This window comes from Balaenoptera ricei, chromosome 11 (assembly GCF_028023285.1).
Source record: "Balaenoptera ricei isolate mBalRic1 chromosome 11, mBalRic1.hap2, whole genome shotgun sequence".
Lineage (NCBI taxonomy): Eukaryota > Metazoa > Chordata > Mammalia > Artiodactyla > Balaenopteridae > Balaenoptera > Balaenoptera ricei.
The window spans coordinates 21,618,966-21,844,648 of NC_082649.1; the positions used below are offsets into that span (position 1 = coordinate 21,618,966).

Here is a 225,683-nt window from a genome sequence, read left to right on the forward strand (position 1 = left end):
TTAAGATCCATAACCTTAAGGTCTCTTTTGCCATGTAATGTGTCATAGCCACAGGTTGTAAAGATTCTGGTGTGAACTCTTCAGGCTAGCACACGTAGTCACAGCCTCACTCACTCTGGAGGAGGCCTCCGTCCTGTATACACTAAGGGCCTCCATGATTGGAGATTCCCGTGAATCTCAATGAGTGACTCGTTTTGGAAATTTTATCTGTAGCCCTTCGTTCACTTACTAAACCCAGGTATACATGTCAGAGTGTCCTTTTGCAGAAAAGATAATTCTCACTGTTGATGATGTCTGGTGAACTTTCTACCAAATCCATCTCTTACTTTGGGTTCCCCAAAAGCTGACTCTGAGTCAAGTACTCGGAGTCACGTTGTCTACTTGAGAACTGATCCCAGGAAACTCAAGTTCGAAAATAAATAAAAAGAGAAAAGCTAACTGAGAGAAAAATTACATAAAGCGTACATTAATCAGTTGGTTATCATGTGGGCAACTGGGCTCCATCCCACCCAAGACTAAGAAACATGTGAAACTGTGAGATATGCTTATGCTTACGTCATCACACCCCCAACCCCAAACACTACACACACACACACACACACACACACACACACACACACACTTCTACACACGGCAGGCCTCTCCTGGTGATTAGCAGCAACGCCAAAATCCTCGGGGAATCTCAAGGCTTTTCAATAAAAAAATGAAAAGTATCTCGCTTCTGAAGAAAGAAAACGGAAAGTTTTTTAAAGGCTCCGTGCAGCTGTGCGTTTTTAAGTCCTAAGCTGTTTCTGTGTATTCTACCCAGTAACTGGTGAGAAAGCAGGTTCAGGGATGCCATTGGCTGGCTGACCCACGGCCTGCTCTAAATCATTCATTGGAGATCTTGGGACTTTGTGGTCCCCGAGTGGACCGGGTCCCAGGGACCGCAGCCCCCAGGCCGTGACTAACAGGAGGCGAAGAAAAGTTCCTTCTCCGCTTTCGGGAAGGTTTGGTCTGGTTGTGCCTGTGCCCATGGGCGGGTTTAGGGGGAAGACGGACAACCGGAAAATCATCATTTGAGCGTCAGAGGAGAAAAGAAAACGCGGAAGTTAATTCTAGAAGGTAAGAAACGGAGGGGACGCGCTACCGCTCGGGGTGGGGCGGGGAGTGGGGGGCAGTAGGCGGGAGGAACAGAACCGGATAAGGGGAAAGGCGGGGTCCCGGGTAGGGGATGCTTCCGGGGGCGGGGGTGAGTGGAGGGAGGCTCTCCACCCCTGGCTTGACTTGGTGCCGAGCCAGATTCGCGGCGAGGAGGAAGGGAAGGGAGGGAAGATGGGTTTAGAAGAATATCAAGTGACGTCTGAAGAAACTCAACTCTGGCCGGAGAAGTGAGCCGAGGAGGGCGGAAAACTGTTTTCCCGATCGTTGCATTGTTGGCTTATTCCATGGGATGTTTAATGAAGCCATCTATCGGGAAATACCTGAACCGGGAAAGGAAGGGGGCTGCCCAAGACAGCAGTTGGGGCGCTGATGATAACCAACACGGGTTACAGGAAAGTTTGACCTAGATCAGAACTGTAGCGCCGAGTCTCCCTGGCTGATTCTGCACGTCTCTCTAGGCTTCCCGTCCCTGCCTCTCGTGGGTGCTTATGGAGCCAGTTGCTTCTCCGCATTTCTCCCTGCCAGGCTCCCTTCTCTTCTTCCACCTCCTCAGCTTGTTTGCAGCGGTCTCAGGTAGGGGTGCATGCCACTAACTCCTATCAACTTCTCAGAAAGGAAAATCGGCACTTCAGTCTGCAAAGAGGAAGGGTAAAGAAGGGCTGCAGTTGTGTTCGCTCACCTTTTCGTTCTGCACACGGTCTTCGAACGGATCCCAGCGCCCTCCATTAGCAATCCAGTGAGAGCCACAAAGGCGAGCTGCGTATATAACTTAAAATTCTTAGTAGCTACGTTTAAAAAAGTAAAAAGAAACAGATAAAACAACTTTTCATAATCTATTTTAACTCCACATAACCAAAATATTATTATTTAAACTTTTAATTAATGTAAAATATTAACAGTGAGATATTTAACATTTTTTTTTCTAAATTTTCAAAATTGTGTGTATTGTACATTTACAGCACACTCCAATTGGGACTAGCTAGTGGCTATCATATTGGACAGCTCAAGTTTATAGTATACTCCAGGCACTGTGCTGGTTTGGGAAATAGAAAAAGATCTCTGTAAGCTCAGGGTCCATGGGGGGGTATCAGGGTATGCTTCTCAATGTGTTGTTCAAGAAGCATTAGCATCCTCAATAGACACCCCTCCTACCCCTGCTAGGTGTCTGTTACTATCGACCAGCCACATCTCTTGGCCCCCAGAATCCGGAGCCCAGGAAGCCCCTTAGAAAGAACATGTCTGTGCCCTGGCATATCCACTTCTTTTCCCACCTTAGAGAGTTGATGGCTGGTGCCCTTGTCTGACTCTACCGCTTTGTTGAACAGTCCAATTTACTGTCCTGGGACCAGCTGATCCAATCCTGGCCATGGTGGGAGAAGACACCAAGTTACACTGCCACCTGTCACCTGAGAAAAACGCTGAGGGCATGGAGGTGCGGTGGTTCCGGACGCAGTTCTCCCCTGCAGTGTTCGTGTACAAGGGCCAGCGAGAGAGAACGGAGGAGCAGATGGAGGAGTACCGGGGAAGAACAACCTTTGTGAGCGAAGCTATCAGCAAAGGGAGCGTGGGGCTGATCATACACAACGTCACAGCCCGCGAAAACGGCATCTACCGCTGTTATTTCCAAGAAGGCAGATCCTACGACGAGGCCATCATGCACCTGATGGTGGCAGGTACGTCCTTTCGTTTTGTTCCGTTGCTTTTTCACAGACTGACTCTTAGGGAAAGTTTTTCTCCTCACCTCAGGCCCCCTGCAGACCAGCAGTTTTTTGCCTAGAATCCCCTTTAAACAGGGAGGGTGGCTTTCCCCTGCTCGAGGACCCAGTGAGTGGGTTTGCTCTGCTAAACAGTGGGCATCGACTCTTGAGACGTACACACGGAACTCAGCTGTCACCTTGAGTAGGGGCGAATGCTTAATCCCTACAAATTATTCTTATGCCTACTTGTGAGAGATCTCTAAGCATCTTCCTCAGTAACATGTTTTAGAATTAGACATCTTTATTGTGAAGTATTATACTCATAGAGAAAAACTCATAAAACATTAATGTACAGATTACTGAATTATTATGAGCTATAACCCATGTAACCACTACTCATGTCAAGAACTAGAACACTGCCTTCTACTGACCGTGTTAGTTTGCTAGGGCTGCCATAACAAAAGAACCACAGACTGGGTGGCTTAAACAACAGAAGTGTATTTTCTCACAGTTCTGGAGTCTGGAAGTCCAAGATCAAGCTGTCAGCAGGTTTGGTTTCTTCTGAGGCCTCTCTCCTTGGCCTGCAGACGGCCACCTTCTCACTGGGTCCTCACGTGGTCTTCTCTCTGTGTCTTCATGTGGCCTTTCCTCTGTGGGTCCATGTTCCTGGTGTCTTTCTCTGTGTGTCCTAATCTCCTCTTCTTATAAGGACACCAGTCAGATTGGATTAGGGCCCACCCTAAGAGCCTCATTTTAACTTAATTACCTCTTTAAAGGCCCTCTCTCCAAATACATGCACATTCTAAGGGACTGGAGGTTAGGGCTTCAACATATGAGTTTTGCGGGGACACAGTTCAGTCCACAACATGCCGCTTCTCAAAATCCCCAGCTTAGACAGGTTCCTAGGAAGAGACATGCTGTATAATGAGAAATATACATCCTTAATAGGTACTACACATTTGTTCTCCAAAGTGTTTGTACCAATATACACTCGCCAATCATATATGATGCTCCATACCTTTTTCATTAAGTCCAAAGAGAAGTTTTTCACATGTGATTTCAATCTATTTTTTTCTTTTTCATAAGTTATTTTCCATGACTGTGAGGATCAAACACCATCCTTGACCCTTTTTACCCTCCTTCCCTACTTTTTTCCTTAGCACCTATCACCTTCTTACGTATATGCATTTTACTTATTTATCCAGATTATTATGGCTCTTCCACTAGAATGTAGATTTCATAAGGGATTGTTTTCTGTTTTACTCCTGCTGTATCCACATCTTTAGAACAGAACCTGGAGCATAACAGGTGCTCAACAAATATTATTGAAGGATTAAATGAATCTGCTCCATAATGCTGTAAGTGGTCATCACGTCGTGCCTGAGCTATCTCTATTCTAAGCCTGAGATCTGCTTTTTTTTAACCTTTCTCCCTGAGCCTCTTACCAGTCCATGCTTTTAATCATCTTTGAAGTATGCATTAGTCAAGATTGTCAAGGTTATGCTCTGGTCACAAGCAGCCCTCAAATCTCAATACGTTAAATCAACAAAGGTCTATTTCTAACACATGAAATATATCCTTCATGAGTCTGGTGGGGCCCTACTTCACACAGATCTGCCTGGAGCTTTGTGGTTCACCTGAGCAGAGGGAAAGAGAGCCCAGCAAATTACTCATTGGTTTGTAAAGCTTCTGCCTGGGAGGTGCTACATGTTATTTATACTCACATTTCATTGACCAAAGCAAGTTACGTGGTTATGCCTAACTATACAGGAGAGGGAAGTACAAGCCTAACCATGGGCCCAGGTGGACTGAAAATTTTTTTTTTCTAAAATTTTTTTTTCTAATTTTTTTTTCTAAAATTTTTTTTTCTATAATTTTTTTTTCTAATTTTTTTTTCTAAATATTTTTAACTAAAACGTTACCTTTTAGTAGCTGTTGCTCTTTGGATCCTGGATTAACAGCACTAAAAAGTACTCTTTCAGGTTTTTGTTACTAGACATTCTTTTAAAGCGTTATAGTCCACATCACAGTCAAAACCAATCAGGACCAGAAATTATTCACAGCTATGTCTCCAGCATCTAGCAAATTGCTTGGCACCTAGCAGGTACTTAATAAGTAGTTGTAAAATGAAGGACTGAAAAAGATGAATTGCTGATATCAAAATCAGAGTGGAAAAATTTACCCTTGGGCACCCCTCATTGCAGACATTCATAAATTCATTCCACAAATACTTAACAAGCGTCTCTTACGTTCAAGTCACTGTTTTAGAAACTGAGGATAAATCAGTGAACAAAATACATGAAGATCCCTACCCTCGTGGAACTGACATTCTGGAGGGTGCACAGAGCAATACATGAAATAATCAAACTGGATTTTATATCAGATGGCAACGAGTACTATAGAAAAAAATAAAGCAGGGAAGAGATGGAAAGTTCTAGGAGGCATGGAGGTAAGGTAATTAGAAATAGAATGGTCAGGAAAAGCTTCACGGAAAAGATGGCAATTGAACAAAACCAGAATGAAGTGAGGAAGTGAGCCATGCACGTCTAGGGCTGCTGAGAGCATCCAGTGTGAAATCCCATCTAGCACAACACAGGGCATGTGGGCTCCTGATAGGGGACCGTATAGTTTATCACTCAAACTGTACACTTTTGAGAGTGAGAGGAGGCACTGTCAATAATTGCACAGGGACAAGTGGAATCAACAAGGACTGCCCAGGAAACTACAGCATATAGACATCTCATTTCTTGATAAATATTAAGTTTGCCTTCTTTCTCTTTCCTCAAATACTAGTTGTCGTGAGAGTGACTGACATGTAAATTATATACTAAGCCTACTGGTCCCACAGAGAAAGTGAGTGAGAATTTGGCCAGGCTTCAAGACAGAAATGGCATTTAAACTGGGATTTCTACAAGTTTATTGACTTTAAGGTATGACCTCACTTCCGGTGTCAGAGTATTATACTTTAAAAGAAATGTTTGAAGAATGGAAATGCCTTTAAGACACACATAAATCAATGGCATTTCAGTCCACCAGACCAATGGAGGTTTGTGGACAGTGCGACCTTCCCAGTGGGCCTCCAACATAACTGGCAGGAGATCCCATCTTCGTTACTCAGAAGGGCATTTTTGTATCTGATTAATATAGAATATCATGGAAGAAGGGTTTCTCCACCCTTGTGTCCTGACTCTGTTCACAGCAGCACTACAGAGCTGACCACCATGTGTTTGTATGTGGCAGGAATTTTCCATTCTTCCCCTGTAAACATGACCCTGACCTGCCCCACTCTGAAGTGAGTTGGTGTACAATTGTTTGCTTGTTTGTTTGTTTACTGTTTTCCGGTTTGGTTAATTGGCTGGCTGGTTTTGTCCTTAAGTCTGTTGTCTCCTGCTTGCCCTTATCGAACCCCCCCTGGAACATTTTGTAGGATTTCTTTCCATCTTACCAAGTTCTTTTGAATCTTATCCCACTTCAAAGTTTCTGTGTGAGCCTTTCAATATGCAACTAGTTGTTTTTTATTTTCCATCTTGAAAAGATCAAATTGAGCAAGAAGCAGTAAGACTTAAGTGACTGCTTTAATTTTGTCTTTGGTATAATTTGTTGGATAGGCTTAACAAAGGAACTCCTTAAAAGAAGTTTGGATGATTGCTGGATACCTGGCTAAAGGGGCAGAAGTCTCCCAGGACCATGCATTTGCAGCTCTCTCATACCCAGTATTCTCTTTTATTGAGGATTCTCTGAAAGATAGAATAAGTTAGGAAGAGTCTGGATTCTTAGGACTTTTGACGATGATCTGCTGACATTAAGGAGGTGATGTTTTTATCTTAAGGATCCCAGGAGCATCCAGATCTAATAGGAGAATGTTGTCAAGGGACTGTAAGAAAATTACCTAATTGACTGAGCCCAATTGACTGGAAGGTAAACATCTCTGAATTGGGGTAAGGGTTGACTTTGCACACTGGTTCTGTCAATTTTCCTAAAAACCAACAGCTGCTTATGATTATCAGATAGCTGTGGCGATGTGAAGTCCTAAACCAGGAGAAGAGGGTCAGTGCCTTGAAGTCAAAAAGTTTCTTAAGATTCTGCCAGCCTGGCAGGTTTCTGTCCTTATTGTATTGACCTAGAACTTCAGGAAGCCAGAGCTACTGAGAAGTCCTCTCAGGGCAGAAAGTGAAAGCCTGCTTCTTTCTGGTCAGAGTGGACACACCCACCCGGAAGTGAGAAAATTAAAATCTCTAGCTGAATGAATCAATCAACCAACATTTATTAGGAGGCAGATAAATGCTTGCTCCTGTGATGGGGTCCGTAGGTGGAGCACAAAGAAAAGTACAATGTAATCCTTTCCCCACTTAGAGATAGCACAATTTTTTTGACATCTTGGTCTCCTGGTGTTCTCCAACATCAAGGTTTTCTTCCTTCCTTTCCTCCTTACTGTCTCCTTCCTTCCTTCCTCCATCCCTCCCTCCTTTCCTTCCTTCCTTTCTCCCTTCACAGAAGGGAGTGCATGGAATGTGCGTAATCAGTTTCTCCGGACACCAGCCTCTTGCTCTCTCCCCACATCCCTTGGCTCTCATCACTAAGAGCTGATCTGCTAAGACACTTCGGCTAAGACACCATTACCTCTTTAGCTGGTCTCTCTCCCCAGGCCTGGGTTCTAAGCCCGTTATTGAAATGAAGGGCCACGAGGATGGAGGCATCCGGCTGGAATGCACATCTATAGGGTGGTATCCAGAGCCCCGTGCCATGTGGAGGGACCCTTATGGTGAGATCATGCCCCCCCTGGAGGAGGCTTACACTACGAACACAGATGGCCTCTTCATGGTCACCATGGCTGTGATCATCAGGGACCAGTCTGTGAGGAACGTGTCCTGCTCTGTCAACAACACCCTGCTCAACCAGGAGAAGCAAACTGTGATTTTCATTCCAGGTTAGTTCCCTGCTCTCTGGAGGCTCATCTCATGGAGGCGGGATCCTCAGCAGACAGACTGGAGCCCAGCATGGGGATGGGGAGTAGGGGCGTGGAGTGGAAGGGTCCTGGGCCCTGAAGAGCTAGAGGCTACAGCTGAGCTGAGGCCTCTCCCCTTGTCACAAGAGGAAAATCAAATCGTCTCAAAACACAGGAGTAGGAAGCCTCTTCTCTGAGGGTAAATCTGCTGGTTTTGTTTTGTTTTGTTTTCCTCTGTTATGGTCCTTATCCTGCAGCAATTTTCAAACATTTAGAACAATTGTAAATCAATGGACAGTGGTATGGGCAGGTAGTATCTGCTGAAGCCCTCCCTTCCTGCCCAAGAGATTTCCCAAGGGACAGAGCTGGAGAAATTCTCTGTCTGTAGACATTCATAAATTCATTAAATACTGAACAAGCATCTCATATGTTCAAGACACTGTTCTAGAAACCGAAGGTAAATCAGTGAACAAAATACATGAAGATACCTGCCCTCATGGGGCTCACATTCTAGAACAGCAGAAGGCAATAAATGAAATCATGAATTAAAACAAGGAGTGAAATAATTAATTAAACTGTGGATTATATCAGTTGGTGATAAGTACCCTAGAAAAAAATTAGTGAGTGGGGGATAGGGAGTATCAGGGGCATAAGGCAGTTATAATTGTAAATAGGGCGATCGGGGAAAGCTTCACGGAAAAGATGGCAGTTGAGGAAGTGAGGAGTGAGCCATGCAGATGTTTGAGGACTGAGCAAGCCAGGTAGCAGGGACAGCATATGCAAAGGGCTGAGGCAGGAGCATATCTGGCAGTTTCAAAGACCCCCCCCCCCCCCAAGACACAGGTGTGACTGGAATGGATTGAGGGCAGGGAGAGTTGGAGGAGATGAATTCAGAGAGACAATGGATCCGGATCATATGAGGCAGTGTAGGCCACAAATGGACTTTGGCTGTTAGTCTGAGTGAGATAGGAAACATTGCAGGGTTTTGAGCAGAGAAATAACATGATCTCACTTAGGCCACTGTGCTGAGGACAGACCGCAGAGGATATGGACAGAAGCAGGGAGAAGGCATTGCAATATTCTAGGCAAGAAGGGATGGTGGCTTATACCATGTGGTGGCCGTATGGCTGGTTAGCTTTTAGTCACCCTGGTCTTACCCATGGTGACTCCAGATGTTACTGCTTTTTTGTCTGCTGGGGCCCCAACCCTGGCAATCACTGTGGGGCGAGCCAGTGCAGAGCCAAAGTCTCCTTCCCTAGCTGGGGTTCCTGAGACAGAAGCTGACAGAGCAGGGAGCTGGTGGGGGCCAGGGGGTGCAGGAGAGGCGCTCTTCAGATCTGCATCCAGAAGGGCTCTAATCCCAGGGCTCCTTTTTCTCACTAAATGGGACTTTTGGGCTCCCTTTTCAGAATCCTTTATTCCCAGCACATCTCCCTGGATGGTGGCCCTGACTGTCATCCTGCCTTCTCTGCTCCTCCTCATCGCTGGGGGCATCTGTCTCATCAAGAAACTCCAAATGGAAAAAAAGATTCTGTCCATGCAAATAGAGGTTGAAAATGAAGAGAAAGAAATTGCACGTAAGGAACTGGGGAAAGAACGTGTGGAAAAAGAGAAAGAACGTCAAATAAAAGGTAAAAGAGTAGGAAGACAGTTCACTGTCATACAAAAGGACACAGCTCGGGCAGCTAAGAGCCTGGGAAAGAGAGAGAGGACATGAATAAAGGCAGTGGCAAGGGCTTAGAACTCCTCATGTCCTAGTAATGAATCCCTCAGACCTCGCTTTCTTCCATTCTGCAAATGTTGCATCCATTCACTTGGCTACGTACAGCCCTATATTGTTGGACAAGAGCAAACCCAAATAAGTACTGATAATACCCAGCCACCTGATCATATATTATTTCTGGTATCTTGACAATTCCCAAGGCAGCGGGGGAGGGGGACAGTGGTATTCAAATAGAAGACCAGCCATCATCATTTAAGACAAACTCAAATTCTCTTAGTTCTTCTCTTGAGGACATTCATTTGTTTCTGTTTCTTTTTCAGAGCAACTTCATGAAGAACTGCGTAAGTTGAGCATTTCCTGAACTACTCCCTGCATGATTTGCATTCTGCCCTGCATTATCTCCTGAAGCTCACCTCTCTGCCTGTCCCATTGCAGGATGGAGAAGAAGCCTCTTACATGCGGGTGAGCGCCTCTGACATTCCCTCAGATCCCGAGCTTTCTCCCCGCCAGGCAGCCAACAGGACACATTAGAGGAGATGAACAAGGAGACCCAAGGCTGGCTAGGGGGAGCAGGAGCCTGGGGTCGGTTCACTAGCAGTATCCCACCCAATGCTGGAGCCTACCTCTGCTGTCAGGGAAGCCCCGCAGCTCTTAACCAACTCTATAGCTTACTTCCCACCATCCTTTCTTTTTTAGAATAATTTCATCCATGATTACCAAAGGTCTACCATACATAATAGACGTCCCGAAAGGTTACCTTTTAGTAGCTGTTGCTCTTTGGATCCTGGATTAATTTGAAAGAAGACAATACTGGCTTAGCTATTTATAACCTGGGAGATGGTATAGACTGCGCAGTGGAAGAGCCACGTGTGGGAAAAGCAATAAGCTTCCCAGGCCTGGCTGAGGAGTGTACAAATAGGGACCAGAAATGCCTTCCTGCTCCAAGAGAATGCTGATAACTCTGTGTATAGCCTGCCAGCGCAGAGGACCTGGGCAGGTGGGAGAACACAGGGTCCAATTGCCTGGTCCTAGTGAGCACTTTGAGTTTTATGATTTGTCACTTTCTGCTCACAAGCATCAAAGAATGCAGGCTTTACTAGATCCCATGGCACTTGGACCTTTCCTCTTTCGAATTTCAAAATTATCACCATCAGACATAGCAACTTGGAGAAAGAAGAAAATCATTTTAACACAATGATTTTGTGTTAGATGTAGACTGACTAAGTAATAGTAACTGCAGATGGGAGAGGGCTGCAGAACGTCGGGGGTCTGAGGCATTTCTTATATCCAGAGAGGTCATAGCTGTAGATGTCACACCAACGTTATTAAAGCAAAACTACCTTTTGCCATACTCACCTCTCAGGCAAGTATGGCAGGTAGACTTTGGGGGACATTATCCTTCTTTTTTACCCTTTGAAGGGTGCGCTTATTAGTCATGTAAATCAGTTGTCACCTGGTTAAACTGGTAGAACACAGAGGACCAGTGTAGGGACACTTTATCGCCCTTATCTGTGTAGGGAAAAATTGGCCTTAATGGCTTAATTGGGGGAGGGGGAGGGGATAGGTCCTCTTTGCTGGTTTAAGCCATGTGGGAAACTTTTTAACTAAAGAGAGTCCCAGAGACCATATATTTTGAATAGAAAAGAGGGCAGATCTGAGAACACTGAGAGAAAGCAGGAGCCATTAATTTCAGCTCATTTGCTGAACTTTCTATATTTCTTAGAGCCCCAGTTCTCCTCGACCTGAGGCAGCGCTCCTGCCACTTAAGAGACAGAAGTGCAGCCTCAGGAATTTTCTCTGTGAGCTGCCTGGGATCTGGGATCGAGGGGCCTTCACGGAAAAGGCGGTTACATGGGGGAATCTCCCACCAGCTTTCTGGGATCTCTCTGGGGACCAGGAATCTCACAATCTCCTGAGATCCCAGGCCTAAACCTGAGACTTCCTCTGCAGCTGATGTGGTCCTGGACCCGGACACCGCTCATCCCGAGCTCTTCCTGTCAGAGGACCGGAGAGGTGTGAGACGGGGTCCCTCCACGCAGAGCATGCCTGACAACCCGGAGAGATTTGACTGTCAGCCTTGTGTCCTGGGCCTAGAGAACTACTCCTCAGGGAGACATTACTGGGAGGTGGAGGTCGAAAACGTGATGGTTTGGGCTGTGGGTGTTTGTAGAGACAGTGTTGAGAGGAAAGGGGAGGCCCTACTGGTTCCTCAGAATGGCTTCTGGACCCTGGAGATGTTTGAGAACCAGTACCGCGCCCTGTCCTCCCCGGAGAAGATTCTCCCCCTGAAAGAGCGCCTTCGCCGGGTGGGCATCTTCCTGGACTACGAAGCTGGAGATGTGTCCTTCTATAACATGAGGGACAGGTCACACATCTACACGTGTCCCCGTTCACCCTTCTCTGGGCCCCTGAGGCCCTTCTTCAGGCTGGGGTCTGATGACAGCCCCCTCTTTATCTGTCCAGCGTTTACAGGGGCCCAGGGGGTCACGGTGCCTGAGGGCGGCCTGGTCCTTCACAGGGCAGAGACCCACCACAGCCTCCAGGACCAATTCCCCGGTCTCAGAGCCAAGTAGAGAACCCAAGCCACCTCTACTGCCACAGCACAGCATCCCCTGGAGGAAAACCACCCTCCTTCCTTCTGGTCACAGAAGAGAATCTCCTCCAGAGGTCCCCTGGACACCTCCTCAAGCCCCAGCCCCATCTCTCCCTCATTAGGCTGTTGCTTTAGTAACTCATTTGCACGTAACGATGGGGCAGGGGCCAGTCTCAGGAACACGAGTGCTGCCACATGGCTCCCAACCAAGAAGTGTGAGAAAGTGACAGGCAGAAAACTGGTTGCTTTAACATCAGAGTGACACATTCAGCCTGAGACTGGAGTTGACACCAGATACTGTGGATTTGGGGTGAGGACGCACTAGGATGTAAGAGGGAAGCAGGAGCCACAGATGGAAGTCAGAGAGAGGAAGTGAGACCTGAGAGGTGGGCCGAGGCTATGGATGTGGTTAAGCCCCACCATTACAGCTAAGGGGTCCCAGGAGCTGATGGGCCATTTCCAACCCACCCCCAAGATTTCCAGGGCATACAGTAAAGCTCCCCAGGCCTAGATCCGGATGAGGAAGGATGAAGGACGAGGATACTTCTGGACGTGGCCTGGCTCAGGTGTCCCTACAATAAACAAGGTGTCAGTACTTAGTTATTGAGAGTGGCCTAAGGTTTAAGGTCCCAGCTGAGCAGGTAAGCATCGGACCAAGTGGATCTCTAGGTTCAGGTTCAGTGGGGAGAGCAGTGCTTTCCAGCTTTTTGGCCTCAGGATGCCTTTAGACACTTAAAAATTACTGAGGACCCTAGAGAGCTTTTGCTCATTTGGGTTATATATCTATCAATATTTGTGGCATTAGAGATTGGAACTGAGAAATGTTTAAAATGTATTTATTTATTAATTTATATTAAAAATAGCAACAAGCCAATTATAGGTTAATATAAAAAAACATTTCATGAAAAATAACTGTCTGTTCCCAATGCAAAATAAAGTTTATTGAGAAGTGTGGTATTCTTTAACGTTTTTGCAAATCTAACGTCTGGCTTCTTGAAGGTGGCTAGATCCTCCCATCTGCCTCTGTATTCAGTACTGGGATATCACAGGTCATGTAGGCTCTAAAGAATGTAACTGTACACTAGTGAGAGAGTGAGAGCAAAAATGAAAAATAATATCTTAGTATCATTATTATGGAATAATATTAATCTTGTAGACTCCTTGCAAGTATTACAGGGACCACCCAGAAATCTGCAAAACATCTTTTGAGAACCAGGATAGAGGATCCTGGAATTGAGTCAGTCATCTAAAATGATGACATAAATGGCAGTATTTTGGACTTTACATAATTCAGCCATCCAATTGTAAAACTTGGCTGAAAACTTTAAAAGGTATTTCAAAAGTTCAAAATTGTTTTACTGCAGTTTCAAATGGAGACATTCTGGAAAAAATCAGGAACATTGAAATAGGTGATTTGTTGAGATGGAAGACTGGCTTATTAATGTGTATGTGTGTGTGTTGTTTTTATTTTTGGTATTGTTGCTATAATAATATTTGAACAGTTTTAACTAAAAGCACCAGACTGCGAGTCAGGAAACAAGTACTACTAATAACTGCCTATATTAATCTTAGGCAAGTTGCAGCTTTTCGGTGTTTTGATATTCTGTAAAATAAGGAAGGCTTTGAGTGGGTTTGCTTATCTTTTATTATAGGTTACAAAACACTTTCACTTATGCAGTATCCTTGCTTTCTCATAGCAAATATATTGATCCCCATTTCACAGTGAAATAGTGAGGTCTAGTAAGTTAAAGCGATTTTTTTTTTTTGTTCAAGGAAAATACAGTTTTCATTCATACTTTTTTTTTTTTTGATAAATCATGCCTCATCTTTCAGGTGCCTTATAAACATAAATTTCAAATGTTTTAAGTATTTATTGAAACTAAGCATGAACCCAATGCTCTGCTAGTCACTGTATAAAATATGTAAATAGTATAAAACTCGGCTCCTATCCTTTACTGTCTTCTTTCATATCTTTACTTATTCATTCACTCTCAGCAAATTTATCACCTTTAATGTGTCGACCATGTACAGTCTGTTGTGCCACGAAGGAAATAAACAGGGTGATATTACGGAGAGGGATGGGTGGGGGCTGAGGGGGACCACTTTAGATGGCAAAGTTAAGGAGGGCTTCCTGGAAGAAGTGATGGTTTTTCTGAGACTTGAGGACTAAGAAAGATTCCCGAGCATCAGGAATCTTGTGCATTACGAGCCCCAAAGCAGAAATAAACTAACTAGTTAAAGGAACATAAACCCCTACAGTCAGAGCAAAGATTGAGAATGGGACAGGCAGGAAACAAGTAGAAAGCAGACTATCTGGGGCCTTGTAGCAAAGTGCTGAGGATCAAACAGAGTCTTACTGAAAACCAAAGCTCAAATGAACAGAAGATGTCTGGAGTCATCCGAGAGTTATTTTTATTTTCTTTTCCCAGAAGGATTACCTTTTTTTTTTTTTTGGCTGCTCTGCGCATCTTGCTGGATCCCCGACCAGGGACTGAACCCAGGCTCCGCCCTTGCAGTGAAAGCACGGAGGCCTAACCGCCCGACCGCCAGGCAATTCCTGGGTTACTCATTCTTAGCAGCATGAGTAATTTAATTTTCCAAAATTTCCTTTTTCCTGGGTTTGGGGGCTGGGAGCGAGGTGGAGTAGAGTATGGAGAAAAGGGGAACGCCCCCCAGGGACTCTTCCCCTTCTTTGGGTGTCACGGCTCAGGCCTGGCGTAGTGATCCCAGCGTCCTCAGTGGCTGAGATCCACGGTATCTGTGATCCCACCAGCCCTCTTGGCTCTGTAACTTAGATCAACCCCAAGAGGAGGGGGGAAAAAAAGAATTCTGAATCAAGACCTTCCAGTGGAAGTTTTTCAGGTTTTGGCATGTTGGATTAAAGAGAGACTTTAATCTTTTACCTCGGATGGGCTGAGAGTTATCGTCAGTGGTTATTGCTGGGCAATGGTTAATCTTGTTACCCTTTGATCCCCGTGTGGGAGAGAGTAGGCTGGGCCAAGGAGGGAGATGGGGTGGGGAAATTGGAAGTTAGGCCTTCTTGGCATATCCTACCATAATTAGAAGTTTTCCCAACTTCTGGGAAAGTGAAACTTACATATCCCTGGACTCATGAAGAGCTTTGGTTAATCATATAACCATTTACCCAGGTCTGACAGGAAGCAGCCAGGCACGTTGCTGCCAGGCTGGTTCACAGGATCATTTCATTTTCTCCCCAGCCTCTCCCATGCTTGACCCCAAACCAACCCTTTTGTACCACAAAGCACAAGGCACATGTATAATTATCCCAGACCTTTCAATTACAGTTACTGATCAAACTTAGAGGACTTTGGTATCAGAGACAGAAGTAATCTGACACAGATAAGGTACATGTACAATGATCAGTAAATAAGCTAACATTTATATCCAAGCAGTTGCTGGTGAGTATGAATCAACACACCTGCAGCTTATTCTTACATCCATCCAACAATCGCTGGCTGTTGGCCATGAGCCAAGCAAGCACTGTCTAGGCGCTGAGGAAAATAATAGTGACTAGGGCAGGTGACATGCATGGGGTATTGCCAACCCAGGAAGTACACCCAAGCTTCGATGGCCATACTTTCTATTGAGGCTTCATTATGTAGGCTTGATTGATTGAATCATTGACCACATAGTGATTGAACTCCATCTCCAGCCCCTCTCTCTTCCTGAGTCGAGCTGACAGCACATAGCCCAAAGCCCCAACCCCCTAATCACATGATTGGACTTTCTGGCTTGGTGATTCCCCATGAGTCATCTCATTAGAGTAAACTATCAGGTACAATCCAGAGAGCTCACCAGGAATAACACAACACTCTTAACACTCGGGAAATTCCAAGGGTTTAGGTTATTTCCCAGGAGCCTGAACAAAGGCCAGACCTCTTACTACACAGTTTGAGAAAGAACATCAAGGGCAAAGGAGTAGGGTGCAATTGGATTTGGGGTACTACCTGAACAAAAAGGTGAGAGCAGTCAAAGGATGGTAGGAAAAAGAGTGGGTAGACCAGAGAAACAGGGAGAGCCAGATCAGTGTAGACTCTTGGGGCAGCGAAAGAAGTTTGTGTTTTCTTCTAAATACAATGGGAAGCCACTGTATGAGTTTAAACAAGGAAGAAACATAATGATTTCCGGTAATTCCCTGGCGGTCCCGTGGTTAGAACTCCCCGCTTTCACTGCCGAGGGAGCGGGTTCAATTCCTGGTCGCGCCGCAGCCAAAAACAAGAAAACAAAACCAAAAAAAAGAAACACCTAATGATTTCCTTCTAAAAGAGAGTCAGAGGAGACAGAACAACAGAAGCAGAGGATAGAGATAGAAAGATTTGAAGATGCTATGCTACTAGACTTGAAGTTGGAGAAACGGGTAGCCTCTAGAAGCTGGTATTGGGCACACTACTCCAAAAAGTCTGAGAAAACTGCAGGAGGAAGGCTTCCCACTCTCGCCTTTTTTCCCTGAAAGCAGGAAATAAATCTCGCATATGAAAGGTACCCTCCCTGTACCAGGAGGAAGGGAGATATCCTTATCACCAGAGAGAAGGCTATATAAACAAACCTTGCTACTTCTTCACCATTTACTACCCCTAGCCCAAGCCCCTTCGCCATGTCAATTTTTCACACATTTACTGTTTCTTTGCCTAAAATGTATTAAAGCTTCCTGCTCTGGTCATTTCTTCAGGTCTTCATCCTCTTGTGAGGGTTCTCATGTACATGTAAAAATTCAATAAAATGTGGATGCTTTTCTCCTGTTAATCTGTCTTTATCAGTTTAATTTTCACACCCAGCCAGACCCTCAGAGGGTTGTTTTTTACTTTTATTAAAAAAAATTTTTGTTGAAGTATAGTTGCTGTACAATATTATATAAGTTATAGGTGTACAATATAGTGATTCGCAATTTTTAAAGGTTATACTCCATTTATAGTTATTATAAAATATTGGCTATATCCCCCATGTTGTACAATATATCCTTGTAGTTCATTTTATACCTAATAGCATACCCCAACCTCTACATTGCTCCTCCCCCCTAGAAGGTTGTTTTTTAACATGATAGCACTCCACTTCTAGGAACCAGTTTCTACATTGGGTACTTATTACTGAGCAAAAAATCACCTCACAACTTACTGGCTTAAAATAACACTCATTTGTTATTGTTCCTATGTCTGGGTGTCATATGAGTGTGGCTAATCTACTCCTCAGCTCAGCTGGGCTTTTCTGCTTCAAGCTGCAGTGGCTAAACAGCTCTATGAGTTGGCTGGGGCTACAATTCCACTTGTCTCCTATCCTCCTAAGACTAGAGGGCTGATCAGAGCAGTTTCTTCTTATGACAAACAGTTCTTTATGGTGTTCACGAGTGAGTAGAAACATGCAAGTCCTCTTAAGAGGTCTTGGAACAGACACATTGTCACTTTCACCCACATGCCATTGGCCAAAGCAAATCATGTGGGCAAAGGCAAAGGCAAAGTCAAGGGGTGACTTGCCCAGGATGAGGCCATACCAAAGATGAGGATTCAGGGAGGAGTGAAGGATTGAGGTCAGTCATTCAATCTTTCACACCATTGTTCAAGATGCAACCAAATTTCTATTTCTATGTCCTCCTCAAAGCCTTCTCTTAGTATTTCCATCCACAGGACTCCTCCCATCTGTAGACATGTGCTGGGATGCCATACCCTCTGAGATGACTTCCACTCAAAAGTCATCCTAGTTTAGAAATTTAGAAATATGATTCTAGATTTTTCAAAGTTGGAAGGGACTCTAAAGGTTATAAAGCCCCAAATACCTTTAGATCTGAAGGAAAAGGCAGCCTCTGACTGAGGAAGAAAGAAACAAGCCTGGCAGTGGCTCCAGCGTTCTCCACTTAAACATTTCACAGACACCAACATCAGGCAAGACCATTCTGTGATTGTGATGGAGTGAGACAAAAACAAATCCACTCTGCAGTCAGGTCAGAGCACAGACCAAAAAACAAGAACACCGTGCAAGCTACAAAAATGACCATACACCTCCCTCTCTCGGCTGACTGCAGTAATTGCTGCTTCTTTACCACTTAAATCTTTTTTTTTTTTTGACGGTGCCCTGCGGCTTGTGGGATCTTATTTCCCCGACCAGGGATTGAACCCGGCCCCCTGCAGTGGAAGCATGGAGTCCTAACCATTGGACCACCAGGAAATTCCATCCCACTCTGTTCCTCCACTTCCTAATAAAAATTGGAGTATTCAATCATACATCAGTCCGCTGCTTTCTTACAGCAGTCATCAAGAGCAAACCCTTCATTCTTTGAACCTCCCCCAAATCACCCAACACAAACCTAAATCCTGTAACAAGTTCTCCCACACCCTCTTACTGAGACATACACCCCCAACCCCCCATGGTGTGTTGAATCCACGCTGCTGTAACAAGAAGCAACAAATCCAATTTCATTCAACTGCAGTTGGGCTTTGGCTGGTGGCCTTCAACATGGTCACAGGCAAGCAGAACCCCACTATCAGCCTCCCGTGCTCACTCCCATCCACCCCAAATTTGGCCCCAGACTTTCAGTTCTCCAGATACAACAAAATCTCTCATTATCTAAAGCCAAGAGGAACTTCCTGCAGATTTCTCAGAACAAAAATTGAAACAAAAAGCATTCTTTGTTCAGGACTTATTGATAATTTTTCAATAATCAAGTATTCACAGAAGGGAACAGTCACTCCATTGTGTGTTTCATGCTCACATTCCATCCTCCTTCCCCCATCTTTAACTCAAATCTTAACTGGTTTTGTTCTGTTTATTTTCCAAAGAAACTTATAAAAGAGCTTAGAGAATTCTGGTGTTCCCTCCATTGTTCCATAAATGAGGCTTTGTATCTCTTATAAAACCTCTCTGTTACTACAGAATAGAAAAAAGTACAATTGTGTGCAGGTCAATGGCTCTTCATTTCTCTGGGACTCAGAGCTCATATCTCTCAGGGATTCAAAGCCTCAGGGCACACAAAATGAAAAATACTGACAGCATTTCACTGATGAGGGTGGAGAGAACAGAGATGGTGGTAAATTGCCTCAACATTCTCCTTAGGAGACATACAGGTCCCTTGGAATATGACCATAAGATTAGCTAACCCAAGAAACTTGAAGTTCAGGCACACTAATCGGTAGTTGATAATCAGGAAAGAAGTTGGTGTGGGGCTGGAGCGGGGAAGGTTGGGAGTGGAGACCAAAGGGCAGACGGAAAAATGTCTCCTGGGGATACCTGACAATTCCTACCACGGTGTCTCATTTCTTTGGAGAAAAAAGATGCCCTCTGAATCTCTCACATTCACTGATTCTCAGTCTCCCCTCTCTCTGTCTCTCTCTCTCTCTCTCTCTCCTTGGTGGTCACCTGCATACCCTTCCTATTGGTGTTCACCTAGAAAATCCTCAGCCAATGAGGGGCTGGATTATGGATAAATCCTTCTGCTTTCTCCTCCCTCGTTGACAACTCTGAATTGGGTAGTTTCCAGTTCCACACAATCTCTCAGAGAGTCCCTAGCAAGACTGAGTCCCAGGGACCCATAACAGTAATCCGGGTGTTATCACACTCTTTATTGGCTCTCCCCTGTCTCATTTCTTCCCTTCCCCACCATGTTTTCTAGGATCACCTCCCAAGTAAATTACTTGCATCCATATCTGTGTCTGGGGGTCTGTTTTGGGGAGAACTCAAACTAAGACAAGGTCTGATCAGGGAACATGGAGTGACATCTGTGATAAGAGGAAAACAAGGTGAAGTCAGACCAATAATGAATTCATGGCCTGCTTCTAAAACACTATAAACTCTGTGTTTTCATGTTTTCTATAGCCTGTCCTCCAGAGGGTGAATAGAGCCCTGCTTTGGAGGAATTTGCCCCACCAGGTAACAGGAAGAGAGGGTGCAATGGGGTGGATTCTGGGAAGAACTCAGAGTGGTCCATACAACTGTTCCCCTTCCCTAAATCTTCTAATTTTTCCCTTGCACAATCCAACCTCACTTTATTGACTCCCATACGTTCCTTTCCTAACCCTCTTCTTTGTTCTAGGAACTCTCCATTTCAAAAGCATTTCCCGGGATGTGACTCAGAGATGTCACCACTCAACCAGACCTCAGCCTCTTGCTCCCTGGGAACACATTTAACCTCACTCCATCCCCACGAACCCCACTTCTACACAGAAATCCATCGCATCTTCTTCAGACCTCTTCAATTTCTTTCTAACCCCCATTCACATATGCAAACTCTGTTGGGCTACAATGCACATAATTTATTTTCTTCCAGTTTTATTGAGACATAATTCATGTACAGCACTGTATATGTTTAAGGTGTACAGCACAATGATTTCACTTATGTATATCATAAAATGATTACCACGATAAGTTTAGTGAATACCCACCATCATATATAGATACAAAATCAAAGAAAAAGAAAAAATTTTTTCCTTGTGTTGAGAACTCAGGATTTATTCTCTTAACAACTTTCATATATATTATACAACAGTGTTAATTATATTTATCATATTGTACATTACATCCCTAGTACTTATTTAGCTTATAACTGGAAGTTTGTACATTTTGACCACCTTCATCCAATTCCCCCTCTCCCCACCCTCCACTTCTGATAACCACACATCTGATCTCTTTTTCTATGAGTTTGTTTGTTTGTTTGTTTTGAAGTATAATTGACCTACAGCACTATGTTAGTCCATGCTGCACAACACAGTGATTCAATATCTCTATACATTACAAAGCGATCACTACAAGATGCACATAAATTTAATACAGGCTTGGTAAATAGGGGGATTATGTCAGTATTATAATGTCAACATATCATGAGGTCACATCTAGTTATTACCAGTATGCCAGTAGTGTGTGCCCTGAGAAAGAGCAACTGACCTCAAAGGTCACTACAAGCCACAGAATACGGTGCTGTGCATGATGTGCCCATTCACACCCAGCCCTTTGTCTTAGCTCGGTTTAGCCACGTGCAAAAGAAATAAGCCCAAGACTCTGACCAGAGCCATCCCCCAGGGTCATCTCCGCAATTCATGTAGAGCCAGCAGCTGCCTCTTCAGCTGCGGCTTCTGAATAAGAAGAGGAAAAAGCTCCTGTGGACCGGCAGCAGCCAGCAGGGAGAATCCTGGTAGCAGTCCAGACCTAAATCCCTGGGAGGGATGGGGATGGGGCTAGGGAGGGATTGTAATAGCGCTAATAAATTACCTGAGACGTCTGACTATGGAAACTGTACTTAGAGACTGTTAAGGGCTGGGAAAAATCTGTGATGGGAACACAGAAAACTAAACAAAGGAAATAAGGTGAATCATTTAACTCCGTCCCTCCCCCATCCCCCTCAAACACAAAAAATTGTACAGGAAAATAAATGTAATCATATGTGATCCTCAGCTCCATAAAAATATAGCCACAAAACCATGGTATTGGAAACGCTGAACAAAAATGATATATTTCTATTGGTGATATAAAAGAATGGTATTAGTCAGAGTTCTCCAGAGAGACAGGACCAATAGGATATACAGTATACAGATATGTAGAAGGAGATTTATTATGAGGGCTAGGCTCACGTGATTATAGAGGCAAAGAAATCCCACAATCTGCCCTCTGGAACCTGGAGGCCCAGGAAAACTGGTGGTGTAGTTCCAGTCCAAACTCGAAGAACTGTGAACCAGGGGAGCCAATGATGTAAGTTCAGGTCAGAGTCCAAATGCCAGAGAACAAGAAGTGTTAATGTCTGAGGGAAGGAGCTGGAAGTCCCAGCTCAAGCACAGAGCAAATTCGCCCTTCCTGCATCTTTTTATTCTATTCAGGCCCTCAAAGGATTGGATGATTCCCACCTGCGTTGGTGAGGACAATCTCTTCACTTACTGATTCAAATGCTTCTCCCTTCTGGAAACAGCCTCACAAACACAACCAGAAATGACCTTTTACCAGTTACCTGGGTAGTCCTTAGCCCAGTCAAGTTGACACATAAACTCAACCATCACAAGAACGAAATCATCACTGATCATAATAGAGCATCAAAAAGTAATATCTAAAAATGGATTCATCAAGAAATAGCAACATAAATGTTACTCCTGAGACATATCTAGATAAATACCAGACAAAACTGCAAAGCATTTGAAGAGGCTATTTCTAGGGAATGAGGAAGGATAGGGTGGAAGTGGGACTAGTGCTTTTCTTAAAAGCTCTTTATACTTTTTTTTTTTTTAATGCTTTGTATGAATTACTTTGACAGAATAAAAACTACTTCTTAAAAAAAAGGAGTAAGTGGTTGCCTCAGTCAAATGCTGTTGGATGTCAAGTAAGACGAGGAAGAGAATAATCATTGGATTTGACAATTTATAATATTAGGAAATTTGAATCCTGTGTGGTGAAAAGGGGAGTGTAGGGGGAGAAGCCCTGATGTCTTGTCATTGCATTTGCTCTTATCCGGAGCACATCACACTCCTCAGCCCAAATAGTTTCATGTCTAAGAGGAAACAGTTTATGTTTCTAGGGCCCCAGAATAACAGGAACTTGCTCATAGCAGCCCCACATCACAAAGGCACCTAAAAAACAATGGGAGCCATGAAAACTGGGGGCATCTAGAATCTCTGTTCCCTGATTGAGCCTGGACAATTCAGAGATCCTGCCACTGATTGTCCAAAACTGCTAGTTTCTGTCGAAATGACTCAGATATTATCCAGTCAGAACCTTGGCTGCCACATAATACCTTGAATACCATTTGCTCTCTATTTCCCCAACCCCTTTCTTTCAGTCTAGCTCTCTTGCGTGCAAGTAAAAGCTCTTCCCCCTGCCCCAAATTTTCCTATAAGATATTTTGACAATGTAGAGCAAGGGATAGAAGTCTAATCAGAATGGGTTGAGGAGAGGAAACACATTATTGGTGATATTTTTGAAAGTTAAGCACAAATGGGAGCTGAGAATGAGGCAGGCACGTTTCAAACTAGGAAAGCCAAGGACTGGTGGGTGTGATTTAAGCTGCAAATTCTACTTCGGGTCTATATGCTGATAAGAGGTCAGAGACCTCAAAGAGCTCAGTTTAGGAGGGGAAGAAAGACCTGGAAACAAAAGACAAAAATAAACACATCTGCATCACACAGTAGGATTCAGGTCAGATTTGTGCCAGCAAAGAGGGACCAGGAAGTTGTCCATGTCACAGGATAAACCTGGCCCATCTTCCTGGAGAGTTGATTTCACTTGGAGGGGGCAATGTCTAGCCAGAGTCATATTTTTTTTAAATTTCATGTGTAATGCAGCAAATTGTTTAATTTACTTTAAACATTATACATAAGACCAAAGACTTCAAAAGTGTTTCTCATGTGAGTTGGACAGTACTCAGAGGCTCTGGGGAGAAGAGGCTGAGAGGAAGGAAAGAGGGAGGCCACTAGATCTTACAGCATTTTCTTGACCAGATTAAGGTGCCAGAACTGGGAGTTGGGGTCCACTAAGTAGACATGTAGGGATTTTTAAGCAAAAAGTGACAAGATCAGATTTGTATTTGAGAAAATTCATTCTCCTAGCACTCAGGTGGGTCCACTGGAGGAACTGTTTTTTGTTGGTCTTGATCATCGTCCCAATTAAAAGGCAAAGAACAAACGGGTGGTGAAGGGTTTTTGCCACACATATAATACAGGGTTGATGTCTTTAATTTCTAAAAAGTTCATACGTTTTGATTAAAAAAAAAAAAAAAAAAGAGCTCCAGAATCTATCTAGAAAAAAAAAGGCAATTAGCTTGAAAAATTCACTTCTGGAATATATTAAAATATATAAACATGAAAAATGACCAGTCTCATTATATAAATGCATTGTGAAGTAATAACTTGGTCAACGTCATCCATTCCATTAGTGACGATGAGGAATAATAGCCCTCAATGCTGGCAGGAATTAGGTGAGAAGGACATTTCAGTTGATGGTGTGATAGGCTTGACATTTCAGGAAGAAACTTTGACAATATGTTCATACCATTTGACCTGATGACAATATTTCTGGGAATTCATCAGAAAGTTTATCAGGAAACTATCAAAGATGTGGACAAAGACTTGTGTATAAAGCACACTATTTATAATAGGCAAAAAACTCAAGATGTCCCACAATCTTGGGAATTATAGGAACCTTCAATATGATATCGTGTAGCTATTAACAATGTTTCAAATTATATTTACAAAAGTATCCACAATTCTGCCAGAGGCTGTCATTATTTGCTGACATTATGAGTGATTTCTACTTTCAAAAATATACATATTTTTTAATTTTCCATAATGATAAGGGGTTTAACCCAAAACAAGAAATTGCAGGCCTCATGAATTGCTTTTAGGGAAGCAGCTTTGGCAGAGAGACAGCTTTGGGGCCCTGAAAACTGAATCACACAAATGTATTCCTAGCCTATCTTTAATTTTCAACTCACATAAATAATAATAGAATAACAACTTTCTCTCTTCTAAGTCCCTATTATATGCTAAGCACTTAACATGCTTAATCTCATTTAATCCTTGCAACACCACTCCAAAGAAGGTATTATTAACAATACTCCCATTTTAGAGATAAAAGAACTGAGGCTTCCAGAGGTGAATTAACAGCCCAAGGCCTTACATTTTCTTTTAGTGTTTTCTTGAATCCTTTTTCTTTTTTGCCCTGTCCCCTTCTGTTTAGCCCAGGTCATCAATGCATATCCTGATTTCTCAGCTGAAGACCACAAATCCAAAGACCCTTCTCCTCTCTGGAAAACTTTATTTTTTCCCCAAAGTAAATACATCAGGGACCTGGGAGCAGGCTTTCCTGAGAGCACTTCCCCCTTCCTTCTCCTTTAACTTTTGCCCCTGGGGCCACAACCAGCTTTCTCATTTGGTAGCAGAAGCTTGTTGGTGCCTTTTCCTCCAACATCAGAGGTCAGTATCTGGGATTACTCTCACCCCCTGAGAGAGCCAGCAGCCAGGAGGCATTTTCTCTCCCCCTGGCTCCTTCCTCCCTAGTCCTAGGCGCTCTACTTACTCTTCAAGCCCTTTAGCTCTCTTCAGCTCCCCTTTCTCGTTCCATCTGCTCCCAATCTTTCTTCCTTTCTCCTCCAACTTATTCCCCTGGTCTCCATCTCTACCTCCATCACAGTATCTTTACTATCATTGCTAAAAGCAAATGCCAAATTATTGTATTTGAAAGAAGAGGTTTTTTAGGGCAGTGGTTCCAAGGTTTGTCTATTTATATGAAACCCATTAATGGGTACTATGCCTCACAATTCCCTTCTCCTAAGTCTCTCTTGGGGGTTTAGGGCCCATTTTGTTGTTTTATACAGACAAGATTGACCAGACTTAGGGTGGTCGGTGAGAGCGTGCTGAGGGCCGCCTGGACTGAAAGTCTGCCCTGTGGGGGGAGGTGAGGAGGAAGCTTCAGGTGCAAATGACTCTTTTCAAGTTGGAAAGAAGTGCTGGGAGGACGCGGGAGAACAGTGTCTCAACAACCCATAGCTATCTCCTATCCGTTCATCTCTCTCCTAGGCTGAAGCTCCTGACAAACTCGAGTCCGCCAGCATCTTGCTGCCCACAAAGGTTGGAGATGGCAGTCTTTCCAAACTCCTGTCTCCCCGGGTGTCTGCTCGTCTTCATTCTCCTCCAGGTGCCCGAGCTGGATTCTGGTAGGTCTCCCCTGTCTCTCTCTCTCTCTCCCTCTCTCTCTCTCTCTCTCTCTCTCTTTCTGTCTCTCTCTCTGTCTGTCTCTCTGGCCTACAAGGTTGAAATTTCTCAGTAATTGTAAACAATCCATTCGGCAGGATCCTGGTCTGTATCAGTCCTCAACTCCCACCTCCATATTCTGTCTGACCTTCCTGGTTTTTTGGCAGCTCCCTTTGACGTGATTGGACCCCCGGAGCCCATCCTGGCGGTGGTGGGTGAAGATGCCGAGCTGCCCTGTCACCTCTCCCCCAACGTGAGCGCCGAGCGCATGGAGTTGCGGTGGTTCCGAGAGAAGGTCTCTCCCGCGGTGTTCGTGCGCCGGGAAGGGCGAGAGCAGCCCGGAGAGCAGATGGCCGAGTACCGGGGGAGAGTGACGCTGGTGGAGGACCGCATCGCGGAGGGGAGCGTCTCTGTGAGGATACAGGACGTCAAGGCCTCTGATGATGGGGAGTACCGATGCTTTTTCAGGCAGGACGAAAACTACGAAGAGGCCACCGTGCATCTGAAGGTGGCGGGTGAGTAGACCCGTTTTGACTTTCTCCGGTGGCTCCATGAGGGATATATTTTCCTATGGATCTGTTACTTTGGAAGCCATCGGATTCATTCCCCAAATCCCTTTTAGGTTGGAAGAGGTTGGCAGGCCTAGAGTAGGAGATGGGTAGGAAGGGGGTTTGAGTTGAGCGTGGAGAGGGAGCAGTGGAATTATCTTTCTGGGCGGAGCTTTATTTCAATGATGTCCTGCCTTTCTCTCTCAATTATAGCATAAGCATTTCCCCATGTTATTAATTAAATAAGTGTAAGATGTGATGACTGTATAACATTCTCTTCTATTAATAGACCATAATTTGCTTGATCAAAGCCCAGAATTAAGCATTTCAGTTGTGTCTATTTTTCACCATTACATTAAGGCTGTGGTGAGCAACCCCAATGCATACTTTGACGCTGCTTTATGGATTAGTACCCAAAGACCAATTTCCTAAAATCATGGAGCATGGCTGCTTGTTAAGGGTCTTGATCTACCTACAAAAGTTTTTGTTTTTGTTTCCTTCTTCCTTTCAAGCCAAATTTCAGAGTAAAACAACAAGGAAAATGGTATACACTCAGGAGGAAAGTATGCATTGAGGTCTGACTTTCCCACTTGGCATCAAACAAATCTCTTTCTGAGCTATATTCCCTACTGTAAAACTGGGGAAGCACCACCTCTCAAACAAGGTTTCGCAGAAATGAAATAAAATGAGACAATATATGAGAAACTGCTTTGTCAATTCTAAAAGCATTATGTACTTGTAAGATATTATTAGTGTGCCTCGGACTGCCCTACAATGTATAATATACAAGTATATTGTTTTTCATGTATGTAGTCAAATAAAGATAAAGTTTGAAAAATACCTGGGTGAAATCTGGGTCCCTGCCTCATAATAGAGTGCCCCACGTGGCAGCATCATATATAACTCATATTTCCTTTTTAGGGAAGTATCTTAAAGGTTGGTTATACAGCCCTAGAGATTTGGTAGCATAAAGCTGTCATTGTTACCTTTTCTGAGTGATAGACACCTTTGAGAATCTGCTGAGGGTGGTGGCCCTTTTCATGAAAAGAATACACATTTTCATGTACATGCACAACTTGGGATATGGATTTAAACCAATAGTTGTGGATATGTGTTTAAGAACTCTTCTCTGAAGCTTGCTGTTTTTCTGTACTTTGTGGAATTGTAAGAAAATAATTAGGTTGAACAGAAAGGAAAAACAGCTTCATGTTGATTTATGTCAGAATTTAATTGGGGGGGTGGGGGTAGATGAGGTTGAAATCATTTAAGAAAATTCCTGAATCAGTATCACAGGTAAGTGAAACTTAAATTGTCAACTACAATCTCAGTGCAAAGAACCTCCAATCCCCCTTCTCCTCAAGGATACTCCTTCTCTGTTCATCCTTACATTCTCAATCCTAGCCCTTTTCCTACCCAAAGCCTTCTCATGATACTTCCAACCACAGAGCTCTCTCCCATCTCTGGAGCTCCCAGCCTAGACTCACTAACCCACCCCTAAGCCATTGGACTTGCTGTTCCCGCTGACTGGACAAGCACCCCATGTCTGTCCATCAAACTCCTGCCCACAATTCCAACACTAAATCCCAACACAGCACCCCTTTCTGATAAGATGTATTCTTTTATTGATACCTCTGTTTCCTTGTGTAATAAAATATGGAGATGAGTCCCTCTCATCCCCAGTTCCCTGGGGTTTCTCTTTCTCAAACTATGTAGCCCTGTGGTTATAAGGCTCCCAGAGGATGTCCGCTAAAAGAGTAAGTTGCCTCCTTTCTCCATAGCTCTGGGCTCTGATCCTCACATCCACATGGAAGTTCAAGAGAGTGGAGACATCTGGCTGGAGTGTACCTCAGTAGGATGGTACCCAGAGCCCCAGGTACAGTGGCGAACTCCCAAGGGAGAGGAGTTTCCATCCGTGTCAGAGTCCAGGAACCCTGATGAAGAAGGTCTGTTCACCGTGGCAGCTTCAGTGATCATCAGGGACACCTCCATGAAGAATGTATCCTGCTGTATCCGGAATCTCCTTCTCGGCCAAGAGAAAGAAGTAGAGATTTCTATACCAGGTCAATGAAATCAGTGCTAGGTACCTTTTTGACACAGCTTCAGGGGCACATCACATGGGACCCCTGCCCGGCTGTAACCTCATGGCAGACTTGTCTATTTTCCTCACCTTAAGCTTTCCCCCACCTAAACTCTTGCCCACTGAGCCCCACCAGCCTCACTAGAAGAGTAGAGATTCTGAAGGTATAAATTTTACCTAGATCTCATACAAATTCCAGACTTTCTATCTTGGGAGATATATCTTGGTAGAGAAGCTTTGTCTCTGGGGGGGTCTTATGGCTCTAACTAAATTAGTTCTCCTGTTTCCACCCTTGCCTCCCCTTACTCCCCATTCCATGCTAGAGCTCTGTCTAAGTTTCCAGGGTCCTCAGGGAAGCAAATCTTCTCATTATTCCCTACACACTATCTCTGGTTCAGGCAGGAAATTTTCCTTATTCTTTGGTCATTGAGTCCCATTCTGTTGCACTCAGATGTGACATTTACCCTTCCTTATTTACTTCCCTCAACCCCTTGGCTCCCATCCTGCATTGATAGCTAAGGAGAAATTTCCATGAAAACAGGAATTGGTCCATTATATTCTTTATCTCACAAGTCCTGTCCCCAAATGACTCTTGTTCATCTTCATTCCTCTCTTTCTCTGCTCTCTGTTACTTAAGACTAAATTTATCTGAAAAGCTCAGAGTGGCATTGGAGGGACTCTTTTGCCATGGGAGGAATGTGAGAGGCCCAGGTCATCCTCTCTTCCACCCCCTTTTGGAATCAGGAGAGGAGCTGGACTTGCTCTGAGTTTCTCAACAAATGTCCTTCTTGGGGATTTTGTTTTAGCTCCCTTCTTCCCAAGGCTGACTCCCTGGATGGTGGCTGTGGCTGTGGTCTTGATGGTCCTAGGACTTCTCACAATTGGGTCCATATTTTTCACTTGGAGACTATACAAGGAAAGATCCAGACAGAAGAGGCATGAATTCAGCTCTAAAGGTAAGTCATAGAATCCCAGTCTTCTTTTTGGGAGTGCTTCCAAGTGGGATTGGATCCAAGTCCTTTAGGATGACTGCCAATGGGAAGATAATTGATTCTAGAATTCTGAAAGTCAGAGGGGATTATAAGGCTCCTGAAGTCAGTGGCACCCAATATGAAGAATAACAGAGGTTTGGGGTACAAGACGAGTCAAAACCAATTCTAAATGAGAGAATAGACCTGATGTTTATTCACTACTCACCTTCAGACTCTATCCTTACTTTTAACTTGGTTTCCCAGTAACGACTAAAGATCTGATCCCAAGCCAGTAGGAACTTCCTGCATATTTCTTAGAAAACAAAACATAATCCTTGTTCTTCATTTATTGATAATGCTTCAACAATCAGGTAGTCATGAAGTAAACAGTTACTCCTTTGTGTGTTTCTTACACCTGTTTTGTCCCCTCCCTCATGCCCACTCTAGAAGGTCACTAAGGTACTTCTGTTTGTTTTCCAGAGAAACTCCTGGAAGAGCTCAGTAAGTTCTATCTTCTTCTAATTATTTCATCCACAAGGTTTTCTCTCTCTTATTATAAAACATGTCAATAACACTGTTTCCCCCCTCCCCCCTTGCAGAATGGAAAAAGGCCACATTGCATGCAGGTCAGTGACTCTAAATATCTCAAGGGCTCCGAGGATCTACCTTGCAGGAATTCAAAGTCCTACAGTACTTGGAAATAAAAACCACTAACATATTTTAGTGATGAGGATATAGAGGGGATAGACGATGGCAAATGGCCTCAACATTTTCCTTGAGGCACACAGAGGGCCCTTGGAAGATGGCTAGAAGACCAGTCCCCTCTGACAGGGTCCCATGGGGCACTGGGGACAGTCAGTTCATACATCACCCTGTGGTTGTGGATGGAAGAGGGGACTAGAGGCAGCTGAGCAGGCCAGGTAGCTCTCTTCCTGAGGGGACCTGTCAACTGCTAGAGCAGTGTCCCACTTCTTTGGAGAAGAAAGGATAGTTCTTTCAACCTTTACCATTCACTGATGTTCAGACTCACTTTCTCTCTGTCTCTAGTTGATGTGACTCTGGATCCAGATACCGCCCACCCCCACCTCTTTCTGTATGAGAATTCAAAATCTGTCCGATTGGAAGATTCACGTCAGAAACTGCCTGAGAAACCAGAGAGATTTGACTCCTGGCCTTGTGTGTTGGGTCGTGAGGCCTTCACCTCGGGGAGACATTACTGGGAGGTGGAGGTGGGAGACAGGACTGACTGGGCAATCGGGGTGTGTAGGGAGAACGTGATGAAGAAAGGATTTGACCCCATGACTCCCGAGAATGGGTTCTGGGCTGTGGAGTTGTATGGAAATGGGTACTGGGCGCTCACCCCCCTGCGGACCCCTCTCCCATTGGCGGGACCCCCCCGCCGAGTTGGGATCTTCCTGGACTGTGAATCAGGAGACATCTGCTTCTACAACATGACTGATGGATCCCATATCTATACTTTCTCTAATGCCTCTTTCTCAGGCCCCCTCCGGCCCTTCTTCTGCCTGTGGTCCTGTGGTAAAAAGCCCCTGACCATCTGCCCAATCACTGATGGGCTTGAGGGAGTCACAGTAGTTGCTGATCCCAAGGACCTTTCTAAGGACATCCCACTCTCGCCCATGGGGCAGGACTCTGCCTCTGGGGATACAGACACCCTCCATTCTAAACTGATCCCTCCCCAGCCCAGCCAACGGGTACCTTAAGGAATACCCCAGCTCAACCGTTTCCCTTCGCTCTTACCCCCTTCTCTATCATCCCCTGGGGCTTCATCTGCCAGCTGTACCCGGCCCCTGTTTCTTCTGTTGGGTAGGGATTAATTACTCTTGAGAAGGTTGTGTTGCTGCTGATAGAGTGTGGGGTGCAGGACCTTCCTAATCTGTTTCCGTTTCTGTTTCAATATTCAGGGGGCGGAGAGGTGACTCAAACTACTTCTCGCGTTCTCCTGGCCCTTGAGGCCAAAGCCTATAGGAAGGCACTTGAAGCTCAGGGATCGAGATGGGCTTAGGCTGGCCTAGGGTTGTGACAGAAACATCTTGGTGTCCAGAATAGGAATATGTAGAGGAACAGGTTTTAGGCAAGCAGAAAACCCGAAGGATCCTGGGAAGGGAAGATCTGAGGCTGAAATCCCATAAAGGAACTTGGAGGGGAAGTCATGATAGAAGAAAGTGAGGTGAACCCAGGCCAGTGATGGACATCTGGCCTGCCCCTAGAGTTTTAGGGCCTATATGTCAAATTTTTTAAGTCATGTCCTCTGGGGTGGATCTGAGCAATTGGCGAGGAGAGTAAAGAAGAGATGAAATGAGCAGGGCTAAGGGATCAGACAGAACGTTTGATAGAGGAGAGAATTTTAGATAAAATTCAAAGGTTGTGTTCACAGCCATGCCTCGGCCCTGTTCCCCTCTCTGCACCCGCGTTTCTCCCTTGCCTGGGGCTCATCTCAACCTCACTTTGTTGACTCCACAAGTCTCACGTTCTCTTCTTCTTCTTGATCTAGAATCTCTCCATTTCAGAGGCTTTTCCAGGCATCATCGTTCAGTAATGTCACCACTTTATCAGCCATTGTCTCAGCCTCAACCCAACATTTGGTTTAAAGCCTCCACCATACCTTTAATTAGCTTCGACCACCACCCACTTCCACACCGCACCACCAATCGCACTCTCCCCACCCAGCTTTCCTACACGCTGCTTCTCCTCAGGGTCCCTGAAGGCTGCATCATTGTGCTCAGCACAGGTGGATTGATCGCAGTTGCCTGTATTTGCATTTTCCTGTATACGTGTGTCTTGTCTTGCCAATAGACTGCAAATTTATCTAGGCTCCCAGCTTTCATTTCCACTGGGTTTTCCAGTTTCCAGGATAGATGTCGCCCATGGTCTTAACCTAATAAATAAGTCTGTCTGATTGCTGAAAACAGCATCTGCACCTTCCTTTCTTTATCCCAACAAGTGGAACTGAAACAAAAACAGAGGAAAGAAACCTGCGTGGGTATGCAGTGAGCCAAAGCAGTGTGGTTCTGTTTATCCAAGACCCATCCCCAGACCTGATGGCAGTGGGCTCACCAGGGAAGGGGCTATTGTCCCAGGATGGTCCAGCTACTTACAATAAGGCCACAGTGCCAATGGCTACCTACCCTTAGCCTCTGGAGGAAATGTTGGGGAAATTTTAGTGGTGATGCCTCATAATTGGAAAAACAAACAAACTTGGGTGATCTTTAAACCGCTGTTCCAGAGGAAAGGCCCTTTGGATTCCTACTTTGAAGGCCCTGATAGTTCAGTGAGATGCCCACTTTTCCCTATGTTGCCCCAAGCAAGGATCAGGAATAGTCCCCCTCACAGAGGGTCTGACCTTAATGCAAATCAAGCAGCTCTGTTGCCCAAAGGGACAGACTGTGAGTCTCCAAAGGTTCACCGAGTGGTGGGAGATCACCTCCTATGTATGCCTCTTGCTGAGAAATTATTAAAATCAGACCTCTACTCATCAGACGAGAACTCCAAATTATGTTCTTACTAACATATTATTTCCATTATTGCACCACATTATATTTCTCATGATTAAGCTAAAAACCAACTTTTATAAGTTTTCAGTCTACCTGCTACCCTCATAGAGGACTATGACAAATTAAAACCAAGCATTCTCTCTTAGGTGGAAATTCTGAACACCAGACAGGTCTATTATCATCACATTCAGGATATTTTAAGTGAAATATGACAAGGACAACAATATTCCACCACTCACTTTTCATGATTGTCGGCTCCACTTAGGTTTTGGTTATGATTTTGGTGTCCCCCTACTGACTTGGGACCTACATAACAATATCTAGATAATCATATGTTCATGGATGTATTGCTAGATTATTTTTAAGTGAATCCACATCCAGGCTTATGAATCAGGAGACCACAGAGGTCTTACTTTGGGAAGGGGTCAAGAAGATAATGTAATAGATGAGAAGCGACTGTCAACATTAACTCCAACTGCCTCCTTTCACAGATGAGGAAATTGAAGGTAAGAGGAATGAGATGATTTGATTAAAGGCACATAGTATGTGCCCATGCCAGGACCTGAAAGCAGGGGTCCTTGCTATCTTCCACTGAGCAAACCACAGTTGAATAGGAGGATAGATTAAGTTCATCTGGGGACTGGAGCTTCAGAAAATTGTTTAGAGGAATTACCAAGGTGGAACTGAGGGCCGGTACCTGGAGAACCAGATAAAAAGGGCTCCTCCCTCCATTATTTCATGGACCCCCCAGCACCCAAGGTCCTCCTCTCCTTGACCCTTCTTCAAACCCTACTCACCCCACTCTACACTGTACTCCTGGGAGAAGAACATCTTTTACCCCTGCTTTAAAAGTATTCATTTGTGTTCAAATTGTACTTTTAGAAAGTAAAAAAGTTCAAAAAACAAAGTCCAAACTTCTTTAAAAATACTTGAGAACCTCAAGCAGTTGTTTTGCTAGTTTAATGTACAATGTGTATCCTGAAATGTATATGTAAAATCTCACTCCGAATAGATGGGACTGCCACAGGAACCCTTCTCTGAGAGTAGAAAGAGAAATCGTCATAGGTTTTAATTAGTTCTGCGACTTCCCTCCCCTTCCTATTTCCTCATGATCTTCAAGGAAAATGGTTACCAAACACAGTACTGAGCTGGTAGTAGATTCTTAGGAAACATCTGTGTTCACCCCCCCTCCCAGGTTTTTAGCCTCTTTACATGAGGCACCCTGAGGGAGAACTTATCTGATGAGCCTTGAGGCTTTCTTTCCAGCTGGCACCAGCTACCAGTGCCTGGAAGAAATTAACAGTCTTGGTCGTTCTGGCTTTATTTTCATATCTTCCAAAAGAGAAGAAAGGTGGCCTTGCTGGTGCTTTGCCAAAGCCCATCTTAATCACCTGAAGCAGAATCGGTGATACTGTGATTTTAGAAGCACCAAAAAGGCCTCTCTTCCACCACTGCAAATAATTAATTGTAGTATTTCCAAGGCCTGATTTTCTTTTTTAATCAGAAACAAAAACCTCTCACCCCACAGCTAAAGATCAGCCCCAAAACGCAAATGCTACTGTAATGATAGTAATAGACTTCATTTCACACACCAAATGCCAACTCTGGTCATCACATGTTTGAAAGGGCCTGCCTCTCTTTAACAGAGATTCTGTGAGATAGTTGAGCTCAGACATTCAAATTAAGAGAAAAATAACTGTACAACTTCTATCATCCCTTATCAACAACAGCTCTTCCGCGCCATCTCTCTGCATATCCCAATTCATCTGTCCCTTCTGCCTCCAGACCCACTCAGGTCTCCTCAAAACTTCTCAAAACCTGAGTCCACTCCCAACTACACGCACATTTACTCTCATTTTAAAATTTAAAATGGAATTAGCCTTTTTCCTTGAATACATATGGAAGTTCATTTTAAAAAATAAAAATGATCAAAATCTCATCACTCAAATATAACCGATGTCAAAATTTGGGTTTATCCTCTCCTTAAAAAAACAAAACAAAACTATATCTCCATGGTTTAGTTCTAAGGACCTAAACTAAATTCTCTTTGAGGAGTGTTCCATACCAATTAGAAACTCTTTGTGGTACAGATCTGGTAGCTTTGCTGGACATAAACAGAGATTTAGGAAAGCCATAAGAATTAATGGAAGATAAAGCGATACACTTGTAGAAAGTGAAAGGCAGAACTGGTCTCAGTTTGATGCCTCCTTCTGAGAACAGTATAACATCCATACAGAAAAGTCCACAAATCCTCAGTGTACAGCTAGATAATTCGGAACAAGAAGCAAGACACCCGGACACCCTTACACCGGTCCCCAGCCGTAACCCCAGCGGGGAGATTTACAACAGAAAGGACAGGAGGGAGGAGTGAGCTAGCACCCGAGAGGGCTGGGCCTCGGCGAGCACCAAACTGAATAAATAGCCTAAAACCTCCCGGAGCAGGTGTCAATTTAAGGCAACTTCAGCAACGTGGGTGCCATTATTTGAACAAGAATTCTGTCGAGAATGGAGAAAAAGTTCCCTTACTCTTGGGTACCCGGGCCTGCGCCGCCACGCCCGCGGCAGCCAGGAATCGAATCCGCTTTCATGCAGAAGAAGCCCCCCGGGGGCCCCGGCAACCTGGCACTTATTCCGCACTTCCATCCAGGGTCGGCGTCCAGGGCAGTTCGCAAACTTGTGGTTTCGCTTTTTAACCGAAGAATTTCCAAATCCTCAGGAAAAAAAAAAAAAAAAGTTGACTAGCGTTCAGGTAAACACGGAAATGAAATTCGAGCGCAACTTGTCGGCAGCTAGTCAGGATGGCCGAGCGGTCTAAGGCGCTGCGTTCAGGTCGCAGTCTCCCCTGGAGGCGTGGGTTCGAATCCCACTCCTGACAGCTACCTTTTTTTAAATTGTTAACGATTGTATGTGTATTACTTACTTACATTCTTCCATGTTCAGCTCGTGGATTCACCCTTTTTTTTTTTTTAAATAAATTATCCGAAATAAAAAAATTAAAATATTTTAAAAAAAGAAACGATCCGAGCTCTAGAATGAAAGCACTCTGTACCCAGAACACAATTTAAGATCTAGTCATTTTAATCTCATCTCCTTTCACTGTCTCTAGTTGTCTGTCCCTCTCTCTCTCCTTCACATTCAAGGAGTCGAATGAATGTTACTCCTCAATTATCACTGATGTCCACAGGGCCCTTCTTTTGTTTTATTTATTTATGGATTCCTTTTTAATTGCCTTTCAATTTCATTTTTCGTCTCCCACCCCCATAAGAAATCACTGGAAAGATCATCCTTTTCTTTCTTGCTATATGTTTTTGTAGAACATGTATTTTTGGTTTCGGTACATGCGTTTTTAATTTACATAAGTGACGCTGTGTCATATATCTCATTCTATTTTTACTTTGTCCCTTTCGTGCCACAGTTTTTTAATCTGTGTTGCTGTGCGTACCTCTAGACCCCATCTAGAACTATTATTTTTAATTACTGTACAGAGATCTGCAATGTGTGTCCTCACCCAGGGATGACTCCCAGATTAGGTCCAACGCCCTCCCACCACAAGTAAGGGTGCCATCAATGAACATCTTCCTATGTATTCCATTATGAAGCTGTGTAAGATTTTCCGCAGGATTGACTTGCAGGTCATGAGGGTCTGACAGTTTACAAATTTTGCAGTTCAGAACAGCACCCAGGACCCAGGACCCAGGACCCAGGACCCAGGAAGGGAGATTTAGACACACACAAATTCATGTTTAGTGACATCTCCAGAAACATCCCTCAAATTCAATTTTCCTGACGTCCAGCACGCTTATTTTGAGCATTAATACTACAGTTACAAATATTAACCTACAGTGTTTCTATTCTGAACTCAAAACTTGGATAGCGAATATTATTTTTACATAATTTATTGCAAAGCCCCCCAAAATCAAAAACCTCAGGTGACTGGAATTTTCTCCTCTCCATTCCTTTTTTAAAAAAGAAATCTAATAACAGTTTACAAAGGCAGAAAATAGGGTGAATCTCTTATGATCATTAATATTTAGAATTGTTCTGCCGGCTCTCTCCTTTAAATTCCTCAGAACTCACAGAAAGGTTCATACATACACTGAAAGAAAAGTGAATTGGTATGTCTTAGAAAGATGGTCATTAGCAAGGCTAGAAAAGAACAAACAAATGAAGTTTCCCTTTATTGCCTAGGTGACCGTATATTGTCCATTTCTGCCCATTTAGGGTCCCCACGTGGGCCCTGGAAACATATGAGAAAGGAGGAAATGGCAAATAGGCACAACTCCTAGGGTAATAGGAGAAGCATTCAGAAGTGCCTGGAGGGTCACTAGGTGGGTCCAACGCTATTCAGGCTACCTGGGCTCTGCCACTTATGAGCTGTATGACCTTCCAGTCAAATGACTTTGTATCCCTTGCCTTGGTGACTTCCTCTTTAAAATGGAGGAAATAATTGAAACTTACCCCATATGTATGCTGTGAGATTGCATGATTTGGTATATACAAAGTGCTTGGCAAATAATAAAGGCCTGATAAATCCCTGGCATAAATGCCTAATAAATCTTTTTGTTGTTGTTGTAATTGAGCACCCGCTGTTTGCCAAGGCCTCTGAACAGGACAGCTGCAGCTCCTACCCCGAGGAATAGACATGTTGGCAGCAAAAGCAGGTATGGAGCAAGTAGATGAGTGTTGCTACCCAGGAAGAAATGGGAAATAAAGACCCTTTTAGCTTTACATCTCCATAGGAGAACCTCAGCAGCCCAGCTAGAGGTCCCACTTAATCCACAACTTGTAAATTCAAGTTCCATCCATACTGCTTTGGTAATGTATGGTCTTTTCAAAAGAAAACATGAAACACTTGAGACTTAGCAACTGTCAAACCAAGTCCAGCTGTGGTCTTCTTGATGCCATAAATCAGCAGTTCCCAACCTTTTTGGCACCAGGGACTGGTTTCGTGGAAGACAGTTTTTCCAAGGAGGGGGTTGCGGGATGTTTTCGGGATGATTCGAGTGCATTACCTTTATTGTGCACTTTATTTCTATTATTATTACATTGTAATATATAATGAAATAATTATACAACTCACCATAATGCAGAATCAGTGGGAGCCCTGAGCTTGTTTTCACTTGCCACTCACTGATAGGGTTTTGATATGAGTCTGCAAGCAATTGATTTATTACGGTCTCTGTGCAGTCAGACCTCTCTGCTAATGACAATCTGTATTTGCAGCCGTTCCCCAGCGCTAGCATCACCGCCTCAGCTCCACCTAAGACCAACAGGCGTTAGATTCTCATAAGGAGCGCGCAACCTGGACCCCTCACATGGGCAGTTCACAGTAGGGTTCAAGCTCCTATGAGAATCTAATGCCGCTGCTGATCTGACAGGAGGCGGAGCTCAGGCGGTAATGCGAGTGATGGGGAGCAGCTGTAAATACAGATGAAACTTTGCTTGCTCGCCCGCCACTCACCTCTTGCTGTGCGGCCCAGTTCCTAACAGGCCACGACCGGTACTGGTCCGTGGCCCGGGGGTTGGGGACCCCTGCCACAAATTATGAGGATGCCTATGGGTCTATGGTCATCGCCAGACAAAGAAGAATTTCAAGATCTGCACACCCCATTCTCTAGTTGCTTCCGCTTACCTGAACTGAGCGTCCTCTTTCTCACCTCTAGGCACACACTGTTCCCTTTGCCGGGAGCACCTCTTCCTCTTCTCTCTCCAGCCCACTCTCTTGCCTCGATCTTGCCTACATCTCCTCCATGCTCAGTTTGGGTGTCACTTCTTCCATGACGTCTTCCCCACCTCCTTCTATCTCCACCCAGTCTGAGTTAAGTATCAAAGCGTGGCCTACAGTACCCTCCACTCCCAATGGTGTTATATCCCACTCTACTGTAATTGCTATTGAACTATTTGACGCATCCTCCCACCAGCCTCTTTAGGACGGAACTCATGACCCATGTGAGATTAGCATGGTGCCTGCCACATGATAGGCACGAGGTGGATAAACAAGCATTTGATTGTAAACCATTTCCACTTGTACACGTAAATCATTTTCATGATTGATACATGGAGAGTTAGTTAGGAAGATTTTTAGGCTTTTGGGAGAGATGGTTAGATTCCTCACCTGGAATATTCTATAACTTCAGTAGCCAGCAACACTACCTCACTCGTACAGATCAGGCAATCTATTGAGGGCCACTTGGCTGGAAGCATCCTTGTAAAGGTATTCCTAGAGCCTGATGGAGCAGAAAGGTGAAGGTTAAGGCAGGTTTGGTAACAGGATGAAGGAGTGGTCTAGTGTTGACATCTACACTGGGACACAGCCGGCCTCACCATTTGAGGGAGGTGTGTAATCCGGGCCTGGGAAAAAGGCTTTTTTGAGCAGAAGAAAGGAGAATGTGAAAAAGAGGGTCTGTCTTTTGACGAAATAAAATTTATATTTTAAGGCAGGGCAAGAAAAATTAAACATAATATTCTCTCTCTGTGTTTGTTTGGAGCTCCTCCCTCATGTGCAGTGTGCATTTGCATTACACATTAACCAGAGCACCTCAAAGATGGGAGTGACTACTCCACCATAAAGATCGTATTTTCCCTCTTTCTGCTGATGCTAGCGCTGTAACTTCTTAAAAGAATAGCGTTCTTTACCAAATTTGTAGGGGGTCATGGTGACTTGCTGCTCACTTTGTATGTGCTTATATGGACTATGTATAGGCTTGGTGAATTTTATGTAAAATATCAGCATACATATCTGTACATTCTGATGTACTATCCTTTGTCTCAAAAATGTATATGACTGTGCATTCGACTTCGAACAGGTGGAACATTTCTCAGAGTTTTCTGAGAATCTGTCTCCTGGTTATAATCCTCAGTTTAGCTCAAATAAAATCCCCTTTTTTTTCTCAACTTGATTATTAATTGAATTTTCATTGATAGTCTCCATTGCTGTGTGATGCCTATAAAGAAAAGTGGGGAATCAAGCTTCAGAGTGAGTGGAGAAAGTCTCCATAAAAGTAGAATTGTTTCCTGAACTATTCTTCAAAGTGTTGGGACATTTTGTTTCTGCAGATAGAACAGGAGATCATATTTCAACCCTTGACCATCCACATAAAATAATGTGGTCTGAAGGTAAAAGCCAGGTTGGTAGGGACTTTCTGGGCCAGGTGGAGGGGGGCTTGGTCTTGGGAGATGAGTAACAGGGTAACAGTTACAGTGAACTTCATTTCCCTGGTCTTGAGTTTCTATGTAAAGGGGCCCAGTAATGATTAAAACTCCAAACTTCTTTTCCACCTCTCATGTTTCCTTCCTCTCTCTTAGAGAGTTTGGAAGAAGGCACCTCAGCCCTTCCTGGACTGCTTCTTCAAGTCAGCCTGCATGCTAACAGCTTCAGGTCTGTCTGTTCTAGTGGGCTATCCACTCCGTGGATATGCAATCAAAAGGATGTTTCTCCCTCACAGCTTCTTTTCTGAAATCACGGGGACAAATATTTTTCTCTTTGATTTTCCTTTCCAAAAAACTCTGAGCACAAGACCACCTTTTAAAATAGTTATTTACAACTTGCATTGTATAGTTGGATTTTAGTGGCTGCTATGAATTGAGATGCTGCAAACTTCTCAACAACACATTTATCAGTCATTCCAGAGGTTGATCTTGCTAAAAAAATATTGCCTGTAGATTATGAAAGTGCATCCATTTGGGATTTCCCCAGGAAAAATAATAGAATGACCAGAGATTATGATGTTGCTTATAGTTTAAATCTGGCGACTTTGCCTTCTGCTTTCCCTGGTTCCTCTTTTGTTTGCTGAAAAAACATTACATAAAAATGTAAGAACGTCAAGAAAGCTAGATATTCTTCTGAAAGAAAAACAAATTCATCTTTGTCTCTTCTTTTTCTTTTTTGTAAACGATAAAACTGTCCCCACTCTCAGACTCATATAATACAGTCCCGTGAAACTCCGTAGGGAAAATTTACCTTCAAGATTGATTACATTTTAATCCCCCATACCCTTTTCGAAGGCAGGAAAACCACAAAAGGCCCCGCTGGGATTCGAACCCAGGATCTCCTGTTTACTAGACAGGCGCTTTAACCAGCTAAGCCACGGAGCCAATCCGTCCGCCCGCTTCCAAATCGACATAGAAAAGGAATGATCTTAGCTTTTGTTCTGTGCATCTGTTTCCTCGTTATTGAGGTTCACGAGCCCTCCCAGATGGTCTCTCAGACCCTAAAGATGAACCTCTGCTTCGCCCCCAAAGACCTAAGAGACCGCGCAGCCATAGGAAAACTGAGACCCTCCGCGCGGGGGTGGGGTGAGGGAAGCTCTGGCGCGAGCCTGAACCCTCAGGCGGCGCCAGAGGAGTCTTCCAGGAACTGCCAGGAAGGGCAAGAGTTCAGCAGCTGCAGCTTCCTTGGGTGAATTATGACCTGGGGCCCCTGGAGGAGAGGAAATCGGCCACATTTACACCAGAACACTTCCAACACCAAGAACTGGTTCCTGCAGGAAGCAAGCTATGTGTTCTTTAGTTCACGGATTTTAATTAAAATTCCAGCTCTTCCTTACCCCATTTCTTTCCGTAAAATTGGGTTCCACCTGCCTGCTTCTTGCTTAACTAAGTTGCATCTTTAAAAAATTCAAGACTTCATCATCAAAACCTAGTTTGGAAAGAGATAAAGGAGCAGTCTCCTCTCCTCTGCAGCTAGAGGAAGAGAGACGCTTTCTTGTCCGAAAACTTGTCCAAAGGATCTGCTTGACAAGCTGTCAAATTGAAAGCATTCACAAAAATTTCTATATTTTCATGGGGGCTTGTGTATTTGTAACTGTTCCAAATTCATTCTATTCTCTGTGAAATAGAACCGTCCTTAGGCAAAGGGCTTTAGTGGAATTCGGAAGAGTTTACAAGTTGTTGCCATAGCTGTGAAAGTAACTTCCCAAATGAAACCTGTAATTATGATTGGCTGCTTGCTTGAAATCTGTTGCCGTTCTGAAAATGTTGAAATTAACATTTCAGTATTTCTGAACTGTATCAATATTGAAGGATTTCTCTGTCTCACTCTAAACCAGCCATTGGCACTAATCTCTGCCTGCAAACATGATTTGGGGGAGAGGTTAAAAAGCCCATGACTCTGCTAGATTTCTTTTTCATAAAACGATTGAAAGTCTATGAACTGAACACACAGTCTGAGTCACTCCATGAAGTAAGCACCGATTTCTTTCACAGTATAAGATTAACCATTGTATTATTAATGTGCTTGGAGCCAAGATAATCATAAACAGCAGAGTCACACCTAACATGGCTTTGACCAAACTGTGGTAGACATTCATAAAGACAACAGAGCCAACAATATTTGGTCTGTGTTTTTCCTTTGACTGGCAGCTGTCAAAATTTGCACAGTAATTCTGGGAAGTCAAAGGAGTTTTTTAACAAGCCAGAGACAAGTCTTGGGAGAAAAATTAAGACTCAGAGCAATCACTTCCAGAAATCTGGGTGTGACCTGCAAAGACCATGGAAAGGCCCCTCACAATGGCTCTGTTCCATACAACTGAAATTGGAGAAGGTGCAGATCGTGGTGTCACAGACTGCTGACAGTGGAAATGGCTGGCAGTGCTACTATTTTCCAAATGCTTGGGAGAGAAACTGGAAGAATAGTGCACTGTGACCCAGAGGAGGAGGAGAGTCCACCGCAGTGATGGCTGGTTTTACATGTCAACTTAGTCTATAGAGCCCAGTTATTCAATTAAACATTAATCTAGATGTTGCTGTAAAGGTATTTTTGTACATGTGGTTAACTTCTACAATTAGTTGATGAAAAGTAAAAGAGATTATCCTCAGTAATGTGGGTGGGCCTTATCCAACAAGTTAAAGACTTTAAGAGCAAAATGGAGGTTTTCCTAAGGAAGAAGAAATTCTGTCTCAAGACTGTAGCATCAGCTCCTGCCTGAGATTTTCTAGACTGCTAGCCTACACTACAGATTTCAGGCTTCCCAGTCCCCACAATCACGTAAGTCAACTCCTAGAAATACATGTATATTTTCCTACTGGTTCTGTTTTTTCTGGACTCTCTGTTTCTCTTTCTCTGACTGGAACAACTACTGAAGAAAAGACTGGAAGCTGGAAACTGGAACTCTCAGAAAGAAGACCCAGTAGAAAGATATCTAAAAACAAAATGAAAGCATGCCTCAGCTCATGTCAGAGCATGAGCAGAGAAATCTGAGGCAGCCAAAATAAGCTTTCAAAACCTTCAAAGCAAAACAAAAACAAAAACAAAAAAACCCTCTAAAACAAAGGGAGGTCTTTGCAGACATGAGGAGAGCAGATGTGAACATGGCCTCCAGCTAGCTGGGTTTAAACCCATTTTAGAGGAGCAAGATGGGACCTGTGACTTCCAGGGATGCCCTGGAATCTGGCTTTCCCATCCTGGGTATGTGATGAGGATAAAATAGAGTCAAGAGGTACCTCAGTTTGCTTCTGTTGGGCTGCACCCCACAAGCCTGCAAGCCCTGTACTTGCCCCACCTCAAGATGGAAGAAAGAGCTCAGAGTCAGCTACAGAGACATCAGTGGTTTAATGGATGGGGGATCTTACACATCTGAAGCCAGGTCCTGGAGTGACACCCCACCGTGTTCGGTACTTGGCAGTAGCCTTCGCTCCCAGGGGAAGAGGGAGGTTACCAGTTACACAGGGAATTGGCATCAGGTTGGCTCATCGGTTACCAGGGAAACCAGCTGAGGAGCATACCCCTCACCACCCTTTTGATAAGCTATCTTGGTGGAGATGTTCTGATCTAAAGATTAGAACAATTAGTAGCTGGGTCCCCGGGTGAGTATGTAGGCATTTACTGATTTGGCTCTACAATTAGGAGGGAAGGTCAGTCACGTAAGTAGCGTGTAGGTGAAGCAGGCACTGGTAGAGCAGGGGATGTACAGAGAGCAGAGAACAGCCATCCTGGGTGGCCTAATCATACAGCTTCATTTCTGAAAATTCAGGCGCAATTGTTCATGTTTCCAAACTCCTCTTTAGAACAGAAATCTCTTTTTCTTCTGATGGGGAGGGGATAGTCTGTAAGCTTGGATGGAAAAATAAATTTTTATTTTGACTAACTTTTTACTGCAATTTTGTATTTTCTTCCATTATGAATGTAGGCAACAAAGCACAGTGTATTTCAGTCCTTTTCACTTTTTCACTATTGGCAATCACAAATATTTTCACAGAAAATTACAGTTGTTGCAAATTTCTTAAAATATCATTTATGCTCATTACTGCTTTGAATTATAGTATTTATTAGAACTCCTGCTGGATATTATCATTTGGTGCATTAATAAAGGAGCATAAATATTATAATATAAATTTTTAATAGTTTGATAACATATTTCAATATAATTGTTTTCCCCTTGAAATCTTATGTATTTATCTTTTTAATTTATATTTAAAAGTATTATTCTGTGATGGAGTCCATAACCACCAAAGTTCCTAGGAGTACATAATACCAAATCTGGTCAGAAGACCCCTATTTACTATCTAGGGAGAAATCCCTAACTAGATCTACCTTAATGTTTATGCAGAAACAGGAACATGTACATTTTTCTTAAGGGCTGTTGCAACCTTATGAACTGTAAACAAAGATTTTCTAAACACAATGTGTACATTCTCAATGTCAGGCAGTTTTACTCTGTTTAGTAGCCCTCAACTAATTTTTTTTTTTAGGGGGGGGTGAAGTAGAAATGAATAGCTTTATTGCTTTGCCAGGCAAAGGGGGCCACAGAGGGCTAATGCTCTCAAAACTGTGTGTCCCCAGCCCTCAACTTATTTACGATGCTCACCAGGCATGGAGATAATGATGCCTTCTCAGAAATATAGACAGGCTGAAAGGCACACATAAGAGCCGCTTCCTGAGAAAGCAAACAAATGCTCCTTTTAAAGGTGTCAAATTCTGAAATGTATGTCCTGAGGTAGGAGCAGCATGCGGTGAGGGTGCTTAGCATAGAGTCTTGCTTAAGTAAATATTGGAAATAAAATGTTTTCAACGACCCAAGGAGAGACAAGAAAGAATGTCAAATATATTGTCACCCTACAACGGCTTCCAATTTCCTACACAGTAACAGCCAAAGCCCATACAAGGGTGTACAAGGCCAGAGGTCATCTCCCAGAGGTCTCCTAGCCCTTTCCGCTCAGCACTGGCCTCTTCGACATTGCTGGAACATCCCATGCACGCTCCCACCTCCATGCCTTTGCCCTGGAGATTTCCCCAGTTCCAGGTCGCTCTTTTCCCTGATACCCGTATTTATTGTTCATCACCTTTCCTGCTGGGCTTTTCTATTCTCTTTCCCGTTTGTCTTTTTCCCTCTAAGTGCTTATCACCATTATTTTATTTATTTAGTGCTTTATTATCGTCTTCACTACGTCCATGCAATCTTCTTGAGAGCAAGGATCACCTCTGTTTTCTTCACAGTTGTATTTCCGGTGCCATATTGGTTGAATGAATGAATGCATGAACGAAGAGATGATACTGGGGCAGAGAATGCCGGGGTCTGTACAGACAGACTGAGAAAGCAGCACAGACGCTAGGGCGCGTGCAGGCGAACTGGCTGCCTGGGGAGTCCACGCGCTGCAGTCTGAGCTAGCCAGGAGGACGGGGCTTTCAGGGCCAGGCGCAGACCCCACAAGGTGGACCGGTTGCCGCCGCCTGGTTTCTGATGAAGGCATGTCCGCCTACGAGCTATTCATGTGCGGGGCCAGTGGCGCAATGGATAACGCGTCTGACTACGGATCAGAAGATTCCAGGTTCGACTCCTGGCTGGCTCGGAGGACACATCACTGTTTTACTTCTTTCCTCTGCCGTCCACTGAGGAACCCAATGGAGTTAGAAAATCCATTACAAGGTGAAGTTTGCCTGGAAGTCTCACGAGCGAGAAGGCCCCGCTTTTGACCACAGCCAGGGTCATCATTCCTTTGCAGAGGAAATTCCGCGTCCGGCCATGCGGTGGCGCTAGCCAAAGCCAGACTGAGAAATGTGCGTGGGCCCCCTGTCACGCCCAGCCCCACCAAACCATCCCTGCTGAAGGATGGGTTTGAGGTAACCTGGTAAGCAATGAGGAAGAAATTAAGATCCAAAAGTTCAGAATGGGAAGTAATAGCGAAGGGATTGAAGTCTCTTTTGTTCTCCCCCATCCGGTCATTTCCAGAATAAATTATTAAGAATTTCGCTTCAGGTCTGTACGCTGCATGGCCTTGGTTCGCGCATCTAATTGGCCTCTCTGGTTTGGAAGAGTGGTACAAGGCGCACGCGCATATTAATGACGCACATTTGCTGGGACGAAGCGGCGGGGCGGGGCGGGGCGGGGCGGGGCGGGTGGGAGGAAGTGAGGAAGTGGGAGGGAGGGGCGTGTTCTGTAGGGAGAACTGTCGGCAGAGGAAGAAGGTTTCTATCAAGTTTCCGTAGTGTAGTGGTTATCACGTTCGCCTCACACGCGAAAGGTCCCCGGTTCGAAACCGGGCGGAAACAAGGTTTGTTTCTTTTTTCCCTAACTATGTGGCTTTTCTTTAAAAGTCCATTTATTTAAAAAAACTCTGCACGCCTCCTTTTCTTGTCTCTCTTGCCCCAGGCTGTGAAGCGACGCTGCCCCAGGTGGGTCCGGAGCCCGCGGCCCCGGAGGCGGACACACGCATCGCGAGGGGGAGAACCGGGCTGTCCCCGGCTCTGCAAGGCGGCCCGACGCCCGCAGCCCCGGAAGCGCATCCTCGCCTTGCCTTCCTGTTCCCGGCAGCGCCCAGCTCCGGGCGTCTCTTCGCTGGCCCACTGTCCGCGCCGGCCCTGCCCCAGCCGAGAGCACCTGCGCGGCAGGCCCGCAGCTGGCAGCCTCGCGCCCCTCACACGGCCGCGAGACTCGGGTGAGTACCTTGGGGGCCTTAGCGTGCGTCTCCGGAGAATGGGGGTAGTCCCGCCGCCCTCCATAGATTTGGGACCCTCCTGCGATCTGGCCCTCGTCGTGATTAGGTGACCTCGGGCTCCCGACATTTCCACCTTGCTTTCCACTCTCCAGAACAGCTGCAGTGGCTCTCCCGGGCTTCGAGTGTGAATCTCTGGGAAAAGCGGAAGCCGGGAGGTGAAGATCGCAGGCCCTTCTGGCATAAGTCCCCACAGAGACTCTAGGGCAGAAAAACGGGAGGCGAGGAGGGGATTTGAAAGCTTTGGGCCAGCAGGGCCGTGGCCTGGAAGAGGTCGTGGCGGGGGTGCTGGGCTGCCCTGGCCTGGGCTCTTTCTCGCCTCCCCTCCCCAGCTTACGAGGTGCCCCCCTCCTGAGGGGACACCGAAGGGCTGAGTCTTCCTCCGCTTTGGCCTTCTGCTCTTCCTGTCAAAAAGAAAAAAAAGGATCCCAAAGTTAAGAAATGGGGCAACTGTGGATTTTGCGTACTGCCTTGAAGCTTGAGAAAGGTCACTGACAGCACTTGTTTAAAATCAGGACTTGTGCCCTGGTGTCTGGCCTCTTACGTCTGTTTCTGACATGGCCTGGTTCCATGTTAACTGGATCTATCAAACGCTTTTCTGGGAAAGAACTCTTGATACAACACCAAACAGCCTCAGGTATATTCTCAGGATCTTCTTAGATGTATTATTATTATTATTATTATTATTCCTATTTCTAAGAGTTAGCCAAGCCTAGTCTCTGAGATCGCATTGCTCCAGATTCCCTCAAATGACTGACAGGAATGTGATTTTTTATGGCCATGAGACAAGAAAGGGCAATCCTTACCTAATAAACTGTTTTCCTCCCTTCCTCCCTCCCTCCCTCCCTTCCTTTCTTCCTTTTTTTTTTTTTTTTACAGGCAACTTGTATAGGCATCCCTTCCCCAGCCCTATTATTCCTCCATTTTCATACCTTCTCTGAAAGACCCATGCTTTTATCATCTTGTAGTTTCCCTTGTTAGCAAGACAATAAGTTTGGCCGGTGCTCAATGCAAATTTGTCTAAGACATTTTCATTTAAAATTCCCTCTATAGGGAGACGCAAGAGGGAGGAGATATGGAGATATATGTATATGTATAGCTGATTCACTTTGTTATACAGCAGAAACTAACTCACCATTGTAAAGCAATTATACTCCAATAAAGATGTTAAAAAAAATTTTTTTAATAAAAAAATTCCCTCTATACCACTCAGAAATACAGTGAGTTAATGTGGTGCCCTGCGAGGAGCAAGGGTCTCAGGGGCCCAGGAGGTGATGGGGATTTGTCCTCTCCATCTTTCTCTGATGCCAAGGGGCAGGAATACTTTAGCTGGGAAGCTGAGTGTGCCCCACGCCAACCTGTTGCAGATGGGTGACAGTTTGTTTGAAGCTTGTGGCTCTCTCCTTCTCTTTAAACCAGGTGTATTCTGGCAAGATGAAGCAGCAGCCCTACCATTTTAGACACTCTGCCCTTTCTCACCTTCTCCCACTATCCCTCCCTCCCTCCCCCAGTCTCCCTCATTTAACCTCAAATGGAAGCTGGTCACCTTGTCTGATATTTTCTTTGAAAGGTGGAGAACAAATAGGCCCTGGGGAGTGACTGACACTGTGTGACCTCTTGCTCCTGTATAGCATTGCACCTTGAATAGAGTCTTTTATTTGTTTGTTTTTTTACTATATATCCTCTATTCTCTCCTTCCTAAGCTTGGTGTTGTAATCTTCTTCCAAGTCTTCTCTCCAACCCCAAGGCACTATCTTGCCATAAATAAGAGGCAGAGAGAAGAGGGTGGCCTTCTGGCTTTGGGGTGGCTAAATTGAGACTAAAACCCAAGTTAGAACAAACTCCTTGGAACCCAGTTCAGTAACAGTCAAGGGAGAGAAAGGACGTTGCTAAAATGTGCCTCTGCTGGGGATGGCGTGGGAGTGTGTATTGGATGAGGTGGGATTTGGTCCTTGGATACTTGAGACAGACTCATGGTGAAAGAGAAAAAAAAACATGGAAAAAAAATTCTGAGAGCTGGGCAAAACATCAAAATTAATCTAATCTGAGATGCGTCATAGGTCATTGAGATCTTTATACTCTTTCCTTCTGTATTAGTTTTCTAGGACTGCCATAACAAAACGTCACAGACTGAATATCTTAAATAACAGAAATTTATTTTCTCACAGTCCTGGAGGCTGGAAGTCCAAGATCAAGGTGGTGGCAGGTTTGGTTTTCTTGCTGTATCCTTACCTGGTCCTCTCTCTGTTTGTGTTGTCTGTGTCCTAATCGCCAGTATGACATTAGTCATATTGGATTAAGACCTACCCATAAGACTTCATTTTACCTTAATCACCTCTTTAAAGGCCCCATCTCCCAGTACAGTCACAGTCTGAGGTACTGAGGGTTAGGACTTCAACTTATGAATTTGCGGGGGGTGGGACACAGAAATTCATCCCGTTTCTGGGGACAGAGATTGATGTGTTTTGTATATTATTGAAACAGTTTGGGGAATTCCCAGAAGTTAACTTCGCAGAAGATTTTAGCATACCTGCATCTCCTCATCTTACTAATCATTTGCATATTTTTATTGTAGAAGAAATACATCATTTGCTTTTTATTTCTCTATTAGTCTTTTTTTTAGGCTATTTCTGTTAGTACATTTAAATTTCATAGGTCTTTTTCTAAAATTAAAAAAATTCAAGTCTTCATAGGTAAGAAAAGGACTTTAAGAAATGGATGTTCCCTCCCCCCTTGAGGCTGTTAAGAGGGATACCTTTCCACATCCTAAAACCAGCAAGTTCATTAAATGAAGAGTTAAACTGAGACTTTCACAAGAATTTCAGTCCAGTTCTTTACAATATGAAGACATGTTGTTCAAAAATTTCACTAACTTGATCTGTTGTCTGTTAATATAATTTTGCCCTGGAAAGTGTTATTTTAACAAAAGGGAATCGTTAGATTCCTAAAACTTTTAAAATTGTTGCCATGTCTTGGGAAAATAACCTCAGTATCTGTCTTGATAATTTCTTGCCTCATTGATAAACCTCTGTGTTCCCAAAAGTTATATACTTAAAAGATTTATCTGCCACTCCTGAAACTAAAATAATATTGCACATCAACTATATTTCAATTTAAAAAACTATAAAATTTTTAAAGTAAAAAAAAAGTCTTTAAAAAAAAGATTTATCTGCCAGTTAATAATTTTTCTTTTCATTCACATGCATGATAGAATATTTGTAATCCTATGACTTATATATTTCATTACCTAACAAATTATTATTATTTTTTTAATTCTTAAAATGTATTTGTTTGTTTTTAGTTAGTAGACTTTATTTGTTTAGAACAGTTTCAGGTTTACAGAAAAATTGAGCAGAAAGTACAGAGTTCTCATATATTTCTTCTCCCTCTACCTCAGTTTCTCCATTATTAACTACTTGCATTGGTGTGGTACTTTTGTTATAATGGATGAGCCAATATTTATACATTATTATTAACTAATTATTATTGTTAACTAATTATTATTATTATTTACATTAGGGTTCCATGCTTTGTATACAGTTCTATGGGTTTTGTCCAGTGCATAATGTCATGTATCCACCATTACAGTCAGTAGCATACAGAATAATTTCATTGCCCTAAGAAACTTCCCTGTACTCCATCTCAAATAATTTCTTTTAAATTAACACCACTGTGTGGTGAGAGCCTCTCCCTCCCCAACCTCCTTGGCCTTCATGAAAATGAAATAACCTTTTATCCCACCAGCCCTTTTTCATTATTTGTGCATCTGTCTCTCCTGTATTTGTAAGGTCAGCCACCTGTTCTCCTGATAAGCTTCCTAAATGTGAGTTTCAAGGAACTAATCCATATTCACATACTCAGATCCAGAATCCAGCTAGTGGCCTCTTTTCCTTGAATTTATCTTTATTGTCACCTGCTGTGTTTGGGCCTTTGACACGTGCCGATCGTGGTTCCCCTGCTTGGGATGGACTGCAAGGGATCTAACATGAAGACCGAGCCTAGGAAACAGACTGTGAGCATTCCCAGGGCAGGACATGGGCTAAGAAACACAATTTTGGAGTGAGATGGAAGAAGAATGGTATGGAGTGTCCATTGTTTAGGGAGGTGTGTCGTAGAACAGAAGCTCACCCTTTGGTTTCCTCTCTCATTCTCTGGTAACAAAAAGGCCTCTAAGAATATATGCAGATTATTTAGGGTGACCTTATTTATTGTCCAAGTTGGCACACTTTTGAGAGTAAAAGGGAGCATTATTAATAATATACTAGGGCAACAGGCGCAAAACAAGTCACCCAAATATTAGACCAAATGATTTTCATGCCGTAAAAAATCTCTCAATATGGCTTTCTTCATGGTAAGAACAGCTGTCTTTTCCTCCCTGTTCCTTTCTGGACACACCATTACCATACCCAGAGTTGACCTTTGTGATCTCTGGCATCCTTCTCAATTATTTTCCTTACACATTTTTTTTTCTTCATTGTGTTCGATTTCGGATAAAACAGCAATAACAACAACAAAAAAAAAAACACTTTTGTTCTTTAAGAATTGTCCAAACATTTCTTTAGTGGTGCATTTGGGAGAGGAGTAAACTAGGCATAAATTCATGTAACATCTAGGGAAAGATGTCCTCGGGAGCGAGCAGGTTGGGTCTGGCTGGGTCAGCAGAATTGCAGGGTGTCTCTGTGGCAACCGGGACTTTTGGACCCACCAGTAATTTAGAATATTTAGAGGCAAGGCAAGAGCACAGCAGGGGAAGAGAAGGGCCCAGCTAATTTCTTATTAGCTTTTCAGTGAACTACTGTTCAACATGAGATTAGAACTGTTTCTCCTCTCAATTTTTAATCTCTGTTCCCAAAGTTCCTTACAAGGTATCAAGGGAAATAATGACTGATTCAAGGCGCACTCCCACTTTGGTTCCTTCCCTCTTCTTTATACTAACTCTCATTTCTCCCTCTGTTCCATGAGAAAGAAGGAAAACTGCAAAATTTCCAGAAATTCTAGTCATAGTGGAAAAATGGGGGAAGAATAGATAATGAAAGTAGATAGAAAAATAGATAATAGATAATGAAATTATCATATAATCAAATTATCAAGTGATAATTTGATGTTTTAGCACCATTTACAGGTGGTTGCCTTTGTTAGCCGAAGAACATAAAAATCAAATCTAAGGTTGCTCAAAAAAAAAAAAAATCTAAGTTTGCTCAAGGACCATGTTTGCCCATTCTATCTAGATGGTGAGGTCCAGCAAAAACACAAAACAAAACTCTGGAGCAATTTAGAGAAAAGATAATTTTTTTTTTTTCTTGAAATAAAACATTGTGGAGTAGGTCAGGGCATAGGGTTACAGACTTCCCCAGGAAACATCTTCAGGGGTGGGGCAGAAGGTGTGAGTGGCTAGTTTTGTCCCAGAGCTTTAAAAATGTCCCACAGTGTTTGAATGCCAGCCATGGACCCGGGTCCTAATTGCCCCAAATCAAAATAAATCACATCTATTTGTGTGCCCTTGAATCTGTGCTCGGGGCTACGCACCTTCTTAAAGTGGTTTTTATTCTTGAGCAGACACATAAAATTACTCTCTGTAAAATACAGAGAATAATGGTGTATTACCCCTGTGTTGTTCCCCACCCGCCTCCAGTTTAAGGAAGAGAACTCCCATTCCCTCTCCAACCACCATCCTTTTCTTAATTCCCTGAGGTGACTACTGTCCTGATTTTTATATTTATCTCTTGCTTTTTTGACTACATACTTGTAGCCTAAACAAGTCATTTAGTTTTACACTTATAAATGGATCCATACTGTAGATCCATTTTGTAACTCGCTTTTTTTTGCTCAACATTATGTTCTTGAGATTCGTCCATGGTTTTGCATAGAGCTGTAATCTATTCATTTCTGCTGCTGAATAGTATTCCCTTGCATAGGTATTACCAAAATGTATTTATCTATTCTACTGAAGGACCCTGAATGGTTTCCAGGTTTTTGAAATTACAGGGTTGCTAGAAACATTCTTGTAGGGGTCTCCTGTGCACAGCCCCAAGAATTTCTCCAGGTAAACACCTAGAAGTGAAATTGCTTTAAATAATGCCACACACTAATTTACACACATATAAACACACACCCTAGCAGTGTATGTGTTTTAATTGTTCCACATCTGCTGAGCCCTTAATATTGTCAGACAATATAGTTTTCACCAATTTGATGGATGTGAAATGTTATGTCCTGTGATTTTTGTATTCATTCCCATATTACTAATGAAGTTGACTTTTTTTTTTTTTTTTTTGCTTATTCACCATTCATGCTTTTTCTAAGAAGTACGTATTAACACTTTTGCCCATTGTTTTTAAATTTTCATTTTGTCCTTTTCTCATAGATCTGCAGGAATTCTTTACATATCCTGGACTCTCATCTTTTGTCAGTTATATGTATTATGAATATCTTTTCCCCAGCTTGTAACTTATCTTCTTACTTTTTATGCATCTTTTTGCTATATAAAAATTACTAATTTTAATATAGTCAAATTTGAATTTTAATGTAGTTAAATTTGTCAGTCTTTTCCTTTACGGTTTACACTTTTTGTGTCTTGTTAAAGAAATCTTTCTAGGAGCAGTGAGGAAGACAGAAGAACCGCTTGGGCTGGTAAAGCCATCTGCCAGGCACTACTGCCACCATGCCCAAGAGAAAGGCAAAAGGAGATGCTAAAGGTGACAAAGCAAAGGTGAAGGAAGAGCCACAGAGGAGATCGGCACGGTTGTCTGCTAAACCTGCCCCTCCAAAACCAGAGCCCAGGGCAAAAAAGGCCCCTGCAAAGAAGGGAGAGAAGCTGGCCAAAGGGAGAAAGGGGAAAGCAGAAGGCAACAAAGATGGGAACAACCCTGCAAAAAACCGAGATGCCTCCACAGTCCAGTCACAGAAAGCAGAAGGCACTGGGGATGCCAAGTGAAGTGTACTTTTTTGATAGCTCTGTACTTCTAGTGACTCTACTGTTTGAAATACTATTTTTTTTAAATCAAATTTTGTAAAAACGTAGATTTTTTTTTTTTAAGTTATGTTGTTAGCACACAAGACGCTTTGTTGTTATCTTTTGTGGAAAGGGCAAAATAACCACTAGTAGAATGTTTCAGAAGCTGGATTGAAATGGGGGAAAACAGAATTTTCTATCCTCATATTTGAAGATTATTCTTGGTTCCCAGGAGAGATTCTCTGACATTCACACATGACAGCCACTATGGCTCAGAAGCCTTACCGTGTGGGGAAGCAAAACTTCATGTCTTCTCCTTTCCTGATGCCATCAACACATCCTTGACTTTCTGAAACCAAGAGTCATGATGCGGCCTTGGCACCCCTAGAATCAGCTGCGTCAGGTAACAATACTCAGGATTTCTGGTGATGACATCAAGATGGTGTTGCTCAAAAGAGCCAGGATTCCTGTTTGTAGTTTGTGGATCATCTCATTAATAACCCTGGAGTTTTTAGTTCCTTTCCTCCATGTCAGAGGTGACCTGTGAAAAGCTCTTATATGCCTCATGTGAAATATTCACCCTTTCTGAAAACTTTTCCTGTTCATTGCAGCAACAGACTTTGTTGACTTTTTGGAGATGGGAGTTTGAAAGTTGTAAGATGTTATGGATTGTCACCCATGTCCTGCTGGAAGTAACTATTTTTGAAAAGTATCTTATAAAGCTGGATACAAGTTGGCTTCATGGGAGGGGAGGGATCATTTCCTACTCCAAGTCATAAAGATATCCTTTACTGCCTTGTAAAAGTTTTATAGTTTTGCTTTTCACATTTGTCTTTAGTCTTCCCTGAACTGATTTTTGCAAAAATATGAGATAGTAATTCAAAATAATATTTTTCCATATGGTAAGTGGTTGTCTCAACCACTTGGTTGTCCCAACTTTTCTGAAAAGTTCTTCCTTTCCCCACTGATCTGTAATACTGGCTCTTTTCATAAATCAAGTTTCTTCTGCGGGGGGGTCTGTTGATGGTTTCGATTCTGACTCACTGGTCAATTTGTCTAACCTTGTGGCAATACTATACAATCCTGAGTACTACAACTTTAGAAAAAGGTCTTGATATCTCAGGACAAATACCACCTCCACCTTTAACATCACCACCAAACTTTTCTTCGTTGGAGTATCTTGGCTATATTCTTAGCCAACTGCTTTTCCATACAACTTCTAGAATTAGATTGACAAGTTCCAAATCAAACTAACAAAAGGTGGAATTTTTATTGGATTTGTATTGAATTTATAGATTAATTATAATATTGAGTCTTCCGATCCGTGAACATGGTGTAATTCTCCATTTATTTAGGCTTTCTAAATGTCTTTCAATAAAGTTTTATAATTCTCCATAAACGTTTTCTTTTGTTAATATTTCTTAGGGACTGTACACTTTTGGATGTTACTTTATATGGTATGTTTTTAGTTGCTACATTTTCTGTTTTCAGCTAAAGTTGATTTTTATATTCAACAACCTTGCTAAACTCATTAATTCTTAATGTCTGTATATTCTTTGGGGCTTTCTACATAGATAACCGTATATTCTTTTTGTTTTGTTTTGTTTCTTCACAGTCATTATACCTTCTTTTCTTTTTTCTAGTTCTAGGCATTGTCTAAGTGCTGGAGGTACAACAGTGAACAAAACAAAGTCTCTGCTTTCACCAAGCTTATACTCTAGTGGGGGAGGGTGTAGAAGATGCACAAATTTATGTGACAGGGTGCTTTACATAAACAAGTGTAAGTGGGTGCTATTTAGATAGGGTGGTTAGAGAAGTCCTCTCTGATGAGATGACATTTGAGCAGAGCTCTTAATGAAGTAAAAGAATAAGCTTTTAATGAAGTAAAGGAATAAGAGAGGTGACTCTGAGGGGAAAACATTCCAGCAGAGGGAAAAGCAAATGCAGAGATGAGGTGAAAATGTGTTTGGCATACTGAGGAAGAACAAGGAGGCAGAAGTGGCTGAATTGGCGTGAGAGAGGGTAAGAGTGAAAGTTGATATGATTGCAGAGATAGCCAGGGGCCAGAAAATGGAAGATTCTCCACATTGTCACTTTTCTCTGAAAATGATGGGATGCCATTAGAGTTTTGAATAGAGAAACCACACAATATAAGTTATCAGTGTGTGTGTGTGTGTGTATGTATGGCTGATGCATGGGCAATAGGGTGTAAGGGGGGAAAGAGTTGAAAGAGAAAGACCAGTTAGATGGCTGTCACAACTGAATTACTGGAAATTCTACTTTGTCCTGCAATATTACCATCCTTCCTCTGCTCAACTATTCCCATCCCATTTTAACTGGTAAATTACAAATATTATCTGTGCTTTCTCTTTGCCAAACAATAGAACAGGATCAAAGATAAACATTCCCTGTTGTCAAGAACCCAAAGTCAAATTCAGGAAAGTCACCACTGTGTGCTTGGTGTTGGGATAATACTGCAGGAGGCCCTGACTCTGATGCCAGAGCATGAAAGGGTATTAGGAAGCACTTTCTGAGGCATAATTGACACCTAAGCAGCAAAATGAAAAGAGAAGTTGGCCAAGCAAGGAGTGGGTAAAAGGCTTCTAGTAAGAGTAGTAACATTTGCAAAGATGTTAAGAGAATATTGTGCATAGTAGGTGTTCCATAAAGTATTCTTGAATCAAAAAAAGTTTAAATGTGTAACCAAATAAGTTATATTGGGCTTTTTACAATAATAAGGTATTTCTCATTAAGTGCTAATTTGTTTGCCAAACACTGTTCTGCTCAGTGATTTATAATACATGCATAATTTTATTTCCATGACCCTATGAACTGAATCATATTACTATTCCCATTTTTATATTTAGTGAAACTGAGACAGAGATTAAATAATTTGCCCTGAGATCATACAGTGAGAGTAAAATCCAGATTAAGACCCATGTCTAGAACTCCAAGGCCTAGAAGGCTCCTCATTGTTAAAAAGATCATTGGTATAACCTCAAAGGTAATCCATCCAAAAATATATTCGGTGTTTCTGAGTAAATTAAGGAATTTCCCAAGATACCACTAGAAAACAGTCAAATGTAAGTAATAATATTCTACAAGCTAAACAGTTGTAATTTCCAACGAAGAAGATTAGTAATGCAAGGACAATAAATTCCAGGGGAAAAGTGGTCATATGGAATTTAGAATTTTACTGTATCTCTAGCAACATAAAGCTAGAAGGGATATTATTTCTGTACAAGGATGATAATTTTTTAGACAAATACTTATGAAGTGGAGAAGAACAAATTAGGAAATTATAAATTAGCCTTTAAATCTGTCTTGCCCACTCTTCTGATCCGTTTGGCATTTACATTCCTATCTGTAAATTCATAAATTAACATTCCTGGTTTATTAATACTCTGAGAATTTGGGTGTCTGACATGAAACAGCCTGAGTGATCCAGAGTTTTCAGTAATCAAATTTCTGACCATCAGAATTGAGGCATTGGTCCCGGAAGAGTTGGAAAGAAGAGGGAGGGAAACATTTTTCGTATCTGCCCTGTCCCCTCCTCGTTCTAGTCTCAACAGTGGTCACTGTGCTCCTTGGGAAACGTACGTCATTCCCGTGCAGCCCCTGCAATGGCTTCCACCCGGGGTCATGCAAATGACCTACAAACGCCGTACTTGAACTGTCCGCAGACGCGGCCAGACGCGCACCCCGACGCCCCGCCCCTGCGGCCGCACGGCGCCGGGACACACTTCCGAGCCCTTCTAGGCCGCCCCGAGGTCCGCGCTGCTCGGAGTCGCCCCGCGCCGGCCCGGCTGAAAGCTGGGACCATGAAGTTCTTTCCCTGGGTTGCTCCTCAGACCCTTCGCAGACCTTGCTCGGGCTTCCGGTCCCGGTCTCCAACCCCGAGTCCGCTTCAGTGAAGTCTGGGCCAAGGGCGTTGCCAGCACCCGGAGGTCGCTGCGGGCGCGGGGCTTCTTAACCTTTTAGGTGCCTGGGAGCCCTCTGGCTTCGTGACGAAGCCAATGGAGCCCTTCTCAAAGTATATTTTAAAAAGCATTAAAATAGGATAAAGGAAACGAGTTGTACTACAGAAACAGTTATCAAACAATTAAAATAATTTGCGGTATAGTAACACGTGTGCTTCTTCATTAATATATTAAATACTAAACATCAAGACCCGTCTTATAACTACTGTAACTTCGAAACAGTTAAGGATGAGATATTTGTAACATACTTCATATCTCAAATATGGGGTATGAAAATGTAACTTTTCTTAGTGACAAAGCCGCAGGTACTTATCTTCTGACTGTAATTTGTTGCCAACATTCATCCGTGGAGGACATGCTAAATTTCAGTTAGAGGTTAGAGATATTAAAAATGTAATTTCTTTTTCCTATCCAAGTTCACCAGTCCCCAAGTTAAGAAAACCTGCAAAAGTGCTTAACACAGTGCCTGGCACAAAGTCCCCTCTTGACATGTAGATATTAGTAATTTTATTAGTACTTTTCTCGCATCTGTTCAAATTTCTTTTAGGTGACCATGATGAAGTTAATCAAATGAACTCTTGAAGGAGCACGAAGATAAATCAAGAGTTCAACCCATTAATTCAGTCATTTTTTTTTAAATTATTTTTTATTGAGGTATAACTGACATATAATATTGTATTAGTTTCAGATGTACAACATAATGATACGATGTTTGTATACATTGTGAAATGATCACTACAATAAATCTAGTTAACATCCATCACCTTACATAGTTACAAAAAATTTTTTTCTTATGACAACTTTTAAGATTTACTTTATTAGCAACTTTCAAAGATGTAATGCAGCATTATTAACTATATTAATTTTAGTTAATAACATATAACATATAAAACTAAATATATGTTATATATGGGTTACATATATATAACATATTTTATTTTATATATATATATATATATATATACATATATATATAAATTCAGTCATTTAGATGTGAGTTCTAAAAGAGTGCTGTCTGCACACTCCAGCTGAGGTATAAAGGAAAGAAAAATGTGAATTTGGTGGTTGTAGGGAGTGGGGGGTTGGCAACTCGAAGAGAAAGAGAGGACGACATGTTTTTAAGGATTAATTCCTTGATTTATCCAGCAAATATTTTTAGAGATTCGATTATATGCCAAGACTACAAGGCAGGCCCAAGGGCCTTGTCTTCACCAGAGAGCAATGGTACTCAGCTCCCAGAGACAGAGAAAAGGCTCTCCCATCTGAAGGAAGAGTAGAAAAAAGCAAAAGTGAAAAGCTCCAAAGTTTGACTCCATCGTTTCTAGACCATCCATCCTTGCAAGGAAAGACTCAAAGGCTGCTTTGCCCAAAGGATTTAGCTCTAGGCATGACCTTTGATGAGAAGACCTAGTAAGTGCCCATATCCTTCCACAACCCTGCAGCCACAGGTTAAGTTGAGGTAAGATGAAGCATAAGAGCAAAGAAGTAGGTTGTGGGGAGAAATACATCAGAGGCAAAGCAGTTCAGAAAGGTCTTTCTCTTGCAAAGGATTTCAGTTTTATCCTGCTGATCTTGAAAGTTTTAGCCCTGGGGAAAAGCCAGATCAGATTTGCATTTTACAAAAACCTCTGTGTCGTTGGCCTTTGTATGGTTGAATTAGAAGGAGGATATTGGAAGTGGAGGTTTCCCGCCTGTAAAGTATACTGCTTTATCCAGGCCTAAGAAAAGGACTTTCAGGAGGATGAGGCAGAACACATGCCTCCCTTGCTAAAAAAGATAGTTATAAGACAATTGCAATGCTCCTCACACGAGATGGCAAGAACTTGAATTTGGGTGGTAGGTTGGGAGCAGAAATGGAAAATGTTTCACAAAATTCCCTGCATCCTCCCTCTTAAGTATTTAAAAGGTAGACTTAGTTAGGGATTGGATATGAAAGAGTGGGGTAAGGGAGGGAAAGGAGTCTGAGAAGGGACCCTAATTCCTAGCTTTGGCACTTATGTAGACAGTTGTAAAACTAACTGAGAGAAGGAATATACGAGAGAGAAGAGGAGAGGGGAGAGACTGATGAGTGTAAAGAAATGTGAAAGTTCTGAAATTTACCCAACTTGCGAGCTCAGCTTGTTAAGTTAGCCTGCCACACACAGTTTCATGGATGCTGGTTCAACTCACGAGACTCCTGGGTCAGAGACAATGCACAGTTTATTATTCCAGGAATAGCAATAACCAGATTATCAGCATACTTTCTCTGATTCCCCGCCTCCAGTTTCCAGAGGGCAACACATGACATCTGTACATTCAGTGGATTGTGTTACAGGACAGAAACCCTGAACCCGGGGATCCCAATTCTTTAATAATGAGCAGTAAGCATGCCTGCCTGTTGCTCTGGAGAGAAACATTATCTCTGTCTTCCAACGGTGTTTGCTATATAAGCATCCTTGAAAAGATAATCCAGAACAAAGGACAGTCAGTGCCTCACTAGCAATACATGCAGAAATGTGAGAGATCCATGACGAATTATCTCGTAACAATGAGTTGTTTTCACTAGCTGAGTTTTGTTTTTTAAACAAAGTCTTCCAAGACTAGATGAGTTGGGTGGAGGGTACCTGAGATTTCAAAAGTGAAATAGAGTGAGGCCAGTTTACCTTAACAGGCCAGAAGCTCCAAAGAACCTCCACAGAACTGTTGACATCTACATTAGTTATTTGTATGCTTTTTCTGGTTTTTTTTAATATATATATATTTTAATAAACAGTAGAAAAGAAGTGTGGTTGACAGTGTAGCTTGGGAATCTGAAGGTTTATCTAAAGTCACCTGCCTAATAAAAGGGTAAATGACCCATGGAATCTTCTAGTAGCTTTTCCCTCTAGGCACTACCTCAAGGTACCTAGGCTTCTTGAATGGAGGATGCAGGTTTTGACTGGTAAAGCAAATTATTAGAATTAGTTGAGTTTTTTTTTTAATTTGTTTTAAAATTGAGGTATAGTTGATTTACAATAGTATTTAAGTTTCAGGTGTACAACATAGTGATTCATAATTTTTAAAGATGATACTCCATTTATAGTTATTATAAAACATTGGTTATATTCCCTGTGCTGTACAATATATCCTTGTAGCTTATTTATTTTATACGTAGTAGTTTGCACCTCTTAATCCCCTACCCAGAACTCATTGATTTTAAGTGTTTGAAGATATCCAGGCTAATGGGGACAGGTTTAAGAGATTGAGAGAATAGTGTAGGATGGAGATATAATTTATCTGTTAATTTAATCCAGTGCCATTTTGTAACTACCTATTATATAAGCTGCTTGACTTCTGGAATTGGAGTAACATTCTTGGCAAGTCTGTCAGTCAACCAATCGCATCCAGGTTGCACACAGATAACAATCAGCTCAGGAAGGCTGGTGTTTCAGCCCACTAAGATCCAAGCTGCAAAATGTAAAAGCTCAAGTGATTGTCTTCCCTTTCTATCTCAAACTTCCCCCAAAGGCTGCGAATAGAATCTTTTGACTCTCAGCTAACCATACATACTGACATATCGGTAAGTCCTTCATCTTCTCAAGAAGTGTAGCAGCTCAACATTCATGATTTTACTGCTTGGGACACTCTCTGAGACCAGGTGGGAATCATCTGGAAATATTCCATTTTGTGATCACCCCCCCTCACCGCTTATTTTAAAAATGTTGTGAGAAACATTTTTAAAATGTTGTGAGAAAGAGGAATGTTTAATTAAAGTTAGAGGAAGTTTCTTTTCTTTTCAAAAAGCTCGGAGCATTGTAAAAAACAAAACGAAAAAAAAACTTGTGGGGTCACAGCCCAAATGGGCTTCCTTACAGACAGAAAAAGCTTTCGTCTACAGGTGTGTGGCCTTATCAAAGTTACAAGGTGACAAGCGCTTAAAGAAAAGATTTCTTGTGTGACTCTAACAGCAATAATAATGATGATCACATTGGGTTACTTCTTCTGCAGTATTTTCTTGCTGCAAAATGCTACGCTCTCTGAGGATTGGCCTCGAGGCTCTCACATTATGAGGCTCATATGCTGCCTACCATGCCAACAAGGCAAATGACAGGAGTGTTCTGTTATTCTTTTCTAGAGGTTTTATAACTTGTTTGATAATTTTTAATAGCAAAGTAAAATCTTATTTGTCTGTTATCTGCTGGATCCATTAGGATGAAATTTCTGCTTTGGGGAGTTACCAAACGAGGTCTCAATCAAGGGCTGCCAAGTTATGCTGCTTTAGTAGTTCCTAGCAGGGCAGAGATGGTGTTGGTGCCCCTGTGCTCAGGTGACTTGAGGCTTTGGGTCCTCTAGAAGAGTGAACTTGGATTTAGAGGAAAAGGCAGTATAGGCAGGTTACTCAGCATGTAATGGGGAAGAATAATTTACTTTAACCTTTGTATTCTATTGCTTTTGCTACAAGTTAGTCACTAAAGGGATGTTGCCTATAAGCTTAGCTTATACATTATGGCTCATCTCTGGGAACCCTTCCTCCCATGTGATGAGCGTTAAGCTAAAATACCTTTGTTGAGCTCACAGGAAACCTCCTGACCAGGCCCACCTGTGAATGGCAGCAGGAAGGAAGAAATTAACACATCCTAGAACCAGGACTTTGTCCCCTCCCCTTTTAGTGTAAAAGAAGCCTGAATTCTAACTCAGGGAAGATGGTTCTTTGGGCCACTAGTCCACCATCTTCTCCGTCTGCTGGCTTTCTGAATAATGTCGCTATTCCTTGCCCCAACAACTCGTTTCTCAATTTATTGGCCTGTGATTCTGCTAGCGGTCTGAGCTTGGACTCGGCAACAAGCACAGTACCCATTGTTTTGTACTATATGTTACGTTTCATCTTTATGATCACCCTACAGCCCAGTGTTTCTCAATGAGGGAGATATAAAATGAATTTAAGCATGGGTATCACCCAGCATTTTTGAGAATAACATGGAATCTGAAATAGAATGCAATGCATGTGGTAAGTGGTAATTCAGGCAACCTTTGTTCCTGTTACACGTGTGTGTATGGGTCCAGATGTAAACTAAACTACAAACTGGTCATGGCCAAAAATGTTTGGAAAGCACTGCCCCTAGGCCATGAATTCTGAGTATGGCACCACCTCCTCTATACAGTTTACCTGGGCATCCCCAGAGCTGAGCTCCGAGAGGAGCACACCAATGTAGAGAAGAGCGAGCAGTTCTGCACATTGGTTGCTTTTCAAGAAAGAGTTTGGCCTTTGCTAATTTGTGACCATTGTTAATGAAACTTTTACTCGTGCTCTAGATGAAATGTTTTGTGCTGTGGCTTCTGGCTAAAAGGCCCTTCTATTTTCTGAACAGGTCCTAGGTTGTGATAACTATGCCATGCTCAGGGTCCCCTCTTTTTTTTTTTTTTTTAGGTAAATCAGCTTGTGATTTGAGTTTATCTTCCTTTCTGTCACTATTTTTTTGTGATGAATATATAGGAATAGAAAAAGAAAACGAAAAAGACAACGCCCGAACAGGGACTTGAACCCTGGACCCTCAGATTAAAAGTCTGATGCTCTGCCGACTGAGCTATCCGGGCTCACAGGAGGAAAAGCGTTCCACATCAACTATAGTCAATTTATGCATACATTCAGAAGAACGATTTTGGGCATTTCGCCTGTGATGCCGGTTCAGAGCTGGTTATTCAGAAAATGCTTGGCATAGAAACTCAGCCACAGTGAAGGCCTTTAAGGCCACGATAAAACCATATTACATTAATTATAATGTCTCCCCAAATTGTATCTTTCTTTCTCTCTCTAGTTTAGATATATGCTATATGTATAAACACTATATCTCTATGTAGCATATAGAGATATATTCTATAGTACCATATAGAATTCAGTGCAGTCAAAAACTGCAGAAGGTTGGCCTTTAGTTCCTAGGCTTCCCAGAGAAACAAGTCAAATATTCTACATTTGGGCCCAAACACTTTCAAAAGGAAGCCAATCCAATGCTGATGCTTTTAAGGGATAATTAAATCACCTTTCGGCCGCGCTTTGGATACCTAAATATGGGTCTAGGGACTGAGGGAGCGATTCGATTTCGTGCTGGGTCTCAGCTGTCTTTGGAGAGGGGAAAAAAAGGAAAAAGAAAAAAGGAAAGAAGCTTTTAAAGGAGAGTCCCACTCTCTTTTTTCTCGTCAGATTTCGTTCCGTCTCTAAGTTAAGTGCTTGACAAGGGTCCAATGACTGGAAGGCTTTCTCCACTCGGAATGCCCATGAACGTTGCCCCATTAACCATTTCAAGATTTTGCTGAATAAGCAAAGGAGAATTTAATTTAAGCATTCAGAAAATCTTAAGAGTTGCAGAAGGGAGAAAAAGAAATTCAGACTCAAAGAATTGGGAAAGGCTACAAACACCGCTTACGCAGGACGGGGATGTAGCTCAGTGGTAGAGCGCATGCTTCGCATGTATGAGGCCCCGGGTTCGATCCCCGGCATCTCCAGGTCCTTTTACCTACATAACCAGAAATCGCACTTTAAAAACATTAATGCCTACTTTGTATACTCCTCTAATTTTCTCGGTACTCTTTTAGCCACGGCGTATAGAACTGTATACGTAGAGAGAGAAGCAGGATACCTTTGAGGTTTTTTAGGATATCTGTAATGAATGAAATCGAAAACAGAGAAAAACACACCCAGTGGACAGATGGCCGAAGAGGAGCAACCTGGAAACTTGTCCAGGATCCATTAATGAACGGCTAGCTGAGGTAACTGGTCTGAAAACACTCAAAGGGGAGGAGGGGGTGTTGTTGCTGAGTCATGGCACTGAAAAGTAGGACAAATGTTGGAAAAAGGACGAAGCCTTGTTTGGTGTAGGCGAATCCAGCAGCTCAGATGCACCATAGTGTTCCTATTATCAAAACATCAAAACGAGAAAAGTTCCTTGTAAAAGCTTCCAAAGAAAACCCTAAGCAGGTGGCCGGTTAGCTCAGTTGGTTAGAGCGTGGTGCTAATAACGCCAAGGTCGCGGGTTCGATCCCCGTACGGGCCAGTTGTCGCTTTTTAAGCATAACTCAGAAATAGTTTTGATTACTTTCCAGCCAGAAGACCAAACTGTCCAAGGACTGTCCTACGAGACAACCCGCGGTATCTACACAAAAGACATTTTGCCACAAGTCCAAACCATCCTAGGGAGTCCAGAGCTCACGTCTTTGAGCAAGACAGATTGCTCAAAATTTTGTCCAAGAGAAGCAGAAAAGCAGCAAGACACCTTAGGAGTTATTAAGTTCATTAGAAGGAAACACTGTCACCAGTTTGTTTAGTGGCCAAATACTGCCCTCGAAATAGTCTGAAAACATACTGAGATGCGGGGCAAGAGTGAAAAGGCAGTGTTCATGATCTCCGATTGCTCAATTGAGGATTTCTATTCGGTTAGATCATCCCTCACATGAAGGGAGAACTCCCTTATTGGGAAAAGTGTTTTCTTGTTACTTTGATTTTTTTAGGTAAGAAAGGACTAAGCCCTTTTCCAGAATCTACTTTGCCGTCTGTCACCAACCAGTTGGTCCACGTTGACCGACACCAGCAGACCCTCTGTTTCGTCCACTTCTCGATGTTATGCCTCTTGAATCAGTCTCATTTTCCACCAAAACCGACTTTCTGAACACTAATTATGTATCCCCTTGTTCCTTGTACAACGAATTTTCTTTATTCATTCACGACCTCAGAACTTTATATCCCATTGAGTGAATTTTCACTATTTTCCGTGGAAAATACTGAGATCAAGCCAAGAGGAGTTAGGGAGCTTGTCAAAAATGCAGCTTATTGGGCCTCACCCCCAGGGACTTTGACTCAGTAGATTTGAGGAAGACTACAGGTCTCTGCATTTTAAATAAACGCCACAGTTGTTTCTTACAAAGGGTGGATCAGCGATCTCTGAGAAATAAGGCTTTATACAGACCAGTCTTCGAAGGATTCGGTTGCGGGGAGATCCAGGGAACTTCTGAGCCAAGTCGATCTGGTTTTAAAACTAGGAAGGGAGGGTAGCGGGGAGACAGAAATAGAGAGAAACAGAGGCGGAAAAAAATGTTACATGTTCAAGTACGAAAGAAAAACGGAGAAGTAAATATTTAATCTGTTTCGAAGAACTTTTTTTTTTTCCAACAGATGGCTCGTTGGTCTAGGGGTATGATTCTCGCTTAGGGTGCGAGAGGTCCCGGGTTCAAATCCCGGACGAGCCCAGGTTTTGCGGCCTACCCCCGCTATTGAATTTTTATTAAACTCACTCAAAAGAAATTGGTACATCTGCTGTTAAATTAAACTGCTATATTTTCATGTAGAAATATGTAGGCTGTATATGCACTTGATTCCAATAAGTGACTAGATAACTCTTCTAATTAAGAGAGACAAGTACTTTTCAGTTTTGGCTCTTACTCAGTTTTCCATCAGCTCTAAATTGACTCTTGCAAAAGCAAAGGTTTCTGGTTATTCTAGAAGTTCGACTCCACGGTTGTGGTCATATGAAATGTATAGGAAACAACATTGTAAAGCAACTATACTCCAATAAAAGTTAATTTTTAAAAATCCAGGTAATAAACATTATATTTTTAAAATTAAAAGAAAGTATAGGAAGACGATGGTCATATCTCAATTCAATGTCATCCATCATTCATTCATCACATCAAAGAAATGGGTTCAAATGGAAAAATCAAATATTGACCTATAGAGTTGGGGTGCTGGAAACCTTTATACAAGTTATTTCGGCTTTCCTCGTTGCGTATTCCTCCATCATTCAGGAATAGGGGCTCTGCTTCATTATTGAGAAGGGGCACTTTTTCTCTCTTCCCGGAGCGTACTGTTGGTACACTCTTTAAACAGATATTTGTTTAGCATCTACTATAATAAGTGAGCTCTTGCAGTCTGTGGTAAACAAAATACACAAAAATCACTGGATCCTATATTCCAGTGGTTGTCAAGTATTTTATATTATAATGCAGTTGCAACACCCCTTCCCGCCTCCCTTTTTTGTGTGTGCAAGCCTTGATTGTGGAGAAGGACAACAAATGAACAAGAACAAGCGGCCTGAAAAGGAGGGAGAAAACCGCAGGGAATTCCTTTAGGACCACATTTACACAGCGTGGTAAGAGGGGCCAGAGTTGACAGGTGATAGAAACAGGAGAGGAATGTCTCAGTGGGTTACGGAGACGGCCCAGGGCAGTGTTTTGGTTCGAGAACCTGGTACCTTTGGGACTGAGCTTGGAGCCACATTGGCAACCAGGCCTGGAGCTCTGGGAGTGCCAGAGTTGGGCTCACCCTCAGCGCGTTCAGAGATTCCGACTCTTGGATTCCGGAAGCATTTTGTGGTCTATCAAGACATGTTGGTGAGAATGAGGGTAAGAGGGAAGATGTAGTGAAAGCGAATGGAATGCATGCCAATAATTTCAGATAATGCTTACATTCTTTGCGTTTCATGTCATCTTATATAACAGAAACAGTCAAAAAATCTAGAGTCCTATTCATCCCTGTCGGTCCAGGAAGAATTTTATGGTCTCTTAATTCGCTGAGGGAAGACTGTTTCTGGGGTGCCCGGCTAGCTCAGTCGGTAGAGCATGAGACTCTTAATCTCAGGGTCGTGGGTTCGAGCCCCACGTTGTGCGAGTACTCTCTAAACCTTTTGCTGTCAGCTACATTTCGGCACCTTCCTCTAATCTCCAAAACAAAGTGCCTCACCGTTGTCAAACGAGAAATTTTAGAAAGTATTGAATTGTGGAATCCCTGTGACCAGCTGTGGTTTACTGGCTCTGTTGAATTATTCCGGCCAGCTCTATGACTCCTGCAGCGTTAAGCCTCATCGCCCCCTGGCGGCAACGCACTTCTCTGGCTTAGAGCTTTTGTTTGGATAACTAGAGATACATGGTCTCTGGTAGGGCATTTAGGCTCCGGGGGTGATTCTGAAGCACTATCCCCACCGAAAAAGGTTTAGGATGCAGGGATGTTGGAAAAGGTAGTGTGAAGGTGGAGACGATCCAAACAAAGGAAACAGTTTGATGGGCAGAGGCTCAGAAGCAGCAATGTCCATGGAGAGTTTTGAGAATGGTGACTACTTTCTGGCCCAAGCAAGTGTCATTATGTAATAACGGGAGACAGATTTTCTATTACCACTACCTCATACAGCCTTTCAGCTCCTGATCAACCACACCTAAACAACACAATGGACCTCCTTATAGATAATGCTGTTTCCAACCTTTCTTCCCTTCCTTCGGCAAGTAAAAGAACCAACCAACCCACAACAGGTTGCAACTGCCTACAAAATAATATCTAAAGACTTAAGCCTGGTTTTTATAGTCCAAATTGCATTTCTGCCATTCTCTCTTGAATGGGAGTGTGAAGGATAGTCAAGAATAACTTTAAAGTCAGAATACCAGCTTTATAAGTTTATACTAAGAAAAAAAACTAAGTGGCGCAGTGTGTTTTTATTTGCCCTCAAATTTGGGAAGGCAAAATTCATATGAAAGGTTGCCTAGTGTATAATCAGAGCAAAACGAGTTAGATGTTAACAATATTTATGTCGCTTTGAAAATCTGATAATGCTGTCTGCACCCATTGAGACCAAGAGCCCCAGAACTATCAATATTGTATTGAAAGAATGCCCACTTCTGAGCATGCTGGAGACAGGACAATTTACCACTCTCCATCCTCCCCCATCTAAACTTTCCTTTATTCTTTACTCAGGAACCTGAATATTGTTAATATATCCCTTGCTCCATGTGATGTTATATTCAGTTTTAAAACTGTTCCGTATTTTACCTATTTAGATCAATAGCACCTATGGTTGGGCACATGGAATCACATGTTTTAAACTAGGTAGACTCCCTACAATTTGGGAGTATTGTCAGTATATACACGATGAAACCGAGAATCATGGGTCAACTTAAAATGGATGGACAAGAAACAACTTTCCTAGAAGAGTACACTGAGCCTTAACTGTTTTCCAGGTCTCAAGACATCTTTCAAATTAATTGATGAACATATTTTTATTAAGCGCCTTTTCCCTGTTGGATACTTAAAATGAAAACATCCATATAACATGGGCCGTGCCTTCAAGAAGGCTGTCATTTACTTACTGGGTGAATGTAACTGACTCAAGTGAAAATTAAATTCTCAGTGGTATTTTAACTGTCTGGCATTAGGAAATGAAGCTGCTTGGAGTGACTGTTTTAAAAAATAGGTGATGGTGACAGAAACGGAGTTAAGAAATTACCAGTGTTTATCCAGTAAAATCAAGGGAACAGAGACCCTGTATCTGACTCATATGAATATTCTACTTACTAGAGAGAACAATCATTGAAGATATACAGACTACATGTTGTGGGTATTAAGCCCTAAGTCTTACTGTAAAGCCTGAACTCTTGATCACCCAGCAGCCTCAGCTTAATGTTTTGGTTTCCTGGTATGATGAAAACTATAAAGGGATGTCCTAGATAGAGGAACAAGTATTGCTGGTGTTAATAAGCCACATGTCCTGTTGTCAATTAACTTAATGGATTTCTGGTTTATAAACATTTTTTGAGTTGCTTGGAACAGACTGCTTTTTCCCATTCGTATGGCCCTTTGGCTATATTGTTAAAATTGAGTTGACATACTTAAAGATTGCATTTCTGAACTCAAGACCTGTGCCAACATCTCCAAGGCCAAGGCCATCCTGAGCTTGGTCCTGAGCACAAGCTAACCTAACTCCTTAGACATAACATTGCAACTGCAAAGGAGTCCTTGATTAAAGGTGGTTTAAAAGGGCACAGGTTGGGGGCTGGTGTCTTAGTCTGCTTGGGCTACCAGAACAAAATACCAGAGACTGGGTGGCTTAACTGAAAAATTTTATTTTCTTGCAGTTCTAGAGGCTGAAGAATCCATGATTAAGGCACTAGCTGATTCCATTTCTGGTGAGAGCTCTCTTCTTGGCTTGTAGAGGGCTGCCTTCTTGCCATGTCCTCAGTGGAAGAAAGAGGGAGTGAGCTTCCAGATGTCTCTTCTTTAAAGAACACCAATCCAACCTTAATTACTTCCTTACTCCAAATACTGCCACACTGTCGGGTGGGTGTTAAGGTTTCAACATATAAGTTTGGGGGGGACAATATTCAGTCTACAGTAGGGGGGACAAAAAAAGCAAAACACACTACGACATTTCGGAATTCAGGAATTTGACACACAGTAAGCTCTCACATATTTGTTGAAAGAATAACTTAGTTGCATTGCCTTTAGGATACTTAACAATCTTTTATATAGATAACATTGTTTAATAAATCTTATCAAATTAACTAAAAAAAAAAAAAACTTAGTGGCTTTCCCTTGGGACAGATAATCTGAAAGCGGAGTCCACAGACTCTCTATTCATAACTAGAGCTTGACTGATACTGGACTGAGCCAGATATGAAAGAAAAGCCAGAGGTCAGTAATTTGGAGGCTGCCTACAAGAACATGTTAGCCTACAGTTAGGTCTGAACTTGGGAGGACAGTCTCTGGAAGAAAAGCAAAGACAGACACAACCACAATTTTGTGAATACACAGGTCTGTTCAGAGAAGGTTACCAACAGCAAATTGTATAGTCAGGTGTGCTTCAGGAAGTCTTGGTAGTTGAGAAGAGTAAACAAGACACAGAAGTCAGGGGTTTAACCCTGTTCCAGAGCAGACTTGGAAAGCTGGGGTCATAGGTAAAGGAAAAAGGAAGTATTCTACTCAAGAGTATTATCTGCACCAGCAGCCCAAGGTGACAATAGCTCAGGCATTCCAGAAACAAGCCAGTATTATTTTTTGAACATGGAATAAAGAGGAAAATATATGTATGCCAGAACATATTTTCATATTCAGCTGGATTCCAGAGTTCAGAGTACTAGGACTTTTTCTAAAAGATAAATGTTTACATTAGCAGAATACACTTTTAATATATAGTATGGTCTAAACTACCAACAAGAGAGGTCCCATTAACTTAAATACCAAGCGTTTTGAGTCAGAGCCTTCAAAGCTGAAAATCTTTACCTCCATGACTCAAACTTACTCTTTGAGCTTTTCAATTTGACACCTTTTGGGGACAGAGTTTATCTTATTTGCCTCTGTGTGTTCCCAGCACTTAGCATGGTGCCTGGAATAGTCAGTGCTCAATGCATGTCTGTGAATATTAAAGGTCACTGTTGTGTATATGTTACCGAGTTCAAGTTCCCACTGCTTGCCGCATGACAGGTCAATAAATTGAGAGACAAGTTTTGGGGGCTCGGAATAGTGACTTTATTCGGAAAGCCAGGCGTCAGATAAGATGATGATCTACCGTCCCGGAGTACCATCTTATCAGGGGCTGGACGCTGGTTTCTTTTATAGAACAGAGAGGGGGAGGGGATGAGGAAGTAAAGTAAAAAGGCCTTAAGTCTTGCAAAATATCTCCCGGTTTTGGCCATCCTCGGGGAGGGGATGCGTTAATTTCTGCTTTTCTGCAGCCATTCACAGGTGGGCAGGGTCAGGGTGTTTCCCTGTGGGGTGAACAAAGGCACTTTAATTTAACATTCAGGCAGAGGGGCAGGGTTCCCCGAGGCGGGCCATTATGTATGCCTATAGCTATAGACCGAATAAAAGCAATGGAAAGCAAAGGTCAAAGTAAAAGAAACAGATCCAACATTGCAGTCAGATTTTGCTCTTCCCTGTTACAGTATTGGGGCAAGGCCGGCGGACCGAGAAGATGGAAGACAAAAGTCCTCAAGAACCATCTTGCCGGGGTTTGGATGCTAGTTTCTTTTATGGAAAAAAGAGGGGGAGGTGAGGAGATAAAGTAAAAAAGGCGATAAGTTGTTGCAAATATTTCCTGATTCTGGCCAGACTCAGGAGGGGATATGTTAATTTCTTCTTTCCTGCAGCCATTCACAGGGAGGCTGGGTCAGGATGTTTCCCTGGGAGCTAAGCAAAGGTAGTTTTAGCTTAACCCCTCAGGCATGGGAGGCAGGGTTCCAGGAGACGGGCCATTATGTATACTTTAAGCCTTAGGCAACGTCCCTCTAGTGATTAATTTATAGCAAAACTAATAGAATGCAAAAGTTAAAGAAAAAGAAACATATCCAGTATGGAGTCATATTTGTTCTTCCCTATTGTGGTAGGATTCGAAATTCATCTCCCACCTGCATCTAAGAGTACTGAGGAAGGGGAAAAAGAAATGAACACCAAAACTTTCCTGCTTCTTATATTTTCACACTGTTATATTTTATTGTGTAAATATATGGAAAAGAAGGCTAGATATATATGGAAGAACCAGACGTGATTCTTGACCTACGAGAATTCAAGTTATTCACACACACACACCTCAGAATCCCTCAAATCTGCTGCTTGTTCTTTTCTCAAGGCTCCTTAAGGCCTGTCTAGCTTTCTCTCTGTCTGAATCTTCTATAATGTGGAGTGGGAGATAAGGAAGGAAGGAATGGATCCTTTTTGTAAAAGCGTAGTTTTACAAAATGGATAGTACTAAATACATTTATAAAATAGGACAACTTATTCAGTCAATTGGGGTTGGGGAGGAGATAAAATTTTATATTTAATTTATTCAGACTAGCCCCCTCAAAACAGATGTTTCATGAAGACTTGAGGAGCTAAATGGCTAAATTAAGTGATTAGCAACTTGCTTTTAATTTCAATTCAGAAAAAAAAAAAATCTTGTGCCGTAGAGGAGTGAACACTGGTCTCAATGTTCTACTTGCACAAGGGGGATCGTTTGTCCTATGTGTATGGCTCCACTGTATGACAATGTAATGATTTTTGGTGGAACGTGAAGAACAAAGATTCCTGATGTCGGTTGCCACCTCAAGTGGATTTCACTTACATGAGCGTAATAGCCATTCTGAGCTTCAGACTGTCACAGAAAATTAGACTAGACTCACACTTTGTAAAATTAGTGTTTGAATGACATTACTTTCTACCTTGTTAAGATAATTTAAAAAATATTTTAGCTTCCCATCGACAGGTTTTTTCTGAGTTTAGAATTAGTGTGTTCGTCTGGTTTATCTACAGGGACTAAATGTCAATTAAGAACGTCTTAGTATGGTTTTGAAGAGTTTAACCCTGTGCTTGTTTTCTTCCTCCTCCTCCTTCTGTTAATTATCTGTTAAAATTGCAGATTAAAGTACTTCAAATTCTATCTAAGATTGGTTATTTAAATTCATTCATCACAGTAAAAGACACTCATTGCTAAATTTTTGTCAGTTCCTCATACATCATTATTTTATTTTCTTTTTGCAAACCAGTGGGTGCTACCGTTTTCTCCTTGGTCCAGGGCAGTGGTCCTGTGAAGGAGTGCTGGGTTACAAAAAAAATGTGGAGGCCACTAGGGCAAACCTAACCAACAGCACTGGTGAATAAAAGAATAAGCGCCAACGGCTCTCCAACCTCGTGCAGAGATGGCATGCTCTGCGGGGGAAAACATCGTCGTGATTCCTTCGATAGCTCAGTTGGTAGAGCGGAGGACTGTAGTGAGTGGATCTACAACCAGGCATCCTTAGGTCGCTGGTTCGAATCCGGCTCGAAGGAGTTCACGTTTTGTGTGTGGTTTTTTCACCCTCACCCTTAAAAAGGTGTAACTCAGCTATATATATCCTTGCTGTTCATCTCTTTAGCATCTATTTAAGACTAATCTCAATGTGCAACGAATCTAATTTTTTAAATTATTATTCTCCGTAATAATTACTAATACGCGATCAAACTTCAGGTCTATAGTTCATAAAGGGCCCGTGCCGCAAAGAAGTCCCGAGCCCCGACCAGGCGGATCAGAGGTGGGCCCACTAAGCAAGGGATCCTGTGACAAGTCTCCGCCACCCTACCCGGCATCCCAAGACTAGGGGAGGGGCGGCCTGCTAGGAACGTAGCTGACCAAAGGTTAGTAACTGGTTGGGCACGGGCGCCCCCTCGTGGTATTAGAGTCCTGAGTCTCTCCGAAGGTTTTATTTGTTTTTTTCCCAGGTGGATGCTCAACTACTGGCAGTCGCCCACAGACCCTGGGGCACTACTCCCCCTTCTCCGTTTAATTATGTAAAGGTGATTCTCAACCCTGGCGCAGAAAAGTGGGTGGATGTCAGAAGCACCTGGGACTATTTTACAAAGCGCCTATAGTTGCGCCACTTTGAAGGTGGGACCCAGGCATTGGTAGTTTTAAAAGCTCCCAGGTGATTTTAATGTGTTGCAAGGTTTGAGAACCACTGCAGAAGCGAAAAATTTTAGAATTAAAAATAATAGACAAGGGGAAAATTGATAGAATTTTCTACCCACTTTGGTCTAAACTGGTAGCTCCCTTGCTCTTTGAAAGCGACTCGAGGGCAAAAGAGTAAACAAGAAAAATTGTCCAATTTTCAAAGATAACATGGGCCTTGGTTGCAAATTTTATTAGATAGTCCTGGACTGAGCTTCTCACCAACGCACCATAGATTCCAACCCAAACAAGTTCTCCACTGCAATTTCCCTCCCATAATTGGGCCACATTCTGCAATATTCCAGTATCAATTGGCAGTAGCGGCCCCACGACCCCCGTAGAAACAGCCAGATGACTCCAGAAGAGGACGAGTGAATGTAAAAAAAAACAAACCTCAAACATACCTACATATTTTTGGCTCTTCAAAATTTCATTAAGAAGTGGAAATTATTTGTTCCAGTTGTAAGAACTTGAGGTGGCCCTCAATAGGTCATACATGTGGGAAATAGATTCTGAGAATAAAAATGTATTATTTAAGTGTAGATTTGTAAATCCACCTGGCAGAGACCAATATTCAAATCTTCCAAAGGCGAGAGAAATCTTAAAGAATCCAACCTTCCCTATCCTGTCACTGGAGACAAGGGAGAGGCCATCAATTAGGAATTGGGCTCTTACGTAGTAACGTTGTAGCAAGGTGTTTATTTACAGAAGTAGGGAAATAAAGGCCGAAGGGTAGGCGGAACATAAAGCTGGAGAATGCGGGCATCGATCCCGCTACCTCTCGCATGCTAAGCGAGCGCTCTACCACTTGAGCTAATTCCCCTGCCTGCTGGGCACTTCTGCCTCCCATACTTCAATATCCGAATGTAATTCAGAACTCGTGGCCACCTTGGTTTCTAGTCGTTAGACAATAGGACAAAGTACGGGTTATCAAACAGCCCCTGGGGCGCCACCTATAATCTGTTCTACGGTGCTGGATCCTGTTGAGAGAAGACTGCAGAGTGCAGGTGGACCAGGGCGTGGAATCCATAGAAACACCTGTCTTCGAAATTGGGCAAGAGTTTAACACTGGAATCATATCTACGGACACCGGGGACCGGAAGGAAATTGTAGGTACATCCAGGAGGGCAAATCAAGTTTCTCAGGCAATGAGACTCGGCTTTTGGCCATCCCAATAGTTCCTGCCAATCCCCGCACTCCTAAATTTTCCACCAATTGATTCTGCTAGCACCAGAAACAGATGCTCCAGAGTTCCTACGAATGTCCCCTAAGATCTGCTTTCTGTCTGGCTTTTTTTATCGATAAAAACCACCGTCGGTGGACACAAGGTCACGAGGGGGTGTGCGTCCCAGTTAATTTCTCCCTTCATTCTGGCTTCGTAGTCCCAATTTCGATCAAAGGTGTACAAGTTATTTTTCTAAGGTAAGCACTAATAGGAGAAGTGAATATAATCATGGCTGCAGGCTTAGATCTGGATTCCTTGCAAAAAACCGAAAGTAGTAGTTGCCTCTTTTTCTTCTGGGCCTGTGGAGTACTAGGTACCAGGTACTGTGCTAGGTGCTGGTACTTCACAGAGCTAGTTCTGAAGAGAACTCTTGAGCATTGCCAGAGACCCATCACTTGCAAGAAAGCCATGTGAAGACCCTTCCCGTCAACTGCTTCTTTGTCTGAAATTCCATCATTAGAAACTTTTTTTTTTTTTTTGGTTTAATGTTATTTTCTAGTCTCAATGAAATTGGGACAAGGTGATGAAATGGAGAAGATAAAACATTTTACTTAAGAAAGTGACTCTATGTCCCTATGCTGTGCAGGCACGCTGCGCAGGCCTCTCCAGGACCCTTTTAATGCCCTTAATGCTTGCTCTTCTCTTTTCTTTTTCATTGCAGTCAGGGCTGACAAAAAAGTGAATAACCTTCTGTGGGAAGAAATCCTCCACCTTCCTGCACCCCCTCCATTTGAGACAAAAGAGTTCAAAACTCAGCTGTTCTAAGTGGGTGTGTAGAAACCCACCATTCATCTCAAAACTTGGCTCAAGGTCAGCCTTGCCTTGATTCTCTCCACCATCTGGGTGTTCTCTCCTTCTCCTTGGACAGAATTTACCCAGCTACAGAAGTCAATTTGGCCTCCACTCATTTTTTTTTTCTCCATTTATTTTCCATGATTCTATTAGGGGTGCAAGTGTGGAACTGGAGTGAAAGAAAGTGGACTAATTCCATAGCTCAGATCCATGGATAAAACTTTGGGATGACTGACTGTGAACTGGGAGCAACTGGGGGCTTTCAGCCATGAGCTGGGAGTTCTTGTTTCCAATAACATTGGATTAGGTATTAAAATTTCAACAGCTTAGCTTGCACAGAGGTAAAATGAAGATCAAAAATAATATCTTAAAATTCACATGGAAGTTTTCCCAGTTGTTAAACTACTGACTCAACTTTAGGCTCACTGTTCTGGACTGAACTGTGTTCTTCCAAAATCCAAATGTGACTGTATTCAAAACTGGAAAGTAATTAAGGTTAATGCAGTCCTTAGGGTGGGGTCCTGATCCCATAATATTACTATTCTCATAATGGGAAACACCAGAGAGTTCTCTCAAGTCAGGAAGAGAGCTCTCACTGGGAATTAAATGGCTGTCATCTTGATCTTGGTCATCCCAGTCTCCAGAACTGTGAGAAAATAAATTTCTGTTATTTAAGCCACCCAGTCTGTGGTATTTTGTCATAGCAGCCAGAGCAGACTAAGACACTCATCCTTCTTTAATCTGCCTTGTGATAAAGGAGGTAGGACTCTGTAAACCACACTGCTGATTTACTACTTGGCTCCATATTAGGCTTTGCCAAAAAGGAAGCTAGAGGGAGAATGCAAGGCTGGAGGAGGAAGAGGAAAGGTGGACTTGTCTTTTCTGTTTCCTTTCAGAGAGCTTCCTGTTCCTCTAAGTATCATCCCAGGAAGACTTCTGCATCCCAAGAGACGACAATTCTGTAGCAGCAATTGAATCCAGCACCATGCTGAAATTTTACACTTGTTGGCATCTCCGCTATTTTCCACCTTGTATTCAAGGCACAGATAGGAGGACACTTGACAATAAAAGAGAAACTCCACGTCCTACAATCTCTCTTCTCCCGCCGCTACTTCTCTATTAGGTCAGGAACACTGAAAGTTGCTAGATGATATTTTCTTAGTTTGTCATGGAAAGGGATTTAATTACTGAGTTCAGTATCGACTACGTCCTCTCAGTACCCCTAATAGAATGCATTGGCGATTGCCATTTGAAAAAAAAAAATGTGGAATTTTTAAAATAATATCATTTTGTAGAAATAACAGTCTTGTATAAATTTGTAGAAATAAGCACAGATATTTTATAGAGAAATACACTTAATCTTTTCCTTAAGCATATTTCCAAAGAAAGCCTTTTCTCTCCAGATAATTTAGTGTATTCTCCATTTGTGTCTATTTCTGCTTTAGGCACAAGTGTAAGGCAATCTCTGTTGAACCTCGATGTTTGATGATTTTCTTTGAAAAAAGAATATATTTGCATTTAAATTTTTTAGGGTTTTTTGTTTCACCTTAATTGCTCCACAATAATTATGCAATATATGAACCACCCAAATTATTTATCCAAGTAAGAAAATTCACACACACACACACACACTCCACATATTTCATCATTAGAGCTATGAATACACACAATTTCCCATGAGATTTTCAGAAAGAAGAATCACAATGATACCAAAATGCACTGGATATTGCTCTGTTCACAACTTTGGGATCCTCTGCAACCCAGATGTCTGTGTTTACGTAATTATATCATTTATCGAGCCAACCTAGACACTTCTGAGAGAAAAAGGAGAAAGTAATTAGAGGGGACAGCAGGAAATCGGGCGTAATCCAGGGAATTCACCCTAGGTATATAATACTTAGGGAGGAGGACATGGGATACCCGTAGGGTTTTTGTTTTGAGATATACATAGAACAATATCCTAACGTCTTAAATGTACAACTCAATGGATTTTACATGTTTATTAAACCCAGGAAACCAACTACCCAGATCATGACATAGAACCCATTCAGTGTCTTAAAAGACTGCTTAAATTTGATTATACTTTCAAAAGTGAATATGAATATTATCAAAGCGGAAACCATCTGGATAGACATTAGGAGAGGGACTCTAAAATAATGATTATAAGTGGCCCTTCGATAGCTCAGTTGGTAGAGCGGAGGACTGTAGGTACAACATGTTGGATATCCTTAGGTCGCTGGTTCGAATCCGGCTCGAAGGACAAGAATTTTGAAAATTGTAGACCGAAACAAATCAAACATACACATAAAGCGAATGAACTCTTTCCGGTCCAAAAGAATAAACTGGATAGTAACTCCGCTTCAAGATAATAGCTCCCTCTTCAACCCATTTAGGAAAACCCTTTCATTTATGCCTCACTTCTGATTGAGAGAGAAGGCGCTAAGCTGATGAGACAGCAGGAGTGTCAAGGGTGATGGTCCTATCTGTATTGTACCCAAGGGAGCAGGATAATGAATTAAAGCACAACTCTTTAGTGTTCAAGGGCATTAATTTTTTAATATACTCCTATAATCACTACCCATATCAGTTTTAGAATATTTCTAGCACCCTTCATGTCTGCTTCTAGTTTTGAAATAAACTTATAGTCAAAATAAAACTACAGGATTGAGGTAAAGATTATTTAAAGTATTCTAAGACCCTCCCTTTAAGGACCCTTCGATAGCTCAGTTGGTAGAGCGGAGGACTGTAGATGTTTGATCAGCGGTCATCCTTAGGTCGCTGGTTCGAATCCGGCTCGAAGGACTCCCCTTTTTGAAAGGTTGTCACTGACACTGCAGGCCTGAACATGATAGAAAAACTGAACAGTGATTTGTGCTCAGCTCTTGTAGGAATGAGTGTATAAACAAACAAGCGATCCTCAGGTACGCCCAGGAGCCTGTCAACAAAGGTTGCTTCAGCGAGACAGAAGGTGAGTCAGAGTGTCCTCTTGTGGTGACCATTTCTTCGGTACCTTTAATTCAAAATAATGAGTACGCCACTGAGGCATATTTTTGGGTGGCCTACCCTGGACCCCAACACTGAAAACAAGTCCTGGAGAGAATAAAGCTCGCGGTACAGGCAGTCGCCTAAATCAGGGCCATGTACACATTTGACAATAGGTATTCGTAACGTAAGTATAAATACGAATCATGCATCAACACAAATGTAAAACAGGTGCCAAATAAGTTTCTGAAAGAAATAATTGTCAAACATTAAAATTTTTTAGACATTTTATTCACAAAATCAAATTTTAAATTAATATCTTAAACTAAATTTTTTTTAACTAAATGAAAAGGTCACAGATGAAATTTTCAAAAATTAAATCTCAACTAAATTTCCAAAACTTATATTTGCAAAGTTAAATTACATTTTCAAAACTTAAATTTAAAATATTCAAATCTCTAAGTTAAATTTTGAAAAATAATTAAAACTTCAAACTTAATTAATTAAAAAATTGAAATTTAAGTAACCATTAAAAGTTGAGTCATCCCCCAACCTGAGTCTCACCCGAGTCCCTTGGGTAAAATGCTATTTTGACCGCTAGAACACAAAGAAACCTCCCCTCACTCCCAAAACAGTTCTACAAAATTTCCGGAAGAGCCTGCCTCATCCCGTCCTTTTGCATCTCACCGAGGAGTGCTATAGGGTAAGTTCTACTTGGGGCTCTACCTCTCCGGTTCTGCCTCTTCAGCTCAAGTTCTCTCACGCTTTGAATCTCCCGGCAGACCCGGGGCCCACTTCCGCCCTCTCCTCTAGGCCTAGACTCTCGGGCACCGCCCAATCTTGTCCTTTCCTTTGTCGTCACCCGGACCGACCCCGCCCCCTCGACACAGGCCGTCGCACACGGTGCGCGTCAGAGGCGCGGCGTTTTACGGCTGCCCTGCTTTACCTACCCGCAAGCATGGAGGCAGAGGAATCCGAGAAGGGAGCCGCTGAGCTGGAACCTCTGGAAGGGAGTGACCAGAAATCAGAGGCAGGGGAGGAACAGGAGGAATCCGAAGAGGCGGCTGGCGGCAGCAAGAAACGGGTAGTGCCAGGGATTGTGTACCTGGGCCACATACCGCCCCGCTTTAGGCCTTTGCACGTACGGAACCTTCTCAGCGCCTACGGCGAGGTCGGGCGCGTTTTTTTCCAGCCGGAAGGTAAGTGCTCAGGCCTTGGCGGTGAGGGTAGGAGGGTGATGCTCGCTGGCAGTGAGCACTCAATGCGTGTTCTGTTGCCTCAGCTGCCCTGGTCCGAGGCGCTGACGGAGCCGGGGACCGGCGTCCGGCTTCTTTGGTAAATCGGTAGCGCGCATGTCTCTTAGGAGGCGGCGATGGGATGTGGATAGCGCAGTATACCTCGCTGAGCCTTAGTTCTCCGATAGCTAATTTTTGGATTTTAATTTCGGCTCCGCCCACCCTTCTTTCCTGAGCCGAATTTACCAGTTTGTTAAATGGGTACAGCCTGAATTAAAATGTCAGTGGTTTTTCCACAAAACTGAACGTATCTCTTTGTCATCGCGGCCCAGGTCAAGAGAAGGTTTATGATCGGCCGCCCCCAGCTCGCATACAGACACTAATTGGAATTGGGGTTGGGGGCCTGTGCGGGTTTTAAAGAGAGCGTTTAGGGCAGACCTGATAAAGGAGTTAACATTTGAGAAAAGGATTGAGTTAGACAAGGGGAAAAGGGTGGACTTCGCAGTTATCCGCTTCCGGGCAAAGACCTTGAGGTGGGACTCTGGCCTGAGGGAAGGTTTGGAGAATTCGGCGAATGGGAGGTGCAGTTGAGTGGGTGCTGTATTGGCCTCCTTGACCACTGCTCTGTCTTTGCTTCGCAGACGGGTTCGTGAGACGCAAGAAGAAGGCAGCGGCAGCCCCCGCTGCGGGAGGAAAAAAGCGGTCCAAGTACAGCAAGGACTACACCGAGGGCTGGGTGGAGTTCCGGGACAAGCGAGTAGCCAAGCGTGTGGCGGCCAGTCTTCACAACACGCCCATGGGCTCCCGCAGGCGCAGCCCCTTCCGTTATGACCTGTGGAACCTCAGGGTGAGGGGATCGGCTTGTCTGCCGCACCGCTCAGCCTTCCATCTTCCCAGCCCCAGCCGGCGCACCCCTTCACCTCTTGTTGGCCCCGCCCCTCCCATCTCCTCTCCATCCCAGATCTGCCCTACTCAGATCTTTTCTTGTTTTCCCTTCCGCAGTACCTGCACCGTTTTACCTGGTCCCACCTCAGCGAGCATCTTGCTTTTGAGCGCCAGGTACGCAGGCAGCGCCTGAGGGCTGAGGTTGCCCAGGCCAAGCGTGAGACTGACTTCTATCTTCGAAGCGTGGAGCGCGGACAGCGTTTCCTTGCCGCTGATGGGGACTCTACCCGCCCGAACGGCTCCTGGGCCTTTGCCCAGCGTCCTACTGAGCAGGAGCTGAGGGCCCGGAAGGCAGCTCGGCCAGGAGGACGTGAACGGGCTCGCCTGGCTAACGCTCAGGACCAGGCCCGCTCCAACAGAGGGCTTCTGGCCAAGATCTTTGGATCCCCTACCCCCTCAGAGAGCATGGAGGACTCCTCACTAGTCAAGAACTCTTGAGGGGCAGGGAGGCCCCTTCCACCTCCTAGCCCAGCCCAGCGTCCTATCTACCTGATAATGAATACCCAGGCAGACATTTTGTTGTGTTTCTCGAACCAGGAGTCTCTGGTGAGTGCTCAGACATAAAAGTTTTGAAGGCCTCTCCTTCCCCCTCCAATTCCTATACATGCCTCGTTGAGGCACTTAGTTCTTACTAGCATGATTATGACTACTGCACATATCTGTTCTGCCTTGTTTGATTCTTGGCTACCTGCCTCCTGCCCACTGGGGCCCTCTAAAAATCCTGCTTTCTGGCCCCAGGAAGAGCCTTTACTTTGAACGAGACTGATAATGGCTAGTCCAGACAGCTGTTTACCCACCACATTACTGGGCATCAGCAACATCCTTTTTGTTTAGAAAAGATTAATAGGGACAGGGGTTAATGGGTTAGAGTGGCTTGGGAGCCACCTTCCAAATGTATTTATAGAAAAGAAAAAATATGTATATTTTTTATATGCCTTTGTAGTTTATGGGGGGTGGGGATGGTCATTGGATAAGTTCCAACTTCTGTCTGTGTCCCATTCACTCACCTTCACTCCATCTCCTGATCTCAGACCCCCCCCCCACGCCCCCCGAATTCAATCTGCACCCTTTTCTATGTATCTAATCAATTTCTTAGGCCATGTTATTAATAGTTATCTAATTCAGCATTTACTAAGTCGCTGTATGAGGACATAGAGTGACAGTGGTTCACATGGCCCTTGCTGTAAGTCTTATAGACCAGGGGTCCCCAGCCCTTGCGCCTCGGACTGGTATTGGCAGCACAGCAGAAGGTGAGCGGTGGGCAAGCGAGCGAAGCTTCATCTGCCGCTCCCCATCACTCGCATTGCCGCCTGAACCATTCCCGCACCCCACCCCGCCCCTGTCCGTAGAAAAATTCTTTCACGGAACCGGTCCCTGGTGCCAAAAAGGTTGGGGACCGCTGTTACAGACCACTTAAAAAAAGATAAATGTTTAAGAAATAAATGCACAGAAGTACTACAGGCATCATCATAGATGTGTATAAGGGGTAGAGTGGGGCCATGGGAAGGCATGGGTGACTCTATCTGGGAAGGGAAGCAATGCTCTCAATGTGGAGCTGATTTCTGATCCGAGGCTTCTGACATGGGTCAGTTTTCACCAAGTTTTTCAGATCATTCCTGAAAAGTGAACAGAAGTCTGAAAGAGCCTAGTGTATTCCTATAACTGCAAACAAAGCTCCACGGATGGAGTGTTGGGTTCAAACCATTGTAAAGTTAGGCAAAGCCTAGGAGGTGTACACATGATGTCCCTCTGGTGCACTTATACATGTTGTCTACGCTTAGATGAGAAAGTTCATAAGCAACGTGCAAAGCAGCTCTGGAGGTGACAAAGAATCCGTGTAAGCCACTAAGGGGAACTGAAAACTGAGGTGTTACAATAAACTGAGAAAAATCTACACACAGCCTCATAATAGATTAAAACTTTGGTCAGTACCAGGCTTTTAAACTTACAGGAGGTGTTAGAGTGATAATAATAAATAATTTGAGTTTTGCTTGGGCTGTGTTTGTTTTTTTGTTTTTCCCTTCACTGTCATCAGTATAATTATCCATGTGTTCTTTGGATGAAGTGGATTCATCCACTTTGGCTCTAAAATAACTTAGCCATGTTAAGATCTCAGTTTGAGAGGTGCAGTATATTTGGGAGAATAAAAATGACCAAACAATAAAAAATTATGGTCTGCTTGGTGTAACATTTCTCACAAGCCATACTCCTCACACCCAGCACACAAACACATCTGTGTAATGTTATACCCTCATCTTAGGAACTTGGTATTCTTGTTTGTGTTCATTTCTTGTGAGTTTGTTCTATGTGGATTCCTAAGGTCATGATGTCTTCCAAGCGAACCAGGAAGATTGAGTTTCAGAATTTGACAAGCTGTCATATTCATTTATTCAAAGTTCTGAGTGCCCATTGTCACCTTTGCTAGATAAAGTGAATACCAAGAAGAAGAAAATTCTTAAGTTCTAACAGCTTAGAAAGTAAAACACATTAGGGCTTAATTTCTTGAATGAATGAAACTGTGTTCCCAGGTTGGCCTTAGATACCAATATATTCAAGGTCAGCATTTCAGGCTCAAGTTTAAACAGTTCTGCACAAAGAGCTCACACCTGCAGCCAGAAAAGCTGGGTAAGTCATGGTTGGAGTGAGGAATGACAATAAGACTAGGTGGAAGGTAATCAGTTTTCCAGGAGCTATAATCTTGATTTCCTCAATTCTAAGCCCTTTGAAAGCAGGAAAATACCTTTTACACTTAGAATTTTGTTCCCATTTGAACAGCACTTAGCCTTTTATGTGAATTAATATTTAATGCACAACCATACAAAATCATATTATCCCCACATTTCCATCGTTAAAACTAGCCTCAGAAGTGACGTAATTTGCCACTTAATATTTTTCATGACCAACATCTTCCCCAGTTGCTTTCCCAGTGTGTATATGGTAAATGCTTTTTGCATGAATCTCATGTGACATAAACTTATAGAGGGAAGAGTTACAGCAAATATGAATGGATTTATGTAATACCAAGTGCTGCAAACTGGGTGATTTAACTCTCAATCATCCCCTATACGATTAGATTAAGTTATGAACCTATTGTTGCAATGAATACTCTAAATCAGCTTAGTTCCACACCATCCAAGAAGCTGGGACTCTGCATTTGCCACAAAGAGTAAATTAGTAAAATGAAGGAAGGGATCTGCCTTAAGAGAGTAAGAGGGCTTTTAATAGGGTGTGTCTAGGCATGTGAAATTATTCCTGAAAATGTCCAAAAGTCACAATTAGAGCACTCTTCCTCAGTTTACTTTTCCAAGGTTCCTCATATCTCTGCAAGTTGTCTTGCTGTTATTACAGTAGAGTTGAAGGGAAAAACCCTTTGTGTAAGCCTCAGGGATGTGCCCTGTTCCCACAGGAGAGTTAATGTTTTAGCAGATTGTTTGTGGTCCCTGACTTACAATGGTTAAATGTATAATTTTTCAACTTTAGGGTAGTGTGAAGGCTGTACACATTCAGTAGAAACTGTACTTCCAATTTTGAATTTTGATCTTTTCCATGGCTAGTGATAAGTGGTGTGATACTCTCTCCCGGTGCTGGGAAGCCGATCATAAGGATAAACCATTCTGTTTTTCTCTTTCAGTATAGTATTCAATAAATTACATGACATATTCAACACCGTTATGAAATAGGCTTTGTGTTAGATGATTTTGCCCAACAGTAGGCTAATGGAAGTGTTCTGAGCACATTTAGGGTAGGCTAGACTAAGCTATGCTGTTCAGTAGGTTAGGTGTATTAAATGCATTTTTGAATTACAGATATTTTCAACTTCGATGGGTTTATCCAGTGTAACCCCATCCTCAGTAGAGGAAGATCTGTATTTGATTTCCCAACCTTTAAGAGGGAGTTGCAATTCCCAGCAAAAGCGGTAATCTCCTTTTTGGTAAATGCATCCATCACTCTCAATGGCCACACAAAATTATCTGAGATGCTGACTAATAACTCAGCCAGAAGAATGAAATGGAAAGAAATGGGTTAAATTGTGTGCTTTTCTGGGCTCTAATTTAAAAAAATATATATCAAAATCCTGAATACCCCTGAGACTTGAACTAAGCTTCCGTGAACAGCAATGTAGTTTTTCGGTTTTCCCTGTCCTCAGCCTCCCCTCTCAGGCGTGAAGACACTCAGGAGAATGCAGAAGAACTTACAAAGGAGCCTGATGCAGGCAGGAACACCAAACAGTTGTGTCCCAAAGCCTTCACAGCAGGGTCAGGGAAGGCGGGCTGGGGTTAGCGTGAAAACCACAGGGAAAGGACAAAAGGAGAGGGAGGGACAGGAAAATGTATTTGAGAAGCACGTCTTCTAACCAGTTTAGAGGGCCTTCAATGGGTGGCCGCTTCCAGCACAAGGACGCGGCTGCCATGCCCCAGGACTGGTCCTAAGGTGGGCCTGAGAATAACCTGCACTCGCGTCTGTTCCTGCCCACTCTCCTCCGCCGATGGGCTACTGTATGTGATGAGTTAAGGATATTGAGATAGGAAGATCATCCTGGATTATCTGGATGGGGCCTAAATTTAATTACAAGTGTTTTTATAAGAAGGAGGCAGCAGAGATTTGACACAGAAGAGAAGTCCATATAATAATGGAAGGAGAGGAAAACAGAGTCAGAGACAGAAGATGTTACTTCAGTTTAAGATGGAGGAATGGCCTCTGAGCCAAAGAACATAGGAATGAGCTCTAGAAACTGGAAAAGGCAAGGAAAGGGATTCTCGTTTAAAGCCTCTGGAAGGAGAGTGGCCCTGCGAACATCTTGATTTTGGCCCAGTGAAACGTTTGACCTCTGGAACTCTAAGAGAATAAATGTGTTGTTTTAAGCTACCAAGTTTGTGGTAATTGGTTACAGCAGTCACAGGAAACTGAAGCAGACATTCTGATGTTGGTTGGTAACTACTTTAGCAAATTGTAAATATACTTCCACAGTTGCTGTTGAGAAGTCAGCTACAAACCTTTAAAAATACATGGGAGCAGGGGTAAGGGGGATCCAAACCTATTTAGAAAGAGGTTGTTCAGAGTCCAAATACATTAATTGAGCAGTAAGTATTAGTTCACTTATGAACTAAGGGTACATGAAGGGTAAACATGTACATGAAGTAAATATGAAGGGTAACATAGTTCAAGAAGTATTGCTTTCTGATAGAGCCAGTAAATAAAAAATGAAGGGGAGGCAAAAAATTGTATGATAATCATATAGAAACAGAAATGCATTTTGTTATATGCAAAAGGGCAAGGAAAATAAAGATATTAGGATAAGATAGAAATTAAATACTAATTCTTCAGAAGAAATGGGCTTTTTCTTGGAAATCAATAGAACACGACATTTATGGTATAGTTTTTTATATAAAGAGAAAATAACCTAATGAAAAATGTCTTGCACTTCTGGGTACACTTTACTATGGCACCATTTGAACATTCTGGGAAGAACTTTAAAATGAAGCACTAGTTACCGTGGAATAAAGAAAACGACAACGGAGTCCAGAGCTATGGTTTTCACTTAATTAAACGTGAAAGTGCCCAAAGATAGAACTTTATTCACCTAAAGGAATACAAAATAGAAAGAAAACAAGCCCTCGCCCGAGTCCTTTACAAGGAACAACTTGCTTGGCTTGGCTTTCGTGATGGTCATTTGCTTCCTCTCAACTCCTTTTCCAACTTTCTGTTGGAAACCTTGCAACAGATTTTCCCCTAAATGATTTCCACCTCTTCTTTGCTCTTACTGGTGTCTTTCCCATTTAATGTATCTTCATGTATACGGAATCCTTCCAGGGGCTTCTCCATCAGGTGAATTATTAGCGAAAACTCTCTCATTGAACTGAGAGTAAATTCTGTCCGCGTGCCTTTCCTTAGACTATGCTCACACTTATTCGGGTAAACAACAGTCCCGCGTCCTGCTCCCACCCAGTCAATACTCTGATTTTCCTCTCTAAGAATAATATCTATATTATTATAACTTCTGTTTTTAAAACACACCATTAACATAAGAACAGTGAAAATCAAGAAGTGAAAGAACATTTTTCCAATATATGTACTCAGCAAAGGGTGCATTTCTAAAATATGTCATACAATTTAGACTGAAAACAATAAAATAATATTGTTGGAGAAAACGCATGCTAGCATCGCTGTCCCTGTGGCGCAATTGGTTAGCGCGTTCGGCTGTTAACCGAAAGGTTGGTGGTTCAAGCCCACCCAGGGACGGTTTCTTGGCTATAGAGAGCTTCCTTAAGAGCTTTCTGCGTGCGTTTTACTTTCAAATTTGTGTCTGACAATATCAGATTCTGATAATTTTCACAAATTACTGTAAATGAAAATCTAACGAACATGTTTCCTCGAGTTGTCTTTGGGATAGGTTCATCGAATATCACACAGGCTTGTGTGATAACTGAGGGGTAGAGTTGGGGAGAATGATCCGCAGAATTCAGGGATTGGCTTTGCGGTCAATGACTGAAGTTTTGTAGGGTTTAATAATTGGGAGCTCTTTGCGGTCAGAGAACAGGAGTCTTTACAGTCAGGGTAGAGTTGTCTGCAGAAATCAGTAATTAAGATCTTAAAAGTAAAAACTGGGAGGGAGGTCTCAGGAAGTCACCAATTTAAGGGCATCTGTGGGTGCATGAGGAACCAATTTGGAGACACAAATATTTTCATATCCCTCTGCTCCTTATACAGAGACAGGTGTAGGATTTATGGGGACCTCAGTGAGGTGGTCTAGAGATGGAGAGAGACAGAAGGACATAGTACAAATGACAGACAAGGAGAGAGAGGGAGGCAGAGAGACAGGCGAAAGAGAGTCATGGAGAGATATTGAGAGACCTTCAGAGATGTGGAGAGACAGAGATTCAGAGATATAGGAGCAGAAACCCAGAGGCAAAAAAAAAAAAAAAAAAAAAGCCTGGGGTCAATGAAGACAGATACAATTTAATTTGAAACTGAGAGAAGCAGAGCCTCCCTCCTTAAAACACTGCCCTAGGAATAGGTTCCATCCCCTGATTACAAACCCCCTGCAGCAATATGGTCCTAGCAACCTGTTTAATGCTTGATTAATAGCAGGATCCCCCTTTCGCACCTTCCAGCCCCAATGGCCTCCCCTTGGCTACTAGTGTGCGTCCTTCTCTGTGTCATTTCCACTCAGGTCCTGTAAAGAGCAATCTGCTTCATCTATATTGTGTTACAAACTGACAGTTGTGGTTAGGGTACTCATGTTCTACCATTTAAAAACAATCAGAATCACATCTAGTGGAGAATGCATTATTTCTCTAAAGGACAAATGCTGGGCAAGCAAAAACACCACTGACCAGAATATTTGGTTAACCAGGGCACCCTATTCACTGATTCTGCAAGAAAATAGTTTGAAGTGTGTGCCATGTGCTGACAATGGAGCAATGATAACTGTGTGTGACACCTACAGAAAGAGATTGACAAGTGTTACTTTACTAAACATGTTAAGCCCCCTCCGTTGGCCTCACAGGTGGTCTGTTCTGGTTGCCAGCACTGCTCTGATCCCAAAGACAATGCTCACCTTTGTGTCGTGCGGTCTGCTGTTGCCCAGTAGTGCTGTGGTAAACATGGAGAGCCTGTGGATTGGTGAGCAGCTTTACTTTGATCAAGTTCTGAAGAAGCCGTGGGAGGCTGTGACAGCATTACTTAAGGATGTGGGGTCAGTGGGAATTGGTGGTTTGTGTAGCTGTAATTTTTAAAAACAGTTAAAAGTCTATTTAGGTAAGTTTGAAAAATCAGCTTTCTGTAATATTTTCTGCTTTAGATGACCAAAAATTGTAAAAATCTTAAGGATTTAGTCTTATTAGAAGGGAGTATGAAGGTGTAGAGTCATTTTTAAGGGAGGAAGCCTTGAGAACAAGCTTTCATGATCACTAAATCTGGGACCAATTAAGGAAAAATTGAACATATTCAGCTCTTTACCAAAACTGAAATTTAAAAAATGGAAGATGAGAAATCTCAATATCCCAAACAAGGTGATTTGATGTCAACTTTCACAAGGACAGAGAACTAGAAGATGAATTGACAACTTTCAATACCAAGCGGCTGAAGCCTTCAACATATATCAGAAATAGGAAGAACACCTTCTGATAGTTTAAAAAAACACTGGTTTGGATAGAAAGACCCACTTTCAGAAAAATCTCAATCTGCTTTCATAAGAAGCAGAAGAACAGAAGGAAAAACAAAATGTTTGAAACCCTGTAATACGTATAAAGTCTTACTGATAAGGAATGTCAGATCAGTTCTCTCAAGAGTAACTTAAAGTTGACAGATCTGGCTGCTGTACTTGGAGAAGATAACATGGATGTTGTAAATTGATGGAATTGTCAGAAAAATAAAGAATAAAACAAAAATTAAGTCAGAAAATAGATATTCTTCTGTGTTGCTTTAAAAGAATCATTGAAGAAACTTGTTTATGCTTCTAAATCAAATACTTCTTGAAAAACTCTTAAAGGAGAAAGAAATCAAATGTACTAAATTGGCTGAAAAAGAATACAAAAGAAGCACTTTCAGGTCGTACTATATATATACAAGCTTGGGAAGAACCTATGCAGACAGAATGCTCCATTTGAAAGTGAGTTTCAAAGTCTTCAGGAGAAAGTTAGTGGCATTCAAGAAAATGAAATGCAATTCCAGAGAATATTTGATCTAGAAAGAATTCATTGCTTAACATGGAGATGAACATACTCCATGTTGTACGTCTTCTTTGGAAAAACATCTATTCAGGTCCTGTACCCATTTTATAATCAGATTGTTTTTTTTCTATTGAGTTATATGAGTTCTTTATATATTTTAGATATTAACCCCTATTAGAATATGATTTGCAAATATTTTCTCCCATTTGGTAGGTTGCCTTTTCATTTTCTTGATGGTTTCCTTAGCTCTACAGAAGCTTCTTAGTTTGATGTAGTCTCAATTGTTTATCTTTGCCTTTGTTGCCTTTATTTTGGTGTCAAATCCAAAAAATCATTGCTAAGACCAATGTCAAGGAGCTTACCTCCAATGTTTTCTACTAGGAGATTTATGGTTTCTGGTTTTACATTTTAGTCCCTAATCCATTTTGAGTTGATTTTTGTGTATGGTATAAGATAGGGGTCCAGTTTCATTCTTTGCATGTGACTGTCAAATTTTCCCAAAACATTTATTGAAGAGACCATCCTATCTCTACTGTGTATTCTTGGCTCCTTTGTCATAAATTAATTGACCGTATAGGCATGGGTTTATTTCTGGGCTGTCTGTTCTGTTCCATTGATTTGTGTGTCTGTTTTTATGCCAGTGTCATACTGTTTTGATTACTATAGCTTTGTAATATAGTTGAAATCAGGAAGTGTGATGCCTCTAGCTTTGTTTTCTTTCTCAAGAATTGCTTTGGCCATTCATGGTTTTTTGTGATTCCAAACAAATTTTAGGCTTGTTTGTCCTCTTTCTGTGGAAAATGTCATTGAGATTTTGATAGGGATTGCATAATGTAGATCACCTTGGGTAGTATGGCCATTTAAACAATATTAATTGGATTGGGCAGGAAGTTTTAGGGGGAGCCATGCAGAGAGAGAACTAAGAATGTAAAGACTGTTGAGTGAAGCCCCAATATTTGAATCGCTAGCGTCATAAGAAAAAAGAGACCAATAGTGAGTAGTGGCATCTATTTTAAGACAATGTATGACCATTATTGTACATTGAAATATTCCTCCAAAATAATAATAATAATAAAGTGGTACAAAAAGGAAAATCCCTCATCAACTCAGTAATCATCTCAGGCTCTATACTGATGAATTAGCATATAATTCTGCTCCTTTTCTCAGCCATAGTAAAGTAAAATGTCTCTGGTAGCAAACTATCCATTGTATGGAAGTTATTTAATGAAGAACAAGCATGTTTTTGGCTTATTAGTAGCTCAATCTAAAAGTGTCAACTGACAAAGAAAATATGAAGGACTAAAAAAGCTTATTGAAAAAGCTTTGCCATGAAATAGAGAACAGTAGACTCCAAGGACCAAGATGGCATTGTTAACTTTGGAAAGAATAGAGCCTGCACAATAGAATCAACTGGGAAGATTTTGAAATTAGCAATGCCTGGCCTCTTCCCAAGAGATGCTGTTTCAATTGGACTCAGAAGGGTCTGGTCCTAGAAAATATTTTTGAATCTCCTCAAAAGATTCTAATAAGTGTTTACGTTTGAGAACCATTGGGATAGAGGTGTGATAAATTGTTAAGATTTTAAAAGCCAGACATTAGGTGAATATTTCAAGCAGTCTATATTATTAATGATGAAAGAAACAGATCATTCTTTACTACCTGGTATAAAAAATAAAGCTTATACTGGAAACAGGAACAATTAGCTTGGTGACCTAGGAAAAAATTGGAAGATAATTTCACTACTGTAATTAAAGGCAAAGGACTAAATCCCTGTGGACTAAGAAATTTAACAAGGAAAAAAAAGGCGCTAAGAACTTGGGCCCTTTTATTTACTCGGTCAGTGCTATTGTATCTTCTTGGGAAACACCACAAGGTAAGATTGGAAAATGAAGTTTAAATTACAAAATTTCTAGCACCTTCCTGGTTTCAATGAGGCAGAAATGGATGAAAACCTATACTATTTTAGCAATAAATATATTTTCTTCTTAATTTGAGATACATTAATTCATCCCATATTTAAAACTTGAGTAATATTAGTGTTGACTAGATCTTGGAGTTTTTAAAAGGATACTATGTGAATGTAAGACATTATTATGATTTGGTTATTCCATCAATACAATGTACACTACCTTAAATTCATTCAGAGAATTTCTTCATGGATCTCATTTATAAGCTCAAGACAGTTTGTTTTCCCCTAAGAAGCACATGTCCAAATGTGTGTAAAGCACAGTTCTGTTTGATTAAGATAGTATCTTAAAAAGGTAAGCCATTACTTTACTTTTTAGTGGCCTATACTCTAGTTTAGAGAATAAGTCATTACATAAAATAATAGGTGAAAGTAAAGATGCAAATCAATGTATGTGTTATGGATTGAACTGTGTTTCCTTAAAATGTATATGTTGAAGTCCTAAACCCCAGTACCTCAGAATGTGACCTTCTTCAGAGATACAGTCTTTACAAAGGTAATAAAATTAAAAAGAGATCACTAGGGCTGGCATTAATCCAAATGACTGGTGTACTTATAAAAAGAGGAAATTTGGAGACAGACATGAACACGGCAAGAATGCTATGTGAAGATGAAGGAAGAGATCAAGGTTATGTTTCCACAAGCCAGGGAATATCAGAGATTGCCAGCAACCACTAGAAGTTAGGTGAGAGGCATGGAACTGATTCTTCCTTGTAGCCCTCAGAAGGAACCAATCTTGCTGACACTTCTAGCCTCCAGAATTGTGAGACAATAAGTTCCTATTGTTTAGTCTACCTGATTTTTAGTACCTTGTTATGGCAGTCTAACAAACTAATACAATATGATTAAATACCAAAAGTGTGATGATAATAATAATGATTAAGATTGTTGAAGCTTATCTTTTCTGAGTTCATATTTTGGATTAAGCTTTATGCTGTGTAATTTATAAAAGTTATCTTTTGTAATCTTTGCAACAATCCTGAGAGATAGATATTAGTCTCGTTATAGAACTTAAAAAAAAAAATAGAGGAAGCCTGATAGTATCACTGTTGGCAGTAGAGCAGTGACTCAAACCCAGATACGTCTGATCTCAAAACTGATGTCCCTGTGCAGCACTCTGCAACAATTTTGGTAAAGAGCAGTCGAAGAGGCCACATGACTGAATTTAGTGAGTGGGGAGCATAGTATCTATTAAAATGAAGTACAGTTCATGGGATAATGAAGTTGTTCTAGAGCTGGAATGAAGTCATGAACTGAAAATGTTAGGGTGGCTTGGAGAACAAAACTTATTCTTCATGAGGGAAGTAATCTGAGCCAAGACCTTACGTCAGAAAATGTGGTGGAGTGTTTGGGATGAAAAGTAGGGTTTGTGTTGGAAAAAAATGAGGAGAAACTTCATGAGATGGTGGAAGTAACCTCTTGTGCAATATCCTGAACCCCCCCAAGAAATAGTTGCCATTTGCTTCTCTGACAGTTTGGAACTGGGGAGGCTTTTGAGGAGGAAAGTAACATAACTCAATGGTACTAAAAAAAAAAAAAATTGAATATTTGAGAATATTGAATTGAATTGAGACTATTGTATCCGCGGGATGGGAAGTAAAGGATTTACTTTATTGGAAATTTAACAATGTTACTGGGAGAGGCAGAGGAAATTTTCAGAAGTAGCCCGTGTTTCCAATAGGTACTAGCTTTTCTCTATATGGAATACCATGAGAGAGTCCTCTTCGAAGGCAGGAAGATGGACTACAGCAGTGGTTCTCAAACAGTAGCCAGCATCCAAATCACTGGAGGCTTGTTAAAACATATTTCTGATTCAGTAGGTCTGGGGTGGTGCCTGGGAATGTGCATTTCCCACAAGCTCCCAGGTGATGTTGATGCTGCTTGTTTGGGGGAATCACACTGTGAGAACCACCGCACTAGATGACCATCTTAGGTCATGCTTGTGTGATATGAAAATTCAACTGACTTCCTGCAGGCTTTTACTGTGTTCTGCAGGAGGATGGTTTTGCTGGCTTATAAGGGAAAATGCAAGTTAGGAGGGACTCTGGCATCCACAGATAAATTGACCTCTTCAGGCGTGATATGCCCTGACCGTGTTCAAATTTTTATCTGTCCTCTCTATATGGTCTCTTCTCTATTTCTTATTCCTCTCAAGAGTACATTTTTCCTCAAAATTTATACGAATTCAGTCATCTTCCTCAACACAGGTTTTCTTCTTTTCCTCTTTTCTCCAGGTTTCCTTTTACATATATATATGTATATGAACAATCCTCATTTAGTAAGTAGGAATAAATGTAAGCTCAATTTCATTCTGTATTCAAAAGAATAAATTAGGTATAGCCATATAGTGTTTTATGATGCTGTGTTTGTAATGACCAGTGGCACTAGAGCCCTTAATTTAAGATTGTATAGCATGAAGCATTTTGTGAGCACTTGGATATGGATTTTCTTTTGTGAGAAAAAAGCAAACTACTTCACCAAAGATTGAACTAGCACACTTTAAGATTTTGGGTGTATTACTCTGTAAAGTCCTTTGTATTACTATTTGTATAACTAAAGACAGTCAAAGGTATTTTTGAAAATTACTAAATCACAATTTTTTGGCCACTAATATTATGCATGATATAGCTTTGCAGGTGTGACAATACTGAGATTTTTAAAATCAATTATTTCTTTAAACCTTCTAGCAAATTTAAAAGATCAGTTTCTGATTAGAAATTCTTATCATTGTAAATACTAGGTATTCCCAGGGATAGTGACACACACACAAGCACATACACAAACACAGGTACATTCCCCAAATTAAATCACCCTTGGGAGAGTCTGTTAAACAATGCCCTTGTATGATATTGAAAAGAGATGCCAACTGCCTTTTTGCCTTATTTCAATGTTGTCAATATTGTAACTTAACATATATCAAAAACAGTTAGTTTGAGTGAGATACAAGTTTCCTATGGAAAATTAAACTTTATTTAGTAAATCGAGTACATCCTTGAACACTCTGAATGTTAAGCTGAAGTTTCTAATGGCCACAAATATATATGTGCAGGATGAGCTGGAAACTTAAGGGTCTTCAGAAATAAAGGTTAATTAGCTTGTATAGTAACTATCAACATATAAGGATTAGGGTTGTGGATTATGAATATAAGAACAGATGCATTTGTATGAATGAGAGAGTTTTAATAACAAATTTGTATGACTGTGTGACTGAGTCATTGGAAATAAGAAAAGGAGTGAAGAATTCAAAGTTGCGATTTATGAATACTGAGATATACAGTTGAAGAATTAAGGAAGACTATGGTTATAAATATTTGGAGAAGACAGAATATAGAAATGGGTAAGGACACTGGCAACAATGTATTGATGTCTCATGGAAGTGAGAACATATACGTGCATATACCTTTGGGTACCTGTACATATACAATAATTATAACAATACAATTTGATAGGTGCTCTTTAGAGGTGTGTTTAGAAAGTAGTGGGAGGGTTTCCAGCTCAATAGTACTGAGGAGTATATGTAGCAGTAAACAAGGACAATGATTATGAAGAGATGATCAGCAAACTAAATATTACAAGGGATAGATGGAAGGATCAAAACACATGGCTATTTGATGAACAAAACAAACCAGAGATTGATGCAGTCGTGAGTTAAACACAAAGGTCCCACGTGAAAAGACATTAACTGAAGATCTGCTCAAAGAATGCTGTTCCAGTCAGCCCCACCACCATTCTCTCCCACCCTCGCTCCTCATGCAGAGCAGTTGGCAGCCAAGTGCATACCTGGAAGCAAAACAAATGAAACCGGTACTGCCCTGTAGGACAACAATCAAATTGACTCGGGACATTAAGAGTTCTCATAGGGGTTGGCACCCCTACATAAAGCTCTCCTCATTTAGGTATTCAGCAAGTCCCATCTTAAGGGTTAACTCCACTTACAATGCTCACATCTAATTTTCTCATTTTCAGGCTCCACTTAAGTAACCAGCTTTCACAATTCAGCTACCCCTCCAAGGTAAAATATCGGGTCTGTAAAAAATCAGTCCTGTCTTTACAAAAGCAGAGGAATTTGTGCTCCTAAAATTATAATTATGGTCTAAAATTATAAAAGTTGCATTGGAGTTAAACAATATTTAAATTGATAGACAATCATAATACAATCTCCCGAAAAGATATTCTAGTAAATGTTGTCAACAGGGACAATACTGGTTATGGAAGGGATGGTGAAGTAACACAGTCAGAGATATTAGGTATTCACATTTCTTATGAATCCAATAAAAATAGAAATAGAGTTTTAATAATGTTTTACAAATGTAGAAAGAGAGATAATAGAAGAAACAGATATGAAAAATACTATAATTATCAAACTGTATGAAGAAAATGTCAAAAGAGATGAAAGGATGTTGAAAGACAAATTCTTTTTTTAAATTATTGAAATATAGTTGAGGTACAATATTATGTTAGTTTCAGGTTGACTCCATAGTGATTTGACATTTGCATACAGTATGAAATGATCACCATGGTAAGTCTTGTAACTGTCTGTCCCCATATAAAGTTAATAAATTATTATTAACTACGTTCCTAATAGTAAAGGAATAGATGGCAAATGGCAAGATTTCATTTTTTTAAATGGCTGAGTAATATTCCATTGTGTATATATACCACATCTTTATCCATTTATCTATTGGTAGACGTTTCAGTTGCTTCCATCTTTGATATTGCAAATAATGCTGCAATGAATGTTGGGATGCATATACCTTTTTGAATCAGTGTTTTTGTTTTCTTTGGGTAAACATCCAGAAGTGAAATTGCTGGCTCATATGGCAGTGCTGCTTTTAATTTTTTGATGAACCTCCACGCCGCTTTTCATAGTGGCTGTACCAATGTACCATTCCACCTGCACTTGAGTTCCATTTCCCCTACATCTTCACCAACACTTGTTATTTGTTGTAAAATACATAAATTCTTAACTTTCATGTCAGGTATGGTGAATTATAAAATAGAGGAAAAAGCATATTATTATGACTGTAACCAGTGAGTGAAATAATAAATTAAAAAAAAAAACTGCCTCTAGGGAACAAGATATGACTGAGGATTTCACATTTACATGGGTATTTTATCTTAATTACAAACATTTTAACATTAAAGTTAAGACAGATAATATGGGAGAATAGTAGAAAATACTACAGATAATTGAAATAACCTGATTAATGAAAACCAAGAATTTGAAATTTGTATTCTCACTGATTAAGAAGTCTTTATATTTTTGGCAACACTCTTCCTATGTAAACTTCCCTATTTCTCTAACCATTTATTTAGAAAAATAATTTTGTATAAATATGTGAGAAGTAAAATTCTTGTCAGCTAATACTATCGTAAGTAAAAACTTATACAACTTTGACGGCCCTCCTTAAGAAAAAAAAGAATATAAAATGATGAATACAGAACTGTTAGGTTCTTGTAATGGATTTAAGCTTCAATTAAATCATTTCTCCTCTGGGTAAGGATGACAAAACATAAAGAGATTTGAGAATAAGGAAATTTTAAAATGTGCTAACTCTTTGCCTGAAAAATTTCTTGGAATGGGGCCATACTGTAGAAGCCAGAGACATTTAGACCAGGGCCAGTGAAAGCTGGCTTTAACAGCATTCTGGAGTAAAGGCATGAAACCTGTCCAATCTTTAAGCACAGTTAGGTTGAGGCAGTGGTAGGTAGCATGAGAGAACACCTTTCCTTTAATGACAAAATAAATCATGTCATGAGGTTGGCTGGGTTCCTCTTCCTTGATGTTTCAACAACATAAAAGCTGTCTCTCTTCAGTTTCTTTTAGTCTAATCTTTTGCAGCATAATTCCATATTTTCCCTAACCACAACAAGCTGGTCTTAGCTCACTCCTACACTGATAGAGATATACCAAGACATTTATTTATTTTTCCCATATTAGATGCTGATTTAGGGAATTCAGCAGAACCACAGGGTATGGAATTTGGGTACTTTCCTATACCTTCTTAAAGTTTCTTCATTTTGGTGAATATGAAAAGAAATCCCCAGATAGTGCCTTTCTCCTACTGAAACATAAATGATAATTTTGGTTTTCTACTTCCTCATCTATAATTAAATCTAGTCATGATGTATAAATTGCTTGCAATCATTCACCAATTATTCCGCACTGGAAGTTCATCATTAATATACTTTTATAACTAGTAGTCCCGTTTGATCTCTAAGTTGGGTGTGCAAATATGTAAATGTATATGTCAGTATTTCTTGGAAATAGCAGATTATTTGTTATTTTACTTTACTATGTAGGCAATGACATTCAAAATGTTCTAATCCTCTGTTACAGAATTCACTACATACTGACATATGATAAATTTATGGATATAATCCTGTCTAATAATAGCTTATATGTTTCTTGAGAAGTCAGATGCCCTGTCCAGATGCTGTGGCTTGCACTGATATCTTGTTTAATAATCACAACTTAATTAAAAAGTTATTTCTACTATGTAAAGGAAATAAAATGAAGCACGTAGAAATAACTTGTCAGAGGACATGCACGTTGGTAGTGGTGGAGCTTGAGTGTGATTAACACCACCTGACTGCAAAGTCTCTGCTCATCCTTTTCCAGTCCTGACTGTATCATGTATGTTGGTTTACCAGGGTACCACACATAGAGTGGACAGTGAATAAGTAACTGTCCCAGATATTTAACATTTATAACTTCTTGTGGTTCTAGATAAAGAAAATATTCATCATGGAATGGGTGAATCAGACATTTACTTCTGACTTCACCTTGATGGGAATTTTTAGTCACATGCCACTCATATCTTTCTGTTCTCTCTGGTCCTGGGCCTCTTCACAGTGGCGCTCTTGGCAAACGCTGTCATGGTTCTCCTCATCTACCTGGACACCCGGCTCCACACCCCCATGTACTTCCTCCTCAGCCAGCTCTCCCTCATGGACCTCATGCTCATCTGCACCACTGTACCTAAGATGGCCTGCACCTACCTCTCTGGCAGGAAGTCCATTTCTGTAGCAGGATGTGAAGCCCAGGTATTCTTCTATGTGTCCCTATTTGGCGCTGAGGGCTTCTTGTTTGCTCTCATGGCCTATGACCACTATGTTGCCACCTGCTACCCTCTTCAGTACCCTAATCTCGTGAAGTGGAAAGTCTGTGGACTCATGGCTGCCTCCTCATGGATCCTTGGTGTCTCTGATGGGATTGTTGATGTAGTTGCTACTTTGTCCTTCTCCAGTTGCAGCTCCCGAGAAATATCCCTGTTCTTCTGTGATATCCCGGCACTCCTACGTCTCTCATGCACAGATACTTCCACATTTGAAACACCTATTTTTAGCTGTTGTGCACTAATGCTCGTCTTCCCTTTGGCACGCATCATCATCTCCTACACACAGGTAATTATAACTGTTGTTTGCATGAGTTCTGGGGAGGGTCGGCACAAGGCTTTCACCACCTGTGCTTCACACCTTATTGTTGTAGTGATGTATTATGGAGCAGCTACGTTCATGTATATGTGGCCCACTTCTAAGCATTCCCCAACCCAGGACAGGATGGTGTCAACCTTCTACACCATTCTCACTCCCATGCTGAATCCCCTTATATATAGCCTCTGGAACAAAGATGTGGCCAAAGGTACTAAGGAAGGGGAAATCTAGAGAATAACTTGAATAATGGTTTACAAGGACTTCTTTTCTCTCATAACTACTCTCTCTCTTGCACATTCATTTATGAAAAACAAACACATGATTTAGCAACAAATATACAGACCATTTTCCTAAGTTATTTACAGCCATCAGAGTTGATGGACTCTGGGTACACATTCAGTTAATTGGTATATTTTGCATTCACTGTATATTCATCTTGGTTTTAAGCATAAATCAATTAAAGTTCTTGAAAACTGAAAAATTATGTTAATAAACAGATATACTTCTGTTTATTGAACTAAATAGTAAATAAACTGCATTATATGCTTTTCCTTATTTTTAAAACCCAGTGTCTTGTTGAAGTGCTTATATTATGACTTATGTAATAAGTTAAATACCACACTTGTCTAATTCATTTTGTTATTAGTTCATTTTAAATAAATAGTCTAACCAGCAAGTAAGTCATGGATATTTTTTATTTACCAAAAAGCTTGTCCTATAATGAATGTTACTTATTTTGGCAGAGGAAAAAAAATTTTTTTCTTTATTCCCTCTCTCTCTCGCTCTCTTGCTTAGTTTTTGACTTCCCTGATGCACTGAGCATTTCTGTAATTGAAGATTATGTTATGGTGGAACCACTTATATTCCAGAGTTTTGGCAGTTACTACAGTAGCATTATCCTATATTCTATTTAGTTTTTATTGAGGTATAACAATTTGCAATATTATATTAGTTTCATTTGTACAATATAGTGAAAGTGATTCAAAATCTTTGTATATTATATTCCACTTATAGTTATTATAAAATATTGGCTATATTCCCTGTGCTGTACAATATATCCTTCTGGCTTATTTATTTTATACATAGTAGTTTGTACTGTTAAGCCCCTACCCTTATCTTGCCCCTCCCCACTGGTAAGCACTACCAGTTTGTTCTCTATATCTGTGAGTCTGTTTCTTTTTTGTTATATTCACTAGTTTGTTTAATTTTTTAGATTCCACATATAACTGATTGCATATAGTGTTTGTCTTTCTCTCTAACTTATTTCACTAAGCGTAATATCCTTCAGGTCCCTCCATGTTGTTGGAAATGGCAAAATTTCATTCTTTTTTATGGCTGACTAGTATTCCATTGTGTGTGTGTGTATATGTGTGTGTGTGTGTGTATATATATATAAATATATATACATACATACATATATATATATATATATATATATATATATATACCACATTTTCTTTATTCATTTGTCTGTTGATGGACACTTAGGTTGCTTCCATATCTTAGCTATTGTGAATAATGTTGCTGTGAACATTGGGGTGCATATACCTTTTCGAATTAGTGTTTTCATTTTCTTCAGATATATATCCAGAAGTGGAATTTCTGGATCATGTGGTAGTTCTTTTTTTTTTTTTTTTTTTTTTTTATAGCAGCAGAAGTTTATTTCTCACAGTTCTGGAGGCTGGAAAGTCAAAGGTCAAGGCATGGGCAGATTTGGTGTCTGGTGAGAGCTCTTTTCATGTGGTAGTTCTATTTTTAGGTTTTTGAGGAACCGCCATACTGCATTGTAATTGGCTGCACCAATTTACATTCCCACTAACAGTGTATAGGATTTCCTTTTCGCCACAGCTCTATATAACTGACTGTTGTCTTAGTAGTGAGGTTGAACATCTTTTATAAGTTCATTACCCACTTGTGTATCTATTTCAGCGCACTGTCTTTTATATGTGTGGCATCTTTATATGGTGTATCAGAATGCTATTTACTTTCATGTACAGTATTATGCTCAAATCCAACAACAAAACTGACTTTCTGGAGATTTTTAATCTTGAAATCATACAACCTGCAAATGATGTCAATTTTATGTCATTCTTTTAAATTATTTTAATTTTTAATTTTAATTTTTTATCTCTTTGAATCACCAGGATTTCTAGGACAATGTATGAATAGTAGTGGTAATAGTGAGTGTCTTTGCTTATTCCTGATTTTAATTAGAATATTTAAAATGTTTCACAATTAATTTTGAGGTTTTAAGTAAGATCTTCCTGGATGCCCCTCATAAGATTAAGAGGTATTTTTTTTATTGGATTGCTAAAGGTTTCTATCATTATAGAGTGTTAAATTTAGTTGAACTTTTTTTTGCAAGTATTGTGATGATTGTGTTTTTTTCCATTGAATTTGATAATACAGGCTAATGTATTTATTGGTATTCTCCTCTTTATGAGATAAACCCATTCAATTATGACATTGGAAATATGTGGATATTACTACAGTGAATTTGCTAGTTAATTTATTTAGGATTTTTAAAATTATATATAATATAAAGTTCTATACTTTTGTTTCTATGATATATTTGTCCAACTTTGATATCTTGATTATTTTAGACTATGCACATTATTTCAAGCTGAAAACAATCAAGGCCCGAAAGAGTCAGGAAGGAACTTTGACCTTAAGTGCATGTGTAAGATAATGGTATCTGTATTCTATTAATTATTTGCCTCTGGAACAATTGTAAAGTAATACATTTATCTGTTAGTTTTTCCATGACTTTCTTTCAAGACATTTACATTTTTGCCTTCCTCTGATTTGGGATCAATATTTGTACCCCGACTTCCTCCATCAAAATATAGTCCATCCCAACTGACTTCGCTCCTCTTGTAACAAAAACTGACAATTGATTGATTAGATACTGACAGCCCTCCTGGCATGTTCTATTTCTCTATCATTTACTTATTTGTTTTGTCAACAAAAACATATTTAACACTTTCAAGGTTAAGGAATGGTAATTCTACATTCAAGCATTCCACAGTAAGAGGAGACCATAATTCTTAGTATTAAAGAAGATATTGGGTATTGTGCTTTGTTCTATTATGTATGTATTTTGTTCCAATAAAAAAATGCTCATTTTTCATGAAAGTCCTCAAGTTGTAATTCAAATAATACAAAGTTGACATCATTAAGGAATATATTTAGCTAGGTTTGCCTTATTGCTTCTCTTTGATTAAATTTTGAGCTTTTGTAAAACTTTGCATATTGTTCAATTTTACCACAATTATTAATTACTCCTAACTTTAAATGAGAATAGCACCTATTTTACACAAAGTCTTCAAGAAAATAAAAAAGGAGAGATCACTTTCTAACCCATTTTAGGAGGTTAATATTACCCTATTCCCAAGAGTACACAAACACAGTAAAAAAAGAAAATTCACACCCACACGAACAAACATTCAAACATCCTCAACAATTTGTTAGCAAATCAAACCCCAGATAAATTAAGAGAATTATATACCACTGTCAGGTGGAATTTTTTTCAGAAATTTACGGACAGTTTCAATAATCAAGAAGTAGTCAGTTATATCACAACTGGCTAAAGAAAAATCACATGATTATATCAATTGATGTAGAAAAAAAACATTTGACAAAATTCAACACTCATTCATGATCAAAAACAAACAAACAAACAAAATTCTCAGCAAACTAGAAATAGCTGTGAACTTCCTCAACTGGATAAAAAGCACCTACAAAAATTCTTACAGCTGACGTGATACTATGTTGAAAGACTGAATGGAACAAAGCGTTTGGAACTATTTGTATTTTTGAATATGTTCAAGTATAGCTTTGATGAAAAACATAATTATGATAGGTTAATAGAATAGAGGTCACAATTCAGAAAAAATATAAACAAACGGTGTTTAACATAAAATATGGCATAGGTTTGGAGAAATCTTGGTGCTTGCTTGGGAAGCACATACACTTAAATTAGAAGGATACAGAGAAGATTACATACCCCTTAGCGAGGATGACATGCAAGCCACGAAGTGTTCTATGCTTTTGTCACATATATTTCAATTTTTTTAAAAAAAAGAAGATAGAGAGAAATTTTGGATTAGTGGTTTTGAGGCAAATTACTGTCTTTTGGAAGAAAACAAAGTTAGATCCATATATTACATCCTACACTATATCTCAAAGTAAGTCATGGCTTAAATATAATATAACTTTAAGATACTAATAGAGAAATATATTAAGAATATTATAAACTTGTTCTCGGGTAAATTAATCTAAGGACTTTCCCAAACCCAGAAGCCATTATAAATTGTCTGACTTGACTACGTGACAGTTTAGAATTTCTATAGAGTCAAAGGATCCATAAAAGAGGAGGCAGGACAAATAATTAATTAGAGGAAATATCTGCAAATATATAACAAAAGTGAAATATTAATAATCTGACAAGAGGTCCTTCAATCAATAAAAAACATCCCCAAAGAAACTATGCGGCACTTATGAAGAAGCAATCTCCCAATTTTTTAGGACAACAAATTTCATGTAAACATATAAAAATATGGGCTTCTCTCCCTTCTGATTTATGAAGTATAATTTAAAATAACTAGTTGATCACCAACTTGACAAAAATGTAAAAAGTGACTGTTTATATTCACTGTTGTTATAGAGAGGCAGTGGAGGGATGGACATTTTAACCTATTGGTAAGATTGTGTAAATTGAGTCAATACTATTGGAGTACTATTAGATAGTATTTAACAATAAAAAACTTTTATGATCCAACAAAGTTTAGGATTCTTTTGAATAAAATCACTAGCATAACAATTTAAAGATATATTCATAACATTTCATAGTAAGTCTGATTCCTAAAAAATGTACAACAAAACTCTTGAATCAACGTACTCTAATCAGATGATAACAGCTAAATAACCTATTGTATTCCTATGTCATTGACACTGTGACACTATTCTGAAGAATTAAGGGGCTCTATATGGTCTATATGGTCCTTGCTTTTCTAATTTTTTTCTTTACAGCATATATTTAGTTTTGGGGAGAAATCCAATTTCTAAAATCTTATATAGAGGTTGCATTCATGTAAACCATTTTTTAACTCAGAAACTATGAACTGATAGAAATAGAAACCGGGGTTTCACCTACCTTGGAAACCTGGAAAACATGTGGACCATTTAACTTCTCTTTTAATTTTAACCAGAGATTTCCCAAATAGAGACAATGTTTCTCACTTCTACAACCTTGACCATGTAACAATAATCTACATGTAACTTTTGCATCATAAAACATATTGTGCATTCATGAAATTTTTGACAAGCACCCAAATTAAAAACAAGAAAAATTTCACTCAAGTCTAACCAACAAGGCAGCTACATTGGCTGCAATTCCTTGTCTTTTGACAGCATCCTAATCACTGTTGTTAAGTGTATGTTAGCTAGTACAATTATAATTCTTATTTTCCATGGATGGGAGCCTCTCCAGAGAAATCTTACCTCTGAATCTCACAGTTGAGGTCATGACAGTTGCGTGAGGAGGTTGCAGCAAACACATGTACTCAGCGAGTTCAAAAGGTATAATTGTACCTTATATGACAAATACAAACTAAACCAGAGCCAAGATTCACAGCAAATGGGAGCCTTCACTCTCTTGGGTGAGTAAAATGAAAATTTAGGATTTGAAAAAAAAAGAGGCCAAAAATAAAAATTAATTAAAGCAGTAATAATGGTGGGTCAAGAATAGAAAGTGTTATTTGAGCATTGGAGGCAAGTAAGTCAGGAAGTATCAGAGCTCGAGTGAGAATGAAAACTTGAATATAATCCTCATGTAATATAAACTTGATGGCTGAAAAGGAGACTAAGTTTCCTTGAGTGCGACTGCAAAAGTTTTCTTTTTGGGCTTCCCTGGTGGCGCAGTGGTTGAGAATCTGCCTGCTAATGCAGGGAACACGGGTTCGAGCCCTGGTCTGGGAGGATCCCACATTCCGCGGAGCGGCTGGGCCCGTGAGCCACAATTACTGAGCCTGCGTGTCTGGAGCCTGTGCTCCGCAACAAGAGAGGCCGCGATAGTGAGAGGCCCGCGCACAGCGATGAAGAGTGGCCACAACTAGTGAAAGCCCTCGCACAGAAACGAAGACCCAACATAGCCATAAATTAAAAATAAATAAATAAATAAAAATTAAAAAAAAAAAGTTTTTTATTCCATTTGGTACTATTTTAGTGCTGTCCAATAATGCCTTACTCTGTTAGGATCTGCTGGAAATGAGTCTTTAAATATGTAAGATCACATGTATGAGTAGGTATTAACAGCATGTATCTGCAGACAGACTGCCAGGGTTTACATCCTGATTCTGTCATCTACTAGTTTTATGAATTTAGGCAATATATTAACCTCACTGTATCTCAGTTTCTTCTTCTATAACATTTAAATAATCATTATACTCACCTCATAGTGTTGTTTATTATTGAATATTTATTATTCAATTTTCCTATAGTCTCATTACAGTTCTGATGACTTCAGTGGGATTTTTTTCCTGTTTGTCTTAAACATATAAGTCTTTTCTTTTTTTTTTTTTTTTTTTATAGCTACTTTATTTATTTATTTTATTTTATTTTTGGCTGTGTTGGGTCTTCGGTTCATGCGAGGGCTTTCTCTAGTTGAGGCAAGTGGGGGCCACTCTTCATCGCGGTGCAGGGACCGCTCTTCATCGCGGTGCGCGGGCCTTTCACTATCGCGGCCCCTCCCGTCGCGGGGCACAGACTCCAGACGCGCAGGCTCAGTAGTTGTGGCTCACGGGCCCAGCTGCTCCGTGGCATGTGGGATCTTCCCAGACCAGGGCTCGAACCCGTGTCCCCTGCATTAGCAGGCAGATTCTCAACCACTGCGCCACCAGGGAAGCCCCATATAAGTCTTTTCTTATCTTCTTTTTTTACTTGATATATCAGTATCATACAAAGTGGATCAAGAATTGGACAGTAAACACATATTACTCTTTGGAAGATCTTAAAAGATTAAGTGGGAGGCTACCTCCCTAGTGAGTGGGAAAATGTGAGGTTTATATTTGAAAAAATGGCTCAAAATTTTTAAATATCCTCAAAATCACACTTGTAATTTCCTAGCAGGCTACTACCAATTTCCCTTTTTAAACTATCTTTTACATTTATTTTTTAAATTTCAGTTTTACTTATTTCTCAATGGAAAAACCAATGCTTGTTCTTAAATTTGTCAAATGCGAAGTGAATGAATGAATGAATGAATAGAAAAAAAAAGCACTCATACTTGAACAAAGAATATGATCACCCATTAATAACATTTTAGTGAATTTTCTTCTTGTCATTCTTGATAAAGAATTTTGCTGATTTAAAACAACTTGAGAACAATTTACATATTTATTCTAAATTTATATAAATACCTAAATATATTTTCAAACTCTTAAAAAAGTATGTTTTTAAAACACATAGACAGGACTTCCCTGGTGGCGCAGTGGTTAAGAATCCTCCTGCCAATGCAGGGACATGGATTCGAGCCCTGGTCTGGGAAGATTCCACATGACGTGGAGCAAATAAGCCTGTGCACCACAACTAAAGAGCCTGTGCGCTAGAGCCCTCGAGCCACAACTACTGAGCCTGTGTGCCACAGCTACTGAAGCCCGTGAGCCTAGAGCCCGGGCGCCACAACAAGAGAAGCTATCGCTGTGAGAAGCTCACGCACCGCAGTAGAGTAGCCCCGGCTCGCCGCAACTAGAGAAAGCCTGCATGCAGCAATGAAGGCCTAATGCAGCCAAAACAAACAAAAAACAAAAAAAACCCCACACAGACACACACACACTTCTAATCCATCCTCTTAGAGATTAACCAGTATTCTTTACTGGGACTGAGCAATACTTAGCAATACTCTTCATTCCAAGAGTGTCACAATATAGGTCCACAACAAAATGTAAGTGATGATTCTAACCAAAGTAAATCCTCAACACTAGTTCCAAGAAATGAAAATACAGCTTTCCATGGAAATAAATTGTGTAATCCTGGCAGCATATCTCTGCATATTTTGTCTCTTAAATAATGTGGTATCCAGAGAGAGCTGATTGAAGTATCTGAAATATGCCCAGGAGTTGTACTTTGAAATTATCACATTAGTACAGGACAGGGAGTAAAGGACAGAGAAGATGGTATTAAAAGAAGAATCAGAGTAACAATGCATGAAGATATGCGTTATCACCCCTGTGAGGGCTCAATAATTGATTTGTTACTGCTCTTTAAAGAAACGCGTGACCATCTACACCCCCATTCCTCATACAACCATACCCACACATGCACGCACAGGAAGTACGCATGCAGAGCATTTTCATTGCATTGCAGGCTAGAGGTGGAATAATTTTAAATTCATATTTGCTTTGATAAGGGGCAAAGCACTTACAGAAATGGTAATGAGCATATGTATAGACAGCATATGCATTATCAGAATGTGAGACTGTGTGTGTGTGTGTGTGTGTGTGTGTGTGTGTGTTTCTTTCTCAATCTAAAGTAATAGATCCACACACATTTAAATTTTCAAGCTTTCTGCATACCAGTTCATTCAGTAAGAAGATGTTCAGATGTGGGAAATTTGTTGCTTCAAACGCAGAGCCCGAAAACTGTAAGTGCACTGCCTTAAATTTACTGCTCACAAAACAGCACTTTATTTATCCTCCTAAATAAATCACTGTGCTTTTACCAGTAACCTGGTGGCAGAAGAAGGAGCAGAAAATCCCTGAGGGTCATGATTGCAGGAGAAAGGAAGAGCATGCCAAGTGGCTGGTTCTCTCACCCCCGTCTCCAGTGCTCGCACTTTTTCTTTCCTTTCTTCCTTTCCCACTATATTTTGATGGGTTTTAATTTCCCTTATTGATATGTTTTTCAACGGTAACCTCCCCTCCACAACTTTCCTTTTTGTCATTTTCCTTTTACTGTTTCTCCTGAGCTCCCCACTTTCCCTCCTCACCCTTTCCCTCTTTCTTCTGTGGATGCTTTCCTTTTCACTTTCTTCTTATACACATAGTTTGTATCTCTTTCTCTTTTTCCCATACTTACTATTTTTCTTCTAATGCCCACACGGTACTTCTTTGTATACTTCCATCTCCTTTTACTCTCCACCAGTTTAATGTCTCTTGAGGTCACAGGTAATAATTACTAAAATGAGGAATTTTAAAAAACAGGTTACAGAAGTTCATCCTGAAAATTCTGCAGTCCATGAAATGTCAGAATGATTTCAATGGATGGCACCCTGGGAATTGCTTTTCTCTTTCAAACTGGACTTGGTGTCTTTGGGAATGCCATTCTCTTTGTGTGCTGTGCTCATATTTTCACTGTTGAGTATCAAACAGAGGACCATATGCCTCACAATAACCCACTTATCCTTGGTTCATATGTTACTAGTTTGTAATATACTCAGGGATACTCAGGTATCCCTGAGGCAGGAGCAGCTTTGGGCTTCAGAACTCTCATGGATAATATTATATGTAAGACAAATACTTACCTACACAGAGTGTCACATGGCCTTTCCATCTGTTTGACAAGTCTTTTAAGTATTCTTCAAGCTATCACCATGGGTCCTGGTAGGTCTTACTGGGCAGCATTTAAAGCCAGAAACCCATTGTACATCTTTTACTCCTTTTTGTTCATCTGGATGCTTAATCTACTCATATCTTCTAACTTAATAATCTCAGTTACAGTCTTAAGGAATGGGTCTCTATCCAGAGTCATTGTCAAATCTTGCTTCATTTTGGAAATGGATGACCTAACTAGGTGATTCTTTCTCACATTCATGGTCCTTCGAGATGCCTCCTTCCTGGGTTCTATGTGCTGGACTAGTGGATATATGATGCTTCGCCTCTACAGACATCGTAAGCAAATACAGCACCTTCACAGGTCAAGCACTCATTTCAAAATGAGCCCTGAGATGAGAGCAACTAAAAAGATAATCAATTTGACTCTGTGTTTCATCTCTGTCTATAAGCTTGATATAATTTTTTCCTTCAGTCTAGGTTATTTTTCAAAAACTTAACCTGTGTCTTTGAATGCTAAGAAGTTCATCGGGGTGAGTTTTACCTTATTAAGCCCTGTGATACTTCTCAGCAATGACAACCAACTCCACAGATTTTGGTCATCTGTTTTTAAGAAAAGTAGAAATTGATGACTAAAAAAGTGAAGTTCAGTAGTCATAATGATACTACATAGGAATAAATGCCATGCAATGAGGAGATACTGTCAATTTATTCAAAAACAAATTATAATTATCCAGTTAATAAACAATGAAAGTTGATAGTGCTTCCACATTGTCTTGCCTTTAGAAAAATAAATTTTAAGAGCACAAGTAGAAAAATAATCTACTTAATAATAAAAAATATTGAAAGAACCTCTCTAGGTGAAAAAAGCCAATCCCAAAGGTTACAAACAACTGTATAATTCCACATAAATGGCATTCTTAAAATTACAAAATTATACAAATAAGAGAACAGCTTAGTGTTTTCGATGGGTAAGGATGAGGTAGGGAGGTGGGTGTGATTTAAGGCCACATGAGGGATCTTGGTGGTTTCAAAGATGTTCTGTTTCTTGACTGTATCAATGTCAACATTCTGGTTGTATTACTGTACTCTAGTTTTACAAGATGTAACTTACCACTGTGAGAAACTGGGATGTCTCTGTATTATTTCTTATAATTGTCTATGAATCTACAATCTGTGAAAAATAAAAACATTAATTAAAAAAATCAGGAAGTCCCTGGCAGTCCAGTGATTAGGACCCGGTGCTTTCACTGCCAAGATCCTGGGTTCGATCCCTGGTCGGAGAACTAAGATCCCATAGACCGTGCAGCATGGCCAAAAAAAAAAATTTTTTTTTAATTGAAATATTACAATGCATTAGTAGTTTGAAAAAAAAAGGACAGAAAGGAGAGATGTTCTATGTCGTTGTGAAGCTGATGATGTCACCAAAGGGAAATCCTAACAGCCCAGTTTTAAAAAGGGCCAAAGATCTAAATAAACACCTCACCAAAAAAGGATCTGTAGATGGAAAATTAGCTTATGAAAAGACACTCCACCTTATATGTCATTAGGGAATTGAAAATTAAAACAAAAATGAGATACCACTTCATACTTATCAGAATGGCTAAAATTCAAAACACTGACAACACCAAATGCTGGCAAGAATGCGGAGCAGTAAGAACTCTCATTCTTTGTTGATGGGAATGCAAAATGGTGCAACCACTTTGGAAGACAATTTGACAGTTTCTTACAAAGCTAAAATAGTGTTAATATATGATGCAGCCATGACTTAAAAACTTGTGTTCACACAAAAACCTGCACATGAATGTTTGTAGCAGCTTTATTCATAATTGCCACAACCTGGGAGCAACAAAAATGTCCTTCATTAGGTGAAAGGAATGACAAACTGTGGTGTGTCCAGACAATAGAATATTATTCAGCACTAAAAGGAAATAAGCTATCAAGTCCTGAAAAGACATGGAGGAATCTTAAATGCACACTACTAAGTGAAATAAGCCAATCGGAAAAGGCTTCTCTATGATTCAAACTGTATGACATTTGGGAAAAGGCAAAACTATGGAGACAGTAAAAAGATGAGTGGTTGCCAGGAGGGGGCATAAATTTATCATTTTCTTTTTTTTTACTTTTATGAATCGTGCTTTTGTTGTCAAGTTGAAGAACTCTTAGCCTAGACCTAGGTCCCAAATATGTTCTATTTTTTGTCAGTCATTTCATAGTTCTTCTTATTGGATAACACCCAATACAAAAACCCACCAGCAAAGGCCAGCAGGAACACACCTATAGTTAAAGAAAGTTAGATTTAGGGCTTCCCTGGTGGTGCAGTGGTTGAGAATCCGCCTGCCAATACAAGGGACACGGGTTCGAGCCCTGGTCTGGGAAGATCCCACATGCCGCGGAGCAACTGGGTCCGTGAGCCGCAACTACTGAGCCTGCACGTCTGGGGCCTGTGCTCCGCAACAAGAGAGGCCGCGATAGTGAGAGGCCCGCGCACCGCGATGAAGAGTGGCCCCCGCTCGCCGCAACTAGAGAAAGCCCTCGCACAGAAATGAAGACCCAACACAGCCAAAATAAATAAATAAATGAATAAATTTATTAAAAAAAAAAAAAGTTAGATTTACTCAGCTTTCTGAGGCAAGTGAGAATGTACCCCAGGGAACACCTGAGAACATTTCAGTAAGGAATATATGGGAGGGTGGCTTGTTTGTTTGTTTTGTATACACACACACACACACACACACACACATACTAATATGTATATATAAAATATATATGTTTGTGTATTTGTTGTTAAATTATACGGGGCCTTTTTTTCATAAATAAATGTGCAAGAGAGAGTAGTTATGAGAGAAAAATAATCCCTGTAAACCACTATTCAATTTATTCTCTAGATTTCCCCTTCCCTAGTACCTCCCTAGTCTTTGTTCTGGAGGCTGTATATAAGGGGATTCAGCATGGCAGTGAGAATGGTGTAAAAGGCTGACACCATCTTGTCCTGGGTTGGGGAAAGATTAGAAGTGGGCCACATATACATGAACGTAGCTGCTCCATAATACATCACTACAACAATAAGGTGTGAAGCACAGGTGGTGAAAGCCTTGTGCCGACCCTCCCCAGAACTCATGCAAACAACAGTTATAATTACCTGTGTGTAGGAGATGATGATGCGTGCCAAAGGGAAGACGAGCATTAGTGCACAACAGCTAAATGTGTTTCAAATGTGGAAGCATCTGTGTATGAGAGACGTAGGGTGCTGGGACTTCACAGAAGAACTGGGATATTTCTTGGGAACAATACAAAAAGGACAAAGTAGCAGCTACATCAACAATCCCATCAGAGACACCAAGGATCCATGAGGAGGCAGCCATGAGTCCACAGACTTTCCACTTCACGAGATTAGGGTACTGAAGAGGGTAGCAGATGGCAACATAGTGGTCATAGGCCATGAGAGCAAACAAGAAGCCCTCAGCGCCAAATAGGGACACATAGAAGAATACCTGGGCTTCACATCCTGCTACAGAAATGGACTTCCTGCCAGAGAGGTAGGTGCAGGCCATCTTGGGTACAGTGGTGCAGATGAGCATGAGGTCCATGAGGGAGAGCTGGCTGAGGAGGAAGTACATGGGGGTGTGGAGCCGGGTGTCCAGGTAGATGAGGAGAACCATGACAGCGTTTGCCAAGAGCGCCACTGTGAAGAGGCCCAGGACCAGAGAGAACAGAAAGATATGAGTGGCGTGTGACTAAAAATTCCCATCAAGGTGAAGTCAGAGCTAAATGTCTGATCCACCCATTCCATGATGAATATTTTCTTTATCTAGAACCACAAGAAGTTATAAATGTTAAATATCTGGGACAGTTACTTATTCACTGTCCACTCTATGTGTGGTACCCTGGTAAACCAACATACATGATACGGTCAGGACTGGAAAAGGATGAGCAGAGACTTTGCAGTCAGGTGGCGTTAATCACACTCAAGCTCCACCACTACCAACGTGCATGTCCTCTGACAAGTTATTTCTACGTGCTTCATTTTACTTCCTTTACATAGTAGAGATAACTTTTTAATTAAGTTGTGATTATTAAACAAGATATCAATGCAAACCACAGCATCTGGACAGGGCATCTGACTTCTCAAGAAACATATAAGCATTAGAAACATTAGACAGGATTATATCCATAAATTTATCATATGTCAGTATGTAGTGAATTCTGTAACAGAGGATGAGAGCATTTTGAATGTCATTGCCTATATAGTAAAGTAAAATAACGACTAATATTCTGTTGTTTCCAAGAGATATTAACTTTTGCATTTATGTAATCTTATTTGTGCACCAAATTTAGAGACTAAACAGGACTACTACTTATACAATTACATAAATGATGAACTTCCAGTTCAAAATAATTGGTAAATAACTGCAAGTAATTTATACATCATGAATAGATGATTTAATTGTGGATGAGGAAGTAAAAAAATCAAAATTATGATTTATGTTTCAGTCTGAAAGGGCAGTTCTTGAGATTTCCCTACCCAGAGGAGGATTTAACTGAAGCTTAAGTCCATTAGAAGGACCTAGCAGTTTTTTATTCACCATTGTATATTCTTTTTTTCTTAAAGAGGGCCCCTCAGTGTTTTAGAAGTTTCAAGCCCAGCCAGAATTGGCCTGTCCTTGCTCTCATCCCTTCATTGGTAGGAGGCCTATGCGATTCTATCATCCAGAGACTGTCTGCATCTCCTGCCTTGATGTTGGACTGTGGCAAGTGACCCATCATTGCACTGTGGGTATCGTTTGCAAACGGTATCTTTCCTGTTTTCTCCTACTCTCATCCTCCCTGCTCTGGAGATTCATGTCCACTCTAGACTGCCCTTCCTCCAAATTTTGTGGTGAAATTAGCATCTGTGTGTGTGGTTTGTGGGAGGAGACTATGAGGGCTATAATGCGCTTTGATCTAGTCTACTTAGACGCTAGTACTAATTAAGAACACTGATCAAATCCATATTTAGCCTTTTGCTTTTTCTGGAATACACTAGGATTTAGATCCAGAGCCTTCATGATAATAACGTAATGGTATATTTACTTTTAACCTAATAACACTTCAATTTTACTGTAGTATTTTATGCTGAATAAAATTCAAATGAAATCAACTGTGCAGATTATTTCAATAAAAATACACAAATTAATGTCTTGATTAAATTAATTCAATCAGTATTCACTCAGCTAATACTTAAAACTTTTACCATGTTCAGAAAATTATTTTGTAAACATCAAATAATCAATATCCCTATTTACTAATGATAGCATTAACTAACAAGAGTTTTACTTTTCAGATATCTATGCAAAATTATTTTCTAAATAAGTTATTAGAAAAATAGACAAGTTTACAAAACAAGTGTTACCAAAAATATGGAGTTCTCATCTTAATACAATCAATGAAGATAACAAATTTCAAATTCTTGGTTTTTATTAATCAGGGTATTTCAACTATCTCTAGAGTTTTCTGCTATTCTCCCATATTATTGGTTTTAACTTTAATTTTTAAAAAGGTTGTAATTAAAATAAAATGTGCATATTAAAATGGAAATTCTCATATCTTGTTCCCCACAGGTATACAGTTTTTAATAATTTATTTCACCCGCTGGTTACAGCCATAATAATACACTTTTCCTCATGTCAGACTTGACACGAAAGTCACAAATTTATGTCTTTTACAACAAGTAACAGTTGTTGGCCAGGATGTGGAGAAAAGGGAACTCTCGTGCACTGTTGGTGGGATTGTAAATTGGTGCAGGCACTATAGATAGCAGTATGGAAGTTCCTCAAATTATAAATAGAACTGCGATATGATCAGTCATATTCTATTGCATTTGATTCTATTGATTTGAATCTAATCCCCAAAGTTATATGACCCAGATGTTCACTGCAGCATTATTTACATACCAAAGATATGGAAGCAACTGAAATGTCCATCCATAGATGACTGGATAAAGAAGATGTGGCATACATATGCAATGGAGTGTTACTCAGCCTTAAAAAAACCCCGAAACCTTGCCATTTGCAACAACATGGATGGATCTTGAGGGTAGTATGCTAAGTGAAATTAAAAGTGAAAGACAAACATTGCATACTCTCACTTACATATAGAATCTAGAAAACAAAACAAATTGAAAACAAACTCACAGATACAGAGAAAAAAAATGGATGGTTGCCAGATGGGAGGACGTGGGGACTGGGTGAAATAGGTGAAGGGGAATAAGAGGTAAAAACCTCCATTTACGAAATAAATAAGCCATGGGGATACAATATACAGCATAAGGAATATGGACAGTAATATTGTAATAACTCTGTATGTGGACAGATGGTTACTAGACATCTTGGTGATCGTTTCATAATGTATGCAAATGTCAAATCACTATGTAGTACACCTGAAACTAACAATATTGTATATCAACTATATTTCAATAATAAAATATTCTCTTAAACAGCCTTTCTTCTCCTTTCCCATTTTCATCATACATTTTGATAATTATGGTATTTTTTATATCTGTTTCTTCTATTATCTCTCTTTCTAATTTTGTAAAACATTATTAAAAGTCTATTTCTCTTTTTACTGGATTCATTAGAGAGAAAGATGAGTACCTATATCTCTCACTGTGTTACTTCACTAACTATTGTTCCTATTGACAACATTTATTAGAATGTCTTTTTGAAAGATCTTATGATGATTGTTTATTGATTTAAAACTTGAGCCAATTGAAACTTTGTGATATTAAAACAATGCAAACAGTAGGAGCACGGATTACTCTCTGATTAACTACAGGTTTCTACCCTGAACGGGTAACTGAATTGTGAACACTGGTTACTTAAGGGGAGCCTGCAAATGAGAAAATTAGATGTGGGCATTGTAAGAGGAGAGCTAACACTTAAAATGGCCAAATACCTAAATAAGGAGAACTTTATGTAGGGGTGCCAACACCCTAGGAGAACTCTTAATGTTCTGAGCCAATGTCATTATTGTCTTACAGAGCAGTACCGGTTTCATTTGTTTTGCTTCCAGGTATGCACTTGGCTGCCAACTGCTCTGCATGAGGAATGAGGGTTGGAGAGAGAATGGTGGTGGGGCTGACTGGAACAGCATTCTTTGAGCAGATCTTCAGTTAATGCCTTTTCACGTGGGACCTTTGTGTGTAACTCACGACTGCATCAATCTCTGGTTTGTTTTGTTCATCAGATACCCCTGTGCTTTGATCCTTCCATGTATCCCTTGTAATATTTATTTTGCTGATCCTCTCTTCCCCCTAAATCATTGTCCTTGTTTATTGCTACACATACTCTTCAGCACTCTTGAGTTGGAAACCCTCCCAACACTTTCTAAACACACCTCTACAACAGCACTTTTCAAATTGTATTGTAATAATTATTATATATGTACAGATACCCAAAGGTATATGCACATATATGTTCTCACCTCCATGAAACATAAATACTTTGTTACCAGTGTCCTTAGCCATTTCTTTATTCTGTCTTCTGAAAATATTTATAACCATAGTGTCCCTTAATTCTTTAACTGTAAATCTCAATAATCATAAACCATAATTTTGGTTTCTTCACTCCTTTTTATTCCCAAAGACTCAGTCACACAGTCATACGAATTTGTTATTAAAACTAACTCTCTCATTCATACAAGTGCATCTGTTTTTATACCCAAAATCCACAATCCTAATCCTCATATGTTGATAGTTACTATACAAGCTAATTAACCCTTACTTCTGAAGATCCTTAAGTTTCCAGCTCATCCTTTACATATATATTAGTGGCCATTACTGTACTTCAAAAAACTCCAGAAACTTCAACCTAACATTCAGCGTGTTCAAGGATGTAATCAACTTACTAAATAGAGTTTAATTTTCCATAGGAATATTGTACCTCACTCAGTTGGCATATTTCCTATTCTTGACACGTGTTAAGTAACAGTATCGAAACGTTGAAATAAGGCAAAAGGGCAGTTGGCATTGCTTTTCAATATCATACAAAGGCATTGTTTAACAGACTCTCCCAAGAATTATTTAATACAGGGAATGTACCTGTGTTTGTCTCTGTGTTTATGTGTGTGTGTGTGTGTCACTATTCACGGGAACATGTAGTGTTTCTTCATTCCTTCCAACGATAAGAATTTCTGATCAAAAACTAATCTTTAAAATTTGCTAGAGAGCTTAAAGTAACAGCTGATTAAAACTTCTCTGTATTGTCACACCTGCAAAACTATATCTTGCAGCAACACTAGTGGTCAAAAAAATTGTGGTTCAATGATTTTCAAGAACATCTTAGACTGTCTTTAGTTATACAAATAGTAATACAAAGGGTTTTATATAGTAATACACCTAAAATCTTAAACCGTGTTAGTTCAATCTTTTGTATTTTACTTTCTTTCGCACAAAAGAAAATCCCCATCCAAATGCTCGCAAAATGCTTTCTGCTATATAATCCTGAATTAAGGGCCCACGTGTCATTGATCATTACAAACAATGTATCATTAAACACTATATGGCTATGCCTAATTACTTCATTAGAGTACAGAATGAGATTGAGTTTACCTGTATTCCTAGTTCCAAGAGCAGGACCTTCCAAATATAAATTAAATACATATATATGTAAAAGGAAAACTGGAGAGAGGAGAAACAGAGAAAAACCTCTGCTGAGGAAGATGACTGAATTAGTTTAAATTTTGAGCAAAAATGACACTTGGAAGGAATAAGAAACTGAGGAGAAACCACATGGAGAGGACAGATAAAAATTTGGACATGGTCAGGGCATACCAAGTATGAAGAGGTCAGTTCCTCTGTGGATGCCGGACTAACTTGTATTTTCTCTTAGTTATAACACAGCAACATCCTCCTCCTGCAGAACACAGTAAAAAGCCTGCCGCAGGACAGATGGAAAGTACTCACTTAGTGCCGTGATTCTCACAGTGCAATCCCCCAACAAAGTAGCATCAACATTCCCTGGGAACTTGCAGGAAATGCACATTTCCAGGCCCCACCTCTGCCCTACTGAATCAGAAATATGTTTTAACAAGCCTCCAGGTGATTTGGATGCTGGCTACTGTTTGAGAACCACTGCTGTAGTCCATCTTCCTGCTTTCGAAGAGGACCCTCTCATGGCATTCCATATAGAGAAAAGCTAGTACCTATTGGAAACACAGGGCTACTTCTGAAAATTTCCTCTGCCTCTCCCAGTAACATTGTTAAATTCTCAATAAAGTAAATCCTTTACTTCCCCTCCCGTGGATACAATAGTCTCTGATTGCTTTTTGTTTTTAGTACCATTGAGTTATGTCACTCTCCTTGTCAGAGACCTACACAGGCTCCAAACTGTCAGAAAATCGAATGACAACTATTTCTTTTGGGGGTCAGGATACTGCACAAGAGGTTACTCCCACCATCTCAGGAGGTTTCTCCTCATTGTTTTTTGACACAAACCCTGAGAATTCTACTCTTTCATCCCCAAATATTTTCTAATATGAGGTCTTGGCTCAGGTTAGTTCCCTCATGAAGAAGCAGCTTTGTTCTCCAACTCACCCCAACATTTTCAGTTCGTTCCTTCACTCCAGCTCTAGAACAACCACATCACCCTCATGAACTCTATTTCATTTTAATAGATCATATGCTCCCCATTCACTAAATTCAGTCATATGGTCTCTTCTACTGCTCTTGGACCAGAGTGCTGAACTGGGATTTTGAGATCAGATGGGTCTGTGATTGAATCATTGCTCTACTGCCAACAGTGATATTCTCAAGAATCCTCTTTAAAAAAAAATTCTATAGTGAGACCAATATCATCCCTCAGTGTTGTTGCAAAGATAATAAAAGATAACTCAGCATAAAGCTTAATCCAAAACATACGAACTCAGAAAATACAAGCTTCAACCATCTTATTACCATTACCATACTTTTGGTATTTAATCATATTGTATTAGTTTGCTAGACTGCCATAACAAGGTACCAAAAACCAGGAGGACTAAACAATCAAACCTTCCTGTCTCACAGTTCTGAAGGCCAGAAGTGTCAAATCAAGGTGTCAGCAAGACTGGTTCCTTCTGAGTGCTGCAAGGAAGAATCAGTTCCATGCCTCTCACCTAGCTTCTGGTGGTTGCTGGCAACCTTTGGCATTCCCTGGCTAGTAGAAAATAACCCTGATGTGTCCTCCATCTTCGCATGGCAATCTTGCTGTTTTGTGTCTGTTTCCAAATTTCCTCTTTTTATAAGGCCACTAGTCATCTGGATTAACACTCACCCTATTGACCTTATTTTAACTTGATTACCTCTGTAAGGACCAAATCTCCAAATAAGGTCACATTCTGAGGTACTGGGACTTCAACATATAAATTTTGAGGGACACAATTCAATCCATAAAACATATATTAACTTCCATCTTTATTTTTATCCTATTATTTTGTATAATGACTTATTCTCTAAACTAGAGTATAGGCCACTAAAAGATAATGTCATTTTAAAAAGTACTATTTTAATCAAATAGAACTTTGCTTTACAAAGAGTTCAATATGTGCTTCTTAGGGGAAAAAAAGTGTAGATTTAATGAAATAGATCCATGAAGAGATTCTCTGAATGAGTTTTAAAGTTGTGTACATTATAGTACAGTCAAATCATAATGTCTTATATTCACATAATATTCTTTAAAAAGAACCCAAGACCTAGACAAGACTAATATTTCTCAACTTTTAAATATGAGATGAATTAAGGTAGGCCAAGTTAAGATGAAAATATATCTACTGCTTTGGAAGTATCTAAAATAGTATAGGTTGTCATCCATTTCTGCCTCATTGAAACCATGAAGGTGCTAGAAATTTTGAAATTTAAACTTCTTTTTCCAATCTTACCTTCTGGTGTTTCCCAAGAAGAAACAATAGCACTGAGTAAATAAAAAGGCTTAAATTCCTAGGATTTTTTCCCCTAGTTAAATTTCTTAGTCCATAGGGATTTAGTCTCTTGCCTTTAATTCCACTGGTGAAGTTATCTTCAATTTTTTCCAAGGTCATCAAGGTAATTGCTTCTGTTTCCAGCATAAGCTTTGTTTTTGATACCAGGTAGTAGAGAATGATCTGTTTCTTTCATCATTAATAATACAGACTGCTTGAAATAGTCACCTAATGTCTGGCTTTAAACATCTTCACAATTTCTCCTGCCTTTGAGTGGTTCTCAAACTTAGATACTTACTAGACTCTTTTGAGGAGATGATTCAAAAATGTTTTCTAGTACCTGACCTTTCTGGACTCATTGAATCAGAATCTCTTCGGAAGAAACCAGGCATTGCTATGTTAAAAATCTTCCCAGTTGATTCTATTGTGCAGGCTCTCTTCTTCCAAAGTTAACAATGACATCTTGGTCCCTGGATTTCATTGTTCTCTATCCCATGGAAAAACTTGTTCAATAAGCTTTTTTCGTTCACCCTATTTTCTTTGTCAGTTGACACTTTCAGATTAAGCTACTAATAAGCCTCAAACATGCTTGTTCTTCATTAAACAGCTTTCATATAATGCATAGGCTTGCTGCCAGTGATATTTTACTTTACTATGGTTAAGAAAAAGAGCAGAATTATTTGCTAATTCAGAGTCTGAGATGATTGCTGAGTTGATGAGGGATATTCCCTTCTGTACCACTTTTTTAATTATTACTTTTTGGGGAATATTTCGAATGTTCAATAATGGCCACACATTGTCTTAAAATAGACATCACCAGTCACTATTGGCCTCTTTTTCCTTATGACAGGAGTGATTCAAATACTGGGCCTTCACTCAACAGTCATTACATTCTTAGTTCTCTCTTTGTATGGCTCCCACTAAAACTTCCTGCCTGACCCAAATTAGAAATCTTTAAAAGCTCAGATTCAAATGCCTGATACTTATCATCAGTTGGACAGTTTGGGGATATGTGTTAGTTCTTCTGATCACCGGGAAATGTGGAGTCCTATCATTTCCATGAGAAGGACCCATGGGAGGAGAAGTCCAGTAAACACTCAGAAGCCCCAGTAACACTATGAGTAAGAATAGTTGGAGAGCTCCTCCCTATAAGTGCCAAATGAGGGATAGATGGAGCCTTACCAAAACTCTACCTACCTTATTTCATCTCAGTCCCCAAATCCATTAAGCTACTTTGTAGCTGATTTAGAGTATTGAGCAAGTTTCTGTGTAACTGGGCTTCATGATACCAGATCCAATGGTGCATCAAGGGTCCGTGTTAAATAGAGATGCTCTATGAAGCCTCTGTCAATTCACAGGAAAAGAATAACTGAGAAAAAGCTCCTCACTCTTTACTGGGCTTTGTAGAGACTTAATGCTGCACAATGGGATACAAAGGATGGCCATGTGACCTGAGCTTCCTTTTAGATATTGAGTATCATCTGACGCATAATCCATAAAATTGTGCAAGCCCAGTAGAGTCCTTCATCCATGGATATCTTCCATAGTCACTTCCGGTCATCAGAGAACAGATACCAGAGAGCCTTCCAAGGATGTATGAGTTCCATATAAATTCATATTTTGTACAGATATTTATATTCAGATATTTAGATTTGAGTAGCTAGAAAGCAATATGAAACACAGTCCAAGTACAGAAAGCACAGTAAACAAAAAACAAGTATGTTCAGTGGATAGCAAGGAAAACTGCCTAACTAGGTAAGAGTTTATGGAATATATGAAAATGTTTTCAGTTATAAGTAATAGAAACCCAACTCAATAAGACGTAATCAAAAAGGACTTTTTTTCTCATCTTTTTTTCAGCCATGGTTCTTGACCCATCTCTTGGCAATTTTCTCAGCTCTGCTTTCTGTCACTCCCCAGAGCCAGATCAACCATGCCTGTGGACTGAGTGGGGAGGAGTTTATATAAGATTTTTCCTTTAGTCTAATTGGGCCAACATAGTTTATGTGCCCACCTTAGACCCATAATGCTAATCAGGATAATGCTAGGTGCTAAATTAGCTTAAACTTGGGCTCACAAACCAAAGGAAATGGTATTTCATGCTTGAAGTTGCCCTCGATTCATCAAACCACACTCCTGCCGCACAACAGATGAGGGTGAAATGTCAGCTCTAGATTAATTTCAGAAAATATATCTAAAAAGGGATCAAATTTTAGGCTCCGTAAAAGCTAGGTTAGAAAACGTACAGTTGATGCTATAAGTAATGGAAAGTAATCTATTTAAGGTTGCATAAGACAGTGTAAAAAGCAGGTAAACCTACTGAACTGAGTAGGATGGAGAGAAAGAGGAGAGATAAGAGAGATTATTGTAAAAATCAAAACTAATAAGTTTCCGGACTAGAGTGGTTATAATAAGAATGCAAATGAAGGAATAAGGGTGAGAGACATGAAGAAAGTATAACAGGATCTGGTGACAGGGGAGAGAAAAGAAAGAGTCAAAGATGATACCCTGGCTCAGCAAAGGTGGTGCCATCAATCCTAATGGAAAAATTGGGACATGGGTCAGTGGTTGGAAATGGAAATGAGTTGGATTTTACATGGTTTGAGCCTTTAAGAGAAATGACTCAGGATGCTGGAAAACTAAAATTAGCTCTTATGGGAATGAGAATTTGGAGGTTACTTACATCTGAGTAAAAGACATACAATACAGATGAATACATTTTCTAAGAAAAAGCAGGTAATCAGCCCCTATGCTTTACGAGATTAGGAAAAAAGGAGCCAACATAGGCGTCAACAGAAAGAAATGTCAGAAAGACAGGGTGAGAATCAGTACTATACTGTATTGCTAAGGACAAAAAAAGAGGCAGGCAACTGATGTGCCGTGTTGGAGAGCACATCATCCACTTTGTTTCAAAGGTTGCTCATGATCTTTGAGAGAATAGCTAGGTAGGAAACTGTGTAAAGCCAGATTATAGCATGATAGGAAATGAACACTTAGAAACGGAGGCAGTATAGATTTTAAGCTGGTGAATTCTGGAAAGGGGAAAATTAAGAGAAACACTAGCCTATTAAGGGCAACCTAAAGTTTAAAAAAAAAAAAAAAGACAGGGAATGAAACGGCATCTATACATATTTGAAGACATGAGGGAAAATCTCAATGAAGGAAATAAATGAAAAAATCTAGAGAGAGATAAATGAGGAAGGTTTCAGAGGTTGTTGAAGAGAATGTGCTTGGCATGTTAAAGGAGTCAGGACGTTTATTCCTTTGGGAGAAGAAAGGCAGGATAAAGAGATTTGTTTTGAAGTGGTCAGGAGGCCTCTACTAGAGATTTTTCTCGTTGGAGTAGATGATCCTATGCAGGGGTGGTGGTGGCTGAATAGGGCTGGAGAATGAGGGCTGAGAGTGTGGGCTTATGACATTGACAGAGGAGAGAAGACAGGTCACTGCAGCCCTGTTCCAAACAACTGTGACTGTTCCAAACAACTCCTTATCAGTCCCCTGCTCAGTCAGAAACAACTGATGTGTTTTAAACTGCCTGTTGGTAAATCATGGCCCTACTGCCCCCGAACCAATTGCCCTCATTTCTCCCAAAGCAGCTCCAACTTCATCTGCAAGACTGAGGCTCCTCATCTAGACGAGGTGCTGGATTCAATAGTGAGGATGTTCACTTCGAATTCCATATAAAAGACTTCTCATTTTCAGATACATTAATGCAAATTGCTGAGCCAGGCAATTAAGACCAAGATTCCTGGATACAAGAGGGTTGCAGAGAATTTGAAAGTGGGTATAAAAGATAAACAACAGGAGTTACTCCAAGAGACTTCTCCTTTCTTCACTAATTACCAATTATTTGATGTTATCAGTTACTACTGAGAGTTGGATTCCTATACCCCTATTTTTAAAGTGTCCTGTGCCAGATGGAAAAAGGATTCTCTCTGCAAGGGTTAACTGCCTTCAGCCTCCCTCACTTTAAAGTCCAAATCTCTGCTTGGGTAATGACACAAGCTAATATTTTGGGCATGAAACAACAAAGCTTCAGTCACATACAAGTCCTCCCCAGCCCGTCAGGAAGCAATGTGAAGAACTCTTTCAAGAAACTCTTGGGGCATACACGTGTACTGGGAGGCACCTTTCCCTTCTTCTACCCGAGTGTGGCACCATTTCTCTTCTAATTACTTGTAAGGGCTATGACTAGTGTTTTTCCCAGAAATATTTCTCGCCACAGCCCAGCTAAACGTTGGGATGTAGCATCACTTTAAGTGGGGGGATAAGCATAAAGGCCACAGGCCTTGTTTTAGCCACACCACTTTATGTCAAAAGAAAAAACAAAACTTGAAATTGTACCATTTTCCCTTCCCCTTTTCATCCATCCAAATTGTCTTAACTTTTCTTTTCCCACAATGAGAGCCACTTAAAATGCTGGGACCTATTCTGTGGCAGAGCAAACAGATGTAAACTGGGGCAAACTTCATAATGGGAGGTAAATCAGTGCCACCATTTTTACACCATCTCCTTTGCCTCACTCCAACACATGATAAGATGAGGTGATAAGAGGTAGAACTGGAGTCATACATGAATTCCACTGGGAATTGAAAATTCAAAATTGTCCTTTATTTTGAGGGTATAGACAGAAGTTTTGTTGTTTCTGAATTTTAGTCCCAAATACGGTCAGTTTAAGCTATTACTCCTCCCTGTGCTCTGTATGTAATGCAATGGGGAGGCTCCAAAAGGATCCAATGCCTACAGCAGAGCAAAGACAATAACTCCTTCCAGGTTTCCATTCATTATTTGCCTTAGCATCAAAAATTCCTGGAATTCTTAAAAAAAAAAAAAAAAAATCTTGGAATTCTAGAGATGGTCCAATGGCTATCATCACCACCAGGCCAAAGGGTCACATGAATATCCACTTTATTCTTTTTCCCCCCAGCTTTACTGAGATATAACTGACAAATAAAATTGTAAGGTATTTAAAGTGTACACTATGACAGTTTGATATATGTATACACTGTGAAAGGACTCCTGAACATCTGCTTTATTCTAACGCAAGTGTAGGGGAAATGCTTTTTCTTAGTACAGTGGAGGCAAAAATGGAGTTTTCAGAACAATGCTTTTATTTAAGAATTAAGGGAAAACAAAAACATTAAAGCATAGGAATACATTGACTGAATACAAGTGTCTCGTTTGGTCTGAAATCGTGAAAAAGTCACTCTGACTACTTACCTGAGGTAGATTTAGGTTGGCACTGTTTCAAGAGAACCTCCATCCATCCCAGAAGTTACCTTCTAGTTTTGGTTACAGGCTCCCAAGTGGTCCTTTCCAACCTCAGGTTATTCTATATGAGTAATACCAACACCTTTTTCCCCCCATGGTTAAAAGCCCTCAGACCTGTTTCATACCCCCAAAGTTCTCCGTCTGAGGGATGGTCCATTCTTAATTTACTTAAAGACTAGAGACAATTACCAGGAAGATTAGTTGAAAGAAGGGGCAAGTCATTGCCCTGCCAAAGATACAAACTCTGTTCCCTTCTCCAAGTTCTCTCTAATGACTAACAAGTAGCCATAAGGACTAATTTTCATCACCACCAAGCCATACACCCAATACTATTTTAAGAATTACAATTGTCAAACATATACTAGTGATAGGCATGGTTTTCACCAAAGAGAAACAAATACATCTTGTGTGTTTTATCACACCGAGCAACTATTTATGGTATAAGAGCTATTTATGAAAATTACTAAAATACATCAGATCAAATAAACTTCTAGGACCTGTTTTCTAAAAGAAGAAAGAAAAAAACACCCTAGAATCAGATTCCTTATTATCACTATGAGCTATATCCTCTGACCCTAAGATTATCAAGGTCATCAACCAGTCATCAGGATCAAAGCTTAGAGCCATACACAAGGTGGCAGTGCAACAGTTGGCCACCGCCATGAGTCCGAACACCAACGCTCTCTGGAGTTCAGGATTTGCTAAGATAAACCAGAGGACTCAAAATACTTATTCACCAAGCCTACAGTCCCAAATACTGTAGAAGTTTTAAGTATTTATATTACATGTCTTTTAATCTGAGGGAAGAAAAAAACCTCAGAAGTGTCCACTTACAGATCCCTAGATTAATTAGAGTATTTCTGGAGAATATTAAAGGTAATCATAATTATTCTGTTAAGTTGGAGATAAGTGCTTATCCTTAAACCTCTGATGAATCTGCCAACTACTTTTCCCTTCTAGCATTTAGAATCCTACATTACAAGCGAAATATATACCTTATATTGTGGTGATTGCAGTCTTTTCCCTGGGAATAAAAAGTATTCTCTTTCCTTGGCAGAACCGAAGTAAATGAAAGGCATGTCATTATGCGGCTTGATTTGCTATAAACAGCAGGATAATGGAGTGGAAAAAAAAAAACAAAACACCAGCTTTTGAGTCACGATTCTCAAAATCAAAGTCTAGCTTCTCCATTAATAATGCATCATTATGTGTTTTACTCTGTAAAGTTTAAAGCCTACTCAGGCTTAAACCTTTCTTTCAGCTTTCTCTTAATTATTTTGCAAGGAGCTGATGAGGATATCTTACCATTGAAAGAAACATGATAAATGAAGTCACAAAAGTACTAGCAAAAATCATAACTATTATCCTGGAATGTGCATCTCTGAGTTGAGAAGAAATGAATCTCTAAAGCTGAAACTGCAAATACCAGTAATAATTTGAAAGATTTTAGGGAAAGGAAACTTGTGAGGGTATGCCTCAACTCACAAGTAAAAAGCTGAGTATTCTACCTCGTTATGAGGTTGGCCCTCCAAAGGGGAAGCCTTGGGAAGAGTTTTGATCTACGATAACTACTCCCTAGCTGCTTAGTTCTTTTCACAACCAGCGAAAGGTTCCCATGCTGCTATCAACACACTAGTCCCCATTCCAGCCAAGACTTACAAAATCGACAGAGGCAAAGTAAATGTACTTCTTTCCCCCAACAGTAACACATGCCACACCATCTATCTCAAGGTTACAGTCCTTTTCTTTATTGGAGTTCCAAATTTTAAAAACTGTAAGTAAAGCAATCATTAAGTGGTTCAGATAAAAGAAAAGCATCTTTACCTGAGTTTCCCATCAGGCCTACTCTGACCTGCCCTAGCTCCTCCCAGAAAAAGTTTCTGGGTATCTAAAAAAAAGTTTACATATTGACTCATTAAAAGTCATCTCTACTATATGGGTCAACTAACTATGAGAACAGTTCTTCTCATACCTATTAAATGTACAGAGTCCACAGTTAGATCTCTTACTAGAACAAAATTATCTGCAGAGTAGGTTCTTTGGGGCACAATAAGGTAGGGATTTCCTGCAAGGCTTTTTTTAGACTCAAGGTTATTTATAGGGTTTTTCACTTATGTGAGTTCCCCAGTATACCACAAAAACCAATCACTGACAGAAGCTTTCCTCATTCAGAGAATTCATAAGGTCTTTCCTCAGATTGTTTTTTTTTTTTTTTTGGGGGGGTGCAAACCCAAGAAGGCTCTCCACCTAATGCTTCTGCCACCTTCAAGGTAAATATAGAAATTTTCACCTGTATGGCTTCTCTGATTGGTAAGAAAGTCATAGTTCTGTTAGAAGCTTTCTTCACACTTGTGGGGGTCTCTCCCCAGTGGGGTGTTCTGACATCCAACGAAATGTGCACACTCTCTGAAGCACTGTTGACACAGGGTATTAAAAATGCTGTCCACCAATGTGAATTCTCTTGGAATGAGAAGAGGTGACCATTGCTAGAAAGCTTTCTCACATTCACCAAATTTGTAAGGTTTCCCACCTGTATGAATCCTCTTGTGGGTGATCAGATACAAGCTTGGACTAAAGGTTTTCCCAAACTCAGAGCATTTGTAAGGTTTCTCATTGGAGTGGTTGATAAGGTTCTGTAAGGACAGCTCTCTGGGCAAACCATTTCTCAACTTCCTACAACTGCAGATTCTCTGGTCCGCAGTGAAATCTGAGCTCTGAGGAAAGTCTGAGATTTGCTTAGAGTTCTTCATCTTAAGGAGTTCTCTTACATTGTAAATACATTTTTTATGGCATTATAACTTCTTGTCTGGTCAAGACATTTGTGAGGCTTCTGATGCATGGGGAGGGCTGAGCTCAAGACCTTTTTCACCCACATCACAGATATATGGTTTTTCACCGATGTGGATTGTCTGATGTTGAAGAAGGGCTGAGCTCTGGTGAAAGCTTTTATCACAGACACCGTATTTATAATGCAGCTCCTCTGTCTGAGTTCTCATTTTCTGTTGGGCAACAAAGTCCATGCCCAGGAGGAAGCCACTCTCACATGCAGACCACTGATGTGGTTTCTCTTCCATGTGAATTCTTTGATGCACAATAAGGTCTGAACTACAGCTGAAACTCTTCTCATATTCCAGGCATTTAAAAGTGTGAGTGTGAGTTGCCTGGTGCCTGATTAGGTTGGCGCTCCGAGTAAAACTTCGCATACATTCTAAGCATTTATACGGCTTCTCACCTGTGTGGACTCTCTGGTGTACAATAAGGTCTGATTTCTGGCCAAAGCATTTCTCACAGGCACCACACTTATAGGGCTTCTCCCCAGTATGAACTCTTTTATGAACAATGAAGGCTGAACGGTGTCGGTAACTTTTCTCACACTTATTACATTTGTAGGGCCTTTCACCAGTATGAGTTCTCTGGTGGCTAATAAGATCTGATTTCCCACTAAAAGCTTTTTCACACTCCAGACACTTAAATGGTTTCTCACCTGTGTGAGTTCTTCGGTGTCTTATGAGGTTTGTACTTCGGCTGAAGCATTTGTCACACTCACTACATAGATATGGTTTCTCGCCTGTATGGCTTCGCTGGTGGACAAGCAGATCAGAGCTCTGACCAAAATTCTTGCCACAAATATCACATGTATAGAATTTTTTACCTGCATGTGTTCTCTGGTGTCCTGAAAGGGCTAAGTGGTGCCAAAAGCTCTTCTCACATTTGCTACATTTATAAGGTTTCTCATAATTGTGGATCCTCTGGTGTGAAATAAGATCTGAGCTTTGGATGAAGGTTTTCTCACACATATCACATCTATAAGGTTTCTCCCCAGTATGGGTTCTCTCACACATAATAAGAGCTAAGTTTTCACAGAAGTTTTGCTCACGTTCAAGGCACTGGTATATCTGATCATCTATTTGAGCAATCTCATGCACATGAATAAAAATCTTTTTACCCTTCTGAGGGCACACATGATATATTTTCCTTTTTTGAGTTCTCTGATTATACCTCTCTTCTGAAGTGTACATTTTCTATGGCTCTCTCCTAGGGAGTTTTCCACTGGTCTTCCTGACCCATCATTTTCTTCACAGTCATTTTCTCAATGAGAACTTGAAAGATACATCTGTTTTAGACCTTTCAGTCATGAGCAGCTCCTCTCTGCAAGTTTCCAGCATCATATATACTAATTCTTTACTTGGTATTTCCAACCCTGTGAGACAAAGAAGAAGTATTATTTATATTCCTTTAACTAAGAAAAAAATGCTCAAAATTAAAATTGCTGCAGAAAAGACAGAATTTCTGCATCAAAGTCCACAAGTGCTCTAGGTTTTACAGGGGTTGAAAGCAGTTAGTTTTCCTCTTTGCTAGTATAAAACCAATCAGCAACACATACAGGGCAAGTACCAGGAAGAATTGTTTCTTTAATGAACTCAGGTGATCTCAAAACCAGGATTCCTCCTCTTCCTTTGGTTCAACTGAATAATCAAGACGCCTAATAATTAGTACGCCTGCTCATGAAGAAAACAGTCCAAAAGGGGCTATGAGTATGTGTGCAGTCCTTTCTATAGTGAGGTTTGGAAGAAAATGGTTAATGATCATTAGAATTCCCAGTGCAAAGAGAGAGAAAGTAAGTTTCTATGACTATCATCCTAGCTGTGTGATGTCAGGTAAGTTACTTAATCACTCTGTATGTAGTTTCCTCATCTATAAAATGGATTAATGATGGAAATTATCTCACATCATTGAGGTGAATAATAAATTAATCACGATCTATCTCATGGTAAGCACTCTGTGTTAGCTATTATAATAACTATTATTATGATAAAGGGGCCTAAGATTCTGCTTTGATATGGTCGTATGAGCACAAAGCTTGCTCAAAAAGAAAAATCCCAACTTACTGCTGATAAAAAAAAAATAGGATGACTTTGCTTCCTATTTTACTGAGAAAATCTAAGGAAGCCAAAAACCAAAAACATAAAAAAAACACTTCCACATGCTCCCACCACATCAACCAACCTCTTCCAAGTGTGGTCATGCACTCTCCATCTTTCCTTCTGTTACCACGGATAACAAACTGCCCCTGCTCAATCTAAGGACAGCCTGTCCATTGGTGTACTGGATTCCACCCCTTTTTGCCACAAAGACATCACTCCTGCAATTCTATCCTCTCTCTCCTGCAATATCAATTTGTTCTTTCCTATTGGATCACACTAATCAGCAAACTAGCTGTTACCTCTCTCCTAAAACAAAAGCACTAACAAGAAACTTCTCTCAACCACCTCACGCTCGATCTATTGTCTCACTTCTGTTTCTCTTTACAGCAAAATTCCTCAAAAGAAATCAACCTGTTTATTGTCTTTAATTCTTATTTTCCAAGGTTTCTGGAACATACTCCAATCAAATACCCTCACTACTCCACCAAAACTGCTCCTATTAGAACCTACCAGTCCCTAGGAAATCTGACTCCTAGTTACCACTCCGACACACTTCCCTGCTCTTCTCGTGTGTACTGCACGCTAGTCACCTTGGCTTCCTTGCTATTGTTCAAACAAGCCAGGTCCATTCCCATTTCAAGGTCTTTGTGCTTGGAGTCTCTCCCTGCTAAAGTGCTCTTCCTTTAGATCTTCAAGGCTCCCTCTCTCACCTCACTCAAATCTTTGGTAAACTGTCATAGTCTCAGTAAGGCCTGACTGACCATCCTATTTTAAATTATGACACACCTCCACCCCAGCTGACCCACACATACAACACTCCTTCTCTCCTTTCCTGTTTTATTTTTCTCCATAGAATGTAAGCCCCTAAAGGACAAGGATTTTAGTTCATTTCATTTGCTGCTGTTTCCCTAGCACCTGGGACAGTGCCTGGCACAGAGGAGGTATGTTCACATATAATGAGGTACTTTGTAGCTGTAAAACAGGATGAATTGATGTGGAGCAATTTCTAGGATAAACCGTAAATTTTAGAAAGCAACGGTGTAAAAAAGTATGCTACATTTTGTGTAAGAATGAAGTAGAAATGAGAAACTACACATGTATCTATTCATTTGGCCAAAAAGAAACTCAGAAAAGAAGAAACTAATGAGTTTGGTTATCATCACAAGGTAGGTGTAAATGGGATCAAAAGGACAGGAAAATGAAACTGGTACCAAAGGGTGGATGGAAAGAGAGTCATACTTCTGTTAGTATATACATTTTTGTAAAACACACATTTTTACCTTTTAAACTGTTACATTTCACATATTCAACAAATACATAAATAAATAGAAAAGCTGGGGGAGAAAAAAATTAAAATGGAATACAAATAAAACAAACAAGTCTGTATTTCAAATTAATAACAAAACCACCCAGGAGGGGGAAAAATAACTCAAATAATTTTATAATACAGTATTAGGATTATATAAACTCAAACTAAAGATAAAAAGGACTATAAACAATTACTGAACTCTAATTAGTAGGAGTTTTCCCCTAGAGTGGAAAAGGTTCACTACTTAATGTATAGCCTAGGAATGAACAAATAAATAAATATAACGGCACCCAGATGCTTCATTGTCAGCGAAGGGGGTTACAAACACAGAAAAGGGAAAGGCTAGAATGAACTCTGCATCTGTAGTGTTTAACTGGAATTAGAAGTATCAGTATGAGGTCAAGGTTTCTAAGTATATACAGAAAAAATAGAAATGTGTGTATATGTGAAAGTGTGTACTTTTTTTCTACTAATGTCTAGCTGAGAGGTCACAGAAACGATGAAATCCCAGTAGTAATGAGCACACCAAGCACTTAGAGCGTGGTTTCTAAACACCGTTTCCCATTGAAAGGAATCAAGGCTCACTGGAGAAATGGCTAATTCCAGGGTTTAGAAAGTACAAGATGAACCTGGAACATCTTGTTGTGTCAGAAAATAAGGAAGTGCTCAAAAAGTGGTGACAATATGCCAAGTGGACCCAGGAGCCAGGCTGAAGGGGCTGCCACTATACAAATCTGGAACAAACAACATCAAAATAAATAATGGTAGTCATAAATTAGTAACACAATAAGAATCCATGAATCCATACTCATTTAAAAAGTGAATAAATAGTCTGCCGCCGCCATATTGTCTGTGTGAAGAGAGGGGAGAGTGGCCGCCGCCACTGCAGCTTCCACCACAGTTTGAAGGAAACAGTTCTGAAACAAGGTCTTACCCCCAGCTGCCTCTCAACACAGTGACTGCCATCTCTCCAAACGTCAAGTCCAGCTTTGTCCGCCAACCTGTCTGACATGTCGGGACCCATGCCAAGCAGGGCCAGAGTTTACACAGATGTTAATACGCACAGACCCCGAGAGTACTGGGATTACAAGTCACATGTGGTGGAATGGGGAAATCAAGATGACTACCAGCTGGTTAGAAAATTAGGCCCGGGTAAATACAGTGAAGTATTTGAAGCCATCAACATCACAAATAATGAAAAAGTTGTGTTAAAATTCTCAAGCCAGTAAAGAAGAAGAAAATCAAGCGTGAAATAAAGATTTTGGAGAATTTGCGAGGCGGTCCCAACATCATCACACTGGCAGACATTGTAAAAGACCCTGTGTCACGAACTCCCGCCTTGGTTTTTGAACACGTAAACAACACAGACTTCAAGCAATTGTACCAGACGTTAACAGACTATGATATTCGATTTTACATGTATGATTCTGAAGGCCCTGGATTATTGTCACAGGATGGGGATTATGCACAGAGATGTAAAGCCCTATAATGTTATGATTGATCATGAGCACAGAAAGCTACGGCTAATAGACCGGGCTTTGGCTGAGTTTTACCATCCTGGCCAAGAACATAACGTCCAAGTTGCTTCCCGATATTTCAAAAGTCCTGAGCTACTTGCAGACTATCAGATGTATGATTATAGTTTGGGTATGTGGAGCTTGGGTTGTATGCTGGCAAGTGTGATCTTCCGAAAGGAGCCATTTTTCCATGGACATGACAATTATGATCAGTTGGTGAGGACAGCCAAGGTTCTGGGGACAGAAGATTTACATGACTATATTGACAAATACAACATTGAATTAGATCCACGTTTTAACGGTATCTTGGGCAGACATTCCTGTAAGCGATGGCAACGCTTTGTCCACAGTGAAAACCAGCACCTGGTCAGCCCTGAGGCCTTGGATTTCCTGGACAAGCTGATGCGGTATGACCACCACTCATGGCTCACCGCAAGAGAGGCCATGGAGCACCCCTATTTCTACACTGTTGTGAAGGACCAGGCTTGAATGGGCTCATCTAGCATGCCAGGGGGCAGTATGCCTGTCAGCAGCGCCAATATGATGTCAGGGATTTCTTCAGTGCCAACCCCTTCAGCCCTTGGACCTTGGGCAGGCTACACCAGTGATTGCTGCTGCCAACCCCCTCGGGGTGTCTGTTCCAGCTGCCGCTGGCGCTCAGCAGTAACGGCCCCTTCTGTCTCCTGATGCCTGAGCAGAGGCTGGGGAGTCCACTCACTCCCTTGATGCAGCTGGCGCCTGGCGGGGAGGAGTGAAACACTTCAGAAGCACCGTGTCTGAACCGTTGCTTGTGGATTTATAGTAGTTCAGTTATTAAAAAAAAAATTATAATAGGCTGATATTCTTTTTTTTCTTTTTTTTTTCTTTCTTTCTTTTTTTTTTAACTCGAACTTTTCATAACTCAGGGGAGTCCCTGAAAAATTATCTGCAGGTGGAATATTTCACGGACAAATTTTTTTTCTCCCCTTCCAAATTCAGTTCCTCATCCCTAAAGAACAAAAATAAACCAGTCTCAATTCTGGCTGTTGTGTTTGGGTGGAGATTTCTTCCCATGCCCACCATTGCTCCCCTACCATCCCACACCTTGAGGGGTTTGTATTTCATGCTCTCCTCCAGAGATTACAAAAATGTAGCTTCTTGAAGGGAGGTGGGAAGGAAGGAGGAAGAAAGGACCCAACCTACAAGAGCAGTGTACTGCTAGTCACTTATATCACTTTACTCCAAAAGTGCTTCAGTGGGGTTATACTGGTGAATCTAGTGGAAATATGTCTTAGTTACACTGAGATGCTGAAAATCTACCCAAAGTGCAGACAGGTCCTGAAAACGACTGTTCAGTATGAATCATGTCTTATTGACCTAACCTAAATGCAACTCACTTATAATTTAGTTTCAGTTCAGTTTAAAACTTTAATACCGTCCCTCCCAGGATCCTTACCTTGGTCCTCTCCCCTTTCATCTCCCAACATGCTCTACAGCTGGTAGGAGGGGGAAGGCAAAATCTTTTTCAGTTTTCTTTGACTTGGCCCTTTTGAATTCAGTTAGTTACTGTGTATAATTACTGCTTTTTACAAAAGAAAAAAACACTGTCTATGTTGGTTTCATGCTAGCAACTCTTGAAGAGCTAATGAGAGACGTGGCCACTGCATTTTATTTTAAGCTTTCTACCTTCTTTTCCTCCTACCTTCCCCTTCCCTCAGATGCCATCCATTGAGAAGACCTGCCCGTCAGTCTTGTAAATGTACCTGAGAGGTAGGAGCAGAGCCACTATTTCCAGTAAAACTGAAATGGTAGACCTGTAATTGTGGGAAAACTAAACTCTCTTGTTACAGCCCTGCCACCCCTTGCTGTCTGTATATACATAATACTTTGTCCTTCATATGTGAAAGATCCAGTGCTGGAATTCTTTGGTGTAAATAAACGTTTGGTTTTATTTATCCCCCCCCCCAAAAAAAGTGAATAAATAGTGAGCGAGAAGGGAAAGTTTTTTCTTATATTAAAAAAGCCAACAATTAAATGTAGAATAAATGATGGAATTAAAGACATCACATGTCCAATGAAGAGTAACAACTGTTTCAGGCAAAAATATAGTGGATGAAAGTTTTATGAGAATCATGATATTTACACAATCTGAATATATCTCCCCACTAGATATTTAATAATTACAAAGACAAAGTAACTTCACAGTATAGAAACCTGGAAGACACCACCTTAACCAAATGATCAGAGTTAACATCACCAGTAACAAGATATATAGTTGCCTCCTAATATGATGCAAAGAGAAGAACAGAACATCACTTCTGTGCTATCTTGCCAAAAATGTATAACCTGAATCTAATCATGAGGAAACATCAGACAAACCCAAACTGAGGAAAATTCTGCCAAATAAATGGCCTAAACTTAAAAGAAAAGAAGTCTAAAGACAAAGTCTGAGGATATGTTCCACAATAAAGACATGAAAATTAAATGAAATGGGTGATGGTGGAATGGATCCTGGACAACAAAAAAAACTTATTTTTCTTTTCCTACAAAGGACGTTAGTGGAACAATTGGCTAAACCCCAATAATGTCTGGCGATCAGATAATAGTATTATATGAATGTTAATTTTTTGACTGTGATAACTGTAATGATAATATAAGAGAATAGCCTTGTCTTCAGGGAATAAACAATTGAGTATTTAGGACAGGCTTTCTCAACTAGAGTTCTGGCAAAGAACGAAGCCCTACAGAAAATGACTTGAGTAACTAGTTTTTCAATTCTCCCAAGGATGGCATGTAGCTAGTAGCACTGAACACACATGGGAGAGAAGTTAATTCATTGCATACCTATTACTTCAGGGCTTAGCATGTCTTAGGACTTTAGGGCCTAATTCTCTCGTAGTTTGAGATGAGGTATTATGTCTATAACTTACTCTCAAAAGGTTCAGAAAAAATGTACATATAGGTACATGTATGTATAGAGAAATTAGTATAGACAGACTCATAAAACAAACATAGTAAAATGTAAACATTTAGGGACTGTGGGTGAAGGGTGTATGGGTATTCTTTATATTATTTTATAACTTTTTTGTAAATCTGAAATTACTTCAAAATTTAAATGTATCTTATTTTGTTTTTTAAGAACATGGGAGCTGAGGGCTTCCCTGGTGGCGCAGTGGTTAAGAGTCCGCCTGCCAATGCATGGGACACGGGTTCGAGCCCTGGTCCGGGAGGATCCCACATGCCGTGGAGCAGCTAAGCCCGTGCGCCACAACTACTGAGCCTGTGCTCTACAGCCCCCAAGCCACAACTACTGAGCCCACTGCCACAACCACTGAAGCCTGCACGCCTAGAGCCTGTGCTCCGCAACAGGAGAAGCCACCGCAGTGAGAAGCCTGCGCACCACAATGAAGAGTAGACCCCACTCGCTGCAGCTGGAGAGGGCCAGCGTGCAGCAAGGAAGACCCAATGCAGCCAAAAATAAATAAATTAAAAAAAAAAATATATATATATATATAAATTAAAAAAAAAAAAAGAACATGGGAGCTGAGAGTTAGTATATTGTGATAGTTAAAGCTGAATGTTCAAACTCTGGAATCAGATTTTGGCTCAACTTCCCACTGTGCTCTTTTGTAGCTATGAGAACTTGGGTAAGTTACTTCCTTCAGCTTCAAACTTCAATTTCGATAAAATAACTAAGATACCATTACATATCTTAAGGAGTTGCCATGGGAACCGAGACACTGTCAATAAAGGACGTGGCTCAATGCCTGGGTCTCAACAGATGCTCAATAAATGGTAGGTTCTATTATTTTCTTAATTCCATCTTCACAGTCACAAAAACACTAACATTTCTTGAGCTCATCCTCTGTGCCTGTCTCTTATGCAAAGCCTTGTTCAAAATCCATTTAAAATAGTTAACTAAATAATAAATAATAATCAGTTAATGATTAATATGAAGATTAAGCAAAAACCAGAAAAACATTTATGGAGAATGCTAGGAGGAAAAGGAAGACTTTAGAATCACAACTAAGTAAAGATATGCATCCATACAGACAAATAGCTACTCTAAGATGCTGGCTGTATGGGAGTCTTGTCTTTTAAAAGGTGTGTTACTGTTAAGGTCAAAAGGAGAGTAGAGTGGAAATAAACGATTCTGAGCATGGTCATAGCCTGGTAAATGAATTACAATATTCCCTAATTTTATCAGCCCAGGGTATCATATTTGCCCTAAATAGCCAATCAATTGTAGGGCACCAAGGAAAAAAATTAAAAATAAGGAAAAAATTAAAAATAAGGAAGTCTTTTAGAGGTCAGCACCTAGAAAATAAAATACAGTCTGGCTGTCAAAATTTAAAGTAATCCATGACACTTCCCTAGTTCAAAATACTATAACTGCTTCCTACCACTCTAAGAATAAAACCTAAAGTTTTCACTGCGCTGCATAATGTGGTACCTCTCCCTACCTTCAGCCTCACACAACACATCAGAATCTTTACACTTGCTCCTTCTGCCTAGAATGCTCTCCCCTCAAGTAGCTTGCTCCTTTATTTGATCAAGTCTCTGACTGAAAATTATTTCCTCAAAAAGAGGCACACCCTGACTACTTCATCTAAAATAGCTACGTCCCCTTAGCCTGTTTTACAATATTTCTCTTCATAGCACCTATCATCATCCAACTTTGTGGTATATATCTTATATTTGTTAACTTGTCTCTCTCCTACTAGAATATAACTTCCATTAGGGTTAGGACTTAGTCTTTTGTTCACTGCAATAGTCCTAGCGTCTAGAATACATTTGTAGAATGAATGAAAAATATGAATGAATATCAGAACCAAAATAGAGCCATCATCATCCTCTAAGCCTCAGTAGCAATATAACAGGCTAGGCTAGTAGCCCTGGCTGGTCCATCTGGCAAACCCAAATATATACTTCAAGTCTTAGCTTCAGGGTACCCTTCGCTAAGAGGTTTCTCTTACCTCTTCCTAGGAAAAGACTGGTTCTCTCTTCCATGGCTAGGATCAGAGTGCACAGAATAGGCAGACAGGTTGAGTACAGAACTTCAAAGCCCAAGGCTATCCTTACAGTTAAAGGATGTACGTGACAAGCAGATAAAGTCGATAAAGTGTTATCTAAAAAACTAGATAATGATTACTGTATCAGGTCCCAGGCTAGGGATTACCTCATTTATTTTTCATTGATTACATGGATTATCTCATTTAATCTTCCCAAGATTGTAAAATAGGTATGAATACCAATGTTTTCGCCTTACAGATAGAAAACCTGATGCTCAGGGCAGTTATATAACTACGTAAGAATTCACAGCTAGTAAGTAGCAGAGCCAGTATCTAAATCTCCATCTTCTGACTCCAGGGCCTGCTTAAGCATAGGGCATACTGCCTTTTGGGGGCTGCAAATCAATCACAAAGGAATTACTAAAAGCCTATTGTGAATAAACCTGTTGAAAAGGAGTAGAAAATACACTTAAATTCGTAGGACAGGACTCGGTTTTAGCACTCTGCTATCTCAGGAGCTAAGAAAGGGTCATGTATCTTCTTTCCATGTATCTTCTCCCATTCCTCCTTGTCTCCCCCAGTTTCCCTCTCCTCCGCCCTCAAAAATCCACCGTTTATATAGAAACATACAGCCTGGTATGTTACTTACCATAACAACAAAGACTCAAGACTATCTTCCTTTTGGCTCCAAAAGGTCTCTAGTCCATAACTATTCACAACACTCAATTCTTCCCTCTCCTAAAGGAAAAAAAATCAATAATGTAGAAATTTATAATTTTTGTGAAATTTATAACTTTTCTGAGGCTTGGACATCAAAAAATTGGTTCCATTTACTCCCCAGTCTGGTCAGTATCTTTCAACCGTAACTTACATCTTCCCACCTTTCCTTACATTCTGTTTTCTCCTGCGAGAAGCACCTGCCACTGGTAGCCATCAGTTCCTTCCCAACAGCTCTAGACAAAACATCGAGAATCCCTCTGGGTAATGACTAACCTTAACTTCATAATAAAGCCCTGAGTCCTGTTCTACTTGTTTCAATTTTTACCTCAACTTCTGAGACCAATGACCCATTCTTCTACCACTATAAACCTCAAGATGCAGTTGATAAGGGCATATGATACAAAGCTATATATAATGCCTGTTTCCAAAAATGGTTATGGAATGATTAAACAAACCAGATTTTTGTGCATACAGATTCGATGCAACATGACCAATCTCTGCCTTAAAGATAGGGGTGGGCGGTGGGTGGAGAACATTCAACGTCCTTGTTTTGATTTTCCCCCCCAAAGTGAAAGATACACTTAGATCACTTAGAAAAGTGCCTGGCAGTGTTCACTATTATCTCCAGGAACGATAGTACTAAGCTTCTCTTCCTTCAACTTTTCATTGACCTCCTTTCAGTCGCCGTCAGGGGGGGTCCCAGACCCTGCTCTGTTGCGAGGACCAGAGGCTGCTCCTACCAGGCGGAGGCCGAGGGGGTCTCCGGTCCCGCAGAACCCCTCCCCCGATCCCTGGGCCCCGCAGTCCATGCCCCTCCCAGGCCCCGCGGGCCGCGCTTACCACGGCAGCAGCCGGCGCCGCCTCTCCGCCTGGGACGGCACTTCCGGTTACTCTCCGGACACTCGGCTTTGGGTTTCCCGGCGGCCGCAGGCTCCGGGCGGTAAACCTAAGGGCCCACCTTCGGGAAAAGAAGGAAAGCCAACCTGGGAGGCCGACTAGAGCCAGAAGCAGCCCCCTTTGCGTGGCTCGGCGAGGGCAGTTGGGGCCAGGCCATCCAGGGGGCGCTTTAAGGGCCGACAAGGCCGGCTACCCGAGCCCTTTCAGCCTAGCTGGGAAGCAGCCGGAGCAGCCCCGCCCCCTCGAATCACATGATCACCCCCTGTTCAGCCACTAGGGTGCTCCACCCCCGGCCTCTGGGCCAATAGGGGCCGAGCCTCTGGACAGGGGGCGGGGCCCTGGGGCGCCTGCGCTCCGGGGCCCTTGGTGTTTCGGGGCGGAGCAGTGGAGGACTTTATTTAGGGATCCTTTCTGATGCTACGGACGTCTGGGGGTGACGAGAGGACCCCACTGCCACCTTGTCTAAGAAGAAGCAACCCTGTTTATATTACAGTTTCCGACTTATGTTCTCTTTCCTGAAGGCTGTTAAAAGAGGACTCGAGGCAGGAGGAGCCTCAGAAGACATGGATGCCACCGACCCAGTGGAAAACACCCCGAAGGATCTGGAAGAAATGGAGGATCCCAAAACACAGTGGAAGAGCTCCGTCACCCAAGATGTGGCCAGAGAGATGAATGAAATGCTTTAAAGGGGGGATAGTGTTGGCTTTGTGTGGGTAGAGAAAACTGCAGAGGAGGATAGGACTGCTCTGATTGTAGGTTTCCCAGTCCTTCCTGATTGTTTATGGGCTGGAATCAACTTAAGTAATCACCTATGTTTGGGTTGGAGCAGAAATGAGATTTCCTTCAGAGAGAAGTAAATATACCTATATCTACATTTCCCCTTGCTCAGTTGTTCAATGAAAAAAAAGTTTCCTAAAATCCCTCAGACATCAAAGGGGAAGGATTAGTACTAGGAATATAGAGGACAAAAAACTGGGTAATGAGACCAAGAACTTGGATTGGGAGAAAAATACTCAGTTTAGGGAGTGGTGAGAGTATCATCAGGGTCATAACAGTCATTTATTCAAGATTAACTAATCATGTTCCTAATTCTGGAATTCTTCCCCAGAGTAGTTGCAGCTTAGTTTCATGTTTGTTTTTAATCAAAACTTCCAAATAAGTCCCAAATATTCTATCCAGAGCCTTCTTAATATTTGAAATAATTTTTAATAACTTTAGAGTATGTGATATGTTCCAGACATTGTTCTCATCATTTTACACGTATTATCCCTTTAACTTGTAACAAAAATTCTATGAGTGATGAATTAGGAGACTGGGATTGACATATATACACTATGTATAAAATGGATAACTAATAAGAACCTGATATATAAAAAAATAAATAAAATAAAATTCAAAAAAAATTCTATGAGATGTTTATTATTATTTTTATCTTAGGAGAAAACTGGTGCAGGAAGAGATTGAGTACCTTGCCCAAGATCACACATTTAGTAACTAGTGAAGCTGAAATATGAATATTCATACCAGAGCCTGTGCTTGCCATCATTGTACTTATAGGGCTGTATCAATAGTGGTGACTGTATAGTGGAAAAGTACTGAGTTCTGATTCCTGCACTGTGTATAGGAAGGTCTCAATAATTGTTGAATTGAACTCTTCAGCTTTTTCTTTAAAGATACATTGACCCAAGCAAAGAGCTCATTTTATTCATTGTTTCATTCACTCAACACATGTTTATTGAGCACTTCCAATTCACCTGACACGATGCTGAGTATTAGGAATTTAAAGGCAGGAAAGAATCAGTCCCATTCCTCTAACGGTTCACAGCCTACTATGGAGAGAGCAAGTGGTGTGATAGAGGTAGAAGTTACATAAGGTAGTGTGGGAGCAGAGAGAAGGAGCACTTGTTTGAGAAAGGGTCAGAAATGACTCTGTAGAACGTGGGGCATGAGGTGAGGCTTGAAGGAATGGCAGCAAGGAGTTGAAGATGGGACTGGAATGGAAGATGGGAAATAGGTCAGAGATGTTTTAATGTGATTACAGTTAATGGACTTTATCTTGTAAGAAATGGGAATCCATTCATGGAGTAGCTCAATTATCCCCAATCTTAAAATCTTTAGAAGGATGATTTTATTTTAGTTTTACATATAGAGAGAAGCAAAACAGGAAGCCTGGAGACAAGGATAAAGAATAAGGTAGAGTAGCCTGAAAATTAGGAAAATGAAAAAAATGGGTCATGGCAACCAAGGGAGGAGAGGTTCAATTAAAAGGTTATTGAGAGCAATGTCAAAGAGATCAGATGAGATGTCACCAAAGAACATTGGATAAAGTTTACATGAGAATTACTATGTTCTAAGTGCTGTTATAGGCACTTTATAGTATTAGCTCACTTAATCATCCAACAACCCTGTGTGCTTTAATTCTCACAATAATCCCATATTATAGATGAGGAAGATGAGGTACAAGGAGGATAAGTAATCTGGGCAAAATCATGCAGTTGATAAGAGGCAGAATGGGGATTTAAACACTGGGAGTCTGGCTTCTGAGTCTGTGCTTGTTACCACTACCCTATCCTGCCTCTCTAAAGAGGCTCTGCGGAGTTCAGAAAAAAAAGAGGTTTTTTTCTTTAGTAAGGGCAGCTTCTGCGGAATGTGGTGGAAAGGGAAGTAGAGAATGCAGGTAGCATCATCTTTTCTTTCAGAAGCTTGGCTATGAAGAAGAACAAAGAAAGACCATCTCTAGCATGGAACACAGGACTTAAACAGTGAGCAGGGCCTAGGGCTTCAGGGTGGGGGAGATTTTAATATGTTGCTAAAGGAAACAAGTTCATAGAAAGGATGAGGATTCAGGAAAGGGGTATATGATGTAGAGAGGCCACTTAGGAGACAGGAGAGGCTGAGGTCTGCAGTACGAAGAAGAACTAGCCTTGAATGGGAGAAGGAATCTGAGATCAGAGCAGGAAAATATATCTGTGTTGCTTTGGTCTTGTTCAGAAACCCTTACTTTTAGAATTTGGAGGGAGGAACCCCAACTAGCCATAGATACTGTATCCATCAGGCTCCCATCTATTCTATTAGTCATTTGCCAGAACCCTGATTCAGAGGATTTTTCTCATAAGAAATAATCTTCGGTCTGATTGAATCCAAAGATAAAAATCAGTGATATATTTTTAGAAAATAAATCACCATGTTCATGTTTCAACAATTCCAGTAGGATAACATTGCTGTTCTTCAGCTCCTGATTTCCCAGGGTATCTCAGATTTTCCCACTGAAGGATAACCAAGCAAGAGGAGAATGACCAAGTACCTCAAAGTGGCTTCTCACAGTTGGAAAGTTAATTTGGGTGTCTCATTTTATCTTTAAAACTCATGCAATTTGCATTCTACCCTGTGATCTAGTTGGCACTGGAAATAGAAAATTAAAAAAAATTCGTTCCTATCATTAATAAATCATAGTTGAAAAATGAAATAGATATTTGCCTAGTTCAGAGGTGGCAAATCTATGGGGTAAATTACTAGTTTCCTCCCCCATATCCATGTCACTAACACCAATCAGTTGTGAATTCTCTTTTCCACTTTACAAAAACTTAAGCTCAGGTACCTTCTCAATACAATATCCACTGTCAGTCAATCAGGATGGATTTTGCTTTGCTACCCCTGTGCATGAGAGAAGTTTAATTCAATAGCATACGAACTAGAGGAAAGCTCTGTACAAAGTACCATAAGAATGTTGAAGGAAGTGGGTTATTCTGTCTGGAGGGATCAGAGGAGACTTTACAAAAAGAGATAGGCAGTCTATGGCTGTTATGATTGCTTTGTTCCACAACTCTTCAGAGAGCCAGGTTTCTTCCAGTTCATTGTCCCCTATTCCTTGGAATGTTGCCTTTATCTGGTAGGTAGAATTCTAACCATCACATTCACATTTGAGACAGAAAGATGGAGGAAGAGACAAAGAAGAAAAGGCAAAGGGCATGTACCAGCTTTTAGTAAAGGAAGTTTCCAAGAAGCTGCCACACAATCATTCCACCTGCATCTCATTGGCCAGACCTCAGTCACACTGTCACATGGAGTAGCAAGTACTAATCCTATGGATGAAGTTGAATATGGATATTACATGGGAATCTGGGATGGGGGGAAGGAAGAAGGGAAGTTGCTTTGTTAAATACTGGATTAAATCAAGTGGTCTATTTTTCATTTTCTGCATGACTCTTGTAGCTATAACCCCCCCATAATATGCATGTTCATCTTCTTCCATAGGAATAGAACCCAATATTTTTGGAAAGCATATGGACAGCAGAATAAAAATTAACTCCCTTGCAGTTACAGAGCATAATGAGACAATGATAGTCACTAAATAAGAAGGGTAACAAAGGTAAGGAAATCTGGAGAGAATCAGCTTGAAGAAGCAAAAAATGAAGTTGGTAGTATGCAGGGTCCAGTAGATAAAGAGGGAGTGAATTATGTGAAGAGGGCAGAACTTCCTTTGGGAAATCTGATGAAAAGCCACCAGGGATTTGGCCATATCTGAAGTCTCCTTTTAAAAGAGCTCAAGTGGAGGGAGCTAGCTCAAGTCTGGAGGGGAGAAACAGCAGAGGGAAATTTCTGAGTGTGTCTTGTTTTATCCTGTTAGTGGCTCCATTCCTTCCTTGCCAGAACTTGTTTCTCTCCCAAGGAGAACTCAAGGAACTAAGTTGAGTTTCTGTCTTGGCCCTCCTCAACCTCGTGGCTCCCCTCTTGCTGAAATAGACTTCTATCTCCCCTTACTGAGTACAAATCTTGTTCTTAGACACTGACATTTAGCAGTGTCTGGGACATCTGTTTTGAACATCATCTTTGGCTTTCCCCTGGTGCAAAGGGTAAGCAAGATCACTTACCCTTTGCAACCGGGGACGGCTATAGAGAGAGTGGTTACTTTGTTGCAGGCTAGGTCTTTATTAGGTGGGTATTACTGACTCAAGCCTATATACACAGATGCTTTGATTGCCCTAATTTTCAAAAAAAGTTCTCCTCCTATACTTGAGGAGGTCTATCATAAATCTCAAGTATAATCTTCTGCCTCAAGTGTCTTCAGGTTGTTTTCCTAACTTAAAATTTTTTCAACAAATGGTTGCCACTTTTTTTTTTGGCATGAGTTTTGAGTTAAACCAAACCAAACCAAACCAAACCGAGATGAGCACGTTGCATCAGTCCTCCAGGTAGCCCCCAGACAGGTTAGAACAGACCTATATGATAATTTGAGACCAAGGACTGTTCTGCTTTCTTTGGAATCAGGCAGCAGGCTCCCACACTGGGAACACACACTTCTGTCTTTAAGTCTGCTGCTGAGCCAGAGGGGGAGTGGGGCAAGAGCAAGTAAACATGCCACAAAGATTCCTACCATATTTTAGTTGACTTTTTCTTGATTCAGCTTTCATTGGTTGCTGTAAAGTTTGGACTACCTTCCAGAATTCTCATGAAATTAGCTTTCACATTTTCTGCTTGTTTTTAAATGTTTTTGTCAAGGGACAGGAACTTAGAGCTGTCTGCTCTGCTTCCTTGCCCCAAATGTTTTTATAGAGCATCTCAAACTCTTCCAAAGAAATTCTGCAATATTAATTCACAAAACATGTGAACATAACTGAAGAATCCTTCCCCTTCTGCAGGCTGAGGAACAATATTCTTAGGTTAATAAAAACTTTTGTGCTTTTGTTGATGTGTTGTTGATACTGATGTTTGCTGATGTGTTTAAGACAACAGAAACCTTCAAAACAAATAAAGAAGAACCTTTGGAATTTGGGGGATAAGGAAGAAAAAAGAAAAAGAAAAATCAGGTAAAACATAGTAGAGAAATAAGTTAGGGCTCAACAGATTGTTTTGTAAGCTAATACATAGGCTCTTCTTTTTAGAGAACAATTATGTATTAACTCAACATCAGCCTAGCCAATGATCTAGGTACACAGCCTGAACACAATTGGTGCAAACAGTTTTAATTTACTCATTCAGCTAATATGTATCAGACACTAACCGAGGGGCTATGCATGTGACGGACATCATGCCCCAAAATTGCTCTGAATGAAAGAAGTGGCAGTTCTCAAGAGAGACATGATTGTAGAATCCTTTGTATTCCCTGAAAGGGCTGTGAGTCAGTTCTTTAAGGCTCCTGTAACAAATTACCATGTACTTAGTGGATTAAACAATACAAATTTCTTATCTTACAGTTCTGTAGTTCAGAAGTCTAATTGAGGGCACACTGGGTTAAAATCAAGGTGTTTGCAGTGCTGCGTTCCTTTCTGGAGAATCTGCTTCCTCACTCTTTCCAGCTTCTAGGTTTCCTGCAGCTTTTGGCTCATAGCCTTCTTCTTCCATCTCCAAAGCCTGCAATGAAGGACCAATTTCCTCTTATGTCACATCTCTCCAAGTCTTCTGTCATTGCAAAACTCTCTGACTACAGCCAGGAAACTTTCTCCACTCTTAAGGACTCATGTGATTAGATTGGGCTCACCCGGATGATCTCCCCATCTCAAGGTTGTAAACTTGATCACATCCGCAAAGTCCTTTTTGCCATCATGGTAATATATTCACAGGTTCCTCCTGTACTGATTGCTCATGTCAGGGGAGGACTCTAACGACTTGGAGGGTAACAAAGTTCATCATTATTGCCAACCACCAGAAATAGAAGTCCAAACAAGTCTGCTCACTGCATCTTGCTATCAGAGTCACCAGGGAAAACACAACACAGTCAAGCACAGGATGGAACAACACTTTACTTACACAGCGAAGAGACAGAGCAAGGTCAGCTTTAATATGTGTGTCCGTCCCCCATGTCTAGCAGGTCCCCACAGCAGCTATGCACACCCCTCTCATGCCACAGTAGGAGGACCACAACCCCTTTCCCGTGGGGTCTGAAATACTGGAAGCTGGGAGCATGCCTGAGGGTCACTGATGCATGTGCTTAAGCAGAACAAAGGAGTACACATTATGAAACAGGGAAATAGATTCCCACATAAGGCAATAAGCCTGGCACAGACTGTGTGGGCTCTTTATCTCTTGGTAAGGATGTGTTCCAGGCACAAGGCCCATTCTTATCTGACCAAGCAGGGGCTGAAAGACTGTGCACACGAGACTGCCTTTCTCAAGAATCCACCCCAAATCTACTGAAACAATAGATAAAGCATGTCAGATCTGGTAGGACCCTAGTCTACCTCAAATTTGGAAGCATAACTGGGTCCATTGGGTTCCCTGAACAACCTGTGCAGATGCAGCTCACTGGCAGAGACTTTCTGTCCTTTTGAGAGAGCACTTTACCAGGTTCACTAAGAGAACTACACCCAGGAGTATGACCAGTCCTCCCTGGAGCCTGGTGCTCAGCTAGGAACCCCAAATGCCAGGGCTGAGCCAGCTGAAGAGGTCAAAGAATGAGTCTAGGTATGACATCTAAAACACGAGCAAAAAAAAAAAAAAAGCAAAAGTAAACCCAACAGAATTCAAACCTGCCAGTCCACGCAACCACAAGAATAATTCCAAGAAATAAATGTCTTTATGTGTGAAAAAAAGAGCTAGGGCAAGGTTGAAGATAAGGTTCATCCACGTGAGGCCACTCCTTCAAGACTAGGAAAGGGCTGTTTTATGTAATATATAGAAAAAACACCGAGTAGCAAAATGAGAAAACAGAGGAATATGTTCTAAAGGAGAAAACAAGATAAAACCTCTGGGGGCGGGGGGCAGACCCAGTAAAAAGGAATAAGTAATTTACCTGATAAAGAGTTTAAAGTAATAGTCATAAAGATGATCAGCAAGCTTGGGAGAAGAATGGATGAACGCAATGAAAACCTCAACAAAGACATAGAAAATATAAGAAAGTACCAAACAGAAGTCATAGAGCTGAAGAATACAATAACTGAACTGAAAAATACACTAGAGGCATTCCACAGCAGATTCTTTTTCTGGCGCTCATAGTCTCTTGCTCCCTCTGGTGTTTATCTGTGGTGCTGCAGGTTCTGTGGAGCTGCCACAAGCTGCCAAACTCTCTGGTGTTCTCTGTGGCCCCAGGCCTCCGAAGTATGATGGTTCCGTGTCAGTGCTCGTAATCACGTGAGACAGAAACTAGTCCCTTGGGCAGCCTCCCCTGCACCCCCCCGAAAACCAAAATGTTGGACATATGTTCCATTCTTTCCTTTCCTTCCCAAGAGGGAAACAATAAGTTGGGCATTTTCTCCTGACCTTGCTGGGCTCTGTCAGCTTGGAGGAAAGTCTACAGTGGGTAGAATGCAATGGTTTTATTTATTCATTTCAATGTAGCCATTCTTGGCTTTGCAGTACTTGGGGTACTGCAACTTCTCAACTGGTTTCTGGAGCTCTCATAAAAGCTTTTTGGACCATATATTGATGTTAAGTTGGTGTCTCTGTCAGGGAACAAGGCTTTCTATTTTGCCATCTTGCTGATGTCACCCCTTGCCAGCATTATCATTTAAAGCTCTAGAATTTATATTTGCTATTCATTTGAGGAGGCTGCTTCTGATGGTAATATAATCTGGGGAGGTTTTGTTACTTTCTTCTATATGGATTTCATTTTAAGCAATAAGTTAATGCTCTTTAGTATTCAAACATTTCTAACTCTTGGCTATGCCTCCATCAGTTCTTTTCTGCTGATTATCAGGGATGGTCATCTGACTGAACACTGGCATGTTCAGTGACAATTGTGATAACTTCTATCTACAGGAGAGGAGGCTGGGTGTGAGATCCACAATGAAAAACTGAACACATAATACATGAGAATTTTTTACCTATTACTTCAGGATTTATAGGAGAGAAAAGATTCAAGAAGTCCAATTCATCAAAAGCTGGAAATATAAAAAGAAATCCATAGCCAGTTACATCATAGTGAAACTATGTGCCCAGACATGTGCCCAGAGGAAAGACCATATGAGGACACAGCAAGAAGGTGGCCATCTGCAAGTCAAGGGGCCTGAGAAGAAACCAGACCTGCCGACACCTTGATTTTGAACTTGTAGCCTCCCGAACTGTGAGAAAAATTTCTGTTGTTTAAGCCACCCAGTCTGTGGTATTTTGTTATGGCATCTCTAGCAAATTAATACAGAGCAGAAGGCTTACATTATCAAAATGATATATTTAAGAGGCTGTTTTTAGCTGAGAGAATGAGGAAGTTTGAGAGTATGGGAACGGGGCCTTTGTTTATCCTGTCAGCTCCTGAGGTCGGGGTTGCCCAATTGCCTCTGACTCCCCATGCCTGGCACAGAACACGTCCTCAATAATTATGAGTAGAATGAATGATGGAATGAAAAGGAAGAGGGAGATTCAAGAGAGGTTCTGTAAAAAATAATCTAGTGTAGTACTTCTCAAGCTTTCTGGTGTCAGGACTCATCACACTCTTAAAAACTTTATAATGAAACCCAAAGATCTTTGTGAATTTTATCTGTCAATACTTATTATGTTAAGATTTAAAATGTTTATTTGATTTTTAAAATAACATGATCAACCTACTAGATGTTATCATAAGTAATATAATTTTATGGAAAATAACTATATAATTTTAAACTCTCTTTAATGACTGGTTTAATAGAAGACAGATTTTTATATCTGCTTCCACATTCAAAAAAATCTTGATATATAATGTTTTGTTTCAAGCATATGAAGAAAGTTTGGCTTCATACAGATATGCTGTTAGAAAAGGAAAGGGTATTTTAATAGCCTTTTCAGGTAATTGTGGACATCCTTCTTTGATTTTACACCAATACTTGACAGGCAGTACCTTCTTTATGGTTGGTTGTAAAGTAGAATCTGATGCCTTATTGCTAACTTTGAATGGATCTTTTACCCATGTGTGATTTGGTAACAACTTGGTTATATTGGTCCACTGAGATATATAGTTCTTCCAAATGTTGAAACGTTTCAGTATACAATATCAAACAAACAGAAAAGAACATTCATTGATACCATCACCAATCTCATCAGAAACATCTCTAAATATTGGGAAGCTGTAAATTCATGAAGTTTCCTAAATGCTAATTTTCACTTGAAGGCTAATATTTTATCATTGCAAACAAATTCTGTCAGTTATTTTCTTTGAAGTGACAGGCTGAATTTTTTTATTCTTGAGAAAATGCCTGAATATGTCATAGTTTTGTCTGTTACTTCTTTCAAATAAAAGTGGTGTTCATGAAAAAAAAACAAAACAAAACCTATAACTAGAACAGTTCACAATGCAAAAGTCACCCAAATGCTTTTCTTAGAGATAATCATTCTACTGTGGTGCACAGCTGAAGGGCTTTTTCTGCACTTCTCATTTATTCACACAAATTATTAAAAAGACATGTACTTAAGGGTGAGAGTTAGTAAATATTTTTTACTGCTCCATCAAGGATATTCTTAAGTAAAATACGTTTTTTTTTTTTCTGAGTGTGTGGCAGATAGACACAGTGGCGGCTAGCACAGCTTGATGTCACTGCCTCGATCCATAGCAGGCACCAGAAGCTTTATGCGCTGCCGTTTTTGCACCGTCGGATTTTTTTTTTCATAGCAAATAAAGCCTTGATAATTATGAAAAAATTGTTGGCCTCACAGATACCCTGAAAGTGTCTCAGAACCCCCATGGGGAACAGTCAGCTCTACCCACCACCAGAGCCTCCCATCAAGCCTCTTAGATAGCCTCAACCACCAGAGGGCAGACAACAGAAGCAAGAAAAACTATAATCCTGCAGCCTGTGGACCAAAAACCACAGTTACAGAAAGATAGAGAAGATGAAAAGGCAGAGGGCTATGTCGCAGATGAAGGAACAAGATAAAACCCCAGAAAAACAACTAAATGAAGTGGAGATAGGCAACCTTCCAGAAAAAGAATTCAGAATAATGATAGTGAAGATGATCCAGGACCTTGGAATAAGAATGGAGGCAAAGATTGAGAAGATGCAAGAAATGATTAACAAAGACCTAGAAGAATTAAAGAACAAACAAACAGAGATGACCAATACAATAACTGAAATGAAAACTACACTAGAAGGAATCAATAGCAGAATAACTGAGGCAGAAGAACGGATAAGTGACCTGGAAGACAGAATGATGGAATTCACTGCCGCGGAACAGACTAAAGAAAAAAGAATGAAAAGAAATGAAGACAGCCTAAGAGACCTCTGGGACAACATTAAACGCAACAACATTCGCATTATAGGGGTCCCAGAAGGAGAAGAGAGAGAGAAAGGACCAGAGAAAATATTTGAAGAGATTATAGTCGAAAACTTCCCTAACATGGGAAAGGAAATAGCCACCCAAGTCCAGGAAGCGCAGAGAGTCCCATACAGGATAAACCCAAGGAGAAACACGCCGAGACACATAGTAATCAAAGTGGCAAAAATTAAAGACAAAGAAAAATTATTGAAAGCAGTAAGGGAAAAACGACAAATAACATACAAGGGAACTCCCATAAGGTTAACAGCTGATTTCTCAGCAGAAACTCTGCAAGCCAGAAGGGAGTGGCATGATATACTTAAAGTGATGAAAGGGAAGAACCTACAACCAAGATTACTCTACCCAGCAAGGATCTCATTTAGATTTGATGGAGAAATCAAAAGCTTTACAGACAAGCAAAAGCTAAGAGAATTCAGCACCACCAAACCAGCTCTACAACAAATGCTAAAGGAACTTCTCTAAGTGGGAAACACAAGAGAAGAAAAGGACCTACAAAAACAAACCCAAAACAATTAAGAAAATGGTCATAGGAACATACATATCGATTATTACCTTAAACGTGAATGGATTAAATGCCCCAACCAAAAGACATAGACTGGCTGAATGGATACAAAAACAAGACCCATATATATGCTGTCTACAAGAGACCCACTTTAGACCTAGGGACACATACAGACTGAAAGTGAGGGGATGGAAAAAGATATTCCATGCAAATGGAAATCAAAAGAAAGCTGGAGTAGCTATACTCATATCAGATAAAATAGACTTTAAAATAAAGAATGTTACAAGAGAAAAAAAAAAAAAAAAAAAAAAAGAACCCCCATGGGTCTGGACACCACACTTTGAGCACTGATAGTCTAAGGTATTTGTCAGGATTTGAGGGACAAAAGGTCAAGGCTGTCTTGGAAGCTTTGAACTCAGGTGCCAGGCACATGGCAGGTTGTGAATTAATGTCTGTTGAATGGACTGAAGAACTCATAATTCTATACATATTTGTGTAACGAGTGAATGTGGTGATGTGGGGAAGAATGGTGGAAAGAACATAGTCTAGAGTGAAGAAAGCACACTTTTTGTAATCAGCAAAATCTGCTTTCAGCATCTGGCTTTGCCATTTAGCAGCTGTGAATCTGATTCTACTGAGCCTCAGTTTCATCAGTAAAATGTGGATAATGATGTATAGATTTATGGCAAAAAATTAAATTGGACTAAATGAAATTGAGTGAATAGAATCTTTAATAGGATTTTTGGTACATAGAAGTGAAGAAAACATGCAGACTTACAAAATCAGTTTGTGATATACTGAGTGGAATATCTCAGGCAACATAGGTGGAAATGTAGATTTAAATGAAGACACGTAAGTGTAGACTGCAGATATGTTTGGGAGTTATGCATTCATCCAACTACTATTTGGTGAGAGTCTACTATTCCAACAGAGGAGACTATGGATGGTAAAAAATCGAATGATAACTGAGGGAACGACAATCCAGATGATTAGAAAATAAGGACAGCACCAACCAGAGGTCAGGCACAATTGTTCAGTGGATACACTAGTTTCCAGGTATGAAGCTCCTTTGAGCGCGGGGCTAGAAAGGAATCTAGATATTTGGAAATATCTTGGATAGCCAGTAACTCTGGACCAAGAAAACTGAAAATCCAGAAAGTAGTCCGTTTCGAGGGAAAGAAATTAGATAATTCCTTTACAGTCTCGCGAAATAAAATGTCCGAGCGCCTTCTTAGCGCAGTGGGCAGCGCGTCAGTCTCATAATCTGAAGGTCCTGAGTTCGAGCCTCAGAGAAGGCATGCTTTCTCTTCTTCGGCTTGTTCGTTTTCTTTGTTTTTGCACTTATTTACCTCTGGGACGTAGTTTCTTCTGCTCTTAAGTATCAAGAAGTGAGATGGTATCGGAGCCAGAGTTTTCCTACAATAACCGTTAGGGTCCCCAGTAGACACGCGCTCGCCGCTCCGCACAACGGCTGTTTCCCGAGGGGTTCTGGAGAAGCTCTGCCTTGAGGGCGGTGACGCTTGGGACTCTAGACTAGTCCTGAAAAAGCACGCGGGGCATAAAACTTCTAGTGCCGAAATAACCACGTGCTCAAAATAGCCAATAGGGCAGAAGTTGTACTTCACTAACTTCTCTGGCTGGTGCCTGCAGGGTCTACGCCCGTGGTCTTCGGCTGTGCATCTCCTTGCCCTCTTGGTCGGTAACAGCAACTTCCCAGTTGACTACAGCTCAATACAGATATAGAAAACATTGACTTTTTTGGGGGGGGCGGGTGCCTTAAAAATTTTTTTTATGAGCCCGTAGAAGACAGGGAAATATTGGACATTGAAATATTGGAAGTGTAATAAATCGAATCTTTCTGATTTTTTTCCTCGTATGGTTCCACACATGACAGGGCTGGCGATGTCTTAACTGACACTCCAACTTTGTAGCCGGTGGAGGAAAACAGTGGAAGAGAGATGGGGGATCTCGGAGCAGGCAGAGATAGATGCTCAAAGAGGAAGAAGGTCTGTGCAAGGCTGGGCTGGTCATTTTCCATCACAGCAATGCGCGGTGCTGTATGTCGGGTGGGTCCTCAACCCCTTGTTATAGAAGCCGAGATAAGTTAATTTTACTGGTGAAAAGTTAATTAAATGGCCAATGACGGGGACCTAGAGAAGCTAGATTACGAGGGGACTTGCGGGTCTAAGGTCTCCTAGTAGATGCCGGTCGGGGAGGGGATGACAAAGAGCCAGAGAGTCGGGCAAAGGAAGGTTCTGACGCCCAGTGGAATTTATAGAAAATGAATTCACGCAGGAAGAGGGGGAAGAAAGAGAGTGTTGGGAAGTCTGTCCTTAACGAGATGCTTACCCATCTGCCTAGGACCCCATGATTACCGTCCCTGCCTCTGTATTTCAACTGTAATGCCGGTCCTGAGCAATAACTTTAGAAACCCTTCAAAATCATAAAAGGAAACAAAGAGGCCATTCTCATGTGCTACACACAAAACTTGGATAGTTTTTCCTCTTTTGTTTTAGAGGTTCCTGGAGATAGACAGAGATATGCAAAAACTTCACAGCAGAAAATGCTGAGAAGCAATTCCGTCAGCATATTTATTTTTAGTACAGTCTGACGTGTCTAGATTGTCAGAATTATTAAAAAATAAACATACTGGGGGTGGTGGTGGGATGAATTGGGAGATTGGGACTGATATATATACACTAATATGTATAAAATGGATAACTAGTAAAAAATAAATATACTGACTATAAGAAACTCATGTAATATAGTTACTAATAAGTTTGAATACAGATTTACTATTTAATAATTTATTAAGGGTTTGTTCCCTTTGTTTTTCATATTTCTTTGTTCCTCTTCCTTCCTACCTTCATTTGACTTATTTAAGCATTGTTAGTAGGTGGTCTAGTGATTACCCTATACATCCTTAACATCTCACAGCATACTTAGAATCAATAAATTACCTTTCAAGTTGAGTATAGAAACCTATACCACAATTATGTATCTTTGCCATAAGGCCTTTATGTTATGTATAAAGTACATGTAGATATAATGAAACTCTATGAGACAGTGTTGTAATTTTCACTTTCAATCATCAAACATACTTTAAAGAACTCAAGAGAATAACAGTCTGTCATTTTTACCCAGATCTTTCCTAGCTCTGCTATTGTTCAATCATGCTGTTCCAAGTGTCCTTCTGGTATCATTTTTCTTGTCTCACACTTTACTTTTTTCTAGCACTTCTGCTGGCAATGGATTATCTCAGTTTACCTTCAAATCAAAATGTATTTTTCAGCTCTTTGTCTGAATGATATTTTTGCTATATCAGCATTCTGGTCTATTCTTTCAACATTTAAGAAAGTCATGTCATTTCTTTATGGCCTCTGTGGTTTCTGATGAGAACTCCAAAACCATTCAGATCGCAGTTTGCCTTTAGTTTTCCTCGGGTTGCTTTCAAGAAATTTTTATTTTTTTCCTTTGGTTTTCAGCAGTTTAATAGTAACATGTCTGGGTGTGGATTTATAGGAGTATATCCTGCTTCAAGTTTACTGAACGTTTTGAATCTGGTTTAGGTCTTTTGCCAAATTTGGAAAGTTTTCAAATTTGGAAATTCAAAAAAAATTTCCCCTTTTTTCAAGGTCCTCTCTCTCCTCTTGTTTTGTGTCTCCAATGATGTGAATATAAGATCTTTGTTATTTTCCAATTTGTCCCTGAAGCACCAGCCATCCTTTAAAATATACTTTTCACTCTGTCATTTAGACTGGATAGTTACTATTGTCTATCTTCACATTCACTGACTTTTTCTCAGTCATTGTCTGCTATTAGGACAATCCATTGAGGCATTGTTGTTTATAATTTTGGTTAATACATTTTCAGTTCTGAAGTTTCAATTTGGACTTATATGTCCCATTTTTTTGCTAAGACTTTCTAACATTCAATTCATTTCAAACAGTTCTCACCCCTAATTCTCAGAGCACTGAATAATCACTACTTCAAAGTATTTATTAGAAGATTTCAACATCTGTGTCATCTCAGTATTGATATCTGTTGATTCTCTTTTCCAAGTCAGTTAACCAATTTTCTTGGTTCTTCATTTGCTGAATAATGTTGGATTATAACCTGGCCATTTTTGCATCAGACTTTGTGTCTTGTTCAAATTTTATGGAGAATATTACTACTTTTGTTTTTGCAGTCAATTGACTGCCTTGTGTTCAAGTTCCAAGTACCAACCAGCCTTCTGTGTGTTGTGGTTTCATAGTCCAATCCATTTCCAAAGCCTTTCTGATGCTATTTGGAGATCTCTGGAGTGTGTGCAATCCAGTGACCAGTGTGGACTTGGGCAGTGCGCTATCACTTCAGTTCTCAAAGTTTATGTTGTTTAGGACCTGAGTCACTTATACGTAGATCATGGGTTCATCCAGAAATTCACTAATAACTTCACGTGTTTGCTTTCCACAGTGTCTTTCTCGATATCTTCTGGTTACTTGGGACACTCGGTTTCAGTCCCTGATAAGAAAGCTGCGGCTTTATTGAACCCCGCTCTGTCCTGAGCTTCTCAGGACTGTGCCTCCTTGTGGCCAAGTTGCAGGAAGAAACAGGAATAAAAGGACGAATTGGGCATATCCCTTTAGATGACCAGCTATTCTGAAGAAACAAAACAAATTATAGGCTGAAAGTATCTGTACATACCGAAGGCCAGTAGAGCCAGCGCTGCCCTGCCTTGAACTTGCCCAAGGAAGAGTCCAAAGTGTCTAATTTTCTCATTTCTTACTACAGGCTGGAAGATTGGCACTCCTCGGTAGAAAGAGTAAAATTTGGAGAATGTGGGCATCGATCCCACTACCTCTCGCATGCTAAGCGAGCGCTCTACCACTTGAGCTAACTCCCCTACAGCAAGTTCAATCTCTTTTTCTTTTTCCCCCTCCCCCACTCCCCTTCCTCCTTCAGTTTTTCAGAGTACTTCATTATTCGCTCTTTTGGTAGGCCCAAACTTCAGGAAATGTCAAGGCCATTAAGGCGAAACCAGAATTTAGACTAAAGGCACATCTTCTCAAAGATGCCCCAAAGCAAGAGCGCGGTTGGTACCTATTCCTCCGCTAAGAAAAGAAAGTAGCCATGGGAAAAGTTTGATACCCCAGAAGTTCACGTTTCAGATTTTCTGGGACAGAAGAGAACACGTCTCACTTGGGAGGAGTCACCCAGAACAGTTGGCTAATGCGACAAGACTATCTCAGGATGATTATCTGTGTCTTGAAAAGGAGACCGAAACAACAAACCAAAAGAAGTTGGATGATCACTTGTCCCTTTTAGGGCAGGTGGTACACTGATTTTTTCCCAGATGGTGGAAGGCAAAAGAAACACCAGTTGTTTCCGCTCGGTTTCGAGCCGAGGACCTCTCGCGTGTTAGGCGAGCGTGATAACCACTACACTACGGAAACTCATGCTGCGTTTCTTTCCCGGCATATTTATTCAATTCTTGCTGAGGCGGGTCATGAAAGGTTTCACATCTACACCGTGTGAGAGAATAACCCCAAACTACAAACTATTACAAGCAAGACCCATCGGAAATAGGAAGCGAGATCATATCAGAGAGAAGATATAAAATAGGGACATTGAGGGGTGAAGATGAAGAGTGAACAGGGTGGAAGGAACAGGCATGGAGGTAGGAATTCCTGTGTTCAGCAATTACCTGTTTAGTTGGAGTGGAGTGGAGTGTGTGTGTGCGTGTGTGTGTGTAAAATAGACATGGAGGGAAACAGTGATTGAAAAGCCTGGACACATGAAGATACACTAGGGAGAAAATTGTGGAGGCTTAAGAACCTTTGAAAAAAAATCCAGGCACATGGCTTTAAAATCAAAACATTTTATGAAACGCTTTTATTTTGAATGCCAAATAGGCAGGAAACAGAGAAACTAGAATTAGAGAGAGAGAAAAAGAAGTTATAAGATATTAAAGAATCGAGGTTTATTCTTTTAGCTCCTGAGATTAGCAGTAGCATGAGTCTTTCTGCATCTCCAGCCCAGTACACTGTCTGGTACAGAATACATTCTCCATAAACATAGAATGGATAAAGGCATAGATGCGTGAGAGGAAAAAGAAAGATTCTGGAGAGGTTATCCAGGAAGGATCTACAGTATTTGAGTATGTGTCAAGACACTGGATGTAGAGATTTTGAGGGAGAAGAAAGTGTCAAAGCCATGTATAGAATACTTGAACCTGGGTGGTAGACACAAGTGATTTTGAATTAATATCTGATGCGTGGAAGATTAAATCCACTCATTTATAAGTATTTGTTTTAATAATGAATTAATGAATGAATTGGTCTGGAGAAAAAGTGATAAGACTATGCACAGGGCTAAAGGAAAAGCCTACATTTTAATATAGGAAAAAAAAAATCAGTTTTCCACTTCCGGTTTTGCTCCATACAGCCATTCGAACTGAGAAAAAAATGGTTCAAGTACTCTGAGCTTCAATTTTATCTGTAAAATGGGAATAATGATATTTGGATGAACTGCAAAGCCTAAATCAAACAACTTCCATAAAATTAATAAACATTTAGTACAATTTTTAGCATATGGTGCTGAAAAAGGATTTTTTTTTCATTCTTTCGTAGCCTGTATTCCAAGTCCCCAGTGGTGGTCATCCTTCTCTCAAAGGCTCAGAGAGGCAGCAGATGGAAAGAGGTAATCCCCTCGTAACCACTGCGGTGCTTTCTCCAGCCTGAAGATGCCTCCCTTCCTTGAGCCCTTAAGGGGAAGAAACAGCACGGTCTGATCTTTAGGAAGCAAGCTCTAGACAAGCTAACCTTCAGAAATCCATCTCTGGGTATCATTTTGGTAACATGTGTATAAGAAGTAAAACAGAACATCACTTCTCTTTCACATTTTAAAAGAAAATCAACTGGGCAAAGTTGGAATCCTACAACCCATAATCATATATGTCACCATACTGTCACTGGTTCCGCAAAGAATAAAGTGGTTTCAAGATATTTTATTATCCTGAAAAGGCTACTACACTGTCTACACTGTCAGCATTCCAGATGTGACCACTGTCTCCGCTTTCTCCCTCCAGCTTCCAAGCTCACAGAATGTCAAAGAGTTATAGTTTACCTAGTGTAAGAACCCTCACAAACCTCATTAATCAAATCCTCAAGCTCCTTGGATCCTGCCACTCTAGAAGAAGCAGAAGATGGAGGGGTATAGCTCCATGAGGAAGGGAATTAGGGGGTTTTATTCACTCTTGAATCACTGCACCCAGAAGAGTCCACTAACAAGAATTATTGGTTGCATGATTAAAAGAATAAATAATTTTACACATCCTCACTGCTTAACTGCTGTTAGGCGACCTTCACAGCACCAATTTGGAAGAGAAATTTCCCTGGCTTCTTCCATCTGAGGGAGAAGAAAACACAAAAATATGATATAGCTTGTATTTTCTGGTGTGATCTAAATTACTTCACCAATGATTTTACAGAAGTTACGGGGAAGTGCAACAAACCTGAAATCTGGTTTCACCCTCCTGAGCAAAAATTGGATAATTTATCAAAGCTTAGCTGGCAGCATTTGATCATTTTACTTTGTTTTTTTGTTTGTTTGTTTTGGTACAGTCTACATACCTTTTCTTTTTAGCAACATAAGACAGGTGAACTGCTTTGCCCTCTCGGAGGCTCGAACTCCGGACCTTCATATTATAAGACTGACGCACTGCCAACTGTGCTAAGAAGGAACACAAGCTTAAGTTCCCACATTCTACTTAAAATATGAAATAACATTTTCCAGGCATGTCTATCAGTTTCCAGCTTTTAAAGAATGTAATCAATGTTCTTTGAAAATATTCCTTATAAGCACCTAAGCACCTGATGGATTCTACATTCTGAAACGGAGGAGTCCGCACCTTTCCAGCGTAGACCCAGAGGTCTTGGACACTCTGGACAGCAAGACCAGGAACAATCATACCTGTCTTTTGCTGCTCTTTTCCCCTCTTGTGTTCCAGAGATCTGCCTCTTCCCTCACTCAGAGATCCCAACCCCTCTTAACACTTTCCTTGGTACCTTATGTTAAAAAGAAACTTAGGAGGTACCCAGTTAATATTAGTTCACTGACTGAGTGAATGAATACTCCTCAAATTTGTCTACAGTTCATACTTCTGTCTCATTCTACATCTCCGCTTGCATTGATACAACTGGAGACATTCTCTTTATAAAAATTACAAACTGAACTTAACAAAAAACCTCCCTGTTTTTTTTTTTTTTTTCCAGCCTTTTGTGCCATTAATTAGACTAAGAGATTTATGGAGATTATTTTGTGTATTCCAGTTGAATTTTGACAACAACTATGTATCATAATTTGCATTTTCCAGATATGTTGGCAGCTCAGAGAAGTTAAGTAATATTTCTTCTAAGCAGTAAAGCCTGAATTGAGAAACAGATTATTAGATTCCAAATTGTGATCTTATTTTTCTGCTCCATCTCATGATCTCTCTGCCTGTTCTTCTCCACAGTAGCCCATTCATGTATTCCCTAACTATCTAATTCCCAGCCTCCACTGTGCTGGCCTTTTGGGCTTAGCCTTCCAAGTCAACTTTGGCCCATTCTCTTCCTTCAAAACCCACATCCCTTGAACATTATTAACAAATCTGAACATTATTTCGTGAAGCTCTCTTGAATCTATCCCTTCCTTTCCATTCAGTCAGTACATATTCACTGGGGAGCTGCTCTGTGCAGGGCAGTAGGCTCAGGTGATTCAGAAGGAATCTGACCACCCAGACATCTGGAGCTAGAAGGATATATAGAGACAAGGGACAATCCACTTCCGGTTTCACACTTTCAGTCTCCCTGGCATTTACAGCTAGATAACGCTTTTAAAAATATTTATGTTCATAACGTCCCTCGGCTTCACTCTGACCATTCTTGATTTCTTAGTTTTGAAATGATCTTGCTTTTCTCTCAACTCTTTGGCCCTTCTTTCTACCTACATTGCGATTTTGCTCTATAAGGTCAGTTAGATCCATTGGTGGATGGTATTGTTTAGTTAACTACTAGATCTGACATTAATGAGAGAGAAGTGTTGACATCTACAATGATAACTGTGGAGTTCTCTATTTTTCTTTTCAAGTTTATCAGCTTTGGTTTATGAATTTTGAAGCTTGGTGGTCAGGGGCATAAACACTTAGGATAGTTTATTTTGTTGGTGAGCTGACACCTTATCATTATGTAACTTCTCACTTAATAACTGGAAATTTGAAATCCACTTTGTCTGATATTAATATATCCACTTTGGCTCTTTTTGATTAATGCTTGCGTGGTGTCTCTTTTCCCGTTCTTTACTATCAACCTCCTGTGTAACTTTAATCTTGTTTATGACATTTAATCTCGCATATTAACACCTTTGAAAAGAGTTTCTTAAGGTCAGCATATTTATTTTTAGTATATTCTGACAATCTCTGATTTTTATGGATGTGTCTAGATAATGTATATTTAATGTTATTATTGATAAATTTGCATATAGATTTACTATTTAATAGTTTATTAATGGTTTGTTCCCTTATTTTTTGTTCTTTGTTTCTTCTCCTACCTTCTTTCAGCTTATTTAAACATTGTCCGTAGGTGCTCTAGTGATTACTCTATACATCCTTAATACTTCACAGTATATTTAGAATCAATAAATTACTATTCAAGTTGAATTTAGAAAACTCACTGCCATTTAGTCCCTTTACCTTAATCATTTTATGTCATGTATATAGTACATGTAGATACAATGAAAACTCCATGAGACAATGCTGTACTTTTCACTTTCAAACATTAAACATACTTCAAAGAACTCAAGAGAAACATAATAGTCTATCCTATTCACCCAGATATTTCCTTCTCTGCTATTGTTCTGATGAGAATGGAGTCATCATAGTTCAGGCATATAAAAATGGAGACGTCTGCCATTGAGAATCTGGTCTCAGACACCTCCTTACATCAGTGAGAACTTGAATTTTCTTTGAACTTTGCCAAACCCAAGGATGCCATTTGCCCTGTTGAGAACAACATAACCAACTTTATGCAACTTTCTGGTCTCAAGGTTCCCCCTTGTAACTATGTAACCATTGCAGACCCCAACCAAACCTTGCTTAGCTAGTTCTCAAAGTCTATGGTATGTTGTTTAGGATCAGAGCCATTTATTCACAACTCACAGGTGCATCCAGAAGTTCACTAATAACTTCATGTGTTTGCTTTCCACAGTGTCTTTCCTGATATTTTCTGGTTACTTGAGGTTCCTGGTTTCAATCAGCGACAGGAAAGCTGGGGCTTTATTGACCCCGCTCTGCCCTGCGCTTCTCAGGACTCTGCCGCCTTGCTGCCAAGTAGCAGGAAGAAACAGGAATAAAAAGAGGAATTGGGCATATCCCTTGAGATGACCAGCTATTCTGAAGAAACAGAAAATAAATTATAGGTTGATAGTAGAGGTACATAAAAAAGGCCAGTAGAGCCAACCCTGTCCTGTCTTGTCCTTGCCCAGAGAAGGATCCAAAGTGTCTAATTTTCTCATTTTTTTCTACAGGTTGGAAGATTTGCAGTTGTCAGCTGGAGCTCCGTGGTTGAAAGAGTAAAAGTTGGAGAATGTGGGCATCGATCCCACTACCTCTCACATGCTAAGCGAGCACTCTACCACTTGAGCTAATCCCCCACTTACACCTTTAGGTCCTTTCCTCAAGTGTTTTAGAGTAATGTCTCCACTTCATTATTCACTCTTCCGGGTGCCCCAAACTTCAGATTTCAAGGTCCTTATTGTGAAACCAGGACTGGACTCAGGGCACATCTACTCAAAGATGCCCTGAGGCAAGAGCATGATTGGTTCCTATTCCTCTGCTAAGGAAGAGAGGAGAGAGTGGCTGTGGGAAAAAGAAGAAGAGACAGAGGGAACACTTTTGGACTTCACTGTTGAAGAGAAACTGGAAATTAAGAACCTGTGTAGAAGAAAATGGTTAGAAGAAAATACATGCAAAAGGAAATAGGGTTTTAACTCTGTTCTAGTTTTCACCCAACTTTAAACTGTTATCAGTTGTGACTGTTTTATAACGGGAGTCCTAAACATTTGTGTTCCATTACATCTTTATTTGTTATTCACTAATTAGAAAGTAGAAGATTCTGTCTGGGAAAATTTTAAATTATACACTCTAAATAAGTTGTCATTCATCAATAAAATTCAAAACATCGAATGAGGCATAAAGAAAGAGTAAAATAAATCGACAGATGCAGATATTAACATTTTGGAAGTTAATGAAATCATTTATTAAATTATTAACTGTTCAATATTTGATCTGCCTATTCCTTAGCCTTACCTAATACTTTCATTTCAAGACAGAAGCCGTATTTATGCCTTAACTTCAGACACGGTGAGGGCAAAACAGTGATTTGAGCCTAAAGATCCTTATATTCTAGAGGAGAGACAGGAAATTTAAAAAGAAAAACTTCATAAGACACTTTCTGAAACAGAGAGTGTTTGTGAGGAAGGTGACATAAATTGATGTGATAGACTGAAATCACGATAAGAGGCATTAGCTATGGGGGGGGGGGTGGTCTCAGTAGCAAAGTAACATTTGATTTAGGGGCTGAATGCCAAGAAGTATGCACCTTACCAGGTCTGATTCAAAATGAGAAGACGTATTAGTCAGGAGCTGAGAGGTGAAGAAAGGCCCTCTGTGGACAACTGGGAAACTAGCCCAGACAGAGCCCGGTTACCAAATACCCACAGCAGAGCCAAAATGTGAGAAATTTTCCATCTCATTTGAAGACTGTGTGACTCTGGCCTAAGCAAATATTGGGTGTGCTGAAGGAGCACCCATTCACGGAGTCTCCAAGAGCATCATCCATAGGATTCTTTGTGCCTGAAGATGTTTAAGATCAAGTTGAAGGTGAGGGAAGTCTTTCAGTGAAAAGCAAAGTGCAAGGGCTGTTCACAGCTCAGCATGGCAGAATCATGACCCTCTTTATCTTTCCTTCCTGTCTTTGGACCTCATCTGGTTCTGATCACTAATGTTGATAAATATATTTCCTGCATTACCTGCTGGGATCCCCCCACCCCCATTTTAAATCATATTTCAGCTGCCTGTGCAAAGAGGAAAAATCTATTTTGGATTCTATGTGTGGAAAGTAAATACCACCTGATTGTTTCATAATTTGAGAGATATTTCTGAAGATGTTGATTTGAACTGTCATTGCAGGTACTACTATGTTTGGGTTGAGATAGGTGGGTAAGGAACCTCCTTAAGGAAGAACTACCCAAAGATCCTACTCCTATTCTTCTTTATGAGTTTTCTCTAAGAATTCCCCTAATTTCATATTTTCTTTTTTGTTTTGTTTTTTGTTTTTGACAATCTGGGTCTTTTTCATCCCCTCCCAGACCCAGGAAGCTCAGACCTCACACCCACAAATTCTGTTGTACATCTTGTCTCTCTAGGTGTCCCTCAACAGCATTCCCTCTTCCCCCAGGTCAATAGACCCCATAAAGGTCAATTACAAATAGTGGAAAGGCCTTCTTTTCACCAGGATCTCTCTGTTTGGAAAACAGGGGTGGGAGGTCCACCCTCCCACTAGCCCAAAACCATGAATGTTGAGATGGAAAGGCCAGCACAGTCCAGTACAGATCATGTTCACTCCCTCCACAGCAGGTTTTCCTTCCTTGTTGTAGTACAATGACAAAGAGTATTGGCTAAAGACTGAGTCTGTGCTGTCTTCTGTGTGAAATATAAATGTATAAATTGTCATTTTTAAAGGCAATCCAATATTTCCTGGAGTTGGGTTCAGGAGAGAAGCTCTGAGGATTCAGGTGCCTGTGGAGAAGGAATGAAGGAGCAAAACTGGGGAAAATAGATATCTTTCTCACTAGCTCCCAGTGCCAAGAAGGCTTTGTAACTTTCAACCTAATTCCCATGCTCTAACCCTCTTTTTGACCTGGGGTCATTCTAGACATGTGCCCTAATCAGTTGTATGGGTCTAACCCAGTGCCACAAGGTTATTTCATTGCCACCAAAGAGGACCTGAGAGAGCAGAACATCAGAAATATGACTTCAGCAAAAGCACAATGAAAAACTACTGTTTCTATTAAGGAGCCGGGGGGAAGTGAGATCTATAGTATTTCATCATGGGAATGATCTAGCTCTGAAACCATTTCACTCTTTTGAATTGCCAGAAAGCGAGTAAAGGTCCCAGCTGGGTGGGGTGCCCAGGTGGAATTGCGGGGGGCTGTCTCATATGTCATGTATTTCTCTATAAAACAGAGTTGTGATTGTTAGAGATTTTGGACCCTTTTAAGCAAAGGCAGGCTCATTTTTCAAAGGACTGTGGAAAGATAACGACCTGCCTGTCCTCTCTGAGGCTCGAACTCAGGAACTTTCAGATTAGGAGACTGACGCGCTGCCTGCTGCGCTAAGAGGACAGATACTTTGAGCTCTACACCTTGAGAATAAAATAGGAGACAGTACTTTCCAACCACCATTTTATCAGTTTCTAGCTTTTAATAAATACAATCAATGGTACTTGAAAATCATTCCAGTAAGCCAATGCTCCAGATCAGGAATGATGCAGTCTATGCCCTTCCAGTATTCACCTACAGATAAGATCATCTGGGTTGCTTGACTGGAGACAATGTACTGTCTTTTGTTAGTCTTGTGTTCCAGTGATGCGCTCAGAGATCTCAGTCAATCTTACACCCTTCATGATCTCCTTTGTTGAAAGAAACATAGGAGCTGCCCAGTTAATATTATTTCACTGAGTGAATCAATAGTCCTCAAATTTGTCTACAGTCTGTACTTCTCTGTCTTACTCTACATCTCCATTTGTAGCTATATGACTGGAGACATTCTCCCTACAAAAACCACAAACTGAACTTAACAAAAAGCCACCTTGTTTTTTCAACCTTACGGGCTAAATCATACCAAGAGATTTATGGAGATTATTTCATGTAGTCCAGTTGAATTTTGGCAACAAAACTATGTATCATATTTTGCACTTTCCAGATAAAATGGAGGCTCAGAGAAGTTAGGTAGTTTTTCTAAGGTCCCAGAGCTGCTAAACAGCAAAGTATGAATCGAGAAAAATTATTAGATTCCAAACTGTGAGCTCTTTCTCAGCTCCAGCTCATGATCTCTCTGTCTGTTCGTCTCCACAGTAAGTAGCCCATTCATCCACACATCAACTGTCTAATTCCCAACCTCTGTGCTGGACTTCTGGGCTTATACTTCCAAGTCAACTTTGGCTCATTCTCCTCCTTCAAAACCTACATCAAATGACTTGCCAAATACTGAACATTATTCTTGTGCAGCTTCTTTGAATCCATCATCTCCTTTCCATTCATTCAGTGCATATTCGTTGGGAAGCTGTTCTGTGCCAGGCACTGCAGCAGGCTCAGGCCACTGAGAAGGAATCTGACCACCCATACCTCAGGAGCAGGGAGGATAAATATGGACACAGAATGATCCACTTCCGGTTTCACCACTTTCAGTCTCCCTGGCATTGGTTACTAAGTAACTCTTTCTAAAATACCAGTTTTCTGCTTCACACTGACCATTTTTGATTTCCTAATTTTGATATGATTTTGCTTTTCTCTCAACTTCTTCTACCTACATTGCAATTTTACTTAATAAGGTGATTTAGATCCAGTGGTGGATAGTGTTTAGTTCCTTGATGTATTTATTCCCTGATTTGTTATCTACTAGGTCTATCAGTGAAAGAGATAGGATTGTTGACATCTGCAACGATAATTGTGGATTTTTCTATTTTTCTTTTCAGTTTCATTAGCTATTGTTTATGGGTTTTGAAGCTCTGTGGTCAGAGGCATACACATTTAGGATAGTTATTTTGTTAGTGAGCTGACATCTTATAATTGTATACCTTCCCAATTAATACCTGGCAATTTTCTTTGCTTTCAAATCCACTTCGTCTTATATTAATATATCCACTTTATCTTTTTTGATTAATGCTCGTGTGGGGTCTCTTTTCCCATTCTTTTCTTTTAATCTCCTATATCTCCTTTATTCTTGAATATAGCTTTTAATCTCACATTTAACTATATTTGAAATGGGTTTCTTATAATCAGCATATTTATTTTTAATACACTGACAAACTCTGATTTTTAATTGATATATCTGGATTGTCAGAATATATTAAAAATAAATATGCTGACTATAAGAAACTCACATCATATTATTACTAATAAGTTTGCATTTACTATTTAATAATTTATTAATGGTTAGTTCCCTTTATTTTTCATATTTCTTTGTTCCTCGTCCTTCCTACCTTCACTTGACTTATTTAAACATAGTAGCTGGTCTAGTGATACCATACACATCCTTAATATTTCACAGTATACTTAGAATCAATAAATTACCATTCAAGTTGAGTATAGAAACCTCACCACCATTCAGTCCCTTTACCGTAACCCCTTTATGTTATGTATATAATACATATAGATACAATGAAAACTCCACCAGATAATGTAATAATTTTCACTTTCAAGCATCAAATATACTTTAAAGAACTGAAGAGTAACATAAGAGTCTATTATATTTACCCAGTTATTTCCTTATTTGTTATGGTTCTGATGACAAACTGAAATCATAATGGAGTAATCATAGTTCAGGCATATAAAAATAGGGTGGACATCCACCAAGGATCTGGTCTTAGACCAGTCCCTACATCACTGAGAATTTGAACTTTGAACTGTACCAAACCCAAGGACACCACCAGCCATATTTGGAGCAACTTCCACAAGCTGCAAACTTATAGTCTCAAGGTTCCCCCTTGTAACTATGTAACCATTGCAGACCCTAACCAATTCTTGCTTAACAAGCAGTCTTGCTTCTTGCCAGTTCCAATTATAATTACGGACAAACAACTTATGTAACTAACTGTGTGGCCTTGCAGTTTTTCCCTTTAATAAGCTTCCTTCATTTTGTAGTCCAGTGGAACACGACTCATGTGCTTCTTAAATCTGTGTCTCCCGGGCTGCAGTCCCAATAAACATCATTTTATTTCAAACAGGTTTCTGTTTCTGAAATTTTGGTTAACTGTTCCTTCATTTATGCTATTCTGTTTCCTTCTGGTATCATTTTTTCTTGTCTCACGACATTACTCTTTTCTAGCACTTCTGTTAGCAATGAATTCTCTCAGTTTACCTCAAATGAGAATATGTTTCTTTCACCTTTATGTCTGAAGGGTATTTTTGTTATATGTAGCTATTGGAGTGACAGGTCTTTTCTTTCAGCATTTAATAAAAGTCATGTCATTTCTTTACAGTTCTTATGGTTTCTGATGAGAAATCCACAATCATTCAGATTGCAGTTTCCCTTTCATTTTCTTCTGGTGCTTTCAAGCATTTTTTTCCTCTTTTGTTTCCAGCAGTTTAATTGTCATGTGTCTGGGTGTGGATTTATTTGGTTTTATGCTGCTTTAGGGTTGCTGAATGTTTTTATTCTGGTTTATATCTTTTGCCAAATTTGGGGAGTTTTCAACCATTAATATTTCCAGTGTTTCCCCCCCCCCCTTTTCAAGGACCTCTTTCTCTTCCTCTGTTGGGTTTCCAATGATGTGAATATAAGAACTTTGCTATTTTCCTATTTGTCCGTAAGGCTCCGTCCATCTTTTAAAATACACTTTTCCCTATGTCATTTTGATTGAGTAGTTACTATTGTTCTATCTACACATTCACTGACTTTTTCCAGTCATCTTCTTCTCCTATTGAGACAATCCAGTGAGATGTTCTTTATAATTTTGGTTAATATATTTTTCAGTTCTGAAGTTGCAATTTGGATGTATATCTTCCCATTTTTTGCTAAGACTTCCTAACATTACATTCATTTCAAAGAGTTCTCACCCCTAATTCTCAGAGCATTGAAAATATTTGTCAGAGGATTCCAACATCTGTGTCATCTCAGTATTGGAATCTGCTGATTCTCTTTTCAAGTGAATTAAGATTTTTCTTGGTTCTTCATATGCTGAATAATTTTAGATTATAACCTGGCCATTTTTGTATTACATTATAAGGCTTTATGTCTGTTCAAAGCTTATGGAGAATATTGCCAATCTTGCTTTGGCAGGCACCTGACTGCCTTGTGTTCAAATTCCAAGTACCGAACAGCCTTCTGTGTGTTGTGGTTTCATAGTCCAATCCATTTCCAAAGCCTTTCTGATGCTATTTGGAGATCTCTGGAGTGTGTGCAATCCAGTGACCAGTGTGGACTTGGGCAGTGCGCTATCACTTCAGTTCTCAAAGGCCATGGTAGGTTGTTTAGGATCAGAGCCACTTATTCACAGCTCGTGGGTTCATCCAGAAGTTCACTAGTAACTTCACGTGTTTGCTTTCCACAGTGTCTTTCCTGATATTTTCTGGTTACTTGGGGCAGTCGGTTTCAGTCCCTGACAAGACAGCTGGGGCTTTATTGACCCCGCTCTGCCCTGTGCTTCTCAGGACTGTACCACCTTGCGGCTAAGTAGCAGGAAGAAACAGGAATAAAAAGAGGAATTGGGCATATCCCTTGAGATGACCAGCTATTCTGAAAAAACAGAGAACAAATTATAGGCTGATAGTAAAGGTACATACCAAAGGCCAGTGAGCCAGCGCTGCTCTGTCATGGCCTTGCCCAGAGCTGGGTGCAAAGTGTCTAATTTTCTCATTTTTTTCTACAGGTTGGAAGATTTGCAGTTATCAGCCAGAGCTCCTTGACTGAGAGCAAAAGCTGGAGAATGTGGGCATCGATCCCACTACCTCTCACATGCTAAGCGAGCGCTCTACCACTTGAGCTAATCCCCCACCATCCATCTGCTTTTTTACCCGAGTTTCAGAGTCCCATCTCCATCATTCACTTGAAACCCTGACTCTACTAAGGGCAAGTCTTCTCAAAGATGCCCTGAGGCAAGAGCACGGTTGGTACCCACTCTTCTTCTAAGGAAAAGGAGGCGGAGAGTAGCCATGGGAAAAGCTTGGCGTCCCAAAAGTTCACGTTTCAGATTTTCCGAGATAGAAAGGAAAACGTCCCAGTTGGGAGGAGTCACCCAGAACAGCCGGCTAACGCAACAGGACTATCTCAGGATGTTTATCTGTTTCTTAAAAACGAAATGAAAACGACAAACCAACAGGAGTGGGATGACCACTGGTTCCTTTTAGGGGAGGCGGAGGGCTGATTTTCCCCGCATGGTGGAAGGCAAAAAAAGCATCAGTTGTTTCCGCTTGGTTTCGAACCGGGGACCTCTCGCGTGTTAGGCGAGTGTGATGACCACTACACTACGGAAACTCACGTGTCATATCATTTTAAGATATTTTTCCGTTGTTACTGAGGCAGGTGATGAGGTTTTACATATCTACACCGTAGGACAGAACAATAAAAAATACAAGATGTTACAGACAAGAGCCATCGGAAATAAGACGCGAGAGCATATCATAGTGAAGGAAAAAATACGGACATTTAGGGGTGAGGATGGAGGGAACAGGGTGCACACGGTGGAAGGAACAGGCATGGAGGTAGGAATTCCTGTGTTCAGAAATATACCTGTTCAATTGGAGTGCTAGTGTGTGTGTGTGTGTGTGTGTGTGTGTATGTGTGTAAAATAGACATGGAAGGAAAGTGATTGAAAAGCCTGTACACATGAAGATACACTAGGGAGAAAACTGTGGAGGCTTAAAAACCTTTGAAAAAAATCCAGGCAAAAAGCTTACATAATCAAGGTAACATTTTATGAAAGGTGGGGGAAACCAGAATTGAAGAGAACGAAAAAGAAGTTATAAATTATTAAGGGATTGAGGTTTATTCTTTTAGCTCCTGGGGTTAGCAGTAGCATGAGTCTTTCTGCATCTCCAGCTCAGTATACTGTCTGGCACAGAATCCATCCTCCATAAACATAGAATGGATAAAGGCATAGATGCATGGATTAGCTGCAATGCTAAATCAAACAAGTTGCATAAATTAATAAAATTTTAGTACAATTTCTAGCACATGGTTCTGAAAGAGGATTTATTTCATTCCTTTTTAATCTTTCTTCACCTGTATTCCAAGTCCCCACTCCCTAAAAGAAAATCACGGAGAAATAGTTGGGATCCTACAAACTATAATCATATATGTCACCATTTTGTCATTGGTCCCACAAAGAATAAACTGTTTTCAAGATACTTGATTATCCTGAAAAGGCTGCTACACTGTCTACATTGTCATCATTCCGGACATGACTACCGTCTCCTCTTCTTCCCTGCAGCCTCTAAGCTGCGCAATGTCAAAGATTTGTGGTCTACCTGTATAAGAATTCTCACAAGCCTCCAAATCCTCAAACTCTCTTCATCCTGAAACCTAGAAGAAGAGACGAGGGAACATTTTTGGGCTTCACTGTTGAAAAGAGAAAGAAAGTGGAAATTAAGAACCTGTGTAGAAGAAAATGTTTGGAGGAAATACATGCAAAAGGAAATAGGCTTTAAATTCGGTTCTAGTTTTCACCCAACTTCAAACTGTTATCAGTTGTGACTTTTATAACAGGAGTCCTAAACATCTGTGGTCCCTTACACCTTTATTTGTTATTCACTAATTAGAAGGTAGAAAATTCTGTCTGGGAAAAATTAAAATTATGCATTATAAATAAACTGCCATTCATCAATAAAAGTCAAAACATCAAATAAGTCATAAAGAAAGAACGAAATGAATTGAAAGATGCAGAGATTAACATTTTGGAAGTTAATACAATGATTTATTAAATTATTAACTTGTATTTGATCTGCCTATTAACTCCATTTACCTATTACTTCCATTTCAAGACAGAGGCCATATTTATGCCTTAACTCTAGGCACTGAGGACACAGTGATTTGAGCCTAAAGATCCTTATATTCTAGAGGAGAGACAAGAAATTTAAAAAGAAAAACTTCATAAGACGCTTTCTAAAACTTCATAAGACACTTTCTAAAACACTTCGTAAGACACTTTGTGAGGAAGGTGGCATAAGTTGATGTAATAGATTGAAATCACAGTAAGAGGCATTAGCTATGGGGGGTGGTGTCAGTAGTAAAGTGACATGTGATTCAGGGACTGAGTACCTAGAAGTAGGCACCTTATTACTAAGTCTGATTCAAAATGAGAAGATGTATTAGTCAGGAGCTGAGAGGTGAAGAAAGGCCCTCTGTGGGCAACTGGGAAACTAGCCCAGACAGAGCCCGGTTACCAAATACCCACAACAGAGTCAAAATGTAAGACATTTTCTATCTTTTTGCAAGACTGTGTGCCACTGACTTAAGCAAATGTTGGGTTTGCTGAAGGCCCACCTATTCACAGAGTCTCAAAGAACTTCACCCAAAGGATTCTTTGTGTCTGAAGAAGCTTAAGTTCAAGTTGAGGGAAAGGGAAGTCTCTCAGTGAAAAACAAAGTGCAAGGGCTGTTCACAGCTCAGCATGGCAGAATCATGATGCTCTCTTTTCTCAATGTTTTTGGACCTCATCAGGATCTGATCACTAATGCTGATTAATGTATTTCCTGCATTACCTCCTGGGATCATCCCCACCCCCATTTTAAACCATATTTAAGCTGCCTGTGCAAAGAGGAAAAGTTCTATCTGGGGTTGTTTGTGTGGAAATTAAATACCACCTGATTGTTTCATTTTTTTGGAGATATTTCTGAAGGTGTTGATTTGGACTGTGATGATTGGGTTGGGACAGATGGGTAAGAAACCTTCTTAAGGAAGAACTACCCAAAGATCCTACTCTTATTCTTCTTTCATGAGTTTTCCTAAGAATTCCCCTGGTTTCACAATTTTCTTTTTTTTCTTGTTGTTGTTGTTTTTGTTGTTTGACCGTCTGGGTCTTTCTGATTCTCTCGCAGACCCAGGCTACTCAGACCTCAGAAGGACAAATTCTGCTGTATGCCTTGTCTCTCTAGGTGTCCCTCAACAGCCTTCCTTCTTTCCTCAGGCCAACTGCCCCATAAAATTCAAGTACAAAATAGTGGAAAGGCCTTGTTTTCACCAGGATCTCTCTGTTCGGCAACAGATGTGGGAGGTCCACCCTCCCGCTGGCCAAAAACCATGAACGTTGAGATGGAAAGGCCAGCACTGTCCAGTACAGACCATGTTCACTCCCTCACAGCTTTTTTCAGGTTTTCCTTCCTTGTCTGAAGACCAATGACACGGAGCATTCATTCCTTGAAGACTGAAACTGAGCTGAATTAGAAAAACTTCGGACACAAGGATTTCAGCAAGCGTGAAAGGAGAAACTAAAAGGCATCTTCAAAGCGATATCTTTCCTGACTCTTCCGCTGAAAAGCTGAACGTGCCACCTCCACACTCCCGAGTCGCTGTACTGCCTAATGATTACACCCCAGCACACATTTCCTCCCGTGCTTATGATGCATTTTTTTCTTACTTGCTTCTTGTTCAGTTTCTCCCACTCCTCCCGACTGGGGTGTAGCTCCACGAGGAAGGGACGAACAGGAGATATTTGTTGCTTGGTAAAAGGTGAAGATGCCTGCCCTCTCTGAGGCTCGAACTCAGGACCTTCAGATTATGAGACTGACGCGCTGCCTACTGCGCTAAGAGGGCAGATGTTTATTGCCCTTGGCTTTGAAAATAAAATATGAAATTTTATTTTCCAGGTATGTCCATCAGTTTCCAGCTTTTGAAGAATGTAATCAATGTTACTTGTAAATCGTTCCATTTAAACCAATGCTGCACCTGAAGTGTTCCACATCCAGGAACTGTGGAGTCCACACCTTTCCAGTATACGCCCAGCAATTGGACACTCTGGCTTGCCGTACCCAAGAATTGTACAGGTCTTTTGCTGCTCTTTTTCCCTCTTGTGTTCCAGTGATCTGCCTCTCCCCACCTTCAGAGATCTCAGTCACTCTTATACTTTCCTTGGTACCTTATGTTCAAAAGAAACTTTTGAACAATGCCCAGTTAATATTAGTTCCCTGACGAACTTAGTGAATGAATACTCCTCACATTTGTCTACAGTCCATATTTCTCTGTCTCACTCTAAATCTCCACTTGGATATACATGACTGGAGACATTATTCTTACAAAAAACACAAACTGAACTTAATAAAAAAACCTCCTCGTTTGTTTCAGCCTTATAATTATACTAAGAAATTTATGGAGATGATTTCATATATTCAAATTGAATTTTGGCAACAAAAGTATGTATCATGATTTGCATTTTTCAGATATAATGGAGTCTCAGAGAAGTTAAGTAACGTTTCTAAGGTCCTAGAGCTGCTAAGCAGCAAAGTATGAATTGAGAAACAGACTTTTAGATTCCAAATTTTGATCTTTTTTCCTGCTCTAGCTCGTGATCTCACTGTCTGTTCTTCTCCACAATAGCTCATTCATCCACACTCTATCTAATTCCCAACCTCCTCTGTGCTGGCCTTTTGGGCTTAGACTTCCAAGTCAATTTTGGCTCATTCTCCTCCTTCAAAATCCACATCCACTGCCGTGCCAAATACTGAACATTATTCTTGTGACGCTCTCTTGAATCTATCCCTTCCTTTCCATTCGGTTAGTACATATTCACTGGGGAGCTGCTCTGTGCTGGGCAGTAGGCTCAGGTGATTCAGAACGAATCTGACCACACAGATCTCTGGAGCTAGAAGGATAAATATGGACAAGGAATGATCCTCTTCCTGTTTCACTACTTTCAGTCTCCCTGGCATTTGCAACTAAATAATGCTTTTTAAAATATTTGTTTTCATAATGTCCCTCTGCTTCACTCTGACCATTTTTGACTTCTTAAGTTTTGATATGATCTTGCTTTTCTTACAATCTTTGGTAGAACCTCATTGTGATTTTGCTTTATAAGGTCAATTCCACCCATTGGTGCATGGTGTTATTTTCTCAATGTGTTTGTTGATTTTTTTAATCTATTAGACTTATCATTAATGAGACATGTACATACCAAAGGCCAGTAGAGCCAGCGTTGCCCCGTTTTGTCCTTGCCCAGAAAAGGGTCCAAAGTGTATAGCTTTTTCATTTCTTTCTATAGTTTGGAAGATTTGCGGTTATCAACAAGAGCTCCTCAGTTGAGCCAGTAAAAGGCTGGAGAATGTGGGCATCGATCCCACTACCTCTCACATGCTAAGCGAGCGCTCTACCACTTGAGCTAATTCCCCACCTCCAGGTTTTTGCTTTTCCTCCCATTTTTCAGAGGACCATCTCCATCCACGTCATTCCTTCTTCTGGGGCCGGCCAGAAGGTCAGGAAAAGTCAAGGCCATTACGCTGGAGTAAGGGCACATCCTCTCAAAGATACTCTGAGGCAAGCGGGCGGTTGGTACCTATTCCTCTGGTAAGGAAGGGAGAAAGTCGCCTTGGGAAAAGTCTGGCCGCAAAAGTACAGGTTTCAGATTTTCCGGGACGGAAGAGATCACGTCCCAGTTGAGAGGACTCACGCAGAACACCAGGCTAATGCGGGAGGACTATCTCAGGTTGATTACCTGTTTCTTAAGCACGAAACTAAAGCAGCAAAGGAACATAAGTGGGATGATCACTGGTTCCTTTTAGGGGAGGCGGTGGGCTGAATTTCCCCGATGGTGGAAAGCAAAAGGCAGCACTTGTTTCCGCTTGGTTTATGAACCAAGGACCTCTCGCGTGTTAGGCGAGCGTGATAACCACTACACCACGGAAATCTCCGCTTCAAGTTATTTCTGAGATAGTTTTTGGATTCTTGCTGAGTCGGGTCTTGAGACGTTACATATTTACACTATATGCAAGAACAAAAATACATACTGTTACATACAAGAGCCATAGGAATTTAGAGGCCACACATATCAGAGCGAAGGAAAAATATATGGACATTGAAGTGTACAGATGAAGAGTGAACACAGGATGGAAGGAACAGGCATGGAGGTAGGGATCATGTGTTCAGAAATATACCGGTTCAGTTGGAGGGGGTGTAAGTGTGTGTGCGTGTGTGTAAAATAGACATGGAGGGAAACAGTGATTGAAAAACCTGGACACATGAAGATACATTGGAGAAAACATTGTGGAGGCTTAAGAACCCTTGAAAAAATTCCACGCAGATGGCTTACATGATCAAGGTAACATTTTATGAAAGGTTTTTAATTTTGAATGCCAAATAGGTAGGAAATAGGGAAACCAAAATTGAAGAGAATGAAAAAGAAGTTATAAGATATTAAGGGATTGAGTGAGGTTTATTCTTTTAGCTCCTAAGATTAGAAATAACATGAGTCTTTCTGCATCTCCAGCTCAGTACACTGTCTGGCACAGAATACATTCTCCATAAACATTATAGAATGGATGAAGGCATAGATGAATAAGAAGAAAGAGAAAGACTCTGGAGAGGTTGTGCAGGAAAGATCTACAGTATTTGACGATGTCTCAAGACACTGGATGTAGAGATTTGAGGGAGAAGAAGGAGTCAAGGACAATTAGAAGTCTTGAACCTGGGTGGCAGACACAGAAGTGATTTTGAATTAATGTCTGATGAATGGAAAAATGAATCCACTTATTCAAAAATATTTGTTCTATGAATGTATGAAGGAAGAAAGGAAGTGGTATGGAGAAAAACTGCTTATGAGACTATACCTTAAATTAAAAGAGAAGCTCACATCTTTTCATACAGAAAAAAACAACTTTTCATGTCTGGTTTTGCTCCTTAGAGCTATTAGATCTGAGAAAAATGATTCAACTCCTCTGAAATTCAATTTCATCTTTCAAGTAGAAATAATGATATTTGGGTTAGCTGCAAGGCTAAATCAAATGACTTGCATACAATTAATAAACTTTTAGTACCATTTCTAGAATGTGGTGCAGATGTGAGGTCTACAGAAGCTACCCCACTTCCTCCTCCTATATGCCATATTTCCAAAATCTCGTAACAACCACAGCTGTTTTTATAGAGAAATACACGATGTGTGGAAGAGCTCCAAATTTCTAACTGCACCCAGAATAGTGCATCAACAAGAAATATTTGTTGCATAATTAAAAGAATAAATGATTTTGCCCTTCCCCATCCCTTAACTGTGGTTAGACGACATTTAAAGCACGAATTTAGAAAAGAAAATTCCCCTGCTTCTTCCATCGGGTGGAGAGGAAGACCAAAAATATGGTATAGATTTTGTTTTCTGGTGTAATCTAAATTTCTTGTCTATTTCACTGAAACCACTGAGAGGTGCAACAAACCAGAAAGCTGATTTCATCCTCTTGAGCAAATATAGAATATTGAAACACTTATCAAATGCTTATCTGGAAGCATTTGCTAATTTTCCTTTCTGTTGATTTCTTTAAGCACAGATGACACATGCTTCGCCAGGCTGACTGTGAAAAGAATTCAGCCTGCCTTCTCTGAGGCTCGAACTCAGGACCTTCAGATTATGAGACTGACGCGCTGCCCACTGCGCTAAGAGGGCAGATGTTCTATGACTTTCGCTTTGAAAGTAAAATACGAAATAGTATTTTCTAAGAACATCTGTTTCCAGCTTTTAAAGAGTGTATGTACTCAATGTTACTTGAAAATCACTCCGTTTAAACCAATGTTACACGGGTAAGATTCCACACCTATGAAAGGTGGAGTCCATGTCTTTCCGATATTCACCCTAAGATAGGACCATCTGGACCTCGGCACTAGGGACAATTCATTTTGTCTGTCTTTTGCTGGTCTTGTGTTCGAATGACGTCGTATTTCCTGCCCTCAGAGATCTCAGTGGATCTTACATCTTTCATGATCTCCTTTGTTGAAAGAAAAGTAGGAGGTGCCCAGTTAACATCAGTTCACTGACTGAATGAATCAATAGCCCTCAAATTTGTCTACAGTCCATACTTCTCTGTCTTAGTCTACATCTCCACTTGCATCTACATGACTGGAGACATTCTTCCCTACAAAAACTTAAACTGAACTTAATGAAAAGTCTCCCTGCTTTTTTTTTTTTTTTTTTTTTTCAGCTGTATGTGTCATTCATCACGCTAAGAGATTTATGGAGATTATTTCATGTAGTCTAATTGAATTTTGGAAACAAAACTATTTATCATAATGTTACCAAACCAAACTTGTGACCAATGACCCCAGTGCAGCAAAGCCAGTCTGCTGACATCAGGTTGTGGTGAAGGAAAGTACAGCATTTATTGCAGGGTGCCAAGCAAGGAGAACTGGCTCAAAAGACCCAAACGCCCCAAAAGCTTTCAGAGAAGGGTTTTTAAACACAGTGTGAGGGAGAGATTCACAAGGTGTATACAGCCAATGCGAAATTCCCTGATTAACTGATGGTGAGGTAACAAGGTGGTATTTCGGGAAACTCAATTATCAATTTTCTGGCTCCAACAAGTCTGGGATCTACACACTACTGGTCAGCATGCAGTCAACTTTTTCCATCTGGTGGGAATTTTAGTACCTTCAAAATAACTGAAAGATATGGCTCAGAATATTATCCATAGCCCTTAAGGAGGAACTAAATGCTCTTGAGTTTGTTTTATGGCTAAACTATCAATATTATTATTTGTCTTGTTTGACTGCTTTCCTTTGTGTCTTCATTTTCTCACTTCTCTGATTAAATTTGCTCTTTGAACTGGGGGAAGGCCTAGGATGCTAAAGTTTTTCTACAAACAAGAGGCAGGCAGGGGATATGGGGGATGGGGGGGGATCTGTCCCCGGGTAGGCCCTGCAGGGTCCTGCTCGGTTTCAATAATTTGCACTTTCCAGATATAATGGAAGCTCAGAGAAGTTATGTTCTTAAGGTTCTAGAGCTGCTAAATGGCAAAGCCTGAATTGAGAACTAGATTATTAGATTGCAAAACATGAGCTCTTTCTCTACTCCAGCTCATGATCTCACTGTCTGTTCTTCTCCACAGTAGTCCATTCATCCACGCACCAGCTAGCCAATTCCCAACCTCCTCTGTACTGGCCTTTTGGGCTTAGACTTCCAAGTCAACTTTGACTCATTCTCCTCCTTCAAACCCCATATCCAATGACTTGCCAAATATTGAACGTTATTCTTGTGCAGCTCTTTTGAATCTGGCACTTCCTTTCCATTCATTTGGTACATAATTCACTGGGGAGCTGCACTTTGCCAGACACTGCAGTAGCTTCTGGGGTTCTAAAGGGATCATACTACCCTGGCCTCAAGAGATAGCAGAAAAAAAAATGTGGATGTGGGATGCTCAGCTTCCAAATTCTCCAATTGAATCTCCAGGTATTTACAGCTAAGAAACTCTTTCTAAAATATGAGTTTCATGATACCATTCTTCTATTCTCTAACCATTCTTGATTCCTTAATTCTAGTATGATCTTGTCTCTCTCTCGATCACTGATCCTTGTTTCTACTTGCATTGTGATCTTGATCAATTAGATCCATTGGTTGATGGCATTGTTCAGTTCTTCAATCTCTTCGATGATTTTTTTTGTCTACTAGATCTATTAATTATTGAAAGAGAATGGTTTTGAAGCTCTGTGGCCAGGGACTACACTTTTAGGATTGTTGTGTCTTCTTGGTCAATTGACTCTTTATAATTGTGTAACATTCTTCATTACTGCTGGTAAATTTCTTTGCTTTGAAGTCTACTTTGGCTGATACCAATACATTCACTTAAGCTTTCTTTTGATTAGTGATTTCATGTTGTATCTTTCCCTATTCTCTCATTTTAAACCTACCTCTATCATTACATTTGAAGTGAGTTTCTTATGGTCACTGTTTATATTTAATCCATTCTGACAATTTGTGATTTTTAATTGATGTATTTAGACCATTTACCTTTAAGGTAATTACTGCTATTTTTGAATAGAGGTCTACCATTTTATAATTTGTTTTCTGTTTGTTTCTTCTCTTTTCATTCTTCTATTTTCCTCCTCCTCCAATTCTGTACCCTGTTGGAATGGTACTGAAATGCAAATTTAGTTACAGCCCAGCCTAAATTCATTTACCAGCAAACTTTGCTTACAGAAAGTGTCCAAATACTTGCTCTAGGGATTTCCATATAAACACTTAAATTTTCACAGTGTATTTAGAATAAATATTTTATAATTCAAGTGGAATGTGGAAACCTTATCACCATTTAGGCTCTTTTACCCTAACCCCTGCTCATCACACTGAGCAGATGACATCTGAACATTCCAGCTGTAAAGTTTCATAGTGACCAAGGTTTCAGGCTGATAATAAAAAGGAGATGATAAAGTCTTCCAATCTTCCTAATGAATTTGAAGGGGGGAAAATACCGGAACGTGGTTTATTATTCACTTTTCTGGGAAACACTTGAGAGATCTGATTAGGGTGTTCGTTTTCTTATGGTTCTGTTGGTTACAGCCTGCGGTTAACAGCCATTACCTTGTCAGTAATCTGGATAACCTAAATAGCCATTACCTTGTTAGAAATCCCTGAAACAGAGTGAAGCATAACTACAAGGTGTGTGTGTGTGGCGGGGGGGGGTTGTCAGTACCAATGAGTTTGAAAGTAGGAAGGGAATGAGAATGTAAATTCGTAAGACTTGTCTCCTACACGACACACACAATTGCTATTAATAGTGGTTGTCATTGGCTCAGCAACCTGGGCAGTGGTATTGGTGGCGTCTGCCTTTTGACTCCAGAAATGTATCTCCTATTCCAAGCTTTTAAAGAAAAGGTTTGAGCTGGATTATCCTAAAAGGCCACAACGCAGCAGGGATTGAAAGGAGCTGCTCTCCTTCTTTTCTCTTCTTTCTTTTCTTTGCTCGTCGCCCGAATTCCATCAGCCGCCTCCCGCGCTCTTTCAGCGTGGGTCTCAGTAGACAAGGATGGAAAAACTCGTGCCCTTCTTCTGTCAGCGGACCCGGATGCTGTGCATCCTTGACCTTCACGAGAAGGCTCTTCTCGAGGGCAGAGACCGCAGGGACTCCTCACCTTTGAGCCGTGAAGCTTGGGCTGCGCTTGATGCACGCGATGCGCGGCGTTGGATTGATGTTCTGCAGATACCTGCGGGGCAGGTAAACTTGCTGCTAGCTCTTCCCAGCAGATCCCAAACCCATCTCAGTCACTTCATAGACACAAGATCCACATCGTTCTCGTTTACTGTGTGAAGGTCTCATCGCTTACGAGCTGCTTCTCCTCACTCGTGGTTCCTTTAACACCCGACTGCTGATTCCCTCCCTAGTTACGTTTCTCTCCTTTGTTGTTTATGACATCGCTGTAGTTTGTTTCGGTGTGGACTTGGACAGCTGAACACTGGAGAAAATTTAGCAGGATTCGTCGAGGATTCTATTGATACTAACTCTCAAGAGAGCACTGGGTTCTCATGAGGCAAGTGTCCTGAAAAGGGAGAGTTTTTCAGGCAACACGGCCGGGTACAGAAGACATTATTAGTCGATTTGCGCAAGATTCTTGTCCTATTCTTTTGTATATGTTTTCTAGTCCCGCCCCGCCCCGCCCCGCCCCGCCCCGCCCCATCTTCCCTCCATTCTTCTCGGTTGTGTGGTGATTGAACAAGAATAACAACACAGGTTTTATAAGGACCTCCTCATAATAAAACAGCCTTAAGTGGTTTGTAAATAACACAGCATGTAGCTTCCCCGAAAACATAGAACGATAGCCTCGAGCCAGCCAGGAGTCGAACCTGGAGTCTTCTGATCCGTAGTCAGACGCGTTATCCATTGCGCCACTGGCCCTGCTACTGCAAGCACATTTTAAACTATTATTAATTAGCCTTTAAGAGGTTTTCGCATTTTCATACCATCGAATTTCTGGATGTGGCTGATGTGCACTGTCCCTCTTCTGATCTGTCTGCCCTCTTCTCTGCCAGATGATGGAATATAAAGATTCGCGGTCTACTTTGAAGCCTCATTATAGCAATAACCTGCCAGCCTCAGGTCCTTGACCTCGTGGTGAGGGACCTGGAAGTAGCAAATGATGGAGTTTTTAGGGCTTTGCTAATGAAGGAAGGAAACCAGGAAACAGGGACCAGAGTAAACAAACGGAATAGCGGAAATACTCGCAAACCTAATAGAGTTACTAATTCTTCCCCAGTTTGGATGGTGTTCTTTCCTGTACTCCTAGGCTACAGAACACCCCCCTCATTTTGGCAGTTATCACAGTGTTGTGAACAGCTGTTTCCTCAGCGGTCCTCCCCACTCAATTTTATATTCCTTAAGGGCAGCACGCTCGGTATCTACAAGGACTAACCTTACATTAAAAGTCTGCATGCGTGAATGAAGGGTTGAGTGAGAAAAATGCCAGTGAGCAACAGGAAAATAATTTATGGTACAGGTAGGCATCACGAGTCTGTGATTCCATGCTATCTCAACCCGGGTGTTTAATTGGAAGAGCAGTGGAGTGCCGTATACAGCAGCAGAATTCTAGTTTCCCGAATATAGGTTTGCGGCTCACAGTGGCTGTTTATGTGCTCAGGGGCTGAGGCTGGGCATGGGTCCATTAAGTCTAAAGCCAGCGACAATCAGACGGTAGGGCTGGGCTGGAGCTAGTGGCTGAGAAGTAGGCTTTCTAAGTGAAGAGAATGTCTAGTCTGCTGATATAAAAGAAAAAACTTAGTGAACCAAGTGCGCACCAGACTGATATATTTAATACCACTTAGTGGTTGGCTTCGAGTTTTTCATGATGCCAGTCATCAGGAAGACTTACAACACAATGCTTATAAAACTATAAGACATCTAGCCCAAAGATCCCTCCCCAGTCAAGGAAACTTTCGGTAATAGCTCTACAATAATTCAAACAACAGCATTCAATTGGCTTAAACAAACTGGATTTATTATCGCACATAACAAGTCTGGAAGGTAGAGAGGCTACGTGCCTCGTTAACTCGGTGGCTCCATGATGTTATCAGGACCAAGATTTTTTGAATCTTTGTGTTCTGTCGTTCTCAATATATGGATCTCATACTCCAGCTGGTTTCCTTGCAGTACCTCAAACTCTCACAATATCAAGGTAAAGTCCAGAAAAGAAACCAGACTTCTTTACTGTATCTCTTGTTGAGAACAATTTCTCTGATATGCTTCCCAGTGGATTTCCCCCACATTGGCTAAATTTGTATCATATATTCTCACCTAATCCAAGTACTGCCAAGAATGTGACCACTGTGATTAATTAGATCAATCATAATTCTGCCTCAGGAGCTGAGAATTGGGCCCACCTCCTGAAAACCAAGGCAGTATAGAGAAGGTTATGTGAATAAAATCATGTTTCTGTTGGAAAGGAGGAATGGGGGCGCTGGTGTTGGTGACTGGTGGTGGAATAGGCAAGCAGTATTAGCTGTTATACCCTACACCATCCCCATATTTGGAATAAAATGAAATACTTTTTAAAAGCATTTTTAAGAGCTCCATTCCTTACATTATTAATTCACATTAGACATAGATAAATTTCGAGATCTAACCATCATAAAAGGCATTTGATACACAGCTTGTATTCAGTATTTGTATTCAGAACAAGTACATTAATTGTACATGATGACATATTGACTTATAAATCAGAATTGTGTTAAGTTTGGCTATTAATAATGCCATACATCACCGATCTTCATGACTGCATAGTAAAATGACACTACAGTTTCTGAATTTGAACTGTCAGAGGCTAACACATGTATAATAGTGTAGAGGTCTGAAGCTCAACCTTAAATAGTTCCAGAACAGGGCAGGAATCTTAAATTCCTAACTCTGGAGATCAGTAGTTTATGCTACCTAAACTTGTCTGTAAAGTATATAACACTCACTGGTCCCAGGCTTATTTTTGCAGCTTTTTAAATAACAGTTGGCAGTTTAAATTTGTTTCTTCATCACAATCTGTTCATTTCCAGAATAAGCATAGTTTAACGTTTTCTGTCTTAATGTTTACTCTCTATTCTTATCACTGTTCACGTAGAAGAAACTTGATATGGAAAAAAAAGAGCAGACTTAGAGAGAGACTCTGCCTTTTACTGGAATATGTGAATTTGGACAAATCACTTTACTTTTTAGTCACCCCACTACCTTATATGCAAAATGGGATGATACTTAATTTGCAGGTTTGTGGTGAGATTAAATTACACAAAGCAGGTAAAGTCCTGGCAACTATTTAGGCTGTCAATAAAAAGTAGACGTCATTGATAGCAATGTCCAACTGCTTCCCAGTCTTCTAAAGCTTAATCTTGATAACTCAAAAAGCATATATTGAATATTCATTTACCGAGCAAAATGTGAAAACCTAAGGATTCATAGGTAAAGTTTAATCCAAATTCCTCAAAAAACTAACATCAAGTCAGAGAGACAAATCTAAATTCATAATTACAATACAACAGGAGAAATGCTACTCCAGAAATAAAGAAGAAAATGTGCCAGCAGCATGGAAGTACAGCAATTAGCTCTGGAGGGGAAGTCAGGGGAAGCTCTTCATGACATTGCATTTCAACTTAATCTTGAAGGAGAAACAAATTTGACTTTGTGAAGAAGGAAGAAATAAAGGGCCAGAGGTTTCAGTACCTGTATGACTAAAAGTTACAAAAGTTGCCTGGTATATTTGAGGAAAGCAGTGTCATGTGGTAGAACTACAGTTTTAATTGGCATGGAGAGGAGGAATAGGAAAAGTGGCTGGAAAGCCAGCTTGATGGGGCACACTAGGGGGTTCTAATATACTGGCAATATTATTTTTTTCTAGATATGGTGGTTCATTTCTTATCCTTCCAACTGTGCATATACATTTTAATACTTTTTGCATGTATGACATGCATGAGATGCAGCACAATAAAAAAGTTAAAACATTTCAAAAGATAGGTTGGTGCCAATTTATAAATAACTTTATTTATCAAGATAAGGAATTTATCCTGAAGGCAAGAAGAAGGCAAAATAGGTTTTTAAGGAGAAACTTCTCAGCTCTGTGTTTCAGGAAGATAGAGTTGAGCAGCATTTGTAGAGGTAGACCGCAGTCTGGGCAGGGATAACAAAGGCCTGGTCCAGATGACTAGGTGTGAGGAGGGCTCAGAGAGGGGAACAAAGGTTTGGTTGAAGTGGAAAAGACAGGCTTTGGTGATTTATTGAAAGTGATGAGCAAGGGGTTATTAGGCGAGTGCTTGCATTTATGGATCAGGAAATTCCTTTAACCTTTAATGAATAGTAAAAAACATAGTTTCCTGAAGGAAATGAACTCCAATTCTCGTCTCCAAAGTCTCTCATGTAGCCCCGATTCTACCAGAACTTTCTTTGGGTCTATGAGCTACCCCCTTCATCTTTCCAATAAATTCACTTTTTGTCATTGTTGTATGAGGTACTTTGGATAAGGTTTTGTTACCTGCAACAAAAAGAGTCCTGAACAATACAGTAGTGAATAGATTCCACTCATAAAATTCCCAGGGAACAGAAAATTTTTATCAAAACTCAGGCTTCATAGGTGAAGAAAGAGTTTTGCTACTGTTAAAAAAAAACTACTGCCAGGAGACCCCCAATACCGGTGAAAGGGTCGGGAGGTAGGTGCCTAGAGAATTTTCAAGGTGAGGAGAAGTTTTTCCATTCCAAGTCTCCAAGGCCAAACACACTCAACCCTCCCCACACCCCAACTGTGTCTTCTCTCTTGTGAAAATCTAAGTTCCCGGAATCCTAATCCATATCTGAACAATGATTAGTAACAGGCCAACGTTTTCCAGTCTTACACAGTAATTAAACAAGAGTGTGTGTATAGTTGTGAAGTCTTGAATTACAAGCTAGACGTGATTTTTCTTCTCAAATTAACCTTCTCACCACCACCGAGGTTAGGCTAGCCATCTCTACCCGGTGTCCTTTCTGTGACTGTTATTGAGTTCCCATTGGCCACTGATATTTGCAAGGGTTTCACTTGGATTGGTTGCACTAAGACACACTGAAGCCAACAATGATGGGAGCTGAACAAGTAGTGAACTCCTGAGGAAAGAATGACGATGTTGAAGATGAAAATGACTACAACACTTGATATTTATTATGAAATTTACAGTTCTTAAATGGGCTTAACAAATGAGAGTATGGTCTAGGAACCTAAAGTGCAGATTACTCTGTCAATCCCATTCTTTACTCCACTCACCCTGTGCCTTTCTACAATCTATCTTACACTTTCTCTCTCAATCTCCAAGACATGGTTCTTACAGTATGTACAGGGGCAATGGATTCTATGTTTTCTATAAAGTCAAAATTCTAACATTGTAGAGTAGGAGCAGCTGCAATGAGCAAATGAGATATCATTGCACCAAATCCATGTCCAAAAATTAACAGTACTCAAGGGAAATATTTGAAACCCACAAATATAATTGTTCTGAATTCAGGACCTACCCCCCAAACTCACAGAGCCCCCAAAACACTCACCAGATAAGAAAAACAGTGTGGTGCTGAATGAAAGGACGAAAGAGGGGTAGAGAAAGGCGATTTTCGCGTCCTTGTAAAAGTTAGTTACTTTCAAAACATGCAGAGAGTGCAGCAGTAGTGCAAGGAACACACAGAGACCTGTTACTCAGAAAAAAAGGGGGTGGGGCAACAACCCATCTAGTTAGCTTAGTCTATGGCCTTCAGGTTAATTCCCAAGACCTTAAGTTGCCTTTTTAACTCCCCACACACTATTTCTTTCCTTTTGTTGTCATTGTATTACCTTTTTCCTTTACAGTCCCTGAACAGTTTTAAGAGGCTATGCCCAGTGGACAACCACCCCAGCCCAGAACCAGAATGATTGAAGGAATCCTCTTTCTTTCATCCCTTACCTACAATGAAGAAGGTGATTGTGAAGACAAAATACTGTTTCCGGGTATCAGGAAGGGAACGAGGGAAGGCCAGGAGTATAAAGCTCAGGAAGAAGGAGAGAAGGAGGGCGCTGATCATGAAAATTCGACCAAATATATAGCAGTCTGAATTGGGTAGGGAGAGGGGAGAAAGGCCAGGAGCTCCCTCTAGGGCCCCCCTTTTTCTGGGTCTGAATCCCCAGAATACTAAAGAAGCGGTGCAGAGACTTTAAGGTAGGAACCAATGACAACTGGTGGGAAGCTTAGGGATGGAGGGAGAAGTAAGGTGCAAAAAGATCCAGAATAGTGATTCTAGCTGGGCTGGTATCCCTAGAGAGGCCTGATCCCCTGGCTCATTCTGAAATGAGCCAATGTTACTGATGGGAATATAACTGCTTCCTTCAGGTGTACTGGGGCAGGAAAGGAGGCTGAAAATTCTGGGAAGGGACAGGGCTGGAGCAGAGCCCTCCCTTTCAAGGCCAGAACTTACTTGATTTTGATGGTAGAATCCAACATTTGATCTCACCACTGCATATTGCAAAGAGGGCGCTGAACAGGACTTGGGAATTGCTTGGGATTTCTATCCTCACCCAGGGAGAAAGGCTGAAGGCCCACCACAGAAGGGCAGAACCAGTGAAAGTACAGATGAGGATAAGAATGCGATATGGTTTAACTATCCCACATTTCACACAAAAGGGTGCTGACTGAAAAAAAAAAAAAAGGTGGGGGGTGGGTGGGGAGGAGGCACAGAGTTAGATTTCCTCAGTTTCTTTGGGATTTCTGTCCATTCTTAAACACCCATATAAGTCCAACCTCCTTGTCTTTTCTCATACTCAGCTTGCAGAGCTCTCCCTCCTCATCTCCTAACCAAATCCTCTCCAGGTCACAGACTGACCCTGTGTCCCTCACCAGCAAGAACTGAGATCTTTCTCCTTGATCTATACGTCTTCTCTGAACCACTTGTACACAACCGTCCACAGCCTTGTATTGTTACTATGCTTTTCCTGGGTGTCCGGGTATCCTGTCTCACCACCTACACTAGAAGTCCCTGGAAAACAACAGCCCAACTTGTTAATCTCCCACCACATTTAGCGTAGTGCTTTACATGTAACAGGATCTCAGTGAATATCTTTTAACAGAATGGAAAAAAAACATAGCATATACCAAATACATTCCCTAGTGATGTCAAGAGAAGTAACAATTTTCTGATGCTCTGCAGCCTCAACGTTCCCCTCCATCATCACTCCCCTCAAATCACAGCCCCCTTCCCATCTTCTCTCACTGTTAATGATCCCAGCTTACCTTTTCTCTTATTTCTTCTTTTAATATTTCTGTGTCAGCTTTCATCTTTTGATTATACTTTGTTTTCTACAGCACTTTTTAACACAGAGGCCCATCCTAGCCTTCTCTTCAAGAGTAGAACCTTGTGGTGCCTTCCTGTCTCCTCATTGGCAGAAACATTTAGTGACATCATAAGTATGTGAACTCTACATCCCAACAAAAATGTGAGATCCTATCCTGCTGGCCCTGTTTTTAAAAAAATATATCATCTTCCAACCCCCTCCACCCAGCAAGGCCTTTGTTTTCTTTGATACATGTGTGCCTCAAAAGTTATGGCTTGTGTCCTTAGTTCTAACTTCTAATACAGAATAAGCAAGAGTACTGTATTCTCGTACAAGACTAAATGACACTTGAGAGAGAAAATGGGATAATCAGGGAAATAACTGGGAAGATTTAAATGGAAATCCGTTTTGTGTTAAGGGTACAGTGGTTCATACTACACCCTTCAATTCCTTCACCAGAATGATATTAAGACACGTAATGCCTTTTGATCTCAACCTTTTGTCTAACACACTGCTTGGCAATGGTGGACATTCTGCATGTTTATTGATGAAGGAATTAGCAAATAAATGAATAAATGGAAGTGAGACAAAAAAGCAGAGGGTTGCTAGGAACCCCTGTTTAAAATTTTCTTAAATGTAAGCTCTGGGAATGCAGGGATCCTATTTGTCTCTTCTATTCACGTATGACTTCTGGCACAAGGCAGGTGCTAAATAAATATTTGTGGAATCGATGACTAATTCAGGAACAAAAGGATCATCCTTAGGACAGAGGGTTGGCATATCTGTCAGTTTCCCTCAACTGACTTTTTTTGTTGTATGTGCACTATATACCAACATATTCCTAGGATAAACTAGGATGTTAGAGTGTGCAATAGTAATACATTTTCAGCTTAGCACTATAGGTTTATGTGTCAATCAGTTAAACTATTAAAAGAGGATAGCATGATAACGCTATTGGCTGGGAAGAGAAGGACTATTTATGAAACCAGAGGTAACTCAACAAGGTAAAGACTGCTTTTGACAATCATGTGCACATGGAAACCGAGCCCTGAGACTTAGGAAGAGTAGATATTGCAAGACAATATCTTTAAGTCTCAAGGTTGGTGGGGTCCCCATTGAGAAGAGCACCATACTTTCTCCTGAGCTTTGAACTGACCCCAGAAAACAAAGTATGCAGGCAAATAGATTTCTGTTGATGTCAAAAAAGGAATAAAGGGAAACTATAAATATATTTAGCAAGCAAATTGTTTACTGTAAACAGTGGGTCACTTACTCTTTCCCTTATAGACAACTTCTCAGTCTACACATTAAAAAAATGAATTAATTAATTACTCCACGTTCACTTGAAGGCACACACTCCCTTAATATAAGATGACAGTTCCTTGTTTAAAATGACTTGGAAAAGGAATCAAGTAGGAGAAGCTAGAGACAGAGAACCTCGATTCAAATCCTAGTTTTGTCACTTACTTTTTGGCTAAGTCACTTCTCATAGTGAGAGATTGCTGCTAAATTTGCTGAATGTAATAGAAATATTGCACTCATATAAAGAAAAGAAAGTGAAATAAAAGAAAAAGAGTTCTTATCTCTAAGCATACAAACTGAAGAAGTTAGGGTGAAATGATATGTCTAGATTTTACTTTCACTCCCACCTCCAACCGCCTACCCCCAACACAAAAATAGTACTGGTAAGACAGAGGAAACAAGATTGGTAACATGTTAATGATCGTAAGATCGATTACATGGGAGTTCTTTATCTAATTACGCCAACTTCATTATGTTTGAAAATTTCCATAATAATATGTTTAGAAATATAAATTTGACATCTCTGTCACCTAAAAGGCTAGAAGCTAATTTCTTTTTCTTTTGTAAACGCTCTGCTCACATGACTGAAAGTGCTACCTGCTCTCTATTATATTCAATTATGCTCACTGATACATTTTTAAAATTCTATGACTTTTCTGGGTCTCTCAGATATAAACTCCACAAGAGATTGACTGTTTTGTTCATTTACACTTATCTTTTATTAAACACAGTAAGTGGTCAGAGAATATTGTTTATGTATTATTTCAATAAAAAAAAAAAAACTACCCCTGTAGGATTGCTATAGAACTAGACTGAGAAAATAAATGTAAAAGTATTTTTAAAAAAAGAAGCCCTGTATAAATTCTACTTCAAGCCATCATCATAATTATTATTGGAAATTTGAATCCTTTGCTCCATTTTTAAACATCATACCAAAATTTGACACTAAGCATTGCTCCATGGAGATTCCTATTATCTCATTAAGAAAATTAAGTAACTTAAAGAAGTGACTAGAAAGAAACTAAGTGTTTTAAAGAATCTCCTAGGACAGTATAAAAATTTATACACCAGGTAGTTTGTATTCTTGCCCAAATTTAAAATCTAGCAGCACACAGGCTGAATGGGCTATCGTTGCGCATATTTGAAACTATATGCTTGGATTCGGAATACTTGAAACTCAACTGGATCACAGCAGGCCGATGATACAAATGCGTTTTAGGTTCAAATACTGCTTTCTGAAGTTATCCAAATATTACATTTAAAAAACGTCAAAGACATTCAATAAGAGGTGTACCTTGGGGGTAGATTGTCTTCTAACTCGTGAAAGATTACCACCAAACTAAAGAGCACTAAGCAAATGTGCTCTGGAAGCCCACAGGAATTCTGGATGCTCACACACTCTGAGATAGCCTGCAACGGCTTCGTGGTCCTCCCACATTCACCCCCTTCCCAGGCTCAGAGAGCAAGCCTCCCTCCGACGCCCCGAGGAGAAGCATCCCGGAGAGAGACAAATGGAAAGGCTCCGGGACCCACGCAGCCGCAGAAGTCTCTCCCGCCCACTCTGCCCACTGAAAGTCCTCCTTCGAATGCTCGAGGAGGTCGGAGTCTCCCGAGTGTCTGCACTTTTCGCGGTCGTCTTGAAAGTATCCGCCCCCGTTTCCGCTAGCAGAGCACCCTCCGCGTCTTCAGGATTTGTGGCCAGGTGGCGTCTGCAGCTGACCACAGTCCGCCTTTGTGCGCAAGATGCAGTTGCGGGACTCCGGGAAGGATGGAGGTACTCGGACCTTTACTACCGGAGAAAAACTCTGAATATTCCTGCGTAGGCCATGTAATGGGTGACCGGAAAGGGAGAATATAGGAGCTCCAGTGGCGCAATCGGACAGCGCGCGGTACTTATATGGCAGTATGTGTGCGAGTGATGCCGAGGTTGTGAGTTCGATCCTCACCTGGAGCATTATTTTCCAATCGGAGATAGCATCCCTTGAAGAGACCCTTTCCCTTTGCTTTCCTGTCTACTACACCATCTTTGATGTGTTTGAATTTGTCCTATAGCATTTATTCTTACCGCTCCCTTAGCGCCAATTAGCGTCAAGCAATTACCGACTGAATGAATCTTTTGTGCTGCAGTGGGTTAGTTTCTCTAATTCTTTATCCCCACCTTGCCTTGCAAGCTGATCTCAAATAAAGAACATTTCCTGACCTCCCCCCCACCCCCCGGCTCACTTTGCTCTTTTTTTGTTTTTTTCATTAAAAAAAAATTTTTATTGGAGTATAGTTGCTTTACAACGTTGTGTTACTTTCAGCTGTACGGCAAAGTGAATCAGCTATACGTATACATATATCGCCTCTTTTTTAGATTTCCTTCCCATTTAGGTCACCACAGAGCATTGAATAGAGTTCCCTGTGCTATACAGTAGGTTATTATTTATCTATTTTATACATAGTAGTGTATATATGTCAATCCCAATCTCCCAATTCATCCCACCCCCTCCCCCTTGTATCCATCCATATCTTTGTTCTCTACATCTGTGTCTCTATTTCTGCTTTGCAAATAAGTTAATCTGTACCATTTTTCTAAATTCCACATTTAAGCAATATTATACGATATTTGTTTTTCTCTTTCTGACTTTAAGTTCAAGTTAAGTGGAGTTAATTGCTGGATCTAGACATAGTGGTCACAGAGGGTGGTGTGACTAAAATTACAATTGCTAGTAGTATTGTATACAATAACTCAGGGTGTGGCAATGAGAGTAATTGGCTAAGGAAGCATTCAGGACAGGATTACTGATAGAGAAAAGTCAGTGAGGAAGTAGGAGTTTGGAAGTGTGACTGCATAATTTAACCGATTATTAAAATCATCAGTTAAACATAGAAGTTCACATCAAGATAGTCACTTTGCTCTTATGACCATCATTCCTCAGGGATCCCCTGGTGCGTACTTAGAAATCGCTAAGTAATTTCCCAGAGGTGATAAGCATTGAACTCCATTAGAGGGAATCAAAAGTGGGAACTTGCATGGAGTTCCTGCTTGATTAAATCTCTGGTTTTGGGGGAAACTAAAATACTGTTTTCTGAAAAGAGAGTCACCTGTAGTATTTTTCCCATTTAATTTCACCCTGATGAACTAACAGCCATGCAGCTTTTATCAACTGAGAAACAAAACCTGGCATCCTCATATGATCCAACTGTCTGGGCCTGGAAAAGGATGAGTGATAATGAGGCCCAGAAACCAGAAATCTGTAGAACAACATTACAGGAAAAAGCATATTGTTGTGAGTGGGGTAGATAGGAAGTAGGTAGTGATTTTGACTTAAAAATATGCTCCCCCCTCCACAGTGATGCAAGGAGTCTGCCTGGTCATACATCTTATTACATGCCTCCTTACTTCACCCCAAGAGGGTGAATTGAGCTAAGTAATTTAGAGTACTTTTCCTAGCTGTAAATATTATCCCATACTTGAAAGCATGTATGTCCCACCCAGGACAAGTCACAGAAGGTGCATGGAATAAAGCTGGGTCCAGAGAACTCTCTCTTGAGGTCTGGATTCCTAAATATGTCCTGCATGTACCAGGACATTGTCCAGTCGCAGAGTCATCTCTTTGGGAAAGGTAGGGAGGTCCCATCCAGAAAAGCACCAGATAATAAAGTGGACACTTTATCACTTCATAGCTCCTGCTAAGCCACCAGAGTATCTTGGAAGCTGTCAAAGTATATATTTAGGCTATATGCAGTATTTTGTATCATACTAGACATTTTGTTTTATTTAATATGATTTTAATTCCTTAGATTTAAAAACTTAACCATTGCACCCATTGAAACATAAACTGAAGTACATTAAAAATTTCAAGGGTTTATTTGAGCAAGCACCCATTCAAATTAGGGAGTGCCAAACAAAAAGTGGTTAGGAGGCTCTGCAGGCAGAAGCTAGAGGGAAGACTTCTGTAGATATGTCAGAAGCAAAGCAAAGCAATTATTTGATTGGCTATAGCTTAAGACTGCTTTATGTGGGAAAGCCTAGCTGGCTCATTGTGATAAGCTGTTCTTAAATTTCATTTTCTCAGATTCCAGTTTTGGTTTGCTTACCTAATCCACCAAGGCATTTAGAGCCACCTCAGTCTAATGGTCTCCTTGTTTAATTACTTTAACAAAGTCCTACCAAATTGTGCTTTCCTTTTACAGAATAGTATAAAAACATACAGTAAACATACATTGTAAACTTAGTAAAATAAAATTGGGCTTTATAAAATTAGAAACTTACATGAAAAGAGTAAATATGGTGTCTTAGTTGGTTTGGGCTGCTATAACAGAAATACATAGACTGCGTGGCTTGTAAAAAAACTCAACATTTATTTCTCATAGTGCTGGAGGCTGGAAAGACCAAGATTAAGACACCAGCTGATCAGGTGTCTGGTGAGAGCCTTCTGGTTTTGCTGACTTCCTACATGGTGGAAGGGGCAAGCAAGCTCTCTGGGGCCTTAAAAGAATTTTTTTTATTGGGGTGTAGTTGATTTACAATGTTGTGTTAGTTTCTGCTGTACAGTGAAGTGAATCAGTTATACTCTGGGGCCTTGTAAATGAAGGCACAAATCCCATTCATGAAGGCTCTGCCCTCATTAGCTAATCATCTCCCAAAGGCCCCACCTCCTAATACCATCACCCTGACCATTAGGTTTTCAAAATATAAATTTTAGGGGGGCACAAATATTCAGACCGTAGCACATAGAAAACAAAGTAGTTCTACTAATATATATTTTCAAATGCTTTTTTTTTTGAGAAAAAAGAAAAATGTAGTCAGAGCATAATATAGTCAGAAAATAATGAAAATGAGATATCTTAAAGTTTATATGATTCTGTCAAGGCTCCACTTAGGTTTCAATTCTAATCCTTAAAACTTCTATAATTACAGAGAATAAAATAAATATATGCACCACGGCCTTCTTTTTTTCCTAAGTGTCATCACTTGCTCTAGATTTGTTCCCCACCACTGTGCCCTTGTCTTGGGTGTTGTAGAATGGTAAACAACCTCATAGAAAAAACATGAATGTTTTAACTACCTCCCTTTAACACATCCAATTATTCCTGGCTTTGAATCTGCCTCATAAGCCGCTGACGCAAAACTGCAGATGGAGAATGCGGGTATCGATCCCGCTACCCCTCGCATGCAAAGCGAGTGCTCTCCCATTTGAGCTAATTCCCCCTCGCCTGCGAGTTGACGTCATCGATGTCATCTCTATATCCATATGTCTTTCAGGCCCTCTAGGATCCGTTGGTAATTTTATGTCCACCAAGGCCAAACTGTACGGAATGGAGTTGAGACAACTCATAAGCAGCCTCGGGCAGGAATCCCCGACCACCGAGCAAAGGAGAGTGAAAAACAGCTAGACCTGGAAGGTCGCTCTAGGAAAGCTCTAGCTTCGCCCTATTTTAACTTCCTGGACCTCTCCGCAGAGGAAGAGGAAGCCCTGAGCAGGACCACCGACCCATCACTTAGCTCTCTCCAAATGCTCTGCGCTCTTCTTTTGTAATAAAAGGCGGGCTATCACTGAATAGAGAAGTTTAGAGACTTCTGCAGGTGTAAAGAAGAGCAAACCTCCAGCACAGCCTCACACTCCAGGCTTTTCCACATGTGACTTCTGAAAAAATATGAGCTACTCTCACACATTTTCCCCAAAGAAGGTATTTTGATTTTCCCCAAGTACATCGCTACCAAATATGGGATGCAGCCAGAGTGTGGGTGGAAGAGTGCAAGGGAGGCTGGTGAGAGAGGACAGAAGTCTATCGCCAGGGTGTAGGTCATCGATAGTTATTAAAGGGTTTTAATCAGGCTTATAGTATGCTCAGGGTGCCAGTTTACAGTCTTGATGTCTGGGTAGACAGTGGGCTGGAGCTGGCATGCTGATTACTTAACCAGGAGACCTCTGGCATCCACAGAGCATGGCCAGAGAGTGAGATAACTCAGTCAGGTATTTGAGAGTTAAGTCACCACGAGAATAGTTGGACTGGATGCCTAAAGAGGGAAGAGATGGATGAAGGCAATGAGGAGCAACTTTAGTCTTGATTTTAAAATGCGGGAGTGGAAGAGAGCGGCAGGGCAGATTATTAGGAAGGTAGTAGTCTTGAACTTGCAAGCTTATGTTCCTCAAGCCTTGCACTTTTGTAGAAATCTACTGAGAATAATTTTGCTTCTTGTTTTACGCATAGATCATCTCATTTTAAACAGTGAAATCTAGAAGCATTCCTACTTTGTAGACTTTTAATGGCAATAGAAAATAAATGGAAACACAGGTAATAGACAATAGCATCATAAACAAACAAACAAAAACTGTTGTTCTCTCCACAGCTGTTCCTGAAAATAGTGGCAGAATTGGCTGATTGAAAACTATTTATTCAACAAATTATACTGATAACTTCTAGAATTTTGAAGACGAATGAACACCCTCTTTATCTATTAAAGATTCTTATTGAACAGATGAAAGGAAACACAAAATAATATAATGCCTGAGATTAACCTTACAATAATATGGAAAACCAGTTTGGCAAAATGTTGATAATTGTTGAAGCATATGTGATGCGTACTTGGAGATACTTGACTCTTTCCTATTCTCTCAATAATTTCTTTTGGGACTTTGATTAGATATATGGTAGAACTTCTCTCCTAGCCTTCATTTTTCCTATTCCTCTTTCCTAATTTCCAACTACCTGTATCAGTGGATAGTATTTTACATAGTTCCCTCAAATCTAACTTCCAGTGTCCTAATTCTCCTTTCTGCTCTATCTAATCTGCCATCTAATAAATCTGTTTAAGTATATGTTTTCAGTGTTTTAATTTTCAAATTCCTCTTTAATAATTTCAAATACATGAGAGTTAGTGTATTACTGTCCCAATGATTCACCACCCCTTCCTGAAAGGCCTACTTTTGACAATTTTCCTGTTAATTATACTGTCCTTCCTTGTGAAAGGAATATAATTCTTTTACCCTTTGCTATCAGAATTGACAACAGGATGAATCATATGATTGCTTTGTACGCCTCCTTGCCTTTGCTCAGGTCCTTTCCTCAGTCTGGGACAACCTCATTCTTCACCACCGCTAGAAAACTTGCTCGTCAAGACTCATCTTCAATGTTACCTTCTTTTCCTGGGCACTTATGATCAATCTGATTAGTCAGAATTAGTTCCTATTCTTGTTCGTTCATCTGTCCGTTGTGTTCATTCTTATGAAACAACGAGATGGAGCTGAACACTCTTTTTTCCCCTCTTTCTTCCTTCGAATTATTTTCTCGCTAGTGTTGAGTTTCTTGACGTTTTCAGTACCAGAACGCTTGGAAAACCTAGTGAAAGTTGGACAAACTCTCCCTAGAAAACACACAGGTATCTGGGGGGGCGCGGGGGCCGTGGAGGAATCAGAATTCGTGGTTCCTCAGATGCGGATGACCCGGGAGGAGAGCCCCACGAAGTTAAAGATTCTTCTCTATGCAATTTCACCCGAAAGTATTGTAGAAGCGGCAATAACACGGAATAGAAATTGAGCCCTATTCAGATCCGTCGTCTAATTTTCCAGACTGTCTCATTAACCACGAATTAGGAGTCCACATTCGCCAGCTCCCCTGACAGCGACTCCAGTGGAACCGGCTCTGGGAAGCTCTGCCCCTGCGGACACCCGGCCGCGCTCTCGGCCCGCGGGTCCAGGCTCCCCTGACGAGGGACGGTGACAGCAAACTGGATCAGCCCAGGTTGGCCGCGTCACGCCCACCGCCTGCCAGGACTTGACGCTGAGGCGCCTCCTGCCGGGGACCAGGCAGCCCGAGAAAGGGGAGTGAAAGCCCAGGCAGATGTGTTTCTACCACGTCTCCACCAATTTTATGACTCCTGTGAAAGCTAAGCCCGTTTTTTGCCCCCGTCGCAGCTTTTCCATCCCAGTTCTTTGTCCATTCGTGTGGAAGCTAGCCACCTCCACGTCTCCCAGACGTGTCTAAGCCGTCTCCTAAGCGTCTTTCCCTCCGGGATAACTCCAGCGAGTTCCCGAGTATAAACTCTGAAGTAAAGCACGCCAAGACGGGAGTACATGTGGACGAGGTGGCCGAGTGGTTAAGGCGATGGACTGCTAATCCATTGTGCTCTGCACGCGTGGGTTCGAATCCCACCTTCGTCGAGCGTGTGCTTTTGGTGTGAAGAAGTGGGAGTGTTTTCGAAAGTTTCCTAGCATTTCCAGTTATGCTCTCTTTAAGTATTTGTTCAGTATTCTGAGTTTGGCCTAATGAGGTTTGCCCTCCTCTCCACTTTCTATGATCTCTGTCGTGTTTCCCGCCCCTCTGTAAGTGTGCATGCACTTGCATTTAAGGTGCTGACTTCTTAGAACAGGTTTTGCAGATTATTCTTCAGCTCTACCATAACATATTGTTCTCTTGATATTTAACAGACTTCTTGAAGGAGCTTTTGTTTTCAAGCAACTCGTATCTAGGAGAATTAATTGGTTAAGGGCTTTGAACTCTATGGATCTTTTTAACAATCGACCAATTTTGTTTCCATATTTTTTGTTTCTTTTTCCAATGCCTCCACTCATACTTGAGTAAGCCAGATTCTTCAGTACAAAGGACAATCTAGTTTCACAATGATTTTAGTATTTTATATTTACATAACAATAGAGTATAGGTTATGTATGTATAAATGTTTGAGGTCTATCCAATTAGGAGAATGACTGGAGGATTTTTTCCCTCCTCAAATTTCAATTACATTATCTTACATAGTTTTTCCAATTACATTATCTTCTCTTTTAAAATTATTATCTTAAAGATTATTTAGTAAAAATATTTTTCCAAACTCTTCCTTTTTGAAAAAAAAAAGTAAAAATATTTTATTTTGGCAATTTTAAAACATATTGAAAATTAGACATAATGTAAAAAGTATCTGCAAACTCATCTCAGAGCTTCAGTTAACCCCTCTATTGCCTGGACTCGCCTATGAGTCTCCTCCTGGTCTGCTTTTCCCAATGCCTCTCTTTGGGAAATTAACCTCTCATCAGGAAACTGAAACTTGGCAGCCCCTCTTCCACATCCCCTAGAGCAGTTACCACCTACAAACTTCATTAGGCTTGCTTGCAAACCTATTTAGAGTCTTTGGTTATTTATGAAGAAGAGAAAAAGAAACTGCATTAATGGGAAAGGAAATCTGAATATATGACTCTTTGATGAAACACTTGGCTTCACAGAAGCAAGTGCTCTGTGGAAAGCTAATTTGAAGCAAATATTTTTCTTTCAAATAAAAGTACTCCAGTGTATAGTATCATTTTTGGTGAAAATCATATCCAGGTTGTGGTTTATAGCAGTGCAATAAGGCAGTGTGTTTTTATACTTAAAGATGGTGGTTTCTGGCTGACTGCAATGCACCTTTCCAAACTTCTCATTTTTTTTTTTTTTATCTTTCCTCCCTCATCTTCATACCCCAAATGATTCTTTATCCTTGTCATTTCTCTCTACAAACATTTTTAATACTTGTCCCAAAGAGTAACTGGAAGAGAACTTTATTTTACATTACTTACCAACCCTGTATGATATATATTTTAACTCATTCACTCATTCTCACATTCACTCAATAATTACTTCTTGAAGGTGGAGGATTGGGCCCTGGTGATGATGGGATGAACCAAGTGCTCCTGCCCTCATCAATCTCAAGGGCTCTAAATCTAAACCTAAAACAAGTCATTGGAAGTGTTAGGGAAAAAAAAAAAGAAAGAAAAAGTGTTAGGAGGGTCTACAGAGGCATTGGAAGAGCAGAGAGATGTGTAGTATTGGAAAGTATCCAAGGAGAGAACAAGTTGGCTTCTTTAAAGTACGGAGAGCAAGGAAGGAAGAGGTGGAAGTAAGATTTGCTGAAGGTCATTTGAACCCTGAGAGGAAAATGTCCAACACATACGGGCTTTCTAAACATGGACCCACTGCTACCTTAGTGTCTTCCTTTATGACTCATAGACATTAATTTGAAGAACTGACTAAAACCTTCATCTTCCTGTGTTCTACATTGATCTGAGAAAAACCAGAAGCTTATAAAATATTCCCCTCTCTACAAGCCGCACGGTTCCTGCTTTTTACACTGCCTACACATTAAGTTCTGTGACTGGAGGAGGCCAGTGTCCAACTCAGGTTCTGCTGCTCACTGCCAGAAGGGCTAATATTGGAGAGACAAGTGTTGGTGGAAAAGGAAAAGTTGCTTTATTCAGGAGGCCAGCAACCTGGGGAGATGGTGGACTCATGTCCTGAGGCCATCTCCAAGTTACCAGTTAGAGGACAATGGTTTTAAAAGGGAGTGTCAGGGGTGCACAGGTGGGGGAACTAGGTGCAGAAGAGCACAGTCAGCTCTGATAATCATCTCGAAACTGGTCGGGGGGTGGTCTGATCAGCATCCTCTGATGGTTTTATGTGCAATTAATCTTCTATTCCAAGTTCAGCCATCTTCCACCTCTTTAAGGCCAGTCCCTGGAATTCTTAAACAAGCAAGGTTAATTCTCACCTAGTTAACTAGTCATTATCTAAGACATGTCAGGGTCAGCAAGAAAGGAAAACATACGTAAGTTAAAAAATTCGTGCTGCTCAAGATAGAGCATCTTATGCTATGGCTACAGTTCTACAAAGAACCCACAACGCACCTACCACAAGAAGAGAAACTTTGGGGAATATGGGCATTGATCTTCTTGTTTCGTGTCCGCTGGCGTCTACCATTTGAACTATTCTTCCCAAGTACCAGTTGTATCCCTTAATTTCAGAGCGTTAGACGCCACGTCCAACCAGAACTTTCCAGGCAAACTCCCTCCCTTGGAAACCTTTGCCTGACGTGGGTTCAGTCTCAGTACCATACAAACCCATCTGAACTTAAGGAGGCTTTAAGTCTTTAAAAAGGAGGGCTCGGCCAAGGCCAAGGGGACCCTTCATTGCTCAGCACTTAGAAAAGTGAAGGTGGCGGCAGGAAAGCTCTGCTTCGCTAGTTTCAAGATCCTGAATTGTAAGAGGAGCAGAGAGCAAACAGGTCCCAGCTACGGAAGATCTTGCTGGTTACTTACGGGCTAAATAGTGCTGCAGATCCCAAAGGCTCTATTTACAATTTACAATAATATTTATAATATTATAATATTTACAACTGTAGTTGTAATGTGATTGTGGCCAATGTGTCCGGAGGGTGGAGGCGGTGGCTCTGTGGCTTCCTGTCGCTTCTGTCTTCCAGATCCTCAGTTTCCACGAGACTCTGCTCCCCTACCAGATCAGACCCAAGCTCCCCTGCCAGGTCCCGGCAGGCTTGGGAGAGCTGTAGAGCCCCCTCAAGCTTCAGCCTTCCAGAATGTGGCCCTTGAGCCTTTATATTTAATATGAAAAATGTGAAACATACACTCAAATACAGAAGAAGGTAATGACTTACGACGACCACGGGCCCATCCCTCAGCATCCATCAGTAACATAATGGCAGTCCTTTTCAAGTATCCTGTCTCTTTTTTCCCTACCACGCTAGAATATTTTAGAGTAAATTCAGGGTATTATTTTATTCCATAGTAAATACTTCAGGATACATTGCTAATACATACTACAAAATGATACTGTGCCAATATCACACCCAACAATTATACTAATTCTTTAATAACACCTAATACGAAGCAGACCTTCAGTAATCTTTGTAACTATATTGTTGTTATTAGTAGCAGTAGTCATATGATTTATTTGAAACAAGACTCCAGAAAGATCCAACACTGTGTTCTTTTCAATTGTCTGTTAAGTCTCTTTAACAAGTGTCTGTAAAATTTTCACTCCTCTTTTTAAATTTCATATCATTTACTTTTTTCTGAAACCAGAACTGTTGTGCAACAGAACTTTTGACATCTGAATATTATTCATTCCCATGGTGTCATTAAATATGCTGTCATCCCCCATATTTCCTGTAAATTCAAAACTAGATGTATAAGCTTGATTGGATTCAGTGTGATGTTTTGGTTTTGGTCAGGTCCAGACATGAAGGAGGTAGGTTTTCCATTAGGGGGCTTATGAAATAGGTGATCTAATTATGACCCACGTGACCATGGCAGTTCAGGATGCTCTTTGGAAACATGAAAATCCTGGAACAGGTTTTAGAGCAAAGCCATCTGCAATGCAGAAACGAATTCAGAAACAGTTCCCAGATTGCTTGTGATTCCAGCTAGAGATATACGCGTGGGAATGGATCTTAAGGGTGCAGGATCAAGCTGAAAGTAATATAAAGTTAGATCAGTTAAAATATATTGATATGGGACTACTGAGCAGAGATTATGAATTCAAAATTTTAACTTGAGGGCCTAGGAATGACTCTAAAAGTTTTCTATGTTTGTTGATTAAAAAATAGACCCACATATGGCCTACACTAAATGAAGTTGAAATCTCAGGACCTTCTTACTATACTGTAGAGGGAAATACCCAAAGTCTTAGGGATGCTAGAGACAGTGTTTGTGTTGGTTCTGTTCATCCAAACCAAGGGGTTCCGGAGGAATGCCTTTCACCATGGCTGTGACTAGTAAATTCATGAGGATAGCCCCAGCATAAAAGAAGAGCTCTATCGTGGGTCTTCCCTATTGTACTGGAATCCCTAAACATAATGGTGATGACTGGAACTCAAGGTGACAGGGGCCAGTGATAGCATTTAATCATCAAAGACAAAGTGGGTACGATTACAGATGTTAATCAGAATAGGCTGACTGACAGAAACCTTTGGTAATGACTGGTTGATCATGGTGTCTGTAGAGCTGAAGCATATGAGAGGTCTACTGAAGTCTTACTTGAACTGTACAAGGAGAAAAGCCTCAGATCTGGTGAACAGAAATCTGACATGAATCACTAAAACAGATCATCAATCAATTCCCAGACTTGAGCCAATTCACAGATCCGGAACGCCTGGGATGAAGGAGAAGACTGGAACCCATCCCTGCTACACTGCCAAAATTGTATACTGTTAATCTACCTCTCAGCCTTCCCCAAAAGGACCTGCAGTCATTTACTAGAGCACTATGTAATGGGAAAGGAAATGTAATCAGTATTTTCAGAGATTAATAGACACTGGCTCTGAATTGACAATAATTCCTGAAGATCCATAGTGTCATTGTGGACCACCAGTTAGAGTAAGGGATTTTATAGGATCAGGTGATCAATGGAGTTTTGTCTCAAGTCCATCATTTCTTGTAAGAAATTCACTGTCATTTGAGAATTTTTTGTTCCCTTATAGGTAAAAATACTGCTTCTCTTGGGCCATTTACAAGGTTTTTTCTATGTTTTCATTTTTACAAACTTGACTGTGATTGGCCTGAGTATAAACAGTTTTGAGTTCTCTGAGATTTTTAAAATCTGGAGCTTTATGTCTTTCACCAAATTTGAGATTTTTCAGCCATTATTTCCTTTAATTTCATGTGCGATTTCACAGGAAAAATTGATGCAGAGTTCATCGTCTTACTTCTTTCCTACTGGTAACAAAAATTATAAATACATGAAAGGTAAGAGGCAGTTGACATGTCCACCAGCCATATCTGTGTGTTCTAAAATTATTATCAGTTTCTGCCTCCTACCCGACACTCCTTTAGATATGTAACAATTTAGTCATGTGTTCTTGTATTTCAAATTATTTTCTTTTTAAGATTCTAGAGTTAATTTAAATTTCTAAATTCAATTCGAATTTTTAAGAGGTAAGCACAGAATAGCACTTATTTGGAGAACTTAGATTTCAATTTACCATTAACCATTTTGTGCCAGCAATCACACAACATCTCCTTATTTATATAGATACTTCCTGTCTGTTCTTAGTGCTCAATAATCTTTTCTTCATGATTATATTTTAAAATGATGCTCTTAATTTGTTCCAGGCTCTTATATCCCTTGCTTTTCCAACAATTACCAATGACCAACTTGGAGAGTGTTTTTTCTTGTTCTCCATGCTAGATATTAGGAAAAGGTTGTGAAACTTTCACAGGAAAGCTATGAAACTAAGGTAAATAACATAGTCCTTGCCTTCAAGCAAACCACAGTAATGTGAGGAAAATAAGCTCTTAAACAAATTTACTATAACATAATAATATAGCTGAGTTATTCAAAAACTGTGTGGACATGGTATAATGAAGCCAAAAAGTAGGCACTTACCATTGTTTAGTACAGGGATAAAAAACCTTAGCGTACAAGGACAATAATGGAATACGGTAGAGAGAGTCTTAAAAATGGAGTAAAGCCTGCTTATATCAATTCTAAGATTTTGTACCATAAATATGTGTAACAAATTTAAAAGCATCAGATATTTTTCCAAATGGATTCATCAGATATCTTATTGCCAGAACTATGCATTGTACCAAATACCTATATTTAATGGCTCCAATTTAAGAATCCTTCAGTTAAATTAAGGTAGAGCCGGATTACTTTGTAACTCTTTGATAATGAAAAGGCTGATTGTATTGTAGGGAGTACCAGGGAACTATCAAATGATGTCTTAAAAAACCCCCACTATTTCCAATTTATTTATTCATTAAAACAAGATACAATCATTCTCTTCAACAAGTGGTGTCAGGAAAGCTGGAGAGCTGCATGTAAATCAATGAAATTAGAACACTCCCTCACACCATACACAAAAATAAACTCAAAATGATTTAAATACCTAAATATAAGACATGACACCATAAGACTCCTAGAAGAGAACATAGGCAAACTATTCTTGGACATAAATCATAGCGATCTTTTCTTAAATCAGTCTCCAAAGGCAAAATAAAATAAAGGCAAAACTAAACAAATGCGACCTAATCAAACTTAAAAGGTTTTGCACAGCAAAGGAAACCGTGAACAAAATGAAAAGACAACCTATGGAAGGGGAGAAAATATTTGCAACCAATGTGACTGACAAGGGGTTAATATCCAGAAATATACAAACAGCTCATACAGCTCAACATCTAAAAAACAAAGAACCCAGTCAAAAAATGGGCAGAAGACCTAAATAGACATTTCTCCAAAGAAGACGTACAGATGACCAACAGGCACATGAAAAAATGCTTCCTATTAATTTTGCAGCCTGCTTTATCTGTATATGTTCTCCCAGCCTGGTGAATGGCAGTGTTTGGGTTTTTTTTTTCCTTTTTCAATATGAGCTGATTTTTTACTCTTTCAATCCAGACAAGCTTTACTCTTTCAAACATTAAACATTTATACAATGCTTCCTATATATTAAAATTTTAATTTCACTATCATCAATTTACTGGTGAGAAAGCACAAAGTAATTTTCCCAAGGTCTCAGAGCTAGCAATTAGTGGCATCAAACTCAGGAAAAGTAATTCTAGAGGCCATAGATCAAACCATTATTCTTTTCTGCCTGTGAATATTATATTATATCATATCATATTATATTATATTATATAAAACTAGATATTAAGTGCTGCTATTTTCCATTTTCAAGAGACCTATCCAACACATAACGAGAGATTAGGTTGACAATAAAATTATGGAATAAGATATCTTTTTTATTTTTTTAATTTTCATTTATTTACTTATGGCTGTGTTGGGTCTTCGTTTCTGTGCGAGGGCTTTCTCTAGTTGTGGCAAGCGGGGGCCACTCTTCATCGCGGTGCGCGGGCCTCTTACTATCGCTCTTGTTGCAGAGCACAGGCTCCAGACGCGCAGGCTTGGTAATTATGGCTCACGGGCCCAGCCGCTCCGCTGCCTGTAGGATTTTCCCAGACTAGGGTTCGAACCCGTGCCCCCTGCATTGGTAGACGGATTCTCGACCACTGCGCCACCAAGGAAGCCCAAGGTGCCTTGGCTAACACCAAACAATAAGAATGTTGGAGAACCCATATTAATACAAGGCAAAATCGTTAAGATAAAAGAGCATTATTGTGACCAGAGAGGGTTTCTATATAATGGCAGTAAATTTTTAATAGAAATAAACATACAAGGAAGTACATAAATCATAAGTGAACATCTCAATTGGTTGTATGAACTGATTCATATGCATATATCCAGCACCCAGATCAAGAAACCAGCACTCCAGAAGTTTCCTCTTTTGCTGTCTTCTAGTTACTACCTATCATGGGTATCCAGTATCCTTCTTCTAACACTGAATGACTTTTCATTATCAATGAAGAGGATAGTTATACATTTTTTTTTAAATGGCCACTTCTGATTCTCAGATGTTTCTTCCAAATTGTTCCTGAGCTTTGGTGGTGAGTGGAGGGCATGGCAAGAGGCTGTAATAAAGTCTAGGAAACCTGAATCTCTCAGGGAGCTGTGCAGTGGTAACTACTCACACTCACAGTGCCTCCTACTCATTACTGTCCACTGACTGTAACTGGCTTTGGAATGTTTCTGGGCTCAGCAAATTATGGAGCATTAGGGAGAGGAGAGAGATGTGCCCCAGGGATCAACATTGTGCAGAAGAAGCTCTTTACCCCTTGTGAAGGCAAAACTGATGATGTTGACATCTTGACAACAGTGAGAGTTAGGCATGAGTACTGGGGCTTTGGGAACTATAAACAGGGCCTGGCTGGTGCTGCTCTGCCAGAACACCGCCCAGTGCTGCACCAAGGTGAGTATACCTGACAACCGTGGATTGGGACAGCCTTTGGCTTTGGAAGAGAGGCCATTGGAGGCAGGGCTGGTGAGGGGCAGGCTGTAAGAGAGAAGACTCTGAGCTCTTTTGTCACTTATGGAAGAGGAAGCTGCCAGGACCCAGGGCAAAAACAGCTGATATTTCCCAGCTGCCATCCAGAAACATCTGGGTTTTTTTTAGTCCATGAGGGAGCTGATCCATTATGTACTTCGGGATAGTATCTGAGTCTAACCCATTTTGAAAGTCTCAAATCAGAAAAATGCTTACTAGTGAGATAGATAGATAGAGATATATAGATGATGATAAATGAAGACTTTAGGTCAGAATCAGAAGATAAGTTGGGCTTTATATGTACCATGATTAAATGTTTAAAATTTCTGGAAATTCTCCTTCTTGCTACTGAACCCATGTTCCTTAATCATAGGCTTGAAAAATAATCTCACTAGTGAAGCTACATCGGCAGAGATTTAAACATCACTAGGCCTCATGGCCAGATATCTCTTCTGGGTTATGCTGGTCCTCATGTAGAAAGGCTCTGCCAAAGAACTCCAGGAGGAGTATAGCGTGTTTGCAGATTGCCTTTAGTTGATCCTTAAATGCTGGCTGTAAATGCCTTGCAAAGGTTTTTTAGAAATTTATGTAACCTCTCACCCCTCCCAGCAACCAGAGTAGATATAAAAGTAACACCTGCCCAGTCCATTTTTCATCCTCTTGTGAATAGCAAAGAAAAAAATTCTCAATCCAAAAACTACTCTGGGTGTCTTAGAGTGGTGTGTCTGTCAAGTAACAACTATTTAATCAGAAGCAGTGAAAGGCTAAGTGTAAATTTGTCAGATTTTACTGTCTCTTGAAAGATGGCACGTGTGTCTTATTGGAGCCAATAACATTAATGGGAGCCTTGAAGTTCAAACCCACCTATTTATCTGAGGAGACACTGAGGTCCCCAATAAATGTGCCACTCAACATAGATTGACTTGAGTTCTCCAAGTCATCGACTTTATAGATTCATAAAGAAAAAGAATCTCCTCAAATCCCTCTCCTAATTGGCCCCTAACTTCATCTCTGTCATTAACATGTACTTTTACAACCATAACTCCATGCCTCATTTTGATTGTTTATTTTTAAACTGTTTATTTAATATTATTTTGCAGATACAGAGCCTGGTAATTTAGATACTAGGTGGAGAGTAAGTTACCTGTGTAGCTTAGAAGTGGAGGAAGAAAAGCGAGAAGCAACAGCATCACAGTTCAATGAATTTAGTGAGGGCTTATTAGGCAAGGGAAGTCTAAGCTGGTGTCTTAGTCTGCTCAGGCTGCTATAACAAAATACTGGAGACTGGATGGTTTAAACAATAGAAATTTATTTACCACAGTTCTGGAGGCTGGGAAGTCCAAGATCAAGGTCCAGTTGATTCAGTGTTTGGTGAAGTCCACTTCCTAGCTTGTAGGCATCATCTTGCTGTTGCTCACATGATTTCTTCTTTGTGGGTGTGGGAAAGAGAGGGGGCTACGGTCTCTTCTTATAAGGGCACTAATCCCACCATGAAAGCTCCACCTTCATGACTTCATTTAAACCTAATTACCTCCCAAAGGCCCCACCTCCTAATACCATCACATTAGGGGTTAGGATTTCAACATATGAATCTGGGGGGAAACAAACATTCATAATGGCTGGTTTATGATGAACGAACAGGAGTTAGCTATGAGGTTTTAGCTATGATTATGAGGTGTCATAAGGATGTGACATAAACAGGGAAAAAGAACCATCTTTCAAAGGAGCTGGCACTTCAGATTCCTCTCTCTCAATCCTTTCTGAAAAGCCAAAACCTTCTTCTAAAGCTAAAGAGATATACAAGAGGGAGCCAAACTAAGCATTCATCTGCCAGCATTGCCATTTTTCAGAGAAGTCTTATGGGAAACTCAGCAAGCAGGGATGCCAATCTATAAAGAATTTGAAGACAACTGCTTGCGCTGAAGAGAAGGTCTTTGCAAGCTGTTTTCTAAAGTGTTAAATCTTTGAAGGATTCTGTTCTTAGTCCTAGCAGAATATAGAGATTTCAAAGTCATAAAACAGATGCAATAATAATGACCTGTACTTGGGGTACAATCCTGTTTTAGGGGACCACATATTGAAATAATATCTTGACAAAAATGCTTACTTATGAAAAAGCAAGTTTTTAGGGGACTTGTCAAAGAAAATGTCAGACAATTTCCACTATGAAAGTAAAGTATAGAAAACTAACATGAATGTCACTCAAATTATTTGTCACACCACGAAGTATCAATACATAATGAAATTTGGAATATGTACCTCTTTAGATAAAAATATGGATCAAACCAGAAACTAACATAATATTGTACTCAACTATATTTCAATTTAAAAAATAAGGATGAAAAATAGAGTACTGCCCTAATGTAACCTTTATCATGTAATCATGTCAATTAAATCACAGATTAGTCTACTGAGGGAATTCACTTAGGAGTGGTTATTACACAACTGACCGGAGGAAGGATGAAAAATTTAGTAACTTGAGCCTAAGCTAAGAGGTCATCATAAGGCCCCAAAATGTATATTAGTTGCAATTTAAATACAGTTATATTGATTAAATAGGAAAATTGGGGCTCATCCTTCTGACTCCAAGTGTGGAAAAAGAAATGATTCTAATTCTCTTTATATTAAGTATGGGGATGCTTTATTTTTTTATTTTCAGAGGTGGCTCGTTGGTCTAGGGGTATGATTCTCGCTTCGGGTGCGAGAGGTCCCGGGTTCAAATCCCGGACGAGCCCGCCTCCTTTTCGACCAATTGGAATAAGGAATCAGAAAAAGTATTTTCTCTAGTATTATTGCCAGAAAGATGGGCTTTCATTACATTGGCAGCAGGATTGCCTTCGGAGAAGCTGGGTGCTTAATTCCAGATCGCCTTGACTGGGAGGTATCAGGAGTGTTGATGCGAGTTTGCTGGCGCCGGCCCAGTTCCAGTTCTCCTGTGGATCCCTTCCCAAAAAAGTCAAGAAGGAAGGCCTTGGGCATCTAGTCTGCGCGTACGTGTGTACGTGCATACGTACGTGCGTGTGCGTACTTGACTGAGTAGGGCGGGGAAGCGTGAATTATGGTCAACCCGTACCTTCCTTCCTCTCGTAGAGACGTGAATTTTCATTTCCACTGCTACGTCCAACTTGAGTGATCATTTTCGGATTCGCAGCATTTACTGCTACCGCACTGACTAAAGTAAAAGTCACCCCAGCTGCTGCTGCCACGGCTCCCACTGTAATCAACCGTTTACATTTAATCCCACTGTAATCTGCCTCTTTCTTTTCCTGCGTTGCGCCATGGACCTGCATTCCCTGGTCAAAGTTCATTCACTTATTCACTCAACGAATCGATATTCAGTGAATACTACGTGTCAGCCTCTACTGGATGCCAGGAATGCGATGGAGGACCAGGAATTTAAAAAAAAAAAAAAAGAAGGTTTTGTTTCAATGGAATTTAATATCACAAGTAACTAAATGTTTACAATTATCATGCGTCCTATGAAGAAGTGTAGAATTCCCACAGAAGCACATAGCACCAGAGGCTACCTGTAGATTCCGGGGAATATTGCGGGCCAGAGTTCTTCCCCCCGGAGAGAAAAACCACGAGGAGCAATCGCTAATACTGGAAGTTCAAGGTCTTCCCCACCCCAAACGTGGAAACTTACCAGTACCCTTATCCTTGGCCCCAGGAAAAGCTCTCACTTTGGAATTGTTGAAAACGCTCAGGTGAATTGATTAGTATGGAAATTTGGAAGACGAAAAATAGATGGAGAGGAAGGTATTAATCCAGTTACTTTACTCATGCTAGCTAAATTATTTCCTCAGAATAACCGTGTGGTTATGTGGCCAAAACTGAAAGTGGACACACACATATACACACACCACCGCAGTTTCTTCCTTGCTTCATGACACCACAGAGGCTGACCTGGCCCTGCTCATCTTGGTGTTCTGAAATAGTATGGATCCTTTTACATTTCCTTGTTCTGTTTAATCTTTCCTTGATCAGCTTTGGGAACCCATTAAGTATGAAGATACAGGTCCTTATTCAGAAGTGGTGTGTATATATTGTCTCTTTGTATATACGAATATAAATTTATAATTTATTTGTAATTTAACTATAATTTGGAGTAGATGGTGTCATTCATTAAGCTTGAGATTCAAAAAGAATTTCCTCCAACTCCTGTCCTTTAAGAATTTTCTCAGAATTCAAGAAGTCAGTTTTATGCCATCTAAGCAGATTGAATGAATGATCCTTCTTCAAGGGATTTTACTATCCCAAGCAGGATGAGTTAAATATATTGTCTGATAGTAAATGGCACAGGCAGATCACTTTATCATATAGCCCACAATCAATAAATTGGCCTCATAATCTCATTTTCAGTTATTTGTAGGGCCTAATTATATCTATAGATCAGCAACCAAAGATCACTAGACATCTAAAGTTAATGTCTAATATGAAAGAGATAAAAGTGAACTAAAAAAATAGAGGAAAATATAATGCAGAGAGGAGAAAGCATTCAGGAAAGTTATTATATCTATTCTTGTTTTTTTAAGAGAATGCTGGGTAACTCTTAAGTACAGATGTCTCTTAAAGTTGAAATTGTGAGAGTAGGTACGAAAAACGTAATGGAGTAATTGGAATAAAATGTAAAAGACATCCTCCAGAATGTGGAGTAAAAATATAAAGGCACATTCCAGCAGTCATGCTCCTTGGTTATATACCCAAATGAATTGAAAACTTATGTCCACAAAAAAACCTGCACATGAATGTTTATAGCAGCTTTATTCATAATTGTCAATACTTGGAAACAACCAAAATGTCCTTCAATAAATGAATGGATAAACAAACTGTGGTACATCCATACAATGGACTATTATTCAGTAATAAGAAGAAATAAGCTATCAAGCCACAAAAGGAAGGAAACTTAAAAGCATATTACTAAGTGAAAGAAGCCAATTTGAAAAGGCTGCATATTGTATGATTCCAACTATACGACATTCTGGAAAAAGTAGAACTATAGAAACAAAATATCAGGAGTTCTCAGGGGTATGGGGGCTGTAGGGATGAAGACGTGGAGCACAGGGCAGCGTAACTATTCTGTATGATGCAGTAATGATGGACACATGTCATTATACATTTGTCAAAACCCATAGATTGTCTAAAGGGAAGAGTAAACTCTAACATGAATCATGTTAATAATAATATATTAATATTGGTTCATCAGTTGTAACAAATGTGCCAAAATAATATAAGATGTAAATAATAGGAGAAGCTGTGGGGGATGGGAGGAGGTATGTGTGAACTCTGTACTTTTGAATTAATTTTTCTGTAAACCTAAAACTACCTAAAAAAATAGAGTCTATTTAAAAAGTATAAACAGAATGTAACTAGGAGAGAATAATAATTTTTTTTTTAAAGTAGAGGAGACATCCTGGAGGTTTAAAATCCAAGAATAAGAAATTCCAGAAAAAAGTTAAAGTGAGAATATAGAGAACACATAAGTGAGAAAATTAGAAACAAATAATTCAAGCTAATTTCTCAAACTGAAATACATGATTTTCCAAATTTAATGATGTAATGGAGGTCCCAGAACAGTGAATGAAAATACAAACATACAAAGGCATATCTTTCAGACATTTCAGAGCATTTAGGACAAAGAAATCATCCTGAAAGAGAGAAAAACTAATTACAAATGAAGCATAGTAATTAGAATGACTTTGTAATTCTCAAAAGCAATACTGGAAGCTAGAAGAAAATGGAGAACTCTTTCAAAATCCTGAAAGAAAATATTCCCCAGCCTAGCATTCCATACCCAACCAAGTATTCAATCAAGTGTTAGAGAAACTTGAAAGATATTCTCCAATACCCAAATATTCCAAAGTCTTATCTCCAATAAACTCTTTCTCAGGAAGCTACTTACTTGGGAAATGGGGTCTCCAGGGGAAGAAAGTATGCAGATGATGGTGAAGGAAGACCTCAGGATGAAAACCGTATAGCAAGTATAGAAAACACCCAATTTCTTTTGGCAAAAATTTATGGTTATTTGTGGTAATTTGAGAAAAAAATCTAATGTTCAGGAAACAAAATATCATGAGAGATCAGTGAATGATATTTGCCAATCATAATATATGAACAGTGATACTAATTCAATACACATTATGATATAATTATATTTGGAAGAAAATTTGATAGGAAGAGTATCTGTATATGGTGGTGTTTAAGGTGAGGAAAGAGAAGTGAATCTTCTTTTTGTATAAGGGGTAATCAATAGAAAATACTAAACTTAAAAAATCAAAAAGTAGAAATAAAAGCATCAGTATTAATTAGAATACAGTTTTGTCTTTGTAACAAAGACCCCAATGAACTGTAGCTTGAAGGAAGCAGAAGTTTACTGATTTCTCATGTAATAGTTTGAAGCTATAATCAAGAGCAGGGTGATACTTTGGCTCCAGGGTGTTGGTTCCAGTCTTCTATCTCATGGATCCCTCCTTTCTATGGGTTGCTGGGTCCAATCTCTTTATATTTCATGACACCTTCATTCCTATGATGTTGCCTTTTCCAGCAAGCAGATACAGTAAGAAGAGAGAAGTGAATGGTATTTCTTTCCTCTTCTGGACATAACCTGGAAGTTTTACATCCACTTTCTCTCTAATGCCCTAGTTTAGAAATTGGCCACATGACCATACATCAAGGAAAGTTGTGCATTGTAATCTTCTCATGGGTGGCTATGAACTCTACTAAATTTCCATTTCTTGGAAGGAAAGCACAAATATTGATGGCAACTAGCCATCTCTGCCATAGCATGATATTTGGAGACATGTTGGTAAAAACAGAAACAACAACACAAACAAAAAGCCAAATGGCTGAAAATCTTTGCCTCTACCAAAGAGGGGGAGGAACACATTTTTACATACACATATTTCTGAATTACTTGATATTTTTAAACATGTGTGGTTAACTTTGGTTTTAAATTTTTAATTAAAAAAAATAAGCTTTAAACTGAGAACCAGGTATGGATAAAAACATTTATCCAGGTTAAAATGAAAAAGGTCAAGAGCACCCGGTGAGGGAAAATGACTTGTCGGAAGAGACGGGAAATAGATTCTTCTTGATACAAAATCATAAATTGGACTAAGCATAGAAAACAAGGTGGAGGGGGCTTCCCTGGTGGCGCAGTGGTTGGGAGTCTGCCTGCCAATGCAGGGGACATGAGTTCGAGCCCTGGTCTGGGAAGATCCCACATGCCGCGGAGCGACTAGGCCCGTGAGCCACAACTACTGAGCCTGCGCGTCTGGAGCCTGTGCCCCGCAACAAGAGAGGCCACGAGAGTGAGAGGCCCGCGCACCGCGATGAAGAGGGGCCCCCACTCGCCGCAACTGGAGAAAGCCCTCGCACAGAAACGAAGACCCAACACAGCAAAAAATAAATAAATTTATTTAAAAAAAAAAAAAAAAAACAAGGTGGAGGGAAGTGGGTTAAATTGAGGTTGAAGATCCAGGCAGGACAATGCAACAAACACTAAAATATAAGGACTTGTCCAGGTTAAGAAGAGAGATTAATTTTTTGGAACAAGCAAAGGGTGGTCTTCACTCAAGAAGATGTTAGAGCAACCTAAGGTAGTGTCCCCACACTTAGAGTGTGAAAATGCCGCAGGGATCCGTTCCTACAGGATTTCCCCCATGTTTCCTGTTGTTCATCCTGTTGTGGTTGATTTGCTTGGGCTTCAAAAGAAAAATCTTCATGACCACCTTCCATTCTCAGATTTATTGATGCTTCCTGATCAGCCACTCACGTGCTTCAACGCTCCAGCTACAGTGATTTCCAACAGTTTTCTAGATACTACTCACCTTTGATCACGTGCTTTCCTCAGTCTGGACACCCTCATTTTTTGCACCTCTAGAAAATTTGCTCTTCAAGACTCACCTTCGATATTACCTTCTTTTGTCAGACATTTATGATTCATTATGATTAGTCAGAATTAGTCCCTACTCGTGTTCATTCATGTGCATTTTATTCATTCCATGAAACAAACCAATCAAAAACCAAAAAAAAAAAAAAAAAAAAAAAAGCAGCTAAAATAGCTTTTTTCACCCTTTCCCAGAATCATTTTCTCACTAGAAGTGAGTCTCAACATTTTTAGCACCGCATCCCTTGGAATATAGAATGAAAGTTGGGAAACATTTCCCCTAGAAAGCCACTCAAGAAACACACAGGAATTTGGAAGGAAAACAGAATTCATGGTTCCTCAGATGCGGATGACCCGGGAGGAGAGCCCCACGAAGTTAAAGATTCTTCTCTATGCAATTTCACCCGAAAGTATTGTAGAAGCGGCAATAACACGGAATAGAAATTGAGCCCTATTCAGATCCGTCGTCTAATTTTCCAGACTGTCTCATTAACCACGAATTAGGAGTCCACATTCGCCAGCTCCCCTGACAGCGACTCCAGTGGAACCGGCTCTGGGAAGCTCTGCCCCTGCGGACACCCGGCCGCGCTCTCGGCCCGCGGGTCCAGGCTCCCCTGACGAGGGACGGTGACAGCAAACTGGATCAGCCCAGGTTGGCCGCGTCACGCCCACCGCCTGCCAGGAATTGACGCTGAGGCGCCTCCTGCCGGGGACCAGGCAGCCCGAGAAAGGGGAATGAAAGCCCAGGCAGATGTGTTTCTACCACGTCTCCACCAATTTTATGACTCTTGTGAAAGCTAAGCCCGTTTTTTGCCCCCGTCGCAGCTTTTCCATCCCAGTTCTTTGTCCATTCGTGTAGAAGCTAGCCACCTCCACGTCTCCCAGACGTGTCTAAGCCGTCTCCTAAGCGTCTTTCCCTCCGGGATAACTCCAGCGAGTTCCCGAGTATAAATTCTGAAGTAAAGCACGCCAAGACGGGAGTACATGTGGACGAGGTGGCCGAGTGGTTAAGGCGATGGACTGCTAATCCATTGTGCTCTGCACGCGTGGGTTCGAATCCCACCTTCGTCGGCTTCGCCTTTTGTTAAGGAGAAAGGAAGACTATCTGCCAAGATCTCAACTTTGAATCCACCTAGGAGAAACCTGCCCTCCCTTCCCTACTCCCAACTGTTATATGTGTGGATTTTCCCAATGATGGTTCCCATTGATAGCTGATTGGCTACTGTCATTTGATAAAGTTCCTTCATGTAGGTGGAGGAGGAGAAGAAAGTGAAAGACAGATGAAGCTGGTAGAAACTGGAGTTTGGTCTCTCTAGTCCCTCATTTTAGAAGTCATTACTCCAATGAGCAGTAAAATAAATTCATCAAAAAGATATTCAACAGGACAAACACACCAAGGTAGAATTTCAATTACTTAGATTCTCAAGAACAAATCTACTGACCAAAATCGAAGAAATGTATAGCACTGAAGAGATGAGTACACGAGTTTTTTAAAAATTAAGAAATTCAGCGGTAAGTTGGTTTCAAGTGACAACCACACAAACCTCTTTCCAAGAGGCCACAGGCAGGATGCGGCTTAAGGACGGAACCAAGAACCTGTTGCTGAAGATTGATTGGGTTGGACATTCCCAGACCGTACCCCTGAGGACTTTAAAATGAAGATGCCCCATGTAAGGGCCACATGGTAAGGAGAAGCATGGTTTAGAGAGATTCAGAGGAACACAGTGTCCCAGGATTTGGTAGGGGAGATGGTCGGAAAGTCTGGGAAGAGTGACTTGTAGGACCTATCTGAGCCCAACTTTAAATGAATTGAAGGTTGACTCAATAGGAAACAATAAAGCAATATTTTACCCCATTCTGAGATTAATATTTGTTCTTTTTGGTAATAGATGCTACATACATGTTCTTCACTCTACCACATTACCACTAAAGTACCCCAAACTGAAAGAAAGGGTGTCCTCTTTCCCTGAGGTACACATATTTAATGTTCTTAGCCTGCTAAGAAGTGACATGCTTGACTATACATAGGGTGGGACTCTCATAAGCCACCAAGTGGACACCAGACAAATTTTCCTGGAAGCACTTCGCAGGCTCTAATGAATTTCCACTTGTGAACTAGAGTTCTTGTTCCTTACTTGTAGGCTTTTCATAACTAATTTTAAGAAAGTATATTGCAAATTTTCCTTTTCCTATTATATTTTAAGTTGACCAAAGAATTGAATTTTTGTTTTTATTTTAAAAAAACAGCTTTATTAAAGTATAATTGGCATATGATGAACTGCATATATTTAAAGAGTACATTTTAATGAATTTTGACATATGTATACACATGAAACCATGATCCCAATCAAGATAGTGAACTTATCTATCAGCCCTAAAATCTCATTGCCCCCCTTTGTAATTCTTTTCTCCTGTCCCCTCTGTCCCCCATCCCCACAGGACAACTGATCTGCATTTTGTCACTATAGATTAGCTCACTTTTTCTAAAGTTTTGTATAAATATAGTTCAGTATGTACTTTACTTTGATTGACTCCTTTCATTCAGCCTAATTATTCTGAGATTTATCCATTTTATGTGTGTGGTGGACAGACCCCTCCCATGAGCCCCACATCCAGGTGTTTGGACTTTTGTCTATGTCCTCCCCTTGAGTGTGAGTTGGACCTGGGACTTACTTTAACTAATAGAATATGGCAAAGATGATTGGATCATTCCTGTGATTATACTGAGCTATATAAGACTCATTCTTGCTAGCTAATTCACTCTAGAGAGTATCCTTGCTGGCTTCATGATGTAAATGGTCAAGGAGGGAAAGCCCACTTGGCAAGGAGCTTCAGGCACCTCTAGGAAGTGCAGGTAGCCCCTGAGAACTGAAAGATACTTCCAGCTAACAACCAGCAAGAAGCCTGTGCCTTCAGTCCTAAAGCTGCAAGGAAATAAATTCTGCCAACAACCTGAGGGGGCTTGGAAGCAGATTCTTCCCTAGCCAATTGAAGGGCAGCAGAATACGCCACCCCAAAATACGCCTCTTTGGCATAAGGATTATTTTGAGCTGATAATTTTTGAGAAGAAAACAGACACAGGAGATGCACTAAAAAACAGTAGACTTTACCCTTTTATAAGGGAACTTTACATTTATAAGGGAAGTCTCCACTTGTAAGGGTGAATCCCTACCAGGAAGAGAAACTCTTATCAATGGAGAAAGTACCCGACTTAAATGTGCGTAAGAACATTACCCTTGCTCACTGTGTTTTTCCTGATAACCTCCTGTAACTGACGTCCCCAATCACCACCATCTTTCTTTTGTCTTTAGCTGAAGATGACACTTAATGTAGTGGCTCGGGGCATTTCAGGGAGTTGTACTCAGTTTTCCTGGGTATCTCCCATGTATATACAAGGTAAACATGTTGTAGGGGAGCCAAATTTGCCAACCCAAGTGCATCCCTTTGGCATGAGGATTCATTTAGGCTGATTATTTTTAAGAAACAAGACTTGGGGAGTTTTCCTTGTTACCTCCTCCTTAACTGCCTAAAAGAATTTAGATAAAAGGCCTGTTCCAGACTAGAGCTATCACCAGAGGTATCTACAAAAAATCTGGGCGAGTTGTGGCAGGGGAAACTTGGCAGGGCATAGAGATCAGACCTCACTCCATTTCCCATTGTCTCTGCCTAGCCCAGCGAACATTTGTTTACCAAGCATATGTTTTCCCACCTCCATGTGAATTGTCTCCCTCCCCATTGACGTGCCAAACCACTACCCCAACATCCTCTTTTGTCTTTAGCTGAAAATGGTATTTAAGATGAGGATTTTGACCATTTTGTCAAGTTACTCAGTTTTCCTGGGTCTCTCCCACATATACATGTTATTAAAGTTTTGTTAGATTTTCTCTTGTTAAGCTGTCTCATGTCCATTTAATTCTTAGACCAGCCAGAATGTTACTGGCTGGAGCCGGAACAGAACTCATATTTGGCTGCTCATTGCTCAAAAGTCAATGTTCGAGAGACAAGCGTTGATGGAAAAAGAAAGATGCTTTATTTAGGAAGCAGGCAACCTGGGGAGATGGCAGACTTGCCTCCCAAAAACCATCTCCAAGTCGCCAGTTAGAGGGAAAAGAGTTCTATGGGGAAAAACTGGAAAGTTTCAGGGGTGGACTTCCTTTCCAGTTTAGATGACTCTTTCTTTCTCTTTCCTGTTCTCTCTCTCTTCTCCTCCCTTTCTCTCCCTCTCTTTCTCTCTCTGTCTCTCTCCCCTAAATAAAACAGATGAGACAATCCAGGGCAACAGTTTTGTGGAAAGAAATGAGTATCAGGCAGTACTAGACAATGCAAAAACAAAATCCTGTACAGATTTGAATCCAACTCCTCTTGCTTACCAGTAGAATGCACAACAAACAACAACCCCTATATTGTATTAAAATTAATTTATTTGATATGCATCATATGGACAACTTTTAAGAGCATGCCAGTAGAATTTTAGAATTTGTCATTAAGTCACATATTGTTTGGAGCAGGAAACATACCAAGACAAAGCTCCTTGGTACAAAACACTGTCCAGGCCTGAACAAAGGAAGCTGTCAATTGTGGAAAAGGAAAGATACAAATTGTTTTTCATTTCCTATCTTGACAGCTATATAAAGTTGTTCTAAAAAAAAAACAAACACAGGTCTTTCCGCTCTCCAGGACAAATCAACAAATACTGAAGTTTACAAGCTAGGTGTTGAAAATGTGCTAGGTTACAGTGTGATAGTTACTGCTCTTGGGGAGATGGAGATGTTCAGAAAAGAAGCCACACACACCCCCAAAAAAATATATGGTGGGAAAGTAAAAACACAAAACAAGTATAAATAAAAAGCTGTGGGGAGTTTAGAGAAAAACAATGTATCAGATCAAAGGAATCAAGAATGGGCATTAAAGAATAAAACTGAAGCAAGAAAAGAGCGTAGAGGCCGCAAGCATGGAAATGGGAACTTCTCTCTGAGGAAAGAACTTGTTTAATTGGGTATAAAACATTCATTCAGGATAGAAATGAATTTTTAGTAATCTCGAAAGTTGCACATAATGTTGAGTAATGGTTTGAAATTCAGATTAAGGGGATGGAAGATCTTTTGAAGAACTTTGAGCAGAGGAGTTACATTTCAAACTGAGTTTTGAAGTACACTTCTTTAGCTGTGTCAGAAAGATTACAAGATGGTGTGACTAGAGGTGAAGACACCAGAAGCTATTCAAACACGGAAGGGCCCCAGATGCTGGGCCCTGTTCTTTCCATCAGCCTCTGAAGTAAGAGGTGGCCTATATGTGACACAGCATTACCTCTACAGTACTATGTACCAGGAATGGCTGAAGGAATGAGTGAAAAGAAAAAGAATGTGCAGGAATAATCTACAAGATCTGGCAAGCCCTCAGAGGTGGGGATATCTCTTTAACTGGTGAAGGAATCCTCAAATCTGTAAATACGTGTGAAGAGAACTTGCAAGGACACGTGGAGACAGTACATGGAGAGAACATGGGCTGCGATGGAAGAAAGAACACACATTTTAGAGTCAAAAAAATTTGCTTTCCAGTACTGGCTTTGCCACTTATCAGCCATGTGACTTGAAGAATTTATTTTCCCCTGAGCCTCAGCTTCACATCTAAAATGGGGATAATGAGATATGTTCATGAAAAAATTAGATTAAATAAAGCAATGTAATTAGATTTTTATATTTCTCTGGTACACAGCACTGGACAGATAGTGGCGATTATTGCTATGAGGTCATTTTGATGGTATTTTGAAGAGGATCTCAGGCCACGTGGTTGGAAGTGCAGATTTACAGGCGTTTAGGCTGGAGACAAGTTTGGCAGTAATTCGTCCCTTCATTGGTTGGACTAGATAGAATACTCCATCTACTATGGCCAGAGAGGAGACTATGGGCAGTGAAAGAGTGATTGAAATTTCGGAAGGCAAGGGAGTTCGAGAAAATCGGAGCAGGTGAAGAAAAAAGACTAGCCAAATGCGAACACAACTGTCTCCACTCACATGTCCACAGGGTCCTACCACTGGATGAGCAGCGAATGGCATCGACAGCACTGTCCTCTAGTGCTCGGTCCCTCTAACTGCAGGGGTGAAATGGAAGCCTTGGCCCATGTGGAGAAGTCCTTAGATACCAGTGTTTCTCTACTGGGAGAAATGTTAATTCAGAAAACAGTACTTTGAGGGGAGGGAGACTTGTCATTTCCTGTTAGCCGCAACCCCTGAAACCAACCAGGCTGCATGTCTTTCCTGACAGAATGGCGCTAAGTTTGAAATTCTGAGAGGGCAGACTATCTTGATGTGACACAATGTGTCACTTGCCTTATTTGGCATATAAAAATAAAATAATGTATGTACCAATAACCATTAATGAAAAATATTTAGGAAGAAGAAGCAATCTGAGTTTTAACAAAACCAAAGGTTTTTGCAGGGGAGAGAAAACTGGGAGTGACCAGAAGGAGCACTCAGAGAATGGCAGGAAGTGAAAACAATTTGTCTTTGATCTGCTGAATCCCAAGGAAGGATTTCTTTACTTCCTTTACACCCAAGGAAGTCAAGAAAATTCTTTGAGGGTCTCCCATAACAGCAGTGGAGCCAAGGAATATTACTTTATCCAGATATACTTTGTGCCAAGCACCGTTCTAGAAGCTTGGGGATACAGTAGTGATCAAAGTAGACCAAAACAGAAAAATACATCTCTCAGGGGACTTACATTCTGGTGAAGAGGGCAGTATGGTGAAGATTATAAGCAAAAGAATAAGTATATAGCATGCCAGATCTTGATACGCATTATGAAGAAAAATATAGTAATAGAAATAGGAAATTTGCATGGGGCGGCTTAATTATTAAAGATGACAGTCAAAGGCGGCCTCACTGACAAGACGAATACTTGCATTAGGACCTCAATGCCCCTTATTACAAAGCATGGAAGTCCCATCTCAGGAAGGGAACAGGAATTCAGCCACCCCAGAGCTTTCCGGACCAGGTTCAGCCCCTGGGCAGCTCATCGAAGAGTCCCAGGCTTCCTCTCAAATAAGCATCAGGCTTATTTTCAGGGAAGATGCAGCCAGTGTAGGAAAAGGTTTGGCCTCAGGTTACCCTCCTAGGATCACTGGCTCAGGTGCACCTGCTGAGAAGTTTCAGCCACTCTACTTACTAATAGGAAAGAGTTCCAAGCTAGATAATGAGAAAAGCAAGGCACAGAACCGTGAAAGGAATATAGCCATTGGCCATTTATGTTAATGGGGACATAATAGAATTCACCCTTACATATTTGTGTTTGTATAAAGAAATTCCAGATGGGTACACAGGAAACTAATAAATGTGGTTCTTTGTTATTGATGGGGGAACTGGGCAGATGAGGGCTGTGTTTGAAATAGGATTGTTTATTGTATTATTTATATATGCAATTATTAAACCCTAGCAATGGACTGCCTAGTAGAAACCACAAAACAATATTAGCTACATTTTCTTAAAGGGCCACAAGATGGCGATAGCGTTTCTTGATTGTCGAGCCTGTGAGATGGGAGGAGGGGTCGGCTGCTGCTATGAGCTCCTCCCTTGTGCAAATGGCCTTCTTGTTCCCTTAGTTCAGTCGCCAGAATTTCTCTTTGCCAGCACTTGATTCCTCTCATTGTCACCCCTTGTTGACTGAAAGAGAATTATGTTCGTTAATTGCGCCAGCTTTCTTGAAACCTTTTTTTGGGGAGGGGGGTAAGGGGGAGGGAGGCGGGAAAAGGATTATGGACGTCTTGAAGTATACCCAAAAGTACACGAAAACGTACCTCCGGGTGTCCATCAGACAAGCTTCAACAATTACCAACATCTGCTTTGTTTCATTATCCAGGCATACATTGTGGGGGAGGGTAGCAGTGTAAAGAAATCATAAACATGTTTTTTTCAATCATGTATATTTTCACAAACATCCTAACGGATACAGAGTTAAACAAAATACAAGATTTTCTCACCTAAGAAAAATTGTAAATTATTTGTAACATCATCCAATATCTAGTACTAAAAAAAAAAAATCCTCAATGGCCTCAAATATTTTTTTACAATGATTTTGTCTGAATGGTATTCCATTAGATCTACAAATGGCATTTGGTTACTGTGTCTCTTAAATCTATTTTAATTCATGACGTTTAACCAAATCTGAGTTTGCTCTTTGGAAAAGGAGTTGAGACACTATAATCTGGGTGATGGGAATTCTCATTGTCCATGGGTGGTCACTGCTTGCAGACCTTTTCTCTGAAAAGTGATGGGGGAAATAAGGGTTTTCTTAAAAGAAAAAAAAAAAAAGATCATACTGATATTTTCCATTCAAATTTAAGTGAAAAGCGTTTTTTACTTAACATTTTTTAATAGATTTTTCTTGGAGTATAATTGCTTCACAATACTGTGGTAGTTTCTGTTGTACAACAAAGTGAATCAGCCATATGCATACACATGTCCCCATATCCCCTCCCTCTTGAGCCGCCCTGCCACCCTCGCTATCCCACCCCTCTAGGTCTTCGCAAAGCACTGAGCTGATCTCCCTGTGCTATGCTGCCACTTTCCACTAGTCAACTATTTTACATTTGTTAGTGTATATATGTCAATGCTACTCTCACTTCGCCCCAACTTCCCCCTCCCCACTGTGTCCTCAAGTCCATTCTCTATGTCTACGTCTTTATTCCTGCCCTGCCACTAGGTTCATCAGCACCATTTTGTTTTTTTTTTTTTTACTTAACATCTTTAAGGTTATAATTGAAATTCTTTTATTCTGAAAAACTTAGTTTCTTATATGATAAAAAAAGACTTGTTTTCTCTATAGACAAAATAAGAAAAGACATCTTAACACTTTAATTATTCTGAATTAGAAACTAGAATGAAAAAGAAAAGAAAGGTTTGAACCTACTAAAATCTGACCTCGAGTGAGGTCAAGGTCAGATTTTAGTAGAAATAGACTTTTCAACTCTTTCCTCATTTAAAATTGATATTCACTAATATTCTGTCCTTCCCAAATTAAGAAAGAACATAGAAGTCTTGACGCTGCAAAATAGTTTAAAAAGAAAATGCCTCCTCTAATAAAGTGTAACATAACACTCTTCACGGTTAGTATTTTTGTTTCTTGTTTAAGAAATCCTTTGGTACTGTGAGATATTTTATTAGCTTACATTCTAAAAAGGCTTAATGATTTTCCTGTTACATTTAAGGGTCTTTTTTCCCCTGTGGGTAACCAATCGTCCTGATAAATTTTTGAACAGCTTATCTTTTCCTCACTTACCTCACCATTTTCACTTCTAAAGATTCAACAAAATATTAGATATGATCTTTGCCTTTCTATCTAATTCAGCTGGTAAATGTGTCCATCTCTGTGCAATACCACCCAGTATTATAGCTATATGACTCTTTTTTTAACACTGAATCATATTCTACCTCATCAGGAGTTTCTTGGATTTTTTTTTTACCCTTTTGATCCTCAAATAAATGTTAGAATTAACTTCCAAATTCCAAAGCTAGGATTTTGACTGAAATTACCTGATTTTGTCAGTCCTCCTTTGGATACTAAAACTTCTAAAAAAATAAAGTAAAATAAACACAGCAGAGATGCAAGGATGGAAAGTGAAACTTTTTCAAGTTGGTAATTAAGTAAGTGTAATAGCAGTGGTACCACTCCATTTCTACCTCTTAGTTCTATAACAAATGTGTTTTGACAAGGGGAGAAATTACGCCAATTCTTTGTCACTATTCAGCACACATACAGTATCCAGTTGAACAGGACTCCAGTAATGTGCCAAACTGCTAGGTGCCACTTTGAGTCTCCCAATAATTGATAAGGCTGCTTCTTTATCAACGAAGGATGTGGTACACATTAAGACTGCAATAAAATAGGAACATACATATCAATAATTACCTTAAATGTAAATGGATTAAATGCTCCCACCAAAAGACATAGATTGGCTGAATGGACACAAAAACAAGACCCGTATATATGCTGTCTACAAGAGACCCACTTCACACCTAGGGACACATACAGATGGAAAGTAAGGGGATGGAAAAAGATATTCCATGGAAATGGAAATCAAAAGAAAGCTGGAGTAGCAATTCTCATATCAGACAAAATAGACTTTAAAACAAAGACTATTACAAGAGACAAAGAAGGACACTACATAATGATCAAGGGATCAATCCAAGAAGAAGATATAACAATTGTAAATATTTATGCACCCAACATAGGAGCACCTCAATACGTAAGGCAAATACTAACAGCCATAAAAGGGGAAATTGACAGTAACACAATCATAGTAGGGGACTTTAACACCCCACTTTCACCAGTGGACAGATCATCCAAAACGAAAATAAATAAGGAAACACAAACTTTAAATGATACATTAAACAAGATGGACTTAATTGATATTTATAGGACATTCCATCCAAAAACAACACAATACACATTCTTCTCAAGTGCTCATGGAACATTCTCCAGGATAGACCATACTTTGGGTCACAAATCAAGCCTTGGTAAATTTAAGAAAATTGAAATCGTATCAAGTATCTTTTCCGACCACAATGCTATGAGACTAGATATCAATTACAGGAAAAAATCTGTAAGAAATACAAACACATGGAGGCTAAACAACGCATTACTTAATAACCAAGAGATCACTGAAGAAATCAAAGAGGAAATCAAAAAATACCTAGAAACAAATGACAATGAAAACACGATGACCCAAAACCTATGGGATGCAGCAGAAGCATTACTAAGAAGGAAGTTTATAGCAATACAATCCTACCTTAAGAAACAAGAAACATCTCAAATAAACAACCTAACCTTACACCTGAAGCAATTAGAGAAAGAAGAACAAAAAAACCCCAAAGTTAGCAGAAGGAAAGAAATCATAAAGATCGGATTAGAAATAAATGAAAACGAAATGAAGGAAACGATAGCAAAGATCAATAAAACTAAAAGCTGGTTCTTTGAGAAGATAAACAAAATTGATAAACCATTACCCAGACTTATCAAGAAAAAAAGGGAGAAGATTCAAATCAATAGAATTAGAAATGAAAAAGGAGAAGTAACAACTGTCACTGCAGAAATACAAAGGATCATGAGAGATTACTACAAGCAACTCTATGCCAGTAAAACGGACAACCTGGAAGAAATGGACAAATTCTTAGAAATGCACAACCTGCCGAGACTGAACCAGGAAGAAATAGAAAATATGAACAGACCAATCACAGGCACTGAAATTGAAACTGTGATTAAAAATCTTCCAACAAACAAAAGCCCAGGACCAGATGGCTTCACAGGCGAATTCTATCAAACATTTAGAGAAGAGCTAACACCTATCCTTCTCAAACTCTTCCAAAATATAGCAGAGGGAGGAACACTCCCAAACTCATTCTACGAGGCCACCATCACTCTGATACCAAAACCAGAAAAAGATGTCACAAAGAAAGAAAACTACAGGCCAATATCACTGATGAAAATAGATGCAAAAATCCTCAACAAAATACTAGCAAACAGAATCCAACAGCACATTAAAAGGATCATACACTATGATCAAGTGGGGTTTATCCCAGGCATGCAAGGATTCTTCAATATGTGCAAATCAATCAACGTGATACACCATATTAACAAACTGAAGGAAAAAAACCATATGATCATCTCAATAGATGCAGAGAAAGCTTTCGACAAAATTCAACACCCATTTATGATAAAAGCCCTGCAGAAAGTAGGCATAGAGGGAACTTTCCTCAACATAATAAAGGCCATATATGACAAACCCACAGCCAACATCGTCCTCAATGGTGAAAAACTGAAACCATTTCCACTAAGATCAGGAACAAGACAAGGTTGCCCACTCTCACCACTATTATTCAACATAGTTTTGGAAGTTTTACCAACAGCAATCAGAGAAGAAAAAGAAATAAAAGGAATCCAAACTGGAAAAGAAGTAAAGCTGTCACTGTTGGCAGATGACATGATACTATACATAGAGAATCCTAAAGATGCTACCAGAAAACTACTAGAGCTAATCAATGAATTTGGTAAAGTAGCAGGATACAAAATTAATGCACAGAAATCTCTTGCATTCCTATACACTAATGATGAAAAATCTGAAAGTGAAATTAGGAAAACATTCCCATTTACCATTGCAACAAAAAGAATAAAATATCTAGGAATAAACCTACCTAAGGAGACAAAAGACCTGTATGCAGAAAATTATAAGACACTGATGAAAGAAATTAAAGATGATACAAATAGATGGAGAGATATACCATGTTCTTGGATTGGAAGAATCAACATTGTGAAAATGACTCTACTACCCAAAGCAATCTACAGATTCAATGCAATCCCTATCAAACTACCACTGGCATTTTTCACAGAACTAGAACAAAAAATTTCACAATTTGTATGGAAACACAAAAGACCCCGAATAGCCAAAGCAATCTTGAGAAAGAAAAACGGGAGCTGGAGGAATCAGGCTCCCTGACTTCAGACTATACTACAAGGTACAGTAATCAAGACAGTATGGTACTGGCACAGAAACAGAAATATAGATCAATGGAACAGGATAGAAAGCCCAGAGATAAACCCACGCACATATGGTCACCTTATCTTTGATAAAGGAGGCAAGAATATACAGTGGAGAAAAGACAGCCTCTTCAATAAGTGGTGCTGGGAAAACTGGACAGCTACATGTAAAAGAATGAAATTAGAACACTCCCTAACACCACACACAAAAATAAACTCAAAATGGATTAAAGGCCTAAATGTAAGGCCAGACACCATCAAACTCTTAGAGGAAAACATAGGCAGAACACTCTATGACATAAATCACAGCAAGATCCTTTTTGACCCACCTCCTAGAGAAATGGAAATAAAAACAAAAATCAACAAATGGGACCTAATGAAACTTAAAAGCTTTTGCACA

General features: G+C 40.5%; 7 protein-coding genes, 30 non-coding genes and 1 pseudogene across 41 annotated transcripts; 23 read left to right on the forward strand and 15 right to left on the reverse strand.

Moving 5' to 3' along the window:
- The first annotated feature begins 897 nt into the window (after positions 1-897).
- On the forward strand, positions 898-13,076 carry LOC132374449 (butyrophilin subfamily 2 member A2-like). Of its 3 annotated transcripts, none has more exons than XM_059938127.1 (8): positions 898-1,104; positions 1,602-1,716; positions 2,469-2,816; positions 7,486-7,767; positions 9,195-9,416; positions 9,829-9,849; positions 9,944-9,970; positions 11,459-13,076. In XM_059938127.1, exons 2-8 carry the CDS (start codon positions 1,632-1,634, stop codon positions 12,079-12,081), a joined length of 1,608 nt encoding a protein of 535 aa, XP_059794110.1. In that variant the 5' UTR covers positions 898-1,104; positions 1,602-1,631; the 3' UTR covers positions 12,082-13,076. The 3 variants fall into 3 exon arrangements, with proteins under 3 accessions (XP_059794110.1, XP_059794111.1, XP_059794112.1); XM_059938128.1 differs by lacking the exon at positions 1,602-1,716 and adding an exon at positions 1,755-1,894 and having other exon boundaries at positions 899-1,104; positions 11,459-13,074; XM_059938129.1 differs by lacking the exon at positions 1,602-1,716 and having other exon boundaries at positions 899-1,104; positions 11,459-13,074.
- Positions 13,077-25,602: 12,526 nt separating this feature from the next.
- Positions 25,603-31,170, forward strand: BTN1A1 (butyrophilin subfamily 1 member A1). Its single transcript, XM_059938145.1, has 7 exons — positions 25,603-25,734; positions 25,939-26,286; positions 28,098-28,379; positions 29,203-29,352; positions 29,848-29,868; positions 29,967-29,993; positions 30,415-31,170. The coding sequence occupies exons 1-7, from the start codon at positions 25,656-25,658 to the stop codon at positions 31,086-31,088; spliced, it is 1,581 nt and encodes a 526-aa protein (XP_059794128.1). The 5' UTR covers positions 25,603-25,655; the 3' UTR covers positions 31,089-31,170.
- Positions 31,171-35,671: 4,501 nt separating this feature from the next.
- On the forward strand, positions 35,672-35,754 carry TRNAL-CAG (transfer RNA leucine (anticodon CAG)). The gene has a single exon. It is a non-coding gene; the product is annotated as a tRNA-Leu (tRNA).
- A 5,145-nt stretch (positions 35,755-40,899) lies between these two features.
- On the reverse strand, positions 40,900-40,973 carry TRNAT-AGU (transfer RNA threonine (anticodon AGU)). The gene has a single exon. It is a non-coding gene; the product is annotated as a tRNA-Thr (tRNA).
- A 4,619-nt stretch (positions 40,974-45,592) lies between these two features.
- TRNAR-ACG (transfer RNA arginine (anticodon ACG)) lies at positions 45,593-45,665 on the forward strand. Its single transcript has one exon. It is a non-coding gene; the product is annotated as a tRNA-Arg (tRNA).
- Positions 45,666-46,261: 596 nt separating this feature from the next.
- Positions 46,262-55,159, forward strand: HMGN4 (high mobility group nucleosomal binding domain 4). 2 transcript variants are annotated; one of them, XM_059938208.1, is made up of 4 exons: positions 46,262-46,367; positions 46,466-46,751; positions 48,977-49,030; positions 53,392-55,159. In XM_059938208.1, the coding sequence occupies exon 4, from the start codon at positions 53,470-53,472 to the stop codon at positions 53,740-53,742; it is 273 nt and encodes a 90-aa protein (XP_059794191.1). In that variant the 5' UTR covers positions 46,262-46,367; positions 46,466-46,751; positions 48,977-49,030; positions 53,392-53,469; the 3' UTR covers positions 53,743-55,159. The 2 variants fall into 2 exon arrangements, with proteins under 2 accessions (XP_059794191.1, XP_059794190.1); XM_059938207.1 differs by lacking the exon at positions 48,977-49,030.
- TRNAV-CAC (transfer RNA valine (anticodon CAC)) lies at positions 46,293-46,365 on the forward strand. The gene has a single exon. It is a non-coding gene; the product is annotated as a tRNA-Val (tRNA).
- An 8,061-nt stretch (positions 55,160-63,220) lies between the features above and the next one.
- TRNAK-UUU (transfer RNA lysine (anticodon UUU)) lies at positions 63,221-63,293 on the reverse strand. Its single transcript has one exon. It is a non-coding gene; the product is annotated as a tRNA-Lys (tRNA).
- An 834-nt stretch (positions 63,294-64,127) lies between these two features.
- On the forward strand, positions 64,128-64,199 carry TRNAA-CGC (transfer RNA alanine (anticodon CGC)). Its single transcript has one exon. It is a non-coding gene; the product is annotated as a tRNA-Ala (tRNA).
- Positions 64,200-64,673: 474 nt separating this feature from the next.
- Positions 64,674-64,747, forward strand: TRNAI-AAU (transfer RNA isoleucine (anticodon AAU)). Its single transcript has one exon. It is a non-coding gene; the product is annotated as a tRNA-Ile (tRNA).
- Positions 64,748-65,864: 1,117 nt separating this feature from the next.
- Positions 65,865-65,936, forward strand: TRNAP-AGG (transfer RNA proline (anticodon AGG)). Its single transcript has one exon. It is a non-coding gene; the product is annotated as a tRNA-Pro (tRNA).
- Positions 65,937-67,279: 1,343 nt separating this feature from the next.
- On the forward strand, positions 67,280-67,352 carry TRNAK-CUU (transfer RNA lysine (anticodon CUU)). The gene has a single exon. It is a non-coding gene; the product is annotated as a tRNA-Lys (tRNA).
- A 5,805-nt stretch (positions 67,353-73,157) lies between these two features.
- Positions 73,158-73,251, forward strand: TRNAY-GUA (transfer RNA tyrosine (anticodon GUA)). Its single transcript has 2 exons — positions 73,158-73,194; positions 73,216-73,251. It is a non-coding gene; the product is annotated as a tRNA-Tyr (tRNA).
- Positions 73,252-74,656: 1,405 nt separating this feature from the next.
- Positions 74,657-74,729, reverse strand: TRNAA-AGC (transfer RNA alanine (anticodon AGC)). The gene has a single exon. It is a non-coding gene; the product is annotated as a tRNA-Ala (tRNA).
- A 3,365-nt stretch (positions 74,730-78,094) lies between these two features.
- TRNAY-GUA (transfer RNA tyrosine (anticodon GUA)) lies at positions 78,095-78,183 on the forward strand. Its single transcript is given in 2 exon segments — positions 78,095-78,131; positions 78,148-78,183. It is a non-coding gene; the product is annotated as a tRNA-Tyr (tRNA).
- A 452-nt stretch (positions 78,184-78,635) lies between these two features.
- On the forward strand, positions 78,636-78,725 carry TRNAY-GUA (transfer RNA tyrosine (anticodon GUA)). The gene is given in 2 exon segments: positions 78,636-78,672; positions 78,690-78,725. It is a non-coding gene; the product is annotated as a tRNA-Tyr (tRNA).
- A 1,093-nt stretch (positions 78,726-79,818) lies between these two features.
- Positions 79,819-83,074, forward strand: ABT1 (activator of basal transcription 1). Its single transcript, XM_059938177.1, has 3 exons — positions 79,819-80,104; positions 80,782-80,987; positions 81,143-83,074. Exons 1-3 carry the CDS (start codon positions 79,864-79,866, stop codon positions 81,521-81,523), a joined length of 828 nt encoding a protein of 275 aa, XP_059794160.1. The 5' UTR covers positions 79,819-79,863; the 3' UTR covers positions 81,524-83,074.
- A 4,177-nt stretch (positions 83,075-87,251) lies between these two features.
- Positions 87,252-87,325, forward strand: TRNAN-GUU (transfer RNA asparagine (anticodon GUU)). Its single transcript has one exon. It is a non-coding gene; the product is annotated as a tRNA-Asn (tRNA).
- Positions 87,326-98,471: 11,146 nt separating this feature from the next.
- LOC132374309 (olfactory receptor 2M2-like) lies at positions 98,472-99,391 on the forward strand. Its single transcript, XM_059937878.1, is given in 2 exon segments — positions 98,472-98,535; positions 98,538-99,391. Coding segments are annotated over 2 exon segments (918 nt in total).
- A 3,717-nt stretch (positions 99,392-103,108) lies between these two features.
- Positions 103,109-103,212, forward strand: LOC132375478 (U6 spliceosomal RNA). The gene has a single exon (XR_009506028.1). It is a non-coding gene; the product is annotated as a U6 spliceosomal RNA (small nuclear RNA).
- An 8,279-nt stretch (positions 103,213-111,491) lies between these two features.
- LOC132374466 (olfactory receptor 2M2-like) lies at positions 111,492-112,501 on the reverse strand (annotated as a pseudogene).
- Positions 112,316-139,497, reverse strand: ZNF322 (zinc finger protein 322). Of its 2 annotated transcripts, XM_059938158.1 has the most exons (5): positions 139,211-139,497; positions 138,300-138,388; positions 127,199-129,109; positions 125,904-126,008; positions 112,316-112,393 (listed from the first exon to the last, which is right to left on the reverse strand). In XM_059938158.1, exon 3 carries the CDS (start codon positions 128,925-128,927, stop codon positions 127,719-127,721), a length of 1,209 nt encoding a protein of 402 aa, XP_059794141.1. In that variant the 5' UTR covers positions 128,928-129,109; positions 138,300-138,388; positions 139,211-139,497; the 3' UTR covers positions 112,316-112,393; positions 125,904-126,008; positions 127,199-127,718. The 2 variants fall into 2 exon arrangements, with proteins under 2 accessions (XP_059794141.1, XP_059794140.1); XM_059938157.1 differs by lacking the exon at positions 112,316-112,393 and having other exon boundaries at positions 124,731-126,008.
- On the forward strand, positions 132,012-133,239 carry LOC132374463 (casein kinase II subunit alpha-like). The gene is given in 3 exon segments (XM_059938173.1): positions 132,012-132,345; positions 132,348-132,564; positions 132,566-133,239. Coding segments are annotated over 3 exon segments (993 nt in total). The 5' UTR covers positions 132,012-132,152; the 3' UTR covers positions 133,149-133,239.
- A 12,675-nt stretch (positions 139,498-152,172) lies between the features above and the next one.
- Positions 152,173-152,245, forward strand: TRNAM-CAU (transfer RNA methionine (anticodon CAU)). Its single transcript has one exon. It is a non-coding gene; the product is annotated as a tRNA-Met (tRNA).
- Positions 152,246-155,759: 3,514 nt separating this feature from the next.
- Positions 155,760-155,832, reverse strand: TRNAA-AGC (transfer RNA alanine (anticodon AGC)). Its single transcript has one exon. It is a non-coding gene; the product is annotated as a tRNA-Ala (tRNA).
- Positions 155,833-156,309: 477 nt separating this feature from the next.
- TRNAV-AAC (transfer RNA valine (anticodon AAC)) lies at positions 156,310-156,382 on the reverse strand. The gene has a single exon. It is a non-coding gene; the product is annotated as a tRNA-Val (tRNA).
- Positions 156,383-158,597: 2,215 nt separating this feature from the next.
- TRNAI-UAU (transfer RNA isoleucine (anticodon UAU)) lies at positions 158,598-158,670 on the reverse strand. The gene has a single exon. It is a non-coding gene; the product is annotated as a tRNA-Ile (tRNA).
- Positions 158,671-164,295: 5,625 nt separating this feature from the next.
- On the reverse strand, positions 164,296-164,369 carry TRNAR-CCU (transfer RNA arginine (anticodon CCU)). The gene has a single exon. It is a non-coding gene; the product is annotated as a tRNA-Arg (tRNA).
- Positions 164,370-169,148: 4,779 nt separating this feature from the next.
- Positions 169,149-169,221, reverse strand: TRNAV-AAC (transfer RNA valine (anticodon AAC)). The gene has a single exon. It is a non-coding gene; the product is annotated as a tRNA-Val (tRNA).
- Positions 169,222-172,424: 3,203 nt separating this feature from the next.
- On the reverse strand, positions 172,425-172,497 carry TRNAM-CAU (transfer RNA methionine (anticodon CAU)). Its single transcript has one exon. It is a non-coding gene; the product is annotated as a tRNA-Met (tRNA).
- Positions 172,498-173,992: 1,495 nt separating this feature from the next.
- On the reverse strand, positions 173,993-174,065 carry TRNAA-AGC (transfer RNA alanine (anticodon AGC)). Its single transcript has one exon. It is a non-coding gene; the product is annotated as a tRNA-Ala (tRNA).
- Positions 174,066-174,506: 441 nt separating this feature from the next.
- TRNAV-AAC (transfer RNA valine (anticodon AAC)) lies at positions 174,507-174,580 on the reverse strand. Its single transcript has one exon. It is a non-coding gene; the product is annotated as a tRNA-Val (tRNA).
- Positions 174,581-176,250: 1,670 nt separating this feature from the next.
- TRNAM-CAU (transfer RNA methionine (anticodon CAU)) lies at positions 176,251-176,323 on the reverse strand. Its single transcript has one exon. It is a non-coding gene; the product is annotated as a tRNA-Met (tRNA).
- A 4,143-nt stretch (positions 176,324-180,466) lies between these two features.
- TRNAR-ACG (transfer RNA arginine (anticodon ACG)) lies at positions 180,467-180,539 on the reverse strand. The gene has a single exon. It is a non-coding gene; the product is annotated as a tRNA-Arg (tRNA).
- Positions 180,540-190,098: 9,559 nt separating this feature from the next.
- TRNAI-UAU (transfer RNA isoleucine (anticodon UAU)) lies at positions 190,099-190,192 on the forward strand. The gene is made up of 2 exons: positions 190,099-190,136; positions 190,157-190,192. It is a non-coding gene; the product is annotated as a tRNA-Ile (tRNA).
- A 6,114-nt stretch (positions 190,193-196,306) lies between these two features.
- Positions 196,307-196,388, forward strand: TRNAS-GCU (transfer RNA serine (anticodon GCU)). The gene has a single exon. It is a non-coding gene; the product is annotated as a tRNA-Ser (tRNA).
- An 11,143-nt stretch (positions 196,389-207,531) lies between these two features.
- TRNAP-CGG (transfer RNA proline (anticodon CGG)) lies at positions 207,532-207,603 on the forward strand. Its single transcript has one exon. It is a non-coding gene; the product is annotated as a tRNA-Pro (tRNA).
- A 6,142-nt stretch (positions 207,604-213,745) lies between these two features.
- Positions 213,746-213,827, forward strand: TRNAS-GCU (transfer RNA serine (anticodon GCU)). The gene has a single exon. It is a non-coding gene; the product is annotated as a tRNA-Ser (tRNA).
- The last annotated feature ends 11,856 nt before the right edge of the window (positions 213,828-225,683 follow it).

Excerpts from the sequence above, each read along its gene's own strand:
- HMGN4 (XM_059938208.1), top strand. The coding sequence starts at position 53,470 with ATGCCCAAGAGAAAGGCAAAAGGAGATGCTAAAGGTGACAAAGCAAAG.
- ABT1 (XM_059938177.1), top strand. The coding sequence starts at position 79,864 with ATGGAGGCAGAGGAATCCGAGAAGGGAGCCGCTGAGCTGGAACCTCTG. Across the intron at positions 80,105-80,781 it reads CGTTTTTTTCCAGCCGGAAG|ACGGGTTCGTGAGACGCAAG; the intron begins GTAAGTGCTCAG and ends TTTGCTTCGCAG. Across the intron at positions 80,988-81,142 it reads ATGACCTGTGGAACCTCAGG|TACCTGCACCGTTTTACCTG; the intron begins GTGAGGGGATCG and ends TCCCTTCCGCAG.
- LOC132374449 (XM_059938127.1), top strand. The coding sequence starts at position 1,632 with ATGGAGCCAGTTGCTTCTCCGCATTTCTCCCTGCCAGGCTCCCTTCTC. Across the intron at positions 2,817-7,485 it reads CATGCACCTGATGGTGGCAG|GCCTGGGTTCTAAGCCCGTT; the intron begins GTACGTCCTTTC and ends CTCTCTCCCCAG. Across the intron at positions 7,768-9,194 it reads AACTGTGATTTTCATTCCAG|AATCCTTTATTCCCAGCACA; the intron begins GTTAGTTCCCTG and ends CTCCCTTTTCAG.
- ZNF322 (XM_059938158.1), bottom strand. The coding sequence starts at position 128,927 with ATGTACACTTCAGAAGAGAGGTATAATCAGAGAACTCAAAAAAGGAAA.
- BTN1A1 (XM_059938145.1), top strand. The coding sequence starts at position 25,656 with ATGGCAGTCTTTCCAAACTCCTGTCTCCCCGGGTGTCTGCTCGTCTTC. Across the intron at positions 28,380-29,202 it reads AGTAGAGATTTCTATACCAG|CTCCCTTCTTCCCAAGGCTG; the intron begins GTCAATGAAATC and ends ATTTTGTTTTAG. Across the intron at positions 29,994-30,414 it reads AAAGGCCACATTGCATGCAG|TTGATGTGACTCTGGATCCA; the intron begins GTCAGTGACTCT and ends CTCTGTCTCTAG.